The sequence below is a fragment of the Strigops habroptila genome, chromosome 1 (genome assembly GCF_004027225.2).
Source record: "Strigops habroptila isolate Jane chromosome 1, bStrHab1.2.pri, whole genome shotgun sequence".
NCBI classification, from domain to species: Eukaryota; Metazoa; Chordata; class Aves; order Psittaciformes; family Psittacidae; genus Strigops; species Strigops habroptila.
This window is the reverse complement of record NC_044277.2, coordinates 43244855-43533212: the sequence shown is the minus strand read 5'-3', so window position 1 is coordinate 43533212 and position 288358 is coordinate 43244855. Positions and strand designations below refer to the sequence as shown.

The following is a 288358-nucleotide window of genomic DNA, read 5'->3' as shown; positions in this document are numbered from 1 at the left end:
CAGCTTACTTAAGAGAGGGAGCCTGCTAAAGCTAAAGAGACTGGGTCACGTTAAGGATAAGGCTCTGTTATGCAAAACTGGGGAATCTGCCTGCTATCTAGGTGATGGTAGAGAACTGGAAAGAGTCAGGTGGTGAGATTTGGCTTACCTATTTTAGCTGGCTTTGAGTTATGCTTGTGATTGATTTAGTCCATTTAGGAAGAGTCTCAGAAAGCATTGCCTGTACTCTGTTCAGCTAGTTAGTCTGTCAGCCTGGAAAACAGAGGACTGAGGAGATACTTGCTGAGTGGAAAATGTTCAGCTGATGCAAAGGTTATTTTACTACAGCAATCCTTGCTGACCTATGTGAGAGATTTGATTGTGGTGTGTGTCCATTGCCGTTTATAGCAATTGATGTGACTTCACAGAGTATTTTATCTATATTTTTGTCCTTGAATTATGTTGCAACTGTAAACTTTTAATAAGGAACATAAAGAGTTTGCTGTCATGCAATGCAGAGCTGTGTATAGGATAGGCAATGCCTAAAACTAGGGAGTGTGTTAACCTCTTTTGTAAGAGTTCTTATCCACTAGCGAAGACATCTGTACCATCAGGGCTTCCAATCTTGCTAGAGCTTCCCTTAAAGCCTTGCAGTACCAGGTGCTGTACACAAATTGGTTTGGTAGCTCCCTCCAACCAAGTTCTTACCATCTGTCATTGCAGCGCTCAAATGGGTCTCTTAATCTGGCAGTATGAATGCTCAAATCTAGGGAGAGGCTTATGCAGGCACACTCCTTGTAGTTCAGGCAAAGAGCCAAATAAAAGAAGGGGGATGAGGTATCAGGGTATAAATCAGGCAGAACTCAAAAGGCACAAAGCCACTCTGGCATCTTTTACTTTTATTTGCCATCAAAACCCTTCTGTGGTGTGTATAGGTTTAGTACCGTGGTTCTCTGAAGGGCTAAACAACGCCTGGAGGACGGCTCCTTTCTCTGTGAATGAGTGCCTGCACTACACTAGATGGCACTGCTTATTACTTACGTTTTCCTCTTGTCTCTCCTATGTCCCTTCCCTGGATTTGGAGCATCCTGTACATGCACCTTCATCAGACTGTAACCAGGTATCTGTGGCCGGTGGTGACGGGATCACCTGCAGGGAGGTATTTGGAGCAGTCATGTAACCAGGCAGTAGTAATGGTCATCAGAAACATGTGCTAAGTTTGCATCTTTACCCTAATACATGGGTAAAGCAGATTACATGCTTAAACTGAGTTCTGATGTTAGCTTTGATTCTTGCTAGCATCCCCAAACTCCTTTCTCATGTCTGGAATAAAAGGTACTAATACAGTTGCTGTAGACATGAGTCATGTCACAAAGCAAGAAATATGAGTGATAATACAGCTGTTAGATACTGGTCAATAAATATGGGGGGAGGACAAGCCATGGAGTAACAAATCTCTGCTCTCATCAATAGCCTATAGATTTGGCAGTAAAGAATTTGGTTTCTGCTTTTAGAATAGTGCTCAGCTAATTTGGAAGCTTGATTCTTGCAAGGAGGGTCTGATCAAAATTTATGAATGCTGTTGAACAATCCTATCTTCTGCCCTTCACACACTAATAAATTGCTGAATACATCCAAAAAGTGAAAGCGTAGAGTCCCACAGTATTTTATGTATTTTTAGAAATATTATGTATGCTTACAAAAGTCAAACATCAAATTTCATGACTAGTGTATAGCTTTTGCATCATTTGAAAGTGTGTTGTAAAAGCAGTTATTAGTTCTACCGATCTCCTCCAAGAGGAGCTAAATGCTCTTGGCCTGTTAGATATTTTGAAATCAACTAGGCCTAGAATACTTAAAAACTGACTGAAGTTGTGTTAGAACACAACTGATATTTCTAAAGATGGGTAAAGTTCCGGAAAGGGGCAAATGGGGTAAGTCTCGGGGAAAGAAAATGGGAAAAGCAGAGGACTGTGATAGCTGTAGATTGGCAAGCCTGATGCCAGTTCCTAGAAATAACACATATGAGACTGGTAAGTAATGGGGGAAATTGCAAAGAAATAAGTAAGAGCCTATGCTGGTTCCTCTTGGAAGTGCCAGGCACTGAAACAGGCCTTTTAGCTGGGGTGAAGCATCAGAGACATTTTGCCTGTTCTAATGCCGATCTGTTTGATCTCTGACTTGGGCAATGGGAGTGGGAGTTAAACTTGATGACTCCAGGTGGGAGGGACTGCAAGTCCACGCAGGGGGTTATTTAGAATTTAAAAGATTGAGAAAAATGGATTAAAAATAGTGGGTGAGATTCAATAAAGATAAATGAGATGCACTACATTTGTTAGTTGATTATTCCCCTCCAATAGAGGACGAAAAATAAATGGCTAGGTAGCATTTTTCAGAATGGGGTCTTTGGAGTATACTAAACATAAATCATAACTGTGCTGTTGCCAACACTCCCCCTGAATCTCGTAAGTGTGGGAGATACAGACAGAAGTATAGATTGCAAGACACATGCGGAGATCCTTTTTCCACCCATCATTGATCAAGCCTCAGCTGGAGCACTGTGGCTGGTTTTGGATATTATACTTTAAGAGCAATGTGGCACACTTGGAGAGCATCCAGAGGAGAATAACATGTTCTCCTTAGTAAAGAGCATAACTTAAAAAAAATCTTTTATTTGTAGGTTATCCAGATTAAGAAAGAGAAATCTGGGAGTGGGAGAAAAGGAATGATCACAGTTTTCAAGGATATAGAACCCATTTCAGAAAGAAAGGGGGTATCTCTTCAAATATGGTGGATAAGAGCAATGGCTTTAAATTGGTGCAAGGAATACTGGGGTAATACTTTGAATAAGATCATTTAGATGTTGTTTTTTTTCCCAGTGGCTCAGTAAGCAGTAGGTGTAGACTAAACCTTTTACCATGGCTACGAACCAGGTTCTACACCATATTTATAAGCAAAAATGTTAAGTTAAACTTTCTGGAATTCTCCATCCAGGCTTGGGGCTGCTCTGTGCAGCTGAGGAGGCTGTCAAAGGAAAGTTGAGAACCATGTGGCTAACCTCAAGAAGAATGAAAAACAGACTGTTTCTGAAACCAGAACAATTAGGCTGTCCATAAACATAAGTTATGAAAGCTAGTATGATCATGAAGTTTACGGTACTACATGCTCTCATTGTGTTGGTACTTATTCCTCCACTGAAAACGTTTAGCGACATACAAGCTGAAAAGGTTAGATAGTCCTGGTATGGGACTGATGTCTCCTGGAGAAACTAGCTGCTCATGCATTGAATGAGTGTACTCTGCTTGATACAAAACTGGCTTCATGGCTGGGCCAAGAGTGGTGGTGAATGGAGTTAAATACAGCTGGTGGCCGGTCACAAGTCTCCTTCCCCGTGGGGCCGGTTCTGTTTAATATCTTTATCAATGACCTGGATGAGGGAAGAGAGTGCAAACAGGAAGTTTGCAAACACTAGGTTTGGTGGGAGTGTTGATCTGCTTGAGAGGAGATGGTCTCAAGTTGTGCCAGGGGAGGTTTAGATTGGATATTAGGAAAAATGCCTTCACTGAAAGGGTAGTCAGGCATTGGAACAGGCTGCCCAGGGAAGTGGTTGAGAGCCCGTCCCTGGAGGTGTTTAAAAGACATGTAGATGTGGCACTTGTGGACATGGCTTAATGGTGGACATGGCAGTGTTAGTTTTATGATCAGAACTGATGATCTTAAAGATCTTTTCCAACCTGGTTGATTCTATGATTCTACTGCGTGATGGAGCAAACAACTGTAGAGAGGAGCCATTTAATTTAGAAAGGTGTGTTGAAAGAGTATCAAATTTCTGTGAAGTACTTAATTTTGCCAACGTTAAAATGCAACAGAAAATGTCATATTTCTTAATCACAGAAAGGAGACAAAACAGGGAGTTATATCATGATAAGACTGGAAAATTTTCCATCCGTTTGTTTTCAGCAAACAAAAAGACTTTCTTGTAATGCAGTCTCTGTCTGAATAAGATGTTGATTTTTTTGAAATATTAAGTCTCAGTGACGTGATTAAACCAAAGAAAAATTAGATATGAATATATTCATGTGTTTGAGGGTTTTGCAAATGAGATTTAGTAAGAGATACGAGTGGATACTTCAGGAGTCCTGTGTCAGGAAATGGGCTTATATTCTGTTTTCAAAGCTTAGTTCTGTCACATTTGTAAGTGTTGTAGAATTTATGCTCAGCCTCAATGCAGCACTGGGAAGAGTATTTTTCTTGTATAAGCATTGTTGGACAGATGATAGAAGCCTGCTAAACCTTAACTTGAAGTTCAGGTACAAATAAATTTTGGCCCTGTGAGCAGTAAGTTTTATAGGTGGATTTAAAAATGTATGTTTCCGCTAACATTAAGTACCATTTTACTCAATAAATCAAGACTTGTAATTGAGTTGTATTCGAAAATGGTAAGAATGTACATTTGAAAGGAAAATATTCTGAGGAAATCATGTTTATCTAAAACCATAATGTTAAAAAGAAAATATTTTGCCTTTCATGCCATTGGCCTTCATTTCTATATAAAAAGATGATTGCAGTATGAATAACAAGGAGGGTGGAATGGGCACCTCATGAATGTTTCAGATAGGTCCTTCCTTTCTTCTGCTTACCTTGTCCATTGTTCTTCATCTTTTGGGCTCCCTTACATGAGTGCCCCAACTTGATGTTGATCATATCAGGGTAGTCCTGGACCTGGACAACTGTTGGATGAGATGATGGGGCAGCTAGATGCTGGCCACTGCATATGCCAAAGAGCCCTTGAGAATATAACCTCCCTGTGTCTCTCAGTCCTGTTAGATGTTTACCTACCTCTTTACATACATCTTGAAAATCTCTCTCTAAATGACTTACAGGTGTAAATACCATTGGAAATCAATAGCAATTTTTTTTTTTCTAAGTGATCAATGTACTTCTTAAAATCCTACCCATATCTTTAGTGCATGTACAGAAAGATAACGCTTGCTCATCTGAGTTTCTTACAGCCTATATTTGTTATTATGAAACTTCTATTTTTGCAGTTACTGCCATCCAAGCTCACCAAGGTAACTGTGATGAATGAATGCTATTTTGATTGAAACTTGGTGGAAACAAACTTAGATATTTTGCTTTTTTGTTTCCTTGATTTATTGTGCTTCTGAAGAAAGTGACTAGTTACAGGCCCACCTCCTGCTTATCCAGCAAAATGCTTGTTCCTGGTTGCATGGAAGCTGCTATGCAGCAATAAAGCACAATCAGAGGGAAAGCACTAAATGCTGAGGTGCTGCAAATAGGCAATGCTTATTCTTCCCAGCACCTCAAATTGGTTTTGTCATACACAATCATAACACAAGCTGGCTATGGAAAATTTGTGATTCAATAATTCAAGCTCTCCTCTGAATTGGCATAAGTAATGTGAAACACTTCTCCTGAAATCTACTTTGATGATGAAAATATTGCTGATTTCCAGTGCAAAGGTACATCTGTTTTATTTACAACAATGCCCGAAGTTAACTTTGCAGCTAATAAATGATCCTGGCTCAGTAATGAGGTCTTCTTACTCCTGTATTTCACACAAGCAGCAGGGGTCACATGTTCATATAAATAAGAAATAAGTTTTAAAGGTCTTCTAGCTATTTAGAAGAATAATTTTGAGCTGCTCATAACAGCCAAAATTTTGTGGAATATTTCCTACATGAAGCCCTTAATACTTTTAGCTTTCTATGAGTTCTACAATTTACTTGGATATTTTTCATACTAAAAAGTAGTGTTTTCTGCCTTTGTTTTTTGGTCACAGGACTGTAAATAAACACCTATGTGAGATCATCATAGTTTGATTTTTACCCACCACCACCCCTCCTGCTTTACTAATTTCTCTTATCCACTTCCAGAATGATTTTTGAGAAAGTGTAAACTCAAAATTCAAAGGTTAACAAAATGAGTTGTTTTAAATGGCAAAGCCATAAAGTGCAAAGCTAGCTACCTGTATAGATGAGGATGCTTCACAGTGTGGAGGCATGTCAGCCTTGTTCTGCAGACCTTCCTTCATTTTTCCTGAGAATTAAAAAGGAGAGAAGAGTTAAAGCAGTATTTCACAACTATCTCCTAAAGGAGATCAACTTCCAATGTGACAAGATACTTGTACTAGTCATGATCTGCATCTTATTTCTGTGTTGGCTATTAAGAGAGCATGGCAATAGAGTAGTGGTCTTGGCTAGGTACATACATAAACCCAAAAGCATGCACTAAATGAAAACTAGGCATTGCAAATGCTTTTTAGGCACTTGCTGCTAGGGGCTGCACATGTCCTAAAATCCTTTCTCCAAAGAACTTACTGTATACAAACTCTTGGCATGCACATATGTAACAAGCCTGGGTGCAGATGGGTTGGGTGGTCTTCATGGTGCTTTATTTCCCCCCCCCAGTTTTCTCCTTTTCAGCATGCATGTGGATGCGGAGGAGGGAGGGAGGCAGAACGCATAATCCCATGTTTGTTAACTGTGGAAATAGCATTCTCCTTACTGTTTTCTTCCTTTCAGAAGCTCATATTCGCTATTTTAAGTGTCCCAGCAGCTTGCACAGGATAGATAAATGCCATGTAGAAAAGCCAGGCTGGGCCACACTACATCAGCTTGAGAAGCAAATGCCATGTGGGAGCTACCACCAAGCCCAGCAGCAAGGTGGCCTGAGGGACCACTCATCCCCAATCCCCTCTTTGCAGAGATGGCAACATCCTCCAGGTTGGCTCCTGCTCTAGGTTTTTAATTCCTAAAGGAAAGAACAGGCTCTGTTTAAAAGAAAAAGCTTCAAACTTTGGTAACATCTCTGTCAGTACTGGTTGTGCAACAAAACCTACATAATTCCAGTGAACAAGTGAGAAATAAATTCACTCTTCTGCAACTCACTGAGACCATGTCCTGGCACATTCATCATTGCTCTTTGGGTGGTGGTTTAGCTTTTGTTAGCAGCGTCTCTAGCTGCACAGACTGGAAGCAGACTGCTCTGAAGAGAGCAAAATCTGTATTTATCATGGGTAAACTACAAATCAAATTAATAAAAAGACTAGTAACATGGTTTCAACTGATAATACACTCACATGCATGTTGCATATATGTACAGTATCTCCAGGAAACTCCATATAGTAGAAGAGGCAACTTGCTGAAAATTGTATTTGGTGAACAGAAGAACGAAGTATTCCACTGGCTGTGGAGGCTCCTCTCATGCTGCATGACTGCTTTCGTTCCTCATCATGAAATGTAACAAATTTAACCAAACACAGCAGTGTTAAGAGGGGATAGAGACGAGGCTGTTTATGGATCAGATCTTCCCCAGTGACACTTTATGTGCACATAGCAAATGGCACTGAATTATTCAAACCTTTTTGGAGTCAAAATCACTGGATTCCTATTGGGTAACTGGTGTATTAGTGATACTGAAGTGGTGCCTTTTTGTGAAATGGAGAGGGGGGAAAAAAAGGATGCTGCCTGTAAGCTATAAAACACGTTGCAAATGTCCCTGTTAACTTCTCAAAGGCCTGAGCTTGATTTGTATAGCAGCCTGAGAGGTAGCTAAATGTTCACTTTACAGGCAGGCAAATGAGGGTTGTTGAAGTACTGATGCATTAATAGCAGTAACCTCTTCAGTCCTTCCACTAATCCACCAGAGCTACAACTAACATCCGGAGCATTCCAATTCTCAACTTTATTTTTAGCTGCAATTTTCATACCTGTTGTAAGAATGCTTACATGTCTCTGGTCACCTTAGGAACCTTGGACCAAGAGTTCCATGTGACTAGAAAAATAAAGATGAAACAGAACACTGAGAATGTGAATCTTGGAGGTTTCAAACATGATTCATTGGAATATTTTGAAATGTTACAAAATAGGTGCAAAATATAATAACAACTTTCTAGTCTTCCCTAGTCCAGAACAAGCCTCTTTTCATATAATAGCACAGGAACAGTCCTCTTTAGGATACCTCTTATCAGAGAAGCCTTTTACAGGAGCTTGAAAGCAATAGCATTTTCTACAAGCAGTATCCTACTATGCCACAGCTTCTGCATGCTTGATTGTAGTGTAGGTGGGAACTCCTACCTGCAATAAACCAAATGCAATAGATGTCCACCCATGAGCTGTAGGCAGGATTTCACCTTGCCTTGGAGAATATTCCCTCTCAATACCAAATCATCAAAGTGAAATAGAAAATAACTTCATAGCTCTTGGCTCTTCAGTTGGCTCAAAATGAGATCAGCATTTGCAACTGGAGCAAGTAGACAAGAATAATTCAGTAGCAAATTTGGCATGGGTTACACTTCCAGAGGTTTGCGTTTCTCCTCTGTGAAGGTGCTTTGTCATGGTACCGTGATCACTTCTTGGTCTTGTGTTTACTCAGCTAAGCAGATTGAGTTCTTGAAGTCTCCTACTGAAAGGCATTTCCTCCATCACAGCATTCCTTCTTCACAGCATTTGTCCAGGCTCTGTCTTTGTCATTTTCAGTTCTGAATTTCTGTTTGTTCCCTGCATTTTCTTTTTTAAAGCACCAGCAGGAGAATAACCTGTACTATTCCAGAAATGGTGATTCCGATGCTCCATTGAGTGGTAAAACCCTTTCTCCTCACAAGCTGGCAGTTCATACACAGTGCCCATCTCCAAGGCAGGGCACTGGGAGCTCCTGCTATGTTGCTTATTTCTTAGGACCCTCGTAGCTTCTTGCATGCTGGTGTTTCCTAAGATATGACCATCTGTTCTTTAGGTATAACCACTATTCCTTTGCCCTGGGTATGTAACTTACATATGGCTGCATTTTAATGCACATGGTGTGAAAAGCTTCAGAAAACGAAGTAAATCTTTATAATACTTCTTCTAAGTCAATGAAGAAAATTTAAAGCCTAATTTTAAGATACGATAAGTATGCTCCAGTCTCTTCAGTTTATTAATTCTAAATATCAAATAAACTATAAAATCCCTTGTTTTTTACTTTCAGGAAGTTGGATTTATATTCCTTAACTCACAGATTAAAATTCTTGTTTGCAATAAGGTTGGAAAAAACATCAAGCAAATTACAGAATGAAGTGTTAAGGCACCAACCAAAATGAGAAAAATAAGCCTGAAGAGAATTAACAACATTAATAAGTGAACAACAGATGATAGAATAATCACTGTTTCAGTACAAAAGGGTCTCTATTAGAACTAAATCCCTTTGAGGAGGGAAGAGAAGAAAGGCTACATGCTGTAAGCAGGAAAGTAACCAGTAGCATAATCATTGCTAGAATCTGATCTTAATAACCTGCCCTTACTTAGAAATCTTGTCCATGTACAGAAAAGACAGGACAGAAGATTAGTAAAACAATTATAGTCAAAGGCTATTTATACTTCGGGATAAAAATCAGTGAAAATCTTTGTCTTCAGAGACTGTGTGTGTATCGAATTCCAGGTAAAATTCCTGATGCAATTGATCAAAAAGACCTTTATCTTCAGCAAACGTGCATCTGATCAGTGTCTGACAAATTTGAGCTGCCAGTTAGATCAATGGTTTCCCTGGTAAAGGCCAGAAATTAGAGAGCACTGCTTCCTAAGAAGGTGATCAACAGTGCCTGGGCAAAGTGCAGAGATCCCAGTACTTCGTGGGAAGCTAAACAGTCCCTGTGTTTGCACAGAGCTGACTTGAAGTCACTGTGCTCCCACACTCAGGCGTATCTTGGTGGTCTCATCTAAATGGTGTAAGGCAAAGCAGCCTGCCACACACATAAAGACTCCCAGTAGTCCAGCAAGTTGAAAGAAAGGGGTGAGAAAGAAGACCCAGATCCTGCAAACAACATGCACTCATCCATAGCTGTGAATACCTAAGCTGCCCCATTGACTTTACAGGGTTGGCTGTTCACCCTGGGGGTGAAGGGATCCATTTGGGTTCTGCCCACAAAATGTCTCAGCACCTGGTCTGAGAGACTTTTAGGACACTAAAACAAATCAACTAATAATCGTTCTATTCTGTACAATAAAGCTACCAGTTAAATACTGTCCCTGCAACAAGCTACACTGTAGCCTCCCTGGGCTATGCTGAGTGCACGTGAGAGGCCACCCTATACAGTCTTCTTGAAGCTCACTTGGTCAATCGTGTGTTCCAGGTTGGAAAAGAGATCCCAACTAATTTCTTCCTGTGTAAGGGAAAGGGATAGCGTTGGACACAGGGTAGTCTTTGGTACATCCCTGCCATCCTGCACAGCCCCAGCCTGTTATAGTGGACATCAAGATTGAAGTAGTTGCACTGACACTGGACAATCTAAATGAAAATTTCTCATTCTGAAAATGAGACTCAACCTCCAAGCCAAATGATAAACCTGGAGCCAGCTTTAACCCATGGAGAACCAATCCCAGTTAGAAAGGGCTCCAGAAAAGTGGCTGCTGAGCCTATCACACTGCATATTGGTAAAAGTAACTTGAGTTTCTTATCCTGCCTAAGTGCCTTCATTTTATGTCTCTGTTAATTCCTTAGCCCGCAAATTCCCAGAACCAGAAATGTCCTAACAGGCTTTTCTGCCCATCGTGAAATGCACTTATTACCTCCACATGGGAAAGTAATTTGGTCTTCTGATTTTCAGCAGTGATTTCTGTGTGTGGTGACTCTTAGTAGGAACTGGCAGGGTTCTTTGTCAGCTGAAAGTTTATCAGTGATTCCCTTCTTCAAGTCAGGACATATTATTCTTCTAGCTAGATTATTTTTTCCTAGACTAATGGAAAGAATATTTTAATATTCTTTGAATGGTAATTGTACAAACAAGAAATATTTTGAGCCTGATTTAAGATTGAGGCATAGTCCCATATAGTGGACTGTGAATAGAAATATTGTGAGCTGGTGCTCTATACAGTACATGGAACAGATCCTCCAGTCTGGTTATGGTAGTCGGTGTTATAATAATGCAAAGCAACTGTGAAGCATCTTTAACTAATTGTTTAAGGAGCCTTAAATGTTTTTTAACAGACTTTATTTAACAGATTCTCTAAAGCCCTGGAGAATCTCCAGGAGATGCGAGGCCACCATCAGATTCATGCTAATGTGTACCCCCTGCCTGATGTGAGACACTGCTGCAAAAATACAGGTATTCCCAGTTTGAACCATGGCTGGTGTAACTATAGTCATTTCAGGGCCCCAGGCAGATGGCATCAGCAGGACACGTGTCTGAAGCGTGTTCTGAGGGTGCAAAAAGCTGTGGCTGGTGCCTCCTGCACTGCTTTTTCTTGACTTTCACAGAGACAGTCTCTGTCCAGGTAGTGAAACAATTTCAGTGAATTTTGATATTTGAAGCTGAGATCTATTTTCAGGTCAAGTTCACCTTTAAAAGAAGACATTCCACTGGAACCTTCCTGGGTTTTCCACTGGTGAACCAGAGCCCCAGGGATCTGCAACAGCTGCCCAAAGGCTCTGATCTAAACCCTATTTTTCAGGTGGAACCAAGAGAAACCAGTGGAAGCATTTCAACTGGAACAGAAATCAGAAGTCTCTTTTGCTATAAGATGTTCAAAAGGAGCAGAATTGTTGGCATCCTGACAATTCCCACATCACATAGACAGGAAAAGCGCTATCAATGCAGGCCTTCTTCTGGATCAGCTTCAGGCTCTTTCCCACCCTTCCACCTGCACTGCTAACAGCAGCAGTGATTGATACAGCTAAGCCACTGCTGATGCTTCAGAACCATTCAGGTTTAAAGCACAGCAGCGTTACATGTCATTGGCAGGGAAAGCCACATCAGCAGCACTCATTTAATAAAGGTATTCCTAACAGCATGCACACTGAACGTGCTGTAATTACAACAGGGCAGCGGAGTGGTGCAGCTCCGGCTGCCCACGGCAGCTCTGCTCCCTGGAAGAGCAGGGCTGACAGCTCAGGAATGAGAGCAGCAGAGCTGGAGGCAGCTTTCCTGGCAGCTGGCCTGCGTTCGCAGAGCTCTCACCCAGACCGTGCTGGTGCAAAGGAGCTTTCTGAACAACATGTGAAAGCCCAGGGCAAGAGGCAAACAAATTTCTCTTCTCTTTGGGGGAAAACAGAACACTGTGTGGTAATTACATTTGCCAGGCTCTGCTGTAGTATGATGATGCAGATGTATATTCTATAGCAGCCTACTTTTACATTGAAACACTGCAAGAGTTCCTTTACAAATAATGGCATTAGCAAGTCTATCTTAGTCTTGCCGAGTTCAAAAGGTAGTATTTATAAAATACAGCTTACAAGGTTTGGGCTTGGGTTTTTTTATACTCAAAGAAGGATGCAATTTTTAACACTAATAGAAATACAAATATGACTTCTCTCCAGACCTGAAGTAACAGAGAACTTGTTTTGTTAACTCAGAACAGAACAAAGCATAGGTGAAGCAAATAGAAACACTATTGACTGCCACTTATTTTAAAGGATTTCAATTCACACCCCTTATGACTAGGTCCCACTGATCTCAGTGGAAGTTATTTGTCCCTAGGAAGAATTGCTGTACAGACTCTGATTTTTATGATTGTTCTCTTTAACTACATTCCTCAGCTTCCCAGGGAATGGAGGTGGACAGGGTCCAGAGTTGGCCTTTGAACTTCCGGGTATTTTATTTGGTATGCTGCAGTATTGCATTACAGCATGGCTATAGAGCTGCAGGTAGTTCATTTTGGATCATGCCTACAATCACTTGGGAAATCTCCTTTTATTGTTGTATGCTCAGATACCATCATGATCCAAGTCCCTGGGCTGATCAGTGCAAATAGCTAGTGAATACTTGTATAACCTCTCCTGATTACTATGCAGCTGTACTGTGCAGTAGCGTTCCTCCATTTACTTTATCATTACCTTTTTAATGTTCCACTGTCTCCCTTCTTTTAAAAGGGAAATCTTCTTGACCTCAATTAGTGTTTCTTCAAACTCCTTCCTCCCCCGTCCCTATCAAGTTCATGCTTCTCCTCCAGCCTTTAACACTCATTCACTACAGCAGATTGTCCTTGATCACCTGCTGTCACTCTCCCACCCTGTCCTCCTGTGTTAGGACATCTTCAGTGTCAACATACCAAGCTAATCTTCAATACTGACAACTTAGTTTCAGGCTGGTAGTGTTAAGCGAGAGCACATATTTGCTTTCAGAAGGCAGACAGAGGTGCCAGGATAGTTACTGCCTTCCCATGACTTAATGCAAAGGTCTTTCTCTCTGACTTTTGACTTTCTGTTGTAAAAATGAACATGTGACAAGAAGGAAAGGAGGAGATGGGGGTAGGCAGGTAGCGAAGAGAGAGAGTAACCAGGGAATATCTGATTTGTTTTTTTTTTCCTGAGGTAACATTTACTACTTGGATCCCTACTTCCCACATGCAGTTTTATGAACTGTACAACCCTGCAGCCATCGCAGGGAACAGCAGATACAGTCAGTGGACCTGCACTCTCTCAGACTAGCCAGAAGCAAAAAGAACATCTCCATTAGCACAGAGAAAAGTTTTCTGCTTGTCTTTTGCACTTTAACAATACCTCCGCTGCAGCAAACATCATGCTTCTGAAAACCAGCTTTGTACTGCACAGCGGAACCAGCTTTGTACTGCACAGCGGAGGCTGTGCTGTTGGTAGAGGAACGGGTTTCCTTCTGGCACGCAGGCTTTTGGCAGCTAGGAGGGAGCTGCATGGCATTTTGGATAAGCAGTCCCTATAATCCCGAAGGGTATTGTGTGTGTAATGGTAGGAAGCCTGAAAAAAACAATATATTTGGGTTTTGTTCTGTGGCACATGCCTGGAGGACACTTCTGTAAGTATGGATATTGCCCTGGACACTCCAAAAGCAGTTAAGAATTAACAGAATTCAGTGATTCTATGATTCTAAGAAGACATTCAAGGGGTATTACAGTATCGCTCAAAAAGGGCAGGGGACACCTGGGCTAACCTTTTAACAATTTCAGTTTCAGATCACCACAGCTTGGGCAGTTTGCACTCCCCACCACAAACGCACCTCAACTTGGTGCTAATCAAGTCTTTTCCATTGACTTTGCCAGCATAAGAAGCTCTTTTGGAGGCTGGAATTGTACACAGCTGTAGATGGCACAGAGATTTGCAGAGTGTATGTTGTCCTCCGTGCTAGTGTATAGCAGAGATTCTGCTCTTGCAATGAAGTATCTGACCAGGTAGTTTCTGACAAGGAAGATGAAAGAATTCAAGCCTATATGTGCCTGAAGTTACCGATAGTACTTTGGCCATTGTAACTTTAAACTTGAAAGTGTGAAGGAAGAACTTCTTTTCTTTTCGCTCAACATATTACTAATTTTGTCACCTATTAATTTCTCCCACCATTCATTCCAGCATTCATTCGCAAAGCACAGGGGCAGAAAAGCCCAGACTCGGACTAGGAGATTTTGTGCTTACCGCCAACTCCTGCTTCAGGTTTGTAGTCTCATTCTTCAGCACAGGCCAAACTGAGTTTCACCCTTTTCAATACCCCAAAATTCTCACGATCTCAAAATAGCTATATCCTATTAGAAAAGCAAACATCAGCTTATACAATCCACTAATTACCCCAGCCCAAAGGCCCTAGCTACCCAGAACTGAGCTCCCTCTTCCAGTGAACTTGTCATTAACCTCTGGGTCACCTTTTAAAGCCCACCAAGTCGCCTGCCATGGAGCCAGTTTACTAAGCCCACAGCCAAGGACAGACAGGAAGGTTAATGATGTTTCTCACTTCCTTCAGTTCCCTCATGGGCACAGTGGGATCCCCTCAGCCTTTCACACCACTTGTTCCTGTCCCAGAACTGCTCTTTAGCTTAACTTAAATAGCCCTTTTCCCTTCCTGCTGCTAACTCTTGTGAATTGCTTATGACGAGCAATCATATAAGCTCTACAGACTTTTGCTGAGCTAATTACTCTTGTGCATATTCCCTCATAGGAGAGTGACTGCCCCCAGCCATCACCTTTGCCTTTGCTCCAGGCCGGCCATGTCTTCCCTGAGTGAGAGTGACTGGTACAAAGCAGCAGGGATGAGATCTCTCCAGAGATTTCTGTGATAGCATTAATAAGTCTTGCTCTCTGTAAAGAGAAGTTCCTTGCCTAATATATTTTGTGGTCACCTATTTTTAATTCACAGCCAACACATCTCAGTGGCTCATTGCCACCTTGTGACTAATAAAACCAAGACTTACTCCTCCTCTGTCATTCACAGCCGATGAGATCAAAGAAATTTCTACGATTAATCCCAAAACACAGATACTATTACTTTGCTGTTAGATAAATGTCCGTCTCTACTCCACTGGTCTCCATTATGCCTTCTATAATATTCCATGCATTATAATGCTCATGCATTATGCCTTCACATAATATTCAAGCCCTCGCTCTGTTGGCAGTGCCTCCCAGCCTGGTGTCAACATTGTGCTGCTTTACCTCGCGCCTTGCAATTACACCACTAAAGAAGAGCAATGGTAGTGTTAAGTCAGATCCTGGCGCAGTTCCACCATTAATTTTCTTCCTTGCTGATAGTTTTTCCCCCAAGAGCACACATGGCCATCACCCTCTCCGGAACCAGAGGAACAAACAGCCCAACATCCATGAACATTTTCTCTCATACACAACAGCATGAACACATCTTCTGTGGGTGAAAATAAGATTGGCAAATACCAGACCAGATGCCCAGGCCTCCCTGGCTGGACTACAGGCCTGTCTCGCTGTTTGTCCTTCCCAGGGCTGTCAATGGCCCCATCTCTGCGTACCATGGCCAGACTCTGTGGGCCTGCACCCCGTTGCTGAGGGCACAGCTCATGCTGTGGTTGCCCTCATCTCCCAGCCTGTCCCCCATCACTGGCCCTCATTGTGCCCTGGCTGCTCTGCCACAACCTGGGTATGCTCCCCCTCAGCTTCCAAATACTCATTGCACCAAGAAAGCCTGAGATTAGCTCAGTGCCAGCTTCTGCTTCACCTGCCTCCCTTCTTATGGACAGAAAAAAGGGATTAAAGGTTTTATTGCAGCCCCAGTAAATTAATCCCTTGGTTTAAAAGAGTGATTTTTGGTGATATGAAGAATATCTTTTAGGCAGCCAAGTGAGAGGTCTGCATGGGGATCCACATTTCTATAGCATCAATTAAATTAGATGTTGGGAGAGAGGATAGGTTACCTGTCAGGTAGGCTTTAAACTAAATATACATTTTATAAATGTATGAGTGGTGAGAATTACCCCAAGATTTTCTGCAGCTTGCTTTCTTTAATCCATCCTTAGTAAAAGCACCTCGCAATAATTTGTGATAACTGGGTTAAAGTCTTACTTCCTCATTGTCCACAAAGCTAGGAAAAAAAAAGTATTTCTGTGCATTTTTTGCATTTTGCTTTTTCTAAACATCAGTGTGTTTCCTTGCTCTATTTAAACTGTCCAGAAGCTCATTTTTGGCCATTGGTTCCCTGTCTCTGCACCCTGTGTTATGTCAAGGTTGACATGATGACAAAAGCCACTTAAGGATGGCAGCTAATAAGACATCTGTTTTTCCTTAGCGAGTGTGAGGGGAGGCTTGCAGGGCAGCAGTCAGATGTGGATTGGTAATAGGATGCATTACTTTTCAACTTGGGGTCACTGCTTCACCTCTGATCCTTGTCAAAAGTGACCATAACTTGTTATCTGCCTGTAAGTCGCTAACCCAGGAAAATGAATCAGTGCTTTTGCTTTAAGTCCTGCTGGCAACTATCTATCCCACAATTAGCCAAAGCAGCCAAGATAGGCCGGAGTGAGCTGCCTTCTCAGCCCATGATGAGAGTTCAGCAGGTCCGAGGCAAGGCAGCTTGTGGGGCCAGTGGCTGGGCAGAGGCAAGGCAGCTTGTGAGGCCACTGAACGCAGAGCTCCAGCACTCCCAGTTCCACAGGCATGAGCCATGTTTTGCTCTAAGTAAAACAAGGTGAATGTGCACAGGGTTTAGCTTTCCTGTTGTTTTCTGGAGTGCTGCTAATAAAAGAAATCAGTGCCCATTTAGTAGAGTATACTTTAAGTTTCACTCTTCATGGTGATGGTAAATAAGTAAGTGTGGGCTAAAGAAAGGGAACTGCAGGATAAAATACAGTAATTTTCAGGGGCATTGGAGTCACAGCAGAAAGTGGTGGTTCACTGGTTGTCTGCAATGTATGCAGCCCCAGGCTTTGTGTTGATTTTGGCTGCTTTGTCCTGTGTCTGTCCACACATATATAGTACCAAAAATGCCAGCCAGCTGTGGTACATTTGCAATATGAAATATTATATATTTCATTCTTACTTTCTCTCTGCGTTTTAAGATAAGGCACAGGTAAGATTTCAGTCAGCAGGAGTTTTATTAGCTGGCGCTGTTAATCAGTGAAATGTACAATGCTATCACGTGGTCAACATTAGCCATTTTCTCTACATATAATTATCAACATATTTGTCAATTTTAAGTTATCACAATTACCATATTATGCATATAGATCTCTATATTTGTTTGAAGTCTTTATGGATGTCAAGATGTAACCAGAACTTAATCCCACTAAAAGGGCATATTGAAGATCTCCATTTGCGGTGATTAAATCATACATTAACCCAAGAGAACAAAAGGGCTGACATCACTGCCAGGTAGTTAATGATTATGCTTTCTATTGTCTCCTAATATTATCTTGAAAATGGCTGTGTCAGAGGGCCTAGAAATCCCTCAGAGCACCTTATGCTTTTTTATTTTCAAGTGTCCATTTGCAGTACATGATCAGAGAGACAGAAATATGGATTAGTTAAATGATCTATTAGATGTAAGAAATGAGGGCCAAAATCTGTGGGATTTTAGTCAGTTTTCAGTCAGGCAAATCTCCAAATACTTCTAGGGTGAGCATTTGCTGGAGAAGTTATTTCTGAGCAAAGCAGGAGGAAGCAGACTGAAATATCCCATAACAAGTAGAAAGATATTTATTTCAAGAGAGTATTCCGTGGGCTTTTGTGAGAATATTACAGGGAGAGCTGCTCAGGCTTCCCTGGGGCACCTGCTCTGACAGAGCATAGCTGCCATAGCCCAGCTTTTTGGGGCTTTATCCCAACAACAGGGGCAAGCACATGCTTCACTGTTCACAGTGATGGCAAATTAATGCTGAGGGTCTGAAAACTTAGGTCTTAGGGCATTGCTCACCAGCCAAGCCATTTACAGGGAGACTGGGAGAATTGTGTGTTTCCCACCTAGTAAGGCTATTTGTAAGAATGAGCAGAAATGGTGTTTTGAAGATTTTATGGCCTGGGAACTTCATGCTTGGGAATCAAACTGTCTTCTTAGCCCAGGGTAATTTTTTAGCTCAAGGCCCAGCAAGGTTCTGCTGGGATGTGGAAGTATGGCAGGAGCCTGCTTTGCCCCAGGAGGATGCCCACAGTGTGAAATAAAGACAGCAGAGAGGCTGGGGGTGTGTGTATACATAATGCAATGCAGTGGGGATGGGCAGCCATGAGTGAAGCAAGGAGAAAGCAGGGGCTCCCAGGAAAGAGAAGATGCCAGCACATCACCGTGGCACATCTTTGGCTCAGCCACTTCTACAGGATTTAAGCTGCTGTTTAATCAAGGTGCTTAAAAAAATGGATACAATTTGATAAAATGATGATTAATCTTCATTATACTCGTTTGTGATCATCACAGCAAAGAGCTGCACTTGTATGTCTTATCATCTCTTCTGAAAATCCTACTGGTAAAGAAAGACTTGATTGGGGATTAGATTTTTGTCATCAAATCCCGTTTTTGTTCACATGCAGCAAAAAGGAAGGACTGTCTTTTGAGAGAGAAGGGAAGTAAAAGGAAAGCACAATTGCTGGGCAGTTATCTCTGACATTCACATAATGTAGTGCCTGTCCTTACGTGACATTCATGTGAGAGAAAAAGAAAGGTGTCATTTGAAAAAGGTTACAGGAGCTCTTCAGGCATGAAGTCATCTCCAGGCAGCAGAGTTGCTGCAGTTTATTATCAGCTCCTGCTCTCACCCACCTGTGTTCATGGACTTAGGACACCATTTAACCCATTTTGCTTGCTGACACTTCTTTAATACCCAGCTTTGGTTTTCCTTTTTTTTTTTTCTTTCTTTCCCCCTTTTTTTCCAGGAACCAGGAAATCAGGCCAACTGCTGGGTTGCACAAAAGGTTTGGGAGTGGAGCTGCCTCCTCTTTGGACTCCTAGGCATAGTCTGCCCTTCAATACTTGCAGATTAAATTGTCACAAGATATAAAAGATGAATGATAACATTAGCATCTTGCAGCATATTGAACTGACTATGAATCTAAAGAAATGTTAACCATGTAAGCATGGACTGAATGTTTTTACATGGCACACGGACAATATAGAGACCACATATTCCCCAGGGCAGGTACCGATGAAATGCAATTATTGTGGGCTCACAAAGTTGTCTAAATTCAACCAATCTTTAGTGTCTTTCATAGACTCACAGAATGCTTTGGGTTGGAAGAGACCTTAGAGATCATCTAGTTCCAACCTTCCTGCCACGGGCAGGGACACCTTCCACTAGACCAGGTTGCTCAAAGCCTCATCCAGCCTGGCCTTGAACACTGCCAGGAATGGGGCGGCCACAGCTTCTCTGGGCAACATGTGCCAGTGCCTCAGCACCCTCACAGTAAAGGACTTTTTCCTAATGTTTAATCTAAATCTACGCCCTTTCAGTTTAAAGCCATTCCGCCCTATCGTGTCATTACATGCCCTTGTAAAAAGTCCCTCTCCAGGTTTCTTGTAGGCCTCTTTAGCCACTGGAAGCTGCTTTAAGGTGTCCCTGGAGCCTTCTCTTCCCCAGGCTGAACAAGTCCAACTCTCTCAGCCTGTCTCCATAGCAGAGGTGCTCCAGCCCTCTGAGCATCTTTGTGGCCTCCTCTGGACTCACTCCAACAGGTCCACGTCCCGCTTGTGTTGGGGCCCCAGAGCTGGGTGCAGCACTGCAGGTGGAGGGGGGGTCTTACAAGATATTTCAGAATGTTACTTTGTAGTGTGCGGTGAGGCACTACTTGACCAGCGCAAACACTGTCCTGCCTGCATGTGTGGGAGCATTGCCAGCCATGACAGCTTCCCTTCCAGAGATAGTGTCTTCTGCGCATTTCTATTTTAGTTAAAATCTAGAATAAGAAAAGCTTTATGTCCCTAAGAGAGGAAAGTAATATACCATGCATTGCATAAGGCTGTGTTTAATTGGAGTTGTGCAACACAGATTTGTTGCTGCAGACAGGTATTTATTGTTGCATTGCTATTTGAAATCAGCTCTCCTCACATTTTCATTGGAAAATCTTATTTATTTCCTCTTGCAGGTGCTGTTTTCCCATGATCTTTTAAATGCATTTGTATTTTTCTTTGTCTTCCATTCCTGAATTGAGTGGATTGCCTTTTGCTTGATGAAACTACAGGTGTGTAACACTTTTCCGTTGCATACTCTGGACAGCCTGCTCCCGTCTTCTTTAATCACAAAAAAAAAAAAAAAAAAAAAAGAAAAGAAAAGAAAAGAAAGAAAGAAAAACCCAGGTTCCAGGGACGTTCTGTGTTAAAGTCGGGATTTCGATTAAGATGGCAAGACTGTGTCTGATGACCCGCAGGTGCAAAAATGTACAGCCATTTCAGAATTTAACAGCCACTGTGTGAGAAAGTCCTAAGCTGAACATTCCTCTGACTCTGCAGGTAAGAAAACGTGGAGCTTTGCGAGCCTGAACAAAAGCTCCGGGGGATGCGCAGATATCTGCTCCCTCTCCTGGTAAAAAAGGCAAAGCACCGGCGGAGGGAACCCCTTCCCCTGCCCACCCATCCTTGCTCCTCCGTCCTCCTGCAAGGCTCCCTGGTGCCAGAAGCAGGGATGAGGGAACTCGTGCTGAGACCCCAGGGGTATCCCTGCCAAGCTGCTGCACTGTGCTGGGGCGGGCAGTGGGAGCTGCTGAGGGGTGGGGAAGAGACGATCCAGCAGGAGAAAGTATTTTGTGTTGATGCTGTGAATCCACATAGAGGTGGGATTTGTGATAAAGGAGATTAATCAGAGTTAGGAGTGGAATGATATTCCACCCTTAAGGCTCATACATGGGTTTGCGGCTGGTTCCTCTCTCTCTGTAAAGCTTTCTCCTTACAGGACTTTTAAAGGCTTGTGAGTCTGGGAACCCTTGCCAGTCTAGGTGTCTGCATACAGGCTCTCAGAGATCTCAGGAACCAATTGAATTCATTTAATTATGCTGTATGTGATAAGCTCATGCTACTGATCACAGGGAGAACAATTCCATATATATGTAACCATCACAAGTATTACATTCACAATCATTTCTAGAACACCTGCTGCTTTAGTATCTGAATTTGAGGGGTAAAACTAGCAACTAGGCAATGATTTATTACCACAAACAGTCTAAGGAATAATTTAGATAAATTACCAAAATTAATCAAAATTGGGAAGACAAAAGGAACTGCAACAACAACAAGGAAACATAGCTGCAATGCTGGCATGGATACAGAGATTCAAGTTAAATGAAAGAGAAACCACACACTAAAAATAAAAGTTAAACCCAAACATTAAAAGGATGTATTTGGGAGGAAGATACACTTAGATGTATAACACTGTATACTAGGCTGTATAAAACTTCTGGTCAATGCCACAGCAGTCTTCAGGAGGTTTTGTGTAGCGTAAGTGGACCCCCATGCTCCTCAGGCATGCTCATGCCCTTGGGCACCTAATGGGCATCTCAAGTGTGATATTGCCTGCTCCATGCATGGGCAAAACATCTGTCCAGAAGTCTGTGCACCCGGCTCTTCACTGGCTGCCTAACCCCTAGTCTGAGCTTTCTTGGAGATATACAAGTGAAAGAGCTCTTGGGAAATAGTGGCACGGCACTTCTAATATTAAAATGGGTGTAGCTGATTTTCAGAAATACTACTCCAAGATGATCCTTATTCATGAGTTTCAGTGCAGCAGGCTGGCTTCTCTCTTGGTTGTAATGTGTTAAAGATGGTCTGACTGACTTGGTACCGCAACAATGTGTCAAAATAAGTTATCATGGCAAGAAATAGAAAGCTGTTTCTTGTGGAGACCTATGTTCAGCAGTCTGGCTGCATTTGGCAGAGCACTTAAACGTTTGTTTAAAATTATATTTATGTCCCACTGATTTCAGTGGGACTGAAATAAATCCCAAATGCTTCACTTAGCTGAGAACTCAAGCTCGGTCTCATCAGCATCCCCCACCGCGACTGAATTCAGTGGAAGCTGAGGGAACTTGTCATCCAGCAGGAAAACCAGTGTTTTACAAGGTATGATCTTAATGAAACAAATGATGTATCTTTTCTGACAGGAGTGAAAGGGAGAAGCACAAGGCCATAATATGTTTAGTTGAATAAAAGAGCAGCACACTGGAACACAGAGGTTATATTAGGAAAGCCTCTAAATTTTGTATATCACTAATATACAATGTTACCGTAAGATACAATTTCTGGAGGCTAGAAGCTGATCTGAGATAAAAGAGGAAAATGAATAAATAGAGCAAAGAAAGCATGAATGTTGGTTCGGTGTAATATATTTAGTAATAGTTTCATGTTACACAGTTTAAATTATAAATTCAGAAACAATTGAGGAACAGTTATGTTCTGAGAGCTAAGGAACAGGAAGCCCAATGCTCCTATTTGTTCACTGCCTTAGGAGGCTGCAGACAGTGTATAATATGTATTTGCCTTACAGGTGACCTTCTTTTTGAATAGGGTTAACCATCATGCTTGTTCAGCCCTGGTCATTTCCCCCACAGAGCCTGATTCTGCTGGAGAGTTTTTGCACTCTGAACTAATGCCTGAAGGAACTCAGCTGAAACCACAGCTTTTATTATACTGATGGCATCAGGCTGGACAGGAACCATGACACCGGTGTCAGCCCTAGAGCCATCCTGAGGCACTTAATTTCTATTTTGGGCTGACCTGCTATGACTGTGTCTGTGCCCTTCCCAGTTTGGAAGGGAGAATTCAGTGTGAGAAGACATTAGGAAGATATTCTGAGTGTAATCCTACCACTAAGAATTTCTATTGCCTTAATTTGTATAAGTTTTGTACTGTGGAACTATGAGAAAGTGTGAGCCTTAACTCGTGAAAGACACATTATGAAACTGAGTAAATGCTTGATTTGAGGCATAGCAATTGCTCACCTTTACACATCACTAGGTAAAGGTAACCAACAAAGAAGGAAACAGCAAGACTATTCAGTATTTTTCCAAATTTTTATCATTCTTATGCATGGAGTTTATATGCCAGTTTATAGTTGGGGCACTGTCTTGTTTCTGTTCCTGTTTCTCTATAAAATAATTAAAAACATCACCTGATTGAGCATACCAGGTGAGCCTCAGATGACAATATGATTTTTTGTCATGAGAAAGAGGAGCAATGTTCGAGTGGTTGTGAGTTTATGGGAAACGAACTGGACCTACTCAGGTCTCTAGCACTGCAGATTTAGATCGTGTAAAATTACCATTGAGACTGGCCCTTAATGGCTGGCCTGATTCTGATAGTCAGATGAACTGGTGGAGATACAAAGAGAGGAGTGTCATGAGTTACATTTCACATGGTGCTTTCACCTTAGACAATGGCAGAAAACCTTGGGACTGGCTCTCCTTTCATGTATGAGTGCTTTGGGCAGGATGAGCTTCCCTGCAGTCACCCAGGACTCACCAGCCTAAAACCTGCCATGGGTCTGCTGAGCTGGAGGAGGAGGGTGGCCTAGGGGGGCTTTAGCCCATACATTAGCACCACCTGATACAGTATATCTCCTCTGGGGCAGGAGGAGGAGGATGCCACAGACCATGACAATCACAGCTGTATCCAGCTGTATCCAGCTGTATCCATCCAACAAACCCCACTGAAGAGCAGGGCCACAGGGAAACACAAATCCTTCAGCAACCTGAGCCATGCATTCTCTGTGCACAGTCACTGAGCACTTAATTTCCCAATGCTATCAGTCACAAAGATCGAGGCCAGGTTGGACAGGGCTTTGGGCAGCTTGGTCTAGTGGAAGGTGTTCCTGCCTATGTCAGGGCAGTTGGAACTAGATAATCTTAAGATCCTTTCCAACCGGAACCATTCTATGAGTCTATGATTCTATGATTTATAAAGCTGCTCTCTAAGACTATATATAGGCTGTTCTGTCCAAGGTTCAACACCGAGCTCTTCACACACATTAATACATCATTGCGTCATGCAGGGAAGTGTTAGCCTTACCCACTGGTTAAAGAATGCAGCACAGAACTTAGAGCCACAGCCCTGCAAACAGTGATACACCTGCTTTGCTCTTTTAGAAAACAAGTATCATGAGATCAGTCGGTTATATCCTCTGGTGATGCCCTCCTTGTCTTCAGGACTGCAGTGTGTGCACTTTGCCAGGAGAGGAGCCGTCGTGCTGCATGCAGGTGAAAACTGCAGTCCCCGACAGAGAGGAATTGGATGAGGCTCAGATGTGGTTTTGTGAATGAAGCTTATGTCCTGGTGACCCACCTCAGGCAGAGGGAATGTTACTAAACATGCATTCCCAGAGGCAAACGGAGTGCAAGCTCATCTTTCCCTACAGAACGCACATGCATAGAGTGGCCTGGAATGCACCAGACGCTGCTTGTTAAAAATTGGCATCTCTTCAACACAACTACCAGTGATTTTTCCATAAAACACATTAAGATTCAGTATAAATGCCTTTATGGATTTCACACCACATTAAAAGAGGTGATTGATTGACTACATTTCCAGTAGCTTATTTTTCATTCCTTGACAGCTGTTAAGCAGGCAGAAGCATTATTAGTTCAATTTTCATGCTGTAAAAATATTTGGATAAAGGAATTTGGCCAATTTTTCCTTTCTTGTTTCTGCTTTCCTATCAGTGTTGGCTTGATTGTTTTGACAAATGTAGAGCATAACTAGCACAGCATCTTAACACGAATCCTGATTTTAGAGCCAAGCTTCCAGGTTTGCTAAGGAGATTTCCAGCTTGAAGTAAAGAGACACAAGCTCTAATTTCACCACTCCTAAGCAAAGTTTCAGGGTAATCAGGGCTTGAATATGTTTTTGCTCTTCACAAAGGTAAGAGCTGCTTGTGGGATATGGGGCCTCTGGCTCAAAAGTAGGATCTCCCTGCCACGGTCAATAGATGGCATATGAAAAATAGCTATTGAATGCTGATGCTAAGCTGAATCTTTTTTTCCCTTGTGTAGACTGCAGACAGGAGAATATCCTCCCTGTTCATCAATCTCTTCAGTCTCCATCATTAACTGTCTGACTAAACTTCAGTACTATCTGGCTGTCTTCTGGAATTAGCAGTCTCTTAAAGCAAACTCCTTTGCAATTAAGTGTCAGAGTTCTTGAAGTGTAAAGCATGGGAATAAAAGAATTTCCCAGATGCCTCAATAGCACTGACAGAGTTGACAGTGTCTGCTACAGCCCCCAGGGAATTTACACTACCTGGGCATTGTTCATCATTTCAAGCAAAACCATTGTGCAAAATCAGCAAGGTGACTGTTACACAGAACCCAGTCGTGCTCTTGGTCAGTGAGGGGCAATGTAAGGCAGCAGCTGCAAAGTCAATGAGTTGCTCTGCATTTAATTCATAGGAGCCAGCAACATAGCCTGAGCATTTCTGAGGTGTGCCCATGTTAGAAACAGTGCTGCTTCCCTCCCGTGTGCTCTGGGCTCCATCATCCCTGTGATGGAGAACTGGGGAGCTTGGTAAATCCCAACTGTGTCTGAAAGAATTTCTCATGTAGTGGGAAGCAAGCACCTGAACCCTTCTCAGTGTGTTTGTCTGAATATGAATTACAGAAGCTTGTAGACCATACAGAGAGAGAAAGTTTTGGACCCAACATAGAAGCAATTTTAACACCTACTTTCCTGGAATATGGTTATTTTCAAATCAAGTCTGAGTTTTGAAATGTAAGTGTTACTGGTCATAGCTAAATTAAGGTCTGTTTTTCAAATGTTAAAGTCCCTTTTTTTTTTTTCTAATAGGCACACTGGCAATAGGCATATTGCAGGAGTATAAAGTGTTCCCTGGTGAGCAGCATAAAATAGCCATTGCAACTATTCAGTCTGCAATATTAGGAGTCTTAAACAATACTAAGTACTCATTTCTTGTTCCAACCAAATATTTATGATTTTATATGCAGGTATATAATAAATCAGCTAGCGGTAGAGAAAAGGTACATTTACCTACCCCTCAGCTTAGAGCCAAAGTAAGCTTATATAATTCAGGTGTTTGCTTTCCACGTCACAAGAAGAATAGGAGTGTCAATAAGGAAGTTATTCCTGTAGCTGTAAATCCTGGAGACGCCTCAAAAATGAGCAAACTACCAGCCAAGGAGAAAGCAAACCTGCCATGTCCATCTCAATCATAAAGAATATGTTAGCAATGCAGAGCCTTCATGTTTCCATTTGCTGGATCAGAAAAGGGGTCCTGTTTGTTCAGGAGTTTCAAAAAGCAACATCTTGCACTCTGAGGCTCCCTGCTTGTCCAAAGGCTTTCTATCAGGCTCCAGCATGTGCAGGAGATAGCTACATCAGGCAGGGCAGGGCAAACATCCCCATATGATCACCTAATGAGTGAGCCTTGAGCAGAAAGCAAGGTAGCAGCATAAGTGCACTAAGCCCAGTCTAGCTGGCTAGTGCAAAGCCAAGCTGAATTAACCCCAGAGCAGCACTGCACAAGGAGGACAACCCTGCAGCCAGGACCTGAGACGGCACCTGTGTCCACCACAGCACTGGTGCCTGTATGGCTCTCACTGGAGCTGGCTGTGATGTCCCATACCATGCATGTTCCTCCCCTCCCTGCACAATGCTGCTTCCTCTTTGCATCTGCCCCGACCAACCAGGACACTACCACCAGGAGCTGTGGACCAGGTCACACAGCAAAGTGACCACTGACAAGCTCCACACATGAGACATTGGCCCCCATTACTCACGTGAATTAAGACAGAAACCTACTTCTATTTTCCTAGGCTTATTCATATAATTAATTAATATCTCAATCCAGGAACAGACAAAGAAATAACAGTATTTCAGTGCACTCCTTGGGGAAACACTACACAGAGACAGCACAATTAATTTAGATGATATCCATTTAGATAGCAAGTTAATTTTAATGCAGAGAAGCAGACAGGAGAACCATTTTTTGGAAAATATGTGAGAAAGTCAGATTTTCTTTCCCTTTACCTGTTGGCAACAACATGCTTTTGTTTGAAGGCAAAGACATGCAGAACACACAGCAAAACTGCTGTTGAATTTCTGCACGTCTCTGGGGCATTTGTCCCCCAGCTCATTTTCATGTCGAAAGTGTATCAAAGCCTGAAACAACACAACAGTGTCTGACTTAGCTATATTAAAATCAGTTGTCTTATGTCTCGTCAGCATTAGAAATACAGCTTCCCACAGCTAAGTCAATTTAATTAATTCAATATTCTGTGTGTGCCTTGCAATGATGGGGGGAAGAAAAATGGCAAATAATCCTCATCCAATTCATAAGCAAACTAGGTTACTGTAAAGTTTTCCTTGTCACCAAGTGCCAAAGTGCAGCATGTAGTTCTCACCTCCTTGTGGGTTGCCATCTGCCATTACATCTCCCTCTCCTTCCTCCATCTCCCTGTTGGGGTAAAGTTGGACCGTCAGGGGCTTTGGCAGGTGGTGGAAAAAAACCCTCAGCACTGAGCTTCCTAAGGCCAGTGCAGTCTGCTTCTAATATTGCTTTAGTCTCTGCCTGCAGCAGATGAAGTTGAACAGACCCTGTGCTGCTCTCAGGCTTAACCCCAAATCACTGTAAAATAAGTGCACTGGAGAGCCTCTGTTCAGGCCAGAAGGCTGGAATTTTGCAGTGAAGTGTTCTGCATCCTCACACAGCACTGCAACAGTCAGAGACAACACCATGTTGTACTGCAGCAGGGCTTTTAAAGTCTGACACTGCAACAGTCAGTGACTATACCATGTTGTAGTGCAGCAGGGCTTTTAGAGTCTGAACAATGCATCTTCGGGCATCTAAGAATTGCTTCCAGTGTTGGTTTTCAACAACTGCATCTCTTAAGAGCTCATGGGAGGCTCTGTTTTGCAGTGCAAAATTCTGCCTGTGTTTGCACAGGTCATTATTCTCAAGCACAGATTAGGCTCCACTCCAGGAGAATTTCACTTGGAAATTATAAGGTAAAATGGGACTCACTGATTGCCATGCAACAACTAACAAATCAGACACTGAGAAAATATCTGCTTTCTGCCTCAACAGTTCACTTGCATCCCAGGCTGCTTTTGCAGCACACAATAAAGGAAAGTCCCAAGTGTTATTGACCAAGATCATGCATTCTCTGAAATACAAAGTAGACTTTAATAACAGTTTTCTGCTACAGCTGGCCCCAGCCATGAAGTTTATACAAGAGTAAAATTCATTGACCACGAACAAAGAAGATGCCTCTGTCTGCCCAGGAAATCTCTCCTGTAGCCATTTCAAACCCTCTTTACATCCAGATGGGTATTTGCATTCCTGGCTTTTTAGGAAAATGAAGCAGGACACAGTGTAAGCTTATTAGTTTATGAAGTGTTAGTTACAATTTATTTTTATGCTTATGCAAGACAGAGCTTGAACCTTTGGGGCAAGATCTGTTCTGTGAAGACCGTGACATTCACATCAAATGTGAGGCCTGAACGTTGGGCAAAGGGAATGTTCAAGAGAGGCTCTTTTATACATGCGGCTCCATATCTGCCATCGTTTCTTTCTCACATCACAACACAGGGAAATGAAGTCTAATGAGTTTTTAGGCACCTCCTGCTATAACCTAGATTTTATTCTATTTTAAGTTTGTATAAACATAACTTTAAATGAAATAGCCATGTCTGGCTCTTTGGAGTTAAGTAAGCAATTAATAGAAACCAGTGCAATCTAAGCACCCTGACTCACGTTCCCTGAGGCGAAGAGCTGCTATGGCTTAGGATGCTCTATTTGCAGATCCTCTCACAGCAGTGTCAGCATTAAAATGTTTGCACCTCAGCCACTGCAATGCCAGAGCAGATGTATACTGCAAATTCATTTTCATCAGAGGTTTAAACCAGTATGGCCACACCAGATTCTGAACAAATGTTTCCTTCTTCCAGCAACTCTACAGAAGTGTTATTTCTAGGTGTTGGGGCAAGGCTGACATCTGGGGACCACAGGACTGGATTTGCTAGAGCTTCTCTTTAGGTGCTGTGCAGCCAGTGGGCACAGGACTAGGTGTCATCATCCACGGCAGGACATTTCTCCAGGTACCTGCTTGGTACTTCTGGCAGAGCAGGGATTAGCAAAGGAAGGGCGTTTTTTTCTCTGAAGTCCACTGAACAACTGTCCATTTTTTCCACACAAAAGGTGGAACTTTGTCCCATCAGTGTACTGAAAGGGAATATTCTTGCATCAACCGTCCCACAAAAGTGACTTATTTTATGTGAGGTGTAAAAAGATTTCACACTAAGATGAATTAACAATTATCTACCATGCGACGCAACAGCCTTCTTTCAGAGTCATTCATGCAGTTTTACCCTGGGCAACATATATAGATCGGTCTGTCCCATAGCCATAAGACTTCACACAAATCTGCTACGCATTCAGCTCTAATACCCTTCACATGAGGTTACTGGTTCAGCTTGTATCTATTGCTTAATCAATGAGAAATAAAACTCCATTCGCTTCCAAACTGCTGCTTCAGCTAATAAAGGCTTGGTCTGCTTTGCCTGAGTATCCTAATTAATAATAATGAAATACTGTAAGTAGATCTGATATATTTGGAAGTCTTTTTTTTTTTTCTTTTACCAAAATGGGAACTCAGTAATGCCTGGAGTTTTATTTGTCACTGAATTACTCTCTAATTGGAACTGATTGCCTGAGCTGCTGTTTGTAGCTGCAGCACTCCCTCTACTCAATTGAGGGGGAAACCTTTAACATCCCCACCAACAGGGCTGCAATGTTTGCTGTGACAGACTGCAAGATACTGAAATCCATCCCTGGGTAGAGAGAGGTTTAATATGCATCCTTTTGCCCTAGTGGGTTAGAAAAACTGACTGATGGTGTCACACCTTCTCTCGACTGATAATAGCGGCAGGCTTGGTTTGTGCTGGTAGCAGGCTGTAAAGGGATGGGCAGCAGTCTTATAAACACAGTATCGAGTAACATATATCAGCAATTTGCTGTGTATTTCTGTTCCCTGTACCTCAGCCCCATGGAGGGCACTGACCTTAACACAAAATAATAAGATTAGCAGAGACAATTTGGGAAATCTGCTCCAAACCAGCTAGATTCCCATCTCCTGAGGCCCTGAAGATTAAGTGGCTACTGAAGAGCCAGAAAAGCTGGAGGTTTGTTGAGATAGGTAAATGTACTTCTAGCTGCCCTGCTAGCAATGGTTTATAAATGAGCTTCCAGAAGGGGTTAAATGGGAAGAACTGCAGTGACACAGATGTAAGGGCTCTTGCAGGAACACTGCTCAGTGGCCGAGGGGAACAGATTGATCTCCCAAGACGCCGGAGGTGAAAAGACCTTACATTACTTTATGTTTCTATGGTTTGAAAATATGCAAGAAGATATAATGCCTTATGACAAAAACCAATTACCTGGAGTAACATCTTTGATGGTTATAGTGTAGGAAAGATGTTCGTCAGAATTCTCCTGTACCGGTATTTAGAGCATTTTTTCCTGCTATCTTTTAGAGGAGAAATCTCTGCGGTATGTAAAATGTGCATCTCTTTTTAAAAGCCTGATAAGATCCTTTTTAATTGGTGGCTGAATGATACCCTTTGTAATGTGGTATGCAAACGTTACGACACTTCATGTGATTTCCAGTCATGCTCATTAGAAATACTTTATTCAGGAATGCTTGTTTTGTCCTCTGCGGAGGTCTGCTGTTCCCTTGCTGAAGTAGCTGCTGCCCTCCAGTTTGGGCGAGGCCTGGATCTCAGTGCAAGGTTTGCAGGAAAAAACAAAAATGGAGTCCTTAGAAAAACTGCATACACTGCATATATGCAGGTCATTTTGTTTCCCTTCTTTTTTTGTCTCTTCCATGCTCTTTTGGCCATAGGATAGTTCAGTTCTCCTTTTTCCTCCTAATCAGCTAAGCAGCTTTAGTACCAAGTCTTCTTTGGGGCTGGATTAGGACTTATTAGAACAGTAAGAAACCAAATAAAATTTGCAGTGCAGCAACCAAGTTTAAAGGTATTCATGGTTATATATCAAAGGAGAGGATTATAGGTAAATCTGGAGTTAAGGTGATTATGCATGGCTCAGGTAGCAGCCACACCTGAAATTATGAGCTGTTCCAATTCACACAGTGTAAAAATCTGTGCACCCATAAAAAAGAACCCTCAAATATGGCCCAGGGCAACAAAAATATTTTAGACCTGTGTGCTGGCTTTGGCTGGGACAGAGTTACGTTTCTTCTTAGTAGCTGCTCTGGGCTGTGTTTTGGATTTGTGCTGGAAACAGTGTTGATAATTCAAGAATGTTTTTGTTGTTGCTGAGCAGTGCTTACGCAGAGTCAAGGCCTTTTCTGCCCCTCACACCATCCCACCACTGAGCAGGCTGGAGGTGTACAAGAAGCTAGGAGGGGTCACAGCCAGGACAGCTGACCCCAACTGACCACAGGGGTATTCATAGAATCATAGAATTCATGGAGAATGTACAAGGCAAATTTTGTATTGTCTAGCATAGTGCAAACTCCAGGAAGAGACAGCAGGGTTTATAAACACTAAGAAGCCAACAGAGTAAATGAAAGAAGGGAATTACTTAGTCTTAGAAAATAGCAGGTCAAGAAGAAAGGGCCTCAAGCCAAGAACAGGAAAGCTTAGATTACAAAAGCTCTTCACGGAGCAATTAGATGGCCATATATGTACCTAAAAAAAAAGTTGGGAAAGATGTTTCAATTTTTAAGAAGTTCCCATTACAGTAACTGTGTCAGAGCAAACCCCATTGAAAATAGGCTGCACTAGCACAGAAAGGGTCTTGCTCTTGCTTCATTGAATTAGTAAAGGCAGCTAACTGGGGAATCTCTCTGGTGCCCATATCACCCTGTACTTGATATATTACATCTTTTGCAAAGTAGGTAGAAAAATGCTAATATGCAGTCAGAATAAAACACCACTGTTCTGGCTGCAGTGAGCTTCACACTTATTTTACTATGTTGTCAATTTCTGCATATGGCAATATCAAATCCTCTTCTCTTGCTGTAGATATTTAAGTACAGTTTAAAGAAATCAGAAAAATTACGTCTTTCTCAGAAGGCAAGACTGTCCTTTAAATATGTGGGAAAGGGCTGAGTCACATCAGTTCTGGCAGTGTTATCTATTCTTTTAAGGACCTAATTCCCAGTGAAGTCAATAAGAACAATGTTTTCCCCCTTCTATACTTTTTATGGATTGTATGTCAAAAGTATATGATGCCATAGGCATATCATGTGGTTTACTTTGGGTTTTGATGTTTGTTTGTTTTGTGGTTTTTTTGTTGTTGTTTTATTCTTTCATGAATATCTGCAGTGTAATCAGTACTCTGGAAGCAGGGTATACAGTCTCATCTAAGTATCTTTACTCAGCAATGGAATAAGGAATTGGACTGGCTTCCCATTTGTTAATTTCTTTTCTCCACATGGGCAGCTCTTCTCTTTGCAACAGCAGTTCAAATTTCATGCATTTAAAATGGTTACTCTGTTAGAGCTTATTATATTTTCCAGAGAAAAAGTAGTGGATGTTCTTTTCTTAAAAAAAAAAAAAATTAAAATGTGATTTTAAGATGAAAAACACATTTCTTGTCATAATAAAATAATTCCTTTTCATGGCAAAACAGCTTGACTCAAATCAAGCTCTGAGTTCAAACTAATTGGTGATATTTCTTCAAATTAGTTATGGATTGTCACAGTCAAAATCAGTTTCTTTACATTAGCATGATATTTTCCATCCCTTAAGTTCTCACGGGAACATATGCAAATTTTGACGACAGCGTTTTTCAGGAAACCTGTAAAATACACGTCTGAAATGTGGATATAGTCTCCAAGTGTTTTTCAGAATTAGAAAACAAAAAAATGTAACATTAGGCCATTTCAAGTTAGCAATGCCAATTGCTCTAACTCGTCCCTTAAAAGTCTCAGAACTGGGAGTGATTGATGAACCTAATTGGCTCCAGAAAACTCCCAAAGGCTTTCTCAAGCAAAAGAAATAAAACTCACAACTATTCCTACTGTACTATATTTGTGAAAAGTAAGTATATCTAGAGTTCCTTCTGCTCTGAAAATGTTCCTGGGGAGCGTATTCTACAGATGGAAACACAAAATACCTGACGCTGCACTTACTCCAAGTTTATGCTGACGTAAACAAAATCTGGAGGCTCTCCTCAGCATATGAAACCCAGAATAAAGCCTTAAGGAAGCCCTTCCTTCCATGTAACTTACTTGGGCAACTGACAGTTCAGATTAGTCAGTGTACTGTTCTAATAATTTCTTAATTGCACTCATTAAAAATCATTATGACTTTACAACATTATATGAAAGATTGAAAGTTAATACGTATTTCAGTCACGTGGAGTTCAAAAATAAGAACATCCTAAGGACACTGTGGGCATCCATCAGCTGTGTGAAGAAAGATAAACAATGGCATGTAACTTTATCCACTTAAGTGCCATGTCGCTATCTGTAAACTAATGAGAATTCATTACAAAGATACTAGAGAAAAGCAGATTACCTTGGATTTATGGCAAGGTAAATCTGGTTTTGCTTATTGTCTGTTTGTTTGTTTTCAAAGTTCTTACAAATGAGCAGCCATTATCTTCTTCATTGCGATTTTATGGTTTTCCTCTCTCTGTGAAGTTGAAAAGATTAGTATTAGAAACCTGATTCGGATCCAAGGCAGTGTATCAATCTGATTTTTGAATCACCTAAGTTTGAAGCAGGGATGCTTTATCTGCTTTCTCACACAAGCTTTAGCAAGCATCAGCTGGTCATGTACAGAAGATTTTCGAGTGACCACTGATAAGACATTTCATTTAACATGTATTTTTTGGGTTTTTTTTTTTTTTTAATGTGTTTAGTGCCAATATTCTGAAAATTATAAAGAAGGGCTGGAAGAGGCTGTGGTAGGGGACATGTACAACTGGGACAACCAGCAACAATAGTCTGGAGAAGGAGAGAAGGAGGAAAATGGCATATAGGCATTTTCCCTATGGCATATAGGGAAGAGGTGCAAACGAAGTGAGTTGAATCCATTGTGAGATGACATGCAGTACCAGCATTTCCCGGAGCATCTAACCCATGCAGCAGCATTTCTCAGACCATGTTAAATAACAAGTAAGTAGTTCTGTAGTGAAAATTCTAACTCCTCATTTGATTAGATGTTGGAAGGTACAAATACACATATAATGTAAGGATACAGGAGAAAGCACGTGAGTGAAGAGGGGAGGTGTAGAGAAAGGTATTCGTATCTTCTTCCTGCCCCCTCAGAGTTCACATCTTTATATTAATCATTGGTGTAAAATATTCATTTCTTTTGAGAGAGACTTGCTGAACTCTGTCGATTGTTTTGATGGCTCAGGCCAGGAAGAGGAGTGTGATGTCCTCTGAGGCAGGTCACTATATGTGTTTCTATGAGAAACTGGGAGCCTACAGACAACTTTTGAAGTCAGAAAGCCTGACTGCTGACCTCTGTGCTCGTGAGGCATACGTAGGTCGTGTGTTCATACACGTGCTCCCTGTTGGACAGGAGCTCTTGTTAGTGTTCTACCACCCAGATGCCATCAAGGTCTATCAGAGTAACTTCATTTCAGTAATTCCTGCTGATGCACAGTTAAGATCTTTAAAGCAATGCTGTTAAATTGCAGCAGTCTGGCAGCTGTTATAAATTGTATCTAAGTTGGGCTGGATCAGTAAGATCCAAAGTCTCCTCATATTCTGCTCTTTCTTACACCAGGAAAGGGCTCTAATATTTGTTATTATTCTTCTGTCTTAAATAAAAATATCATGGAACAAAGCAACCAAACATTATCCCTTCCATGTAAAAGATGGAAACCCTCACCCGTAGCACACTTATCCGGTCAGGTCTAAGCCTTTACATGTTTCCTGCTTGGTTATGACTGCAGTCAGTCCCCACATCTCCACTCGTTAGTGAGATGTCCTGTTCAGAAAGAGGACAGCTCAGCAGTTCAATTCCTCACTGGTGAATAGAAATTTTGCTGTTCCCTGCTAAGGTTTGTTGTACATGAGGAATAAATTCTCTTGTTTGTAATATTCTGGCAACGAGTACTTTTTGGAGATTGATTAAATGCTTCAGCTTTGCTCAGTCTATTAATCTCAGCAGCCATTTATTGCTTCGTATACTACAGTGCATTGGGGATTATCCCTTAAGCACTGTGTGTAGAAAGCATGTAGCAGTGAGATACAAATCTTGTGCCTTGGAAATGCTTCTCTGGAAATGAAGAACAGGAGCTGTCAGTAAAAGCCAGGATAGTTTATATTGGTGCTGGATGCCTCAACCTTTTGTCATCAGTACTGCAAGCTCCCATTTCCTACATCAAAATTGCCATCCCTTTGCCTCCCCTTACCTCTGGCATCTCAAAGCTGAGATAGATCATAAAACTTTGCATGCACGGATCGTGCCAGTCCACGTCATGCAGAGCCCTCTCACATGGTGGGTTAAGGCTTTAGGGCTTAAGGGTTTCCTTAGCCATGAGTGTAGAGGGATAAGAAGAAAAATGTTGATAGCATTCCTCTTCAGACTAGTAACCATGTTGGAAAACTTTCTGGTTTGGGTTTTTTGGAGTTTGTTGGTTTGTTGTTTTTTTGGTTGGGTTTTTTTTCCTTTTTTTTAATTAGGGAAAATGGATAACAGTTTATGAATACTCAATCACAGTCTGTCCCAAACAGATTCACATTGCTGTTGTTATCAGACAACAGAAATATTCCTTTTGTTTCTACATTCAGTAGGTTGCTATGAAGACAAACAGTATGTGCTGAAAACAGGGAACAGTATTTTTGCAGAGCTGTCTCTAACTTCCAATGGCTGGACAACCCTCCTTATAGGCAGAGAAGATACCTCTTCATGGCAGCATGCCACATAGCCACAGTGGTCCATTCAGTGTCAATCTCCTTGTAATTAATTAGAAGCTACTAGACATTGTGAGTTTCCCATGTGCTTATTTCCAGGAAAATACCCTTTGACAGTCTGAAGTCATTCAGCCGCCACTGGTATCCCTATTCTCTTGCAAAATTCTCTCCAACCAATCTCCACTTCTGCCTGTACAAGGTAAATTAGTAGGAACTAAGATAATAAATTTATTTAACAGACAAAGCCAAAGTATGACACACTGGGGAAAGGTTGAGATGCTTATTATAAATGTAAATTTTGAGTTACCAGCATATTACGGTCTTTTAAAAAGTATGCGAGCATGTAAATAAGTGATTTTTTTGGTATAGCATATTTTGATTGCCAAAGTTTCAAGAAGCTTCTCAAATAAACTAAGCCTCTTGAGAAGAGAGAATGTATAACTAATAAACTGTCACACCACAAAACACCCTCCCAGTAGTTAAAAGGTGGGAAGTAAAAGACAGGAATAAATGGCCAGGTTTTGCAGCAGAGGTTGGTTATCACATACTACTGTGGAAATCTATGCTAGAGCTTCTGCTGTACCAGATGCAAGAGGGTAGAGAGTTAAGTTGCAATATCTGCAGATGGCACAGATACTCAGAGTAAAGCTGAATGGGAAGATGTGCAAAAGAGATTCTTGTTGTATTTTATTAATTGATGACAAAATAGCAGATGAAACTCAGTGCGAATACATACAATGTAACACAGATGGGAATAATATGAACTATACATATGTAGTATTAGGACATAAATTAGGTATTACCACTGGGGAAAGTGGACTTGGAGCAATATCTGGTGGTCAAAAAAAGCGAATTGCATATAGTGAGCATTGTTAGAAAAGGAGTAGAGGAAAATAACAGTAAAAAATTATCATACCCCTGTAAAAATCTACTATGAATTCCCATCTTGAATACAACAAATATTTCTGATCACTCACTTTCACAAAGAGCACAGCAAGGAAGGAGAAAGTTGTCAGAATAATAATTGCATAGTGTGGCTCTCATATGATGGCAGACTAAATGCTGGGGGAATCTTCAGCTTCCAAACGGTTTATGAAAGGTGAGCAGGAACAACCTTCCACTGTTTTTCACAATTCAATAGTAAGAGGGCTTCAGGGTTCTAATTTCAAATCAAGAAAATGAAGGGCGATTTTTTTCCATTCAGAATTGAATGATGAATCTGAATGGGACAGGATATTGTGCAGGTTGAAAGCATATACAATTTTAAAAAGGAATTACAAAGTTAATGCAAAATAGACCTATTGATGTTATAAAGCAAGATAGTCTGACTACAGTGTCCATCAGAGAAGAAATCCTTATTAGGCCTTTTTGAGCATATGTGCCCTATTTCAACATTTTAGATACACAACACTGAGCTAGCCAGACCTTTGACCTGACCTACCCTACAGAAGTGCTTCTGCTCTTGCATTCTCTGAGCCTGGGAAGAGTCATACCCAATGTGAAGTTTTTCAGAGGTAAGTGACACTTCTTAACTCTGATTTCTTACTCTGCTTTTATGGAGATTTCCCCAGTGCAGGTCTCTAGAAGGCTTGAGTCAAGACTGAAATAGGACAGTTGAACCTGGGGTCAGAGGGATAACTTGGATGAACTTCAAGGTCCCTTCCAGACCTTTGATTCAGTAGGCTCCGCTGCAGATAAACTAGGAGATGCTGCCACTGTCTTCTGACTTCTCAGGAACAGGGTACCCAGGAGAAGTATGTCCTGTATCTATCCACATCAATCACTATTTTGTCCTGAGCCACAAGTTCACAGTCAGACAGCACTGAACTCTTGCAGCAAAAGACAAATCGTGGGGTTTATACACCTATGTAAGAGGATATGGAAAATGCAGATTTATAGTGACCAACAACAAAATATGCTGCTAATTCCAAATCCCAAAGTGCACTGTGTTTCCCATCATCCCCAAGGAGCATGAAATTCTAGTTTGAAGCACTGGGAGAGTGCTTTGAAAGAAATCACCACCACAATGAAACAATGACTTACTGAAAGATAAAAGCCCACTGCTTCTTTATCTCTACTTATTCCAGAGAAGATAGTATGAAACAGTTAAAGAGAAACATCTCATTTCAGTGGAAATCCTCTCATGTGAAGAAGTTCTGAGAGCGAAATTAACCTGTGGGGTTTTTTTAATTCCAAAATTTTCCTTTGTCAGACAGTCCTCCATGAAGCTTAGGGACATCTAATTGCCTTTATTATTATAATTCAGTTAGTATAATATCGTAGAGGCAACTAGAGATCCCCATTAAAAATGAGTGCCAGGACTGTACGAAGCCGAGGTCTATACTGTACTAAAAATGATGTTAGGAAGACATGAGGCAGAAGTTTTTATCCAGGATGGCAATCTAGTCCAGGTTTCAAAGACGGATCATACTACAGAAAAGGGGGACAGACTAGAAAAAAGCCATCAAATTACTTTGGGGGAGTTTCTAAATATTCTGTGGGAATGAAGTGATTAATACTCTTGCTATTTCTCCTCATATCTCATGGTTGGTAACTACATTTTGTTCTTCATTAAAATGGCACCCCTTTGCTAAAATTTTTGCTGGGTTAATGGGTCACACAGTCAACACTTGCTGGGATTAACTGCTCTGCTGTCAGGTGGAAACCTCCAGCACAGGAGTAATGGTGTCTTGATGAAGAGAGTCATCTGCAAAGATAGTGTGGCCCAGTATTGCCTGCAAATCCTGTGGCCTCTGAAAGATGCAGCAGTAGCGCACTGTCTTCATTTAGGTAAAATGGTGTTCAGGAGCAAGCAAGCATGACCAAAATGATGCATTGCGTTAACGCACAAACTGGACAAATCCCTGATAAACTGTGCATGCACAAGAGGAAGACTCTCACAGTTTTCTGTGAGGTCTGCCTTTTCTGCCAAGTCTGTTGCTCCTGGTTATTTGTGATTTAAGTCAGCAGTGTTTGTTCAATTATAAAAGCACTGGAGTGGGTGAGGAAAGGCATGCTTTGCAATCTACTTAAGCAGGTCATTAAGTAGGTCTTTAAATCCATTTTGCAAGTTTCTTTGAGTTCTGACTCTTTAAAGGGTACCTCACTTGTGTTAGCCCGCTGAAGACTCTGATAGTTGTACTCTCATAGAGAGATCACAGAGTGATGTGACTTACAAATGCTCACATGTAGCTCAACTTTCTCAAGTAATCCATACTAAGGTTTTGTCTTGGTGTTAGTATGATTCTAAGTGGACTAATACTATCTTAGGCCTAACATTATTGAAGCCTGTTATTTCTTCCCTTTTCCTATTACCTAATTTGTAACTCACACTGGGTAACCAAAGTGTGTGCTGGGAGACTTTTTAAGCAGGTTTCCTTCGCAGGCCATTTGCTTTCTTATAATTGAACGAGGTGGGGCCAAATCTTCCAGTCACTCTTAAAAGGCTTTCTGTAAGAATGTTACGAGACACTACCTCATGTTTAGAGCTGTGATTGCTTTTCAAAAAAGAACTCACTTTGTCGAACATTGGAAAAGTTTATTTGTTTTCTTGAAATACAATTATCCCTGGGGTTCTAGAAGTGGTAATGGTGAAAAGGCTAAATAAAGCTGAAATCATTTATGTTATTTTTGTCAATTGATCAGATGACACAAACAGTTGCAGCCTTATTTTACTACATCAGAGTATTGAAACTACTATGCCCAAATTCTGTTGTGATTTCTGGTGGGTTGTGATGTACATGTTTGTTAAGGTTACTCGATCTGCTTGCCGTCTGTAAGGCTCTGGTTCCATGTTATTATTACTACAGCACTTGGGAAAAGAAAGCTGATTGGGATCAGGGAGGAAATTACATTTCTGCCCAGTTAGCTGGCGCACCCAAAACATGATTCACACTGATGACGTTTTATACTGCTTCTCTGAGTTATTCCTCATCCGGTACCAGGGCTAAGAAGACAGTAAATACCTGATCTGGCATACAGTCTGCACAAACAAAGTTAATCCCTTCGAAATTGCTAGAACAAATCTGAAGCAGTCAGGTGAGTTGTAGGACTTCAGTGCCTTCCATCATCTAGCTGCGGCACTTCAATTCCTCACTGCTAGGGGCCTAAAACCTTGCATGATTTCCCTTGGAACCACAACTTAGGACAATTAGTCCCCAGTTCTTTAAAATTCATCTGCTTTACTATTAAACTGATACACCGTGATGTCTTACCCTGTTGTGTATAATCCCTCTCCTTTAGAGCAGCTAAACTGACACAGCAGGGAGGCTGCCCAGTAGCAGGCTGTCCATGCTCCCACTATGAAATACAAGATGTGTGTCCTCCCTGACTCACTGTCACTGGGCCTGACGCTGGCTGTCATGGATGTGTGAATAATACCAGAGCTCACAGTTAAGCAAGGCCTTGTAAATAACATAAGGCCACTGCTGGTGGTGACGATGTTCTCCCAGTAGAAGCAAAACCGTGTACCACAGGTCTGGTATCTCAAGTGCTATGTGTCTGTGAGATGTGAAAGTATCAGAGGTTGTTTTATAACTTTTAGCTAACAGGTTTAAACATTGGCTAAATGGTGACTTCTCCACAGAAGAGGCAGTAGTCCCCATAGAGCGCAGCCTCACCTACTTAATCTGTCCTGAACTTTTTAGGAAAATGAACTCTGATCCAGAGGAAAGGTGGTCACACAGTTTACTCACAGTTACTTGCTCCCTTACCACTAAATTGGGTTGTCTCTTCTCTCTGCTGTAAACAATACACAGCATAATTATGGTTCTAATTTAGGGTCCTGTGAACACCTGAGGGCTATAATTAAATATATTTTTTGTTATCTCAGAAATAGGCATGGGTTAGTGGACAATTTTTCATGTATATGTGTTTTTCCTTTCTATTATTGCTATTTCCCAAGGGTTTTGTTGATATTATTTACTGTTCGTATTTTGGGGCCTGCTTTTAACACTATTACATGGCCAGAACAGGTGCTAGGACAAGGCCAGGGAAGATTTTCCTGTAAGTAATCTCACTGCTGCACAAACACTCAGATGGTATCACCTCAGCAGCACAGATGCCACAGTGTAAGACCTTTGACATCTACACCTATGCTGCCAACTCTTCACCACCCAGGTACTGTGAGGTTAGGAAATGTCAGAAAATGGAAGAATCCAACCCCTATGTCTTTGATAACACTGGAGATGATACTGCTGCTTCCAAATTCAACCTTCACCATAGCAGGTCCAGCTCAGCTGTCTAGGCGACATCTCCGCTATCCCTCCTTTTTCCAGAGTAATGTATTAGCTCCTGCAGCAGGGCAAATGAATGAAGCCAGCTTGGTTCTAGGACAAGGACAACCATCCTTGCATGGGTCTCCAGCAGAGCCAACAAGCCCCAAAGCAGCTGGCAGCTGGCATGAACACCTGAATGGCTGTGGAAGATGCAACTACATTCTAGCAAAATTTGTTTGCTTGGCCCCAGCACTGCATAAACATGGATATTGGCATTCTAGAGAGAAGCTAGCTCTGGATGCAATCTAGTCGTGTATTTTTATCCTTGCTTTTGCACTAATAAACTCTACAAGACCAGCAAAGAAAGAATAGAGGGGTCTTGGAACACAGGACTTGGAAAATTGAGTAATCTATCAAGGGAGAGTTGAGAGTTGGCAGTAAAAGAAGAGCTTCAAGGTGCAATTTCAAGAGGGGTTCATTGGGTGTAAGTCCAAAATTTCAGGTGTGAATTCACATTAGAGAAAAATACCATTTGAAAGGAAAAGAAAAAAAGGGACAGGAAGCAGATACGTTAACCTCTAAAAAATACAGGGGGGAGAGTGTGGGAAGAGTACACAGGGGCCTTGCTCCTCATATCAATCTTATATCTTCTGTCTCTGCCTGCCAGAAGATACGAAAAGGTTAAAGTGCTGCTATCAAGGAAGAAACATTTTATGCATTTGCTTCCCATCCTGTTCCCCTGCTATCAAATATCCTCTTTAATTTGTTGCCGCTAATTCCTTAAAGTGTCATTATTATTTGACATTATTTTGTATTTTGTCATTTCTGTTAAATTCTCAGAAAAATAGTCTGTGACTGGCAGTTGATAAGGCTGGAATGATAATTTGAGCAAAATCTGCCTTTGGGGAAAATTCTTCCCAAAAGAAAGGAAGAAAAAAACAATGATATTCACCATAATTTGTCACTGGACTGATACAGAGTTCAACAAAATAAATGCACTGCATACTAAGTGTGGTACTAGTTGCTGGGTAATTAAAAAATCTGTGATTTTATAGGTATTTTTTAAACACAAGTCTAACATTCTTCAATTTAGTCAGCTTATCAAATGTTTTTGTTCCGCAAACTGAATAGTGAACAGGAAAGAGTCTTGCAGATGGAAAGCACAGATACAGCTACAGAAGAGATATAAAAAATAATTTATTTGACTCATGGTCTCTTCCTACTTCTCTGTCATCTTGTAGCTCGAGAAATGCTTGACTGAGTGAAGTTCTACAGTTCTTTACTTTGGAGAAATACCTATTTTGTTTTAATAAATCAGGGCTTTCCTGTTTTCTCCATAAATCAGGGACGTGAAGAAACCCTATTACTTTTCTTTCATGTACAGCCAAATAATGAAGTCTCTGCTTGTGAGTGTTATGACTAAAGTCAACAATATTATGAGCCCAGAGACCGATTCTTTTCTGTAGCCAAGTAGGTGTGCACTCGGTGTCACACAGCATTAAGCAGGAGAGGCTGGGCTCGCTGCTTTCAGCCAAAGCTGTAGAGGCCAGGGGGAGATATTCACTGGGGTAATAACACTAACCAGCTCCTGTGTGATTAGGTGTTAACCCCTGTGCTTGTTCCTTCTGCTGCCAGATATTAATGATACCTAGCCCCTGGAGCTCTGTTTTTCTGTTTCTGTCTCTGTTTTCACAAAAAGGAAATATAAAAAGCTGTGCACTTCAGCTGACCTTAACTTTGTGAGATACTGAATGCATCCTTGTGCCATTCACCCCATTCTGTTGCAATCTTAATGCAATTTGTTAGAGAAAATAGAGCCTTCTTTTTACTACCTACCTGTACCAGACACCTGGCATTGGATGGGGAATACTCTAAGTACATCTCAGAGCAGATATAACTATCCAATCTTTCCCCCACTGAACTGTTCTGTGACTCCATCAAAAGCAATCTCTTCATAAAATTAAATCCACTTTGTTCAGTCACTGAGGCAACTGCTCTCCAAAGCCAAATAGTTGTTGATATTAGAGATTGACATCTTACTGCTGTTCTTTTTCTTTTACAGTTTCTGAGTCAAAGTTCAGATGACTTTTCTCTTAAGTACTATATGATTGTAATGGACATAAGGGTTTGTCAGAGGACTGGATAAGCAGATCTACAGCAGCGCTTACCACCTGCACTTAGCCAGACTTGACTTTCAAGACTACAGGAAGCAAGATGGTCAGGATGAAGGAAGGGAAGCACAAGACCGAAGAGGCAGAAGCAGGGTTGAAGACGGTCCCTATGTCTCTTGGTACACTTACCTGGCCTCCAAAACCAAATAGCTGGTAATAGAAAAAGGAGTAACCAATCAGTGAATGTATAAGCAGCATCTCATTGCAGCTTGTTTGATTTTACAGCATTTCTTCTACTCTGAAGGATCCTGGGAATAGAAGAGAAGGAGGCAAAACGCTAGAACAGAGTGTACATAGCAAAAATAAATTGAGTCCTTTCATGTTGCTATTATCGGAGCTGCAAAATGGGACTCTAGAGATGCTTCAGGCCAGATCCTCAGCTGCTGCAACCTGAGCGAGTCCTGTACCCAGCAGAACTGTGCAGACTGGGGTGAGCTGCCCACCCAGCCTGCCCTTCTCGTGCTGTCCTCTATAGCAGCAGCCAGCACAATCTACACAAGTGCAAAAGCAAGTGTTCATAGTATTTCTTTTCACACATGGTATTGGATCAAGATTTAGTTCTAGATGGACTCAGTCCAGAAATACTAGTGACAAAAAGCCAACAACCTATATCGCCAGGCTGATAAATGTTTTTGCACTGTGTATACCAGTAATACATAAAGAAGCCCAATCCTTCAATTTTATACAGACCTGAGTAGCTTTTTTTTTTTTTTTTTTTTCCTGAGTAAAGGTAACATAATTGTACAGAGACATTTGTGAAGATTTTTAGGACTGAGCTCTTTAGTAAAAGAAACTGTGCCATAAGAAAATATTATGGTGTATAATCTTTTTGGTTCTGTACACCGCTATCTTGCAAGAGCTCAGAATTAATTGACTGATATTGATTACACACTTTAATACTGAATTGCAGAAAAGATTATTAAGAATTATGTTATCTCTTGTGATTCAAGCTGTTAGATAAAAATCATGGATACATGAGGTTGAAAGAAACATAAAGGTCCTGCCTCCTCTGAGAAAGAATCAGCTCTCTCTAGCATATTCCTGAAAGCAGTTTGTCTATCTTGTTCTTCTAAAACTTTGATGATGGGAATTCTTTAAGAAACCTCCTAAATGCTGAGATATACTGAGAAAACGATGATCTAACATATATCTCTTGCTGCAAATCATTTCACATCATATTTTTTGTAGGCATGAAGAAGACTTGATTTTGTCTGCAAGTCTTTTACATAGGTGAAGAATGCTACCAAGTCATCACTCAGTTTCTTTTTTTCTAGCTTAAATAAATTTCATCACTCCTTTTCCTCTTCTCTAGTCATTCTTGCTTTGTTTTTCTTGTAGTATTCCAAACTGGGCACACAACCCTAGTAATTAGTGCTGAGTAGTGTGGAGTAATTATCCATATATTCACCAGAATTACATTTGCTCAGCTTATGGGGCAGTAAAGTCTTTCCTTTTTTCAGCAGTATTATACTGATGACTCATCCTCAGCTCATGATTGACTAGGACCCAGAGCCTTGCCTCCAGTACTGCTGCCTAGCCAGTTATTCTCCGCTTTGCACCTCTGATTTGACTTCTCCCCTCCCCAAAAGGAGTCCTTTGCATTCTTTATTGAATTTGATCTTATTGATTTCAGACCATTTCACCAGTGCGGCAAGATTATTTTAAATTCTCATCCTGTTCGCCAAAGTGCTCACAAACCCTTCCATCTTGATGTCATCCACAAATTTTACTCTCTGTACAAATCATTACTCTCATTCAGGTCACTAATGAAAGCATTGAGTAAAACTGACCCCTGACAGACCATTGTGGGATCTGACTTACAACATTCTCCTAGTTTTACAGTGAATCATTGGTAATTATTCTGGACGAGTGGTATTTCATTCACTTGTGCACCTACCAGACTGTAGAGTGATTTTAGCCTGGCCTCATTTTATTTTTAGTAACAACATCATGTGGGACTATATCAAAAGCTTTTAAAAAGCCCTACTCATATATACTATATATACCTCGCCATATACCAGCTAGGTCTGGTGGGGTACACGGTTTATGAACTGTATCCTCCTAGTAAGTTTGTGTAGTCCATCCCCAACTGCCAGGCATCTACCTTACCCACGTAGGCAGCAAATCGCCTTGTCCTAGCAACACAGTAGCAGGGCTTCAGCTGACCAGCTTCACCCAGACACAGTCAGAGCATAGGGAGGGATTCACCTGTATGCAGGATTCACTGTAGCACTTGCCCAGTAATTCCAGCGTCTGCAGAAAAGGATGGACTTCTGCAGGCATGAAGCGTTTTGTGGATACAGTTTCTGTAACAGAAGAGGAAAGCAAGGCACCTCCTGCATGCCTCCCAGAGATATCATGTCACCAGCAGCCATAGTGGTAGGTGCCCATGGCACTAGGCTGTTTGTCCTAAAGAAGAGATTAGATCCATTTAACAGGATTTGTTCTTCAAAAGTCTTTCTGGCCTGACTGTACTCTATGTGTTTTGGAGCAAACTGTGTTTGTTTTAAAATGTTTCTTAGTCCTAGCCTAACTCCACTGAAAGTCCCTACTTTCTTCATTTTCTCCTTTTTAATGACAGGTCCTGTGTTTATCCATTGGTATTTTTCTCCTAGCAGCTGTCAAAGATTATTGTTAGTGCTTTTAAGACTGCTCCAGTGCTTTAAATCTGTCAGTGTAGAGCTCAGCAGGCCTGGCTGAGTTCAATATATCTGCATTTCTTAAATGCTTAAAATGTATTCTGTCCTTGATTTTGGACACCTGTAAAAATGAAGCATGCTAAGTTTCTGGCCACCATCACCTTGTTTGTGACTAAAACCCACTGAATATGTCAATCTTGCTGTCACCTGCTTTTCTTCTCCCCAGCAAACAGCAGACCTTCCTTCAGCCTTCCCCCATTTCTAATATCTTCTCATACTTGTCATTAGAATCTGTCCCCTGTGACCCCTTTTGTGTCTTTCTGCATCCTTCCTACCCAGGCACCCTTTGTCCCTGTACAGTTGCTTCTGTGAGATCCCAGTGTTGTTTACTTTAGGAGGTGAACCTGGTACCCTGGCAGTATGGTATTTCTATGGTGCCAGGACTCACTGCAGTCACGAGGATAGAAGGGAGGCTGTGCAGTCACACAGTAGCTCCCTGTCACACAATATAGCATGTACACAACTTTGTGTTTTGGCAAAACAGCTTTGTCTTCTTTAGAGCCAACAGTAGATTACTTCATGGACATGTTATCCTCTTAAGACCTCATAGCTTCATATTCTCATCCTGCATGTGCCCATATTTGCAGTATGGGCCACTGTTGTTTCAAGTGTCTGCTCCCATAAAGAACTTTCCTTGTAACTATTTTAGATGGTGGGTATGGGTACACCTAGTTACCCCAAGGACAAGATCTCATGTTTTCCTTGAAGATTATGAAGCATTTACAAGGGACCCCATCCTCCCCTTTGCAGGTGGAGGAACAGAAAGGAAAGGGCTGTGACAAGGGTAGCACTCAGCTCAGGCCAGCTTAGGGTCTGGGTTGCCAAATCCCCATCCCACATACTTGCCACAGCACCTCATTATCTCCACAGTTGAACCATTGACTTCCCCCAGTATTTGTAGATGTCATGATGATACACATTTAACTTCCCTTTCTATTTTTAAATGCTTCATACTATTTAGCTGTTTAGCACAGACAGCAGCAATGTCCTAATGAAATTGAAGTCTCTGTAAAGCCCTATATTGCTCCAAATTATCCTTATAATATCCAGCTTCTTTAAAGTTATAGCTTTTGTATTTGCAAGACATAGAGCACAACAGCACAGGAATACACAATACACTACATTAATGCAAATAACAGTCATAAACTTGCATGTATTGGCTGGCAATAATTGTGTGGCACAACATTTTCACTCTCTCAAAAGATGACTGTCACTGCTAGAGTGCATTATTTATGGAAGGCGAAAAATAAAAAGGAATCAAATTTTTTACTATTGTAACTGGTGATCTTTAAAAGCTTCATCCTCTCAGACAGCCTGAAATCCAATTGTTTAAAAGAATATAGTTTGGGAAAAAAATCGCTCTGCTTCCCGCCAGCCTCCTGCGGTACGCATTTGCTCATCTTTCTCTCTAAAACAGTTGTGCTACTCCCAGGTTCCCTCCAAGCCCATTATTTTCCCTGAGAGGCTGAATTCGTATGGCGAGGGTTGGGGCAGTCCAGTGGAGCTCAGCTGAGCAGCAGTCACACAACAGCATTAAACTCAGAAAAGGCAGATGTCTTCCGGTTTCACCAGTTACAAGTAACGGCTATTAACACTCCCCACTGAAAAGGTTTGAAACTCCTCTTAGAGTAGAATAAGCAATATTCCTAGAAGGTGCTTTAGAAGTGTTAGATGTGAATAGTCACCTCATTTTGCAAGCAAATAAATGTCTGTTGCAATATATTTCTGGTACAGCGTGACCTCTCTGGAAGGCTGAGAGGTCTTTTATTTAGAATAAATATTCTGAAATAATATATTCTTTTATTATTATTTTATTATTATTCTTTTAGTATTCCAATAAATATTCAGAATATTCTTTTATTCAGAATATGGCTGCCCATTGTACTCTGAACAGAACTCATGCATCTACCACAAAGCTACTAACTTATTAACAGACTTAATCACAACTCTAACTTCCAGGTCATTAAGAAAGACCAGAGTTACACATGTAGTCTGGTGCTAAATGCTCAATGCCATTTCTCGTAAGGAGCGAATAAATAAAATTATTAATGAAATAAACCCTAATAAGCCAGTGTACAAAGCATTTTGTAGATCTCTGCCAGCACATTACCCAATAAAATCTTTTATTTCTATATAGAACAAATCATATTTATTTTTGTGACATCTCAGTGTTAAGTGCTGGCAGATTTTTAGAGAGTGAAGTGTGGACTTTATTCTCTGTCCTGTAATGATCCAATGAAACTACTAACATACAGTGTCAGTATTTTTACTGTTATTACCTGTATTCTGGCATTTCCAACAAGTTAAAGATCATAGTAATGATGATGTATCCAGAAGTCCAGTTTGGATAATGTACCCAAATGGAACAAATTCAGTTTATTATTTGATTTCACAGGCACTTAATCGTACGAAACTATGCCTAGTTGGCACAGTGATGGATGAAGTAGGGAAAGATTAGATTTGTTAACGGTGACATTAAGATCAGCACTGTCTAGTGCGATTCCTGCTCTCCTCACACTCTCTTAGACGTAGGAGGTGTGATCTTCTCTCATTTCTCAGCAACAGGGGGGATTTCACATTAGGAACCCCAGAAGCTGACACCAAATGGTGAGAGAGCTGCTTGGTCAAAATGTGTCATTATCGTGTCTGTCATCTTCACTGTTAGAAAGCCATTTATGCTACCCAACAGGAAATTGGCTACGTATGGAAAACCTGAGAGGACTGTTACAAAGCACACAGTTTTTAATGTTATTTAATATAAAATGTAGGAAAGCTAGTAAGGGGGTGTGGTGGGTTGATTCTGGCCGGATGCCATGTGCACACCAAAGCTGCTCTATCACTCCCTCTCCTCAGCTGGACAGGGGACAGAAAATATAATGAAAGGCTTGTGGGTTGAGATAAAGACAGGGAGATATCACTCACCAGTTACCACCACAGGCAAACCAGACTCAACTTGGGGAAAATTACTTTAACTTATTACCAATCAAATCAGAGTCGGAATAATGGGAAATAAACCCAAATCTTCAAAATGCCTTCCCCTCACTCCTCCTTTCTTCCCAGGGTCAGCTTCATGCCCGAATTCTCTGTCCAGCAGTGCACAGGGACAGAGAATGGGCGTTGTGGTCAGTTCATCACACATTGTCTCTGCTGCTCCTTACTCCTCAGAAGAGGACTCCTCACACTCTTCCCCTGCTCCAGTGTGGGTCCCCCACAGGGTCACAAGTCCTGCAGCAAACCTGCTCCAGTGTGGGCTTCTCTTTCCATGGGGCCACAGGTCCTGCCAGGAGCCTGCTCCATTGTGGGCTTCCCACAGGGTCACAGCCTCCTTCGGGCATCCCCCTGCTCTGGTGTGGGCTCCTCCCCAGGCTGCAAGTGGATATCTGCTCCACCATGGACCTCCACGGGCTGCAGGGGCACAGCCGCCTCACCATGGTCTGCACCACGAGCTGCAGGGGAATCTCTGCTCTAGCGCCTGGAGCACCTCCTGCCCCTCCTTCTGCACTGACCTTGGTGTCTGCAGGGCTCTCTCTCTCGGATATTCTCACTCCTCTCTTCCAGCTACAATTGCTCCTGTACAGTAATATTTTCCCCTTCTTAAATATGTTATCCCAGAAGTGCTACCGCTGTCACTGGCTCAGCTATTGGACACAGGGGAAGCTTCTAGCAGCTCCCCACAGAAGCCAGCCCTGCGGTCCCTCCCCCTAACCAAAACCTTACCACGCAAACACAACACAAGGGTTTGTAAACGCCTTCATGAATTGCTGCCTGGAAGGAAGAACTGGTCAACATGCAACAGGACAGGTTGCTTAGAAGGAGCAATGGGAAGAAGGGTCAGGAGTGAAGGAATTACTTTGAACTTCAAACAAAACCACAGCTGGTGACATCTGAGATAATTCCCTTGTGCTGGAAGGGAACAAGACAAGCCACAGTGTAAGTGCAAATTACATTCATTTTTTAATGGACGAGACATCTTAAAAACTCAAGGTAAAAGATGACAGGGCAGCTAAGGAAGAACCTGTTGTTAAGTTTGCCCTGGAATTACAATTTAAGTTTAAATGACTCAAGATCATTCTCAGTTTCCAGCCTTGTAATTTTGCTTGACCTTACACCTGGCTGGAATGAACCTTTAATTTGATTAATGGTTGCACTTGACTAGTGTTGATGACAAGCCCAGGTGAAGCCAACCACCTTCAGAGTGTTTCCTATCTTGTGAGATAATCCAAATGCATCCACATAAAGGGGCATGAAGAGGCAGCTTCTGGAGGAACTGCTGCCTAAGATATGTAAAAAGGATCAGCAAATGGAGTGTGTTGCTTTGCAGGTACAAGAATTAATGAAGGGACCAGAGTTTTCAGGTGTTTGATTGCAGAATCTGGTAGGCACAGGCCAGTGCCTCTCCTGCAAGGAACAGATGTCCAAAATATATTTCACAGTTGCAGGCAACACTTAAGACTGCCCCATAAGAACTCTGCAATTTGTACCATCAGCATCTCCATGAGACTGGCCAAAAGTGGGATTTTCACTTAGCAGAGGCTTCCAGTTTCGGTTTGGTTTTCATTTAAATTTTCAGCCATTTCAAGCAAACCCAGCAAAAACTTTTTATTTCCTGCAAACTGGACATTTGAGAAAAACTTCGTTTAAAACACACTGAAGTATGGTGTACCCTCAACAAAATAACCTTCCTGGTGTGGCACCAGTTCCATCAGGCAGGCACACTTCTCTATCTCAAGACTGCTAACACCACCTAGAGCAACAGATAGTCCTGATGTCCTGTTCCTGCAGTGCTCTGGCAGGAATGAAAGCACTATTCTGCCTTCTATGCGACAATAGTTTGTTGACACGGCCTGCTAACTCTAGTCTCCCTCCCCCTTGAAAACATTACCTCTCCTGCCACGCAAATACTGTCACAGCCAGGTCTGACGCCCGTAGAGTGCAAAGTCCTTCAGCCACTCAGCCTTGGAAGGGCATGTTCTAGGGAATGAAAGATTATGGTTTATTGTGGTGAAGCTGCCTATAAGTGCAAATAATTTAGTGCCCTGCTACAACAGTGATGAATTTAGCCTGTAATTTCAAGAAATGAAGCAACACTCCCTGACCAAGCCTCAGAAGCTATAATTTATAGCAGCCCTCCCGGTTAGCAGCTCAGCGAGCTATGAACATCCTCAGCCCCGTTAACATCTTAACCAGAACCCTCTTGAGCATTAAGATCACCTGGTATATTCTCTTGTGAGCTAGAAACAGAGATTTTAAGGACAGATTCTCCTGTGATCTGATCTCTTTCACATGTCATTCCTTTTCAGGAGGGCTACTGCCACCTAAATGTCCCTGTTGAAACCCAAGTCTTCCCTTACCTCTTCATGGCACTGACAGAATCCCTTGTTGCAGTCTAACTGATTTCATCCTGTGACACTGCCTTTCCCCCATGTTTTTCTACTATACTCTGGCAAAAATAACCAACTTCCCCAACTGACATCTTGTGCAGATACGCAGGCTTCCCTGCTGGCTTTCCATCACCCACTGCACCTCATTTCACATTCCCATTTCAATCTCCATGTCCTCCATGACCTCACACCTTACTTCAGCTGTTGTGTCACCTCTTACACACTCCATCTCTCCCACGTTCCCAGTGCATCTTACCAAGCCAGAAAGTACCATTGGGCTGCTCTCTGTGGTATCTACTATGCCTGAATCACATTCGCATCCTCTTCTCACCTCTCTTTCCCACTGCTTCAGCACCATGAGGAAGCCAGTAAATGTAAAGCAGTGTAACAGGGCACCTGTGTGAGACTCCAGCATTGCCTGTGCAACGCCTTTCTCCCATGCTCAACCCCTCAGACTGCTTTTTAAACGAGAATTATTAGATTCTTAAATATTTGCATGCAGCTGGTAGTGTAACGCCTTAACTATCTAATAAGGCACACTTGAACTTCCAGCACCATCAAACCTCTTCCCTTTTTGCTTTTCTATTTATTTTCTCCAGTCAGAGCTGGGGTCTCCTCATGTTGTTTTCAGATCAGACCCAACACAGGACCAATGCAGCAGCACCCCAAAAGCTGTCAGACTTCCTGACACCATGTGATGAGCTGGACCCAGAACCTCAAGCATTATACAAGCTCAAGGTGAAGTACTGTAGCTAAAGTTATACACACTGTTAACTGTTTTCACAAGTGGATGGGAAAAATCTGTGAAAGCTGAAGAGAAACCCACTCAACTTCCAAATTATGTTGTATTTCTAATGCAGATGGCTGTGTCTTATTTTCAGGTAATACACAATGGATGTAAGGAAACATGAAGCTGCTTCTCTGAAAGGTGCCGAATTTTCTTCTCAGGTAGCTCTGCATCAAACCTACACAGCTAATCCCTGTGGTTTATTTTACCAGTTAGGAAAAAAAATGGGTCACGGAACTTCAGCACTGGACACAATTCTATTCCTTCGCCAAACTGGAATGTGACGCTTTTGAGAGCAGTGGGATGAGCAGCAGCGTTTGCTGTCCATCCCTCCCTACTCCCGATGAGCTCACAGGGCCCCCCACACGCCAGCCTCTGCTCCCAGGCAGCGAGCCAACCCTGCTACGGCAGGGCACGTACACAGCCCGTGCACCTGCAGAGCCCGAGCGCGGAGCAAAGGTTTCGGCCGTGCCTTAAACACAAGCTTCTTTCCCCAGTACATCACCGCACCGCATGTGACAGCTCTGAAGTTGCGGTCCCGCAGCTCCAGCGCCGGGCTTGCAGGGACCTGCCTGCGTGTGAGGGAGAAGGACCGCCACCGGCTCCAAGGGGCTTCCCCCAGCCGGAACGCACCCAGCACGGCGGAACCCACGCAGGGCGCCACGGTTCCGGGCGTGGGGGGGTCTCACTACGGGGGGATTAAGACGGGCCGGTTCCCCGCTCCCCTCCCCTCGCCCGCCCCGCCCCGGGAGAAGCCCCGCCCCTCCCCGGTAGAACAGAATGACATCATCCCTCCCCACCGGCCCGCCGCGCAGCTCCCCCGGCCCGCCGCCACCGCGGGAGGGAGGGGGGGCTGTACCCGCACCCCCGCCTCGAACCCGCGCCCAGCGGAGGGCCCGGGGCCGCGGGACGGCGGCTGCTGCGCCCCGTCCAGCCGCCCAGCCGCGCCCCTACCCCACACCCCACTACGTCATCCTCCCTCTCCCCCGCGCGCGCGGCGGTGCTGGCGGGGAAGCGTCCCCCGAGGGGAGCGCCGGCGCCGGGCAACGGCTTCGCGGCGGCTTCACCCGCCGCAGCGCGCCTGCGCAGAAGCGTGGCGCCGGCGCGGTGTGGCGGCCGCGCATGCGCAGCTCGGGGGGGGCGGACGCGGCGGGCGGGCGGCGGGGCAGCTCCTGCGCTGACACCTGCAGCATGTGCCAGGAGCTGCAGCGGCAGCGGCCGCCTCTGCCTCTGCGCGGCGCGGCCGCCCCGCTCCGGCGCCGTGCGCGGCGGCGGCGGCGGAGGAGCAACTCCCGCTCCCGGCGTCCCTCCTCCTCCTGCCTGGCACCGTGTGCCGGCGGGTGCACGGTGACCTTACGGAGCGTGCATTACCTCACAGGTAAATATCAGCTGATCCGCCCCGGCGGCAGCGGCGGGAGCCAGGCGGCGGGAGTCCGGGGAGCGTTCCTGAGGTAGCGGTCTCGGGTGCGTGGTGCCGGGCGGGGGGCGCCGCCTGTTGCCGTTTACCTGTGGGGGGCAGCGGGCGGGGGGCGCACGGGGTTTCCCCCTCAGCGCAGCGGGGGCGCTCTGTGGTGTGGGGCGGCCTCAGCGGGGAGTCGGGGGGGGGAAGGACCGCCGGCCCGGGCCCCCCGCTCTGTCCCCGTCCTGCCCTCCGTGGCTGCCCCCGGTGGGGTCGTAATCCGCTCCCGTTTATCCTGAGGGCGGATTCCAGCCCTGGCAGGTGTGTGAGTGTCTGTCTCTCAGTGACCCACCCAGACTCTCCATGCAGCAGGTCCGTGGGTCTGCTGGCATGGGGAGGGGACGTCGTGGGTTCTGGCGGTCCCCTGCTATGGCTGGCTGAGGGAAAAAGGGTGAAAGGATGGCTGCCCATAATGCAGGAATGTTGCCTTTACCAGTGTGTTCACTGGCTTATTGGCAAAGTTTGGTAGTTGGTGGTGAAAATTGTAGTCGTCACAGCCAAACTAGCTTCTACTACCCATGCTGAGGAGTAGCTACCACTGGCATTTAAAGATAGGACAAGGAGGAATGGTTTTGAACTGAAAGAGGGTGAGGAACCTGGTCTTTCGGGAGGTGTCCTTGCACATGGCAGGGGCGCTGGAACTAGATGATCTTAAGGTCCTTTCCAACCCAAACCATTCTGTGATTCTATAAGAAGTTCTTCACCGTGAGGGTGGTGAGACACTGGCGCAGGTTGCCCAAAGAAGTTGTGGCTGCTCCATCCCTGGAAATATTCAAGGCCAGGCTGGATGAGGCTTTGAGCAACCTGGTCTAGTGGAAGGTGTCCCTGCCCATGCAGGGGGGTTGGAACTGGATGATCTTTAAGGTCTCTTCCAACCCAAACCATTCTATGATTCCACAGAAACTGAGCATTTCTGGCGGCTGTGGTGGTCAGCTGAACCTGGTACTTATTCACTGGATCCCATTCCCAGCATGGGTGATCTTTAAGGTACTACCATAAACACTGCTGGAAGTCATTGTTGTCTGATAATTCTTGATGGTTACTGGAGACTCAGAAGATGTTAAAGTGAGAGGTTTGCCAAGTAAGAAGCAATATCACAAACTCAGTGCTTAGGGGCTTTCAGTATATTTTGTTCTGTTCAAAGTTTTGTAACTTATTCTTCACTTCTGAATGCCTTACCTCTGCTCCTCCCCTTGTCGTTGGGTTATGGTAGTAGTTTAATAATAGTGGGGGGATAATGGTGCAGATTCTATGGTTTAAACCTAGTATAGGTACGGAGCTGTTTCTGTAACTTTTACCTGAACACCAGGTTGTTTCTGCACCTATGATCACACACATGACTGGGCACCTATTCACTAATAAAGTGGTGGCAACTAGAGACTAGCGAGTGCTACATTTTTAATTCGTGCTGGTTTCTGGTTGTCAAAGGGTAAGTGAGCATGAGATGAAAGCCAATGCCATGTCTATTTTAAGTTCATGTCTTTATATTGCTCCTCAAAAGAGAATGATCCTACTGACACATTTTTGGGTTTCACCCTACTCTTGCAGTCACCATTCAAGTTCCTGTATTCATTCAGTCAGTATATAATGCAGTAGACGTTTTTGTGGGTTTATGTGGACTTTAGTTTTTTCTTTATCAGAAGACAAAGTTAAAATTCGAAGAACTGAATGTCTAAAAATAAATCTTTCTGTCCTATAAAAAGTCACACATAAAATACCAGCTCCTGACTTGACCTCTCAATGAGCTATAACTGTAATCAGAATGAGGTGCTGTAGTCTTGCAGTGGTAGTAGTAAATACAAAATTACATATGTGTGCACACTGTCGTCATGGCTAAGTGGATAATTCGTGCATGTAATACTCCGTATATGAGGCTCCCCAATGGCATGTAATCATTTCCACGGGCAGTTTTCTGTGTGTTACTGGTTGTGTGCCCCAGTGCTCAGGATGGCACTGAAGGATGGCACTAAGGCGTACAGGCACAACCACCATAGATTCAGCTCTCTCTGGGAAGTACCCCATGAGCCAATCCTGAAAATAAATGTGCATGTGCTCTCTGTGTGCTGGGGTAGCCTACTGATCCCATAACTAAAAAAAACAAAAAAAACCAAAAAAAAAGCACAAAGTATATTATGATAAGCTCCAGGATAGCAATCCATTACAGTTTAGAGGAAAGTGAAAGATGGATTTTTTGTTTTGTTTGACTTTTGAAGCTTTAGTCCTTCATTAATGATTTCCTTGATTTCTGCAGTTGTACGCTGTCAGAGACTGTAGAATAGATTATCTCCTCCTATCCATTTTGCCCTGTGTAAGTCTATTCAGAATTGCCTATAAGGGTCAGCACTGATATGTCTAACTTCCATGCCAGGCAGATAATCAGATATAATTGCACTGAAATCAATGAATATATACTGACATGAAACTGTGAGAAGAAAATCAGCCTCACAGTGTTTTATATTTGTATAGCTGAAAGCCAAAAATAGCTGTCATAAACACAGCATGTCCTTTCAAAAGAAATAGTCAATGCCTATCTTACAGTTGTCCAAAAAGTTTCTTCTATTTCAGCAGCTTTGGGTTAGGAAATTGAAGGCAGCACTCTTGGAATGAGAACAGATCTGGAGAAACTTTTTGTACCAGTAACTAATCTCCTTCTCCTTAATTCTGTGCTGTTAATCTTAGCGTGCACATACCCACACTATTAACATTTGGCAAGGACTGTTTTCTTAAACAGGGACCCTTAAGTGTGTTGCCAAGTACACAGGGTTAATTTCAATGACTGTGTTTTAAACTGCTGCTCTTCAATTATATATGTTCCTATCCTAGGCATAACAGCAAAATGTAAGTGGCATGGAATGTTACATTCCAATTAGTTTTGATGTGCAAATGGGAATTATAGTTGATGGGTAAGCCTGACATGTACTGCATGACTTGTCATGTTTTTCCTGGAGAGAGGGGAGTCTTGGGACTGAGTCACCATGGAAGAACATGGAGCCCCGCAGGCACAGAGCTGGTGCAATGGAGTGATGAGTCAGACCTTTTATCTTCAAATTTGGTATTATGTGGTATTCATGCATGGAGCGCATTGCACTCATTGTGTACCTAGGCAAGTAACTAGCACGGAAAAACAGTCCTCTGACTCCGGAATGCCTTTTCTTGGCAGAGGTGGTCCTGCTTCTATTGAGATGAAGGATGTTGGTTAAGATTGTGTAGGAAATCATGGTTCCTGAGCAAATCAGGTCTGCCAGCAATATGCATTCATTTCTTACATTGTTTCAAATCCAATAGTAGTATGACCCAATACTAACATTTTCACTTCCTGCATTGTAGATTTGCACCGGCTTTTTCAGACTTCTGAAACCACATAAAGAGTAGAGGAGGAAGAGCAGTGTTCACATGCCCCAATATTTGTATAAGCTAAATGTCTTTTATGAGTGTTGCTGTGGAATGCAATATTGTTTCTGGTTCCAAAGGAGGCTGATGTTATTGCTAAGCTAATGAAAATAGTTGAAATTTCTTAAAGGTGGTAGCCTCAGAAGTATGTTACACAGTGAGAGTGAAGATGGCTCACTCAGCTGTTTCCAGAAACAAAACAAAGCCTTACATCAGAGATGTCTTCACTTAGTCACTTAGTCTGAACTTCCTTGAATAGCGATCATTAATAACACCACATCTTCTCAAGCTCACAGAGCATGAAAGTTCCTTGATTTATAATCATTTGGGAGCAGATGCTCAAAATTCTGCCCACTTGCACAAACAGCACAAGAATGCCACTTCTGCTGAAAATGGGGTGGGCACATACAGGAGTCTGTTGTCTGTGTAGCAATTGGAATGGCCCAGAAGTGCAACAGCTCCCTATCCTACGTCATTACAGAAGCTACTAGAGGGACTGTGGAAAATCATACATGAGGTTTTTATCTGAAAGTTGTAGCAGAAGGTTATTGATCTGTATATTTTAAAATCTTGTGAATTGTAACTAGTCACCATTTTGTGATCATCACAGACATTAGCGTTGGTTGGGGCTAGGGAGGGTGTGTGTTAATGGTCTTGCAAAAAAAGCTTCTGTCTTACATTGCCTTAAAGTGTGAAACTGTTACAATGAAGACGCATTGGAAGTGAGGAAAGATGTGCCAATTTAGGTCTAAATCATTCCAATTCCAGTTAAAGTGTAAACGGTTTATTTGTTTTTAAGTTAGATACACCCATTGTATTCTCTAGGTGTATAGATATCTAGAATGTCACATGTGAAGAAATCAACACAGGCAGGGTTTAGCAGTCTCCGCAATTGAAATGAAATGCCAAGCCACTTGGAGGTACTTGGAAATTTCAGTGGTCTTCGTGCCCTGGTGTGGAGATCAACAAACCTGAGACTAGTTGCACTGATGAAGAAAGTCATACCAGAACTGGAAATCTCTAGAGAAACCCATCTCAGCTCTAGAGAGATGGAGATCTAAGAAAAGCTTTCAAGTACTACCTCTTGTTTGGATTCAGTTACCGCGGAATTGGAATGCCAAGTCACGAGGTGATATCATGCCCACTGGAAATCAATATTATTTTGCTACTGACTTCAGTAGAGCCAGGGTTTTGCCCTGCTGCTTATTAAAGTAGCCAGGACTGAAATGTATGGGGCTAAATGTTTCTTTCATTTATGATGACATAAATCCAATCCTAGTGTATTTTCATCCTCACAGTGAAGAGAGAGGGAGATCACAACTGTATTAGCTGTCCATGGCATATCCACAACTGCTGCTAGAGCATGTAATTGTTTTATGCTCTTCCTGTATGCTATGCAAAACCTTTACCATTAAACGTGTGACGTCATATTCTCCTCCGGTGACCACTACATTTACCATAGTTACGCGAGAAGTTAACACTGGCAGTTCACATACCTGTGCATATGCCGCAAGGATCCAGAGGGAAATCCTGGGCTGTATCTTGTACAGAGGCTGCATTTGTATGAGGATGCTCTGTATAACCAGAACAGCCTGCAAAGGGAAATACAGAGATTTTTATAACTGTTCAAAAGAGATTACAACTTAAAAGAATTCCATCCTGTAATGTACCAAGTACAAAAATAAAGGCTCTTTTCAGTTAAATCCTCTACCAGATTGATGTCAAGAAGCAATGCAATATCTCAAATGATTTGGGCTTTTTTAATCTTCTTAGCTAGAAGAGATGTCAGAAGAGCCAGGGGTGGGGATCTACAAAAATGCAGTAGAAGATTCATGTGGAATTTCCTCATGCAGTGATCTGGATGCCTCTACTTATTTTGCTTAAAATGAAATTCAAACTTCAGAAGCATACTTGATTTTCTTTTCTCTTGGTGCTGACAAGCTCTGCTTTCGCTTTGCTGTCTAAAGGGGTAACAGCAATTAAAATGTAGTGTGCCAGCGATGTCTATAAACTGCTCTGTGATGTAAGAATCATTACGTAAGATTTTTCTGGCACGAAGAAAATTAACAAGAGAAAAGAAATCTTTTGGTGTTATTCGTGGCTTTTCAAAAGTTCAGCTGGAACTTCCTCCTGACGCCGACTCCTCCCGCAGCGGGTGTGAGTGGAGGCCCGTTTAACTGGTGACACTACTCTATAGTGAAATTTGACCATGTTGTTTTAAGTAAAAGCCTGATATAATTTTGCCCTTGGGCCTTACAGGTGAATAGATCTATTGAACAGTGAGACCATGTTAAACTGTTCATCTTGGCTTGTGCAGGAAGGTGGAACTGTGTTTGTACCATGTTTGGCACCAGGTAGGATGGGTGAGCTGGTTCCATCCAGGAGGAAGAGCCAAGTTGAGAGGTCCCAAAGCAGAGTCCAGGTGACTGGAGGAAAAGTAGAAGATAATACAACCTTTTCCAAAATGTAATTATTACCATTAAAGGATTAAAACCCCAAAGTAGGCTGTGACCCACCTCTTTCTTCAAGTGATAAAGATGAAACATAGTGCAAGTAGAAAAGTAAAGATCATCTTTAATCAGAAATGGAAGAGGGAGCAGTGTGTGTGTATGCCCTTCCTGGAAGGGTTTGAGCTGAATTGAAGGATCTGATGCACGTTTTTCTGATCTTGACCCCTGATTCCTGGGCAGCTATAATTACTCGCCAAGCCTGCACACGTGTGAAAGGAGCTGCCTTTTTCAGGCCATTTGTATATGCCCTTATGCCTCCCAGAGTTGCCCTACTATTTACACGTATTGAGTTTTCTCACAATTGCCCTGTTGTACTTGATTGGTGCCAGAGTTAAAGATACATGATGGCTGGCCTGTACTTAGCCACAGCAGTATTGTCCACTGTTAATCACTGCCACGAAGTGGGTCTTGATGGCAGTCTGAAGTACCAGTCAGCTCTCCTCTTTTCTTTCCTCTTTGAAATCTTCTTTGCTTTGGCATGTGTGTCAATGAGCATGGTCATGTGGTATGCAACACGAACTTGAGTTGTGCTGGGAGGCTTGCCTCCCTGGAGAAAGAAGGGCTCTTGGCTGCCCACCAAAGCCCATCATAGCTTGACAGTTATGCTTTAGTGGAATGGACCGACCAACTTCTCAGTGGGCAGAGTGCCAGTCTAGCAGATGGGCCTGAATGTGGGCAGCCAGCAAGGCACATACATATGTGTAGATGTAGATAATTGTATGTACGCGCATAGTAAATGGGGGTCTTTGCAATTTGAGAAAAAGTTGCCAAAACGAAAGGCTGAGTACTAAAGTGACGAGCCTGAAGGGAGACTTCTTTGGGGGGGGGGCATGTCAGGGTGCTCAGAAGCAGGATCTGTGCTTTACTTGTGGCTCTCTGCTTGCAGTTTTGCAGATTATATAATAAACAAAGGAGGCTTTTTAGTCTTTTGAATCCAGGCACTCTTGTTACTACAGCTGGGAATGTGGAAAATGACACTTTACTGTAGTGAATCCCCTTACAAACCACTTGAAGCTTCCTACCAGCTCAGATTCTACTAACACGTTTACTAGTACAGCTTGAGATCAGTGGAAATCTGTGCATGCCACACTTTTAGTTTTGAATGACATTTTTAAGTATGAAATACTTCACTGAGCAAGAGTTGCATAGAAATCAGTTACCAGACTGATACGTAAAGTATCAGAAAGTAACGAAACTTTCCTTATAGGTCGAATCTTCCAAAATCTTTATGTGTAGTTAGCTAGTGAGTAAATGCTAAGCCCTTTCCATGAATGGCAGTCAGCTGATGCATGCAGGCCATACAATAACTGATAATTAAACACTTGAAGGCCTTTTAAAGACCTAACCATCAGTCTGCATTGCTACAGAAGGGACATAGAAAAGCTAGGTGACTTGAACTTGTCTTCAGAGGGGTTTGATTGAAGAAGCCCGTTTCTCTAGAGCCCATTTCCCTAATTTTATTAGTGTACTGCTGGAGAATTGCCTGGCCTTGCTGTCTCAGGGCACACGGGTATCTTGCTTGAAGGTCCAGCTCTTTACTAGAAGAGAGCAGTAGTGGGTTGCAGGATGAATAGCATCCCATACCCAACTGGAAATTGCCTCAGGCTCGTCTTAAAATTCTGGAAGGTCTATAGGTGCAGTTTTCCTTGAGCTGACAGGGCAAACCAAGGATCTCTGATTTTTGGCAAGATCTGTAATGAGCTCTGGATACCCTCAGTATAAAAATACAGATTTATGTTTCTAGGACCCGTAAGTTAGATTCGGAGGAATTATCAGGATAAGAAAAATCTTTTCTCAGATTCCTAGAAATAAATTATATTTACCCAATCCAACGTAATCCCCTTACGCTTAACCTGAAGACATGGCAGCTGTCTGTGTGACTCCCAAATTGAGCACTGTAGTAGCTGGCTTCTAAGTGCACAGAGGAATTTTGCAAGCCAGCACGTTAAATGTGCTAGCAGGCCTAGGGAATAAGTTTTGGCTTTAAGGATGGGACCAGGATTTTGGTGGGGGCTGACCTACCTGACCAAAATTAGTACAATGAAAGAACTGTTTTGAAGAGGTGAAATAATGAAGCAATTTCTTAGGGCCCAGATTTCAAAAGACAATTAAAAACTCCTGTAGGTTTCAGGGGCAAGTATGTGCTCCCATAATGGAAATGGCAACAGCATGACTGAATGGAATGGAAAGATGTATTCTGATCTGAGTATAATGTCTGACGTACGCACTCTTCTGTGAACATTTTATTCTTTTAGCCTTTCAAATGTGTTTACCATGTGACTCTGCTTCTTAAATAATAACCAGAACAAGCAGTTTAATGGTGGTGTGTGCTAATTAATGGAAACTATAGACATTTAAATCCCTTGTGCGGGAATTCTGCAAGTTTTGACTCATTAGTGCCTTAGCCCACATCTACCATTCCCCTTTGTGCAGGTGAGGGGGAACATAGCTCTTAAGTCTCAAGTGGTTTTTATCAGTTTTCTTATCACCTGTGTTCAGCTGCTTCTGGTGGGACAATTAGAAAAACACAGGTGCAGTCCTCCAAAGGGCTGGGAGAGGGCAGAGGGAAAGAAAAACAGGATGGAGGAGGAGGGTTGTTAAAAGGGGAAAATGGGGTGGAGAAAAATGCTATGTGTAAGGAGAAGAAAAACAATGCAAAAGGGAAGGTTAGAGAGAAAGAAGAAAGAAAATACCTGAAACCAGTAGAAAGGAAAGAGGGAGAAGAAAAGGGGGAGAAAACCCCAGATCATCAGATGAGGACTGTACTGTGCTAATGAAAATTAGTACATGCTCCAGCTAAGTTCCTTTTCTCTTAACGTGGCAGATCATGACTAATCTTGCAAAGGCTTCTTTGGGAAAAGGGTCTTATTTGACCTTACGGGACTACTTACATGAGGAACTTGCTCAAGAAGGTCTTTATGAGGTGAAGACCACTATTAGCAGTAGCAGGGTTAAGCTGTGTCAGTTTATGCCAATGGAGAGGACTCTGATTTCCTTTTTATTGCCAAGTCTGCTGAGGTGGGAATATACCTGTCCTCCATTAATTGCTGGCACTGTATGTTTTAAGCCTGTAGACAGGCGTGTTGGAAGTTGAACTGCATCATGCCGTGTTCTGTATATAACCTTTTGCAGAGCAAGGTGATACATACACTCAAATACTGTAATACTAGAGGTGTTACTTTAGTAGTCCCTCTTTCTCCAGACAGATACAGAAGATTCAAAAGCAGTCAGTGTTTGTGAGCACTGCATCAGTATATCCTAAAAGGCACTTTGCTAATTTTTCCTTCCTGACCTCTGTTTATCTAGTCAGATTAAGACCAAAATTGTTATGGACAACAGCATGAAACTTTTGCACAGAAAAGATGAACGATAGCTGTTGTACAAGATTAGTAACTTAAAATGCAGCTACTTAGTACATTTGCACCAAGATTAGCCAGTCATCCTTCCTAGGCAGAAGGGCAGGTAGAATACCTTCATGTTTTGGTGAAGGGTATATTTAATTTGTCCCATTGTAACGCTCTGCCATATTCCCACAGGGAATGCTACAATTCTGATAAACTAGGAGCCCCATATTATTATTGCTATTTGCATTTACACTTCAATATTACCTATCTTACTTTTAAAAGCAAGCTAGCAGAAAGATAATTATTCCTGCATAATTTGTGACTTTTTTTTCCTCTTCAACATATGAAAGCATGTAGTAGGGCATTATAAAACTCTCTTGATTTGTTGTAGGCAATCAGACTTTTGATGGTGTGCTTGACTATCAGAACAAACCACCATGACTTCTTTACCATAAGCTCTGTTCCAAATAATTAATGTAATGTTAGTGGGCTTACTGAAGCAGTAGGCTATATTACAGTGACTGCAAAGCACGGAAACCTACTGTGTCTTTCTGTCATAAAAAGGCCCTGCCTGTGCTGTAGATCCTATGAAGAATTTGTAGAGATACTTGAAAGTATAAAACACTGTATAAAATCCTAAAGTTCAAAGAGAAAATACCACTCAGGATAAAAGAGGGAGCTTAGCCCAGCAGCAGCTTAACCATATATGACAGATCTAGTGCTAAGTCCTGCGCCATCAATGCAAATGCCTCTAGATTTCACCAAGTAGCCAGATGGAAGGACTAGAAGAAAGGCTTTGGGGATACTGACCTTGGGGGGGCAGAGAGAAAAGGCATGTGCTTCCCAATAAATGACTCTGATTCTCTGGGCAGGATACGAACAGGGAAGGTTTAATACATGTACGGCTAGATCTGTCTTGCATTTCCTCTGAAAACTGCTTTTAAAGGCATTAATATGTATTTGTCTGTGTTTCTGTGCAGGATTATGCCATAAATAAAATTGGGAACTATGCAAGTTGTCAACCCTGTTATTCTAACATAGGGATAGATTACACGAGACCTGAACAATGCTGTTGAGAGCTGAGACTTAGAAAAATCATTAGCTATGTCCTCCTTCCTATGCCATATGGTGACATGAACTTTGAATCAAAATTAATCACCTTCAGGCCTTGAGGGTAATCAAAATTACAGTAAAAAGGCTGGTTTAGAGGTGACACCTCCTTCTAGGTGGTTCTCTGTGACCTTTAATCATCTGTATGTGTCCAGGACCCAAGTGTTTTCTTGTCTTGCCAGCTCCCCACAGAAACATCCCGTAGAATATTCAGCTCAGTCATGCCTCATGCTGCCTCCTTCATCCCTCTCTCCTTCCATCCCCAGTGCAGAGCTGCTGTTGTGCGCACTCTCCTCTACAAACCCAAGCATCTTCTCTTCCGTTCTGCCAGTGGTGCTTGGACTTAAGCAGCTCTGCCTTATCTCAGCCGCTGCTGCACGTTGACCATGGATGGCATGTGAGCATGCAAATTATCTCAATAAATTATTTGCACTAGTTGTCACGCAGAGCAACACAAACCTTGGTGGCTTTGGCAGGCTGCTCTTGCTGTAGGAGATGGGCAGGGAGAGCTTGTATGAGTGCCCAAGGAAAGGAAGGGAACAACAGCATTTTAGCAGCTGTATTGATACCAGGTGCTGTTTCAGGCTTCTTACCCAGTGCTCACAATCTTTGTTTCAAGTAGTGAGAACATTTGGAAGGTAGAAAGTTCTGTTGATTCCAGAAGACCTTGATGTTAAATAAAATGAATATGGTCACATAGCAATAAGAGCAGTCCTAGGAAAGTAGGTGTGAGATTGCCCTCACTGCTAAGAGATGTGGACTTGTTGGAGGCCATGTTGTGGCTTTTTGGCTCGTACAAGCATAGCAATGGTTCATCTTGCTTTTGTTTATTTGTAGGAAAAGGAAGAAAGATGGAGCTGCATCTCTGTTCTGAAGCTAAAGCATAGATTAAAGGTACTCTTCCCCCCATGGCTTTGTTTTTTTAGGAGACTGCAGCAATGTATTCTAAGCAGTCACAGAAGCTTTAATGACAGCTGTTTTGCTTGAAAGCCTGTATCTGTCAGTGTCTGTAACATGATTTGATGTAATCCTTTGGATTTCCTTATGTTTAAAAAAACTGCAGAGTCGTTTTTGCCTACCAAAACACATTTAACAGTTGAAATTTTGGCAGGGAATATTTAAAAAAATCTACCATCTCTGATGATCCTACTGTTTATGTTTTTCTAATACATCTCTTCCCTTAGTCTGAATGACCAGTTAAGGACATGCGTTAGGAAAACATGGGAGTTTGGAGAAAAAAAAAGCTCACAAATAAAATCACACTAGCAGGAACCTTAGTAGTCACATATCCCTGTGCCGTTTGCTGCTCAAAAGTGAGGAAAACCAGTTAAAAATGAACTTGTCTTTCATGGCAGTCTTTATGCCTATGAGTCAATCTCATCTTACTACTTGGCTGTCAGGAAGATTTGTCCTTGAAACCCAGATTTCCCTTACATACACTGACATGTGTTTTGCAAGACCTTGAAATCACACAACGGAAGGAGAGCTGAAAACTGCTGCCAAACCTCCTAGATGGTCACGGTTATCTGGAGCTGACCAGAAGCTTTAGTTTCATGCACTATGGTACTGCAGGTTGCGGTGTGCAAGCAGTCGACACTGCGCGTGTGGCTGCCCCTTTGGCTGGGTTGGGTAGATGCAGATTTAGCACAGAGGACAGGATGCGGGTGTATGGTTCCCTCAGCAGGTGGGTGTCACTTCCCTCTTGTTTGCCCAAAACACTTCACTTTTTCTCGGGCATTGATAATTGCAAGGGGAAGGTATGGACTGGTGCAGTGGGTCCTGTGGCGTGCTGCCTTGCTCAGAATGCAGAGAAAGACAGTGGGGATGTAGGACCTGATTTTAGCACTCCTGAGTTAGCTGTTCTGAAACCAGCCAAGTCCAGGACACTTGATACTGTTTTTTCCAGGCAACACTCTAAGGAAAGAGAGCCTATGGCCTGCCTGACAAAGAGAAAAAAGTGATGGTCTTCCCATTGGTATTATGATTTACCTCCCAATTTGTTGATACCAACACGCTGTCTTTACTAAGCTACAAACTTACTTCATCAGATCCAGTTATCCAAAGTTACCAGCATCCAAATGGATGACTCTCATGGGGCTTTGGGCAGGGGAAAAGGGTGTTTGTTCATTTTGGTATTTTTCCTTAGCTCGCTTTTCTATTTACCAACTTCTTTCCACTGAAAAGACAGCAAAGCTTGCATATTGTTGTAGTTAGCTCCTCATGCATCTATTTTCATTTAAGGATACTGGGGCAATCTACATTTTTCTAGTAGTCTTAAAATGCAGTAATTAAGAAGGATTTATTGCTTTGTTTGCAAAGCCCCACACCAAAAGGAGAGGTGTTTCTGTTTTCACTTCCTTGTCTTTGGCAGCCTCACAGCAGTGAAGCTTCTTGGGCCTCTTGCTGTCTGCTTGGCTAAGTCCAGTGAATCTTTTGTTAACAAGGGGTTAAAAATTCATTAAGGATGTATTTGCATTTTATGCTTTACCTCATACTTCTCCTTGTGTTTGGGTAGAACATAGCAGCAATTGGAACATAATTTATGAAATGTTCTGAAATGTTGTTAACATGTTTAAATTGAAGCTCCAGCATACACTCATACATCCTTGAGTATCAAAACATTTGTTAGCTGTGTTATGCGAGCCGCTAGGCTGGAAGCTCAGACCTTGAGAGGGCCTTTACTACTTCTTTCACAGCTTATTTTTCACAGCTTATTTCTTTTTTTCCTTTTACTCTTTTTCCCCCCTTCTTCTACCTTGCAAGAGCTGAGTGTTTGATGTGACTTTGTTTTGGAAATCAGTAACACCCACTTACATACTATTTGTGAATCATCAATGTCATTAGATATTAAGATGTTTAGCTGGATTTTGATATATAAGGCTATGCTCCATGTGGTCTGTGCATCTGTATTAACTGGCTTCTTAAATATTGCAGTTTTCTACTTGGCAAATATTCTTAGCAGAAGCACATACAGCAGTTGCTTCTAGAACTGCAGCATTTATAACTGGTAACTGTACTGGGTTTTTTAATGTTCTATTTTTAAATCTCCCTTTTAAAAAGAAAATAAGTGGAACAGTTATCAAGAAATGTAGCAAAAAACTACCCCAGTCCAAGAGGTTTTACAGCAAAATACAAAGCAGTACAGCTAATCTGTGCCTTCTCATACAAAGGGAGCGTGTAACACACAGTCTAGTCAGTAGATCCTTAGCTCCACAAACTCATACAGCTCTACTGAAGTCACTTTTGAGAGGATCTGCCCTGCCTCTGTGTTCCCTGTGAAGCTATTAACGGTAAAGCATCCAGCACATACTTTGGGGCAGCATCAAACTACACGTGCATCGGAGAATGGAAATAAATGCCTGAATATATACATACATGTCTGCAAATGTGGGGTAACTGGATTTCTTTAATATATTAGGGGCAGGGGGGAGACAGTGATGATGGATGGAAAAAAAAAAAAGAAAAAAAGGTTAGGAATGAACATCCAGGAGGGTTTTTTAAATTATTTGTGCAGTGTATCACAAAAGCGCAACAACAGAGAGAAGTCAAAGTCCTGAGAACATGGATTGCAATGGTCAGAGGTGGTGTGGAATCCATGCCTGCATTAATCCCAAAGTGACTTGTTTCAGTAAGAGCGAATGTACTGAACACCAAGAATTGTTCTGTTCTTAGTGACCTGACTGAGGATGAACACATTTCTCTCTTGTAATTGGAGAAATATTAAGTCAGCCCATTTCTCACTGCAGGGCTTAAAGTCCCAAACAGGTGGGAGTTCATCCATTGTTTCACTTAACTGACATGTGAATTTGTCTCCTTTGCTATTTAACTACTGCATCCCTGGTAACGCTGGCCGCTGTGAAAGTAATGATTTCCTTTTGTCAGATTTAGATCTATTTAATAACATTGTCAAATAACAAATGCTTCTGTTGCTGTCAGTACAGCTCCTTTTTTCAACATAAGTAGGACGAAATGACATCACAAAAACCTTGGGAACTGGTACTAAAGCTGACTTCTCATGGCAATCTCTGTGCAATCCGAGTGCCAGGTCAGCCCCTGGTTGCAGAGGGAAGGCTTCTCAAGGCTGAATGATAGTAAGTTATGACCTTCCATGTTTGGTACACTTATTTCCTCTGTTATTCTCCTATGTGAGCACTTCAGATGATGAAAAATAACCAGCAAACATTTTGTGCTTGTTTGTTTCTAAGTAGTCTTTTGAACTGACAAGACATGAAATCCTTAGACCAAAGGACAGTATTTTTCAGTAAGTTACAAATGTCTGAAAGTCAAGAGGCTGAGTATATTTACCTCAGCCATGATTTTACTGCCATAATAAGAGTTTTTTGCTTTGCTGCACCAGGACTTTAAGATTATGTTAGCTTATGCTGAGCTAAATCCAATATGGGATTTGGTTGTAAAATATACAAGGAGAGGTTTGTGGCTGCAGAAAGTATCTACAATCCCCTTTCCATGAGAAGATATTAGCGGGGTTGAAAGGAATCCGTTGCATAGTGCTGTCACACAATCCTAGCTGAAGTAATGGTGACCTTGCTCTTCACACCCCTGCAAGGCTCCTGAGGAGCCAGGGGGTAACTTCACTGGGCGTCTTCCACATGGCAGTTTTCTTTCCGTGCGGGTATTTTGCTTTTGATTGCTGTACTAAACCTTGTGTTGACCAGAGATGTATGAGCTCGACGAGTGATGCTCACTTGCGCTTTGAGCTCTTTCACTCTTCATGTGTAGTAGCTGTAGAGGAGACACCAGCTTGAGCGCGTACAGCCCATACCAGTGGTCACCCACCCATACATCATGAGCGTCTGAGTAAACCCTTGTGCTCCCGCTCAGCAGGAGCATCCACAATGGCTGGAGCTTAACTACTATTATTTGATGATTCATTTGCAGTGCTTATTTTCTAAAAATTGCATAGCCTGTTCTCAAAAGCAAGGCAAAGAAAAAAGCAGCTGTTATGAAAAAAGAGGAAGAAAAACTCACATATAAGACACAGAGCTTTAAAGAACCAAACCCACATTGTTAGGGTAGGAAAAAAACCCCTCACAATTTGCCTTGTCTTATCTTTGAATAAGGTCAGAAATAGAGTTGTATTTTTGAGATACTGTTCGTATTTTAGACAATTAATTGCCTCAGTTGTGAGCCTAAGAATGAATGGATTTTAATTCAGTCCTGACTTGCATTTCTTACTTTTGTGGGGTTTCATAGAGTGTAATCCAGGGAATTTTTCCCTGTTGTAAAAAGATGTGCTTTTATATTCAGTACTAGTGAATTTTAGGCATGTACTATTGATACTGAAATAATTACACTGCTTTTTGAATGTAAGCAGCATCAGAACCGACCAGTGTAAATTTTACTCTGTTGTATCATTGAATACAAAGATGGACTTTATTGCAGTTCTCATTATTCTAGCATAGCTTATATAAAATTTGATTCAAAAGGCAGAAAATCAGCTTGACAGAGACAAAAAAAAAAGGATTTTCAGTGCTGTGTAATGTTTTGCAAAACATATTTGCTTTCATAGAATCATGGAATGTTTTGGGTTGGAAAGGACCTTAAGATCATCTAGTTCCAACCCACCTGCCACGGGCAGGGTCGCCTCTCACTAGACCATGTTGCCCAAGACTCCATCCAGCCTGGCCTTGAACACTGCCAGGGATGGAGTGTTCACAACTTCCTTGGGCAGCCTATTCCAGTGCCTCACCCCCCTCACGGTAAAGAACTTCTTCCTTATATCTAACCTGACCTTCCCCTGTTTAAATGTGAACCCATTATCCCTTGTCCTTTCTGTGGAAACAACTTCTTCCCTGTGGAAACAGCTCTTCCCTTTCTGTGGAAACAACTGATCAACAAAAAACTGTGGGTGAAACTGAAACTTCCCATCCAGAAATTTCATAACGTTTTATTTAAAAATTCACAATTGAAGCGAAATATTTTGACATGTCCAAATTCATTGTTGTCTTTCACCTCAGTCTGAACTTTTTCTTCCTGAGCTGCTGCAGCAGTTCATCCTGTGTCTCCCAGTACCTCAGGCTGTCCAGTGCAGAGGTACATCTTTCATGGTATGTCACCACTATGCAGTTTCTGTGCCCATTGGGGAGGTTGTATTTACTGCTGAGATGATGTTTTGTCCAAAAGCAGCTCTGTAGGCCAGTCTACAAGGCACCAAAATCAGAAGTCCAGTGAGGTACTCTGCTAGCCCAGAGAGAGGCAGCTTATCCCAAAACAAAACCACTCAGTCTGCTTTGAAAGTGATACATTTTTTCTGCATGAATGAAACTTAGCTTTTAATGGAGTACTTTGTTTGGATTTTGCTGATGGAAGATTTTGGTTTTCAGCTCAAGTTAAAGCACTTCCGTGCTAAAACTCCTGCTGTTTGGTTTTGTTCTGCTGACCAGCTCTCTTCTGAGTTTCTCTTACTCTTTGATTGCATGGGTTGTAATTGGGAAATATCCTTATTGTGAAGCCTTCTCTTCTTCTGAGATGCATTCTCTGTACTTAAAAGTAGGGAACTATGGAACCAGCACTCTTTCTCAAAGTGGAAAAAACACGTCAAGGTCAGATGATAAATTTTGTTGCAGACTGATACAAACATTTAAGGTGGGGGTCCTGGCCAACTTGGAGCCCAGAGAAACACAAATTCCTGTCTGTCTGTCTGTGTGTATTTGAGGGAATAACCCACAGATGAGTCATGAATGCAGCATTACTAATGACCCTACCCACACCACAGCTGCTGAACCTTTCTGCAAGGCAGAGTGAGCTACAGGCCTCCCCCAGATGCCAAGAACGTCTCATCAGTATTCCCTGGAGCTGATGGGCTCTGACAGACTTCCAAACCTGGCCCCCACCTTCTAGCAGAGGAGCCTGTGTAGAGCCCCAGAAAAAGACCTGTTCCCTGCCCCATGCGTGATGTGGCCCACCCACATCCTTTCCTTGGCCTCACCTCCTGTGTGGTGAAATCTCCCAACCCCCTGTAATAGTTGTAGCACTGAATTTACCTTTAAGTCATGAAGCAGCAGCAGAGGATCACGCTGAATGAGTGAATGCATGTAAATAAATGTAAACCACAGAGAACATGGTAATTTCTGCAATCTTAATGATCTGGCTATATGCCTGTTAGCCTTTCCTTTGATGGACGAGCTCTCCTCTGACATAGGATATATATATTTTTTTAATGACCTTTGTAAAGGCAATTCATTAAAAAAGGTAGAAATAGTGCAGTGTTGTTTTAGAATAGGCTAAAAATCCTTTTGTGGCTCTTCTTGTTAAACAAGCAATGTTTCTTCCAGGGCAACGCAAAATGTGAGTTGAAAGTAGGATGAGAGCATTTAAGATCCAAGAAAGGGCGTGTAGAAAGCTAGGATTAAAGAAAGCTGAAAAGCAAAATTTCAGCTGAAGAAGAAAAGACTGATAAATATATTGAAAGCTTTTGATGGCTGCAAAGTATACAGAAGGGCAGCTCATTTCATTTTGGCTTTTGTTTTTTAACTGTCAGTTTACTACAACTGAGGTTTTGTTTTCATTCTAAAGAACATTTGGGGGAATGGTGTTTCTTCTGCTCTTGACTGTGATCTGCAAAATGCATTTGAAAGATTTGCCATGTGAACATGAGTACTCTCAGTGTTTTCATTAAGTCTAGATTTGATGGATTTTTCTTCTTGAATTGAGATCTATCATTCTTTTTTCTCCTTTGTATTTTGCTTTTCTGGTTTGCTACTATTCTGTCTTCTGGGCCAGTGCAAGCTCATGTTTTAAATGTAAGCCGTTTTCATAAGAATCCTGGCACTTCCCATTTGGGCTGCTGTCTAAGCCCTGTGTTGTCTCGCAGTAGATCCACAGTAAGAGCTTGCTGTTTGATTGCTCCCACTCTCCCACTGCTACAAGCTGCTCATCTCTCTGAATGGGAGGTATATGAACCTTTCTGAGAGTTGCCTCTCCAGGGTTGTTCTTGTGGATATTTGACCTGGCAGACGTTTCTCAGAGTTGCTCAGTCTGCTACTGCATATTTGGAAACGTGTTTGGTTTTTGTCAAAACTCATTTGTTGTGTTTGCAGGCTTTAGCAAGCCTTTCATACTTGCAGTCATTCCTACCATCTTAGTTTCTGCAACACAGGTGCTGTTGCTGGTCTTAAGTTTTAAGAAGAGTGGTGATCCTGATTCCAACACAACCATTGCCAAGCAGAAGGGCTGTTTTCACGCATGGCTCTGTTCCCCTTTTCATTCTCTGTGTCAGCTGTAAGAAAACATACTGCTTTTGCATTTTGAAAAAGGACATTTCAAAGGCTTTTGGTCCTAGACTATTGCCTCAGAGGAATGTTCAGAATGTAAGAGCAACCATGCACCCAGTTGATGTTCCTGGCGCCAGAGGCGTATGAGTTGCTGGCAAAGAGTTGTGTTCTTCTGAATGGCCAGATCCAAAAGCCTTTGAGCTTAAATCAAGGAAAGAGGCTCTGTGATATTGCTGGTAACAGTTCCCAGCCTGCTGAGCTGTGGTTTGAGAGTGACTGTGAGGCTTTTCAGGATCTAGGAAGACCGGTTGGGTTAAAGTGGTCCTTTGTTGCATTGCTGCTGTGTTTCTTTGAAAGTTAGTGATGAATTGGGGTATGAATTCAGGAACTTTGGCCTTTAGTCACTGGCTGGCTTCTCCATAAGGGAGGTGAAGTTCTCAGGCCCTGTTGCAACACTACCACCGTCAGAATACAGGACTTCTTATTAACATACGGCTTCTAGGTGGTACAGGATTTTTAACTAAACCAATGTTATCCTTTATGGTACTACAGAAAACTTTGGAAATAGAGTACATTAAAGAAAACCCCAACAAACCAAACCAAAACAAACCCAACATAAAAGTTGAAAAACACAATTTTGAGCCAGTACTGTGATTTCAGGTTTCAGGGTGCTTTGTGTTGCTATTCTCCATTTTCTTTTGAAAATAAAATTAGTGTCAAATACATCTTTTATCTGGAATTAGATCAGGCCCCAAACAAGCTCATCTGGAGCATTTCAGTTCTGCTATACCACAGACCTATTTGAAGTCTAGGGCTTAATAAAGTAATTTTTACCATTTAGGAATAACAGTTTGGATTAGATTAGTTTGGGTTAGTTTGCATATGTAGCAGTATCTCTTAATCTGAATTAATTGATTCCAGGAACTGAAAGTCAAGTGCATGAGTCTGTTTTATGACGAAGGCTAATGGATTTTCAGCTGGGATATAGATGATATGAGCCAACTTGAATCAGCATATGCTTATTTTTCATACTTTGTTGAGGTAATTACTGTGTGATTTTATTCCTTCCTCTTCTTCTAGCTTGTGTATTTGAAAATGGGAATCATATTGGTTTTTTAGCATCATTGGATGTTCACATCTAAAACCAAAAAGTAATCGTATTTTAGAAGGCAAGTGAAAATCACTGCTATCTCTTCCTTGTGAGCTGTGTTGTGAATAAGATGGTTTGCATTGCAGAGAATTATGATATGTGTGTTTGTTATTCAAGAAGGAAAAGCTGTAAACAGGCTCAGTCAGCTGATGTGCTAAGTTTCGTTCTGCCTTTGTCTTTTTGCTCCCACAGCAGGAGGAAGGTATTTCTAATTAATGACATTCTTCAGTATTTGACAAAATATGACTCTACTGTGACTTCCAGACTTCGCTGAGGATGGATTAGGAGCCAGGGAACAGCGAGAGCTGCCATGCATGGTCAGAGCAGTGTGGAAAAGTTTGCACTAAGCTTGACCCATATCACTGCTACCCATCTATCATTATTCATAAACACGAGTTAAGAATACAAGTTAGATATTGACAGGGTATGCTAGCAGAGGATTTTGATTTTTTAAAAGATTTTTTCAATTCCTTTTGAAAATACTTTGAAGAACTAATAATTATCATTATCCTTTCAACTATACGTATTTATAATAATTAGAATAGTAGAAATATATACGTGAAGAATAGATGTGAGTAGGACAAACAATCTGTGGCAGCAGTAACTTTATGCAAAGAGCCATGCTATGCAACCCAGTGGAATTCTTGCGGTGTGTGAGGTTTAGTGCATATGTGTACCCCTCCTAGCTCAGAGCCTGGGATAAACACCTTGATCTTCTTTTTGGGCAGGTAAAGTGGAGCTGAGAAATGTTTTTTCTGAGACCTTTCAGGTGAAAATCTAATACCAGATTGTTTCTGCTGATTTCATTAGAGGTGCTGGCAACTGGATTGCTATCGATTGCCTTTTAAATCTGATTCTGCATTTTAAAAAGTTGTAAAAGAAAAATGACAGTGATATACGTGTACCTTAGTAGCCTTCTGTCAGATGTGAAGGAAACTGCAGTTTATCAATGACCTGTTAATGGCAGAGAAGCCAATGACCGTTCGCAACCTGAAGGCCCTGATCCTATAACCTCTTAAGAGTTGTGTGTCCTTATTAATGTAAGTAACTGCACTGAACATCATGGGATTACTTTTGTCGATAAAATAAAGTGACTTCGAGTGATCCTTCAGTCAGTGCCTACCTGTTCGTATAGGCCAAAGCTATGATCAGATAATCAAAATCAGAAATACAAGTGTGAGAAAGGTACCAGTGCTCTTCACACTAAAAGTTTCCCTGTGCATTCCAGCTCACAGTAGCAAAACATGCAAGGTTAATAATGTAGAAGTAATACAGTTTCTGGTGTTAATCATTACAAATTGTTTTGCCGCTTTTGTGTCCAGCTTACATGGCTGGCTGAAGGCAGTGGGTTGCGCCACTTAGGTCAGGCAGAGTTTTCACTCATTTTCACCAATTCTGTATTTTCTCTTTGCTTTTTGTAGGCCTGATTTTTTTTTTTAAGCAATGTTGTTGATACATGTGACATTTCTTTAATCTTCTTTAGCGTGCTAATTACATCAGACACAGTCATAGGAGATACAGAGGCATCTTCAGATCCTGTTATGGCAAAGGAATTAAAGGGGCATCTAGATCTTGTAGAGGTACTTAGCATCCTGCACAGGTAAGTTATCCTGATACGCCTACGTGTACAGCAGAAGTCCACAGCTCAACTGGAGGTGGGCCTTCCGGGACTCAAACAGCTGGTGTGAGAGCCTCTAATGACGACACCTCTTCATCCTCACCCTCCTTTTCACCCAGTGTACCCCACCCTGTCCTCCCCCTCATTTCATCTTCAGGACTATTCTATGGATTTAGTCACCAGACCAGCATCCCAGGGCCCCAGCTCCCTGTGCTGTAGGAAAATGGCAAAACTCTCTTCAGCAGTTGGTGCATCAGCCATAGCTTTTCTTCGGTGATGAAAGTTATTCTGCAAGTTTAGCAGTCCCCAGTTGGGGAGGATAGGACATTAAGAAGTGTGTTTGTTTTTTTTTTGTTTGTGTCTTTCCAGACTTTTTCCATTTTGTTTTGCCTTCTGTCTTCCTTTATTTTAACTGTACCCCTTCTTCAGTCGCAGTAGTTAAAGAGAAAAAAAAGCCCAAACAAAAACACAAAATATGTTTTGAAGGCAAATATTCTGAAAACTGGAAAAAACAGGAACCGTTCATACAGTTTTCACTGAAAATATAAGTATTTTCAGACAGTAGTAATATTTATAGTTTAATTGACTGTGCTATGTGCACATGTTAAAAATGGTCCTTCAACTTACAATTTCCCAAGGTATGTAGTTGCATCAAACCTAGACTCTCTAGTCTATGACTTTTTGTTGTAATTAGGTGAAAGAACCAGATCCACTTTGGCCAGTGCCCTAAGTGAGAAGTCATTGTGTTCCAGGGCTGGAAGTGTTTGAATTATGAATCTAAGTCCACTGACCAAAATGGTTTGAAGGTCCTCTAATGGATTTTATTACTGATGTTAATAAATGTAATTTTTTTGAGACACATAAATACAGTCCCATGATAGTGCTCTTGTAACTCTAATGATGTGTCTGTTCTTTGTTAATCTCAAAATAAATCAATAGCCATTCTATTTTCTTTTTGCTTTCCTGGTGGCAGTATGTATTGATTAAAAAAAGAGCCAGCTGGGAGATCCTGATTGAGGTGAATTGCTTTTCCAGACCTATCTGGCTAAACTACTATCCCCATTTGCATTGTGGTGGATTTCCACCAAGTCTTAAATAAAAAAAATGTGGGTAAATAACCTTGGCGCAGGAGTGATTTTCATGTTACTTCCATTTTCTTGTGCTTCTGTGAGAACACAAGAAGGAAAAGACTATTGTTTAGTTACTATATGCTGGTATATGTTTTCCTATAAGAAATAAAACCAAAATTTGGTTGTTTATCCTATATCGCATCCAGAGTGATGTCTGTGCATTGCTATCTAGCTGAATTCAGTACCAGGCTCGAATGTGTCATTTTCTGATCTTGAAACAGTGACACCCAGACATGGCCAGTCAAGGTGGTTGAAAAATAATACCCCATAGGGAGCTTAGACTCATCGGGAAGAGACTGGAGAGACAAAATAAGCTGCCTTCAAGGGGAACAGATAATTTCCAGAGTGCAACAAGCAGCACTTGTTGCTCCTCTTCTCCTGAGTGTTAAGCTACTTTCTATCAAAACATCAGATGATGGACCATCCTCAGCCTGCTCCAACAACAGTATCTTTGAAGAAGCATGGGCATACTTTTCCAAAAACAATTTCCTTGCGCATACTTTATCCAAAAATGGTGAAATACTTGGACATACTGTCCTACTCTCCCTAATTCCAAGGCAGTTTGAGGAGAATTACTGCCTTTGTTTTGATACGTTGTTTGCAAATTTGTAGTTGGAGGTGATATTTTACAAAAAAAGCAAAATATGCACCACAGTAAGTTTCACTTTCTATGGTCCTTGATAGTAGTGCTTCACAGTAGTGCTTCACAGTAGCCTTTATTTTGGACAATCTTGCTTTCCAAAATAAAATTAAGGCACATCATGTTAAGGTTTATCCCAGATACTGTCTTGTTTATAGTGTAAAGTGTTCCTTTCCCCTTTCTTTTGATTTGTAAACTACTGTTTAACCCCTTACAGTGGTCAGTGGTTAACCCCTGGTTTGTACTCTGAGTAGCATGTCGCTGTTAGGGCACAACTCCTGTAATGGCTGAATGTCACGTAGCTGCAATAAAGTGCTTGGGTCAAACAGTATGGCCTGGACAGACTAGTTGCAATAACACTGGTCTTTCTACAGTACTAGAGAAAATATTGGAAAACAGAAGAATGAACTAAAAAGCCTGTGTTTGTTTCTTTTCGTCAACTTTTATGTGAAAATCTTAAACTTATACTCAGAAGATCAGATATTTATCTTAAAAATGCCTTTGAATAGAGAATGAATTAAGCTCAAGTAAAACATAGTGTAATGTGTGATCAAAAATTCTTACCTCTGGTTACACATAAAACACTCAGTTCATAAATTAGCTCCAATATATTCTCTCAGGTAAGGAAGCTCAGTCCTAACAAAATGAGTGTGCATGCAGTAATGAAACCAGCATTGTTTTTATTGTTTGGAGGAGAGGGGATTGTAAGTAAAGCATCATTACATGAAGTGTCTGTAGAGTTTAGGCAGACACTCTATTAACATGTGTGTTTATGGTTTATTGCATATGAAGAATTGGTTCCTCCAAACATTACCAACTAGTACCATGTGAGAGCCTATCTGTCTGCGTTGCCATCCAAGCATAGAGAAGCCAATGTCAAGCCACAATTGCGCTTGTATGATTCATAGCTGTTAGAAAGAAAGGCTTATTAGTCATCTACTTCATTGCCCTTCCTATATAGAATTATTCTATATTGTGCTATACATTTACTACTTTTTTATCGGTCTAAATTTAAATTACTGAAGTAATGGAGCTCTCCCACTGCTTCCCTCAAGAAAATGTTCCAGAGCATAATAGATCTACTGTCAAGAAATATACTAATTTCCCGGTATTAATTTTTCCTTTATTAACTTCATTTCATTGCGCCAACTACTGTCGTCTGTGCGTTTTCCCATGATCTCACTTCGAAACTTCAGCTTTGCACCCTGCAAACATGTCTTGTTTATTTTCAGCTACTCTATGTGCATATGAAGGGGTAAAAATTAACCTCTACAAGCTTATAAATTTGGCCTGTGTTTAGTAGGAGTAAGGCAATAAAACTGCTAAAATTAATTGGTTCATTTTAGAGCAACACGTTTTTGCAAAAGCTCCAGAAGTAATTACAAACAACAGCTATAAACTTCATATGAGCTGGAAGTTGATTTCCTAGGCCACTTTTTACAAAGGATGGTTGCACTATCTGAATATAAGCAGGCGGAGTTAAATTAAGGTAAAATCTTGTGTAGACATTGATTTTAATTGGAGTTGTCTAATTTATCTAGAAATAGATATCTAGAAATCTAGATATCTAGGAATCTAGACGATTGGTAGGATACTTCAGACAGCTGAAAAGTTTGTTTCCCAATGGAGGTGCACTCCTGTGTGAGCTTGCCTAGGCTGTTTTAGTGCAAACTTTACTTTAAACCAAAGTGTTGGCTTGTGCTACCTTTTATTTCAGCCCTGAAATGGATGAAGAGTGCTCACTAACCACAAATGCTTGGTACAAAATGGTGGTTTAAGGTATGCTTTTCTGCTTTGCATTCAGATGATCTTTGTTACCTCAGATAAAGGACAGTAGCTTAGCACAATATACGTTAAAATTCATCACTCACTCACGTGACTATACTTTAAACCTGTTTTCAAGGAGTATCAGTGAAACAAGAAAAAATTCTCAAGTGGAAATAACTCACATGAGGTTTTCCACAGCTGGATTTTGCATGCAGATATAAAATCTGACTTCAGACTGTGCAGCTTTACAATGTCTTGTAGTAAATATGTAGGTACTTAAGGGGCTCTATTCGATAGAACACTGAGTAGGTCTCGTTTCACTCCTTCTGCTTTGTAGTTTGCCATCATGAATTTCCTTGCAAACCTTAGATTACATGAACAACTCTCAGGTGGCTTGTGTGCTTCTAGCATCCATGTGTTTTCTCTCTCCTGGTCTTGGACAAGTCTGTGTTGTACTGACCTTGCCCTAACTGCCAGCCCTCTTGCTGCTGAATTTTCTGTATAATTCCAGTTCACCACACTCTGTCTTCTGCTTTGGACAAAGATTTAGCCATGTTGTCTTACTCTGGATGTGAGCTGGTTCTAAAAGCTTTAGAGTTCATCAGTTTTATTAAGGCTCTGTCATTCTTTTCCCATGAAGTGACTGTGTTATATACGATAGTATTTCCCTAGGAAATGCTTACAGTAGAACTCAAGGATTTTGGAAAGGAAATGTTTTCTAACTGAGGCTAAATGTGGGCAAGAGCATAAATAGAACTTGATTTTACAGAATACATTCTGTAGTTGCAGCATCTGCTTCATGGAGGACGAAATAAATACCTGCATTGCAGAGAATAAGACGGCAAACATGACTCTGCCCTTTGCTCAAGAGTATCGCTCACTCCTTGAAATATTTGACTCTTAAATGGCCAGCTTATCAGTCCTTTGGACTCAGTGAGAAGACTGCAAATGACAACTCCTGTTGTTTTGGTGCATTCACTGTTCCTATCTAAATATCCAGGGAAGCCATATGACGGCAACAAGACAAAAGACAACCATACAGTCAAGAAAAACCAGCCATCTTAACTTCTTCAGCCTTTGCCAGATTATTTGTAAAAGCTGGGAAGGCATTCTCTTCGGAGATAACAAATCTTAATGTACTTTTTTAGCTCCTTTTCAAGAGCCAGTGCTATTCTGTAAAATGGAATAAAATGAAAGTCAAACCCAAATCAGCCTTTTGGGCTTTTTCTCAATCTTTGCTCTAATTGGCATTGCTAAGGCTGCCGTGAAAATATTACAAGAAGTACGATCAAATGTTGAGTATTTGAACACTTTTCTATAGCTTAGCTGCTCAGGCTGTCTTTACCTAGAATATGGTCTTATTGTCACTGAATGATCAGACTGTCCCTTTTGTTAACTCAGTCTACTTTTTAAAAGGTAATTGTTCTTTTTAAATTTTAATTGGATCTTCAGACTTCATGTGATAAAGCTGACTGTGCAAAATACATGAAGCAGCATTAGGGTTATTTTACGTAGTATAACTCACCATACATAAAATTCTTGTAGCAAATGAAACCCTTACAAATTAGTCTTTTGTCCTCTTTATTCTCATTGGAGTCTGGGCAAGCAGAACATATGGACATTCCATATATTTAGCAGTCTTAACAGGATCTGTGCTGAAAAGGTAAAAATACTCACTGAGTGTTCTGGGAGTATTTAATTCTACTTTACCATTGTCTCAACTCACATCTGTAGACTTCTTGCCAAGAGTAAGGTCTAGGTTAACAGCCTTTGAAAATACCAGGTGTGAAGTAGCTGCTCTGAATAGAAAGCAAAGATCAGTACAGAGAAAGTAAGTTTTCTAAGGCACTGTAATAGATATGTTTATTGAGATGAACCTTATGTTCGGAATTGTATTGACTAGGCGAGAAGCAGCAATTGGCTTTGCAAATCAAAATGGAAGTCTTACTGTAAGTAATCTAATAGAGAGTAGGCTGCAATACCGCTCTACTCAGCATTTACATTCAAGTCCTACTACGTCCTACCACCCTTGTGGTATACTGTGTATTTTGCTCTGCAGGTTTGTTTATCTATATAAAGCCTTTATATGAATTTGTCTTTGAAAGTATGCTCTGAAAATGGTGACTTTACAGGTTTATGTGATGAACTCTATGTTGGCAGATGAATGATTTAATAGCTCAGAAAAACAGCAAAATGCCAGCAAAGGCAGCAGAAATATCTCTGTAAAAGTGTACAGAGCTGAGATTTCTAACCAGGGAATGTAGCTGTTGGGTTCTGGTGTCAGGTCTTGACCGTCATGTAGATCCTTGGTGAAGTCAGGCCATGAAAGATTTGTGACCTCACAGCAGTAAGAAATTAAGATACAGGACACATCAGTGGAGGTGTAAGTTAAGAACAGCAGTTGTGAAGGCATGTTTATCTACAATCTAAAGTGCAAAATCGTTCAAGGCAAAATTGCTTATGAAGTAATTTGCTCTCTTAGTTTGCCCCAGGAAAAATCTTAAGATACTGTGGAATGGCTTATCGGAACAATAAAAGCAATTGCCAACCTGAGTGCATACAGAAAAGCAAATCGTTTTTAGCAAAGGGAGGAATTATTTCTGTCACATACTAATGAAGTGTCATGTTTTCAGATAGAAAAAACGCCATTTTGCTACCTACTCATCTGCCTTTTCTGAACTTTTGTGAGTTTGAAAACTATTCTGAACTCTTACTAGCAAGTTAACATGCAAGTTCTTGGTGGTCGTGTGGCAGTGTATAGACGTCGGATACAGAGTTTGGCACGCTATTTTTGTTTAACCATTTGGTTATTTTATGTGCTAGTAGCCTATACAATTAAGTGTATGTGACTCCTTCTGCTGGTACTTCTGTCATGTCATAAATGCAGTGACCCTCACCAAAAGAGGTTAATGGCTTTGGTGTCCTGATGCCTTTTGCCTAACAGAGATGTAAAACAGACACTAAAGGGCTGGATTTGTGGTGTTTTTTGTCTTGTTCAAAATATTCTTTTAAAAACTGGCAGCTAAGAAAGTTTGAGGATATAGGACACACACAGATCTCATTTTCTTCCAAGTGAAAAATACTTCTGTTCTAGTGAAAAGGACCTGGTTTAATCATATGAAAAGTATTTTCAGAGTAATTTAAGGGTAAGTAAATATTTATTACTGATGCAGAACCGTAGTAAGCTGCAGCAGAATTTTATGAAGAAATGACCTGATACTTAATGATTATGTTATAAATTGAAACTGCAATAATTTACTTTCAAAATTCGAGTCGGTGACTTTCATCACACTGTCGTAAAGGCTCTGATATAGGAAGATGTGGAGTAGTCTAAAGGGAATGCTCCTGGGAGCTGGCAATTAACACATCCTGAGCACATAGCTTTCACAACAGTGCTTACTCTGCATGTGGCAGAAGCATTAGGAAAACTTGTATTGTTTCATGTGGTTTTTTTCCAGTAACAAAATTCACGGTTACTGAGGTTTAATTTATGTATGCATTAGGTGGGAACGCTCTAGGCATTTGTGCATAAAACTATAGGAAGTATGTTAACTGGTTTTCCTACCGTTAGCATGAATTTTTCAGAGAGAGCCACCACTCCTGTGTGACAAATGCGTGCATAGTGAGGCTGAGCAGATCACTGACCAAGGGCTAGAAGAGATTTAACACTTCGAGTTGGCTCTGCCACCGCTGCTCTTCACGGTCAGAGTCAGCTGCTGTTGTGAGCGCTCTGTGCTCAGGACCTGTGAACCGCTGGGTCCCATGATCCTTTTCCCTAGCCTGCTCCTAAATCACCCTGTGTGACAGCATCGTTGCAGATGGCAAATATCTCCTCTGAGTGCTGTGCGAAAGACTGCAGAGAAGTACCCCTGGGTAGCTTCTCTGTCCTTGATACTCCTTCGTACATTCATTGTCTTCTGTGAAGCAAAGGGCCTTTGTGCTGGAATTGTGGACCAGGGCTGAGTCTCACTTCACCCATAAATCCACTAACATTGATGGAAATAGCACACATACATTTCTTGTAGGATATACCTCCATTGTTGTATGAGTGTTCTATAGAGAAACCCCTTAAATACCAGAGGCCAAATATATTCTTAAATATAAAATACTCAAATAAGCCAAAACATCCAATCCCTATCCAGGTTGTCACCATCCCCTTTTTTTTATCCCCAGCTGCCTGCACCTTAGATCTGACAGTGATTTAAAATATGCAGATAAATATTTTTGTGTGTTTTGGAAATCCAACAGTGAGCACAGTTTCATGCACCTTAGGGACCAGCTGAGGAGTTTTGTTAGCTGAGTACTACTTGCATACCACAGACAAAAATTTTTCCTTCTGCTACTATTACTGCAATGTTTGCTTAGAAGGAATTGTTGCACAGAGATGTTTGTATGACATCTTTAGCCCCTTGGGTTTTTAATGCTCCGATTAATGTTTGCAGTTTTGCAGGGACCTAATTGATGCCCTTTGGTTTTGATAAAATTAGTTGTTTCAAGTGGACGTTGGCAGTACAAGTCATGTCTTGCTATTTTGCTAGTCCCTGAGTGTCCTGAGGATCAGACTTGCAACGTCTTGTATGGTAGGAAAGGAGTGGGCAGACTGTGGATATTGATAGCACTGCCCACCCATGAAAGAGTCAAAGTTAGAAAATAACAACCTGTATTAGGTTTACAGTAAAGCTCCCATAAATTGAGGAGCCTTCTCAACAAAATGGACCCCCATGATGCTTGGCTGGCAAGTGTCTCTAGAAGAGCATTAGCATGGAAAAGGGCTGTCAGCAAGATTATCAGCTCCTCCAAACCAACAAAGGGATGAGAGGACAGGCATGGGTTTTGGCGCTTATCCCATAGTGACTTTCCCCTCAATAAACAGCAAAACCTGGTAGAAGGATCCCAAGCAGAGATGCAGCCTCCCTCCCATTGCAGGATTTGCTATAGGGAGGAAGGAGCAAGCCTGCGGTTGTCGTGGTTCTGTTTTACTGCCCTGTTAAATGCGTTGCCTTACTGCTATTTTTAATTTAATTCTTTTGTGAGAGTGGAGGTGATAAATTATTTCTATGCTTCATTCACACACCTGATGGGAGAACAGTGCAAAGAGAGCTGCAAACTGGAATTTGCATGAGGTAGAGCAACAAGAATTTCCAAATGCACATGCTTGGAGTATGCTGAAGAGCTGACATTTGCTAATGAACCCACTTTCATCCCCATTTCTGCTTGTATCTAAGTATAATTTATAACAAGAGTTCCTTACACTATGAACGCCCTGGGTTCATTTATGCTATCCCGTGGTTTTCATCGTAAGTCAACGAACACCTGACTGGGGGTATGTATGTGACCTTGTAAAAGGTTTTTTGCTGTTTCAGCAGAGGTAGGAGGGACCACAAGAGAGAGCAAAGGTTCTTAGCAGGGACTAGGAAAAGAGACCAGGGGTTGGGCAAATTGTGGTGGGATTTGCCCATAGCCATCCAGATAGAAAGCTGCAGGATTAAAGAGCCCTGCAAGTAGAAAGCTAAGAGCTTGAGTTGCAGGGCCACAGGGAATGCTGAACAGTGTGAGAGAGTTTTAATAAGCCAAGTAGAGGATTGATGGATTTTATTTCCCTTCAGATTTTTGCATTGAGAGTAGGAGAAGGCAGCATGGGGAATGTGAGACTCTGCTCCAAGAGAAGAAGGAGAATGCAAACTACCAAAAGGTGTAAAGGGTGGGCTCTTGATAAATGTGTTAGTAGGCAATGAAAGAAATAATGTATGCTTGCTGTGCATGCCTAATACCCCAGACTGTGTGCAAGTGACACCAGTGAGACGTGGGTGCATCTGCTGCTGCTCCAAGAGGGGAAACTAAGGCAAGAGATAGGTGATCTCTTAATGTAAATTGACATATCTACACATTATGTTTCTGTTTGTTCATATAGCTGCTTTGTAATTAGTTCTGCCAGCTCTTGGTTTCCCTATGTTTTGAGGAATGACAGCATATTCTTACATTTACTTCTGTTTACACTAATTAAATACTAGTAAACCTGTCCACCTAAAGGACAAATTATAGTTCATCTTAGCTCTGTGTTAGACATCCCTATATTCTGAACTATTAAAGCCGCTTTATTTTTTATGTTCTTCTGTCTTACAAACAGTTATGTAAGTTTATAGTCCTGCATAATTTAGCTGTGCATTTTTTACATTGAACTCATACAGAGGAAATCATGACAAATTATGTAGGAGGAGGATTTCCAGTTATTCAAGGCCCAAAGTTATGGAATTATATAGACATTTATATTTTCATTAAGCAAAACCACGGTGTCTCCAGAACATCTTCATTGCGTATGAGCTTGAATATACATGAGAAAAATCATTATCAAGATTATGTACTTGAACTTATTATTAAAAATAATATATATATACAGGGTTGGAAAATTACATTAGGCGCCATAGCTCTTAGAAAGGAGAAACCTGTAGTAGCAAGAGAATTCCTGACAGCACGGAAGGTCCTCAAAACAGACTGTCTGTTGTCCACTGCCAGTGTAAATGGAAAAGAAAAACATTTTTCAAGTAAATGGGATCTCAAAAGCCTGGAATATCATCCTTAGCACTTTGGTTGTTATTTGTAAATGTGGTTAGTGGTTCTGCAGGCTTAACCCAGACCAGGTGTGTCTCCTGTCCTTGCTGCACCACTCCTGTTCCTAGCTGACTTGTTTTATGATAAAGGCAGACAGTGTATCAGCCCGTGGTTTTGCAGTCAGCAGTGGTGTACTCTGAACGATTGCCTTCCTCTCCTTTCCAAACCTACCTCCTGAATCAATTTTATAGCGTCCTACCATTCCAGCTGAGCAGGGAGAAGACTCCTTCCAGGGCTCTGCGGGCAAAGACCTGCTGCAATGGAGCAGGGGTCAATCTATTACCTAGCTAGAGCAACTACAAATAGCGTTGCTTTTCTTATAAGTATACAGATTAATCCAGGAAGGGCTCCTGTGTGGTCAGCCATGCCACAGAAAGTCAGGGATAATGCTAACAAAGAAAGGAGCCATCAGGTACTGAGGTGATAGAGGGTTACGTACCCATTCACTTTGTCACAACTGAGGCTTCCAGCTTCCAACTTGGCTTCTGGCAAAGAGAAAGTAGATTGGTGCTCAGAAACACATCTGAAGGCATAACACAGAGCATGTTTTGTAGGTCTGGCTGTAAAGTAGAATGTAAGAAGCAGTACTACCTGTTTGGTTATGTCTCTGAAGCAGTAACGGTCATGGAAATTTGGCAGAGAGGATTGCCATGCCAAATACCGTGTGTCCTCATTGTCTTTCATGCTGAGGAATCCTCAGTCTCTTGGGAGGGTTATATCTTATCCTACAAAGCTGTGTGAATGGATATTTTTAATATACTGTAGCCATAAAGGGCTTGGCATCATCCCTAGTGAGTTTCAGTTACCTCATGATGCAAGGCAAGCTATCCCTACACACCTAGGGGTGTGGGGGGAGCATAGGCTGGTTTTGCCCTGGGTAGACAAAAATCCAAAGTCTAAATCAGAAATGTGGATGAACGTCTTTTAACACAGGGTACATTTTAATACCCCCCTTATCTTTCCAACCCTAACCATTCTATGATTCTAAGATCTTTAAAAGATCTTCACTTTTGCCTCCCTCTTGCCTTTGTAGTCTTACTTCTGTCTCTCCTAGTAGCTCAGTTCTATTCCCAGAGGCGTGAAATGATAAATCCAAACATGCTCTATTTAGACTTCTACCCCATGGCCAGCACACCCGATATGGCATTTCAGAGACTGAGGGAAGTGAGCCACATTTGCTTATGGGAAAGAGAAAGAACTGCAGCAATACAATGACGTAAGATTTATCCTGCAGGTTCACCTCAGGTTACAACCGGATCTAATTCAGCATACTCTTGTCAGTACAGCTTAGTTCAGCTAAACCAAGAAAATATAGTTCAATTCTGCATACAGCTAACTCCCACATAAGGCATCAAAACCTTTCCAATCTCATTTTTTATTGCAGGATTATTTCTTTTTTTTTTTTCTTTTTTCCCCGTTTGAAAAACTGTTGAGCCTGAATAATGTGGGTTTATTTATCTGTCTGGTACCAAATGAAAGTAATTCTATGAATTTGATTAGAGAACCAGCTCAAAGTAAACAGGAGAATCACACATTTAAAGATGTTCTCACACACGAGATGCTAATGAGGTCACCCATAAGAACATTGCTGGCTGGGGTCTCTGCTCCTTCCCAGGGCACATTTTCTCACTGGGAAAAAAGGTCCTGCTCTGCAGTCCTTATCCAGAGGATGTTTTGAAACAGCCCTTTCAGGTAGTGATGTGCTAACCTGCCTCTTTGTTTTCAGTTCAGTGGACTCTGAGAAATGAATTGCATAAATTTCACAGCAGTGAGATTTTTTTGCTATCTGTAATACTTTTACAGTTTGACTCATATCGCAGTGTAGTGGTAAGTTTCATCAGCCAGAAGACCTTGCAACAAATAGAACTGCAAATACTCTTAATGCAGTGGCAGACCAGAAGTCAAGTTTGCATTGAACATGTCAAGCGGCTCAAAGAAGTGAAATAGTGTATCTTGACCCAAATCTAGGCCAAAGTGTTTTTACACACCAAAGCAAGTATAGTTGATACGTGCTTGCTGTCTTCCTCTTCAAGTGCTGCTAGCTACTGGCAGTCAGAGCACAAAATGCTTTAGAAAGCAAAGTTTTATGGTATACTCCCAAGGCTGTAATCTTTTTTCTTGAACAAAAGTTTTAGACAGAAAGCTCTTGATTGAACTTCAGTGTTAACCAAACATTGGTGTGTTGGATCTGACCCAGCACATTGTTCCTGACAGTGCTCAGGAACTGGCCAGTTGACAGTTGTGGAATAATGTGACAAAAGGGGGCTTTTCTTAATCCCTGGGGATTCCCCTTAAGGGGAATGTCTTAAACCCTGACATTTAATCATTGCTTGTGTCAGGAAGTATAAATGTTTGTCTTCTATTGCTTAAAAAAAAGCAAGGTTCATTAAGGATTATATTCTTTCTTTTTAAAACAAATGAGTTTCTAATGGGAACATGCAGGAATTCATTAACAGTCTAATGAATATTTTTTTTAATAGTCCTTTTTGGTCCCAATTATATTATGATGCAGACAGCTCCACAGGGTAAACAAAGCTTGAAGTTTAAAAAGGTAGAACAGAATTTTCCTTAATCTCTTTTAAATTTGCCTGTCAGTTTAAAACTCCTTGTTTAACTTTTCTTTGATATATCCTTAATTGTTCTATCCTTTGGCTGCAACATATTCTTTTTGTATGAGAAAATAAATTCTTTCCCTTCTTTTTACTGTGTATAATTTGTATACAGCTATCCCGCATTCATCGTCTCTCTCCTCATTCGCTCCTCTCCAAACAGAAGGCAGTTTTTCTTCATACAGCTGATTTCCCAAGACTCCTGGTGGTTTATCTTCCTGATGCCTGAACCCTTTCTGTGGCTGCTCCTTTTGCAGCCCCATGTGCCTGTAGCATTCTTGATTCCAGATTTACAGTTCTTTCATTTTGTTTGCTTAGGTGGAGGGAGTTTCCACAACCCCCCTTGCATTTTGAGCAGTGTGCTTGACATTGCCAGTGTCATCAGAAGTGGTTCAAACAGGTGGCACCGTCGGGCTGCTCTCACAGGGGATGAGATCATACATTCATTCTGCCTCCGTGATGGATTTGTCTAACTCTCTCCAACTCGAGCTGACTTTGATCCCATATAATGAAAAGCCTTAAAATAGAAAGTGGAAGGGAACAGAGAGGGCTTTAATTATTTACTGGCTGGGTCGAATCCATACCTTTTGTAGAGAGACTTCTTTTGTTATTTTTTGGTCTATTCAGTTTTCATTAAGCCAAATTTATATCTTTGTGCTCAGCATTGATTCACATTCTGGGCCTGATTAAAGAGGCTTTTGAAGCAAGGTGCATTTTTTCTTCTTTGACTTAGTTATTTTTTTTCGTTTACTAAATGGAATCAAAATGCTCCCTAAACAATGGTTAGTATTTTAGTTGCAGTAGTGCTAGGAGGTCCAAGCTCAGATTTTTAGTTTAAACACCTAGAAACATATCACCCATCATAAACTCACTGATGCCTAGGTAGACAAAACAGATGAAAAATAGGAGGGAGAAAGTAAATTTGTAAATTCCCAAATTCATAAAGCAAATCTGTGGCAGAGCTAACTGAGACCTTATCTAACAGAGATAAGGTCTCCTACCTCTGCTAGCACGGTGTTTAACTGCAAGCCCACACTGTCCATGATGTATTCACCCCACGGATAAGCAGAGGCATAGTGTGGTGGTCTCTGTGACATGGGGATGCTGTGACTACCTGCATTTCACAGTGGTATTCCCAGGAACAAAAGCAAATGCCACCATAGAACATAGAATTGTGTCACCCTGAACATTTAGAGGATGTGGCTTTACCCTCCTCTGGAAACAGTAGAGACTTCATCTCCCTGACTGCACAGGAGGGCTTAATGCAGGGGGCAAATACAGTTCCTTTGTGAGCATCTTGGCCTGGCAGGTTGTGCAGAAGGGGGCCAAGTGCCATTCCAAACCCTTCGCCTTCTCTGGATGCTGGGTGCTGCCTCCTGAGGGCTTGAGGGCAGGGGAAGAGAGGGCAGGGGTGTCAGGCTTTTGGTGCACCGCTTCTTGTATCATTACGCTTACAACCAGGAACAACCTTGCAGTTACCTCTGTAGTCTTAAGCAAAAAGCTTGCTTGATTTATTTTGGAAGCTAGTGTCTTCATTGTATGTGTGTCTGTGAAAACTGCATGCTGGAGTTGAGGCCTGAGGAACCCCAGTGCCTATCGATATCACTACATGCGCTGCTCCTTCACAAAAATAGACAGTAATGTGAAGGATAGTGGTGGTGCAGAGAAATGTCCTTGCTTTATCCTCACCCTCCTGATGCCTGTGGATATGTTAACAGACTACTGTACATAGGGGAAAACATGCCTTTAATAGTTCTGTCTCAGCTGCTGTTAATTTGATTTCCCTCAGGTAGTGAGTATTCAGTCACCAAGATCTGGAGCAAGACTTTGTAGCGAAGAGTACAAATAATTTGCACTGTAGTGTCTGAGGCTCTTACATAAAGCCTACACTGTTGCAAACAAAGAATTTATGGTATTTGGGGATAAACGTGATGAATTCAGAGAGGTGGGAGGAGGTGCTATAATAAGGAGCATGTTTATTCATAGCAGCTTTGTAGTATCTGACAGCAAGTAGATTATGCCCAGACCTATGCTTGGTCTCTGTGCCATACACATTATATATTTGCGGGCTGTTTGCCATGATGCTTCACAGGATAATGTCAGAATGATTTGTAATTATTATGGATTATTACAGATAAAATATTTCTCAATATCTCAGTTTTCCTGTGGAAGTTGTTAGTTTAGGTTGTATTTTAAAGCTCCATGCCAGCTTCTACCATGTAAACTGGACAAGTGTGAATTAGGTATATTGTGTCAGTCCTGAGGCCAAACTCATTTGTTTGCATTTATGTAAATCTGGAGTACTGCCTTTGAAAAGAATGGGCTGTGTTCTGCCCCAGATTGTCATGTCCCATGCCTTTGCTGGAGCCACTCACTTAGGGGTGGGACTCAATACTGCTGCAGCACCCGCTCTAATACAACTGTAGCTTCACATGGCTCACAGAGGTTGGCAAAAACTGAAACTGAAGAATTTAGAGCACAATTAGGTCATGACCAAGTGCATTTTCACAACTTTAAGATTACTGCATGAGTTTCTTCCAAATTTGCTCTGTTCCATAGATTACTTTGGCGTTTAAATGTAATTCACTTTATCACCAGGTTATATCATAAAGTCCAGCTTAAAGTATTTTCATGAGCTGGTAGATGTCTATATTATAAAAGGAAATACTTGGGGCATGGAGAAAAAAGGGAATGCAGTTAACCTATTAACATTGCCTTTCTGGAATTCACTGATTATTTTTTTTAATCTCATATTGGTATTAGGAAGGGGATTTTGTTTTGTTTCTGTTAAAAGTCGTGTAAAGTTCCTGAAATTCTCCAAAATGTTTAAGATGAGTGCATGTCTGGTCTTTCAAAGACCTAAAATGTTACATCCCAGGCTTTCATCACCTCTTTTATTATGGAAGTGTCCACTTTTCCTGAAGGTGCTGATTCTTCTCATCATTCCTCCCTATTCTGATGAGTGTGCACCTTCTCAGGGGAAAGTGCTTGAGAGGGATTTCTTCCTTTGAAATGGCTTCTACTCTAGTTTAGATTTCGATAAATCAGTGCTGAAAGGAAATTGTGGAGTAGCTGAAATATTGCTCTGAAGGTCGCAAAAAGCAGATTGTAATGTCTAAGCATTTGAAAATATGTATTTTTCTTGAGGTACAAGTTTTCCTTACGTTCAAATAAATGCTTTTATGGCAGGTGCAGATGTCTTTTGTAGGTGCTATCCAACACCGCCAAGTTCTCAGCCCTCAGAAATAAGCATACAGAGTGGGATTATTGACTGGAGCTGTGTTCGGATGGTTGCAGGTTAAAACAAACATGTCTATGACAGTCAGATTGGTAATTCCCGTGATTAATTGACTCCATTTCCATAAGCCATTTTTCCCCTTTCTGCTTTTTTTGCCTATGCTTCGTGTTCAAATTTGGCGGGGTACTAACGTGTTTCTCCCCCTTTGCTGTCTGCATTGCCTGACGTGGTGCTCGGCTGCTGCCGGCAGCCCTGGAAGGCGAGCTCCCTCCATGGGTCTTTCTCTGCGGCTGATCCTGACACCCATGCATCTCATAAGATGAGCTCATTATCTAAGTGTGTGTTATATGGCAAGATGATCACGCCCAAGGAGAGGCATTATTTTCCTGCACTGTTCTGGGGGCATAAGGATAACCCTGACAGGTACAGAGCAAAAGAGATTCGATACGTTAAATGCACAAAGGCCCGTGCTGTGACATCTCCTGAGTGTGGTGGTGGTTTCTTCCTCATCAGCCACGACTTTACCCTTTTTCCAAGTCTCTCTGGGTCTGTGTTACCTGCAGCTCTGTCGCTGAAAAGTGCCATCCAGCTTCTCTGTGTGACATTTGGGATTTCTCGGCAGGATGGGTACAGCAGAGGGAGCAGTAGGACAAGCTTCTCCCAGGCTGTCTCACCCTGGCTGCTCCCGTCCCAGCCCAGACCCTCCAGCTGATCTAAACCTCCCCTTCTGGCATATTACCCCGCAAACCCGAGGGGTCTATGTGCACCTTGGGGCTAGGACTGAGAGGGCAAGAGAGGGCTGTGTGGCAAAGACGTCTCCCCCAACTCCTGCAGAGCACTGATGCATTACAGAGAGTAAGTCAGATGCTGCTTGCTTTTACATAACTGATCTGATGGGATTCGTGTGGTTGGCCTATATATTAATGCTCCAGGTGTCATTAGCAGTTTCTGAGACTTGCAGGCCTCCTTCTCTATTCTTGCTATGTACTTCTTTCCTTAAAAAAAAGTAATTTCCTCTTTTTTCCATTTTTCATCTGGAGGGTAGAATAAAGTGAGTTTTCTTTTAGAGCAGGAGGGATTTTAAGTGGTATGTGGGATGAATGAAAGGGGATTGTTCCTACCTTTGGCTCAACTGAACAGAGAATCTCTTTCATAGATTATCCTCTTCCAGTTCTGAAACAAAGCGTGTGTGTGTGTGTGACTCCATCCACATGCATGTCTGCCTGCACGCACACTTCAGGCACTGGCTGAGTTTCCACCAGAGGCCTGTGGTTGTCTGTCCGGTCAAATAGAAATGTATAACATTTGTGGCATTTTTATGAAATAACTTAATGCAGACCTTTTTCAGCTGCAATGAAACCAAGGTACTGGAGTGAGACCGGGTGACAGAGCCATTTCCATAACAAAAATACTCAATATCATAATGTCAGGAATAAGGACATTAATTTCAGGGGAAGGTTGACACAAGACAAATTTTGGTGTTGCAGTGTTTACTTTCACAAGCATTTCATAGAATCACAGAATCACAGAATAGTTTGGATTGGAAGGGACCTTAAAGCTCATCTAGTTCCAACCTCCCTGCCATGGACAGGGAGACCTTCCACTAGACCAGGTTGCTCCAAGCCCCGTCCAGCCTGGCCTTGAACACTGCCAGGGATGGGGCAGCCACAGCTTCTCTGGGCAACATGTGCCAGTGTCTCACCAGCCTTGCAGTGAAGAACTTCTTCCTTGTATCCAACCTGAACTTCCTTGTTTCAGTTATTAATTTCAGGAACAGGCTGCGAATGAGCTCTCTTAATCAGCAGTCTTAGTTACCTTTTGTATACTTGGTTAGAGCAGACGTGAAGCCTTCAAAGCAGTAGGGGGTTCTTACCATGGAGGAGGTAGAGTGTATCTAGTGCTGGAGCAAAGTCTGTGTCATGAATGTTTGTAGCTGGTGTGTGGGATGTTTGTTTATTTAGTTTTCCTTCTGAGTTTGGATTTCTAAGGGAAAACAATGGTGCTATGTTTGTTTTTCTCACACTTCTGGCCACAGCCAGTAGTTTTGAACTCATTAAATGCTTCCTGCTAAATTTAACACGGGAAGAAATCTCAGCTATACTGATTCTCCTTGACTCTCGTGAAATGGGATTCAAGATAGCACCCCAAAAAGGACAGGACAGGCAACATTCCCCTCTTGAAACAGCTCCTAGTCTGAGCACACACAGCTCTGAACCAGCTCCATGACCTGCTTGCTGCTTTTTCCCCAAGTAGGGAGAAAGTACAGAAGGGTGTGTGGAAGGCGGTGGGAGTACTGATCGGGGCAGTACCTGGAAGAAGGAGAACCGTGGAGGCCTGGGGAAATTAAAGGCACTATGGTGGAGATGGCGGTGCAGGTTGGTTTCATGGTACATTAAAAGAAACTGAAAGCGTGGGTGGGCAACACTTGTGTCCTGAGGGGTAGGAGTGCTCGTGAGAGTTTAGATGGAACGGGGATTACTGTTCTTAGGAGCAATAAAGAAGAAAGGGTCATAAATCCTTAGGAAAACTTCATGAGATGCACTGCTCACCAAGCAACTTTAATAAACTATAGCTGCTACTTCAAACCCTTCAAGTTCGGGTAGAGGGCCAATAATGAATGCTATAGCCTTTTTATTTATCCATGAATGCCATCGGGCAAGGAAAGACTTTTCCAGGGCTCAGCGCTATGTGGGATGGGGTTTACCTGGCTTACTTATTTTTAGAAAAATATTTTTCCTTTCAGTGTGGTAAAATTAAACCTTTTACCTACAAAACCTCATTTTTTTTAAACTTCTCTGTATTTTATTATATCTCGGAGATCTTCATGTTGCTGATCAGTTGGACAGCTAAGAAAAAAAATAGTCTTTTTCCTGTATTTAGCATTTGGATTAAAGACAAATGGAAGCAGAGCTGTTCTACTTGTCCTCTTAGGTCTTTTTCAAGTAAACTTGAAACTGCATCTGGTAAAGAATGGTTTGATTTTGCAGATAACAGGGCAAGTGCACAGAGTTTTTTGTAAGTTGCTTACTTACAGAATGTCCATCCTTTGTCCTTGTGTACAAAAATTAAGCCAAAGCCTTTATATCCTGGCTCTTGTAGATGTGACATGCTTATATATGATGATAAACACTGGTTTAAAACATGGGTTTGTAAAAAAACCTCTGCCAAAGTACAAATGCAAAACATAGGAAAAAGGGAAGAAATGTTCAAAAGTAAATCATGGGGTTTTTCTTTATTCTGTAAAAGGGATTGGTTGAAAATACAACTTGTTCCTGAAGCTTAGATACATGACTGTGGACGATCTCCCTTCTTCCCACATAGCTTGAATCACGGAAACAGAGAAATCAAGAATAGAAAAGCCAGCACAGAAAATCCTCTGTTGCTGCAAAACTGTTCATGGAGTACGTACTCCATGTACCGAGTGCATTCCCCATTTACTTCATTAATGCTTACTGAGAATTCAGGCAGTTTGAACATGTTTTGCAAATAGCAGAGCTAACCCATCTGAACAGTGTTAGCTTCCTCCCGCTACCCAGTGAGCTTCCTGGAAATGGTGGGAGGAGTATTCTCAGAGCAGTCAGACCGCACTGGGAGACCATGGCAGTGTCCTGCCTGGTGTGAGCCCCCCTCAGTCCCCTGGGCTGCCTTCCAGAGGATACGTATCCTACTGTGCCGGAGGCTGTGTTGTGGAGGGCAGCAAGGGAGTGGGTGCTGCAGGGTGCCACCGAGAGCTCCCCGTCTCCACCAGTTTCTAAAGCTGATCCCTGTCACTTCCAGTAAAATGATAATCGGGAGAGAAGCAACTCATGAGTCGACACTTGGCGAAACCCCGCCTGTTTGACTGTGGTGGAGAGGGCTCTTGGTGTAACCACGTAGCTGAGTAGCCAAGGCTGGAGGTGGGCTGGCAGTGTGAGGCATGTGTACATGGAGTAATGCCAAATAAAGTCAGTGTGCTGGATCCACTGGGACAGGCAGGAACTGCGTTCCTGTCAGTGCAATGCCAGTCCCCTGCTCAAAGCGCTTACTCTTGAACAAACCTGTGTTGAAATCATCTGCAGAGGTCAACAAGATCATTCCTAAGAGCAAGATATACTCTGAGTAAGACCTAGAAGGACTGAGCCCCTAGGGTAGAAGATGTTGCTTGTCCCAGTAAGCCCAAACCTTAAGACTGCCAAGACAAATGAATTCAAGACACTGACAGACGAGGGAAGACAAAGAGCAAATTCTGTGCGCGTTAAAAATAGCTAAACATGAAGGGACGGATCATGTCTCTTAGGCACTGGGCTAAATTGGGAATGGGAAGGAAGTCACATGGTTCCAAACATGTTACCTATTTACACTTGTCCTGGTACCAAATTACCCTGCCGCTCCCTCCTCTGCTCCCACACCAGCTCCTGCTCCCACTCCTCCACAAGAGCTTGCGATTAGTATGTATTCATATATCCCAAATTTAATGCCACAGAGGTCCCCGATCTATTACATTGGTGATGGTTATAAGCAATAGACCCTGCTGGGAGGGAAGGAGTAGTATTCCCTCTCAGAGCCATGGTAAATCTCCTCCCGCTGTACACTTCAAGTTGCACATTAGACGCTGGTATTATTGCGCGTCTCTTCAGATGAGGAAACCAGACACTTGCCTTTTCCTTTGGCTTATGTGATAGAGGTTTTGGATATATGACCTCTGACTGTCCCATTCATGGGATTGGGATCATGCTGTCCACATTGACATCCAAGGTTTCACAGTAATTTCCAGCATCCTGTTTTCTGAAGCTCCACACCCCCCACCTCCACCCCATACTCTCAGATTTATAAATAACTTATAAGAGACATGGGAAGCAAACACTTGACGTGTTCTTTTAGAGGATCTAAAATCCAATCTCTTCTTCCCCATATTTAGTAAGGGAAATACACAAGTTTAGATGAAAGTGTGGACGTGCTTCTTTGGATTTCCCTCTCTTTGTTGTCTTAATCCTTCCTGTTGATGACTTCACTTCTGAACCACCACATTTGTCCATCACACCTTCTTCCATGGGGAGCTTCTTTCTTCCTTCCTTTTTGTCCTAATTAAAAAGGAGCCCTCAGCCACAAAGGCACAACTTTTCTTTGTACTTTCTCTCTTGTCTCTCTTAAGTGTTTAAGGCCAGGTTGGACGGGGCTTTGAGCAACCTGGTTTAGTGGAAGGTGTCGCTGCCCATGGCAGGGGGGTTGGAACTGGGTGAGCTTTAAGGTCCCTTCCAACCCAAACCATTCCATGATTCTATGATTCTATGTTACTGAAGTCTGGCTTTGCTAATAGTAGCAAGGGTTAGTGATACAAAATAAATCTTTTGGCTTTTCAGAAGTTGTCATCTAGTTTGTTCTTTAATATTTGTATATTGCTGGCAGCTTTTCCAGGTCTACGAACCTGAGCTGACTCTAGGTTAAGAGCAGCTCTTGCCTTCCTGTCAGTCTGTGGGACTGACCATGAAAATAGTTGTGGAGCTACTGTTTTCATCAAACTTTATATGTTACATGTATGTTATCAGGCAGCATCATGAAGAGTAGCTGTCAGGAGATGAAGTGCAGGCTTATTTAGTGCACACTAAGATACCGCCCTTTGGATGTTTCCCTCCCCTGCCCCGCTCCGCTTTAGGCCTTCTCAAGTTTGAGCTATTTCCTTTGTTAGCCTGAAGTAAACGCATGATTAGTTTTACTACTAAATCAGTCCAGCCTCTCAACACTGGTGCTCTGAGAAGTGTAATTCCTCATCAAATAGGGCATTGGCAAGGCATTTGTAAATGGTGTTGTTAGCTAAGTAATTTTGGGCATAGCTTGGCCTTGCCCCACCCCAGCCTGTGCTCACTGCTTGCTTGGCTGCATCCCTGGGTACAAATGAACCCCTCTTGGTTCCAGCCGCTCAAAGGCTGAAGAGTGTAAAGCAGAGACATTTCCCATGTTACTCAGTTTGAATGGGTGTGACTGCCAATTGATATTTTCCAGTTGCAACTGAAAGTGTTCAATAATTCATATGTTTTACATAGTCTTGTGGCTTGTTCCACTCCCACCCCTGTCTGAGATAAGGCCGTCTTGATGGCAAGCAGTATTCAAACTGAATGCGTGTTTACAATTTAAAAGCCACTGCTTCAAAAGGCTCATATTAAGAGCCAGGTGTTTGTGTCAGTGCTAATGACTCCTGAAGTTGCTGGGAGGGATACTGACCTTCTGGGTTACATGGAAGGACTTTTTTTCCCCTATTTCAATGACCTTGAATGCTGCCATTAATCAGTAGTCTGAATTTCAGAGTCTGACTTCTGAACAACATTGCAACGCATGGTTTCTATCAGGAGCCACAAACGTGCTAAGAGTGGAAGCCCAGAAGTTTTGTGTTTTAAGATCTGGTAAAATCTTGTTTTATTTTGTGTTTTGTTTCTACGCCATTCCTCAGTAAAGCAATCTGCACAGGCAGAAGTGGTGTAAACATCCAAATATGAGCCTCTGCAGAAGCTTCATGCAACAGAGGGTGAATTGCTTTCTTCCCCCAGCCCTAGAGCTCGCAGTCTTCCCCTACAGAAGAGGTTTTCTTGCCATCCTATTTCTGACTGCAATTCAGTCGCTGGCTCCGGGATTCAAACCTGGACTCTGGGGATGGGGGAGATGGGGGTGGAGTGGCAGGCTTGGGGAAAGGGAGGGAGGAAGGGGAGGGGAGGGGGCCCGGGTGCCTGCGATTGGTAAAGCTGCACAGAGGCATCTGCCAGCAGGACTTCAGAGGAATGTGAAACCAAATCATTTAGAAGTTAAAGATAGACACAGAATGCACAGCATCTTGAGCCAGGGTTTAAATTCATCCCTCTCTGCCTGGCTTCTCACAAAGCTCTGCCTGTCAGATTGCCTCTGTCTCCTCTAATGACTATTCTCTTAAAAAAACCATCATTCTGGATTCTTTGGACTTACTAAGGTGGCAAAAGAGATCATGGTGCATACCACAGGGTAAGTAGGAAGCCTGCCTTTGCATACGTTTGCCTCAGTGGTTCCTCTGGGCTTTGCTTCTGCTTTCAGCGCACTCGGCAGTTCCTGTAGGATGAGGTAGATACTTAAGCAATGCTTTCCCTGTGTGATTTATTCCCTGCTGTTTTCCCCATACAGATTGTTTGAACTTTATTCCTCAGTGAAGTGTTAACCCACAAGGTTACTTATCTTGGCACGCCTAGGGAGTCTTGAGTTTTAATAATCTTACCATAACAGTTTTGAGTGTTGTTTTCCCAGCAACTGAATTTTGTTATATACCTTTGCTCTTCATCAGTGGGATATGCTGTTTGAAATGCTGCTTATTATTACAAAGTTGAAAAGTGAGTTGTTTTCCATGTTTCCATGTGATCAATGTTTGTTTGCATGTTTGGCTGTGGTTTCACTTACCTACTATTTCCTCATGAGTGAATTTGATCACAAGCAGGGTTAATGAAGTTTAATGTTTTTGTTTGCTTGTTCCCAAATAATACTTTTACTTGGCATTTGGGGCTTTGTTTTGTGGTTGTTGGGTTTTTTAGTAAACATTTTGTCCCTCTTGTTTTCTCTGAACAAAGTCCTTCAAGAAGTAATTAAATGTGCGCATTCCTCTGATAGTCCTCACTTCAGTAGTGAATTTGTGAGCAAAAAGAAGATTCAGGCTATCATGTTCTTTCTACAACTTATCAGAAGTGATTTCAGTATCCAGCAGATACATCAATTCACAGTGAGGGTTTTTTTTAGGCTATTTCTCAAATATTTCTGGTGAAGTTGTGGTGATCCTATGGCCAAAAGGATTTTGGAATATCAGAAACTCAGTAGGAAGTTAGATGTAGTATTTGTTACATAGCAAGAACTTGTATACTGACAGTTTCATCTGAATCTGTGCTTTGAATGAGAATCACCTAAATGCCAACATCGTTTTTACCATTTATTCTGGGCACGCATGTTGTACTCTTGTAGTAGAGGAGCTCCCAGTTTTGGATTTGGTGGCAGTTCACACAAACATACTCGGAATTCCTGACATGTTAGTACTGCCCATAATAACCGTAGGAAGTAGGTGCTGTCTGCAGATAACTGGAACGCCTAACATTTTTGGTTATAGATATCAGTGCCTAAGAGACTCACATAATGGCAGCCTGTGCCTTGCAAAATATGTGGAACTGGGGGAACTAAAATAGAAATGTTTCCTCTGGTTAAAGGAAAGATGATGCATCTGGTATGTTTTGTTATCTTGCTTCCATTTGATGGAGTTCATCCCTGTTGATCAGCTTACCTGAATTTTGCAGAACTTCTGGGCATATTTGGGTGAGCAAATCTGCCATGAAGTGTTTTCTGTGTGGTTACATGTAGGGGTTGGAGAAGAAGGAAATAAATAACCTTTAAGGTAAATGTGGAAAAAACTACTGCAGGGGTGAGAAATGACATTCAAGCCAGTTCTCTCACAGTTATACTAGTCGGTATTCTTTTACTAGCTCAGACTAGCTAAACACTTCAGTCCCATGCTAAATTTCAAGACCTGCAGTTGCTTACATTAATATTTGTTCTCGCTATAATATTTGTTTTGGTATTGAAGTGGAAGAACTTTGAGACAAAATGTGTCGAGATCAGTAAAAACTCACAGTGGGGCTGAGTAAAGCTGTGGTTAGTTTCTGGCTGCTGCACAGGATGCTGTGCAGCTTCAGGCAAGTTGTGTGAGCTCTCAGAGCCCCTGTAAACCTGAGGGGGTGGAAATGCCTTCATTACTTCTCTGTGTTAGGTATCTAGATAGCAGTTCCTTGGGCTAGGCATTGCCTCTGATAAGGCTTAGCACAATAGGCTTCTGTTTTCAGATGCACCCTCCCCAGGGCTATGGCAAAAGGCAGAAGAGAGGAGGAATCCACAGATTCGGAAGTAGAGGTTCGCTGCACCTTTTGAAAACTTCCTAAACTGAAACAGGAGAATAGACTGACATTCAGAGGTGAGCAGAAAATAGAATTAATGTTCCGTGGGAAATTCCTGAGTCAGTTCAAAATTAAATTGCATTTCCCTACCACAATGTATTGCTTTTCAGAAGTTACAGTTCAGGAGCATGATGTTCCCGTTTCATTATCTGAGACCCTTCTCCCATAATTAAATGTTCAAGAGGCACTGGAGAGCTCTGTCACAAAGAAACCTTCTTTGTATTCTGGGAAGTTAAGCTGCCTTAAAAATCTCATTCCTGGAAGGGAATGAGCATCTGACCCAGGAACAGGGAGTTCCCGGGGCAAAGAACTACGGTGTGGTGTTGGATTAACTTTAAAAGATATATTCTGGTGTATCTAATCCACCTGAAATAATGTTTTCCAATTGTTCTAGCAGTAAATAGAAAATCTTCAGTGAACTGATATTTTCCCATAGAAAATGTTGCTGCTGTATTTGATATAGTTTATATATTATTACATTGTGGCATATTTTCCTGAAATGGACAATCCTTGGCCAGCAGTTAGGGTGAATTTTTCACAGTTAGGGTGAGTATGGTACCTCGTGTTCAGTGAGGTACATGCTGAGGCTTTTGGGTAAGGGTGTGGTAGATTTACCAGGGCAGGATGTAGGGGCTGGGACCTCTCCCTCTGCCTCTTCTCACCTTCTCCCAGTCCCCTTCTTCCCCACTAGCCCTATGCTACTCAGGTGACTAGGATTTGTTGGGAAGCGGGGAGGGAGGAAGGAGAGAAAGGGACACATCTTTTTCTCAAAGGCTTTTGTAAGAAAGTGTTGCTGGGGGTGGTGACATGTTCTTCTTGATCTCTTGGACTTCTTTCCTTAACTGCAGCCTTCCCTCCCCTTCCTCCCCTTGCTCAGGACCCCCACTAACCTAATGGAGAAGTGCTGCTGGGACAGAGGGGCACCTGCCCCCAGCCCCTGCCTCTTGCTTCTGCAGAGAGAGAGATCATGGAGGCCCTGGTCTTCAGGGAGATTAAGCAGGGGCCAGGACTTTGATGAGGGGAGCACAGGCCTACAGCTGAAGCATTGGTGCCTCCTGGTTTTGGGTACTCTGATACTGGTTAAGGTGCTACTCTGATGCTGGTACAGTGCTCATCACTAGCGTGTGCCACACTTTGCTGCTGCGACTGTTCAGGGTCACTTCGGGACATGTCCTGCTTCATCACGGCTAGTAATATGTCTGCTTCTGGAGCAGGCAGGTCATGGCCCCTCCCTTTCATTTACCATGAAGTTGTAAGTGACTTTCTCATGAGAATTCAGAAAAATGATGTTTTCTGAGGTGAAAATGGATTTGCAACATTTTGTCCTTTAATAACTCCTATGCTACTTTCTTTGTCACCCCTGCTAAAACCAGTGGCAGTGATAGCTTATGGGGGTTAAAATCCTTCATTGCTAGACTTTACAGTGATTGCATATGGTTCCCACTTTCTTTCTTTCTGTTATGATCTTTTTTTTTTCCTTTGTAAATCTTTGTTTCCAGCCTTATCTTCAAGCTTTTTGCAGTGACCATTCTGCCATAAGTAAGAAAAGAGGGATGTCATCAGCAACCTGTCGGTAAAGAGTTTAAGGACTATTTCCCTGATGTGCTGGCATTTTTCTGAGCTCAAAAGTACCTAGAAGCAGCTCACAGTGGTACGATTTCCTTTGGGTTGTGATGAATCTGCTTCCAGCGACAGCAGCTAATTTGTTTTGGCAAAGTATGACAGCCAGTGCTGTATAAAATACAGCTTGCCACAGAAAGCCTCAATAGTGTGATTTGGTAATTCTTTAAAAAAAGAACCCCCAGAAAAACCCACAACCAAGACTAATGCAGTTATGACCTATGCAGCTGCCGTGTTATCACCTCTGAGTCCACAGCTGGAACCCAGGGAAGTCACCAGTCCAAGTGGTGTCAGACCTCCTGCACTTAGTCTTGATTCCGGCTACTGGTGTATCAGGGAATAAAGCTTCCTGAACTAATTATTACTGTGTGAAGTGACGTTACCTGAAAACACAGCTATACTTCCCACTAATAGGATGCTTAAAAATTCATCTAATTGCAGCTGTGGTAGTTGAGAGAACGCCCAAGACCTAATAGTCTTGAGAAAACCATCCTCCCTGGCAGGAGGGTATTACAGGAAGCCAAGTTTTACTGTATCTTTCCTGTGTCTGAACCAATTGCATGGCCTCTTGCTGCATTTGGCTGCAAAACCTGAACTGGGGATTATACTCTGAGTAATAAAAAAGAGATGGGAAAGTGGTGGGAAATAATGAATCTTTATTTATGAATTTCTTTGTTGGGTTTGGTGGTAGCTGTTTGCTGAACATAATCTTCCTTAGGGCAGTGGAGGGAATGAGTTGGCTTCTGTGCCTCTCATCTTTGACAAGTCATGTAGGAGGCTTGGCATAACCTTTTTTGAGAGCAGTGACAGTAATACTTGCCCAGTTCTGTGAAGTGCTCTGAGATCAAGGAATGAAAAGTGGTATCTAAGCGCTGCTGCATTCTTATTTTCTTTTGTGTCTTTTGTAAGGATAAGACTACTCTGGTATGAAATACCTCCTTGTAAATTTGTAAGAACATTTGCACTCAGTGTAACCTCAAAAGAAAAAACACAAAAAAAGGAGGAAAATGAAGCAGAGACAGAAAGTCTGTGAGCAGGTAGGCTTTAAAAACTATTTATTCACAACTTGTGACAGGTTCTTTTAAACACAATGAAAGTAAGCACAAGAAAAGCAGAGGAGAACATGCTTGGAGTGAAGTTGCCCTTGAGTACTCATTACTAGGTAACAACTGCAGATAGAATTAGTTAGTAATCTTAGGCTTTCCTGCTACGTTTTTAAGATATACCATTTAATGAGGGTGTATGCTTTCTAGTAATTACCTTTTCAGTCTGTGTTGATTCTTAAGGTGACATTATCCTTCGAACAAGATCAGGAAACACTTTTGATTCCTTCCAGGTTTATAAAGCAATGACGGTTTGACTATCTTGGGTTTCTGTGTGTCCTGTGCTGCTCCCCCCTCCCGCCCTTTTTTTTATACACAACCAGTTTATATTGGATGAAGAGAGCTACTGTATCATTTGTGTGGTATGGAAATACAATCCCTTCCCTGGTTTTAGTTCATTCTTTTTTCCTGTAAATTGACGTCAGAATGACAACGTTGATTTAAACATTTTGTGACTTTTGAGGTGTTAATTCTGAAATCTTACCATTCTTTTAACTTGGAGTCCTAACTAATTCATGTAACTGAAAGCTTCTTCACCTACTTGAGAAATTATATCTAATCTAGGGGAGCTGGTCAGGCTTTTGCAGACTAGAACCGAGGAAAAAGGCACATCATACATCCGAGTTTGAAAGCATTTGTCTCTGTATGTGATGTGTATTTATAATTGCTATTACAATTACAGATATTTCACTTTTCTTTGAATATACGCAAACAAAATGTGTTTCCAAACAGATCAAACAAAATGCAGAGTGTTCTTCAGCTTTATTTTTGTCCTTAGAAGTTTGATCAATTTGCATGTCTTATTAGGAAAAATAAATTGTATCAGTTTAATGCAGTACAAATTGTTTGATAATGGTATGGGAACAGAGGGAGAGCTTGACAGAGCTGAGAATGAAGCCATGTACTCTGCCAGGCTATTCTGTCAACAGGTCATGTTTTTCTTTAAAACAACCCTACTTCTGATAAAGCCATCTATCACATTACTTCTCCTACAACCTATTCTGCATACTGCCTTCCCACTTCTCTCAGCCACCTGCCAGGTCATTGTTGACTCTCATAATCCTAACCTCCAAGTCATCTTCCTGCTAATTTCAGCCATGGAGGCAGGTGGATGAATTTTTGTCTGACCCATTGAACACATAGTCACAGCAACCAGGCCAGGCTGGCATTACCACAGAAGTGGTAATTCAGTGGAAGTCCTTGTTCCGTCTCCTCCACTTGCCTACAGAGTCTCAGCAGGGAGGAAATTTCTGGAGGAGACACATTTTCAAATACCACAAGTTGTGTGTGGCTTGCAATAAGCCCCCTGAGCACATCTCCTATAGACCTATGTCAGTTCAAAACAGAAGCCATCAGCAAGGTTCAGACCTGCTGGCAGAGCAATCACTTGCACTCATAAGCTCTAAAGCTCCCTGTGAACCATCCTTGGAGGGGGATGAAATATGCCTTTTGTTAGTAAGTTCAATGGCTGTTTGCTGGTAGCGTCAGAGAGATAACGGTTAGACCTGCCTGCCAGATTCCGAGTTTTTGTGTGAAAGCAAGGAGGAATGAATGCTTCTCAGCAAAAGAATGATAAAGTATTTCTTTTAGCTCAGGTAAAACTATTTATTTTCAATAACTTTAGCTTTGAAAATTGCTGAAAATGTATAAATAACACATTTGGCTTGATTCTGATATCTGGTATGTAAAATTTCAGGTCAAGGATAAAATTTAGCAGAGCAGCTGAAAAAAAGTTTTATAGTAGGAAGTGGGTGTAAGCAGAGGAAACTTGCTGAAATGATGATGGCAAGAAGCAATTATGTGAGTCTAGGAGATAGTAAATACAATTTCAGAAATGATACGGCTAAATAAATACATTGGATAGCAGATGGCTGAAAAGAATCCAAGCAAATGTGAGTTCTTCATCTACATTAAATCTGGTGATGTATTCCTGAAGAGAATTAAAGGTGCTAGAGTTCAAAGCCCTTTTTAAAAAGTACAATTTCCAGGCTTAGGTGAACTCTTCACAGGGTGGTGCATTTTCACTGAAAGGTGAATAGGTGACTGCTGAGAGTCACGCACAGTTGCACATAACTCAGTGGTTAACTTGGACTGAATGGGCCTAATCTTTGCTGTTACACTGCTTAATATCCACCCACATTGAAACAGTGTATTCTCTACAAAAAAGGCATAAAGTAAGTAGTTAGACTGATAAATTTTCAGGCCATTCACTTTTCTTGAAAGTGGAAATGAATTCCTTGCGCACAAAGCCTCAGCTTTTGTAACTCTCTGTGTAAAGTACTAAATAAGTCATCCATTGCGTTATGTCCAAGACAAACCAAGCTTTGCCAGAGAGCGGCCTCAGCCTAGCCAGCTCCGGCCATACCTATTTCACAGGTCATTAGTCCTATGCTTTTTCTGTTGTACACCATCATAGATGACTGCTTGGGCTTGTATTAGGCATGACCACATATACTGACAGACTCAATATAGAGCAAGGAAATAAAATTGGATATATCAGCCTTGAAAGAAATAGTCCTAATAGTTTTTCCACGCTGTCCCTGGCAGATAGAGCAGGCAAATAAAAGGAGGGGAAGGTTGTGCAAATACTGGCCTGGTCCTTGCTGGATTTGCAGCATTTTTCACTGCACGCTAATTAAGAACTGCACACAAGTTGAGGCCTTTCATGAGGCACCATCGAAAGGGTGCCTTTGGCTCACCGGGCACATGGAGGCTGTCAGTGGTGGTGTGTAGCTCCAGAGGGCTCCCTGAGCTGTATGCTGGTAGCTCTTGGCACCAATACAGGGTGGGAAACAAGTGGTGAGACAGCAGCTCTTCGGGGGAGCATGGGAGTTACTGCGGATCTCCAGCTGAACATCAATTGGCAGTGTCAATAGATAGGAAAAAAAGAAAAGCACGGGTATTGGGATGCATATGGAAGTACAGCCTGCAGGGAGCAATCTACAGATTGGTGAGCGCTCAGCTAGAGTCCTGTGTTTGGTTTGGAGCACTGCTATTCAAGGAAACACTGGCCACTTTGGAAGTGGAGAGGAGGGCAGTAAAAGTGACCAGAGATCCAGAGGACATGCCCCAGGGGAAAAGCCTGAAAGGTTTACGTTTGCTGTGCCTAAAGAAGAGCAGCCTGGGGGGAGCAGGTAAAAACCAGGAAGTTTTTCAATCACAGGTAGCTCAGAACAGACTGTTGTGAAGAGGAGGCCAGTAATCTCCTGTGCTATGGAAAAAGAGAAATGGGTCCAAAGTGAAGCAAGAAAGATGAGGTAAACCCTAGGAAAATATCCTTGGTATACATTGCCACTGGATTTTGTGGAGTCTCCATCACTGGAGGTGTTAGGAATGGTTTTAATAAACACGAGTGAAGTGTATCTGGCTTTATCTCATAGTGAGAGGTGGATTACATATCTTTTCTACCATCCTTATGATTTGGTGATACTGGTGATAATACAGCACATGGAATTATTTTCTTAATGAAAAACATGGTGTCCTGGGTTTATAAATTGTGGTTGGAAAGATGTCTCTGCAGAGTGGGATGTGATTTGCTGAGGTACACAGGCACTTATTCATCATGTAATTTCCTCCTTTTGAAATGTTCCTTAGGTAAGTGGTTAAAGCAGAAACAGCTGGCTTTGCATTTCAGTTCAGATATAGTTGTCCTGAAATACTTGGGGACATCACATTGTCAGCTGGCACTTGACAGTCCATTTGAGTTCCAAATTTGAAACACGTAATTGGATTCTTAGGATGAAATCTGAGTCCCCTTTGAAGTCATGGGGTAACAATTTCGCACTGAGAAGAGAGTGGTGTCCACTTGTGTGTGCTTAGCTTTACTGTCCTAGGCAGGCCCGTTGTTTTCAGGACAAGGGTACAAGGAGTGGGTTGTAAGAGCACGTAACCTTTGCTATGGGAAACATTTGGTTGCAGAAGGGGGCCTTTGGAGTGCTTGTGTGGGTGAGCAGGAGTGTACAACAAGCATTACGTGAGGTGAATTAATTATTTTTTCCTTTTTTCAGATTATGTCAACAAGACTAATTTACACCATCTGTTCTAAAATACAGAGAGTCTGTCAGGAAAAAAGCAACACCCATTTTGGTGTTTTAACTTTCATTTTATAAGACTTCGGGCGTTCTATAGTCTCTTCAGTGTAATGTATTTTTTCCTTTTTTTCTGTTTTGGGGTGGGGTGTTCTCCCTCCAAATGGGTTTTTTTCATTGCTAATGTCCTTTAATTTGCATTTAGTATTCATATAGCTATAACTGCAAGTCCCGTGTTTCTCCAGCTACTGGCTAATTCCTCCTGACAAAATGTGTACAGAGAAGACTCTAGGTGCTATGAATTGGAATAGTTCCACTGAAAATACTCTGGCTTTGTTTATGCCAGTATTAATTCAGAGCAAGTTCACTGTTGACAGTGTAGCTACTTTAGATTTAGAGTAGATGATTGTCATCATTTCATCCTCAAAAAGAGATCGCATTGATGTAAAAGCTCAATGCAAATCTCAGAGCTGAGAGTTAAAATTTTGTGCCTCATAATGTATTGTTGCATTACACATCCAGATTTCTTTGCAGGCTTTTCTTAACTGTGCGGTGACGTGCCCTGTGTAGGAAATGTATGCGTATACCTGAGGCTAGAATAAGCCCATGAGGAAGCACAAACCCCAGACTTCAGGACCACCAATATATCAGTTGTTAATAACCTTGCAACGTTATTACAGCTAACACTAGAAACATAATTAAATTGGAATGATTTGAAACTGCCATTAGGGGGAAGAGGACGGAGGAAAACAGCTTCATCCTCACAACATCATGTTTTCATTGACCTACTTACAGTAAAAAAGAAAATGTGTCCCTTCCCATTATAGGCAGAATAGGTTTGTTCAGCAATTTTATAATGCAGCCGTGCAAGAGAAGACTGGCTTTCCTCACTACTCTAGGAGGATTTGGAACGGAGAGTAACATTATTTCACACACATAGTACTAAGACATGTAAGTTCCTGGCCAAGCTGTAATGTTATTACTCTAATCAATTTGGCAGAAAGTACTTACACTGAGAAAAAAAAGGGAAAAAAAAAAAAGACTTGTATTCAGAGGTGAGGGGAAAAGGGCTGTGTCTGGGCTGCAGCAGTGCAGAGGAACCTTTTATGGGTAGTCATGTTTCCTTCATCTTCATCTTACCTAATGCCAAGTCCCTGCCATCCCAAGACCCCAGGTCCCCTACCTGGTGTCCCTTGCCGGTGAGCAGCCCCGCCCTTCACATGCTGAAGGGGGTGGCTGCGGCCTGCTGTCACTTCAGTGGGAGTTCCCCCTGTGTGCTTCACGCCAGGGAATTACTGAATGCATGAAGGGATGGTGCCAGGCCTGGCCCTCTTGGGGTGCACAGACCGGCACTGATGCCGAGCCTGAGCATCAGCATGTGGTATGGCACTGCCACTGCACATCCAACGCCCTACCGAGGTCACTGAGCAGAGCCCACAGCATCTAAACCACCGCTGGGGAGGAATCCCAGGTGCTCTTCCCCACATCTCTTCCATGAGCAAACAGTGTGAGGTGCAGGTGTGCAGGTTACTCTGGCTTGGGGTAGGCAGCATGTGGGAATTGTGATGCAGCCCCTCCTCCTCAGGACTTGCGCGCATGGTATTGAATGTTTGTTGTCTTATACCTGGGTAAATAAACCATTTTTATCTGAAAATAAACACCTCTAGCTAGTTTTTTCTATGCTGCTCAGGTCACATTCCTCCACAAGGTGTTGTTGGTAATTTAGTATTGTCAGAGGCATTAGTCACTGCCAGAGTAGCTTAGTAATGTGCGGCAGGAGCCAGCTGGTAATTAACGAAGTACAGATATTGTATACATTTTCCTCAACTATTTCACATGTAGCAAAAATAATTAGAAGCAGAGCACGTTGGGTGCTTAAAGCTGTTATGTATATTTAAAGCCTCTCACTGTGTTAGGATATTATTATTATTTATTTTGCTGCTGTTCCAGGATTCATAAATATACACGTAGGAGTTGTGAAGAAAGGGGAGACCCAGAGTCCTGTCTTTTTTTAATGCTTTAATTCTGCCTTGTTTAATATGTTCACCCCAATGGCTGTCTTCTGTGCCTGTTTTTAGGAGTGGCACGGCTTTGGAGGTCTCAGCTGCTCTCTTTTTGTACTTTTCCTTTCGTGTTAGAAGTGTCTTGAATTGGAAGGTGATGTGCACGTGCGTGTGCTATGCAATCTGTTAGAAAGATGAAATCAGCTTCTAATTGAAGCAAAAGAGAGACAAAGCTAACACAAATGGTATTAAACTGCTAAACTGGGAAAGACACGACAGTATGAATGGGGGTGATGATGGGTTTCATTATGTAGTGTAAGTAAAATATCCCAGTATCCACAAGCTTGCTTTAACTCGCTTGGTGTCTCCTTGTTTTGTCACCAGATGGTGACCAGCGGTTTCAAATTAAGATGCTTTCAATTACCTGTGTGTGATGGTTGAGTGATGGTGCACTTTGATATGTCTCCCTTCCATGCCACTTCAGCCCAGTACTCTGTGATCCTCCTGCAGCCTGACTCCAGGACTCGGCTCTGAGTATCCCAAGCCTTTGACTCTGCTTTTTCTCTGGGGCAGGATCTGATCTGAGCACTCTGAGGCAGAAGAAGCAGGGAACAGAGCAAGCGATCGGAGGAGCGTCATTTCTACGGGTAGGGTGCAGTTAACTGTCTTCATGGGGAGCACTTGGGTACTGGCAATGGCTTTGAGAAATACCATTTATGCTTGAAAACTTTCTTCTTGGAGAGAAAAGGATGCTGTTGAAAATGTGAATGGGTGTTTTTTGATACAGAGTGCAAAGTCTTTGTCACACAGCGACAATTTCTATTCAAGCTTTGAACTCATGCTACAGATGCGAGTGGTTGAACAGTGCAATGGCAGGTGGGGAAGAATGCTCCATAATACCTTTGCTCTTTGCTGCATTTATTCACCTCCACATTGTTTGAAGAAGAGCACGGGGGATTTCAGAGAATGTGTTTCTGAAGCTTATGAAAGAAAAGGAATTCTGTGTGCAGTTTTTGTTAAGATTTGTAGCCTCTTAGGGTAAGGCTCAGGCCCTTGGAGTGCTTCTTAAAACCTTTTGGTACTAACACACAGAGGGTAGAGGTAGAAAAAGGCTGCTAGTTATTCACACAATGCTGTTAACAGCATAGACTTTATTTGTGCACCCTGAATTCGCTTTTGTTGTTGGGGGTGGCTTTTGCTTGGGGGTTTGCTGGTAGTGCTTTGTACTGACTGTTGTCTCAGCAGAAAAACTTCGCTGTTTTTACTATATAGCAGTAGAGCATGAAAGCCCAGGCAACACTAGAGTAACACAGCATGCAGACATGGTGAGAGAGGGATCCTGCTGACCGCACTTGGGATCGGTGAAAGCAAACATCCGAGGGGGCAGACGGAAATACAGGAACATGCCTGCCTTTACCTGTGATCCCACAGCAGTGATGAGAACAGGCCCTGCATCTCCCAAACTGGGTGCAAGCAGCATGCCAGGTACTTTTTGCAGCGCTGCCAACAGTCCTGGTCCCTCCACCGTCCAGACCGAGGAGCCTGTTGGAATGCAGCGTTCTTCTCTGTTTGCTGGTGTTCCTGGATTCTCCCACAGTGCAGCCCAAGGGCAGGGTGTGGGGATGGACCCACCTGGTTCTGCTGTGGGGATGTTATCGGGTGGTAGCTAGGCACACACATGGAGACCTGGCAGGGCTCCTGCCATCCTCAGCTGAGACAGAGCTGGAGAGTCCCGCCTATATCTCTCCCAGTGACAGAATACATTTCCTAGCACAGGAGCTGGCCCCACATGCAAGCCGGGCCTTGCAGTATGTCCAGAGATTACAAGGTACTTCAAATTTTGCTACAATCAGCATCAGAGAAAATCTTTCTTATTTTCCATCCCCCTGAAGCCCTTCATATATGCAAACAACTACACAGACTTCATAATGATTATGTCTTTTTACACTAATCCATTACTATTCATACTAGATTTTTTAGCCTTTGAGTTAATTCAGTTCATGACCTTCACGCTTCAGATTTTAAAGTGCCATTACATCCCATAGAAGACTAGATTGCTGTTGAGGGGAATTAAAAGAAACACCATAGCAAGGGAAAAAAAGTTTGCTTTCTTCAATCTGATAGTTCATGTAATTGGGGAAGGTAGGGGGTGTCTTTAATACCTGTCACTTCCTTGTCCTTATGCTTTCGAAATATTTGGATACAAGTCATGGAGATTTCTGTTCACCTGGGAATGAAGAAAGACATTCCGCCTGAATCTCCTTACTTGCGTTTCTCACATTACGCTGCAGGTTAGTATGTTTGCAAAGAGGCTATACAGAAATCTCAGAGCAATTTAAGCCACAAAGATTTTTCTATTCTCTAGTTTATTTTGGCAAAATAAGATCCATATAGCTCTGTATTAAAGGAGTACTGTGATATTTGGGTATTGCCTTCAAAGCATTGCATTTCAATACAATTCCTCAAAAATGTATTTTGTGTAGGTAAAATATGTTATTTGCTGTGTTTCTTTTATTCTGAACAAATCTATAATTTTAGCTGTACCATTTTCTGGGAAAAAACCCCTTCCGACATGTTTTGTTCTGTGCTCATTTGATATTTGGGAAGCAATAAGCTAATCTGTGTGTTCTGTGACTGAGCTGGATGACCGAGGAATTCCACACAGACTGCTGCTCACCAGCTGATCATTGCACTTGCAATTTACTTTTACTAAGATAAATGCCAAAGCCCCGCAGCTGAACAATTTTGTTCCAAATGCAGATAGCTGAGCTGCAAACCCATTTATTTTGTACTTTTTAGCACTGACAGGTGAGATTCACAGTCCCCAGCAGAGCTGCACGAGTAGTAGTAGAAGTGCTGCAGTTGCTATGTGGGATTTTGCTTGAACTTGGGGATCATCTGCTGTTGGAGTTGTTCAGCACCCTGCTTACCACATGCTTACAGAAAGTGTTTCCTTTCCTTTCAAACAGCCAAGCAAAGTGTCATTCCCAGCCACTGCTTCAGTGTCTTCCCTCACTAAAGCGAAACAAGAGGTGACTCGATCCTGATGTGCCGTATGTAGCACATTTTGCAGTTTTCTGCTTGATAATGCCAGGATATGAACTTGAGGTCATTCCAGCTGCTCCGGCCGCCTCTCTGCTCACTGAAATACAGACCGTCTGGTTTAGTCATTACTCTTTGCTGAGGCTGCTTTTACATGTGCGTTTACTCTGTTTATAGGATCCCAGACACTGTGTGTAAAGATTTGTGTTGACATCTTGTAGTGAGAGTTTCCCGGCTGGTGGGAACCCAGGCACGTGTGTGTATGTATTTCGGAAGCAAAGGATTGTGGTGATAGGTGCAAGCTTATGTGCTCAGCCTGTTCATTTGAATGTAGCCTTCCACGATTAATTGCTGGGGTGAAAAATTCAGTCCATCCTGTTTAGAATGACATGTGTTTATTCAGCCCATTGTGAAATCCAGTGCCGTTATTCATGCACAAGTTTTGCTTCCACGTAAGTTTTATTATACTTTGATCTTGTTCTGTAGCACCCAACATACTTTCAAAAACCACTTCCCCAGAAACTGTTACTTCACTGTAATTATAAAAGAACATGCACATGAATCACAAATGAGAATATTACCCAAGTAGATGTTCCTAGAAACAGGAGAACACTTACATGCAATACAATACATTAATCATTTATAAGGAGTCAGCTATTAAAATGATTTTTTTTTTTTTAATACCGTACATGGAGTACAAAGCTGATGTGAAAAGCCTTTTCACTGAAGATGTTTGTGGGCTTTTGAAACTTTCTTCAGTTTCCATCATCACACTTCTGTCACAGATTTGAAGAGCAAAAGCTCAGATGTACTAGTTTGGGTGACTCCAGGTTAAGGTACCTCTAGAGTGTGAGTATGTATTTTACATGTGTTATATACATATATACCCATATGTATCTCTACACATATGGAAATGTATATTTTGGCACCATTTCTACAAGCTTTAAGGGAATTCCGCAGTGTCCTTTGTGTTTCTTCATTTCACCAGAACTCCTCATGGGCAAGGGGTTTGCCTGCTTACACACTGTCACACTCAGGACCTGGGGTCATTGTAGCAGATATCTCTAATGAACAAAGCTCTGATTAGTCTAGGTGAGCTATCGTTTCTTCACAAGGCTTTATCCCTGCGTTGGCTTCAGAGTTACATATTTATAAATGTCACTAATAACAGAAAAAGAAAGAAAATGATGAAGAAAGCTTCAAGCAATCTTGTTTTGAATCGCCTGCGCGGAGGGGTAGTGTCCCCACTCCCCGTTCGGACGTAGGACATGCGTCTGCAAACGTCAACACAAGCTCCCCGCTGTCCCTTCCCCAGCCTGGTGGGATGTGCTCCAATACCAGTCACGAGCTGTAGAGCTCACTTAGCACCACACTGTGCCCAGTGATGAACAGCATTTTACAACTGCTGAAGCTGAAACCAGCTTAGAGCTGCCTTGTACCTGAGCTGCTCAGGAAGGAAGCAGAGAAGCTGGGTTCTATCCATCATGGACCATGAAGACATTGCCTGGCTGGCGCGCATTCGTGGTGAAGGTGGTTGGGCAGGAGACCTTTCTGGCACAGGGTCCGATCTGACTCCTGCTTTTGGAGCAGGATTATTACTATTATTAGGAGGCCTGTCACTACTGGGCAGTGATGCAGAGCACTGTTCTGCTTCCCTGTGCATCTCTCCCTCAGCTCCCTTGCTTTGGAGTAAAAACTGGGCAAAGGAAAGGACCAGCTGCAGAACTGCAATTGTTTTGAAGCAGCTTTGCACCACACTAGTAGAATGGAGGTACAGTCTGGGTCACTTCGAATTCTTTTGTTGAGGTAGGCAACAAATCAGAAAGGAGAGATGGTTTGGGGAATTAATAGCCATGCCTAATAGCTTTTAAATAAAGAGCAGGATTTTCCAAATACTTCAGGAAGTGGCAAAAGCAGCAGGAGAGAACAAATTAAACACTTGTAAATTATCTTTTTTTTTTAAGTGCTGAAGTTTGAGGCCGCAGTTCTAGGAAGAAAAGTCTGGGTAATGAATAGTTGGTTCCCACCTAAATCCTTTCCACTCTTCATACTGGAAAATACAGCAGTTGTGATTTCTGTAGCAGTATTTAAAATGACAGATTTAAATCTGAGTTTGTCTGGTGAAACTAAGCTAAAACTATCATACCAGGATGATGATACCGTGAGAGCTTTACAATTCAAACCAAATCTTTTTTGGCCCTGATGACATCCTGACCACCACTGTGGTGAAAAACCCAGGTGGTTCATGCTCTGTGCTTCCAGACCTATCTATAGTGATTCCTCTGTTTCTTCCTTTTCCATGACCCCTCTGTAGCTCACGGTGTTGCACATATGTGCCCTTCACAGCCTTTGTGATTGAGGAGTGATGAGAGGAACGTCATTCCCTCTGTTATTGCCTGGCCAGCAGCGGTCTTGACTGGATGCATGTAGTTGTGGGGCAGGGAGGGGAGATGGTCTTTGGTGGAGAACAAAGAGAAGGTATTCTAAAACCTCTTTATGCTTTATCCTTCCTTATGGGGTCAAACCAGAAAGGAGATCAGACTGTCTGAGGGTTAAGAAAAAAAAATGCCACCTTTCTGACACCCTCCTGCCCTTTGTCCTAATGGCTTTTTGGGAAAGGACATGCATCGCTCGTAGTATAACCCTGTTTTATGCTCTAGAAATACTGATGGTGGAAGATAGTGCATTGCACGCATATACTTTCCGTAGCTTTAAGTGCAGTCTTACCTTTTGTGTCTGATTTTCAGAGGTGCTGAGCAGCTGTAGCTCTAAATGAAGTCCATGGAAAGGAAAACATATGTGGCAATCACACTTTTAAAGTGTAGCTCTCTACCAAGTTTCTCCTGTTTTGCTTTCAATGCCAGACCTTAGTACTCACAGTTCAACTGTTCATTAAAGGTGAACTCTTTGTCTTTTGCTTCCTATTTATCAAATGTTGTACTTGGAATTTATCCTTGCTTTATGCTGTCATACGCAATTCATGATCCAGAACAACAGTTCTTCTGACCCTATACATGATTGATGGGTAGAACTGGCTGGAAAATCATCTCCACTGGAAATCTTATTAAAAGTAAAATTCAACTAGTTATTACAAAATTGACAATCCAATTCATTCACCTGTCCAGGGCAGAGTGGAAGGTCAACTAAAATTTGAACCCTTGGTAAGGAAGTGTCACTTCGTATTAGTGTTAACAGGCAGTCCAAAGATAGGATCACACATTACTAAAGGTAAGAGGCACAAAACCCACTTACAAATTTGAAAGCAACATCCTGTACAAGTATGATTATTGAGTAGGACACTGGTGTTATAATCTTCCAAATGACAGCTCTGACTGTAATTCATTGTGAAGTAGAGAGTTTCTGGTGTGCCAGGAGTTCTCTGGAGCTGATGTGAGAACTTTATAGCTTAACTTAATGACCCCAGGAAGTGGAATACATTATTGTAAATCTAAATCTAGTCTTTCCCTGCCTGAAGATACTACAATTTCTGTAGTTACCAGTATTTATTACACAATGAACACTTAAAAATTCTGTAATTTTACCTTTTCTTTGTAGCTCACACACATAGAACTGCATTGAAGTGGCTGAGAACAGGTTGCAAGCTACTTGTTTGGCATTTTTAATTTTGGAGTTAGCAGAAAATAAGAAGTCAGGCTGTTAAACCTCCACTGGTTTTTAGTCCATTGGAGTTGTCCTGAGAACTGCAAACCACACGTTTAGAGATTGATTCCTAGGCGTGATCGTTTGTGCCCTATGTATGTCATTGCAGAAACATCTTTAGTTCGGTGAGTTAGGAAAGGAGACTTCAGTGCCGAGAGCTCCTTGTAGTCCTACAGACAGATCAGAGGTACAGTCCTGACCACTCTGTCATTGCGTGGTGCTGGAAATGCTCATTTACTGCCTTAGAAGAAGGAACTGTTTCGCTTCTCATCGGTTGGTTTTTGTGAAACCTGCTCCAGTTTTCCTTTCAGCACACAAATAGAATTGCCTGTTGCTTGCCCAGGTATCCTGTTTCTTGCATCTAATCCGAGCATGCATCTCAGGTTTCTTTTTCATCTGCTGAAATATGACTGTGATAATTTTATCTCATCAGCCTGGATGGCTCCACTTGCGTTTAAGCGGCAGTCTGACTGGCTGTGGGTTTCAGGCACATGACCTTGGGAGAGGCACAGGCTACTCATGTTGTGAGAGCCTTTTCTATCAGTGATGTGTGTGTTCATGTGTCTGATGCAGCTTTGTAAGGTCATGGCAGACACCAGAAACTGTCCTTCAGTGTCTCTCACTGCCCAGACTGGCCACGGAACAATTTTATTAGTCTCGTCTGAGTTCAGCTGGCAGCTCTGCCTCCTTTCTGCTTCCCTCCTCTCTTTATTTTTCTGCTTATTGTCAGCTCACTGGAGAGTAGTGGATAATGGAGTCTGCGACGAACAAAACACGGAAAGTCCTGACTATGTAGTAGATTGGTAGCACCAGCAATTAGGAAAGTTGCCGAGCAATTCCCATTATAGTACCCTGGTTTTCAGGATATTTGTGAAACTTCCAATGTTTGAGCTGAAATTTTTCAGGCCAGCTGTTTTCCTCACCCTGAGTATTTTTGGAATATTTCAGCTCAGATGATTCAGCAAGACTAAGAACAAGGCTAGCATAAAAATAAGTTGGGGTTTTTTTCACCATAAAAGAAAACCTCAGATATTTTCTTTGGTATGATTCTGTATTCTTGTACTTTGGAGCAAGGATGTAAACTTCAGTGGAGCACGACCTTTGTGTGAGGAATACTTCTGTTATTTCTCCCTGTGCAAATCTGCCTGCATTTGGCCTATACAGTAGCCTTCAGGGGAAAATAAAGTCAGAGCAGCTTTCCCGTGCTGAGAACTGGCTGTGGGTGAAGATCTTTGGTGGATCCATCCCCTCTGCAAGTGCTGGAGAGCCTCCATGCCTGCTCACAGCACCTGAGTAGTGCCTTAGTCCTTGAGCACTTGGCAAACTTTCTGCTCTATTTGTCTTCACAAGACTTCAGGAGACACAAAATTTGGTGTCTAGTTTACACACTGAGTGAGGAAGTGGTTGTGAAAAGAAGTGTGTACCGAGGAGTTGAAGACTGTATCCATAGGTCTTGCACACAACAAGGACAATGCTGCGGTTTCACAGGCAGCCTGAACTTCAGCATCTCTTAAATGCTGAGGCTGCTAAAGCAAACAAACATGTAACATTCTTGTTAACGATGTCCTCTGGAATAATTCTGCATATAAGGTGGCATCATCCTCATTTTGTTGAATAATGGTGACAGAACCTGCAGTTCTTTGTAGTAGTTGTACTTCATAGCATTCAAAACAACCTTGGTCAAGGATCCCAAAGTACTTTGGGCTTCCACATATTATGCACATGAGGCGTGCATAGCATATACACTTCTGGCAGCTCTCTGGCAGGACAGGTGAGGAGTGGGAGAGGGACCCTTCTTGTTCTCAGGCAGCACTGGAAGGAAAGTTCATTTCCATACTGGTTTATGAAGAAGTGCTTTTCAAAACTTCTAGGTTTCTGTCATACATCCTTAGAGAAACAGATCTGAGCGGGGAAAAAAGCAAGCAGAAGAAAAATAAATACATGAACATTTTGAAACCTTGGTTACAAAGCATTGGCCAGTACTAAGTGGAAAATAATCCTGCTGTCATCAGCGTGTCTGATGTTAGCATTACACCTCTCTTTGCCTCTGCATTTTTTTTGTTGCTGCTCTTCTCTTTTAGCAGTCTCCCTTTTCTTCAGGAAGAGACTTTTGCTTCAATTTCTGGTTTGTTCAGTGTGGTCAGATGAATGTTATTTCCCACATATTAAATGCCCCATGCTTACTGTATTTTATTATAGAATGGTTTGCTTCGGAAGGGACCTTAAGGATCATCCAGTTCCAACCCCCTGCCATGGGCAGGGACACCTTCCACTAGAGCAGGTTGCTCCAAGCCCCATCCAACCTGGCCTTGAACACTGCCAGGGATGGGGCAGCCACAGCTTCTCTGGGCAACCTGTGCCAGCACCTCAGCACCCTCACAGGGAAGAATTTCTTCCTAATGTCCAAATTTCTTCCTAATGTCCTTATTCACATGAATAGGTTTGCTTGAGAATAATGTGGACGTTGCACGATGGGGAGAGCAAAGAGTTAACATTTTTTACTGAGCTACGTAATACTCTTGGATATATTTCTCTATTGATTCCCCCAATCCTCTTATGTCTGCCTAAATAAATTCTTTATCATGGAAAATAACTTTGTAATTTATAACACTGTGAGATCACTTTCCCCTCAAAAGATCTTATTTATACAGCCCTTTCTTTCTTTCACACTCTGCTCCTACTCCAGTTTCCTCTACGGTAGTAATGGTTTAAGGATAAATGATAGGCAAAGTTTTCAAGGAATAGTGGTTTTTACAAGGCTAACGTGTACCCAGTGCAAACAGCAAAATTGTGGCAAATGGGAGTGGTGGCATCTTAAGAGAGACACAAATGCAAGTTCTCCCCCCACTTATCTGTAATAAAAAGGCTTTGAGAATTTTTATGATCTCTTTCACAAGATTTTCTGTGCTCGCTTCTCTTCCCTTTTACCTCACTGGTGTGAGGTGAGGTTTCTTGAGAGCTCAATGAGAAATATTCTGGCCAAGGCATAAAGAGCATGGAGTGAGTATGGATACATCTCAGTGACTCTACCTCTACAAACAGTATCGAAAATCATAAAATAATTCATCAACTCAACAACTAAAAAAAAAGAAAAAACTCCATGGTTAAGTGGTTTACTAAAGGCACAGCCTTTTATTAATGCAAGGCAGGTTTCCCCACTGTGGGGAAATATATGTTTGGAAACAAAGAAAAAGAAGAAATCCCACGTCCCAGCAACTTGCTCCAGACAAAGGTTGCCTTCCTGACTTCTTCAGGGAAACAGTCCATTTCACGTACTGGAAGTTGTGTGTTAAACCACAGGCCTTGGTACAGTGGCATGTTAAGGGGTTCAGAAAGCTATACTGAACTCAGACATTATTTAAATTATTATGAGTTATTATTATGACTGAATAAATGGATTACCAACTGCTCAAACACAAATACTTTCATTAAGACGGATAGTAACTGGTAAGTTCCATGGACAAACAGATATAGTAATGCAGAAAAATGGTGAACTTCATGTTACAAAAAGGAAAGATGCTGAACTGAATGAGCTGATGCGCAGATACAAGCAACTGTGAGCTTATATTGCTGTTGCAAGTGGTTTCGTGTGTACAGAAATAACTGCTGTGCAGGCCAGGCTGGGTGCCAGAGTTATCTTCCCTGCTTGTATGGTGCTGAGGTTGCCAGCGCTTACCCCGAAACTGACGTAGCTCTTGGCATAAGCCTCGACTAGCAGTGATCACTTTGATGTCTGAAATATAATACAGCGTATGGCGACTTCTTTACAGAAAGCGCTGCCGAGATACAAATCGCTCTGTGTCTGTGATGAGAAGTAACAGATGGGTGAGGAAGGCACTGTGGTTGCTGGAGGCTGAAGAGGGGAATAGGAGTGTGAAGCACAAGCACGATTTTGCTGCTGTTGTCCTGCCACTTACCACATGCTCTGACCAGAGCCCTACCACAGCACTGGGTTTGCAAACAAAATTCAGGTTTCTGTGTACAAATGGGGGTAGAAACAAAGGATTAGAAGAGAGAAAGAAAATGAGTCCTAGATTCCAAAAAGATTTAAAATCTTGAGTGTGTAATGGCAAGTAAAATCTGTGATAGTTCCTCTCCAATCGTATGAATCAAGCAGCCTTTAAACAACAAAACCATTTAGATGATCAGCCGGGAAGTGGATTTAGTATGTCAGCTCAAACGGGCTCACTCCACTGACATTAAACATAGTTTTGGAGATGAAACTTTGCCTCTGGCTGTGTTCTAAAAGAAGCAAAACTCCCCCTCTCAGATAAAATATGTAGTTCACAGGATACGTGATACCATGGGATGTGCTGCTCGTCCCAGGAATTCGCACCTTGTGCAGCAGAAAAAGCCATTGTAGACACTGCATGAAGAAATAGATAGGGCTCATTCACAAAAAGCACTATTGCCAATGCCCTCGGTTAATAGGCAGCACAGCATATACCAGAACTACTTCTTTGAAGAGTACTGTGTTGTTTGAGGTTTTTCTTTCTAGCTGGAAGGATGCAGTGCTGTCAGTCCTTACCCTCAGGTACAGAAGCTAATATTTTTGAGAGCATCTTTGTTTTCATACTCTCCTAGGATTTTTCCTGTGTTAGGACCACCTCTGTTCCTATAATAGCCTCTATTTGGAAATAAGGATACTTGAACATAAAATATGGATTCTTAGAGAAACTATTAAAACTGAAGTACCTTTTTATGAGGCACAGCAGCTTTTTATGAGTTCTGTTTACACACTGTCTAGGTTTGCCAAAGAGGTTTGTTCGTACGTATCCCAGAGCATGGCGATTTCTTGGTTTCTGCCTTTATTTCTTGCTCTGAGGATACTGTCATTGCTAGAAAAGAAGACCAGAGGTTGCCCTAATCAGGTCAGATTCTGGCTGCTGAGAGCACCTTTGTGTGCATCTCATTTTTTAAAAAAATAGCACAGAAATAGGAAATATAAAGGATATGATCTTTATCAAAGTAGCTTTAGGTCTGAGCACCTCTCTCAGGGTTCTTGCTTATTGCTGTGGAGGGCATGTATTTAAGACTGCAAGGAAAGTTGCAGTTCTTTCAGCTAAATGAGCTGGTCCTGTTACCATTATTATTGTTATTATTTTAGAGAGAAAAGGCTAATTTTGAAACATGAGCTTTTCTAAGCAATGGGTCAGGTTTACATCATTTTGGAAAGAGCTCTGGCATCCAGATTCATGTATCTAGCTGAAGAGGTAGACTTCAACATACTAAATAGCTCACTGACTGAGAGACTGCGGCTACGTCTATTCTAGTAAACATGCCATGGAGGTGCCTCTGGCACAGCACCTCTGTACCACTGAACTTCGTCTCCAGAGCGGGGTGGCCACAAGCAAACAACCTCTTGGAAATGTCTCTGGCTCCTGCTCCTCCTAGCCTGTGCTCAGGAGCCCTTTTGAGGAAGGAGGGCTGTGCAGGGCTAAAACCGTGCCAGGGACTGCTGTAATGCTGTAGCAGTGTGGGCAGCAGCTCCAGCCCCCTGGAGCGTTTCCTTGCCCAGTTTCACTTACTAATATAGACATAGTCTTATCAGGGAAATGGAACCAAATAAAGAAGAATCAGTGGTTTGGTTCCTGTCACTCGCCATCGTGTTGCAAAACATCGGTTGTGAACCCCATTGCATGCTGTAAGAGATGATTCAATAGCTCTGGGCAAACTGCCTCCCTAACAGCTCCCAAGTTAGGTTGGAACAAATCTGCCCTGGGAAAGGCCAGAGCCCAGCTTGACTGCTTGTCTTCTGGGCAGGATCTTGCTATCAGCAGGGTTTTTCCAGAGACGTTACACATTCGCTTTCAAAAGCAATGAAAATATTTGAGGAGAAATCTTGCCATTGGATACAATAAAGTTTGTCTCCTGGGCCCAGCGCAGTGTGCTGCAGTAAATCACGGATGCCCTCATTTCTGGTGTTAGTTTTTTCCATATTCCTCTATATCTGCCATTATGTTTTCTCTGTTTGCAAAGAAGTGTCTATATTGGTACCTTTTATTAGTACCTCAGTGCACGACATGGTACTGTTACTATGGTTTAAGTAGCAACATGTAGCTCGGCTGTCCTGAGATACCAGTTATTCCTGGTGTGTGCGTGCAAATAGCTAAACAGTCTGGATGGGAAAATTTGGTTTCAGAATGATACTGAGCTTCCAGGGATTGTCAGCGCTAGTCCAAATGGATCCACATTGTGTTGGGATGCTCTTGTATGTAGGTATGAGAGGAATCACAGCCAGGTGGTGAACTAAAGGACTGATTGCTTTTCAGAGCAGTTTTCCTCAGTGATGGTTATAAAGGAAACATTTGTTCATGTGCACAATACCAAACAGCCAATTCATTCCACACAAACTCTTAAAATCAGGTGCAGAAAGTCTGTATCCATTTCTAACGGCTGTGTGAAGATCTGTTTGCTGGCTGCCCAACATGTTAAAACAGCTATATTCAAACACTGTAATAAAGGGCATTGTGTGGAAGCTTAAATGTAGTAGAACTGCCCATCATCCTGTTTCTACCTGATTCATTGATGTTACCCACAATATCCAAAGGCATGAGGAAAAAAACAACCCTACTGCTGCATAGGCCAGCTGAAACTGCTGAGCACTCTGCACTTTAATAATAACAGTAAACATAGTGACATTTTTAGGGAGGTAGATTTATTTTTTTTCTTAGAAATAAATTCTGTGCTGAGTAAGCAGGGTTGTTCCATCCTTTCCTTAGTATAAATCAAGAATTTGATTTGACATATATATTAGATTCATGCTTTGGGCTAAAGTTTCTAGTTTAATTTCAAATATTTTCATTTTCCTTAGGGACAAGACTCCTTCTGCTCATCCTCCTTCAGTCTTGCAATACAGGAGCTTCGGTTTTCAGTTCAGTGTTTGTAGTTTCATGCTTCTATAGGTAGTAGCCCCATAGTGGGATCAAGTGCATTTTAAGATGTTCTGATAGTGGTGATTCTGCACATAAATTGCCATCATTGGGTTTTTGAAGCCTCAGGCAAAGCAGAACTATTGAATCCAGCTCAGGACTTCGTCCACAGCCTAATATGGATGTAGAATGTCTCTGGCCTCAGCTTCTCCGAGCACGTTCCGAGCCTGCCAGGATCTCACTTTGGACCGTTTGCATGATGAATTCATCCTAAGCAGTAAACAAAACTCAGTTAATGCTCTAAATAGACTGCCCTGTTTCCTGGGTTCTCTGTGGTTCAACTGTTAACTTCACTACGAAGATATTTTTTCAAAACAGAAAATTAGCATTTCAGTTTTTCGTTGTGTCCATGCAGAGCCGTGTAGCAGAACTGTGACACTGTGAAATGGCTGGTTTACTTAAAAATTAAACTTGGAAGACCAATTTAAATCTTTTTTTAATGTTACTATTTGTCCTAACATTTGCTGATTCCCTGCTTATAAAGTTTACCCTAAGAATGATTCTGTAAATGTAGTGCTATCATGCTAGAAAGAGCTGAACGGTTTCAGGGTGGCCCTGCTTGAGCAGGGGGTTGGAGCAGATGACCTTCCAGAGGTCCCTTCCAACCGCAGCCACTCTGTGAGTCTGTCACACAGTTCAGTTCAGTTGATGTCCCCATGAGGCTGCTCCCGTTCCTCTGAGAGCAGCCACCTGAACACGGATGTTAACTACCGGCATTGGGCTGGCTTAATTTTTCCATTGTTTATAGTTGCCACAAAAGTTGATTAAAAATCAGAATCCATCTTTGGTGCCACTCCAGACGTGCATGGTGGTGTGGTCTCCTTAGGGAGCCTTAGCTCTGCATTCTCTGACCACGGTCGGTGGCCATATGGGGTAATGAGAGATCTGGACCCTACAAAACAGCCTACCTCAGTGGTTTTAACAAGTAATGTTATCAGTAGGAAAAGTCCCCTAGGTCCTAGGAAACGAAGCAGTGCTTCTACTTTTTATAAAAATATAGTTAAGAAAGGGGAAAAAAAGGCATTCCCTCTGGAATGTTATTTCTGGCCCTTGTGTGTTTATTTTAAATAGAAGGTCTAGAGGGAAGAGTCTGGTTTCTCTGTTTCACCCAATGCCCTTCGATAGGAGGGATTCTCTTGCCAAGTTTTGTCTCTGACAACCAGGGGTAGTAACCAGCTCACCAGGTCTCCCCTATTCCACACCAGCATGCTGGACCTGACAGTCAGTGGAGAACTACACAAGCTGCTTTCTTCTGGAAAGCTGAATTACCTCCAGGGAATTGTCAGATCTTCCCAGATAGTAACAAACTCTCCCATAATTTCATGTGTGTGATCTCTGACCACCATTAATCATGTGTATAAGCCTTGTAGTTGCTTTCCGCTGTTGTCCTATGTCATTGAATTGCTGATCACCAAGCCCTGTTGGTGTCCTCAGCATTTCATTTGTAACAAGGTTGGAGTCATTGCCCAGTCTGCCTAATTGCTAGTAAGGCCAAATGTGGGGACACTCCCGTTTCCCCCACTCCCACCCTCCAGAGAGTAAGAGCTCAGACTGGAAAAATGTGTGTACATTGTTACAATGAGATAGAAATCGTGTTATTTCTGCTGCTATCCCCAACAGAATAAGCGAAGTTAATTGTTTTGGAGATGTGGGAATGTAGATTTTTTAATATCGAACTTCATCTTTAAGAAAGTAGTTAAATAACTCTTGGAAACTAAATTATTTAGAGGAATGCACTGCATTTAGGAGTTTTAAGAAACTTAATGGATCTTAGATAGATCTGACTTAATCTTAGCCTGTTTCTCCCATCATTTTCTTGCTTTCCTTTAGCACCAGACTAGATGCCACTGAACACTGAACATGCTACATTGCTAGCAGATAACTACTTTGGAGAGGGACCTAGTTTACTGTGAAGATGCTGAGATGCTCCTGAAAACTAGCAGAAAAAAAAGAGGGGGGGGGGGAAATGTAAAGAAGAAAAAAGTGGTGAAATGTGTTTGTCTGTGTGGTCCTTGATAGCCAGTGTAGTTCTTCATATTGTCCAGCCGGTACTGAATTCTCCTGTAACACTAGGGGTACTCATAGCGGTGTAGGTTAGTATTTCATCCTTCTCCTGTTCGCACCAATGGTCTTATAAGCACATAGGTGTGTATGTTACTCTGTCCAGGTAACTAATGCTGCCTAGTAAAGAAGTGTTCGCATGCATTTCCTAAGCATTATGTTTCATCCTCAAATTCCTTGAACTAGAAGATATTTATTCAGTACCCTCATTCACTAGTACCTTCGTGCATGGTCCCTTTATACATCTTGCAAGAGAACAAAGCAGTTGATCAAAAATACTCACCTGCAGATCTCATTCTTCACTATGTCGCAATGGAAAGAGTTGATGCACCACAAGGACTATGCACAACATCAACAAATATAAACTATCATTCTCATTTAACAGAAGTTACTAATGAGGAAATTTGGTAGAAAGCTACTGTTACAAGTGATGAAATTCGTAGTTCTAATGCACCAGAAAAACACCAAGGTTTGGCTACAAAATAAGTAATTACTGAGAAGACAGGAGAGGTGGATACTCTGTACCTCCTGTTAGGAGTTTTCCTCAATATTTGCAAGTAGCTTTCAAGTTATGGCCAGTAATTCCAGAGGTTTATTGTTGTTATTATGATGATGATTGTTGTATTATTGTTACTGTTTGGTGGTAAAGCTTAGAATCAGGGATCATTTTCTTTTTTTTATTCTTAACCAGTTGGAAATAAAAATAATTTATTTGTTAATTTTGAACATCAACCTAACGGATTTTTTATGGGCTGGGGTTTTGAGGCTCTGGCACTCAAGTGGTCTTAGGGGTTAAATGGACCAGCTTAGTTGCATATCCAGAGTGAAAACCTAAATTAACCGGTTCCTTAAGTAATCAGACATCTTTGAAAAGCACAGATAAGGGTTTTTTGTAATTCAGCCTTTTCTCTTGACAGAGTACTTTAAAAAGACAAAATAAGCAAATAAGGAAAACTGTCTCTGACCTGTGTTCAGCCCTGACAGCTTCTTACTACCTTGCCTGTGAATCAAGAGGGTACCCCAAGTTTATCACCACTGAGCACACACACAACACCTCATAAATGTGCTGCCCAAGCGCTCCAGAGGCTGGATCCGTCCCCGCGGGTCTGGTGGGGCTGCATGGTGGCACGGCTGTTCTGCTGTGGTAGATACACTGCAGCTCTTGTCTTGCCTTGATGCCATCGTCCCCTCCTGCCCTGAACGGAGATCTCCCAGCATTTCAGAACGCTTTGTTCACAGCCTGGTTTATTCACTTCCTTTCAGGCCGGATCCTGCTCACTTGGCAGCACTAAGCCAGGGCTGTCTCCAGCTCTCCTCACTGCCCCGTGCCCTGCGGGCAGGCAGGCAGAATGCTCTTTGAATCAATGCAAGCGATCAGGAGGCTCCCCGGCAGGATTTCAGCACAAAGAATCCACCCTCAGCTACATGCCGTGCCGGAAACAGCTGTAAAACACCGCTTTGCATACAAATAAGTTTTTACTGGTGGGGAAAGACATACCTGACGTGGGCTAACTGCAGTACCGAGTTGCCGGGGCTGTTTGCACCGAGCAGTATCAAGTATCCACTGCAAAATGTGTCACGGGGACCTGGCCCGTGCCTTTTTGGGTGAGGGATGTGTTGGATCATGTAGCAACTCCTGTCCTGGATGTGCATGGAGAGCAGGATGAGCATGGTGTGGAGGGAGGGAAGCCTTTGCCTGTGTAAGATGTTGGCGCACTGGCAAAGTGTGTGCCTGAGGTAGGAAGCTTTCTGTGTCCAGTAATATAACAAGCATAGCAAGAGTTATTTGTCGAGTTGAGAGGGATCATATTTTCCATAGGGGACCAATACCCAGGCCAGTCTTTTTCTGTAAAAATTGCCAAGGACAGATACAAAATAAATTGGAGGGAAGGACAGGTTGTAGCACAAACCAGTGAAACACTGCTTCAAGTCACTGTTTGAAGGCTTGTTTTAGCATCTTGAAGGGAAGCAGGAATTCACGTGTTTTATTTTTAGCCTGCAAGAGAAGAGTTATTTAATGTTCCTATCTATCTCATCTCTGAAAATGTTCTCACTGAGGCAGGATCTGCAGTCTTGGAGTCAGTTAACCCAGGACTTGCCTGCCTGTGAAAATTTATCTTTACAAAGGGGAATTACTGAAATTGTTTTTCCCCTATAAAATTTTAAGTGGAACTGATTCCAAACTCCAGAATCAGTGGAGTGTTAAAATACTTTCTGCTGCTGGCAGTGACTTGCGTTTCACAGTATATAGTCGGGTGCGTTTTGCTTTCAGGAAGTCAAAAGCATTTTCAGATTTTTATTGTGGCATTGCTTTTGTTGCCATTTGCTTTTGGGCTCCTGTTAAATTATATATGCAGTTCAGTTACTTAGATTTTTCTAAAAGAATATCCAGGGTTTTAATAGTATTGCTGGGCTAAGCAGAGATGGGATGAGCTACTCATTTATAGTTAGTGCTGAAAAAACCTCTCTCATATTTCCCCTCTCCCCTTTTTCCTGGTCTCTGAACTTCAGTGCCATGGCTCGTGCTTTAGGTTCCTGAAAACCAATGAAATATTTATGATACTTTATTTTCCAGCAGTTGGGTAATGAATGGGGTTGCAAGTCAATGCTCAAACCTCTTGCCTAGCACTCTTTCTTGGGTCTTCTTGGGTCAACAAACATCTCTGATGCATCTTAACCTCCTTGCAAGACTGCTCTTACTTTCCTCGCTTTTCTTTCCTGTGAGGTAGCAGAACAGAGAGATGAGAGCGCTCATCTTCCTGAAGGAGTAAGACAATCTGCAAAGGATGTATTAATAATAAAACAGGAAATCAGTGATTATCAATTTTTAGCAAGCACATCTCTGCCGATCTGCACATCTTGTCCCGATCTCCCGATCTCTTCCGATCTATCTTAATGATAACAAAAAGAGAAGCTCTGCATCTGGGCAATGTAAGTTCTAGTTATTTGTAGTGTCTTTTCCCCTCATTAAGTCATGGGCTGTTTTTATTGTAAGACCTAAGTCCTGTAAGTATCATAACAGAAGGCCTAACATTGCTTACAAACAGCGGATGTTGAACAGGGATAAATAGGTATCGGGTTAAAAGAAAAAAGGGAAAGTCCTTTTTTGAGCATTTACAGTTTGCTGAAGTAAAAGGCAGCATATGGCAACACTGGCAAGGAAGAAGTCACGCCTCTGGGAGACTCTTCCCCAGCTTAAGGAGTTAGTAATTGATTCCCACCCTCATAAAAGAAAATTACTGGCATCCCTGTGCCAAGCGGCGCGCGTGTGGGTGACGGGAAATAAGGCTTCCTCCAGACCTGGCCACCTGCTTGAGGAGCAGTGATGGCAGTGGGAGGGAAATCCACTCGCCGGGAGCATTGATTGATGTCTGTTTTCACTGCCGGAGGGGAACCGACTCTCTGCTGCACTGCGAGCTTCTCCTTTGTGCATCTCCTTTCCCCTTGAGAAGAACAGGGAGTGTTTATTTGGACCCTGCTTGCAGAGGAGAGAGAACAGCCTGCACACCTGCCAGGAAAGGGAATCCTAAACGACTGCTCCTGCTCAGAAGAGATTGGGATTTGGGCCAAGCGTTTCATACGTGGGTGATTAAAATTAGACTCCTACATCCATATGTACATTCTCATTTTGAAAACACTGCCTGGCTTCTTTTTTCTCCTGCCTTTTATGTAGTCTCCTAACGTGTGAATGCTTCCCCCTTTCCTGCAGCTCTGACAGTGGCCCTTGTACTCACTGGAAGTACGTTTGTCTTTCTTCTCTGTCATCATACCTGACCACAGGGACAGGAACACAGCTTCTGTCTTTCATTTTCCACTAATATTCCCTTGACAAGTATCTTTTTGAAAGGAAAAAAAGTTACAATCTCTCCCTTGGAAAAGCAGCCAAGTGTGGAAGCGGCTTGGCTTTATGCCTCTCCGCCTGTGCTTCTTCTGCCTGAGCAAACCAAGACCTTCCTGCAACCCACACTTGCTGATCTGAAGAGGACCAGGTCTGGCTGGAAAGGCATCCTAAGGAGGAAGGAGAGAAGGTAGGCAGACTGGCACAGCACTCAATGTGCTTGTCTGCAGCCGGTTCTGTTCACAAGCACCAGAACCACCAAAGGATAAAGAAGCAATAAGACAGCGAGTGCATGGCTGCATGGTCTCTGATTGTGAGGGATGGAGACTTGCAGTGAGCCACACAATACCGTTGGTGCAGGAGGACTTTGAGCCAAATTTCAGCTTTTTGTGTCCAATCAGTTGGATAAGCACATGGAGATGCTTATCATCATTAGGCAGTGATTTGTTCCTGAGAGCTCTGAAGGATTCAAAGAGCCCAATACTTCCAGAAAGAAATCCTTATGTTTCAAAAGATTTTGAGTGTTTTTTGATGTTCCCCTCTTAACAGCTTTTCTTAGGAAAACGAGGAGACTTCCTGGAATTAGAGACTGCTAGGAAAGCCCTGTTAATACTGCTGTTTTATAAGCAGCCAGATGTCTGTGTCCTGCTTCATGCTGTGTACCCACTGCAGAGTCTAAGGGCCACAGTGGGGAGAGAGGGGGGGGGAACTGTATTTCCCTGGGGGCTGATCAGTCAGGTCACGATTCTGCTTCAAAGAGAGAAATCCTTCGTTGGGTAGACTCCTCTGGGCAAGGAGGCAGCACAGCCTCCACTGTGCCCTGTGGGCTTGCCCGTCACCCTGCTAGTCACAGGGCTGTCCTGGGCATGGCCCTGTACCCTTCCTGGGGAAAACCCTGCTCACACAGAAATGCTGAACTATTTTTGCTGTAGGAGCACATCCCGTGTGGTACGTCGAGGCTCGAGTCCTCCGCACCTGGTCCCAGGTGGGGCCTGGTGCACAGGAGCTCCCTGTGCCGGGTTTCCTCTTCCATGGAAAAGCTACAAGCTACTGGGTACAGGCCAGGGCAGAGAGAGGAGGCAGCTGATGCAGCCCTGTTCTTGCCCTAACATGGAGTGAGGACATGGCTGCAGGGCACACCCAGATACAAAAGCTTTTTTTTTTAATATGAAAACTAAGAACAAAGCACCTTGTATAGCAAAGTGAAGTTTATAGCTTGCTTAAAACTGGAAGAAGGCTTTTCAGCGCAAATAGTGCTGGCGTTGTCTCCTAACAACCCTGCAGTGTTTACTGGAGGTAGTTTATCTCAAGCTGTTTTGTTCATTCCTGTGTATTTTAAGTTGTCTTCCCAGACCTGAAAAATTAAACAAAAGCAGTGGCTTTCATAACAAAACATCCCAATAAAAAAATCAAGTGAGCTCCCAAAAGCATGCCAGTCATTGCAGTTTTAAGAGAACTTGCAATTTACACGTAGCCTCTAAGCATCTCCCTCCATCAATAAGAGTTTTCTGATGTTGGATGGAGCACAAGGATATATTTGAGGTATACTAAATGGCATTGTTAACGTTACAGATGTAAATGTTCACTATATACAAGCAGAAGGACAAGGTCAGTATAAAAGAGATCTCCAGAATTACTGAACTGCTATTACTGTCATTAAAGTGTTGGCAACTGAGAATAGGGGAGAATGTGTGCCCCAGAGAGCAGACGGGGAGCAGGACTGAGCAGTTACACGTTGCTGGCTATGGGAGCTGAATGTCTACACGTGCATAGCCCCTGACAGGCCCCCGTACGTGTAGGCTCTTGCCTGGGGAGGCTGGGGCAGCCTGTCTTTTCACAGCCAGAAGGGCAAGCGAGAGTCATTGCATTAACGAGAGAGGAAGCTGGAAATGATACACAAAGGAAGGAAGTCTTTTGAGAATCAGGTTTCACTGTTTCAACTACTTAAGGAGAAGCTTGTTTATAGTAATATACTGTCTGTAGGAGGTATGTGTCTGTATAGGTATGTGTATATATGCATACAACGGATGTGCATATGAGAAGGAACTTTCACTGTGGTCTGTCAGCCTTAAGCACATTGCTTCTATTTCTTCTTAAACCCTGTGACTTCATTTAAAATAATAATAAAAAAAAGACATTAAGAAACTCCCAAGGTAGAGAGAGTGTGTGTGCGAGGGAGTATGAGCAACTTATCTTCACATTTAGCTGGAGCCTTGCTATTGTCAAAGCAGCTGAATCACTGCCTGTGAGCTGCCATCTTTGCCATGGTGATAATTTGACAGCATGCCAACATTGCTGCCTACCGTCTCTGAAGAGCTGACCTTGTAACAACATCAACACTCTCTCTTTGGCTTTTGCTGACATACTGTAGGCTCTGGAAACTGTTTTCAAAACAAGTATATAATGAAGTATTGTGCTTGTAAAAGCAATTGTGTTTCCGTCCGCCAGATTATTTTAGGGTTTCTCACCTGCCAAAGGGCAAAGCAGAGGAACAGGTGGGGAGGAGGGCACAGCTTTTCAGATAAGTGAGAGGCTCCCTGTATACAGGAACCGTGGGAATCAAAAGTAACCTTCACGAAATCAAAAGTTAACAGTAAAGTGGCTTCTCAGTGACTCCTTGTGCTGTTCCATCATAAACCTCCCGTTTCTCAAAGCAAGGACAAGTGAGCATACCTCTACAAACTACGTAAAAACCACAAAAGGGCCAAAAGCAAGGACACCTCTTGATTTACTGCTTGCTGTATCCTGTTGTGTGTCTTGCAGGCAGGGAAAAGTTACTATCTAAAATACTGATTGAGACTCTTCATCTATAGAATGGAGAAATGGTAAGAGGCTTGGCTTAGCAAGTGGGGTAGAAGCATTGTCAGTACTTGAATATAGAATCATAGACTCATAGAATGGTTTCAGTTGGAAGGGACCTTAAAGATCATATTCCAACCCCCCTGCCATGGTCAGGGGTGCCTCATACTAGACCAGGTTGCTCAAAACCCCATCCAACCTGGCCAGTCTCCTTCTTCGCCCTAACTTTGGGCTACTCTGTGTTGGATGACCTGTCACATTGAGGTGTTCCCCAGTCGTGGGGGATTACCTGAGCACTTTGTGTTCCCACTGCACACACATGTGTACCAAACTTCACATACCTTCTGCATGTCCCTTATGTGTGCCAGGGCCCAGCTTGCAAAGGAAGGAGAACAAACCCGACACAGGACTCACCCCACACTTGCTACTGCTTTGATCATGGGAACCAGTGGTAGTAAAGTGCTGGTACTGATATTTTTCTTCTTGCTGTCCCTACTAAACTAAATCATAGAATCATAGAATGGTTAGGGTTGGAAAGGACCTGAAGATCATCTAGTTCCAACCCCCATTGGTGTCCTAAATGACATATCATGGAAAGTTTTTGTGATACATAAGACCGTATAGTGGATGCATGACAGGCTTTCCTTAAAAACTGCCATGCAGTGCACAAAATCCATACATATGGTTAGGTAACAGGAGTTTTAATTTTAGATATGGGATGGGAAAATGCAGTTAGATTAAACCTAGGACTCTGTAGGTTAAGACCAGAATGAAAGATATAGCTAACAAAAGTCTGGAGGCAACATCTTCATGAGACACCCCAGTTTTCACTCCCCCTCAGAGATCTATTTTCAGGTGTTGCTAGAAAGGAGAACACTATAATTTATACCGAGATGTTTCCCCCGGATCCTTCTTAAAGTGCAGTCCTTTAGATTTGTTGAAGTCAGGTGAATATATTACATAGCTGAAGTGCCACTTTTACTTCTTCATGTAGAAGTAAAAGTTACTCTTGATTTTGCATAGTCAAGGATAAAAATTGTATTGTTTGCCTGCTTTCTAACTTACCTACTTAAAAAGCCTCCAATAGATAAAGTACTCTGACTTCAGTTCCTTCTGGCACTTGCAAGAGCTTTAAGCTTCGGTGGAAGTTGGCTAGCATGTAGTAGTGTATTACTCTGCCTTTATGTACAGTTTACATATGGCCAGCAAAACTTCAGCTACTGCTGAGGAATGTATTTGAGAGAAACAGCAAACAAGTTGGACTTTGCATTGTTTTCCATCTTGGGGTTTTTTTGCAGTTCAATGCTGCAAGTTGCTTTTTGGGCTGCCTTTTCTTCAGGGATTCGTTTCTCACTGTGTTGCTAGCACTTGAATCACTGGTAAAACTGACAAAAGAGGAAAAGACTGAAAATGGGATTTTCAACAAGAAAATAACTTGCCACGGGACCTATTTTCAAAGCTGTAGGCCCTTTGTAGTGACGAATCATAGAATCATTGAATAGTTTGTATTGGAAGGGACCTCATCTAGTCCAATCCCCCTGCAATGAGCAGGGACATTTTCAACCAGATCAGGTTGCCCAGAACCGCATCCATCCTGGCCTTGAATGTCTCCAGGGATGGGGCATCCACCACCTCTCTGGGCAACCTCTTCCAGTGTTTTACCATCCTCACTGTAATATATTTCTTCCTTATGAAAGCTGGGTCTGTTACTCTTCAGGACATCTGAATGATGTACCATCTCAAACTGCAAAGAGGGGCGCTTGAAGTTGCTGGGCCTGTTGTATGTGTTGTATGTTGGCTAGATAGGATAGTCAAGTTTAGCTTTGAAAGGAGTATTTGTGCCTGAAAAAAATGAGGTTTCGTTGCTTTAACCAGTGGCATTGCTAGGAACAGATATCTGAGTGGTCTCCACGCTGTGGTGGACAGGCAGCGACCAAATCTTTTTAAACATGGCCACCGTACAGGTTCAGATTTGGCAGGGCTTTAGAGTTACTTGGGTGGGCCTTGTCTAAAATGTTTGCCCTAACCAAGCTTATCACAGCAATATGGTGCAAATCAGCCCCCTGTGATGCTCCTGAAAGCTCACTTGTCTGTGCAATGGAAATGTGCATTTTTTCTGACAATGAGAAAATTCAGTCTTTTAATGCCTGAAATTAGTTCACAAGCCACACATTTTGTAATTAACACAGCTTTACACTACAAGCAGGGGATAGGTTTTGGTGCGTTATTTTCCAGTTAAATGTTAATCCCCTGTATGGCAGAAGCCTGATTCTTACAGGCTTGGCTGCTTCTGGATGACTTTCCAGGGGTCTGTGAGCTTTTACTGGCAATGCATGATTTTAGCTAATGGATTTATGAGCTTATGCTAGTTTTTTCCTCTTTGTGTGAGTGGGATCACGCAACGGAGACCTTCTCAGTGTGCAACTCTTAATAACGGGTAAGGAAGATTTCTCTATCAAAGGACAAACGGGAAATTATTCCTTGTGAGAAAGCTAATTTGAGACTGTCTGAGGCAGACCTGCTAGGATGTCCATAAACTACTGCCTAAAATATGCAAATTACTTTTGAAAGATAATATTGCCTGAGTGTTTGCATTAGCTGCTCACTGTACAGAGAGTATCAGAGTGGACCACAGAAGGAAGAGAATGCCATGGAAAATAAGGCTGTAGGTTGAGCAAGATTTTTTCCTGGTTTTGGGCGTCGAAAAGGTGTTGTTACAGCCATATCCTTTAAGCCCTGAGGAGACAAATCCATTGCCAAGAAAGGGTTTTGCATCTCTGACCGTATGCTGTCTCCAGCCTGTATTTTCCTAAAAATAATCCTGATTTCATACCTTAGGCGATGGACCTCCTAGAAGCCACAATAGAGACAACCTCCCTGGAAAACAGGCAGTTATATGTAAAAGCACTGGTTCCAGTCTCAAAGAGAGGTTGTACAAAAGAGGCATCCTTTGTATTTTGAATTGTGCTAAAACCTAGTAAGCTTATCCCGAGCCCTTTCCACTTAAATAAACAAGTCACTGCTGAATTACAGGTATCTTATTCAGCAGAAGAACAAGAATCCCTTCCTTCTTTAAAACAAAGAAAACAAGAAGTCACCTGGCGGGGTGGGGGGGGAGAAAGATTTGGTTTTCTAGTCCCTGGGGAGATTTGTCAGCCTGAAACGTCTGCTTGGGTTGTGTGACGGTCGCTAACAGTCGAGGGAGCGTCCTGAGCCAGGTGTCATATTCTCTATTTGATAAGCAGGGAGAAAAGCTGCCCTGAGCTGGCAGCACAGCCTTGGAGGCTGTGGGTCCATCTTACTGCGCCACCAGTGGCAGATCCCTTCTCCCCCTGCCACTCCCCAGCCCTCCTGCTTGTGCTGGATCACCATCCTCACAGCTCTGGCAGCTGCTGCGTCTGTTTGGCTGCTGGGAAGCTCTGACACCAGATCTGGTGCCAGAGGAGTAGTAACGTGCAGCTGTGCCCTTTGTGGATGTCAGAGCTTGCAAACAGCCCTGGGGTGTCGCACATGTATCCGTCACGGTACCAGATGTAGGGAAAATACACTGATGGGCATCCAAAATATTTTCCCAGCGCAGTCATCAGTGGCTTGATGATCTCCTGAGCCAGAGGAGAGGTCTCCACATTTAACAGCATTAGGGTATGGTCAGATGGTGGTGTGGATGTCCCCAGGCTTCGTGCCCTGAGCTGAGCTTGCTGGTGTGTTCTAAGTGGCATTTTTCCTCTCCATTTTCTCTCTCCAGCAAAATACAAAGGAACTGGTGGAGTTCGGTATCTAGCTTGTACTCATGCTGTTCCCAGGACTGCGTAGGCCTGGCTAAGCAACGTTGGACCTTAAAATGCAGTGTGGGTATATTTGTACCCACAGTGCTGGCCAGGCTGTAGGCAGATGGCACCAGAGCAGGCTGCAGCTGTGCAAACATTGACACGGGACAGAGCATCTCCATGGGGTGGGCTGACCCTAGTTGCATGTCAGGTGCCCACCAGAGCCACTCTATCACTCCGCTCCTCAGCTGGATGGGGAGAGAAAATACAATAGAAGGCATATGCATGGAGATAAGGACAGGGAGAGATCACGCAGCAGTTACTGCCGTGGGCAAACCAGGCTTGACTTAGGGACATTAATTTGTTACCAATCAAATCAGAGTAGGATAATGAGAAATAAACCCATTCTTAAAACACCTTCCCCCCACCCCTCCCTTCTTCCCTGGCTCATCTTCGCTCCCAAATTCTCTGCCTCCTCCCTGCCAGTGGTGCAGGGGACAGGGAGTGGGGGTTGTGGTCGGTTCATCGCACATTGTCTCTGCTGCTCCTTCCTGTAGCGGAACCTCTGCTCCAGTGGCTGGAGCACCTCCTCCCCTGCTTCTTCACTTTCCTTGGTGCCTGCAGAGCTGTTTCTTTCACATATGCTCACTCTTCTCTCTGACTGAAGTTACACCTTCTCAACCTGAAGTTGCACAGGTTTTTTTCCCTTTCTTAAATCTGTTATCCCACAGGCACTACCACTGTAGCTGATGGGCTCAGCCTTGGCCAGCAGTGGCCTTGGAGCCAGCTGGCATCAGCTCTCATGGACACAGGGGAAGCTTCTATCAGCTTCTCAGTGAGGCCACCCCTGTGTAGCCCCCCCACTACCGAAACCTTACCACACAAACCCAGTACACTCCATCACGGAGACTTGTCCTCTGCCGTTTCAAATGATCAGGAAAAAAGTAACAGTTCTGTCACCCAGAAACACATACTGGATCAAGAGTAAAAAGCAAAAAGCCCCCGCTGTAGCGTTTTAAAGCAAGCAAGCGGCATTGATGGCATCCTTCAGCAGGTGTTGGCCACCTTCTCCCCAGTTGCTGTTTGGCAGTACAGCACATCAGGGTTTCAGCTCCCAGAGTCAGCCTCGGGGCACCCAACCCATGTAACACCAGGGGAGGAGCTGGCAAAACACTGATCCTGCTCTGCAGGCTCAGAGCTGCTTAAAAAGCACTGACGGAGTGACCTCCTGTGCGTGGTGCCAAGCCAACATAAGCTGTGTGTTGTGTGCTGAGGAGGATTTAACACCAGTGTGCTTGTGTGAGCGTCTCTGCTGCAGGTCAGGTTTGTACTGCTGGGTGACCTGGCAGTCACTGGCTGCTTTAACGGTCATGACATCCTAGCTTCAGCTCGGGAGTGGTTTGAGCACTGTGTATACACACAACTTGAGTATCAGATGGATTCTGGGAACAAAACCACACCAAGTGGTTTCCCTTCATCTTGTCTTGAGTCTGTAGAACTTTTTTTTTTCACTCTGATGTAAGAATCCTAATCTTCAGCATTACACATAAATCAGTGTGCCTCAGCAATGCTGTCCTGATGGTGCACAGTTTTACAGTGTAGCAGTGGTTTGTTTCTCTCTCCCTCCCACATTTATAAGGGATTTCCCAAAAAAAAAAATTGTCCATTCTACTAAACATAGACAATTTCTAATCTGACTTAGCTTATCTTGAGAAAAAACTCTTTGGAAGTTAGCAGCTGGTTTGCTCAGTTGTGCTGGTCCAGAAACATCCAGCACCAAAATCACCACTGTGTTCACATGGCTGTGAATAAAGAGCCGGGTCCCCCTGCCTCTGGGTGTGGGTTGGCTCAGTAGGTCTGGCAGCCAACTGTCCTTTAGCTTTTGCAGAAGAATCATAGTTTTGCTTTCAGTCTGTGGAAAGAAGAACATAACAACAGGTCTCTGAACAGTATTTCTTTGAAACTTGGGGGGGCTGGGGCAAGGGGAAGCCTGGTCTGTAAAAACATTGTCAAGTGCTATTTGCCATATGTTTAAACTACAGAGGTGTTTGGTAGCTAGTGAAAAATACAGCAACCACGAAGAACCAGATGAAAGTATTGACAGTAAGCAACGATTTTTCCCAAGGGCTTTTGCAGTTGCTCAGTTTAGAAATTTAATCTGCAGGGCTCTGATCGGTGAAACAGGCTGTTGATTCATGTCTTTCCATTTCGTTCTCGAGGTGAGTGCACTGGAAATTGCAATAAGACACTGGAAATTACCACCAAGTCCTGTACTGTTTAGAGGTCCTATTTAACAATGTCTACAAAGTCCTGTATTATTTAGAGGCACTATACAATGTCAGAGCTGTATTTATTGTTCTAGTAAACAAAATTTTCAGGCTGTCAAAATAAGCAAGAAAGAGGTTTTCCCCCAACACACACATTGTATCTGTAACTAGTGGGTGTATCACATACCTGGGTAAATTCCTTGAGGAATCCTTGCCTTCCTCAGAAGATGATGCCTTTCATGTCACTTTGGTGAGGGTTAAGTGCTATTGACCAGAAGGAGGAAAGCTGGTGCAGTTGCTTTAGGGAGCTGGCGGGACATTTAGGCTTTCGGCTCACTTGATTTATTGCTCAATATTAGACTGTGTACTAACAGTGGTGTGTAAGAGGGAGGGAGAGCTATACATTTCTGCCTGATTTCTATTAACAGCCTCCTGAATAACAGCCTGTGTTAGCAGCTGCTTTTTCCTTTTCATATCCAAGGAAGAAGTGTTTAAAAGCTTTTATACTGTCTGAGTGAGTTAGGAAGAGAAAGAAGGTACCCTCGTCTCCAGCTCAGCTTTTGTATGAAGTCATATATGTTTTCACAAAGAGCAGTGAAATCCAAGGCATGTTGCAATACTGGTTGCTATTTTCTTATCTCCTTATTTACGTGGCAGTTTAGAGAGAGGCTAATTGATGAAATATTAAGGGCTGAGTGTTCAGGACATCTGGTGTATCACATGGAGTGGTGGGTGAGAATCAAGTGATCAATCAGTTTCCCTCACTTATGCTCTTCACAGCTAACCTTTATTGTGGTCCTGGTGGAGGGAGTGATGCCTTTGGTTAAGAAGGAAAGGTATTTGGCACTGTGCAGGTAATGCTGGGGGGAGATGTACTCTGTGTGTTATGTGGGATAAGTTAACTGTCCTTTTGCATGGTTGCATGGAGTGAGAAATGTGAAGCACTCAGGCTGCTCCGAGCTGATGCTGCAGATGTTGTTACAACACGCAAGGAGCGTATGAACTGCAGCTTCTAAGAAAACCTGCATTAAAACCTGAACCCACTCCAGCTGGGTTTCCTGAGCAGCTCCAGGGACTACTGAGAGGTTCATATGAACAGCAATTAATGATCGTTAATATGGTTACGATTCTTAGGCGAGGCACATGTGCCTTGAGCCAGACAGGTGGTGTTCCTCAGGGATCAGTGTTGGGACCGATCCTGTTCAACATCTTTGTAGGCAACATGGACAGTGGGATTGAGTGCGCCCTCAGCAAGTTTGCCGACGACACCAAGCTGTGTGGTTCGGTTGATACGCTGGAGGGAAGGGATGCCATCCAGAGGGACCTTGACACGCTTGTGAGGTGGGCTGATGCCAACCTTATGAAGTTCAAGAAGGCCAAGTGCAAGGTCTTGCACATGGGTCAGGGAAATCCCCACCCAGCACAAATACAGGCTGGGCAGAGACTGGATTAAAAGCAGCCTTGAGGAGAAGAATTCAGCATGTTCGTTGATCAAAAGCTCGACATGAGCTCGCAGTGCGTGCTCGCAGTGCGTGCTTGCAGCCCTGAAAGCCAACTGTGTCATGGGCTGCATGAAGAGGAGCATGGTCAGCAGGTTGAGGGAGGTGATCCTGCCCCTCCACTCCGCTTTCATGAGACCCCACCTGCTGAACTGCATTCGGGTCTGGGGCCCCAACTTAAGAAGGACATGGAGCTGTTGCTGTGAGTCCAGAGGAGGGCCACGAAGATGATCAGAAGACTGGAGCACCTCTCCTGTGAAGACAGGCTGAGAGGGTTGGGCTCGTTCAGCCTGGAGAAGAGAAGGCTCTGGGGTGACCTTAGAGCAGCTTCCAGTACCTAAAGGGGGCCTACAAGAAATCTGGAGAGGGACTTTTTACAAGGGCTGTAGTGACAGGACAAGGGGGGATGGCTTTAAGCTGAAAGAGGGGAGATTTAGATGAGATACTAGGAAGAAGTTCTTTAAGGGTGGTGAGGCACTGGCACAGGTTACCCAGAGAAGTTGTGGCTGCCCCACCTCTAGAAGTGTCCAAGGCCAGGCTGGATGGGGCTTTGAGCAGCCTGGTCTAGTGGAAGGTGTCCCTGCCCATGGCAGGGGGTTGGAACTGGATGATCTTTAAGGTCCTTTGCAATCCAAAACGTTCTATGATTCTGTGAATCGCTGTTGGAAAAAGTCCCAGCCACCTTGGCTTTTCACACTGTATTATAAGAAATGTTCTCATCTTACATGTGCAAGTTTTGAACTCTGTCAGCAAGGCTTGCTGCAGTGTTGGAGCAGATAAGCTGATTTCAGTTATCTTTCATTTGATTGCTTTTTGTTTGTTTTCAACTCAGTGCCATTAAAAAAACAAGAAGACCAGCATTTATTTAAGTTGCCAGTCTTGGATTTAGCTCCAGCAAAAGCATGTGAAGTTAATCACTGCTGCAGAGAATAGAGGTCTAAACTCTGACCTCTCGGAAGAATAAATGAAGAACTGAACTAAGATTTTGAGATGCTCTCAAGGGAAACAGAGGTTGCAGTACTGAGCTCCACATAGTGCCAGGAGTGGGCTGACTACGCAACGGAGAGAGTAGTCCCCCTTCCCCTTCTCTCATTTGAGTCATTATCCTTCCTTCCAACTATACTAAACAAGAAATATGGGCAAATAGAAAAACTCATAGTAGAGTTTCCTGTTTGGGAAATATGTGAGCTTTCTGATGATCTGTGAGGCATTTAAGCTCTGCATAGGTAAGGTATCCCAGGTATTCTGGGCATACCATACTGTCTGAAGTGCCTACCATACTGTCTGAAGTGCCTACCATACTGTCTGAAGCTTGCTCTTATTCTGTGTCTATGTGGTGAAAATCAGGAGGCTGGAAACAAGTCCTAGGTTCACCATCTGCTCTGCCCCCCATTCATCCAGGCTCAAGAGAATCTGAGCCCAGGATCCCCTGTTTGTCTGGTAAAATTGTAGGCCAGCACAAATGAAAAATGGCACCAGAACCGGAAAGTTCCCTCCACACTCAGCTACTAGTTTGAAGTATTTATTGTGAATACTGTTGAATACAAGTGACTTCTAACATAAATTTCCTTTTGCATTTTTTTTTCCTAAAACCAATTTCCTGCAGAAAACCAGAAGTAATGTATCCAGTTATGAATGATGTTGTTTTTATTGTATTCCTGAAGACTTTACAGCTTGCCTCTCATCCCTTTCTGGAACAGTTTTAAAAATAAAATATTTTCAATGTTATTAAAATATAAATAATAATTGGCTTTAATTTAAAAGCCACATTTCATTTTGAAGTATTTATGCAGAGGGTCGAGTATGTTTTACTATTAGTTTACATACAGAGACAACTTTGTTTCTACTGAACTGAAGACAAACAATGGTTTTGGTGTCTGGTGGGTCCAGTTCAGGAGCAGAATGTTCAAAAGAGAAAGCAGAAAAGAGAAATCCGTAGGTTTTCCTGAATATCAGTGGCTTTGATTTTTAACTCATGAGGTGAACATAGTGTATTCAAGGTAAATGTGGACCCTGCTCACGAACAGGTCCTTTGAAAACTAATTTAGGTTATTGCATGTCTGAAAAGCTTGTCGTAGTTTGTCATAGTGAAACCCATCGTCAGCAAAGCAAAGGTGTCTGTTGAACTGATGCTACCCGAGGACAGTCCAGGATAGATGTAGGTTACTTACTTACTTACATTACTTAAACTGTGGGGTAAGAGCAACTTGGTGCCCTTTATATTTATCCCTTCTCCTACAGTATAATGGGATAAATATGTTGCTCTATGTGGTCTGCATTTTGGGCATTACTTCCCCCACCTTCATTTTAAAATGCAGGAGTCCATATCTGTTCTATTATGCACCTTCTTACACCGTTGAAGGACCTCTCACTCACGTTGGCTGTGGTTTTATGATCTACAGCATCTCAGCGGGGCTGCAGTTTCTGTAGTGACTGCTGCCCTGGCTGCACAGGTGGGATGCCCAGAACAGCCGGGATGCCCAGGAGACCCGGGATGCCCAGGAGTCCTAGAATGCCAGGAGTGAGTCCCAGCTCTCAGCCTTACAGGACAAGCAAACACTTTGTTTGCATTTGGTCCCAAATGCTGGCTGACTCTCTCGGTACTAGTTAAATTAAAACTCTTTTAATCAGCTGCAGCTGTATTCAACTTGATTGCTTTGAATACAAATGCCTAGCTATCCTCCCCAGCATTTATCTGGAGATGTATTAATAATATCTGTAAAGATAGAGAAGAGCAATGTCAGGATTATCTATATTTATGCAAGTGCTTCTTTTGGAGGTCCAAAGTGTCATTTTTATGTGCTTGAATCCCAAGAGGGCAGAGTCACTTCCCTCTCCCAGGCCACAGTGGCTTAATGCATCAGGTCATAGAGTTTTCTACTGCAGTGCTTGATGTGGAGAACCATCCCTCAGAATAGGTAGCTGTTACTCACCTGAAAAGCTCCGTCCTTTCTACTTGCAGGTCAAAATACAACAGGATTCTGTTGCATCATGAACATCTTCTCCCCCTTATCTAAACATCCAGTGACTCAGGTTTTCTTTTGTCCAGAATTGATGAAGAGATGCTTTAGGGAGAAGAATGAGGTGCAGTTCTGCAATGGGATGAGGGCAGACACTGCTTTTAAGATGTTCAGAGCTGGCTAAGGTGAAATGGGTGCCATAAAGCTCAGGATAAGTATGGGATTTAGAGGGTCTTTTAGGGACACTTTAGAGCTTCCATTGCAGGTGAGTAGTAGCAGAGAGAAATCCTTCCTGTCATGCTACGTGTTTCATTGGTTTACATCTGGAATAAAAGCAAGATTAGGGCTTCTTGTCTGAGCATGGGGTGGAATTTCAGAATGTAGCAGTGCTCTGTAGGCAGCAATACTACTGTGCCCTGTACATCTGTGTGCCAGGGAAGCAGGAGTCAAGCTGCTGGCTTCCACAGCACTAGCCTAGGGACTGGAAGCTCCCCTGTCTTCTGAAAGGCCTGAATCTGGAAGAGCATATGTCAGCATGTCCTCAAGCTCCCATCCACAGCCAGGGACTTCCAGTGTCTCAGGTGTGAGAAAGTGAGTACAGGGTGCTGGCCTCTCTTTCCACATGCAAGGTACACATGAAATAGAAGGTGATTTCTCAGAGCAGAGGCAGAAAGGCAGAAGTTTCATGAGGTGTGGCAGAACATGCAGTATTGTGGAGTTCTTGTCTTTTCCACAGGTTCATTCCGGCACGCATCTTTTGGTAGAACTGGAGTGGAAGATTTGAGGATGCAGATTAAGTGAGACAGGATTAGATATAGCTCATTTACCAGACAATTGATGATCAGTGAAAGAAGATAGTAGCTTACGGTAGTATGTTTTAGGACAGCTGTAGGTGAAACATGTCATGGCACCTGGAGATTTGGCTTCCCAGATGTCTCTGCTCATCTTTCATATGCAGTCAAATCAAAAACCTGTTCTGTAATTTTTGTCCTGTTTCACCTTTTGTACTACAAATGGCAGTCCCATATATGCATCTCAGCCCCAAATTTGAAGGCTGAGGGAGCATGCTTCCACTTGAGTGCTGAGTTTTAGCTTGGTTGGGGGATCAGAGGAAGGGGCAAGGCGGATTGGTCAGTTATGTTTTGAACCTTATCCATAACTAAAGCCAGAAATCAGTTTTCAACAATTTTTGTTTTCAGGGAAAAGTATGAGCCTGAGTATTGCCATATGTGGCATTTTAGAAATTATCAAACATTGTACCTAGAACTATTTTGATAGCAGTTCCATTTGGTTCATGGTTACAGATGCCTCCTTGCCATGGTGATTGTCTGGTATGAATACCAAATATTGCTATTGACAGAGAAAACAGCTGTAGTTAAATTTAGATAAAAAAGAAAGAAAACATTGCAAAAACATAGATGATAAACTGATTTTAACAGAACACTTATCAACTTTTCAGCTGGTATTAAAAGTAGAGCTTAAATTAACAACAGTGAAATTGCTAGAAATTATGTGACCATATCCTTTAAAATTCAATGAAGAAATGTCCTTGTTCAGTGAAAATTAGTTAAAACTACTGTTTCACTTGACATGAATGCAGTTTGGGTTGGTGCTGTGTTTTTAGCTGATCAGGAACTCAGTCCTGATTGTCACCTGAGAGTCACTTTTCCTATCTGAGCCTCCAGGCGGTTTCAGTATGGTTGTTGCAAGAACTGTGCAGGTCTCCTCAGGAAGGCAAGGACTGTTTTGCCTCCTTTTTAATCAACATCATTCCTTTGCTTTCCTGCATTGGCCCCTCCAGGGCAGAAGGCTGCTTATCTACTTGAATGGAGTGGGAACTTCTTGGTGGAAAAGCACAGGGAGAAGATTGAACTTATTTTCATTTGCAATATAAGTAGGAAATTAATACAGCCTGCCAGAGCTGGAAACCAAATGTATTAACTCTTTACGGACTTCCCTGCCAGAGCCCCGTATGCCAAAACTCTGTATAGGATGTTTTTAAGGAAATCAGTTGCATAAATGTCTGGGGAAGACAAACCAGACAGCTGGCTACAGCCTTGACTCCATCCAACAGGCCCAGACAGATTCCGCAGTGACCAAGGTCAGGAGTGATGCCTCTCCTGGGTACTTAAATTCCTACTCTCTCTCATCCTCTTGCCCCTCTCTTTTCAAGCTCGTAGCTGGGGTTGACAGTCTTTCCGTCCACTGGCAAGGGGGCAGCTGCCAGCTCTGCCTCTTGCAACCATTCCAGGGACCTCCTTTCCCTGCGGACCCACATGCAGGGAAAGAGGTGGGCACAGGAAAGGGTCTTCCAGGTGTGCTTACCACATACTGGTTGAAGAGACACATGTGAAACCATTTTAGATTTGGGAATAGGGTTGCTGCAGTAATTCTGAAGTCTGTTTCAGGCTTCATGTTTGAAGATTGCAACAAACTGTTTCCCCAAGGAAGCTGGGAGCCCGTTCAACAATCTGAGCTAATTTTAGCCAGGATGCACTTCCATTTCACACACAACATTTCGCATGTAAATGAGTGTAAGTGAGAGAAGGTGTGGATAGTATGAACAAGGTCCTAACTCACAAACTTGGAGCTCTTTGGATGCTGGTATGTGTCGTAATTAATTGTATGCCCAGATCAGGTTTGGCAACCTGAGCCTGTTGAAGGTGCCCCCTCACTGTAGGGAGGTTGGACTAGATGACCTTTGAAGGTCCCTTCCAACCCAAACTATTCTATGATTCTATGAAGGGATTGAGGTGTCTTATTGCAGTGCCCTCAGCTGGACACTGGAGAGTGCTTCAAGTACTGCACAATGACAAAGTGCACTGAAGCGTGATGGTTAGTTTACAACAGTTAGCAATTTCAGATTGCCTGTGTCATTCTGTCTTCTTCCATCTTTCCTTTTGCTCCCTATACAACTATGTACCATACTCCCAACAGGAAAGCCTGGCTTGCTTTGGTTGAAGTATGTAAAAACCAACACTGTCGTTTATCCACTTTTTCTAATCAATTTTTTCTTAAAGGTTTCTCTGTGAAGGCTTTTACATTCATCACAGTGCTATTCCTCATACTTACCTTTCATGCTAATAGGAGACAGACGCAGTTATACTTACACATTACTGTAATTGTTGCTGATGGTGCCCTATTTAGTTAATGTCGCTTCTTTCTAAGTAGTATTCAATTTGAGGAGTCTGTCTGGGTTTACTTTTGCTAAATTAAAAAAAAAAAAAAGAAGACACATTAACATGGTTTCAAAGAGATTTAGGGAGAGGGAAACCACCACATCCCAGTGCATGAATTAAAAAAAATGCAAATAGGCTCATAAATGAAAATCAGGAGTTGTTTTTAATAGTTTCATCCCTGTCAATGCAAGATTTATTGATTTGCAGTCCTCCCAAGGCTTACGAATGTGCTTAATTGGACCCATTGGACTTAAAAGCAGGGTTTCTTCCATGCAGTGGAGGAGCCAGGGTGCAGGAGCTGTCTGAGTTTCAGGACATCCTGTGCTCCTCACTTGTGTTCACATCACCAGCTCTGACTTCCCCTGCGTGGGAGCATGGTGACCTCCAGCAGTGTGTCTGGTGAGAGATACTTGCTTTACTAGAGGGGATGCTCCTTTTAGAGAGGGAGTTTACATCTGATTTGCCAGCTTGACATCAACCGGGTGATGGAGGTGTACTCTGCAAAATATGATGGGTTGATTGGCAGAAGATTTAAGCTTGTACACATGGACTTATCTATGTTTGGCTTGTCCGTGATACAGGTGGAGACAGCAGGGTAAGGCAGACCAGGTAAGGTAAGGTCCAGTCTGTGTTTCTCTAAAGTCCATGCCCAAGTGTGGGTCTAGATCCACTCCATAATGCTGGGAGCAATGGGGTCCTGTGTCTGTGGGGCTCTTCCCCCTGTGTTAAGGCAAACATGGAGGGAAACAGCTCAGCGAAAGCAGTGAGGAGATGGAAGTAAAATAGTAAAGTAATATATGAAACTGCAGCAAAATCTTACTCTTTTTCTCCCTTCAAAAATGTAGATGGGCCATGAAGTGTAATCAAATATTAAAGTAAGAGTTAAAAATAGTTTCACTTAGTGCATTTCCCTTAATCTCTTGTCCATGTTTTTATTTCAAGATTACTTTTATTCTATTACTACTTTCTGTCTCCTCTGCTATTGTATTAAAAAGCTGTACAAACAGAAGTACAAAGTGCCATTCAAACCATAAAGCAAACAAAAGAAATAAGGAATTATTTATTTAGAGAATTGTTTTATTTGAAGTCATTTAAAGTATCACATAATAATAGCATACTTAGAAGTCAGAGAAGTTTTTCTTTTTTTTAAAAAAAAAGTTGATTGTATCTTTTAAGGACTGTTCATATAAATACTGTGGTTCTTTATAGTAAGAAACATAGTCAAACAAAATCCTGTGCGGATTTCTGTGCTCGAGGGCAGAATAACTTCCCCAGCATTCCGGGAGGCAGGCTGTTGCAGCCCCACAGCAGAATACACATGCTGCCTGGCAGCAAGCTTGAGAGGAAGTGTATAAAACCAGATAGGTAGGAGTTAGTTCTCGTTGCCATGGTGTTTGGACACTGGTTACTTCACCTATCAGGCTCGTCTGGTTCTTTCCCTCTCTTCTGGAGACCTGCAGCCCTAACCTGTGGCCAGGCTCAGCCTGGGTGAGTAGTCAGGTCCCAGCAGCATATGGACAATTTTATTGATTTTATCAAGGTTTCTGGCATTCATGGCTGAGGAGGAAAGCTCCAGACCATGAAGTGGGCATTGTCTCTTCAGGCATGCTTCAGGTAGCCTAAACCCCACCTCAGCATGCTGCCAGCTGGCCACTGGGGCTTGGACCCCCAGGTTAACAGCAGGAGCTCCTCAGGGCTGGGTGCTGCTCCCTGCTCCGTCCCGAGAGCAGCCACGGAGGGTGGTGCCACTGCTGCCTCCTCCATCCTCAGGGCTGGGAGAAGCAGCGAAGCTGCTCCATTCCATAATGAGATTCCTAGCTCCTGCAGGTCAGTGGGAAGAGGATCTGGGGGAGATAAGGGTGGTCGTTGCATCTCTCCTAGCGGGTGGGCTCTTTGCCTCAGTCCCACTTTGCCTGCCAGACTGCAGAATTGCTCTCAAATAGAGATGCTTATCTGTTCTAAAATTTGTGGCAGCTTAATGATTATCTCAGATAAAGGGTGGGATGAGCTCTCCACATCAGTTTCCTTTGTAGTTTGTGCCAAGCTGTGAACATAAAATGTCAGGTTCTGGTTATAAAAGCACTCTGTCTGCTATATACAGCACACTTCCCTTGGTATCCTTAAACTCACTGCAACAAAAGGGACCAGACATGCAGATCAATTTTAGCTTTTCAACTACTAATGACATGGTAGTATTTTCAGTGACTTTGGTTTTATCGTGGTGCCATTACTGCCAGTGAACTACTGTAGTTGAAAGGTTGTTGGCATATCCTTCACAATTTGGAAAATAAAATATCCTTGTCTCCCTCTGGCTGAGTGGTTAAATCACACTGCAGTGGCCCTACTTGATAATTTTCTCATGAAAGACTCAAATCCTAGGGTTAATTAAAGCATGGAATAAGTACCTAGGGAGGCATACATAAATGCTAACAGGATTCTTACCACATATCTGTGGAGGCAAACATCACCATGTATAGTTTATGCTAAGCTGAGGACAGAAAATTCTTAGATGTCTTACAAGGCAAAATTTTTACATTTTGTAACAGATGTAGCCCAAAAAAACCTCACCCCCAAACAACAACAAAACCACACAAAATTTGATAACGGTGGTGTGTAAATATATCCCTGATAATCACAGGGATTAAACATTCTAGAATAAACATTGTATAAAGCTTTGTATTTACAGGAATCTTAATGCCAGTTCCTATCAGAGGAACCTGGATTTGGGGTCAGAAAGCAAGGGAGACTGCTTCGTCCGACTGAAACTGTAATCTGGCCAGTGCTGCAGGCCAGAATATTATGGAGAAGAACTGTGTGATCCATAATGCTAGGTGATCAGAAATATTGTTCAGCCTATTGCCTAAAAGCCCTGGTTCCAGGAACATCCACAGTCACTCACTATGCACCCCCGGCACTGGCGCAAGCACTGACTCAGAGGGAGGGGTGCCGCCTCCTGACTGCCACCCTTCTCCATGCTTGGCCTCCATTTTCCCTGACGTTTGCCTTTCTGTGTTGCTTGACCCTCTTTAGTTTGTGCTGGTTGGCTGACATGAGGGGAAGTGAATGAATAAAGTAGCCTGCTTTGGGCAGAAGCCCTCATCACTCTTCTGTCAGCTGTGTGGACCCCTCTGGTATAAGGGGATTCTACAGAGGGTCTCCTTAATCCCGGGTTGCCTGGATTTAGGTCTGCACTCCTGTAACTGATTTTGCTCCTTTTCAAAGAGGTTAGGGTTTGTCTGCTTGAAGCGGAGCCTTAGGAGATATCCTGATACCATCTGCTTTAAGCATCCAAGTTGGATGCAATTCAGAGGACAGCGCTAGGAGCAGCAATTCCCTGTAACTTCATTGTAGAGAGGCAGGTGTCTCTGCGCAGGCAATTCAGGTCATTCATGTCAGATGCTTAAAATAGAAGATAGGCAAATTCAGACTGTCTGCTTTCTTCACCTAGTCCATTGCTTACATCTGTTTATGTCTTAAATGTGATTTATCCTGAAAGAAACCTAGCGTTCTTTTAAAATTGCCTGCCCGATGTAGAAAAGTAATGCCTCCACATTAGATCATGACTGCATGCTTCTTACAACACGTGTGCCCCCAGCACATGCACATGCTTCACGCCTACGTTGCCTGGGAGGTGCTCCCATGGGATTGCCAGAGAACCGGTAGGGGAGAGAGGGAGAGCAGGAGGCTGCTGGGCAGGACTGACCGCGGCCACCTTGCTTTCGGATGAGTGGTGAGGGGCTGGTGGCTGCGCTCATTTGGCCTAGATGCAGCAGTTTGAGCTATTGCCTTTGTGGAAACATGTTAAAATATGAATGAAGAAATGTGTTTCAAATAACACCATCTCCGCAGGAGCATAGAAGTGGCTGTTAGTGGTAGGGAACCTAGTTGCTAGTTTATTCATAGATGACTTTTAAGTGTGTCCTTTTGAGAACCATTACAAAAAGGCTGTTTCATCAATCCACTCCCTGGCCCCTTCTGCTTGCATGTTTGTTCCCTCGCTTTGGAAGTGCTCAAGCTGGCACTCTGTATAGTTGTGGTCCAGTCTTCAAACATTTACTCTCCTCTGTGTTGCAGTGCTGCTTCATATGGTGATTGCTGGCCTTGTGTTCAGTGCCATAGTAACCATTCCATAGAAGGGCAGCAAGATGAGGCAAGGAATATGTCAAGCATCCGAGAGAGAGAGAAAATGCGAAGCCCGACCTGGAAAATTCTTCATATAGATGGCAAATATTTTACAGTGCTTTGTGGTGGCCAGTGAGTTCTCCCTAAAGGAAGGAGAAGTAAAGAACCGATTCAGAACAGTGAGCAAAAACTAGGAGCAACTCACCAGTATTTAACAAGGGTTTGCACAGACCAGTCATGTGTGCTAAAGGATGCTTGTGACAACATGGGGAATACAAGTCAAACCTCTCAGTTCCTAGGTCATTCACAACTAGTGCATTCACCTGGGGAAGAGGTAGGAATGATGGAAGAGAGTCTGGAAATTATGTATGTCCTTCTTGCTTCCCTGCTTCCTCTCTGCTTTTCCCCTCCCCATATATCTGGTTTCTCCCCATCGCTCAGCAAGACTGTAGGAGCCAGCTAAGAAGCCATCAGGCTCCTCGCAGGCAGCTGCAGAGGTGTGTGCAGGCAGGGTCATGGTACTTGCTCTCTGCCAAGGGATGGTTCCTCATTTGGCTTGGTGTGAGGGTCTACCAGGGGATACCATGCCATGGACTTGTCACTGGTAGGTGAAAAGTGAAGCTGAACCCAAGTCCTCATACTGAAGAGGTTTTGCTCATTCTGACCTGTTTTGGTTGAAGTGCTTTATTTTCCATTCAGAGTTTAATTGCAGCCAGAGGTACACAATCATCCTGCTCACCAAACAATAGAAGTCATTTTTCAGGGCACTGTGGGTTCTGGCACCATAGGGCTTGCATGGGCGTTTGGCTGCCAGCAGTGTGCACTGCCAGCTACCCAGTACTTGGATCCTCAGAGAGGAGTGAGGAGGGGGAAGGAATGGCTGTCAAGACTTAGGTTGTCACAACCTTTTTTCAGCTATAAGGAGACTAAGGCCGCAGTTCCGTAACACCAACCTCAACACTGAGGCTGCTTGCCTCAGTACATGGTCTCCCCTCATGCCAAACCATGGCTGCTCACTCCTGTCTCTGCACGCCACCTCCCCAGCAGTGCCAGAACAAAATAATTGAATCAGCTCAGCCACAGAGATGTTTCTGTGTTGTATTTCCACTGCTCTAGCCTGAAGCATTGTTAGTTTGAGAAGGGCACCCAAGTCAGCTTAGTCCAGACGGGCCTGTTAGCACTGGTGCAGCCACAGCCATGCGTGGCAGAGGCCGGGCTCTGCAGAGCCCTCTGGCAGTATCTGCCCTCCAGTGCTTGCAGGGGGCTCACAGGCCCTCCGAAGCCATGCTGGACCCATGCTGTTGGAGTTTAGGACTTGCAGGACCCAGGTCTTGGTGGTGATGTCCAAGCAGCTGTATAAGGACTTGTCTGGGTCCAGCACGGCAGGCTGGGGAGCCAGAGCTGGCACAGCGTCTTGCCAGTCCCTTCAGAGCCAGCAGGGTGCCCCTATGCTGTGCCCACCAGCCCTGCTGAGACACATCGGCTGGTTCTTCTGGGATGCATGCGTTGATGGGGCTTAATAGTTCTGGCTCCTTGTGAAAGCAATTAAATGAGGAAAAGAGTGAGTGCTGGCCTCTGTCTAAAGGAAAGCCTAAAACTGTGATCATCCATGACTCAGAAATCTGACATTGAGCAGACTCAACCATGGGTGTTTTCTTTCGATATCTGGCCATGTCTTGGGGTCTGCAGCCCAACCTTCAGCCATTTGGACAGCACTAGGGAGGCCCTCTCTACCCACTGACTCAAGCAGCTATGCGGTGCCAGGGCAGGGCTGCTGTGAAGGCAGCAGGAAGGAAGTCACGCTGTCTGTCAGGCAAGTGGGGGGGATGAGAAAAGGTGTGATTCATTGTGCCGGTTCATGGTTCCCGCTTGGCTTTGGACATGCCAGATCAGTGCTGGAGCAGTGCCACTACTTGAGCTCACACTGCGTTTTAAAGGGAGAGTCAAGTCTCGACGGCTGCTGCCGGCTGCATGATTCTAGAGGGAGTCAGTTCTCGTAGGAGCCAGGCTATACCTGTATTTTGCACGGCTTGAGTATTTTGTGGGAGGATCAGTTATCCCACAGCAATAGGAAGAGAGCCCTCTAGAAGGCTCAGTAGCATTTCTGATGAGAAAGTATTTTGATGGAAACGTGGCCATTCATCTTACAAGTCCAAATGTGCTTGGTGCTGTGTGTGTGCAGCCTCTGGCCAACAGGTGTTTAAAGAAGGGCAGAATAACCTTCCTTTGACATTGGCTCGATCTCCTGTGGCATTTTCCAGGTAGTGTATTAACTGACTTTGTTCCAGAAGAGTAAGCACATGACGATGCTTCAAGCCGTGCCCAACCCTTTCCATACAAAAGTGAGTGCCACCTGGAAGCTGGTTCCCACCTTTCTTAGGAGCCTACCTGTGTTAACAAACCTGGAGAGTTCAGGGCTATCCCCCATACTGAAAAGCACAATTTCTTAAACTGGCTGGCTTTTCCTGCAGGTCTCCTGCAGTTCGCTACAGACCCGTAGGACTGGAGGAAAACTGGGTTTGGGAGGGAACACAGCAGAAGAGATAAGGCCTGTGAAAGCGTGAAATCATGAGTGACACAGGAGGCTGCTTTTAGCCTCGGGACACCAGAGTGTGCATGAATTATTGAAGTTATGGCTCTGTTAATCTTTGCATTGTCAGCCCTTCTGTAAACAGTGAGCAGGTGCTGTGCATCCACAAGTCCTGTGGAGTGGGAAAGCCCTCCGGTGAGGGAGTGGGGAACCTTCTGCAGGGCTTGAAGCAGCTTCAGCCTCCTGACCTGCATCATTGTTGGTTCAGAGGGATATTGCTCTTCAAAAGCCTGTGTTCCTTTCTTGTAAAACAGGTGAAATCCTTTAATAGTCCATTAGGCTCCCTCAATAGGTTTTCTTGTTTATATGCAATTAGAGTGAGGTCAAAGCATACAAGACAGACAGTAACATTAATAGACATGCATGGAAGGTTTGCTTGCCTCTCAGTTTTTGGGGCTTTTTGCAGTTGTTGTGTGTAAAGTACTTAGCACAGAGTTTGCAAACAACTATGTACCAGCTGAAACTCAGTCACATTATACAACTTCAGGATGTGCTGTATGGCCTGTCTGTTCTCCTGATAGTCGATATTTGGGGAAGAAAATTCACTGTGTAGTAACAATTAAGAGAATATGCATTGAGTAATTGTAGTTGTTCTGAGGATGATCCTCCTGCACCTTTTGTTTTGTCTCTATATCCAGAATGCCAGACATAGTTTTTAAAGTGAATACATAAATAAATTCCTACTTCAAGGCAAAGTAAGGTGACTCTTCCAGAAGCCTGCATTGCTCTTTTCCATCTTCAGAGGTCTCTTAGAACAGCTCTGAACATGTATAAAACTGGAGATCCATGAACTCCAAAGCTAGCCACATTCAGATAAATTGAGAACTGAGCAGAAAAGTTGACCTTTTGATGATATAGTTACATTCTTAATTGAGATGCTTTTGGAGCAGTAGTATCTTTCACACTGTGAACAGACATTTTGTCTTGGAAACAGTTATTTTATTGGAAACAGAAGCAGTTATTCCAACTCACAGTGCCTGGCAACTTTGAGGGAAGGCTGGTTGCTGGGAAAACCCCATTAGGACCACTTCAGAAAAACCTAGCACGGTTGGTATGGCACGTATCAGGTTGCTGCCAGTTTGGTCCCCACACTTGAAGAAACTTTCTACAGGTGAAAGGCTTGGCTCTGTTGCATGTTCAGTCCTTTTCTGTCTGCTCAAACTGCTGGAGGAAGACTATGGCCCTGCTTCGCAGGAAGAATTGGTTCTCAAAGATGCAGTTGCAAGACTGGGACCTTGGAGGTGGCAAGTCATATATTCTAGTACACTTCCCAAGGCAGATTTTGAATGGTTCTACTAATGTGTCTCAGCAACAATTCATCTGAAGCTGTAAAGCATCAATGTTTAGCTCAGAAGGCTCTGCTATGGCTTAGTGCTTGTGCTTAATCCAGTAGGGCAGGGTTTTAATAATGATTATTAGCATTTTCCATAAAAATACAATTCTGTTCCACAAGCAAACAATTTTGTAAAAGTCCTTGCCCAGGACAAGAGGGTGGAAGTGCGTGGCTGGTCTGCTTCTGAAAGGGTAAATCTCGTGTTTTGTCACCTGTACCGGCTCTGCATTTCTGTCTGCCGATTGCAATTGTTATGGAGACACGGACCTAAATTTTGAAACCAGTGGATGGCAGGAACAGAAAAGTAATGATCAGCTGTTTGAGGGATCGGTGGTGATTTCATACTAGTGACTCATTTGTTTTCTTAAAAGTAAACCCCAAGTCTCCCAAAGCAAAACCTTTGTGTCATTCTCTTTAGACTTTGCCACAGCTTAGCTCCCACAGGTAGCACGGGTCTATCTGGGTTAGATCTGCTGCACAAGAAAACAGCCCTGACTTTTACCAGGTGGGTGGACAGGAAGAAAAAAACCCCAACTTTTTGTCAGTCTTTTGTGTCGCAGCAGCTGGATTCATTGCTGCTATAGCAACACACCACATGATGAGGTGTATTAGATTGCTCTGCGCGGAGCACGAGGGGAAAAAGGAGCACAGCTCCTTGCTGGAGGTAAAGGTTACGCTGGAGTTTCTGCCGGAGAGCTGGGGAAGGTCAAACGCTCTGGTTCCCAGCACGTGTGCTCAGCGGAAAGGAGTAGGGGAGTGTGGGGGTATTAAACTGCAGAACCAGGTAAGGTACAACTGCATCCATTAACCTGAGAGCTTACCCTCCTCCATGTGACAGCACAACTTCCCAGAGAGTTTTCTCTTAGTTTTTCCAAGTGTTTTCTTTTAAAGTTAGTTTGCTAACGTGACAATGTTAATACATAGACAGTGGTTTAAACTGTTAGAGGGACTCTTACTGCAGAGAGACCAGCCTTAGAGATAAAGAGGTGATTGCCCTCAAATCAATGGAAAAGACTAGGTAGATTTTTGCTGTTGTTTCAGCTTTACTTAAAGGTGTTGAACAAGTTTTGGTTGTGTTACTGTCTGCACAGTGGTTCAGAACATCTCTCGTCAGTCAAAATGCAGGGCTTTTGCTGTGATTTTTATTATCAGTACTTTTTAACTATTGCTGTATTTAGCATTTATTAACATTTCTTTCTCCCTTCCGATCAGCTTCATCAGGGTGCCTGAGTCTTTTTGGAAGTGAATTTTCATGTCATTTCCTCTTTCAGATTTTATGCTGCCTCCTTAAAATCTGGCAGCTTTGTTAATGCAGTTAACTAAACTTCAGTGCACCTGTAAAGACATAGAAGTGGAAACAGTGCCACAGGATGGTTTTTACACTGTTAACCATTCATCCACAGGTAAATAGAAATAATAAATGTCAACATTGAATTTATATGTTTATTCAGACCCATATCAAACTCAAAAAACTCTTTACTCTCCCATGTTCTCTATGCACCTTTTTTTGTTGCTTTTACAGATCACTAGGTTAAATGTGTCAGGCTTTCAGGCAGCATCCATTAGGTGGAAGAAGACAACAGTACTTTAGAAAAAGAACAACCAAGGGAACAAAACAGTAGTGGAGAGTGTGGAGAGCACGCCTGAAATTCAAGTTAGGTGATTCAGTACTTTTCCTGCTTCCCATGAGGTGTTTGCAACATTTTGAATACTTTCTATTATCTGTAACTTAGAACATATTTCTTCCTTATCACTGAGCTCCTGTTTTTTTGACTAAATAGTTGGTTTTTCTCTCCTGGCAGTATAAGAGATGATCAAGAGCCTCAAACTTTTGCCCCATAAGTGATTCTGTTTACACAGATAATAATGAGAGGCAGAAATTCAAGTGTATTTCATGCCTATTTAGGAACAGTGGTGAGGTTAAAGACTCATCTACTCCTTGCTTCTGTCAGAAAGCACAAGACAAATGGTATGGATGTGCAGTCAATGGAGAAGGCTCCAATGTGTTTCATGGTAGACAGATATGAAATGTAAGGAAAAAGTGGCCTGGCCCGCTGCTTCTTCATAGGACATAGCAAGGGTGTGCAAATGTGCAGCCTTTCTTCGCTGCTGTAAGTAAAAGCTTTCAAGCAACCTTTCTGTTTCTCCAGATATAGTTATATCCCTGATGATCCAGTTTTTCAAAGCCCTCATTGCCATGGTAGGCAAATTGGAAGCATTCCTGTGGAAACTGAGGACTGGTGTGAAGGTCAGCCTTGCCCTCACTCACCCCTTTTAGTGGCAAGAAGCAACAGCCTGAGTTACGGTATAACTAGTCCAAGTCTGAGTGGTAGGCAACTTTGGCACAGGCGATGCTGTAGGAACTGCATGGTCAGAGCTCACATTTAAACAAGGTTCCTCTGGCTGTAATGAGGTAACTTGAACAGAGGTGAAGAAAGAAGCACCCGTCATGCCCGTCAGGTCCCAGGAGAGGATTTGTGAAATAAGGAAGTGTGTAAATGAGGAGCATGTTAATGACCCCAGAATGAGACAGGTTTGCAAGGAGTTTAGTCGTGATTTTTGAAAACGAGGATTCAGAAAGAATGGAAATCCTTGAAGGGGAAGATTAGCTGTACAAGTTAAAACTCAAGCAAAGTTGGACCATGATTTAGCTCTGATTCCACCGGTTGAGGCAAAGCAAGGAAAATCCATATCCAATTATCTAGGAAATCAAAGCTTAATCTATCTAGGTTTAGGGACTTTGTTCAATTGCGTGAATGAGGAACCTAATTCAAACACCCAAGAGCACTTTATCACTAATACAGCACGTCCATTGTGGCCCATAAGGCACCAGGGATACAAGTGATTCATAGCATGGTATCACTAACACACTAACTGTCACAGAGATGCACTAGGCACGAATTTGTCCAGGGAATTCAAAAATTAAGGAATCTAGATAAATGAGAGAAAGCACCCTCTAATAAGTACTTCCCTTTCCATGAGTTTCATTTGTCTTTGGAATCACAGCTGTGATAGTTAATTGCAAGGAATGGAGAAAAGGAAGTGAGAGTCTTAGGGGCTTCATTTTTAAGCAACAGCAGCAAAACAAGATAGGAAAGAATGTCTAGCTAGTCATCTTTGCTAGGGTATCAAAAAGGGAAGAGATTATGGAAATATGGGTATGGAAAATTATATTTTTGGTGAAGCCTGGTGAATGGAAGGAACATGAGCGCTGTCAGCAAAAGGTAGTTTCCTTCACCAAAGGGTATTCCATTGTATGTTTTTTTAGGATCATATTAGGCTCTACAAATGTTCTTAAAGATGACAATTCGAGTCATAACACAGTGAAGAATACTGTATTTTCAAGTATCACTTTGTCCATTTTTAGGGTTTGTGAGTACATATGAACCTTCCCCCCGGACTTCTATTCCACTTACTGTCTACTGTCTCATTAATCCCATTGAATCTTCTATAAAACCTTCAAAACAAGGGACAGTGTCTTGTTTGTCTGTAGGCTGCACAATGTGATATGCTCAGTGCTAACTGAAACATCTGAAAGGTGCATTAAAACAAATAATAATTCTATGGGTACATCTTGTACATGAACCATCTTACTACTGCACCATCAGAAGGATTTCACTGCACGATTTTGCTATTCAGATTTTATCTAGCATCAAAACAACTCACTAATGTCAACAAATTTATAAAGAGAGATCCCATCTGCCCACTCCTACAGATTAAGTCACACAATTTATTGATATAATAATCTTTTAACTAGTTTTGGATTCATGGAAAACAGTGAAAAAAACAAGCTGACTCCAAAAGAAACAAATTAATCCATTGGACTGCCATGACTGTGTGTCAGCCTCTGAGAAGAAAGAAATCTGGAATCTTGGTTAGCAGGAATCAAAACAGACACCAAATTTTATGGCTATGTAATATGATGTGTATATGCCTTGTATGCAAATAGTAACGTAGGCAAAATTCCAATCCTGAACAACTTGCAGTGACTAATTGATGTAGGAATATGTGCACCAGTAGGAGCAGGCCAGTCCCTCAGCTGTCAGACGACTGAGATATTTTTCTAGGGATAAATATGTACAAGGATGATTACAGTAGCAGATGCTAACTCTAGGAGCTTGGGCTCCACATGCGAATGTTCATCTGGCTCTAATCAAAATGGGCAAAAGGATTTCCAAAGGGAGAGCTAACATCTCCAGGGCCACATCTCAGATCAGGTCTGGGTGTACTGACAGCAGTCCAGAATGTCTTCTTCACATGCACAGACTGTGCTCCCAGGGGCAGTTATTTCCAAAAGGTCCAGCCACTTAAAGTATCCAACATGGAGAATTAAAGAAATCTCTTCTGTTTGGAAGGAGGTCTGCTATGAAATCATCCCAGGAGAAGTTGATTCGCAAGCACAAGGGTTTATGGCCTCAGGGTGTTTCTCTTGGATGTCTGTAGGGCTAGCTCTAGTACCCATTTCAGTTTTAAGGGTGTGCTGAAACAGGACAAACACACACAACAACTTGTGGAAAATGAGGCTCTGGTTCCGTGACTGCCGTCGCCACTGACAAGAAAGGGAGGCTTGTATATGAATGCCTCGGGGAGAGATGTTAAGCTGCCTCCTGGCCACATTTGCCTGTAGTCAAACTTCCTATAATTCTTCCTCTGAGAAATTTGCCTTCAATATCACCACGTCCCAAGTGCTCACGGCTTACGAGACTCTGTTACAGAACAGTCACAAGATGTTAGAGCTACCCTCTACTCTCTGACTCGTTGCATGTTCCTTTCTGCAGTCATGAACCGTGGAGAACTTCTAAGTTCACTGCAGAGCAAGAGTCTGTTCAGCCTCCTGTTTCCAGTAGTACAGTCTCTTAAGGAAAAAACGCCAAATGCTGTGACACCCTGAGAAGAGATCCTCTTTCCCTGATGGAGAAGTAGAGGTACAGCTGAAAGAAATGCTCTCTGAGGTGGGCAAGGTGGCCATACAGTGCGGAGACCCTTAAACTTAGAGACTCATTTTGGAATATGTGCAGATGATTGCTTTCAGTGAGGAATGAACTTCCCGTGAAAGAAGGAGAAAACAGCTTCTTTAACCACAGCTCAGGGCAGCCTGTGGCTCTTGGAGATGTTAAGTCTTTGAGTGGAAAAGGAGCTTCTTCCTACAGATTTGACCCCAATAAACCTGTGCTGACATAGACAGTCTGGCTCTGAACATCAAAGACTACAGCTCCTGCTCAGATCCTGTACTAAGGAAAAGCTCATCTCTGTTTTCCTACTACCTCCTCCATCAGCTTCAGGCTGTACTGATTAATTAATCTATGACAAGACTCCTTCTCCCTCCCTGTCTGTCCCATATGACCTAACCCTAACATACATGGTTTTGTGTGTGCATATACACACAGATGCACAGACAGACATAACTAAAGTGAGTCATGTATATCATTAGACACAAGTCATTGAGTCTGGGTTGAATTTCTTTGGTTTTCATGATTTCCAAAAAGAAAAATTATGGAAGAAAAGACGAAATGCCACAAACACTTTTATTAAAGATGAGTGACCTAAGAAGTGCTGTCACATTGGGTCAATGAGAGTGAAACAGGCACAAAGTGCAAGTCTCTCCTTCCTAAAAGGAAAATAGCCTATTAATTGTGTCAAACTGTGCTGCGCTTCTGCCGTGCTGAAGTCACTCTGGCTGCCTCTGAGGCTGACCACCCCACACTCACTATGAGCTGCAGCCGAACGCTGGGCTGAAAGCAACTGGATTTGCAGGGCTGAGAGGCACAGTGCCACCTACCTACTAACTGTAATTAAGAATGTTATTTCTCACACATTTGTGTCATGAGGTGAAGACCAAAGCCTGTTAGTTGTCTTAAGTTACAGGTATTCTTGTGTGAAGTGCTGCTTAGAAAAAAAAGTGGCAGATTAGACTTTCAAGCACCCTTGGACACTGTCAGTGAAGCTGAGGGTGCACTGGGGAATGCTAATACTGGAAACATCTTTTTGTGAATTCTGCTGAAGTGAGCAGAGAAAAGCAGAAAAAAAAGCTGGGTTTTTTTTTTCCTTTCCATAACCCCTAGGCTTCAGAAATGCGTCACGCTTCTGTATTGTCAATTTGCTCAGGAAATCAGTGCTGACATCTCACCTAAGAATTTATTGTCGTTGCAGTCAGACTGTCTTTCACTTCTATTGAAGATTTGGATTTTTACCAGCTTTAAATTATATTGAAAGTAGGCAGATGAACATTTAAATTAAAAGGTTAATTGAAACTGAAATATTGCACTGGCACAGTTAACTTGTTTCAGTTAAAATACTTTTTAGCTTAATTGAATATTTACAGAACCAAGGCAAAAAAAGTTGTGCATGTGTTTCCACACACAAATGTACTTGTCTTCTAAAGGTAAATAACCACTAATAACTCTTAAACCCAATAATCTGTAAGAGTATATTTCCAAAACAATGAATGCTTTTCTGTAGCCAGAGGCCAAGTTTTTTATAGTTTCCTTTCAGTCACCACTTTCTTTTATGATTCTCCAGGATTTATGAGCACACTGAAGTCTTCAAAGGTGTCAAGCGAAAGAGCTTATCTTGTACAAATGCTTGGGCCAGGAACCACTGTTAAGGTCTTCTGCCTGACAGATGACCACCAAATATGTGATTCTCTTGTTTTCTTTGTAGACTTTTTGAGGCAGACCAGCAAAATCCTCGTGTGGAAGAGTTGTTAGAGAAATCTGTCTGTGTTTCCTTTTCCCTAATTGGAAAGTGGTCAGGCTCGGCTGGTGGCAGGAAAGGGAAACAGTGATTCATTCTGGCTTTCCTGGAAGAAACCAGATTTCACTTAGTTGGCTTGTCAAGGGTGCCTAATTTAGCAGCACAGACAAATGAAGACTTTTTTTTTTCCCTTGGAAATAACTGTATTCCAAATCTAGGGAGCAAATTCAACAGCAGTAGTAACACCAAAATTAATCAGATTACGTCTGTATGAACACAAGTAGTTTTTTAGACAGAGCAAGTGCTTGCAGTATGTTCCAAAATAAGGAGTAACACATGTTATTTGGAATATGTTTAAACATGAAAAATGTGCTTTAATTGGATTATTTTAAAGAAGTTGATGTTTGAAAATATCTAAGTTTAATAAAAGTGATATTGTGTAATTTCCTATTCAAAGAAATGTTATGGCCCTAAATAGCAACAGAAATGGATTTATTTTTTTTTTCTGAATAGATGAGAGTATCTAATAGATGGACTATTTTAAATTCTACTTTATCCCCTGTATTAGTTTTCTGACAGCATTTCCATCATCAGGCTTTAGGGAATACACTTAAGCACTGAGCTCTTGAAACTACGGTAATTTTTAATCTTTAGCGAGTAACCGGTTAGACCTCATTGGCTTTATGAGGTCTAAAATGTCTTCAGATTTTACTAGATATTTTGGCCGTTGTAGCATCTGCCTGTTACGTAGATGGATGTGCTGGGACAGTATCATACCAAACCCACCAGTTTGTAACAAGTGGGAAGGACGCTTTTATCCCCCAACACGATTTTGTGAGTTTATGCATGTTAGCAGCACTCAGGAGAGGAAACATTAGGTAGTCTGCATGAGCAATGAGTTGGATACAAAGGTTACAATGCCTCCTGTTCTGCCACAGGAAATGTGGCTGTAGCTTGCTTCAAAGATTATTATTATCCCACCCTATAACTAACTGTGTCAGTTCTGAGAAACTTAAATGTGCTACCTCATGTAGCTTCAGAAACAAAGCCTAGTCCTTTGGCCTCTGATTAAGAGAGTTCCTGATGGATTTTGATCATCTTTTGTCAGCCATTCTTTGCTCTCTTTGTGCAGTGCACACCTCAGTAGTCACCCATCAGACGAGAGGTCCCCAAATGCTTCTCTGGTGCACTGCTTCAAACTGATGTGTTGTTCATGAGCAGGCTGACCAAAGATACACGTTGTTTGGGGTTTATTCTGTGAGCCGAGTGTGTTCATTCCATGTTAGAAATGTAACTGTCAACTTCTGAAAACTCTGTTTGCAAAGGTACAATTCAGTGTCTTCAGCAGGCTTTGAAAATACTCCCAACACCTTAGTGTGAAGGGCACTGATAGGTACCCCTTAGCTTCCAGGCTGTGTGTTCATTGTCTTTCCCTTCTCCTCTGGTATTCTTACTGCTTTCCTTTGTCTGCATTGCCACCTCCTTTTCTCCCATCTGTCCTATTCCTCCTCCACCTTCACTGTGTATATGCACTTTTTTGCCACTGTTGTGCAATTCCTTGGAGCAGACTCACATTTTCTAATGGCCAGATGCTCTTCCTTCAAATCCTTCCTTTAACATTTATGCAAGGAACCTGTTTTTCTAGCTGTTATAACTGATAATCATTGCTCCTTTTCATTGCCTTTAATTGTTTCCTATGTCTTGTCTTCTGTTTGTCCTGTCTTTGGTGTGAAGCTTTTCCTGTGTTCATGAAGCGCTGCTTACCTGTGCAATTCTTGGTGAACGTTGATTGTCATCAGCCTTGTGGCTGCAATAATGTTTACACTTCATATAGGGCCACTTGCTGATGTTATTCAGAGACATTAATTGGACTTCACCCATGCTGTTTCAAATTGTTCCTTTGTGCCTGATCAAACAAACCTATTTTGTGTCCTACGTATCTGATTGAAATGAAGCATTGCCAGAGCCCAGCACTTGCTTGGTGTCTGTTAGCGGAAAAGTACTGAAGCTGAGGAGCTTTCCCTCTGGTAGACCTTTCCCAAAATGAAGCCCATGTCACTCCTGAAGAGAAGCTGCTCTCAGGAGAGGCTGTGAGTAAAGTTTGTGCCTGAATCCACCTGCCTCTGGTTTATGTGATTGCTGTATGTGCACCGCTGGGCTGCTTCTCCAGGTGGTCCACCACGGTACCAAGCAAAATTTGGGCTGTTGGCATCATTGGCCTTCCACCCTAGTCTGGAAGGTGTACTTTAGAGATGCTGGGGACTGTGGCACCAGTCTGGGCTCTTCTCTGTAGGGCAGCCTCAGGAAGGCTGTCAAGGGGTAGTGGATGCATACCCTAGAAATGCATAACACTTATTTCTGAAAAACCTCTATGTCCTTGTTTGCTAGAGACTTGTGAACTTCTTCCCTAGCTGCTGAGATAATGTGAAATAGGGAAACAAGGGCGGTTTCTGCACCTTGAATACTGAACAAAGATCTTTGGAAAGGAAAATCTCGGGGTGAATTAACAGGAGGTGATGATAGGGGATTGTGAGCACGGAGATAGGGGACTACCTTCTTCTGGAAGAAGAAATCTGTTACAGCTGCACTGTGTGTAAGGATATGAAACCAGCTCCTGCCATGCCTTCTTTTACATGTTCTTGCTGCACCTTGCTGCTGAGTCTGCTTTGCAGAGTGGTTTTATTACAGTGATACATTAAATGTAGGAAAACTGAGTAATCCTGAGCCATGATTAGAAGAGGATGTTTTAAGCTAGCCATTAGTAGGGGTTTTTTTTCCTCCCAGTTGGTAATGTAAAAACGTGTAAATCACATAAATAACCTAAAAGACTAAAAAAGCAGCATGAAATAATTATTCATTTTGGGTCAGGTTTTGATTTTTAAGAGCCTAAGTGTAATTATTCTGGCACAAGGGACCTTCTAATGGTTTTAAAGCAAACAGAGCTGGCTGCAACAGGAAACCTTGTGCCTTTGAAGTGGCGAGCACACTGGGCTGGGCAAAGTGGTGAAGCAGAGTCCCATGAGCCAGAGCATCACCAGCTTAGACTTGTGCTGGGTCGGGGTGGCTGCAGGTTTGGGTAAGTGTAACCTTTGGCTCTCAGGAGAAAAAAGATTATTCACCTCCATTTACTTTCAATGCCTGGGTTTGTGATGAATTTACAGTAAACCACTATGTTTTACAACAGTTTTAAGAGTTCTACATTCTACAGCAGAATTAGGAGTTCTAATTCAAAAGCTCAAGGGAGGGGATCTTCCTTGCAGGACGAACTGTGACTTAAGACACTTGGACTGTGTATGGCCAACAGTGAAGCATATTCTTTGCAGAACATTTTTGTCCAGCCTGCTCTCTGCTCCCGCTCCTTCTCAGTTAAACAAGGGGCACATCTCACATCTCAGCACATTTAACTTAACTGCATGGAGAGTGAGAAGTGATTTAACACTACTGAATAGTAGGAGTCTTTTTTTGGTTTTTTTTTTGCAAGGCAGAGAATATATCAGGTAGGTACAGAAATAGATCTTTCACTTCAGAAATAGGTTTTGAATTGCAGAACATCTCAGGCCCTAAGTTTTGGGTGAAGTTCAAAGAAGTCCTCCCAGAAAGCCAGTTCAGAATTTAGCTAGGCCATTTGGTTCCCATTTGTGTTTCTAAAGCCTAGCAAATATGAATTTCAATCAGCAGTCCACCAGTGCAATTAGAAGTAGTTCAGAATTTTTTTCTCAGTTTGTCGTGTGACTTTGGCAATATAGAGAACAACTAGAGATCTGAAAATAGTGAGACAAGGAGCAGAAAGTGCTTTTTCTCCCTTCTACTAAGCTCCCATTTGTATTATGAATTCTGATAAAACCCCAGGATAATATAATGTTGTAAATAGCATAAGAACAGTGTTGCAGTGATCTAACAGTTTGTAAAAACAGTAATTAAATTTTCTGTTTACCTGAAGTGTCCTGCCCTTGTCCATAAAACCAAAGTTTTATGTGTAAATTGTGATTTCTAATAGAAATGAAACATTCTCTACGGTGTATTTTAAATTGAGTGCTACTCGGTGAGTGAACTGTCAGCCCAGGGCATCAGTACTGGGCATCAGTACTGTGCAACTGTAACTGTTGGAAGGGAATAGTAAAAATCCAAAGTCCCATTCCAGTTCAAGAAACTCTGATCTTTTAGGGAAGTAATACCAGGGCTGAAAGTGCATTCTACATGGGAAAATGCTAATCCATCTTCCTTTCCAGTACGGCTGGTCAGATGTGGACAGAAAGGTCCCACTGGAGTGCTGGAGGCAGAACAGACCGTGACTCTGCCATCTTTAACATATTCCATCTGGCTTTTGTAGCTCCTTGCAAAGGGCAGGACTGCCTGAGCTACTGCTAATTAGAGTCCTCTCCCTTTAAATTCCTGTGGTATCAGATGAAAAACTGGTATGTGAAAACACCTGCAGGCCAGGAAGAAGAGTGGTTATGCCTGCGTTTTAAGATAACTTTTCCCCCCACACCATGATTTATTGCATAAAAACAGCCAATATTTGAAATCTCTCTCTTCTGGGTGTGTCCCTTGCAATCTCTGTGCCTTTTTATCCTATTTTTTCTGTATTCGATGTTTGGTAATTACACTTTTCCTATAAAGATTCTGAATAGCTAAAGGATAGATTACTTTCGTTGGAATCAGTGACCAAAGTTATTACATCAAGGTCATTAGGTTAATATCCTATCTTTGTAGAACAACATATAATTTTAAATCCAAAATTATTTAAAGTGGATAAAGATGTGGAAAAAAATGAGCTGATATAATGATGCATAAAATCTCCCATCAGTGAGTATTTCACATCTGCCACTTAGGGATGCAGAAGATTGTGTCATTTATGACAAATGCCATCTTTTTCATTGAGAATCTTAGAGTAATTAAACAACAGAAGTGACCGTTGATCCACACATTGCCGTCATTCGTTGCTTATCAATTGTTACTCCTGATGTTGCTGTTCTGTTGTCTTGGGTGCCCCTCGATTGTGAATCTGTTCACATCACAATTTAACCTTGCAGCATTCTAATTTTAACACTGCAACACTACAGAATAGACAAACATACAGACTAGGCTCTGTTTTCAAAAGATAATGTTTATTTTCATTGCCCAGCTTGATTTTCGGGGGGGGGAGAATGAGAACTTTTCCTTTGTGAAAGGCAGACATCTAATGGACATTTTACAATATATCCAGAATAGAGGTTTCCTTAAATCACAGATTACTTTTGAAAATGCAAGCCATTATGGCTAAAATTAAACATAGGTAAGATCCTGGCAAAATTGACTTAATTGTCACTGAAGTCAATGAAAGCATTTCTATTGATTTAAGTTGAACTGGGATTAAACTCTGTATTTTATGTAGAAGATTAAGAGCTTTTACTTCTTTCACATGCAGACAAATGCACCCTCTCCATTCTCTTTTCTACTCTAAATGTATTGTGCTGGACAAGAGCCACTTAAAAGTTCACAACCTTTGGGAAAGATGGCATGCCAGCAGCAGAGCAGCATTAATCGGTGCTGGCCAAGCATGGCTGCGCACGTCAGCCAGTGCCTTTAATTCCCAAACGAGAGGGTATTTCACTTGACAAGGCTGCAGCAAAAAAACTCCAGGCAGATTTCAACAGGCTTCAGCTCCTGGTGTTAAAAGGAGAAATTTTAGACATATTTACTGAGGCTTTCGAGTTCATTGCAAGACATTTTCCGTATGGTGGTGTGCTGTCTGCCTCTGTGAAAGTACATTGTTATAGCAACTGAAAACAATGTACTGGATATCAACTCAAGGGATTAAGTCTGTAGCGAGCTAAGCCATAGCAATACTCAGACTAAATGGCTTCTGGGTTTTAAAAGTGTTTCCACAGGCAGATGTTAGTTTTGCCCTTTTTCTGTGTGGCAGAAATCTGAGGCACAGGGACCAGTGTCAGGCCTGTTTTGTTCCAGGTGCTGATCCTGAAGGAGATTGCCTGCAGGCCATGGAGCAAATACAGTCACATTTTAGAGTGGACGTCCTTAAGGGAGAAGCAGGGGTTGTACCAGGATGCCATGTTTTCAAAACAATATTTGCAGTGTTTGTTCCAGCTGAGAGAAATTTGCCAAAGTATTTTGCTCCAGTGCTCATGGTAACTCTGGCCTGGTGCCCTCAAATGCAAATCACCCCAAGTGTCTGCTCGTCATCCTTCAGGGCAAAACTTTGGTCCAGCCCTGAAAAAAACGTAAACCCTTTATTTTAAAGAACAAACATTTACATTCCCACATGATCACCTGCCTGGAATACAAGAGAACTGTTTACTGAGGAAAAAAGAAAAAAAAGACATTTTGCGTTCTTAAAGTCACCCTGTAAAAAGGATAAGTGTTTGCTAAAGTCCATTTCTTTCCAAATCTCTACTTTTTTCCTCACAAGTATCAGCATAAACTGATGCATGTACTGAAGTCTGAGTTTGTTGCAGATAGATCCATGACTTCAAGAACATAAAAACCAGCTCTGTACCAGGACAGAGGCAGTCCAGATGCTCTATCTTGCCTGGAAGGCCGGGAAATCTATGGAGAAATCTCTTTCATGGGTAGAGATATAGCAGAAAAGATTATTCTGAGTAGCTGTTGGCCATGGGAAGCTTAAAAAGTTTAATTCGAAAAGGTTTTCTATCCCTTATACACCCAGGTGTTACCTGTTTTGCAGTCAGTGTTTGCAATATTAGAGAAACAACTATAAAACAACCTCGCTTTTATCCCGATGTAACCAAATGTGTACACATGGGATCTCTGTTTGTTTGGTGTGCATGAGGAGAATGGGAACGTCTTTTCTTTGGACATTTGAGAGAGTACTGTATTTGTGGGGTTTTTTTGTGATCCTTGGTCATATCAAAAACTGAGCAGTCAGGACAAAGATTGTGTGATGTGTCTTTTTGATCCTAGCAAATACATTATGCAAGTCTGATAAGGTGCCTTTTTAAAAAGAAAAAATGTTTGTACCTAGGTTTTCTGTTGAAATTTTAGAGGTGAACAGAAAGCACTCGCATACGAAGCACTGGATTTGGTGCTCAGTATTCTTCCTCTTCAGAGTAGCTCATGTAAAACCATTCCAGGATTTGAGTTCTTGGCACTGTTCAAGAACTCGGCTGTCATGAACGGTGGCTGGCAGATGCAGAAATTTCCAGGGCCTTAAAAATGTTTATTCTCCAACGCTTTTGTTTTAAGTGCATTAGTTTATCATTTTTATGTGTATGTATTTTTACAGTGTCATAAATTTATAATCTTATGAAATTCTAAAGCTTTTAAATGATTTCTGGTCTCCCTCTCAAGACAGTGACACCATTTCAGTCAGTACAATTTCAGCAGATCATTTCAAAATGATGCGTTGACCATTTTGTGTCTTAACCCAGAGTATTTCCCTTATACAGCTAACGTGATATCAAAAATGCATATTGGTTTTCTTCCTAATGCAAGATCTTAGATGAAAACAAAGTTTGAAGGGATCCTGTTATGGTTTATTCACCCTCATTATTTTGACCTTATTAGTGCTGCAGGTTATTTATAGCTCCGTGACTGCTGTGTTAAAACCTTCACAAGCAGGCTGGCTCTATCAGAAACTGTGTATTTGAAAGACTTCCAGGGTCCCTGCTACTTCGAACCAGGTATCTGCTCCATGCTGGCCTCTCATGGATCCTTTGGGCCTTCTGCTTTGGGAAACCCTGCTGGGTGTAGCCAGCTTATACGACTGACATACAAATGCTACCTCCAAAGCTGCTACGCTGTAGTATTCTTCTACCTCACCCAAATCTCCGTGATGTTGTGCATTAGATGATAGACCTTAAATAGCCTGTTGCTGATACAGTGAGGAATGACTGGCACTTGATGCAAACGGATGTCCTGGTGCTGGAGATTGCCACTGGAAATCCTTTCAGTGCTTCTCAGCTGCAGAAAAATGAGTTGTACACAAGGAACACCACCAAACGGCCTTTCTTTGCCAAATATTTCAACACTTTACAGCATTTACGTCTGTTCCAAGTAAAGGTATTTGTCCTACCTCCTCTACAGATAGGATTCAGTGGCAAGACTGTAGATAAAATAAAAAAGTAAAATAAAATTGTAAGCAAGTGGAAAAAAAAACCACCTCTCTGACTCTTCCAAGTCCCATTTTCAACTCATTTGTGTTGTAAAACCACACTTCTACAGGCTTGCTTAGAACCAAGCCTGCAGCTAAATATTTACCCAATAGATTTTGTTAAATCTGTTTCAGTGCCTCTGGAAATGAATTCACACCTCTAATTCCTAAGTACCCTTTGCCTCTGGGCATCTGTAGTGAAACGCAGGTATTAGAACAGCTGAAATTGAGTTGAGATAACTGATAACCTGAGTCAATAAGCAGTGGATTGAGAAGACAGAATGATCTTTTGTCTCTCCAGGGTTTGGAAATGGAAATTTTTGAGCTGAAAAGCTGAACTGGAGTGGGGTATTTCAGGTCCTTCAGATGGTGCTTGAGAAGTATTTTCAGTGCCTGTTGTCAGGCTTCCTGCACCCTCCAGGTCAGCTCCAGCCCTTCCCAAGCTGGATGTCCTGGAGAGAACGCAATGTGCGTGGGGAGATGCCATCACCCCCTGCATCACTGGAAGAGATGAAGAGGAAAGGCAGGCTCTTCTTCTTCTGTGGGAAATCAGCAGCAGCACACACTGGCAGCCCTCACAGCTGGACGTGCAGCTGGAGCATGACAGACACTGTCTTCCTGGAAGTCAGGGGACAAGGAAAAGCCCTGGTCATCTCAGGCAGCCTCTCCAAGACCCTCAGGCCTACAATGGGTGGTATTCAGTCTCCTTGGCAGAACAGTCCCTTCCAGGCCAGACACAGGTCAGGAGGAGCTAAAGGTTGACCACTCACCCCACCAGAGGGTATATCAGATAATTCCACCAGTTTTCTTGGCTGCTCAGTGTATTATGCTCTGTGAATTCATCTCACCTGCTAGTTCTGCCCCTTAGAAAAGGGGCATAGTCATGATTCTCCTCCCCTGAAAAGTTTTTGCTCCTCCTGCAGACTTCACTGCAGCTCTTTCTTGCTCTTTCTTTCTTACCCTGCTACACAGGACACACCAGGTTTCCTGATGCAGAGCCCCACCTCTGACCATGTCTGCCTCTAGACCTGGACTTGCTATATTCTTGCTTTTCAGGTTTCTGATCTTGAATGGTTTTGACTTGGCTAACTGGCTCTGATTTGGTCCCTAGCTCTTTGAAGCCAGTGCCTCATAACTGTGCCTTGTGACAGCAGAGGGAGGCTGACCGTTGTTTCTCCTTCCATTATGTAGGTTTGCCTTTCCTTTTTACACATTGCAAATGCCTTCACCAAAGGCCAAGGTGGGAGGGTGAGAAGCATTCTCTTGCAGAGCACTGGGCAAATGTACCCCTATCCACAGGCAGAAGTGGAAGGATTTCTCCAGAAGTTCTCCTATGTTGAGGTTCTGCGTGTAGCTCGAGCACCTTGTGAAAAGTACCAGTTAATTTAACTCAGTCCAAAAAAATCACCTACCAGAACTTCTAGTAAAAGGCGAAGAACATCTGAGGAGGCACTTGTGCCAGAAGGCTTTATCTGCTTGCTTTCTACAGGAGGGGCAGCTTCTTCACAGCACTAGCACTGCTCCTAGTCACCTGGTGTCTTTAATGCGCCTCGCTGATGTATGGAGTACTGTGTTACTGTCATCTTTCTCACAGGTAAAAGGGCAGTTTGGCAGTTTTTCCATCTTTTTCATGTTTCAGCCTTTGGCATCTGTTCAATACGAGGGAGAGATCTGAGCCCAGTGCCCAAAACCCAGCTGTGCATTTTACTCCCTTCCTTTGCTCTCTATTTAAACTGGAGACTAAGGCAAGAAGCAAAGTAGTTACCTGTCACTGAGCCATCTGCTTAGGACATCACAACTCAGTGATATAACACAGGGTAAGTCTGAGAAGTAAAGGCAAATGGATAGTTTGGGAGAGAAGGGACAAAAGAAAGGTAGTAGTGAGAGTGGAAAGAGCAATAGAGGAATAGGATGTGGCTGCTGAGCTAGTCTGTTTTGAAGGCTGTATATTTAAGAAACTAAGTTTTGAAAAATGTGAGAGGGAAAAATATATATACAGCTGGGAAATGGGAGATGAGCCTCTGCTGATAAGACTCTACAACATGCTATTTTATACTATTGAGAGTCTTGACCAAAACACTTCTGGAGTCTCTACCTCATTGAAAATACAGTGTTGGGCTTACAATATGTATTTTAAATATTTATTGGGGTAGTTTGAAAAGCTACAGACTGTAGGGCATTCACCACATCTCTTGAGAGACTGTCTGCAGCCTCATACATCTTTCACTTCAGACTTCCCCTGCTAAGATTGGATATTTTATGTGTTTAAATATCATTCTTTTATTCCTGATCAAACTCTGGATTTCTCTCCTCAAGATGAACAGCTATCAATGATGATAGCTATTTTATTCCCAACTCATCAGCATTGAACAGAACTGTATAGATTTGATGTTATTCTCTTCCCAGAAATCAGACCCTTCTGTCTCCGCCATCTGAGTATTTCCCCATCTCTCCTCCTTGCTTCTTCCACTTTGTCAATGGCTTCCAGACAAGTTGGTGCCTAAACCAGAATGTAATAGTTGAGTGTGGTTGAACCAGAGCCAAACGGAGGTGGTCTCTTGCTTCCTGCTCTGATGGGATGCATTTGATAAAGCAGACCAAAAATACGCCACTGCTTTTTTGCCAGAATACTCAGAAGGAAATTAGGCATGGTCTCAGAATTAAGCAAATGACACCTGAGGTGCAAATGCATTTATTTGTGTTTGCAAATATCATTAAGCAGCTTAGCTCAAATCTGCTTATTACCAACTTAAACGACTTTAATTTAGATGCCTCTGGACCAATTTGAGGATCACCTCCATTTATCAGCAGGGTTCCAACTGGACGTGGTTTTGTCAGGGTGGTGGCGTGGCACTTCTGACTAACGCGGACTTCAGTTTCAGTTTCAGTTTCTGCTGTTCTCTCGAATAAACTGGTCACTGCTTTGAAAGTGGCCAGAGCATCACACGGGTGAGCTGGCTGCTGGCTCAGTGGAAGGCTGGTTGTACACAGTGCCTCTGAGGGTGGATCTGGTCTGTAGCTACCTGCTACCCGGGTAAATGTGCCTCTCACCTGTGACAGTCAATTCAAGTACGTTTTCTTGTCAAAATCTAATCTTGGAGAGGATTCATGTAATACTCTCGCTCTTGTAGCCCAATTTGCAGTGCCCCTGCAGTAGCCACAAATAGCCCAGCAGCTCTGTCTGAGGTACAGCCACTGGGCTGCTGTGGTACGTGGTTACAGGTGGTCAGTACCTGATACTGAAAGTATCCGTACAGTGTTTTAGCTGCTCAGAACCAAAGCACTTCACAGAAAAATTAGCTTGTAACAGTTTGCATTGGTACTCTCTCTCAGAATATATCATGCCTTGCAGTCTGCTGGAGGCTGTAATGCCCCACGCTTTTCTGTAGGGTGTCTCTTTGTTTTCATACTGACCGCCCATTCCTCTTCTTCTGCCATCTGTGAGGCTTTCTCATAGTTGATAGGCACTGATTTTTGGTGTCCAGTCTTTGTGGAATACCTGTGTAAGCATGGTGAATCTTGGAAATGTCACCTTCACAGCTGGAAGCTTAGTGATTGGGGTTGCTCAACGGAGTGGTTTTTCAGGTGGTTCTCTTACAACTGCTGTGTTGTGTGGGTTTTGGAAAAAAACAACTCTCTTACTAAAAGCAACTGTGACATAAGGACAGGAAAGTCCTTATTCATTCATTGAATAGCCTCACTGAAATCTGTAAGAGTTTTCCTAGAGTAAAAAACTATCCTGCACAGGTGAAAATGGTGGCTTGAGACCAGTAATTCCCCCTGGTGATGAGAGACACGCAGCATGTAAAACCTATCTTCCGTTATGGCTTTATGTGTGTGTTTCAGTTTAAATTGTTGGTTTCATATGTAGAATAATGTATGTAGAATAATAGACCTCAGCAGAAACAGAAGGAAAATGAGATATTTTTAAAGAAAGGAGGTATTGAAATATTAGTTTGTGGCGGTTGAGTCTTTGGTGGAACATGACAGAAGCATATACAGATGCAAAGTGATGTGTGACCATGTCTTGACTGTTTTGACACCTCTTGTAAGCTGTCGTTAATGTTACAGAAGTCATTTTTCCACAAAGTCTGATGCATCTGTGCCTCCTAGAGCAATGCTTGCCTAGTAGTGGGTCTTCTGTCTTGATTACCCTTAGATGACTGTTTCAAGAAGCTATTTACTTCATTTTACATGAAGAAAAATTCTCTTCTAACAACTGTTTGGGGATTTGAAAGCACATCAGGAATCTTTGCAGCCATAGGAGCCAGTTTGATTAGCTGTGCTGCTTCTGGGCTTTCCTGTGCTCCCCTTGGCTTTCTTCACATTCCCTCCTTGCCATGGGAAAGGTAAATTCAAGACACTGAAATTTCTCCAAACGAAAGTCTGCTTACAAGCATATTTCTAACAGCTGAAATGTTTATGCTGCATTGGGGGATTTTCTTTCACAATATAATTAACACTGTTTTATTAAAAATGTTCCTTTTCAAGCATATTTTGCATATACAACAGTAAATTGAGGTTAGCGGCGTCCAACCAGTGTTAGAGGTAATGTGCATATCTGAGAGGATAGAACAGGAGAAGTGAATCCTACGTCGTAGCCTGTTTCTGCTGTGTCCATGTACAAGCATCACCAGCCATTACCTTTGCATTCAATGTTTCAAGCGTTAGTTTTCTGTTCTGGCTTAGTGTATGAGACTATTTGCTACATAATTATATTGTATTTCATTTTCTTCTGTATGCTATTCTAATAATGATATTGCCTAATAAAATAATGTCAGATTTTAATTAGGTTAAAAGTAATTTGGTATATTAGGGTTTTTATTTAAGAAAATGAACTAGCCAATAGTGGATATCAAGCTGACCATTTCTTTTCCTTTGCATTTGCTTTCATTTCCTGTCATCCTTTACCTGTTGAAATAAGGGTGGGGTTTTTTCTTGAATTGTTTTGAGTTATTACAGCCTTTCACAGCCTTACATCTAACATATTGATGTTGTAGTGAGGATGTAAGATGTCTAACTTACTATTTATTAAATGGATAGTTAAGCAAAAACCCCTGCCCCTAGTAAATAGCTGCAACTTATTAATCACTGAAATGAAGTAACTACACTAATGTGAGAGTGTATCATAGAATCATAGAATAGTAAGGGTTGGAAAGGACCTTAAGATCATCTAGTTCCAACCCCGCTGCCATGGGCAGGGACACCTCGCACTAAACCATGTCACTCGAGGCTCTGTCCAACCTGGCCTTGAACACTGCCAGGGATGGAGCATCCACAACCTCCCTGGGCAACCCATTCCAGTGCTTCACCACCCTCACTGTAAAAAACTTCTTCCTTGTATCTAATCTAAACTTCCCCTGTTTAAGTTTGAAGCCATTACCCCTTGTCCTACCACTACATGGTATGTTTATACTGTATGAGAGTAGTCCAGCAACGGGAGGCCTAAATTTGCTGGGAGGCAAAGGCAGAATACATGTGCTTCAAAGACAGTTATGTAATAGAAAAGCTTAGGCTAGCCTACTGTGGTGGGATACTTCAGGAATAACCACTGGTGTAGGAACTGACATAGAATGTAGTTCTCGTCGCAGTTCACTTTTGTAAGAGTGTCCTGAATAGCATCTCAACATACATCCAAGTAGTGAAGATGAGAAGGGTGAAGAGGAAAGATTCTTGTGTTTCTTACACCTTTCTCTTTAATTCTTTTTGCTTTCCAAGTGACCTCAGTATTCTGTAAAATTCCACATTACAGAGGAGGTATGTTTTCTATTAGATACATCTCTGCATGTGACCAAAGCTTATCCTGTGTTGGGAGATATTCTGACTCCTCCTTGAAGTGCCATTTCCAAGTACATTCCATTTTATATACACTGTTTGTAGGCCGTCCTTTTTGTTAGACATTTATCAAGGACTAAATGGAAAAACCTTTGAGCCTGGTTCAGCAGTCCATTCCTCTTCAGCTAAGTACTAGGTCAGTGGAATTGAAGCTTATGCCCTGAGTTCAGTGTGTGTGTAAAGACTTTGCAGAATAAAGACAGATTAAAGAAAGCTTTTGTTGAACTGGAGCCCAACTAAGTTTGCCTTTCCTATGTGTTCACTATTAGAAGACTCAGAAATGTTTGTACTGGCCTCTAATTTCTTGTCATTAAAATTTATATAAATTTAGACATCTCATTGCTTGGATTTTTTCCTGCTGTTTCTTCTGTTATCACATGGTACTGCCAACCTACCTGTTCTGTTTCTGTTGGATATAATGACTGTATTGCCGTACTGCTTGTGTGGTTGTTCATGGCTATGCAGGCAGGCAGTTATGGAATGAGGATGTACAAACACTGATTTTAATTGCTCTGACTTTGGGATATTTAGTATCTTAACTGAATATCATGAGGACTGAACTATTGAAGCTAAGACTGCCAAGTGAAATAATTTTAACAATGCAAGTGGAACTTGTTTTCCCACCACAAACTTAGAGATTTAGACATGTGTCTTTCCATGTGATCTGGTACTTGAAAACAGAATTAAAAGGAGCAAGTTGGCGTCTGCTTGAAAAGAATCTTCAGCTGAATGCAGCCACCAAAATGGTCAAGTTGTATCAATTTTATCCAGGTCAGCAGGCCACTCACAGAACGGATATGGCCAGGTAAAAAAAGAGAAAATCTCCCATTTCCTCATTCCCTGGCAACAGCTAATTGCTAGAAATGCCTTCTTCATATATTAATTAGATCAGCCTGTAGGCTGCTCTTACTTGCATTAAGGATCTGATTTCTCCCTGCATGAGATTCATACAGACTCGGTAATCAAAGCCTTTTTTTTGTCTCTGAAGGTATACTTAACCCAAATATGCTCATAAATTTGTTAATTCCCCTCCTTGTGCCATTCTTCTGTCCTAGTGCCTGCTCTCACTGAACAGATTAAGAGCTACCACTATGAAAGAATATATATGTGAGCAATTTCATCAGTGCCTCATCATTCTTTCATTTGTAATTTTTTTCCACCTTTCTGCCAGTTAGATCTGGAGAGACTTGGATTTCCATGGGAATATTTGTAAAGATTCTTTTTTTTTAGCTGTGTTGTTTAGATATAATTCAAGCTACTTCTCATTAATGTGTTTGTTATAATATTTCAGAAAATTAAAAAATGAAAAAAGGCCAAAGGAGTCTGTTTCAGGCAGAAAGATGAAAAAGTGTAAATTATTCTTTGTTGTCAGTTGAATAACAGAAAACTCTTCTTAGCTGATAAGGTTTTTTTGACTTCCCTGAATCAGTGGCTATTCAGTTAATTGTTTGGGTGCCCAAACTTTTGACTAGGTAAGGTGCTAAAAGCCAGAAGCCTCTCTATTAACTAGCTTGTTTGACTACCCAACAATACTTAATTTCAGTGAAAGATTTTCAGAGTACACACAAAGGAGCTCAATAATTTCAACTGCCTAGGAATGTATCTGCTCCCACAGCTCCTGTTTGGTTTATTTAGATGTTTTTATTATTCTAAGGAGATGAAAGTACCTCCTGTCCTACAGCACATAATCATCAAATCCCTATTTACAAAAACTGACAAATTGTATTATTAAAATTGGCAGAAGCTAGGAAATGCTTCCCAACACAATTGTATCACTGACAGCTTACTCAAATGAATTTGGGTTTAATTATGGCAGCACAAGAAGAACTGAAAGATCCCTTTGACTAAGTAGGGGTTTAATTATATGTGAAATCCTGCAGCCTCCTTTGTGTCTGTACAATGGCAAAGAAAAAGACCTGAGAAAAGACCAGAGTACCAAAGTATCAGAGTATCAATTACATTCTTCCTGTGATAAAGTCCTTGTAACCTTTTATCCCTTGAGTTTCATTACAGTTTTCCCTATGAATTATTCCTTGCCTACATTACAGCTTTCCCTATGAATTATTCCTGGCCTAACCAACTGAAAAAAGTAGAATTGCAAATTTACCCATTTAAGGGTGATCAATACTTTATTGATCTTGGTTTTTTAGAAGAATAGTTTTAAAAAACCTATGTTGATGGAAAATCTACAGTCTGGGTGAAATGGTGAGGGCATGGCAAAACTCCATTAAAAGACAAACACATCAGACAAGTAGATTAGGCACTGTATATCATCAACTTGTGTGTCTCAGTAGTGGGGTTTTCTTTTTTTTCTGGAACGTGTTTTGAGTGTAACAAAAAAGAAATTACTGGCAGTGGAGGTTATTTCTAACTACCCCTCAGCTGAACTAAGGCTCTGAAATGTTGTGCATGAGTGTAAAGGAAATCAATACCTGCTTTATTTGTTTTAAGTAGTTAGTAAAACTTAGACAAAATACAATTTTAAAATCACATTTGAATAGAGCTTTGAAAAGCTGTATTTGAATCTGTACCAGTTAGCTAAAATCAATCCCTACTGTTTATCAGAACTGTTTATCAGAAATGGTGGCAATGAAGCCCTGGAGAAAAGTTTTTTGGAGCTGACCAAAATTATTTTATTGGATAATTTTATACTCTTAAAGGGTGAAAACATGTTTGAAGCACTGAATGTTAGTTTTGTTTCCATGTTTCATCCAATAGAGGAGTTTCTTGTAGTGCCAAGAAGGGTGATTCTAAAAGAACGTGGTTGGAAAAACATATCCAAGCAACTCTTGTAAGACAGCTTTGTAAAGCTTCACATATATATTGTATGTCTTGAGTACTGGTTTTCTTTAATATCTTTCATGTCTGGAGTAGTAAGGCTTTCTAAGAGAAGTCCTCCTTTGTGTGGCAGTGAAAAGCTCAAGGTTATACTATACAAGCACCCATAAAAAGCAGAAATTCAAGGATCTGGGGCAGTATTTTGGCCTAGTTAATGATATATTGAATTCCTAAACTTGATAAGGCCTAGTGCACGTGGAAAATGAGTATTTTGGCCTAGTTAATAACATTTTGAATTCCTAAACTTGATAAGGCCTAGTGCACATGGAAAATGAGTAGTGTTTGTTCCCTCAAGCCAAACAGTCAGAGCATCCTCTGTTAAAGTTCTGATTTTGTACAGTATTCTATATGAAATTAGTCTATTTCCAGTCTCATGTTTTCTGTCTTCAAATTGCCCTTATTTTCTTTAGTGATGAAGCTCTTCACAATTTGGTTTTTGGGCCTCACAGATAAGATTTGCATAGCATTCAGACTTCATTGAAGACTTGAGTGTTATGAAAATGAGTTGCAGCGGGTACCTTATTAGGCATTTTTGACAGTTTCCCACTAAGGATATGGTGCTCCCGAAAGGGGAACTGATGAAAAATCTGTTGGAAAATTATTTTTTAAAAGGGAAAAAACATACTTTGCTAAAGGAATAAATCAAGAAAGAATTTCAATTTTTTTTTTTTTTTAATATTAAAATTGCAAAATATGGCAAAAATAAGTAGGCAGACTTGCTGAGGCTCATGTTGGAGATGAGCTTAGCAACAGCTTTTATTTTCCTTCTTCACTGTAAAAAGCTCATCTAGATAAAATACAAACAAGGATTTTAAGTGCAATGCAGGTACACCTAGCCTCAAGGAAGAGCGTTGACCAATTTTAAGACAGTGCCAAAGATTAGATGTGGAATGTAAAGCTGAGAGACACCTCTTAGGCACCTGCTTCATTAAAAGATGTGGAGCAATATATTCGTACGGAACCAATAAATGCATTAAGGGGAAGAGGGCTCTGATATGGCCTTCCATGATTCTCATTATTAACTTCAAGGACTGCTGAGGTTGGTGGCTTTGCAAACCTGGTTTTAGCTAGCACTCGCTTTGCCTCTCTGTTCTCCAGTCCAAATTCACTTTGAAATAAACAGCCATAACTCTTCTCTAGTTAGCTGAACAGCATCCACACCTACCAGGGCTGAATTTGAAGAAAATGGGAGAAGAGGAAAAATCTATGGAAAATCTTCTCTCTCATATTGCTATGAATCCTGCATGAAGAGCACTCCAGACCCAGTGTTAAGTTCCTCGTAAAATCACTGTAAGCTGTACCCTAGCAGGCTCTTTCCTTTTCATAAATCAGAATTTCTGATGCTGGTAAAGCCTGAAAGGAAATAGTGGTTTGTTATGTATGGAGGGTATTTTGGTAGAACTGTCCTGAGCAATGGAGACGAGAAGCCTGTGCTGCTGAAAAATGTTACTGTTTTCTGCTCAAAGTTGGGTTTAAATATTGACCAGCTGCATAGAAAATAGCATCAGATTTGTCAACAGCATGAAAAATAGCCACTGAGAAACCAGCAAATTTCTCTGCATCCTAATGTGTCCGATACCGAAGTGAATATCTAACATATGACATTTCATGGAAGAAGAAAAATACCTGTTTATATAAGGAGTTGGAGATTTCCTCGCTAGGGAACTGCAGACTGATCAGACAAAAGATGCTTGACCCTGGTTGATATTTCCTACCAAATGATGGTACTCTTTCCAAAAAGTGATCTTGAGATACTCACTGTTGGTTTACCAGTCTTCTGGAGCAAAACCTCCAACTAGAAGTTGGGTCCCAGAAAGGCTTCCAAGTGCTTCATAGCTGCAAGGAGCACGACTGGACAAGACTTGGGCAGCGACAAGTGTTTCTCTCTTTCCTCTGTGCCTGCTGTGATGGAACAAAACCCTTTTATCCAGCCTGAAAGACCGCTGGGAGTGTCACCGGTCAGGATTTGGAGCCTCTTTTGTCAAATGCTCATCATTGTCACAGCCACCACATGGGACTTTTACATTTTTCACGCCACAATTAATCAATTTCATCAGATGATTTTCCTAACTGGCATGTTTCCTGCCTTTCTGGGGCACTTCATGTGTCATGGACAAACGGGATGGGGACGTGTGGAAGTGTTAATGGGGTGGCTTTTCTCAAAGCCATCAAACTGTGTGTGTGTCAGGTTGGGAATTTTTGACAGTCTTCTGGGAAATGTATGGAACTCTCTAGAGGGGAGCTCCTTCTTGAGGTATACAGGCAATTCTTTTGATGTTTGTTTGGAGGTAATGATTTAATTGTGGCAGGCATTGCTTTTACAATGCATAGAGATAGCTCAAGAAATGAAAACACACTGATTACAAGAAAAATGACATAAAACAGGGGTTCATAAAATATGCTATTTACCCTAAAAATACTAGAACAAGAAAAACACTTATGTGTGAAAGAGATTATTACAGTAGTCATAAATCAAAGCAGCATAAGAGCAAATGAAAGAAAAATGAGGCAATTAGTTCTCACCTTCTGTATGTTATATGATATTCCCTCCCAGATTTTATAAACAAATAAAGTATATTAAAAAACAGACCAGCTCTGCTTCTGATACATGATAAGCACAAAGACGAAATTGTAATCAAAAGAGTTCAAATCAAACTTAATTATTTCTTTATTTAGTCTTTTCCTTCAGGCTCTAATAACATCATAAAAGTTTTCAGCTTGAAACACTAGTAGAAATGAAACATTCAAGGTATCTTTTTCAGAGGCTGGAAACCGTATGCTTGGAATGATTTCTGCTCTGGAATGTCTGTAATATATCGAAGCCTTAATGCCTTGCTAATTGGTACCTTACTAATTAGCCCGTGACAAGAATTTTAATTAGATGCACAGTAGGGGTTCTCCCTACCTGCACTGGAGGAGCTATTTCCTGAGGAGAAGAGCAAAGGGAAAAAGATAGTGGTAGGGATCAATAGAAGACAAATATAATCTAATCCCTGCTATGGGAAGATTGTACAGTAATTGATATTTTTCTAAATTACGGCTCTGATCATTTGTTCTGTTTTGTAAAGTACATTAAGGTTCACTTTGTGATTTGCTCTTTTCCCTTATAGAACAAATTGTGCTTTTTTTTTTCTGTGACTTGACGTGTTAGAAGTAAAATGAGAAATAGTGGAACATGTCTGTAGACAGTTATGTTCAAGGCCAGCCCCAGGGCCTGAGCTGAGTGCGTCCCAGACTCAAACCATGAGTCTCTGAAATCTGAGCTAAAGAGCTGAGCTGTGGACCTGTGAGCTGGGTCAAGGTGAACAAGGCTGAAAAGGCAGATGCCCAACACCATGACCAATGGCATTAGTTGAGCCTGAGCTCTTAACACATTCTAGAGTTAAAAATGCATGCAAAAAGCTTGCAACACAGTTGAGTGAATTCCTATCAATGGCAACTCAAAAATAACGATATTGATGAGTATCATCTATCATTTTTCTATTTGGGTGGTGAGGAGCTGGCAAAGGTTGCCCAGAGAAGCTGTGGCTGCCTCGTCCCTGGCAGTGTTTAAGGCCACGTTGGATGGGGCTTTGAGCAACCTGGTCTAGTGGAAGGTGTCCCTGCCCATGGCAGAGGGATTGGAACTACTACTACTTCAAATCCAAACCATTCTATGAGTCTGTGATTTTTCTTCTATCACAAAAAGATGTGAAGGAGGGATAGAAGATACCTAGCTGAAATAACTACCGCCAGTAATGTTGTCTTTAGCTTCATGGCATATACCCCGTTGCAGAGGATTTTAGAATTGTCATTTGGGGTGAAAGCTATGTTAAAATCTGCAAAATATCTAGTGCAGTGAGAGTCTTAATATAGAAATACAAAGTTTCTTCCCTCTCCAAGGAAGCCTGAGTTTGTGTGTAAATATAAAGTTGTTTGTCAGGCCTGGTAATCCTCATAGGCTGCAGCAGTGAAAAGTAGATAACGGGACATTCTGAAAAATGGTGATCAGGTCCAGCGAACATTTAATAAGGAGATACAAACACCAATAAAAGTAAGGGAAAGATGAGTTGCAGAAAAAGGAAAAGTAGTTAATGACTTTTACCCCACTGAAAGGACACTTTAGGTAGGGGCTCTCTGAAGGAAGTAGAGAACTTGCTCTAAAATTTGCTTTATTTGAAAAATATCTTTTTTTACTTAATTTTGACTGGGAAAATTCTTCCACGTGGTGAATAAGGTCATAGGTGAGCCATGTTCCAATGGATGTTGTGTAGATGTTTAAAAGCAATAGCTAAAGAATATTTTTCTCTAAGAGGCAGTATGAGGGAAAGGAGAATAAAGTTGCACCCTTTTGGTTTTGATAGTGCTTGCAGCAATCACCGTGAGACCAGTAATTATTTCACAAATGTTAGAGAACATTGGTGGAATGAAAACAACAAATTAATAAATGGAGAAAAATCTGTAAGATTTAAGTGTAAATTGTATCAAGAAACTGAAAGATGGTGCTGTAATCCTTGTGCCAAAATCAAAATAACCCAATCTCAGTCAATGAATATGAACAGTGTATACTCTGAAAACCAGTTGTGTATTGTTTGTAGAATAATTTCGAATACAGGAGAAGGCAGAGAAAATTATGGTGGTCTGTGACTCGCTCTACAAGCAATAAAAGTGAATCTAAAATAGTATTTGCTCTGAAGTATTCACTCAACTGCCCTGCTTGGTAAAAGATGAAATCTTTACAAAGGGCTTTTTTAACCCACCTGTCCTGCGAGATCTGGTCATTTACCATGGCAAATGTGTCTCCTACTATGAGTTTGATTAGAAACAGAAAGGAGTGGGGAACTCAAGCTGGGGTTAGTGGGATTACATCTTTTTTTATCTTTTGTGGGCAGAGATTTAAGGCTAATCCAGGTACAAAAGGTATTACCACTTGCTTTCTAATTAGCATTCAGGTTGGGTCTGGCGTATCTTGAGGTATATCTCATTTTGCATGTAGGTGTGAGTCTTCTCTGACACCTCTAAGTGAGCTAGACACCAGCTTCTGCCAGATCAGAGCCTGTGTAGCTTCTGTAAAGCACTATACTGAAAGATGTTAGCTCTGCAGAAAGGCAGGATACATAAGCTCAGACTTAATGCCATGCCACACACATCTGTATCACTCCCAGCCAAATTAAAGCATACAGATGAACTTCAATATCCCTGCAAACAGGCTGCAGCCATACCCTTTGTCCACTTCCTGGTGGGACTGCTGCTCACATCACAAAATGTCCACCATAGACAGCACTTTAGCAGAGCCTTTATAAGTACTCTGAGAATCGAACAGGCTATTTAGAAAAGGCAGTTACAGTGTAACACTGCTTCATTTGAACAGTGCTTTTTTGGAAGTTAAAAAAAAAACCTACACAACAAAACACCTCTTATGTGATTGCCTTTCTTTCTCTGAGAAATAAAAGGAAACTGGTTTTCTATCCCGAGTCCTTTGGTGATGGTAGACTTCAGCATCCAGTAGTTTAATCCTTCCTGTTATAAACATATGTGGGTTTGCTATGGGATATGGTGGAATATTTTGGATTGCAGACCTCTGCAGGCTTGTCCTTTATATCCCAGGTGGTCCAAAGTTGTTTTACACAATCTAGTTGAGATTAGGATGTAGATTAAAATGAAGGTCAGAATCCCTAACCAGGCTCGGGAGGAAAGGATATTGGTTTGTTAGAGTAATTACCCATAGGAAGTGGTGATGCTGACACTGGTTTCGTTTTTTGAGTGTTGCTGAAGATATTTATCTTTATTCTGAAGGCTTTAGTCTTTTATGGTTTGAATGCTGGCTGTGAAGGAAGCCTTCTCTTGTCTTTATGCTCCATCCAGCAGTAGTGCTCTTCAGAATATTCTGAAGATTTTTATATCTGAAAACTGAAGGAAAATATATTCTTACTTCTGGGCTTTTTACTAAAATTCATTTAATCAGAGATGTACTCCCTTGAATTTGAATGAATATTTGAAGTGTATCTGCTTGAGTAAATGGAGGGTGTTATGTTGCAGAGTAGAGATATAGTTGTTGTTTTGTTATTATTTTGTCTCCTCCACCCAGAATTGGCTAGAAAGGCATTTTCTAAATGATAAAATAATATAAAAATCTTCTATGATTTATTTTCTCTTACATAATTTAGACTGAAGATTCGTTATTTAAGAAAACCTAAAATGAATTTCAGAGCTTGTGTTATGTAAGTCAGTTACATCAAGCAGAAAAACTGAACGTTGCCTTTAGGAGAGAGAAAAAGAAGGGGAAACAAATGCTTGAAAGCGGAGTCTGGGGAATGGAGGATAATTTGGGGACCAGGTTCTCTGCAAACCATGCCATGGAGAGGCTGGCAAAAGGCATTGGGTACACGTGGAGCACCAGTCAACCTCAAAGGTTCTCTGTGATCGATTATGGACACTTATGTATGTATGCTCAGTCTGGGAAGAATACTCAGTATTTTCACATGATTTTGTCTTCCAGAATGATTGAAGATTGCGGGAAAAGAGGAAATACCATGGCAGAAAGAAGGCAGCTGTTTGCAGAAATGCGTAAGTACTTCCTAGAAGTGTTTTGCTGTGATAGACCAAGCCAGTTGCAATGGAGTGTCAGTAAAATTTATGCAAACTTTCCGCCCCAGGTAACTGATACCTCCATTTCACAAATGGTTTAATATTGTGAGACCGAAACTACAGGACAATGGGCTGATTTGACCAAATGGCAGGGGAGAGGGATTTTCTATGTCAGATTTTGTGGTTGTATTATTTTAATCAGTAGCTTCTTGAGATAAAAATGCTGCAATACACAGGTAGCAATGAAGAGGGATAAAGGTATCCAAAAGACTACATCTTTTAGTGGAAGTATCCGTAGTGGGTTGACCCCAGCCAGCTGCTAAGCACCCACACAACCACTTGCTTAATCCCCAACCAGCCCCCAGTAGGATGGGAGACAATATAGGGAGAGCAAAAGCAAGAAGACATTTGGCTTGAGATAAAGAGAGTTGATTAAGTGACTGAAAGGGAGAAAAGAATAATGACAAAACCCAACAGCAACAGGCGAAGCAAAGGTGGTCACTCACCACGTCCTGAAGGCAGACCCATGCCCAGCCAGTCTCCGAGCAATGTCCACCTTTGAAGACAAACTCCCCGCCCTCTACTTTCTCTATTCCAGTTTTATTGCTGAGCATGACGTTAAAAGGTATGGGCTATCCTTTTGGCCAGAAAGGGTCATTGTCCTGGCTGTGCCACCTCCTAACCTGTTTCCCACCCCCACCCAACTCTGAGAGGGGACAGAGTGGGAAACAGAAAGGCGTGGATGCTCGGCAAGCACTGTTCAGCAATAGCTAGAACATATGTGTGTTATCAACACCTTTTTAGCCACAAATCTAAAACACAGCACCATGCAGGCTGCTATAAAGAAAGTAACTCCATCCCAGCCAGACAGAGTGTAGGGACTCATATACTACATACCCCACTTCAGCACATTTTTTATAGTTTCTAGTGAAGCTTTGTGTTCACTGCGGAACAGTGTGTCAGGAATGTACTATAGTAACAATGTTCCTGCAGTTTTCTTGGCAGTCATCTCCTATTTCTCTTACAAACAATCCACCATTTCTCAAGGAAATTCTATTACCTGTCAAGATTGAGACTGTTATCCTGGTACTAGATTTACACAAGTTCTGTCTGTAATTACTAAACTTTCTGTTATTTGTCCCCTGCAACGTAGTAAACTATGGCAGAACATCTGCATCTTTGAGGGGAGACTAAGATGAGCATTGCAGGGACTTGAGCAACTGTGCACACTGAAAGTCCGGGTCTGTGCTCATGAATGAAATGTGCTCAGGACTGTTCTCCAGGGGTGAACCCATGGGTGACCAAATGCCCTACATCTACACTCCTGAGCTCTCCAAATTAACCACTCCTCATTCATATGGCCTGCTGAGGATGGTCTTGGTCTGTTCCACTGTGTCCACAAGCTCCGTTGCACCCTGTAATTATTTTAGTATCACACAAAGCTTGCTGTTGTAACTCAGATGAGTATTTCTCTTGTTTCTTGGGTACAACATCTTGGACCAGTGGAGGGAGGGATTGTTCTTTGGCCAGAAGAAAAAAAGAAAATAAAAACAAGAAAAAAGAATGATGCATTTGTCTCTTACCAGAACATACTATTAATTAGAATTACAGAGAGGACTTGAGCTTGTATAAGCTGAAGTCAATAGCACAACTTCCATTAAGTTAAGTTAGCTTGAAACATTCCTAAAATGGAAGATAATTGCTTAAGACTTTTCTGTGAGGATTTATGGTTTGTTCCCACAGATTTGAAGGTTGTTTTGCTGCTAGGTTGTTCTGGGGGAGTTAAGAAGGTGTTGGGAAAATTTACAATCAGTAGTTGGAGGCAGAGGAGGGGCTATTTTCCTGTACTGCACACAAATAGTTATTGTCTACTATTTTTTCTTTCACATTTTAGTATTTCGACACATTTACTTCAGTCTGGTTTACCTCATGTGTGCTTCCCTTTGCTATTTGCCTGCCTCCCTTCCTCCTTATACACATGCACACAGAGAACTGGGTTCCAACTAGATAAAAAGAGGGGAAAATATTATCCAGCAAGAAAACAGCAGGCAAAGCTTGCAATGTATCCCTTTATTATTTTTGCAAACTGCAAACAGTGTTACATGAGATGAACGTATTCAAAGGAAACAGAGTGGAACAGTGACAGTGGGCAAAAAAAAGGAGAGGCCACTGGCAATCCTGTAGGCAAGTTGCAGATTCACAGTCTCATTGCTGTGCTCAGTCCTGCACATCTTTCCACTTGTTTTTTGGGGCTCCCCATGTAAGTGAAGTCACTTTTCCACAGAAGTTATTTGACAAATAGATCTCTGACTGTGGCAAAATGTGAATCATGATAAAATTAAATTGTCTGTTCCAGGGATTAATCAACAAAAACACCTACTCCCCAAATAATAGCAAAATAATACCGTTCACTGTGTGTGTAAATAGTAAAGAAAATAAAAGCAACATTATTGCCTACAATGTTGTATGTTTTGGATTAATACTGCAACCTCAGAAGCTCAGTGATCCAGAGTCTCACTTTACATCTTTCCGTCTTGTTAAAAGGCTGAAGTTTTATAAAGGAGCACTGGAAGTTTTTATTAGTAGCTTTCACTAAATTTAAGAGGGAAAAATTTAAATTCATTTTACTCATCGGTCCTTTAAAAAAGGAAAGACGTAGTGTTGCAGGCGTTATCCTCCCCTTCACCAGTAAAGTTTTCCAAAAGCTGTCAATGAGATACTAGTGGAGAAGAGAAAAACCTGTGTAATTTAACAATAAAGCATATGATGAGAAAACCAAAAAATTTTCCAGACCTGATGTTACGTAGTTGCAGGTATCTTCTCCCAGGAGCAGATGGGGTTAAGACAGGTAACTGGCAAAAGGGAGCAGCTGGGACCCCTGGGAAGATGGTGTGGGAGAATCCAGTCATTAAAAGAGCATAGTCTGGGGAGGGTGAGAGTATCATTCTCGTTTTCATCTCACAGGTCAGAACTTGAAAAATTTGGGTCCAAAGGATAGCAGGTTGTTTAAGAAAGCGTGGGCGAATGACACCGACATGGCCCTATGTACAACAGTGCAGCTGAGAGGGCAATCTAATAATGTCAGGAGGAACCTTAAAGAAAGCATGTGTAAAACCAGGGCTATATTCCACTCCACTGCTCTGGTTCTTGTAACTTGGTACCTTGCTCAACTGAATGGAACAGTTTTTACTCCTGTTACAGGGCCAACCACAGTGAAAGTGCAAACATGCAGAAGTTTAATTTGTTTCCATGAAATGGCTGGTAAAATTAATAAGCAGCCGTGTATTTCATAGTCTATATTGTAGCTATGAGGCAACACTTCTTTATGTAAGACATACCAGCCAAGAAGGAGAAGGATTGAAATCACAATCTCCTCATCCACTTTTTGAGGTTTTGGGGAAGTGTTACGAGGGATACACAGCAGCAGGAGGCCTAAAGACTCTGTGCCAGGCTCTGCCCCCATCCCAGTCCCTCTGTACCGCGCTTGTATGTGAAGTAGGTACCAGTCAGTTTATACCCATCTCCTGGGCAGCTGCTTTGGAAACATTACCAGGGCCAAGCTATGTGTGAACAGAGAGCTGACCTCTGAGGTCTCCGTTGCAGAGGACATACCTCCACAAGATGGAGAAAGGCCTCACACCTTTGCATTAATTTTGCCCCTTCTGCAGATCGCCATATGTTACGGCATAGTATTTTTTCTAATTTGGTTTGCTGGCAGTGCCTTGTTCTGATCTGGCATGTCAGCCAAAGATATTTGTTATGAGCTTTGCTGTTAAATATTAAAATTAGGTGGAGGTTTTCCCTGCTTATGGAGCCTGGCCAAGTGTGTCTTTTAGCCTGCAGCTTGACCAGATTGTTTGTCAAAGTGACAGACACAGTGGGCTGACTATTCCTTGCGTTCCTTTATAAGTCTTTTAACACTATAGCTCCTGCCATTCCCCTTCTTTCTCCTCACCTCTTTCCACTCTCCCTGCAAAGAAGAGAGCCTTGAAAATTGTTAAACAGAGTCAGCTCATGTGTCCTCTTTGTTCTGTGGCTTCCCTGCCAGCTAAGATACGCACAGGTCACATTCCATACAAACGTTGCTGTTACTCTCTTCCACTAGGGGCTCAAGATCTGGATCGCATTCGTTTGTCCACCTACCGAACAGCATGCAAGCTTAGATTTGTTCAGAAGAAATGCAACTGTAAGTATGCCTCTTTCATATTCCATTATTACTAACTTTCGACTGCACTCCCCAGTCTGTCCTTCACATCAGTCACAAACTGGGACTCTTTGATCCAAAGGGCACTAATCAGAGTGTCTGGGCAGATTTTAGGTATTAACCTGTTTATGTAAGGAACTTGTCTCAAACGTGCCAGTGATTTATAGTCATAGAAGGGTGAGTTGTGATGCAGGCCACAGCTTTAATTAAGAAGTATTTTAACCACATTCTTCAATTTCTTGTAAAATAACATTCGTGGGTTCCAGCAAGACCTTGCAAATTAAATGCTTTTATAGCAACTGCATGAGGAGAAATGGTGGTTCCAGTCCTCATGTATTTGGGGTACAGCAAAGTAAGTGCAATGTCAGTCAGCCCCGTTTTTTCCAGAGTGACAGCTAGAGACATCTGTTCCAGGAGGATGAACCTGCTTCTAATTTCTGTGTGTCTGTCTTCCTACAGCTAGGCTTCATTCTTGAGAAGTTTCCCACTTTATTGATGACTATTAACACAGTGGTGTGCTGTGAACTTTAAAGAGAAAATACATATAAAATCTGTAATGGAGTGTATCCTTTCTTCTCCATCCAAAATAGTATGCAAATACTATGATGGGTTTTGGTTTATGCATTTTATAGACCTTTTCACACAAAGTCAAATAAGAAATCCTAACCAGGGCAACTCTTGTCAGCAGTAGCAGTAAGGAGAGGACTAATGCAGAGACAAGATTTTTTTAGTCGTCATATCTAGCCTGGCTACTCTTGTGCTACACACAGTGGTAAGCAGTTAAGAAATGCTCACTGCGGATGGAGATTAACTGCCCTGGAGAGAGTTCCTAGTTTTGGGGTTACATCTGTCTGCATTTTGGAAATGTTTAGCTTATGCTGTCCAAACATACTGGAGAGGACAAGTTGTGGTGGAAAAGACTCTGGAGAATATTTATTGGATTGTTAGCTATGGAGCTGGTCATTCGATCACTTCTGCAGCTCATTTCTCACGTTTTTGAATGTGTTTAGCTGAAGTATGAATTGAAAGATTAGTATCGCATTATAAGCAAGCTGCTAGACACAAAACCCGGGAGGGGTTTAGCACCTGCCCAGCAGCTGGCTTTTCCCATTCAGGAGGAGGTGCGTTGAAGGACACTATTATGTTGCATTCATTTGTTTTATTTTATTAAAATTTTATGTTTAAGAGGATGAAATTTTCACTTCATGGTAACAGAATACAATAGTCTGAGGTGACAAAAGCCTCCAATTAAGTTGACAGTGACAGCAAAGTTACACTAATTGCTTTTCAGTTGTGAATGCTCCATCCCTGGCAGTGTTCAAAGCCAGTGGGAGGTGTCTCTGCCCATGGCAGGGGGGTTGGAACTAGGTGATCTTAAGGTCCTTTCCAACCCTAACCATTCTATGATTCTATGATAACTGCATACAAAGCAAATGAAAAAACCTAAGGGTGCAATAGGAGCACCTCTCCCATGAGAAAAGGCTGAGAGTTCAGGTTGTTTAGCCTGGAGAAGAGAAGACTTCGGGGAGACCTTATTGTGGCCTTTCAGTTCTTAAATGAAATAAGAAATACCAGACCTCCAGCTCATGTCAGCTACTTTTTTTTTTTCCCTACAGAAATTGCCATTATGCACCACCCAATAGTAATTTCAGGAGACAGAAAAAAGGGAAATGGGGAAAAAAACCTTTCTGCTGCATCAGAGCTGTTTCGTTTAGGGGAGAGTATAGAAAGAAAAAGCTCAAAGGCAGTTCTGTTCCATTCCCAGTGTATAGCACCTCCTGTCACTCAAGCCATCCTTGTCTTCTTTCAGCTGTACTCTCCTGCATGTCCTGGCACACTGGCCCAGCCTTACGAGAGATAAATTGCTTAGAAAGGGTGTATTTAAGGGATTCTTTTAAAGAGCTAATTTAATAAATTGGAGGGAGCTGCTCTTGGCTACAGGCTGAAGGTGTGAAGATGGAAGCAGAGAGCTGCTCAGAGAGGCAGAAGTGGCTGTTCCAAGAAAAGCAGAGCAGAGGTTTTATTAACACCATCTTTTTTACCCAAGGGTGCCCATTACCGTAGACGGTCCTGGGATATCATTTAACAGGCAGCTACACTTATCACAAACAGGGCACTGTTTGTTTCTGCTGGCTTTAATGCAGACACAGGTTCATCTCCTGGCCTCCCTTTCTGAATTCTTCTTTCAGTACAAAAGGGATGTTTTGCTGAAACCTTCAGCAGTAGGCTGGGTTTTACTGGTGAAGTAGGCAGTGTGCCTTCATATGCTAAGAGCCATTCTCTCTTGCAGCAGTTCTCCTGAAACTAGTTAAACTGTCCAAAAATTATAGAGGAGGTGACAGTCTACCACCGTTTACCAGAATACCACTACATGTGTTGCACTTTGAGTGCTAACACTGTTGATCAAATTAATTGCTCCAGGGAATTATTTCATTTTCAGAAGAGGAAGACTAAAGATTTTTAGCCAACAGTCTTCAAAATTGCAAATATATGTTTTTTGATAATTCTAGAAAACTTGTGAAGAGTATTTCTTTATAAAAATTTCTCTGAGTATTTAAGCCAACAGGCAGTTTAAATAAAATCAAAGTGAGAAAAATCAGTATCAGTCATTGCAATTATTTGTCAAACAGGATAGAATTGAATCCAGTCCAGCCTCATGCTTCAGAAAAGCAAGAAATTCTTCTTAAGAACTCAGAAAATGATAAGTAGATAAATTTGAAAAAGTTCCAGTGTTATCTTTCAGAGAAAAATTCCTGCAAATTTAAGCATTCTCCTTTGCCTATGCTAATGCTACAAGGAAATAGCAATAACACTTCCAAATTATTGTTGGCACACCTCTGAATCTGCTAAGTGCCCAAACATGGAATGAAATATGTGGCAAAAGTCCCAAAAGCAAGAGAACCACAAAGTTGTACATGCAGAAATCCTAAAAGCTGGGCAGCTTTGTTAGTTCACCATGCATGTGAACTCATTTTAAGGTTGTCTGTTTCTGCTGACAGTTTCTAAAATTGGAAGTAGTGAAAAGACAAACTTTGTAGGTAATGGTAGGTACCTTTGAGGATGTGGTGAGTAGAGAAAGAGATGATTGCAGGCTACTTGCTTCTTACCTTGCAGAACCCCTGTAGCAATGGTCCTGTTGCAGTAGGAGTGCTCTCCTCTTAGTTATAAATACAAACACAAGATTATAGAATCATAGAATCACAGAATGGTTTGGGTTGGAAGGGACCTTAAAGTTCCAACACACCCGCCGTGGGCAGGGACACCTTCCACTAGACCGGGTTGCTCAAAATGTAGATACCTCTTGTGTTAAAAAAAAAAAAAAAAAATCAAAGAAATACTAAAGAAGTCTTGAGAAGATCTTGAGATTTGGGCATGAATAATTCCAACTGAATGCCTAGAATCTTGGCCAGATGGACCCTGAAGAAAACACTGCTGATGGTTACCTCATCTTCAGATTTCAGGAAAGCAGGAGTGTGTGAGCTGACTGTGGCTGCCCTACTGGATCATAGTGGATATAGTTGGATATAGCATAGGAAATAGCAGCACCCTAATCATTTGAGGTTAAATTTCATTATTTGGGATAATCAAAGCAGATAGGAAGCAGGTGCAGAAACCCGATCAAACATGCTACATGTTTATTCCGGTCTGTACTGTACAGAGTGTACAGTGTGAATAGCTGACGACTTCATCATCTAAATTTCCTGAATGTGCTTTAAAGGTGGCCTAAATGGTACACACTGCAAGAATCAAGGAGGGAGGTGGAAAAGCTACAGGTGAGCACTGTGAGCACCAGTGACAGAACTTGGAAACCCTGTGAACCAATGTTGCCCTGACAAAGTCGAACAGTAGGGTGTTGTCCTTCACCTACAGTGCATCAGAGTGGGTTCTGGAGCACCCAGTATACGTTCTTACCATACAGATTCCCACTCAGCTAACCTTACCTGTGCCACTAAGAAAATGCCATCTTAACAAGGTCGATTTATCCATAGGATTCAGACATGGAAATGTAAATAGGCTTTCCCCAAAACAAGGAATGAAGGACCAATGACAGCAGTTAAACATATCCCTCAAAATTCACCAGTATTCAGAAACCACCCAGAAGCACAATTCGTAGTTATCCCCAGTGATCATTGTGCAGTTGGTTTACTTTATTATTTCATTTCAGTGAATTTGTTAAGAAGCTGAGATGAAATACTATGTTCACATGCAAATTCCCTCTGGGCTATGGTGGCAGCAGGAGTAGAACATAACAACATATCGTAATCAAAACCATTATACCATTAAACATCACTCACTAGTACAGAACTGTACAGCTGGAAAACTACTGCTGTCCTTGATGAACTTTCCTGAATGTGTTGTGAAATTATTCTATGACTTTGGCTGCAAAAGCAGATTTTGCTGATTTCCCTAGATCAGAATAAATCATTGGCAGTTGAAAGCTTGAATCTAAAGCCATGCTGGTGATAGTAATGTGTAGTTTAATTAATGCAGAAAAAAAGGGAGCTTGTTTCTGTGGCAGTTTAATCCCAGCACCTTGGGGTTTCAGTGTCTTTGTTTCTCCCTTCGGTATTCTTCTGTGTGACTGGGGGGCTTTTTGTTGTTCTGGGGTTTTTTTGTTATTGGTTTGGGGGTTTTTTTGCATTGTCTTATCCAAGTTTTAGTACAGCTGTTTCCACAAAGGCAGCTGCCATGACTGCAGTGGAGACCCTTGTGAATGTCTAAGGCAGTCTCCTCCACCTCCACCCTGCTCTTCCTCCTACCTCCTCTATGCTTAAGAAGTCACAGCTGAGGCATGTAGGCATGTCAGCTTAATTTCCATACATGCTTTTGGGTGGCCCCTGATCTCATCTGCTTTTTTACATTTGTTTTAAGTTAGAATAATTTCTCACCCTCCTGAAATATAAGAATTTCCCACTGAAAATGAATGACAGTTATTGTAAACATATTATATTTAGATGCCTCGCTTAAAGCTTTTTTCCATCTGTATGCTTATACCTCCTGTAATGGTGCAGCAAGCTGCTGAAACTGGTTTTGTTCTAGAAGCTGACAATTGAGGTATCAAATGATGAGATCAGCCTGTGTGAGCTACTGGCCTCCATCAAGATGGCAAGCACTTTTTAAAACTTGTTTGATTAAACCTAAATACAATTACTAGGCTTTGGGTTTGGGGTTAGTTTTTCTCCTTTACTGCACTGACACTTCAAATACCTTTTTATCCCATCCCATTCAACATGCCATTCCCCACAAAATGAAAAGACACAGTGTCTGGTACTTGGAGTAAAAGGAAAGGATGTGAAAGTCTTGATTCCACACTGGAAATGCTGCTGTGACCTTTGTGTTATCCAGTGGATGAGGAATTCAACAGGAGATCCAGGTTCAACTTTCTCTTCTGCATGACAAAATCTGCGCTGATTCTTCATATCCAAAAAGTTCTCTAAACCCAAAGCTAGAGGATGTTCAGAAGTGTTCCAGTCTGTCCTGTTGACTCTTAACCACCAAATCTTTCATCTTTATATGTTAATCTATTTAGGAAGTGACAACTGCTTCTCTTTACTTAAATGGGACCTCTTGCCACCATAGTATAAAGGCATTCTTTCTCTGACTCAGTGAATATTTATTTTCTTTCAAGTGACATGGAGTGCACAAGAAATGCTCAGTGGTGGAATTCCATGAAGATCCTTGCCGTGGCAGAAGGCATTCATTATCAATATTCTGCCTCTTATATCTCAAGGACTGTGTAGCCTGTGCAGTTTTGTGCTTGTCCCTCATTCTTTTTTTCTCAGGATGGCCATCAGAAACAGAGCCACCAAATTATGATGATCACAGAAGCACTTAGATTAAATAATGCAATCTTTCATCTCTATAGGTTCCATGGTTGGTGCTCTGTTCTCTTTGTTGGTTTTTATCATGTTTTTCATCCCAACTTGGAAGCAATAAAGCACAAGATAGATTCAGGCTGGGTCACAGAGCAATCAAACTGAATGACAAGCAATGTTGCCTACTTGAGAAGTGCAAAAGGTTTGCTTGGCTGCAATTTGAAACAATCTGCCTCTTGAATTCGTGATCGTGGCATTCTCATTCTTCTAAACCCTCAGTGATCAGTCTTCTGTGAGATTTGATTTGCTTAAAAATCCTATAGTTTGGGGAAAAAAGCCCCCACCATTTAGAGTTCTTATTTTTATTCTTTTCTGTTGACTGTCTTGTTTATTCTGTGATCTGCTTATTATTATTATTATTATTATTACCTAAAGATAGAGGCTGGAAATATTAGTTGTGTTCTGTGTTTTCTGTTTTAACGGAAGCTGAGTCTTACAGTTCGCTTACGGCAAATTACATTATTCACATGGCTCGAAGAGATACATCTTTAAAAAAAGAGAAAAGCACTGTGTATTACAAGAGTCAGGATACCATTGTGTAAGTTACTAATTCTGGTATCCTGCAGTACTTGAATAATGGAAAGAAAGATGAGTTAATGATTTAAAAAACTTTTTTGTTCCTTTGTCTTTACCAGCGACTTAAGAGACTAAATGCTCCTGGAAATGCTAGTACTGTTCCATATGGGTTTCCAGGCAACTATGGGGAAAGGATGCATATATTATACATTCTGCATCAATTATTTAATCAAAAGTTCAAAAGGGCTTGATTTAGCATATTCCCTGCAGACAAATCCTTCATAAGGATTTTAGTCTGTAAGTGTTCACTCACAGCACAATATCCTGAAAATGGGTTCTGATTTTCTTTTCCTTTTAACCGTAAAAGTTTATTAATGTACTTGACAGATCTTAATGGCTGTTAGAGAGCTGACATGTAACCTGTATATTTGGCATGTTCATTGAGGGACTGCTCTTCAGCCTTTTCTTCAATGTTGGCACCAAGTGTTACTATTATTATGTAAAAGGGTTATGGTATCACAGGTGTCCCTGAGTATTTGCTCTTAAAGGCTACCTCTGCAAGTCTGTCTTGTGAAGGTTGATACAAGAACTATCAGTGGGTATTTGCAATTCATTTTAATGTCAAAAAGAGTGAACCAAGCAAGGATATGTATCTTAAACTCTCACATTTTCATTTGCTTGGAGATTGAATTTTCAAATATAGCCATGATTCCAAGTAGCTTCTGTTAAAAACTGAATTTCAGAGGATTGTCAGCTACTATTATTTTGTCCTTTACAGAGGAAAAGGGTTCCCTTTGAGTCACAAGTTGACAGAGTAGGCCACATCCCAAGTATACCCACATGCTGCCCTCTGCTACACAGGTGGCTCAGCCGTGCCTTGTTGCAGACAGCTTTTGTAATTGGATCATAGCTGAAAATCTCTTCTTACTGACTTCCTGAACTTGGTGAAAACTGCCATTTAGTGTGCTATTTCCGATGGCTTTCCTGATGCAGGTTTAAGGTTGGACAGTCTGTTCTGTTCCCCACTGATGTCTCTGAACATCTGCTACTAGTAACAGGTGTCAGTCACCTTTGTCTGGCAGGCTGTGGATTAGTTACTATCTAGAAAGTTTCTGCATCCTATTTCACACTGGTGCTCCTAATCAACAATTCAAACAAGAGAGAATAAATTATTAGCTTAGGACTTTTCTAGGCAGACTAAAACTTGCAAAATATATGTAGCCATACAATGTCATGGAAACAAGCTGATCTTGTGGCAATCACGGGATCACTGTACCTTCTGAGGGATGCTGCTTCTTCATGTGAGAGCTTTTTCTTCCTTCACCCTCTTGTTTTTCCCCTCAAACTGTACTGGGTTTTTAAGTCTCCTTCATAATTTCCCTATCTCTTCATGTCATTATCTGTGGTATTTGCTTTATCTCTGACTTCTCTGCAGACCTTATTCTCTTGGCAGTTCTCTCTTTTCCTGTTTTTCTCTTAGCTCCAAGCACCTTCATGCAAACCCTATCTTACATTTGAGTCTTTGTTCCCTTCCCCTGGGCTGTTCTGGTGTGTCCCGTTTGGGTATTTTTCTGGGCCTATCCTGATGTCATGTGAGCGCCTTTGTAACATGCTAGAGTGCATTAAGCACTGTGACTTAATGCCTGTCACATGTTGGTCATTCTCTTAGGGTTTTGCCATATGACAACATATTTATGTGAAAAAGAGAAAAAACATAGGAAGTCAAACCTTGGAGTAGCAGTGAGTTTGATGATCATGGTCCTTTGTCCTTAAAGAGCTTCAGTCCATCATCTTGAACCAGCTCTGCCTCTCTATTCTGGACTCAAAGCAGTAAGTCTTGAGGAGTCGTACATGGGCTCAGTCCACACATGTTTTCTGTGGAGCAAAGGACAGTTTTTATGTCCTTGCAGATGGACATAAAAACTGTCTTGAGAAGATAAGCTCCAGCATCTTGCACTATCTGTGTGTTATAGTATTGCATTCAAAGAGTCCTTCTCCATTGCACCTGCTGAGTTGGGTGTTTTGCTGAGGGTTTTTTAACCTGTCCTCATTTTTACGTTGTCATTCAGCTCTGGAGAATAAGTAGGGACTACACAGCTCTCCTGCACCTTAACTGCACAGTCTGCACCATCTTCCTGTCTAAACAGTGATCTCCGTCACAGTCTCACATAGACAGTTTGATCTGTCTCCAGCCCTTCCTTGTTCCCTTTCAGCCTCTGTCTCCAGTATTTTTCGCAAGTTAACCTGCTGTGAAGTCAGCAGGGACACTGGCTGTCTGTGGTGAATGTTCTTCAACAATAATGGGCTTCTTCAGGATGAAGACAGCAAATAGTCATGGAAGCAAAGTCAGATTGTGGGACCTGACATCATTTTTACTATAATTCTCTCCTTTCGTAATTCCTAGAGAATGGTTTTTTCCATGTTAATTTGTTTTCAGAGTTACATCAAAAGTCAGTTTGTGTACTTGTAACAATATAGATCAGCTTCATAACACCAAGAATATTCAAGGAGAAGCTATAGCTTAACCAAGATCTCATATTTTTATCTGCCAGCTGCACCTAGGATGATTTTCTGTAAGTCTTAGTGGAAGATTTCATAAAGCATATATCTGGTATGCTAGGACAAATTGTGCGAACAGAAGATGTTGGCCATAAAAATAATTTCCTGCTTTTATCAGTGTGAAGAGGCTGCACAATATAATGTCCTCAGTGTGCATTGTTACAAATACAGTTCTGGGATTCTGCACAATGAACATTCAGCTTCCTGGCATTATGTTTGCGATACACAATGGCTTTACAGAGGCAGTTTTCTTTGTGCTGAATCAAGGCATTCCTAGCCTGAATTCAGACTGAATTATATCTGCGATATTGTTGTTCGCAGCAATGGATTTCTAACAGGGTATTTGCAAGCAGTCTTTGGCCCTTTACTGAGCAAACTATGGGCTAATTCCAGGAGAAGTTCTCTGTATGCTCAGCCTTTTCTTTGGTCCATGTGGATGGATAGATGTATGTCTCCTTTCCTGACAGAAAGTAAAGTGAAAGTAACTCTGTTGAACTCACTGACATTACTGTGACACGAAGGAAGGAATGAATCAGTCTGTCGGTGTATATTGTTTGAGGAGGTCGAACTCAATTTCTGTTAAATTAAGCCAACACCAGTATCATACTGCATCTCTTGCAAAGGTGCTGATCTTCCTCCAGTCTAATTTTCCACATTTCATTCATCTGTATTTTGCCTTTACTTTGTGTGATATTTGCAGGCTATCTTTAAGGATTGCATGTGTAAAATAAAGTATGACAGATAAATGGCCGTGTACTTTGAGACTCTTACTCCATCTAGGGGCCCTGACAACATCATTAAAAAGCTTGTGGCACACAGAGGAGGAAGGATAGATGTGCAGGACTTCACCTAAATCCCATTTATCTGTCATTTCACATCCTGCAGTCTTGTTTCCTTTCTTATTGTTGCTGATTTTTAATCTATGTTTGTATCAGCCAGAGCTTTTCTCTTTTTCTTGGCCTGTTCCTCATACCTGTTTCCTTAAGAGATGTGAAGTTTTAGTGCATGATAGTGCAAATTGCTGCAGTGGAGCCACTGCAGTTGCCTCCTGCTGTGGGAGTCCTGGTGACTGAGTGAATCAGTGGGGGAACTGGAGCACAGGACGGCTCCTGCAGAGGACATTGCTTTGAATATGAGTAATGGCAGGAGGGCAAATGTGGAAAAATTGTGTGAACACAAAGCCTGAGTTCAGTCATATAGCCTGCTCATAGCACAAGAGGTGGACTAGATGACCTTTGAAGGTCCCTTCCAACCCAAACTATTCTGTGACTCTGATTCTCTACAGCTTCTCTAAATGAGATATTGTCTACTCAGATGAGTTTGATAACAATAAAAGTGGATCTTCCAGATACCAGGCCCCATCTCTCCTTGTCTCAGATTCCAAAAGATTTTTTGGCAAATAAATCCTTTTGTTTTCAAGTGCTATAGGTGCTTAAATACCTATGAAAGCTTGAACCTATGGAAATAATTAGCACCTCTATTAAGCAAAAGGTTAAATAAGACTAGATTCTGAACTGTCCTTAGGACTTCAGGCATAAGAAGCTTTTTCACCAAAGTCCTGCATGTCACATGAAGGTACTACTTCATAGCAATGCTCTCTCTCTCAGCAGCAGAGGTTGATATTGGGATTTTGTCCCGCAAACCCTCTGGATTGACCCAAACTCTTCAGAAGAGAGAAGCATATGCGCTCACTTTTTAGTATGGCTATTCTCTCCTGGGGGTGAAAAATGCAATTCTGGTATCAGGCAGTTTACTCAAGCATTAAGTTCAGCTTCCGTATTTCTGTATTTTTAGTAGATGAAAACGTTATGGGCCAGATTCAGTCCACATTGTGTAAGAAATTATTTAAATTAATAGAATAATGATCAGCTTAATATGTATATATGTAAAGTATTACATCGTTTCTATTCAAGGAAACACAATTTATGTTTCATTAGTATTCTGTACCTTGTGTTGCTGTTTACAGTCTTGCCAGCCCTGAATGATTTAAAAAAAAAAAGTACAGAAGACAAAATAAACACGGGTCAAACTCTGAAAACCAGGAGATGGGCCAAGCAGGGTTTTTGTCCTCAAGCAGTTCTAAATGTATAACAGCTTCTCATTCTTTTCCACTGACCTTTGTGATGTGACTGAACTGTAAAGGTTGACAATGTAATCTTGACTTGTTTTCTATAGCCATGAGGAAAGAAATTGTTAGAAAGAACTGTTAAATCATGTATTCTCTTGTCATCACAAGCTATTTTTTAAAGAAAACAGCAGTTAGTATGAGATTTCGGATAATACCTTGTATTCTTAGAGCTGGTAACAGATACTGCTTCAATATTAATGAAAATATAAATAACCCAATTTACTTTCACTTTACACTTGCATTTTGCTGGTAACAGTGCCAAAGCAAGCTGTAGTCTTTCTTGTGGCATGGAGAGTTTTTTAGATGGGATAGAGGGAGCTGGTAGCAGTTGTATCAAAGAGGAAAAAAATGAAGTTATTTAAGAGAGAAAGATGTAGTATTAGTTAAACTTGGCATTTGAAGAAACATACTTCTGGAGGAGATTTTATCACTATAATAAGAACATTCAACATGAAGATATTCTGCCCTTTCCAGCCTACGGGTTTGGCATCTTTTGCCTATTACAATGTGATTGCCTGTATAGGACATCCACACTGCCAAATTTCCAAGCACATAGTCTTGATTCAACTAAATACGCAGCCAAGGCCATTTTCTGGAGACAGCATTGGGGATGCACAGCCTTTGATTTGTGTTAGCTCTCTTGACATACTGCCAGTAGAGAGTTAAAATGTTATAGCAAATGTGTGCTGCATTTGCTAAAATATACCCAGTAGTGCCATCCTGTGGTCAGGACTGTGACTACCAGAAGGCTTGCGCACTGTGTCCCACCTGTTTCCTAAAAAGCTGGTTTGTCTTGGGTTCTTTCACACAATCTGAGTTGTCCCAGGTTTTAGAATTACAGTTTTCTTCTCATACGTTCAGTCATTTGTGAACTTCTAGTTTAATTTCCTAACTAGGAGGGCTGGGACGTGGCTTTGATTTTCTGTAGAAACATTTTTGAAAGTCTCCATAATTAAGTTTCTACTTATCTGTTAAGTTTCTTTTGAAAATCAGTTTCAGGCACATTATCACCTGTGGGGGTGACACTGACAGCATTGGGGGTGGTTTTTGCCACCTTTTGGCAGTGCAGAAGCTTTTTCCTAATATATGGCTTGCTGTAGTATAGTACAGAAGAGTTATATTTCATTAAAAACTTGAAATGCTGTAATTTTACTAACTGAAATATGAACTGAAATGTAAGGCAATTTTATCTTATTATAAAAGAAATGAGGAAGCTTTTGTGTGTCATACATATTTAGTGACCAAGTTTTGTTACTTCATGTCCCTGTGAATTCTTTGGCTAATTTTAAGCAGAGACTTGCAAATCCCATTTGACTATTAAGACAGACTGAGACCTGATCATACAATGCCTCCAATAAAGCCTTTCTCATTAAAATAATATTAAGGTGAGATAGCAAGAATAGAGATGCATAATCTAGGAATACCATTGTCTTTTGGGGGGTGAAATTATCAAGTTTCTGGCTATACCAGCCAGGTCTGCAATTTACACATTGGTCTTTAATTCACAGATATGTTTAACTCTTAAAACAAGAAAATTATGTATAATCAATGAATGTAAGCTATGTGACTTCTTAGCAGCAGTGCAGAGTTTTAATTGAGTGGTCTTTCCTGGTTGTCATCAAAATATTAAGAGGCTTAGAGTTAGATTTTTTTATTATTTTATTTTATTTATGTCATACTTCATTCAAAGCGTTTCTAAAAAAGGAATCACTTTCGCAGCATCTGGGTGACAAGTAGCTGCAGCAGTTTTCCAGCCCAGCACTCAGGATGCGTTGCCCACTGCTCCCGTTTGCAGAATCGACTGTCATTAGTGCTGCTCCTTGGGGAGTCTAATGGCCTCTTCTGCCACCCACAGAGAGCCCTCCAGGCTGCAGTTGCATATAGGTGAGACAAAATAGGCTGGAATTGACAGCAGGGGGTGAAGGAAGTTTTATTATAAATTAAGTTAATATAAAAGAGAAGAATTTTACTGGAGATCTTCACATACTCTTACACCTTGGTGGGTTTGTCAGGTACCATATTAAGAGTAAAAAGACCACATTTTGGTGTATTGTTAGCCTAATGGCTATTCCTCATTAGCAGCACTTGCCCAAGTTGACAGACACTTCCAAAAGGCTGCATTTGTTTAATGTGCTGTGGAATCTTGGAGGGTTTTAGAATAACTCATTTTTCTTTCTGGGAAGAACAGTAAGTGGGGATACAAGGATGCAAGCCCAGGTATGTGGACAGGAGAACCTTTAAAACTTCTCAGTGCCTCAGTTGTACACATCATGTCCTTCAGATTTCCAGACACACAGCAGCCAGGCTTGGCAGCCACTCAGAAATGTCTCCTGTGCATGCAGTGTGCAGCTGGCCAGCACGTGCACACAGAACCCATCTCCTAATGACTAATACATCGCTTGTCCCATGTTGTATCACATGGAGAGGTGATCTGCATTGATTCAGTGAGTCCAAACTTACTCCACGTGGACAGTAGTTCAGAAGAAAGATGTTTGTATTGGCTGGTCTGAATGTCTAGTTCCTTAACCAGGCAGTCCTCCTCACGCTGGGTCTACACCATTGGGGTGGGCAGGTAGAAGTGGATAGCCTTACTCCACCTTCCTGCTGAGCTGGTATGTACCACACGTCTGCACGCTCACAGCACAGGCAAAGAGGTAAGGAGGAGGAATGCATGCAGCTGACAGGTGTCATGGATGGAGTGACACACTTCACTCTTAAGAGAGAAGTAGTAAAACATTTATTGATATAAAACAATGATTTAACAGTTTGATAGTAAATGCAACAGTGATTTAACAAGATTCGATGGCAAGGTACACTTGATTATTTGCTGCATAGAGGACAGGTCAGACAAAACTGTCAGGGAGACCCTCCTGTTGAGTCATGAGGATCAGAAAGGACCCCTTTGCATTCTAAACTCCTCCTTAGAGGAGAGTTTAGGTGCGGGTGGATCCAGACTTAGTCCCTGACTTGGTCAGTGGTTTATGTGCACAATCAATCCTTTATATCACTTAGCTAAGATTTCAAAGTGTAGTGTGCTATTAATCACTTACCAAGAATCTGTTGCAGCAAGGAATCTTTCAACCTCGAGGAGTAACCTTGAGAGGCGTCCCTATTCATGGGGAGATGCTGGCATGCAACCTGCTGCCATGCAGGAGACCTCAGTGGGATCTGGGCTGTCCACTAGTTAGAGAGTGAGACATTGACTCATAGTTGTAGTTGCATACCAACTACAGAAGTTAGTTTCTTCCAAACTTGTCTTGAGTTGGCCCTTGACCAGCACTATGGTTGGGGGGGCATGTTGCTCACATCAGCCCTTGGCTGTTGTGTTGTTACCTGTCTCCCCAAAATCCACTTTGGGTCAGACGCAGCCATCACAACTAGTCACATCCATTAGCACTGCCAGTGGTGGTTATCACGTGAGCAGAGTTACAGGAAATAAAAGTCTAGTTGCAGGGAGAGCACATGGCCACAAAACAGGGAACTAAATGGAATCATGACCTTTTTTTGAGATACGTCAGCATGCAAGGGAAAGCTTGAGGGCATGTCTGAGTACACAGAGTGTCATGAATGCCCTCTGTACACCTCACACAAAACCTCTTGAGGATGTGGAGGACTCCTTCCCAAGCATTCAGGAGGCCTCAGGGCAAGCTCTGTGGTTTTTTGTTTACTGCATGTATCAGAAAAGGGGCTTGGAGTACAGCGGCTTTAGAGAAAAATCAGTGGGCAACACTGCTCCATCTCCAGTAAGAGTTATTCTATGGTTTTGCAGTATAAGTTCGTGATTAGACAAGGACATCACAGAATCACAATATCAGACGTCAGCGGGGATCTCCAGAGAGAGCAGGGTCAGCTAGAGCAGATTGCTCAGGGCTGTGTCCAGTTTGGGTTTGAGTATCTTCTAGGATGGAGACTCCACAGCCTGTGGGCAACCTGTCACAGTGTTTGACAACCCTCACAGGGAATTTTATTTTTTATTTTATTATATTTAAATGCTTTCTTGTATTTTAATTAGTGCCCATTTCCTTCTCTTTTCGTTATCCTTTCCCTGAGAATAGCCTGGCACTGCAACTCTTTACTGTCTTGCATCAGATGTTTATACACCCTTAAAAAGTCCTCCTGAGCCTTCCCTCCTGTAGGCTGAACAGTCCCAGCTCTCTCAGCCTATCCCCATACGACAGTTGCTTCTGTCCCTTCATCATCTTTGTGGCCCTTTGCAGGACTTTGGACCCAGCGCTCCAGATGTGTCACTAGTGCTGAGCAGAGATGTAGGATCACCTCCCTCCATCTGCTGGCAATGCACCATCCATTGTAGCCCAGGAGGGTGTTGGCTGCCTTTGCTGCAAAGGCGTATTGCTGGTTGGCGCCCAGCCTGTGCTGGTACATGGAGTAATGCCTTTCTATGTTCAGGACTTTATATTTCCATTTGTTGCACTTCATGAAGTTCCTGTTTGTGTCTTTCTCCAGCCTGTTGAGTTCGTTCTGAATGGCAGTCCTTGGGTGTATCAGGCACCCTCCCCAGTTTTGTATCACCTGCAGACTTGCCGAGGGTACACTCTGTCCCATCATCCAGGTCATTGATGAAGGTGTTAAACAGTTATGGCCCCAGTATGAAGCCTGGGGCTATATCTCTAGTGAGTGGCCTCCAACTGTGTTTAATGCCACTGATCACAAGATTTTCAGCTCATCGTTCAGCCAGTTTTCAGTACAGCTCACTGTTCGCTTATGCAGCCCATACTTACTAGTTTGCCAGTGAGGATATTGGTGGACACAGTGTTGAAAGCCTTGCTAAAGTCAGAATAAATAACATTCTCTACTGTCCCTTGTTCCCCCCTTCCCTTCACTGTGAAAGGCGTAGAGGTTGGTCAAGCATGATTCTTCTGTTATAAATCCATGCTGACTGCTATCAGTCACTTTCTTGTCCTTAATGTGCTTGGAAATGTGAAGTCCTTTCCAGAGACTGAGGTGAGGTTTTGCCTCGCCGTCTTCTTGCTCTTCTTGGAAATAAAAGCAGTAGTGGCTTTCTCACAGCCCTCAAGAACCTCCCCCAGTTGCCACAACCTTTCAAAGACAATTGAGTGGCCTCACATTGACATCAGCCATCCCCCTCAGCACTTGTGGGTGCATTTCCCATCAGGTCCTATGGATTTGATTATGCCAGTCTGCTTCAACATCATCTAATTAGATCTTCTTCTACTGAGGTTGTCTCTCTTGCTCCAGACCTTCCTACTTGTTGCAGGGGCCTTCATCCTGAAGACGAAGCTTACCAGCAGGACTGATTTTTGCAAAGAAGTGAATGTTGTCTGTGGTTACTCATCCTCTTACAACTTCTCATACTATTGTATAGGTCTAATATACACATATTTAAAAATCAAAGCATTTTGCAATCAAATAACATGGCAGTAAATATTCTGAGTACTTTGTTAATTTGTTCTGTGAGCGTGCAGTATTTACTCACCAATCACTGCATCTACAAAACCTAGAAATCAAGTGAAATAGCAAGACGGTGCAATGAAATACATTTTGACAGTAACACATTCAAATATGCGCTGACAAGCTGGAAGTCCATCAGTCTTGCTTTTGGAAAACAGTGGCGACCATCCCAAGAGCTGCTGATGGCCTGCAGAGCATTCAGAAGTGGCCCAACGAACCACTGGACTGGCTGCCTAGTGAGTGCCCAGCTACGCACTGGGCTGTATGAACTCTGGCAGCAGAGGTCAGGAAGAGAGGTCGATGAGGAGCCTGAGAGACACGGGAGCAGGAATAGGAACATACAGGGTATTTCCAGGTACAGAGATATCTGGGCAATGAGTAGCCTGAGCGTGCCAGGCCATGTAGGGTGACAGCTGTCACCAGATGTACCCAGCCAAAGAGCTGGGTACCTCATTTTAGCCCTGAGAAGAAGCAACAGCTTGGTACATTTTCTTTTTCATGTGATTTGGCAGCCAGACAGTGTAGAAGACTGCAAGCCATCACAGCTAGCACATTGATCTGCATATTGGTGGGAATTGCAGATTAAGCTTCTGGTGATCATGCTGTAGCTGACTGATTTGAGGGGCAGCTTGGCCACAAACAGGCGTAGTTTAGAGGGAAAACACACCTCACTCAGTCCTCTGTTACCTGCCTGGCAGCAGAGAGAGGGAGCCAAACAGAAAGTATGAGTAACTTCCCAGGGCTTCATAGCAATGACGATGACAAATGGCTCCAATACCCTGATTTGTGATGGGTTCATAGATTCTAATCAAAAAAGAAGAATCGTCTAATGTATTTTATAGTATTTTTAGGATTGTTGGACAAGGAAGCATAAATCTTTCCCTTTTAATGAAATCCACCTGAAATACCTGACGTACATTTAAGTGCCATTGATTTCAAATGACAGTACTAGTATGTTTAAACTCAAGCATGCTTCTAAGAGCCTTGCTGGACTAAAATCTTAATGAAATGTACACTAAAATTTTGGAAATAATTTAAAATTAGCATAATACTTCTTTAAAAGTTTTTCCTGTACTTACCAACAGAGGAAAATCTATGAAAGAAGAATTCTGTCCTATCAATTGGGCATATTTAACCTAGATTTAGTTAGACTACTGTATGTTAAGTAAATTTGAATTGATTATTAAGGACCTAATTTAGTCACTTCTCTTGTTTGATTAAATGTAATCTCTTCTTCCATGTTCATTTAGTGATAAATGGAATGATAATACTGTAAAGTTCATGGTTCAGGTGGAATACAAAAAATACAGTAGAAAAAATGAGGATTTTTTGCATGGTGAGAAAGCTAAAGCACACACACTGGGTTTAATTATTTCATTACTTTTTTTTACTACTTAGAAGATATATTTCCACTACAGTTTTCTTTTTTGTGCTTGCTTAGGGCAGCATCATTTCTTGACAAGTGATGTTTGAAGTAATCTGCCTCCTTTGAGATTAGTGATATATCCAAGATTATCTTTATCTCACAGCCTTCCCATCATTCTAATCAAATTGCATGATGGAAAGAAGATTTCATTTTTCACTGCATAAATAAATTTTAATTTCTTTGCTTTTAGCTGAAAAAGAAAAAGTGTAGACCGTCTCTTCTCTCATGTTTTGGCTATTAAGATACTGTTATCTACCAAACAGAAAAATACCAGTTGCAAGCAAATTCAAGTTACAACAAATGAAAAATACACTGGTTTCTTGCTAATGAAGACTCTAAAAAGTGCTTGAAGAAAACAAGGAGGATCAGGATCAATAAAATTGACATATGCATTTGCAGTAAGCAACATAATTTTGTCCTAATTTCTATGCTCTCCAAATGTATCCAGAGTACACCTCTTCCACAAGTTAGCCTGTTGATCGAGTTGTAGGTGATGGAATTCTGCACCGTAACTGCTAAGTACTCTTTCATCATCGAAGTAGTAAAAGGCAATAGGAGAAGATGTTCTGAACACAAGTGAAGGCAGAAGGGCAGGATGTAAACTTCAAGAGTGTCTAAAAACTTTTTTAGTGTAGGAAAATACAAAACTCCTTTCAAACTGAGCCAACCATCTTTCATTCACCCTTACATCCTGCAGAAAGAGACTGATCAATTCAGTTACAATGTGCTGGCAACAGGCACTCTCCAAATGTTGTTTTAACAGCTGAAGGAGTCCACTGAAGGAAATAACATTTGTTATTTGGAGTATATTTTCATGCGTTGGTCTTAATTCTCTGCAGTTCAGCCAGGGTCTCTTCAAAGTGTGCATTTTTGGGTAACAATTGCTGTGGAGTGAATGGCAGCCATCTGTAATACTGCTTATCTGCGTTGTCCCACTTCTATCCAGCTACTGAACTTTATTTACATTCACTAATCACTGTCTGTCTGTTACAGAACGTGTTCACATATGAAACCCTCTGTGACAGTCTTTAAATATTACTGAATCTCATAAAAGTTAAATTAGCAGACAGTGTTTGCCATAGAAGATCTAATAATGCAGATGTTAACTTAGCTGTGACTTTAGAAATCACTTAACAAAATCTAAAGGGAAATATATAGTTTAGCAATTGCTTGTGGAAATAATCTACAATTTTTTTCAGACATCAGGTAAATGAGGGAGATCTTCTACACCTGAATGGCTGTGCTGGTCACAGAGTGTAAGGCCTTTCCAAAGGATCTGTGAAGACTGGCTAGGCTGCATGATCTTGGATTGCCTTATAGCTTACAGGTGCTAAATACAAGTGGCTGGGACTCCTGCAGCCTAGTCATCATCTGATGCTGAAGAAACAACAGACAGATTTCTACAGTTTTACAGATCTGTTTCAGAAAGGACATCTTTCTCATGCTGAGGGATATTCCCTTTTCAGAGGGAAATGTGGATAAGACAACAAAAGCTCCAACAGCAATGAGAAGTTAAAAACAAACTACTGCAGTTTTACTTTGCTGGGGGAATCTAAGGGAGATTTTAGGCAAAAGCTCCCCTGTATCTGAAAGCTAGTTTGTTACACTGCAAACTCTTCTTATCATAGCACGTAGAAATCAGACTCAGGCTTTACTGCACCACCTGTGCAAACAAAGTAAGGAGATACGCTTTCTTCAGTGAGATTGAGACAATCTCAGGGATGGATAAATAAATAAGTGGACATAGCATGTATTATAGAAAATGGGGAGCAGAGAGGATGAAAATTAAAATGATGGGGATGTAAACTTACACAGTTTGCAAGGATGATGTTCTGTTACTACATTGAAAAGAGTACAGATATCATATTAGCTGTAGGCATAAATTTCTAAGAGGTACAAATGAAAAGAGTGGAACTTGCAGAGGGCTGTGTTTTACTCAGCCTTTTCCCAATGTAGATAGGTTGACTTAGCAGTGTAATATATATGTAAGAGTTTGCTTACTATATGAGTAAACTTTAAAAAAAAAATAAATTTGAGGTGATCGGTAGGGCACTACATCCAGATGTAATCTGCACAAGGTTAAGTGATGCAGTGTAAGAGTCTGTGACTGTGACAGGATCTGGTAGCTGTTCATACAGATTAAAGTATTTATTATTCATATTTTAAATAAACCCTGAATTATTCCAGGCCATGTAGTAGTCAGAACACAAAAGACATCTTTTCTTAATGTTTAAAGAGCAAGGTGTGGGATTCATCTCTGTTAACTTTACCAGCTCTGAGGTTACATGTCTCCTGTAAACTTGTCGCTTTAGGCTTTGTCTGTAGTCATGAAGAAATACTGGCACCTTCAGAGCACTGTTCATCCCACCTGTCTCCAAACAGCTGGTTTATGGTGCCTTTTTCTTTCACTGACATTAGAGGGCGCCTTGATCACCAGCTGACAGTAGACACCTCATTTTTGACATTTAAATTTAGGTGGGTGAATTCTTGTTGTCCATAATAACAGACTTGAGTGAAGGCCAGGGACTTCAGTCCTCTGAATGGCAGTCGAACAAACTCTGCTTGTGATTTTGAGCTAGACATTTCAGCTGATATTTTCAAGATTAGTAGATCTTGTTAACAGTCCAGCTCTTGTTTGCCTCCCATTTCTTCCTCCAGGAAGTATTACTTTCCAGCCTCTGTAGTAATTTGTGAATAAAATGCAAAATAAAATAGTGCAGTAGGATTGTTGTTTATTCAGTTTCAGGTGTTTCTGGGGAAGAAAAAAAAAGGCCAAGTAAAATTATTATAGCACAAATGAACAGCAGTTCATTGAGACCGATATTTTATAGTGAGTGGGATACTATTACTGCTGTGTAATTTCCGGTAAGTCATTTTCTTAGTCTTCTGCCCTACCTTTCTGACATACCAGTGAATATCAGGATAGCTTGCGAGGCGTTCAGGTTAGAAGTAACACTAAACCCAGTATTTTTCTCTCAGATGTGTTAGTGTAGTGACATTATTAGTCCCACATCTGCTAGCCTGTGGATATTTCCTTTCTCAGAACCACCATCAAAACTAACTCTGGATATGACTATGTGATGAAAAATATAATATCAGTAGGAAAAGAAAAAAGCATGAAACTCTGGCAGCCAAATAGTGTCAGTACTGGATCATGTGAAGAATAAAGACACCAATCCCTATTTCAGCCTCATTCATTGTGCCAGCTGTTTTTCCTACATGCTGTTTTATTCAAGAGTTTTCCACTACTAGGCTGACACAATTAAAGCTAAATTGCTGCGTGAAGTTCTCACTGTTAGGGAATCTGGATGTCTGGTTCATCCTCCCTGGATGTCCTTTTGTCAGTACTAGGGAAGCCATCACAGTTCCACACAGCTGCAGAAGTAAACACATACGGTCAAAACAAGGAGCTTGTCCCTGTTCATTCTTTTCCCACTAGCTCTAATGTTGCTGATTTCATGGCCTTATTCTGTATTTATGATAGGGTCGCCCTAGTAATTTTTGGCTCAGTCAGCTAGTACCCCCGTTTGTGCTATTTTTCAGGGGTCTATCTTGTTAGTGTAGCCGCGAGTTGAGGTTAGCCATCCACTAATGCATTACTCCCTTTTTGCTATTTGTTATGCCTGGTAATTTCTCATGTTCTTATCTTAGCTGCAGTTCAGGTTCAACAGTTTGTGCACATACCCTCACACCCAGAAGCCAGCCTGGTGAAACCGCTAGTGGAAGCACCTTCTCCTTCACCTGCTTGGTCTGACTTGCCAGAGACAGCCCTCATGGCCAGTGACAGCTAGACCTTGATGGAGACGTTATGCTTAACATTCTGGTTTCTGCCAGCCCTTCCCCTGCTAGTAAGGCCACAAAATACATGCACACGTTCCAGCCTGTTGCTGCGTCTTCTGGCATCTTGCTCTGTATTTCTTCCTTGGCTCCCTTACAATGGTGGGAAATACTCACTAACCCTTCTGTCCTGGACCAGACAGTGACCTTCATTCTGCTGGTTTCTTCCATTCTCTGCCTAGTCTGTCCTCTGAGCCATTTGAAGAAGCTGCCCAGAAAGGGTCAGTTATTCGTTCATCTCCCATTTACCCAGATTACCCTTGTGGCAACTTGACAGTGAAAACTGACTGAATGTGAATGGTAATTACTACATTAAAAGGATCTGAGATCTATGCCAGGTTTCTTTTTTTTCTGGGAAGGTGCCCTTCTGCCAACTAGGAGACAAAAAGGAAGAGTTCAGAGAGGTTGTATTCTCCTGTTGCCTCTCATCTGTATGATGTATCCTCCTCCTAGGTATGCATGTGGTAGCAGGGAGTTCGAGGTTATTTTTTTCCTGAAGTAGAAGAAAGGAAACCCAGTTCATAGGGAAAAATTCCAGACTAAGTAAAACAACTATATCGTTTCGTTATCTATCTAGTATCAGTTTACATTTCTCTGCCATCAGACCATCATGTCACATTGCAGTTTGAGACAGCACCTGCAAACCAAGCAAGTGAAAATATAATGATGAGGATTAGAACTAAATTTCTCTATGCATCTCCTTCCACATACAGATGGCTCTTGATATGTCATAAGACGTGCCACCATGCTATGTAATAAGAGCTATACAGTAGTTTCTCTTGGTAAAAAAAGAGAATTGCACCCTGAAACCTTAGTTTCTTATTGACAGTTTAGTAGGACAGTAGGTAATACTTAAGATTAAAAGGGATGATTCTTTGAGTTCAGGTTTGAACTAAATCTGAATTTCGAATGTCTGTAGGTTGTTTTTGTCTTTGGCATGGTCCACCACTTCTGGAAATGCCAACCTGCAGCAAGCTGATCATACTGCCACAATAACAGAGCTATGCAAACAAGATTTTTGTTTGGGTACAATAGGAAGGGTGAGCAGAGATTGTTCTTTAAGCTCCGCTTGTAGGTAAAAACAGCCCCCATAAAATTCAGCTTAGACCAGGACTTTGACAAAGAGAGACTTAACACATGGTTTGGCAAATATATTTAGAAGACACAAAATATTATTGGGATCATTTCATTACATGTTCTTTGTTTAAATGTGGCTTGTCTACCCTGACTCAATTACAATTCTGTTTCTGTAAAATATTTTGCTTCCATACAAATTGCTGAAAAGAATTCTCAAAATGTCAGTATGTGATAAGCACTTAGTATTCATAGGAGCTTCTGAAAAGCCCATCTGCTATGCAAATTAATATCTAAGAGTAATTTCTGAATGGGGATTCATAGAGGCATGGTTCAGAAAAACTATTAGCATATGTTTACCTTCCAGTGATTTCCGTAAAATACAGATTTTTACTTGAATACTTTTTACAGTTAGGAGTGATTTCCCAGCTGAAGTTGTACTCATTACAACTAATAATATAAACATATTGTTTGCTTATTAATGGACTTGAATTTTATTTGCTCATTCCTCCACCAAGTTCAATTTTCAGTGATAGAAAATACACTCATTAGTTCAATTATTCACGAAGCGTGTCCTGCATGATTGTGTTATTCCCCGTCATCCTGTGGGATGAGGTGACTTTTTGTTGCAGGAGCTTTCAGGAACACTTACCTCACTAACTCTTTCTGTGCTGTCCCCTAGTGCATCTTGTGGACATCTGGAATGTGATAGAAGCCTTGAGGGAAAATGCACTGAACAACCTGGACCCCAACATCGAACTGAACGTGGCTCGCCTGGAGGCTGTGATTTCAACTATCTTCTATCAGCTCAACAAACGGATGCCGACGACCCACCAGATCAATGTGGAGCAATCCATCAGCTTACTGCTCAACTTCTTGCTAGCGGCCTTTGATCCGTAAGTCTGCCTTTCTTTCCTCCTCTCCTGAAATGATTTTACTTGCTCTGGAAATATCTTTGGCAAACAATTGATCAAGCTCAATTCTGACCCAAATAATGAGCATGTGAATAGTGCTAAGTAGGGAGAGAACCTAAATTAAGGACCTCTGCTTTCCTTTCTGACAAGCCAAATTCAGCACAACTGTGTTTTCATCCAGTTACTCAGACTTGTTCCAGTTTATATCAAAGAAGAATTATCTACAGAAACAAATTTACATCCACTTCTAATTTGCCATGTTATTTATTGACATACCAGTGGCTGACACGACTGCAATGCCTCTGCAGCAGAGCCATGGGTTAATAGCTCATTATTTTGAAAGAGCTCATTTTCCTGCAAGTTCTTGCAGCTGTAAGCAATTTTTTTTTCCTGGCTCATGCCAGTGCAGCATGATTTTGAGACCATGACAGAAATAGAATAAAGACCCGGAGGTGATGAAATTCATGTTGTTTATTACTGCATGGGGCCAGTATTACAAAAAGGACAAGTCTGAGGTAGAGCAAGCCACTTATCTTAATGAGTATACTGGGTATACATGTTACAGTTTCTAAATACATAGTCATCAACCTGTACTGCAATATTTGCAATCCTCAAAACCAAATTACTGGAGATCAGTGTTTAGTCTGACAGATGCGGATGACCTGTGGCCTGTTTATGGCTTATATTTTTAGTTTTCACCAGCTGAAAACACTGGCCATGACACATTCAAATAGGGATGCCGCCTCTCTCCCCCTCCCTCTTTCCCATCCTCTCGCTTGATGGCCCCAGTGCTGGGTGTCATTGAGCACCTTTTGGAGCCAGGCCAGCCAGCAGCTCAGTTGCCATGGCAACGGGGAGAAAAAGTATATGTTCCACATGAGGAGGCTGCACTCAACCTCCCCTCTGGCCCCTGTGAAGGGAAGAAATAGAAACCAACCCATTGTGAAACTGTAGCCTTCAGGAATATTTTTCTCCCCTCAAGGGCAATAAAAGAAGGAACAGGCATTTTAATTTATACCACTGTGGCTGTGACAAGAACACTGAAGGACGATGAAAATGGCCAGACACATGCATTGCTGCATGCTGCAAGCAGACTGCTTCCCACATGCTGCATGCTGCATGCTGCAAGCAAACACAGCAAAAGACCCAAGACTATGGAAGCAAGACCTGCAATAATGTGCTTGTTTTGTAGCTCACTGTAAAGGGGTAAAGATCTCAGCTAGATGTCAAGGCTCCTTGCAGCAAAATGGAGGAGAGGAATTTACTCCCCTGTAAAAAAAGAGAGAATGTGCTTAAAGGGGTAAGATTTCGCTTTCCCCGAAAACGTCCCATGTACTGTGGGCTGTGAGCTGTTTCTGGGTGCCCATCAGGCCCTCCCAGGGGAGAGGAGGCTGTAACCCTCACTCTATTTGCCAAGCAGCAGCTCAGTCTGTTGTGTACTCCAAGCAGGGTGCACAGGATACGCTTCCCGGAAGGATAGAGACACCTAAGGGACCCCAGGAAGAGGCTCACAGCTCTGGGGTCTGAGATAGGGACTGGCTGCCTACCACCCCATCTTAAATGCACCGAACATCTGGGATGAGGTTCAGCTGCAGGCTGAAATATCTAAGTTCAGGCTTCATGAAGATGCGTGTCAACTAGATCTCTCTTTACTGTAATAGGAGATACAGAGATATAGGTTATCTGATTCTCAGAATGTGCCCTACCATTCAGTGTGGTTCAGACTATTGATGTTTTGGGTTGGGTGATGATTTAGCAACCAGTAGTGGTCCAGATTTCCCTGTTTCTGGGAAACAAAGGGAGGGAGGTGACTCTGTATGCGACAGGAACAGTGTGAGAGCTGCTGGGGTTAACCAGAGCTGATGTCTCTGCTTCCCATGTTGCGTTCTTCCCTCCCCTCCCCTGCAGAGCAGCAGAAAGGTCCTCCACTGAAGGCTACAAGTCAGTAGAAGGAGGATCGAGGTCTTATCTTGTGATTCCACGCTCAGAGGGAAGCAATGCATTGCATAAAGGGGGTGGATCTTGAGCAGGATGAAGTCTTTTTCTCACTCTCTCCCCATTTATAGAAACTGGACAGTTAAACTAAATTGCCTGCAGTCTTTTCTGATGAAAAAAGGGGGTTACCAGCTGCATGAATCATGCTGAAATCATGACAGTCACCCCTAAAATGATCCTTTTATCTTTGGTCTGGGTTCACTCTATTTCTTAGTCTTGTATTTTAAGAAAACAGTTGGCCTGCAGAAATGCTCTCCAAATTTCTAGGTGGCTACTGAGGAATTGTTTTTCATGTTTGCGAATGAATGTTAATATGATCACATTTGATTCTATGAATGCAGACAACAACAACAAAACCAGAAAAAACCCTAAATAAAAACAGAACAGCTTTTAAGACCAAAACAGTAGACCTAGACCAAATAGCTCTTCAGTATAAATGAGACAGCTGTTCTAAGTGATCATAGATGTTTTTGGTGTTTGTGGCTATGCAGAGCGATGGCTGCTCCTGCTGTTATGTGGGCAGGTCCAGGAAAGGTTGTGCAGTTTCTCGTATCCCATTTGAAACGCAAAGAAAGAGAGTAGAGAAATGGAGTCTGTGACTTAACATATATGAAAGGACCACGGGGACAAGTTAGTGTGTAATTATAATCTAATAATCCTACCACTGCCTCATTTATTTAGTTCTAGTTAAATATATACTGCCACACATGTACTGTGCTGGCTGAAGATCCTCCCAGCTTTAAACAGAGCTTCTTCCTTCGTGTATAGCCTGCTGAAAACCTGGCAGGTTTCTCTGCCCTCTAGCAGGGAGTATTTCCCTAGGCCTAAAACAAATAATGTCTTCTCAGGACCTAGAACCTTACTAGCAAAACTTAAGAGGAACCACAGTGCAATGCTGTGACATGTGGGCCAGCTTGCCCACTGCCTGTGCTGAACTTTCATCCCAGTTTTTATATGCATTTTTCACAGCCTTGGGGATTCATTAGCCTGCTTAACCCTGAAGGGAGGAAAAAGTGGGGAAAAATTATAGTAGATAAGATTTCACATGGCACTGAGTGCGATCTTCCTTCATGCTAAGCTAAAACTAAAGTGCGACCTTATAAAACTGCAAGTCAACACAGTTAAAATTCACAAACAGAAATGCTGCTCCAAGTAATTTGCCATTAGTGTGTGATAGTCAGCATCATGTGGCAGAGGACCCCAACAACCAGTGAGCAGAATGAGGTGGTCAGACTTTAAAAAATCTGGACAAAACCATGCCTGATTTGCATTTTTAACTGCACATTAAAATCGGGCAATAGCTTTTGCTTCAAGGTGATTAACTGGCTTTATTAAATAACAGCATACTTCCTTCACTGGCACATGAGTACTATAAAAAGATGACAAGTTCAGACCTCTCTGCAAAGTTCATCCCAGGCCAGTGTCAAAGCCTAGGGGGTTAGGTGGAACATCAGCCTCATTCAATCGAGCTGTTCCCAAAAAGACTCTTTTTAAACAGACTGTAGAATATTCTGTGCTAGATCATCTTCAGCACTGACTCAGTATTGCAGTACAGCTACTCCTGCTGCAAGGTTTACCTGACAAGAAAACAGCTGATTTTTCTCTGTTCCCTGACATACCTGTCCTAGGAATGGAGCTGTGAGATCTGGGCTATGAAACAGACCCAATCTGGCTGGAGGAGCTTGACTTCAACAAAGAATAGAGGAAATATTCGCATCTTTTTTTAATCAAATGCACATTTGAATCATACTGAGTTCAATACATGAAGATGTTCTTTGTCTGTTTTGACAGTATAACTGCTTTCTCACCCATCCATTCAGAGCTGTAGAGTGTTTTAATTCCCTCTCTTCTCCACCTTGGCTGATCACTGAAAGCAATACAGGCCAGCTAGTTTTATGAAGGAAGTCTAACAAAAAAAATGTATTTCAGAATTTTGGTCATTATGCATTTTGCTCTCCTAAATGAAAGAATTTTGCTTAATTCCAATAAAATTTCCTCTCTGAAACCTATTTGTGAAAATGGGGCTTTGTAATTACAGCCTTTGACATTTTGGAATTGGCTGCCCTGATTCAGGTGAGCAGCAGGAGGCCCACAAGTAACCGAAGAAATTTCATTACTTTTGGAAAAGATAACTTGAAGCAGCATTGGGGGAGCACCACTTCATGCCTGGTTAATGAGAAAAATCATATATTCTCCATGTCCATTTCATGGGACACATTTGCTATTTCAAAAGATGTGATATTATTTCTTTATAGCTTTCCCCACTATATGGCTGCCTCGGTATGACTGTTGCTACAGATCCTGACACAGTGTCATCCATTTGATATCACTCTCCTTGCTGACCAGGAAGGCAAATTTGGGCCCTGGAGCTGGACTTAGCCTTTTATCGTCTGCGGGTTTTATCAGGCAGTCATGGGGCTTCCTTGCTCTGGGGAGAGCCTGTCTCTCTCTGCAGCCATGCATTTGAAGAGGAAACCTTCTGCTCTGTTCTGGTGTTTAAAAGCATGTATTATTTTTTGCCCTTTTTTCCCCAAGCAGCAGGAGATAACCTTAAGCCCTGTCCATCACTGCCTTTCCTAAGTACTCCATCCTGTGTTGTTGCTAAGTGCACATCACCTTCAAGGTTTGCTTTTGCGTCATTTATGCTTCTAGTGCTTTTCTATAGGGATCTGAAGAGTAATCTCAGTAAGAGAGGTGCTATAAAAAATCAAAACATTTTCTGGCCTCTCCTGTTTCCACCAGTAAAATGTATACCTCTTTGCATTAACCAGCGTAAAGCTTCTTTCACAGAGCACTGACTCCAATAGATACCTTCCTTCATGCTGCTGTAAGCCACTGCTTCAGCATTTGCTTTTACACAGCAAACACTATGGGGCTCCTGTGCTGCCAGTCAAGGGCATCTGTAGTGCTTAGATATAGCTTAGGGCACTTCGGGATCCAGATGATATTGGCAAGTCTTAGACCCCATTACCCTGTCTGTTTATCAGTCATATATATTTATATATGCATATGTGTATATGTATGCACACCCACATAGACAGATGTATACATTTGGAGGGCAAATCAAATTTATACTGGCTCTAGTGATGCTTTTATGAATACAAATGACTGATACAAAATGCAGTGTCAAAACTAATCAACTCAAATGGAGAGATTGAAGAGATAAATGAAATCTTTTCTTTTTCTGTTTGGGTTCCATAACTGTTAGAGTATGGGACAAGCCAATGGCTCTGGGGTAGAAAGCTGAAGGCCAGTTGATATGTGTCTGCCATTCAAAAATATAATCCTATTAGTAAATGTAACTAAACCTACTGGGAAAAATAATCTAAATCTGAAGCACTTCCACATGGGCTTTATTTTTTCCTCTAGTTCTTCTGTTGCTTCTTAATAACACTGTTGCTTCCACTTAGCATTTATTTTTCTTAAGTATAGCAACTCTTTTAAAGGCAGGTGAAAGCCTCATGATTAAACAGTGCAGAAAAGCTCCCAAAGGTCTAAAGGGTAGCACACACAAAAAGAATTAAAAAGAGCAAATTCTCAGCCATAGCAGTGCTAGTTCCTGGTTTACACAAATTAGAATCCAGTCAACAGAAAGAGAGAAGACTGGAAATTTCTATACTGTGGTTTTGATTTTATGAAGCCAGTCAAAGAGAACACAATGTAGTGAAAAAGAAAACGTGCATGAAAGGCAGGATTAAAGAACATAGTAAAGAACGAATTTGTTTCTTTTTGTCTGTATCTCTAGCTGGTTTTGGGACAAAAAGCCGAATTTTAAATGAGTGTTAAGAATATTTAGAATTAATACTTAGAATCATGGGTTACACTGATGCAGAACTAAATCCCATTCACCGAACTTTAAAGACTATTAGCTAGCCAAGCTTAGGGAACTGACTCGTTTTCTAAAGTCTTGAGTACTTAATGAACATAAAGCTAAAGCATGTAGCATGCTTTAATGTACTGATATGAGTATGCCATTAATGGCTACTATATATGTGTATGTTACTCTATTAGTCTTGTCTGTGGTTAGCAGAGAGAGAAAGTCACAGGCTCTGTGCTTTCCAGAATCAGTTTATCTTTTAGTGCTGATTTTTTTCATTAGAATTATGAGTGACAATCAACAGAGTAATTTCAGAAATATTGATAAAGAGCTATATTTCTATATTCTAATGTTTAGCTATTGCCAGTGCAGTCATACTATCTCATATAAGACAGAATTATATATATTTTAACAGAAGTCTCTTACAAATGTAGTGTTCCCTGATACAGTCTGAAAGTCGCAGAAACTCTACTTCCAAAAAATGACACAAAGCTTTATTATCTGTTCCCATCATTAGCCCTATCAGTAGCATTTAGAAGGAGACATGGGTGCCGTTTTGCTGAGGTCACAAATACTGGTTGACTGTCTCTTTTTTAAAGCATGATGATGTGTTCACACTGATGTCGTTAAACAGGCATATAAGAGGCTATTAAGTAATGCTAAGGAGATTGGATGATAGATAAAAGTTGCTCCAGTGCAACTGTGGACTCTTACTGCCTTATAGTAAGACTCTGAAAATTCAAAATAAAAACTCATTTCACCATTTGGGTGCCAAAAAAAGGACATTAAAAAGCAGATGAACTTACAAAAGCATGTTCATTCTCATCTTTGGTAAGGGACTGGACATTACAGCATTTTCGTTCTGCCATTCCTGTCAACACTGGACTTAGTTTCACCTAAACTGGGAGGATAGGTGTTTTAAGAGCTAAGAGTGCCTTGCAATGTGTGAAGCGATGTATTACTCACACAGCTCGAATATACCAAGGTTTCTATAATGGCAGGTGATCACTGTTCTGACTGTAGAGGGAGAATGAAGATAGCAAGAGGATCAATAGAGTTAAGCCGTTGAGTGCTTCAAAACAGTTGAACGAAGAGTTGGCAGTGTGCTAAAGGTGAACAGAGCGTCCTGAGAGCACAATGTATGGTCTGATCCTTGCAGGGAGAAAAAAAAAGAAGTCTTTTATTTTTGCCTGAAAGCGAATGGATTTGCAGAAAAAAATACATCTTTTTACCCCAAGGCATACTCCTGTGTGCATTTGACATTTAGCAGCATTACACATTTTAAGTTGAAAAGAGAGATCCAGGCATAGCCTCAACTTGAACAAACCAGGGACTCTTCTATACATCTCAAGAAATGTCCTTTGCTTATTCTGGATGCAGGTATATTCCCCTTCTTAAAGGTTTATGAGAGTCCAGGTGTATCATTTAAAAGGCAATTGTCAGGCCTTATTAACAGGTACAATATGCAGCTTGTACAATCATGTGAGCCCTTTCACTTTTGCTCCCAGTGTTGATTTTTGCAATCTTCTAGGGACAAAGATACACAGTGCACTTAGTATAGGGACACCATGAGTGTGATGGGTGCCTTCCAGTGCTACTGTAGCACAAATAGCAGTAATGATCATCACCTTAGTGTATAATGAGATAAACAGTTTAATACCGAGCTTCATATGCATAATAAATCTGTTCTGAGATCTTTACAGAACAATGTAGTGATGTGTGTTCCTACAAAACAAACTGATTTTAAAGGTCTTATTTCTTTGTATGTCAGTCCACTTACAGTGTGCATTACAATATGTGATGTCAATTATATGCATTTTAAAAGGAAAGTGGTCCATGTTATAAAATGGACATATAAAATATGTCTACTCTTTACTTTTGAACAGGGAAGGACATGGTAAAATTTCCGTTTTTGCTGTCAAAATGGCCTTGGCAACTCTTTGTGGAGGAAAAATCATGGACAAATTAAGATGTAAGTCTTTCGGGTGATGTTTTTTACATGTTAACCATTGTAGTACTTGGAAAAAAAACAATGCAGGTAGAAAAAGAGGGGATTAGGATAAATTATAGTTTCATGGCTGGGTTTGGGATTTGCACTGTGTATATCTCCAAGTAAATCCTGCTAAATGTTTGTCTTAACTTTACACCAGACTTCATATTTTTGAAGCCAAATTGCATATTTTGAGGTTCTGATTGGTGGAGTTTCGGGGTTTTTTTGGGGGGATGATTGAATTCAGAGTACAGGTAAGTGCCTCAAATGTTCAACATCGTGAAGCATCATTTAGCAATTTCTTCAGACTTTTTTTAATAACATTTCTCATTTCACACTTAGAAGTACAATATATTTATATGCAATTTATAGTTTTCCCATAGCATATATAGTAATGCCATGTATTTTGGAGAACAGATTCTCATTTCACAGGATTTATTCCCAGTTCCCCAATAGTCAAGGCACAGTTTACTTGTAGCTGCAATGAAAGTCTTTCTGTTTAGTGCTATGATGTCTGTAGCTCAGGTACAGAAAACCATTTTGACTTTTTGAGCAAAAGATTAATATCAACCTTCAGTTTCCTCTGAGCCCTTTACCACAGCCAAAGAAAATTGAGTTTATAAATTGCAGTTGATTAGACAAGTAGAAATCCCAGGTATTAAGTTAATCTTCTAGGTTTGGTGCCATATTTTAGTATATTATTTCTATGTCAAAACTCAAATACAGACTGAACTTAAATTACAAAGTATAAATTGAACACTGTTCCCTAGGCTCCTTTAAGAGTAGGAGCAGGGTCCGCCCAGTGGAAAGCTGGAGTACAATGCTGATTTTTCGTGTCAACAGTCCCAGGGTCCTTTTGTCAGAATTTCCCTTCCACATTCCTGGTGAGTGAAGCAGATGACATGACACCCTGAAGAATGATAAATGTCCCTTAGTCTATGATCCCCTGATAAGCTTAGGATAACTTTAAACAAGGGGAAGAGTGAAGGCTGAGAAACGTGCATCTCTGCAGTAATAAAACTGCAATATTTTTACACATGAACAAAAAAGAAAAAAATTGGAGAAGAGTGAAAAGTAATGCACTTGGAAGACCTTCAGTGCTTTGTGTCTCCAAAACAATAGCAACTGACTTAATTATCTCATTGTCAAGGTTTGGATTTGGCATGGTAAGCTGGCAGTAGGCAAAAAGCTGATGTTGTGCATCTTGTCAAATTAGATCTTTCTTATCTGCTTAAATTACTGCCTCATGCCATGCATTAGACTTTGCTTAAAAAAATGACCACACACAATGAAAAAATAAAAAAGGACTATTTTAATATCAAAATCAGCTACTTTATATGTAAATGATTCTCTTTGTTTTCTATTGAGAGGGGTTATAATTCAAGATGCAGTAATAGTGGAGGTTTCCATAAGCAGACCATGTTGTTTAACACTTGTGGTTCAATCAGATGATACTGAATTCAGACCAAATCTGTAGCTCTCACTGAAGTTGCTGTGTCTTTTTCTTGTCTTTCCCCCCTTCAGATATTTTCTCAATGATTTCTGACTCCAGCGGAGTGATGGTTTATGGCAGATACGACATGTTTCTGCGGGAGGTTCTCAAGCTGCCCACTGCTGTTTTTGAAGGGCCTTCATTTGGTTATACTGAGCAATCAGCAAAATCCTGTTTCTCGCAACAGGTAAATGAAGAGTGAGCATCCTAGACACAGGATCTCAATCACCCCTCTGAGCAGGCCAAGAGTTTCTTGCTCTCTTACACATATGTGCGTATTCACCCAGGAAATGCATGGCTGGGTAGAGGGAAGGTCCACTTTCCTTATCTCTGGCACGTAGGTTAGGTGCCTTCAATTGGAAGCTAGTCTCTATAGGTTCCCCGTATAACCATGAATGAAAGAGAGGATTAGTCAGAAAGTGATTCAGAGCAGCATCTTAACTTACATGTTCCAGAATTAGGGAGCCTGAGGAGACTAACGTCCTAGATTAAGCACCTAAGGTAAATACTTACATTTAGGTGATATAAATACCCCAAGACATGCAAATCCTCCACTTCAGTTAGTTGTTATTACTATAAGCATATATGAGACTACATGAGCATATAGTTATATATGACTATATGAGACATATATGAGTATATATTCTCCATACAAAGCTCAAATCCTACCAAAAAATCAAACTACATATTTTCCAAGTGATGGTATACACACATAAGAATTTTACAAGTGAGAAGAAAATTGCCTTAAGCCTTTATTGAAAATGGGAGTCAGTAGGTATTAGAAAATCCCTAGTCTCTTACAGATAACATCAGTGAGATAGGGTCTGGAAAGCAATGAATTAATTCTGAAGAAAATACGAGATTTTTCCACAACTAGCCAGACTGTAGGTGTACTGAGTACAGTATGTTGGCTGCACCTAACACCTAGCACTTCAAAAGATCCCATAATTGGGGCTGGTTGTCCACTTCTCCAGGGGAGAAGAGAATTCCTCTGGCTTTTGCCACGCATCACACTATATAATTCCATAAATATAAAGTAAGGGAAGACAGTGAAACTGGGAAAATGTTCTAAGTAAAGTGGTATTTTCATTCTCTTTATCTTTCACTAACTGAATACTGATGAATAAATAAGTTGAATTGAGCAAGAATAGTGTCATTTTCATGCAAAATAGAGTCTAATATTTTGTTTTCCCTCAGTTTCATCACTAATCAATAAGTGCTCCAGTCAACTGAAAGGCATTGTTAAAATTCATTTATGTAATAATCTAAATAATTTTAAATGGTAGTCTTTGCATATGTGAAACTAGTCTTGTTTCACAGAGGGAGACTTAAAACAGTGCTTCATCTTATGTTGAAGAATTTACATAGTGAAGTGGCTTTTAATAGTTTTGTGTTAAAACAATAACAGAGTGCTCTTGCACGGCAAAAGTGCATTCAAGCTTTGCATGTGGAGGAAAAGAAGGTTATCAAGAGTAGTCAACATGGATTCACCAAGGGGGAATGGAAATCATGTTTGACCAATCTGGTAGCCTTCAATGATGGAGTGACTGGCTGGGTGCATGAGGGGAGAGCATTGAATGTTGTCTACCTTGACTTCACCAAGGATTTTGACACTGTCTCCTTTAACAGCCTCATAGGTAAGCTGAGGAAGTGTGGGTTAGATGAGTGGACAGTGAAATTAATTGAGAACTGGATGAATGGCAGAGCTCAGAGGGTTGTGATCAGCAGCACAGAGTCTAGTTGGAGGCCCATAGCTAGCGGTGTTCCCCAGGGGTCAGTAGGGGTCCAGTCTAGTTCAACTTATTCATCAGGGACTGAATGAAGGGACCGAGTGTACCCTCAGCAAGTTTGCTGATAATACAAAACTGGGAGGAGGGGCTGATACACAAGGAAGCTGTGCTGCCATTCAGTGAGAGCTGGGCAGGCTGGAGAGTTGGGCAGAGAGAACCCTAATGAAGTGTAGGGTCCTGCACCTGGGGCAGAATAACACCCCTGTGCACCAGTACAGGTTAGGGGCTGCCCTGCTGGAAAGCAGGTCTGCAGAGAAGGACCTGGTAGTCCTAGTGGACAATAAGTTAACCGTGAGCCAGCAATGTGCCCTCATGGCCAAGAAGGCCAGTGCTGTCCTGAGGTGCAATTAAGAAGGCTTTGTCCAGCAGGTCAAGTGAGATGATCCTTTCACCCATCTACTCTGCCCTGGTGAGGCCCCATCTGGAGTACTGGGTCCAGTTCTGGGTTCGCAGTTCAAGAAAGAACTGGAGGAGCTACTGGAGAGGGTCCAGCGGAGGGCAATGAAGACAATTAGGGGACTGGAGCATCTCAGGAGGAAAGGCTGAGAGAGCTGGGACTGTTTAGCCTGGAGAAGAGTCAGCTGAGAGGGGATCTTATTGATGTATGCAGATATCTTATGGGCAAGTGTCAAGAAGATGGAGCCAGATTCTTTTCAGTGGTGCTCAGCAACAGGATAAGGGGCAATGAGCACAAACTGAAACACAGGAAGTTCCATCTGAATATGAGAAAATACTACTTTACGTGGAGGGTGACAGAGCACTGGAACGGGCTGCCCAGATAGGTTGTGGAGTCTCCCTCTGGAGATACTCAAAACTCACCTGGACTCCATCCTGTGCAGCCTGCTCTAGGTGAACCTGCTTTAGCAGGGGGTTGGGCTAGATGATCTCCAGACATCCTTTCCAACCACAACCATTCTGTGAGTGATTCTGTACATGTTGGACATGCTATTATTAAAGATTATAAAAGCAATTTATTTTCTTGAAAAAATGTCATTCAGGCCTCATTTTCTGTCTAAGCATCCATCAGAAATGGCACTTTCATTGACACTGCATCTAAATGAGTGGACCAGATGTACTAAGGTACCTTAAGAAACAAAGTCTCCGAACAGGCATCAGGTGGTTTACTTCACTTTCTCCACTTAAAGCTAACAAGAGTTATGTCTCTGAATAATGTAGATTTAGGAAGCTGCTGGTTTGCATCTTTAGGCAGCCAGGTACTCTTGTAAATCTAGTCTAATATTTCACTTAAATTGACTTTATGTGATTCTCATTACGTCTTCATGAGGGGTGTACCAGAGTTTTGAAATGAGACTCAACATATCCCTGTAGCACTGTGATAAATTATATTTACAATCTTAGTCACACAGTAGGTTGTTCTTTCACAATCTTGTATTATTGCACTTGGCATTATCAGAAGTTGATACCTTGGGATGAGTTTGGCACTCGCTCTGTTGTTCTCAGTATGGAACTCACTTTTGCTTACCTTTCAGCCCCCTGATACACAGATTGCTCAATTTCAGGGAAGGAAAAGGTTCTGGGAATGATCTTCTGCTCACAGTGTCAAATCCGTTTCAATTTGCATCTGAAAGGACTTTTTCTGTTGCAGAAATGTTTTATTGTTCCCCATTGTACTGGTTCACTTGATCAAACCCTGTATTTTCCTCCATCTCTGAAGCACTGCTAGGTTGAATGGCTATTCAAAATAGAAACAACAGTGTTTCCTCATCAGCAAATTCATGGAACGGAATTGCCAGAGCAAGTGACTTAATGTTTCAGAATGCAAATATGTGGCTCAAAAAGTAATTTTATTGCCACCACTTTCCCCATAGGTAGGATTAATGTGTTGTTATATGGTATTTGTATTAATATCTGTTGTTATTATTATAAAAAACACTTCTTACTTCTCTTTTTTTATCCCAAACTGAAAAGATAGACGCTAACTTCATTTTCTTAGCACTTGGCTAAGTGTTATTCCACAAACCTAGACTCCATCTGCATGTAGCGTATATTTAGAAAACAGCTTTCAGTTTCAACTTTCCCAGCAGCTGAAAAAAAACTGCAGGAGGAAAATATGCCTTGTAAAATGTATGGAAATTGCTCTGCTGGTGTCCTTTTAGGGGTACTGCTCTCTCTAATCCAGAAAATCAGTGACCACCAGAAGGGTTGACCCATAAAGCTGTCAATGAAGCTAAGTTGCTTTATCTGGTGCAAATCAGGCTTTAAATTATAGCAGCACTCAAAAGCCTACTGCAATGTGGAAGAGCTGTTCTTGTCTCACCTCTATTTATTTAGACCGGTTGTGTGTTTGCTGCCAACTTACCCCCCTTCAAGCACAGAGGGAAGACTTAGGAATACTCAGCTGTGCAGTATGGGTCACTGGAGGACCCTTTTTTTCCTGGACTTCGTTCTGCTTTTTCTCCTCCTGTTCTCATTTCTGATGCAGACAGCACAGGCATTTGCTGGTGGCATTGGTCAGCAAAGCCATACCAAACTTCACAGGCAATCTCCAAAAGAAAGATCCTTTTCGGTGGGCTGATGCTTACAGCATGGGATGCCTCTCTGGGAAGTGGTTATCCACTCTCCATGGGTGGGAAGATAATTCATACAACAAGCAGGTGGTTGCTGTTTGATTGGATTTTCATACTGCAGGTATAGTGGGAAAAGGTAGTATTTCAGTGAGATTTAGAACTCATATTCTGGCTATTTCTGTTCATTAAAGAATCAAGACCATTTTTGCAACTAGCCTGAATATTTTCTCTTCTCCTAGGGACAAATATCTTTATATATTTCCCAGTATTTTGCAGTATTTCCACCTTGAGACTGTTAGAGAGTGAGATATTTTACACTGATTACTCAGTGTGTAAGAGAAATAATGATTTTCTTTACATCTGGTGGCAATTGTGTATAAATACAGCACAGACACTCAGTCTGGAAATCTCAGCTCTTAAAAGCATTCTGCAACACACTGAGATGATACATGTCACTGCATAGCTGATGTTTTGCTTCCTCATGGGGTAACCACAGTTCTTTAGCAAGTTAAAGCAGTAGCTTATGCAATCAGATATGAAAATTTAGCAATCCCTTTGGATATGGGGATGCTACTTCAAGATGTGTGTCTATAAATTACATCTTCACACATTCTCAACGGGGCTCAGTATTTTTGCATCTTAATTTTATTTTAAAAGAGTGCTCAGTTGCTGATTTCTTAAGGACTCTCTGTCCTTGACCACCCAGTAGGTGTGTACTTTAGTATGTGACCAGTATACTACATAGGAAAGAGCAAGTATTTATGGTGGAGATATCTTGGGCCTATAGGTCTAAAAAAACCCAAATGAACTAAGATTTGTAATGACTTTTTCCAGACACCTCAGAAACTTATGGCCCTAGATTTCATTTTGAAAATCAACAGGGATATTTTAGAGTTTAAATCTCTTTGAAAGATAAAAGGGCATAAATCTTGGCATGCTTACAGTTGTGGGGAGTTTAGGAACAGTTGCGGTCCCTGAGTGTATGCAAACACAACATCCCACAATCAGACCTCACATGTAACTAGTTACCATCATTCAACAGACAAGCATAGTTTCTTAAATTACAGTAACACAATTGCCTGCAATGGTCTGTCCTTACCCTATATTTGGTTTGAAATTGTACTCCCTTGTCATTATTTTCTTTCATTTTCTTTGTTGGAGAGCCATCGGTCATTCTCTGCAGTGACTTTTCATATGAAAATTGGTAATATATAGTGATACCCTACATGCACTTGTACTCATTATTTGGTAACTCAAAACACATGAAAACATGAGGAGTTGAATGCCAACCTTATTCACAAAGCACCTTCAGGCATTGATTTTAGAAGATGATACTCTTGAAGTGAGTGGGAGCTAGGTGTATCCAACCCACTCATCAGCAGTATACATTTTAACTACAAAAAATAGTCCAGAAAAGCTTTGCTTGTACCACATATTTTTTTTAGTAAGCCAGGGCTGCAAGCAAACTCTGAAACTCTTTCCCAAGTGTTTCTGTAAGGACAAGATAAAATCATTTTGGAATGTCTAATTACTGATTTTTTTTTTATGTTTATTTGCTTGTTTGAGCAGAAAAAAGTCACATTAAACACTTTCTTGGATACTCTCATGTCTGATCCACCACCACAGTGTCTAGTGTGGTTACCACTTCTGCATCGACTGGCAAATGTTGAAAATGGTAAGTAAGAGCTGCTGCCAAGAAACAGTTACAAGAGTAAACTTCTGTGTGATGTTTTTCTCACTCTGTAGATGGTTTTGCAGGAGCTGCTGTGCTGGGTTCATTGACTCCATGTGCTCTTCTTACAGTCACTGGTAAAATGTTTAAAGAATCCTGTTGGTCATTAAGCCAGGAATTTGACTTCATTTTTGCTATACTCAGGAAGTTATCCTGACCATGTCCTCTCCTCCTGTGCTCTGGATAAGCAAAGAGTGGTAGGACCTGATCTATTCACATGCTTACATTTGATAAACCATCAAGGCCACAACTTTTATTAGCTATGACATATGGCAGCAGAGAAGGAACAGCTTGGCAGTTTCCGTTCATGCAATATTCTTGGCAGGAGATGTCCAGTGCAGTGCAAAATACCAACCAAAAGGTCCTTATGAAGGATCTCCTCCTAAGCCTACACTCTAGAACAATATATTCTTGAAAGGAAGTTCTGGATCTGTCCTTATCCTTTGCTTGTATGGAAGATGAGGTTTTAACTGTGAGATGCCTCTTTCTCCTCAAGGGTTCTTTCCCCAGAATGAGTACACCACAGATTTTAAGACATGTCCCTGGGTAATAACGTCTTCCTCAGCCTTCCAGCTTCTTGAGACTCACAGATGTAGTCCTCCAACCAAACCCTTCGTATACTGCTTCTGTAGAAGGTGCTGCCACACTGAAAGTGCAGAGTCAGAGCTAGAAAGCTTGTGCACCTCATCTCACCTCACTGTGTGCAGCACCACATTGCAGCTCAGAAACTCTGTACAGTTCCTCATGTAAGTCTGGAGAAGTTCCCCAGCTCAGATGCAGCCAACTTCTGCTATCCAGAAGAACCAGCACTGACAATAAAAGGAAAAAAACCACCATGAGACAAGAAATGCCATTTTATTGCCTTATTTATCTGGGTGTACTTGTTCCTAATGTGGCATTTCTTGCTCATGATCATCAGGAGGCAATGATGCTGACAGTCATTATTCTAACCCTTTAAATCTAGGAAAAGGAAGATTTAAAAATGGAGGAAGTTGTACGAAAAACTTAAAAATATTAATGTACATAAATAGATTTTTTGTGAACAATTTCCCAGCCCAGTATTTTGTCTGAGAGGTTGTTGTGTAAGGATCTTGTTCAATATTCCTGTGTTGTGGCTCCCTTGAAGGTTTACCTCTAGCATAACTGAATCTCTGGGATGCTGCAGGGAAAAAGAAGTGGGGAGGGGAGCAGGAGGAAGAAAAGATCATATATACTCATCCTGTTAGGCAATAGAAGTATTTATACCATATTTTCAAAGAGAAAATGGGGCTGGTGGAAAGGGAGGTGTGCAGCCATTTTTTGGTGATACAAGGAGGAGGAAAATATACGTCTTCTTGTACTAAATAAATCCCTCATCCACTAAAAGGCACCAAGGTGGGTAAGACGATGTTCCTGCAAAGCCACCTATCTACCCCACCTTCCTCCAGCTCTTGTCATCACATCCCTGTCCCTCCCCAGCTTCACAGTTTCCTAGCCTAGAGCACTAACCCTTCCTGCTGCAAAATTCTGGCAAGGAATTAAAACCCTGACAACATTCAGCATTGATCCAAATCCTCCCAGACTGAACCTTATGACAGAAAAGCAGAAGGTGCCTGGGAACAAGGAAACATTCAGTACCCCAGGGTAAATTGGGTACATGCTGTGAGGAGAGAGGAACCAAAATTGCACTATTGCCAGAAAAGGGCTTCAGAATGTCTTGATTGATGCCTTAGCATGCTCAGTGGCTTGCATCCTTGTTACTCTCTGCTTCTGAATGGAACAGAGAACAGGACCACACATCCTTTCAGTGGCTAGCTTTCCAGATGTGGGGTTCCAAAGCTAAGTGTTCAGCTCCATATATAGGTACCTAAATGCTGCCAGTTGTACAGATGAGACAGCAGTAATTAAGAGACAACATGCCTAAGTACACTTCTCTGTTTCCCGTAATAAAACAGCTGAGTTTGACTTCTCCAAGGCACATCGCTTTAGCTCCTCACAGCACAGCAAAACATTCAGCTTCCCCCAGTGGAAGGGAGGATTTAGTGGACGAGGGATTTCTTTAGTACAAGAAGACATATATTTTCCTCCTCCTTGTATCACCAAAAAATGGCTGCACACCTTCCTTTCCACCAGCTGAAGGGTGCAGTGGGTTTTCCCAGGTATGAATTTCCTCTATCATGTATTCTGTTAGACACTGAACACATCTTTCACAACTGTGAGCCGGGGGTGCAGGCATCAGCTCAGAAGTGGTGAAGGGTTTGGTGCCCAGTGTAGGAAGTGTTGCCTGGGGCTCAGTACAGTTTGCTGGGCAGCTTACTCAAGTTTTCGCAGGTCAAAGGTGTGGGCAGCATCTGATGCTGCAGATCAGATGCTAGAAACAAAGAAGGGATTCACCCTTCAGTTCGGGGCTTTGTCTGTAAAATTTTGCCAGGGGTTTCTCTGCTTTGTTTTATGGCTCAGTGTCTCTTTCTCCTGCTCAGTCTTCCACCCTGTCGAGTGTTCCTACTGCCACAGCGAGAGCATGATGGGGTTTCGCTACCGCTGCCAGCAGTGTCACAATTACCAGCTCTGTCAAGACTGCTTCTGGAGGGGCCATGCCAGCGGTTCCCACAGCAACCAGCACCAAATGAAAGAGTACACGTCATGGGTAAGGGAAGGCTCGCGCCTCGCTGCCGACTGCTTTGCCCTCCAGCCAGCAGAGAAGCCCCTGGCCACAGCTCCTGGCAGCCATCCCGCACAGGGAGGCTGGGAGCAGGGCTGCTGATTGGGATTGGCCATCCCAGCAGGGAGGCTCCAGCCTTGGGAGCCTTCAGGAGAGCACGGAGGTGGGAATGGTGCTTTCTGGGTGAGGATCTGGGGCACCTGTGACGGTGTGTGCCGCAGCAAGGGCAGCGCAGGAGGGGCTGGCAGCAGGGCACCGGGCTCGCAGCAGCTTCTCCCATTCCCACAGGACTCACGGTAAAATCATCATTGGCTTGCTCTGTTTGGCTACATGTAAATGAAATTATGAATACTTAATGCTCACTCATCAATGTTTTCAGTTGAGTGGCTGCAGCATATGCATAGCATTTGAGATGGTCCTGGCACTGTGGATTTGAGCACGGTCATAGGCTTAGATCCACAGTAGTGTTTACTGTAGAGAAAAACACACTTCAGTCTTTTCATCGTTAAACAAAATATTTCAATGTTTTTTCTAAGCTGAAAGAGAAGTTATCAACAGCTACATTCAGCTTCTCTGAAGGGCATCAGACCTGGGGGCTAAGCTCTCCACAGTCTGGAGCAAACCCCCAGCAGAAGCCCTTGGTCAACGAGCATCCCGGTCTTTCAGGGTTCAAATCCAGAGACAGGCAGAAAAATCCTAACTAATCTCAAACATTACAGAAGTATATTGTTACAAAAAAGGAGAATTGTGCATCAAGCGACAACTCACGTTTGTACAGCACTTTGTGTGTATTTCTTTAACAAATTTTTGAAGCTTAACACTTTTATAATGTCTGGTTTTCTGTTAGTGGAGCATGCAAGGGTTAACTGATGTGGTTTGCTCTGTATGCAAGTCACACAGCCCTGTGCTTCATCCCAGCAGATCTGGGTCTGTAATTGTTTTTGCGGGTCCTAATTGCTACTTGTTGCATAGACATGAATGGCTTGAGTTTAGTCTCTGAATAGGAGAGTGCCCGCTATGTAGCTCTGACTCCATTCCTAACAGCAATCTGTGCTATAAAATCATTTTTTGCTGTAGCCAGGGAGCTGTAATTATAGGTAGGAAGTAATTGGAAAACTTAAAATTTCTGCCTAGCAGAAGGCAAAAACATGACTACATGCCTAGTGGTTTCAAACGTTTCCTTGTCAGAAACAAATGTTTTACTTCAAGTCTGAAATTGCCTTTCTGTAGCGTTCATTAGCATTTGTTCAAACCTGGTTAGCATTCTCCATAATGCATCTGTATCAAGCTCCACATGCAGATTACAGGTGTTCATGGGTGCAGTGGAACTCAATTGTTCTCATTTCAGAGTGAAATCACATTTATAATGAAAAAGACAAAGCCTGAAGTTTACATATTTCTGTAATAGAAATATTTCATTTTTATCTTGATTACAGTCCTAAGTCGATGCAGGATGTGTGTGCACAAATACAATACCAGTTCTTTTAAGTTCCAGAAAGAATTTTAAATTACAGCATATAGAGCTGTGTTTTGGAGGGAGGAGGCAGTGCAAGGATCACTACCCCTGTTTTACTGGCAGAATCCCAGAGAGGTGAGCTGGATTCCCTGAAGATCTCTCACACACCTTAAAAGGCACTTTGGATCTCCAAGCCCTTTCTTAAGAATGTGTTTCAAGTGTAAAGAGCATCCAAACAAAAATAGAAAGCAGAAAATAGTGATTTATTGGTGTTTTTTAGACTTGCCAATGGGATTTCATGGTGAAAAGCATGCATGCTTGTGACACAGAGCCTCCCCATCTTTTGGTGACAGCGACAGTACATCAGCCTCTTCTGGCACGCTGTCACCATGGGGGGGCAATGCCCACCGTGCATGTGTCTCAAATTTCCCACTCCCTAGTGTGACAGGGGCTGCAGCAGCCACGGGAGGTGGAAGAGGAGCTTTATAACAGCAGCTAAACAGTACAGGGTGCTGGAGCTGAGGAGGAAAATAGTAGCAAGGAAAAGGAATATAGCAGCCTTGTGCCTGGCCCACAGCTGGAAAGGAATGGTTCCCATACAGTGTATCTACATGGACAGACATACACAGATTTGTTGTTCTTGCACTCCCAAGATGGTGAGGTATGAGCCAGCTCCAATCCAGGCAACACTTATTTTGTGCTGTCCTTCATTCAGTACTACCTGAGTGCAGCATGTCAAAGAAGCCATGGCAACTGCATCTGTCCATATAGATATATTCCCTCCAAGCCTAGTCTAAAGGCACCTGAAGGTAAGAGTAATCTTTCCACCAAACTGAGCAGTCTTTGCGTTACCAGACTCTTGGGGTGGGAGGGAGGTGAGGGGGATGTCAGTCAATGGATATGTAAGCTTGTAGAGCTTCCTGTTGTTTTGTGCTTCCTGTAGCAGAAACAGTATGCACCTTACTTGTCCAGATTACCTATACCTTCCTTGTTCCTCCCAGAAATCACCTGCTAAGAAGCTAACTAATGCACTTAGCAAGTCTTTAAGCTGTGCTTCCAGCCGTGAACCTTTGCACCCAATGTTCCCTGACCAGCCTGAAAAACCTCTAAACCTGGCTCATATTGTGTAAGTATCTGTGTGCTGTAGAAAAAATAAGCTTTGTTGTAGGAGTTGCTTACAATGAGTGTAGATACTATAGCTCTGAACAAAACAGGAGGCAGCTGTGGCGTATCAAGCTCAATGCATCACAAGTGCAAATTTGCTGATTGGGGTATTTAGTATAAAAATGTTCTTCTGGTGTGACTTATATAAGCAAATAGTGGGACATAATGTTGGCATGTCCCCATTCTCCTCAAATCTATTCAATTTCATAGAGTTTCAGCACTTTGGGATGTATTCATGCTGAGAACATTAATTTTGTCATCTAGAGACTCTCATCTTCAGTGTATCACACATATGTCTTGACATGAGGCACCAGGGAGTTTTTCCTAAAGCATGTGCACTGCCCATAGTGGCAGTCACTTGGATTTTCTCATTTATCAGTTTGGTTTACCTTTGCTTCCTGGGTCCTTTCAAAAAAAAAAAACCAAAACCCAAACAGTTACATTTTCCATAGAATTCAGGAAGAATCAAGACATTGATTGGAAGAAAGTTGCAAAGAAATTAACGTCAAAAAATATTCCAAATATACTGTCTTTAAAGTATTTCTTTTATCCTGATACATTTCTTAAGAAGATACCTTTCTTAACCATCTTCCCAGGGGCCCTTACTGAAGCATTTCAGGCAGCATTCATTGAAATTGCATTTGCAGGCTGCATATCTGTGTTACTGGCTGCTGGAACTATTCCAGTCTGTAATTATTATAGATATTTACTTTTGTCAGTACTAAATGTTTGCATGTAGCATCTTTAAGGGCAGGAGTCCGCCTGCCATTGTGCATTGCGTGACACCTGGAAAGTTCATTTAGCCTACCTGATATTTTAAGGCTAAATCGTGGTGGTGGTCATTGCGTGGTTATAGCAGAACTTTTTCAAGGCATAAAAGAGTGGTCTGCTCTTCAGACCCAAGGTACCTCTGACAGATATGTAGTGCCAAATCCTTGTTGCACTCAACTGTCAGTTAAAATCCCTGCACCTCTTTATGGAGGTGTAGTGGGAGGGTGTTCTTTGGAAGAGATCATCCAGAGTTGGATCTGCTGAGCTATCGCACTGCTGTGTGTGGTATAAAAGCCTGGCTCTGCTGGCAACTCAGTGATAATTTCACAGGACAGATTTTGGCCATCCTTACGAGAAATGGGAAGAGACAGGGAGCATGAAACTGAAAGAGAAGCCTCTGTTCCCTGTTGGCTGCACACCCTTGGGGGCCTGGGAGTATGTCATAAGATAACAGGTAGTGAAAACTGGGCTACTGTGAATGGATTAAATGCACTTAGGCAAGGCAAGAGGAAGGTACCATAATTGAGTAGGATCTGTTCCAATTCTTTGCTGTGAAATTAACACCTTCCTTTCTTCTTAAGTATATAGACATAATTTAGAGCGATTGGATGTGAGAGCATCTATTTTGTTTTATGATAGTTTCTCTATATTCATAGATGGAAGGTGATGTAACTTGGCCATATATATTGGCTATAATGATACATGAGTGGAAAACCTGTAAGTTGTGGAGATAGCATGATCTATAGCATAATTCATATAAATTAACTGAGGGGAGAGATATGGTACAGTACCTCAGGGAGAATATCTTCTTGCTGATGTGATTTTTATTTTTGAACATAATGGAAGTTGAGAGAAACAGCTCTGGGCAGGAATCCAAGCAGAAAGGGGTTTATATGTGCATTAAATGGAAGGATTTTGGCAACAAAACAGTATCCTTTTCTTAGCTGCTAGCTTAAATGAGGACAAGTACTCTCTGCATTACTATACAGCCTTTCCTTTTCATCGTTCTTCCATCCTGGAGTAGTACCAGACAGAAAGACCGCATGTTTTTTTGTTCTATTGGTGCCACACAGAATTTTCAGTTAAGCAAGAAACACATCTAAGGCTTATCTAGAGAAGTAGTTATCAAGGTGTCATTAACCTGATGGAGAAACTTCTCCCACCAATGGAGGGATCATTTTTCTTTTCTATGCATAAGCTTGGCAACAAAAAATAAGCACCAGACTGCAGAGATAACAAATGGCAGTGCATCATGGAGGTATTTTTCAAATGCATTCTGCACCTGCCTGACTTTGTTTTCATCTGAGGCTTGTGGGCACATTATTTTTGACATCAGTGTGAAGAGGTTAGACGGGCATAGAGCACTTTGGAAAATTCCTCTTATTTAATTTGGTTTATTACTGTGGGTATGTGTTATGCCGTAACATGCATTTGTTACGTAGCCTATTTCAATAGTATTAAGTGTTTTCTACCTCCTTGAGGAATATTGATTATCATCAGCTTACTTTTATCAGGAAGCTTACTCAGTTCCAGAAGTTAAGAAATTACCTCAGAAAGATACGCATTTATAGTCAATACCTGGGTTTTCCTTTGCTTTACCATAAAGTCTGCTGTTCTTGTGTTACTACATCACACCACTGTAGATGTATGTTTGAACATCCATTTGATATTTGAGCTGAACCTGAGGAAAGTGACAGTGGATATCAGCCATTAAGAAACTTGCCTTGGGGAAGCTTGTATTAGTTTAATACAGGTTTTTTTCATATGAGAATTGACAAACTAATGCTAATCACAAAATCTTAGCAAAGCCTTGGAGTTTGTAGACATTTGTACCCAAGAGTAACTCTGCATATGTAAATAGTTCAGTGACCTTTTATGCGTAGAGGCTTTCATGCTTTTTGCAGAAGCAGGGTGATAAGAATGGAGTATGTCCAATGCACTACTTAGACCATATACGTATTAAACCAACAATTTAATTAATGATCTCTTTTCCATTTCATTTTGGCTGCTAAAGAGATACTTGGTAAGTATTTTTCTTCTTTAGTACACTTATTGGAGGAAGAAGCTTGGAAAAAAATGTGATAATTTCATTATTACCATTCCTTAACTGTGGGGTTTTTTCCCCCCCCCAAATCCAGAACTAAATAAATAACATCTTTGAATACAGAGACAGTGAAAGGGAAGAGCTCTTTAGGGCATTAGAAACTTTTCCCTTCCACGCCTATTTTGAGATAAAACTTACAGAAGACATTCACCTGAAGTGTGTATATCTGGCAATCCGCTGAAGTCCGTGGGTGCCCACTGAAGTACATGGCACCCACTTCCTACTCAGCAGAGGTGGACTTGGTGCAAGGCAAAGCAGAGCCCAAGTTCTGGTAAGGGGGCATTCTTCCTGCCTCCTTCTCTGGGCAATGTTGAGAACCAGCCTCTCATCCCTTCTTCTCTGCTGTTTAGGACTCCACAGCCCAGGGTTGGACCCATCTTTCAGAAACCCCAGCCTGTTCCCAGTAGTTTTTGAACGTGTTCATGGGCCAGTGATTGTGTTGAGAGAAGGAAAAATGCAGTAGTCACATGTAGTTGGTGTGAACTATTGCTCCTATGTCAGTTACCAGTTTATGGTTCCCAGGCAGCACAATACTAGTTGCATACCCTTAAAATGAAATTAGTTTCTAAGTATTCTCTTGAAGTTTATTTTCAAATCTCTGTAATTCAAGACTCAGGACAACAATGACCTTTCCTGTGGATTGGCTCTACTCGTGGCCTCATCCAAGCTATTTCTAGCTCTGATGGAGTCCATGAAAAATAACATTTAAACACTTCTCCATAAGTACGTAGAGGACAAAGTGCTGCTTCTCAAATTCGTGACTGACCAGAACTGAAGTTTTTCAAGTGGGTCTGCAGACGCAGGGTTACGCTAAAACTGTATTTTCATATAAATAAATAACATGCCAAATCCTGCATTTTAAACTTTTTTAAACCAGTGTGGTGTTGGCATGCTGATATATCCATTTTGACTTGTCAAAGACCACATTTATGCTAATTTTCTAAGAGTTACAAAATAGGAAAGAAAACACATAGTAATAGTTCACTTCCTTGCAGAGTGGGCTTTCTTCATTTCTTACAAATGGTCTGGATGACCCATTCTCATGCACAATTGGAGCCCAGTGAATATTTTGCAGGTGGCTACTATATTTTGATTTGCACATCTGCAGAATTCGGAAAGCAGGACAGATCTTTCACAGAGCTTAAAAAGGATATTAACCAACTTGAAATCTAGGCTGAATTATGTATGGCTTTAGGTTCTGCTCGTATCTGATTTAAAACTCTGTGATTTTAATAACTTTTTTTTTTTGTTTTTCCATAGTGTCTGTATCTTTTGCCCAATATTGAATAAGACATCCATTAAGAAGGGGAAATTCCTCCTTAATGGATACAGAAGGAAAAATTATGCACAGAATATTTTTTAAGAGTAGACAATAAAAGAAAGCAGAGGAAATATTCCTTATTTAATTTTTAGTAAGAGCATGAAATAAAGAATGTAATAATAAAACGAGCATTATTAATGGTAATCTTCTGAAACTAGATACTTATTTTAAATTTTGATTTGGGGTTTGATATACCAGTTAAAACGCTTTGCAGTTAAACTGGTTTAGTTCTACACGTATTTTATGGGACTCTGAGGGCTATGGGTACACTGTGGTCACTGTGTGGATTTGGTAGCATGGAGCTTAGCGCCAGGGATAAGCTCATGAAAAGATGTGTAATTTATTGGCAGTTACCCCCTGCAGACCGCTGTGCTGGCACAGCAAACCTGCTACCAGTGCTCAGCCTAGCTGGTTCAAAGCAGTGGCTGCACCCTGGACTACAAGCTCTGGAAAGGAAAAATGGCATACTGATACTGTGCCAAAGCAGGGGAAAAATCAAGCAAGTTGCTTAAAACTCACGTCAGACCACACAAAAGCATTATTTCCTTCTGGGCCTAAGTAATGGTGTGTTTTTAGCAACTTCTGCTTAAAAACACAGCATCTTTCATTTCGAATTATTGCTACTTAAAGCGGAAGAACAAGTAGTAATGTTACTTTAAATAAGAAGCTCATTCAGTTCTCTGTAAATACTGTTGCTGATGTAGGGGTTTTTGTACAGAATTTTGTAACTGGATATTTTGCCGCCTTCTAGGCCCCCCCGACCTGTAACCAGCATGAACGACACACTCTTCTCCCACTCTGTTCCCTCAGGAAGTCCTTTTGCAAACAGAAGGTGAGTTCTTATCCTTATTTATGTTAAAGCATTACATGACAGCAGTGGAGGTTTCAATTTTCACAAAGTTAACAGACATGAGTAGAGAAATGCCTTGATTATTTTGGACTGATACCCAGATATCTGGATGGAAAGCTGCAGTTAGGGCACCTCAAGCCCCTCACAGCAGGACACAGAACTTCAGTTCTCATTTGAACCATTATGTCATGCTAAAATATGCTCACATGCAAGCTAGGCACCCTCCCATAGGGGCTGAAAATGGCCTGTTGAGGAGAAGCTTTTTTGTAGCAGCACTGTGGGAATAGGAACTGGGACATGCCGTTGCCTGCTGGGAATGCCTGCATCGCACTGCAAGATATGATAGGAACAAAGAGAAAACATGTTCATGCTTGCTAGATATAGCAAGACCTCCTTACTCCTGTTAAACCATTCAGATTTTCATTAAAGGCTACAAGAGAGAAGGAGTAGTCGTGGAATATGGTGACCCTTCAGCAAACAAACCAGAAAAGAGTCATCAGAAACATTAATCCCAAAGGGAAGGTGCTTGCAGCTGACTATGTACATTTTGGCTCAGTATTTTGGCTCCACAGCCAAAATATGTGTGTAGCATTTGCTAGCTGTCTCACCCAATCTATGTGAGCCTACTAATGCACATTGATGAGAAGGTGGCATAAAAATTAACTTCCTGCTGTTCTGGAGAAGATGAGTTATATGTCTTCCTTGGGTGTATTTTATTGCTTCGTTCCTGTTGTATGTGTCAGTGCTTCAACATTCCCAAATAACCAAACACAGTCTCTGGGTATGCATGGCTACTTATTTTAACACCAAAACCCACCCCACAGTATACCACACTGCAATGTCAGAGTAAAGATGGTTTATTACTGCTACTTTGATTTAAGAACTTTCTTACCAGCAGCTATAAGCTGTAAACTCTCAGTGTTATCTTAGTGCAAGTATCTGCTGGATGTGACTGAGGTGCATTTTGAAAGGCAGTCCCAAAGCAGCCCCCAAGACCAAATCTGTTGCCTATACACTATCTCTGAGAGTAAGACTGCAAAAGCAAATTTATTTCTGTTGTTGGAATATATGGGATTTTATGTGCAAGGTAGGATAATCTATTTGTGGCCTCTCCAGGACAGGTCATTAAGAAGAATGCTCTTTAAGAGTGTAGCTGTTGCTTCTGTTTATCCCTGTCTTATTCAACAAAAGTATGCTTTGCCATTTAGGCCAGGGACCTGCAGTAATAATCACAGCACTGTCTACTGTGCTGCTTGTTTTTCTTTACATATGAAAAATTCCTGATTATTCTACCTTTGTGTTCTTTAGTAATTCAACTGACTATCTTTAGCTGCGAGGATTAAACGTACATGATTCCTGAGCTATTAGAATTCCTTTTCTCCTGAAGGAAGAACTCCTTAAAGGAGAATCCCCTGAAAGCAGGAGATATTTAATCCTTTCCCTGGCCATAGGTACCCAGACTTCCTTGTAAGTGGATAGTATTACATCCTTATACAGCAAAAGTTTCCTGATGCAGCACTCAGTTCTGGCTTTTTTGAGAGTTAACAGTACCCTGTTATGTAATGCAATTACATTGCTTGTTTGTTAAAACTTTTGTAACTTTTGCTTCATTGACCTAGCAGGATTTTAAGTGCTTGACAGCTTATTCTCATTATTTTTATTTTCATCTCTTATGAATTTAATTTGCAAGCTTTTATTCAAAAGAAAAAGCACCTTACAAACTGTCAAGTCAGTATCCTTTCTAAATGGTTGCAAATTGCATTTATTGTGATGAACCCAGCCTAAACACGCTGCTCTCTGTGTATACTTTTTGGGGTATTAACAAGGTTTCATTGTTTGAATCATTCAGGTTACTTGGGGGTATTAATGCAGCCAGTCCTGTGGCTGATGAGCACTCTCTTATAAAGCAGTATGTAAATCAGCTTCACAACAATTCACGGTCAGTATGAGAGCACTAACTCACTAACCGCAGTAGTTCTATAGCTCACGCACTAAATCATTAGCGATTCTGCTAAAATACTAAATATATTCTTTAAGGAAGGCTCTGGTGGGCTAGAGGGTTTCTGTGGCTCTAATTAGTCTTTTGAATTTACTTCCTGCTGGCTGTGGGCTTTGCCAACTTCTCTTGCTTCTGCACAGCACAAACCTTTTATTTTACTCTTTTGCGAAGGATTAATGTTAATGTACTTAGTGGAAGTTGGAAACATTGTTTTTGAAAACCAAAAAAAACTACACCTTTATGGTTTCATCCTGAGTGTATGACTTGCCTGCTGCATTCTTGACCAAGGAATGAAAGAGGCTTGCACAAGAACCTGGAAACGACTCCAGGTCTCACAGCCTGCCTCCTTCCATGACTCTCGCCGCTGGTGATTACTGTTCTGACTTAGCACTGCTTGCCAATAACCCTCCCTGGACCCCATTGGTTTGCTTTTCAGAACAGCCACAGAAAAGGCAGATCTAAATCCTACTGAAGCTAATGAAGACTTCCCTTTTACATAGTGAGAGCTGGATTTGGACCAATGCCTCTGGTTGCAGCACCCTTTTTCCAGCATTCCCTCTCATCTTAGTGACCTAAAGGAATAGCCTGTTTCATTCTACATGAAAGAAATATGCAGTCTGATACGAACAGTTCCCCCCACACCTTTTCTTTTTTCTGTGGAGTGTAATGACCTTTCTTTTTTTCTTTTTTGATTAATCCATGAGCATTAGCTACAACTCAGTAAGAAAATACTGAGGCCAAGGTACTTCCCTGCTAAATGCCAAGTTCTTCAATCTGTATTAACTAGTAACAGTATTCACATTATTTTTTTAGGTTTTACTATTATGGTTGCCCTGGGAAAATCAGGCCTCATTAGTGGAAGCTCATCCTCTCGTACATCAGAGAAACAGACTTTGACAGCTCTGTTTGCAGTTGTGCTGGTTTTATATTAAATGATCCATGATTCATATTATAATAAAAATTGTACGAACTCGGGGTAAAATTTCTAGCTGAACATAATCAATGCTAAAAGCTCTGCTGGCTGTTTTCACTGCACATAACTTATGGTTGCTTTAATTTGTGTTGCAATCTAGTCCAGAGGTTTCAGATAGCCTTAAAGAAAGTTTTTATGTAATTAGAATGTTTATTCAAAGGAGAATTGGCACAGACTGTCTTCTGTAGCATTCCCATGGTACTTACTTCAGCTAGTTGTGTTCACATAAGAACATAATCATTCACAACCAGTTCTTCTCTGCAGCAGCTAATGCTGAATTCAGCACACCGACTCATTCTGCTGCTGCAAATGGATATGGTCTCATAATAAGTTCAGCACAATATCATCTTCATTTCTGGATTAATGGGTGGAAAAGGGAAATTAACTGGGAAGAAGAAGAAGAATCTCATTGGAGGAAAGATCTTTAATAACTAATAAATACAATGACAAATTGTGGGAAACAGCTGAAAGGAAATTTGACATTATATGTTATTTGCAGTTTAATTGAACCTGAAGGACCGCTTTTGGGTGGGTATACAATTATTCCAAAGCTCAAAGGAGATCAGATTCAGGCTTTCCCTGACATGCTGCTTAGTTTCTTCAAGCCACTTCAGAATCAAAGTCCACTTAAAATTTCTCTGCTTGCTTTGCCTAGTTTGAGCCACCAAGTCCGTAAGAGAGCTTTAATGAGGAGTTTGGCATAACACTTATAAGCACCTTTCTTGTAAATATACACAGCATGTAAATCGATATTGACAATATGCTCTGTACAGCTCAGGAACAACTTCAAAGCATTTACATTAGAAAAGAAGAAATAAAAAAATCTGTGATACTGTCCCATATAACAAATCACAGTCATTTGCTGCAATGACAGCTAATATGTGATTAAAACCACGAGTCCTGTAATATTTTTACTGTAGCTAATACTCAGTTTTTAATCTCACATTTGGTTTTGTGATCTCCAATTACTTAGAGGGCAGCAGAACAAGGGAATATCCCTGCAGAGTAGGTAATGCCCTTGCAAACCCAGTGATATGTCAAAACAGGTAAATTGAGCGTTATAGAAACTTCTGTCTAGTCACAAGAAATAACTCTATACCCTGTTTAATGTGTTCTTCCTTATTATTCTTTTGTTCCCTAGCTACAGTCTGTGAGTTCTGCCTTAAAGTACATAGCTACCATAGTAATGGATACATTGTCTTTCTTAATAAATGGCTTCTTTAAGCTATTGAATTATAGGGCTAAGATGGGAAAAGATGAAACAGAATGTTTTTTCTTGCATTTTTCTCAGTCCTTCCCCTTCCCTCTCTACCCTCCAGCCAATACATTTAGGTTGTCTAAAGGAGTAATAAACTGGAATAAATAGGGTGATGCAGCACATTCTGCTGAACTTGAAATTACTTGTCAATTCTGTGGTAGATAGAAGGAATGCACTATTGGTATCAAATGCCCATATCCAAGGAAAAATTGTGTCTTACTTAATGCTGAGTCAGAGTAGCTGATGTCTTTTTTTGAACTCCGCATAAAAGCTATAAAGAATTGGATATTCTACCTGGGCATAGCAAGAGGGTAGGCCAGATTTCTGGACAACAGCTAACTTTGGAGCAAAACATACTGGTTGCTGCTGTTGTCCATGTCTCTAAGGACTGTGGTAGACTTGAACTGCATGTTGCCTTTGTATGTTGTTTTCAGAACAAGATAAGAATCCTCCTTATTTCAGCAGCAATATTCTAACTGCTAAAGGAAAGGTTTCTATGTCTGATTGTTTGGTAGGCAGGTAGACACTTAAGAGGGTGTAACATTTACACCAGTATTGTTAGGTCTACATCTTTGTAGACATCTGCTCAGAGTTGGAGGTTTTGTCTCTCTATTTGGATGGGCAAGTATTCTTTGGCATCTTACAAATTCTTCCATTTAACAGGAATATATCTTTAAATTACATGTTCCAGTTGGTAGGATCCAGATAAACTCACTGTGGCCAAAACAATCTCTGAAGATTGTATGCTGAGGAAGATATAGGAAGATGCAGGAGAACAAGAAGGACAAAAATCAGCTCTTCCAAATGAGGGAAGGTTGAAGGTAGAAACAGGAACAACTGTCAAAGGGATTATACAAGAGATAGCCTAACCTTGGTATCCAAAGATACCGAAATCATGATAGAATTAGGAAGCACCTGGAGGAAAATAAACCAATGAGAAATAACCAGCATGGATTTCTCAAGAACAAATTATGTCAAACCAAATGAATTTCTTTCACTGACAGGATAACTGGCCCAGTGGGTGTAAAAGAAATAGCAGATAAGATACAGGTTGACCTTGAAAGGACTTTTGGCATAGGCCCAGATGACACAGAAGTACCCAAAGGAAATATGGACATGGAGAAATTAGTATAAAAGCATCATTGAAAGTCAGTAATTACATTTTTCAGAAGTTTGCTGCTGTTCCAGGAGGAGGACGTCATCTGGGACTCTTGAAGGCTGTCCTAAGTCAGGCAATACACACTATTTCTTGTAATGACCTAGTGGGAGCAATAGAGTGGGTGTATGCAATTTGTAGATGGTACAAAGGTTGAGATAGTTATGGGAGAGAGTGCTTGGAAAGCAGTTTCTAAATTAAAAAACGAGCTCAATTGAAATGGTAGTAATTGATGTCCAAATGATCTGAAATCAGTTAGAGGAAACTCAGTAATTATAAGTGAAAAGAGCTGTAGCAAGGAAGCAAATAATCAAATAAAAGATGGAGCATAATTGGATGGACAGAAACATTTTAACAGAGGACCTAGCAGTTGCAGTGAACCACAAACTAATTGAAGTCAGCAGTACATCATTAGGTTGTATCTGACCCTGGGATATCATGTGGAAAGCCATTAAAACTCTTTCCTTGGAGGAGAAAACATCTGCCTGGAGGTTTGCACCCAGCGTAGGGCAACAGCATGGGGACAAATATGCTAGCTAGCAGGACAGAGTCTGGAGGAAACACCAAAGCATCAGAAAAGCTTAGAAAACGTAACTAAAAAGAAGAGGTTGGAAGATACGAGTTTGCTTAATCAGCTAGAAAGGAAGTGGACATTGATATCAGTTGCTCAATGGGTGATGTTTGCTTCATGTCCCTCCACCCTAACTATGTTGCTCCCAGAGCATAGGAGAGGAGATAAAGAGGACATAACACTGTGCTGTTAGAAAGCAAAGCACAAAATTTGCCCTGGGATCTTTAGTCTGCCACTGTGGCAACATATTTAGTTTAAGAACGTACAGCTGCATTTTTGGCTGACATGGCACACCTTGTACCCCTTGAGCGCCTTTTCCTTCTGTAACTGGGAAGACAACATGGATAGAAAACATAACCTTCTAGATGGCATGGAGCATGTTTATCTGCATGGATATTGCTTCAGTGGAAGCAGAACACACATAAGTAACATGCTGATGGGCGTGGAAATGTGAAGCAAGCATTTTTTCTTGGTGTGCAGTACAGCATTTCATTCAGCTGTCTGCCAGATTTATCAATAGGGCTTGGGTTCTTAAGACACCCTTCGGCACCATCCTTTCCAGACCCCGCTGCCAACCTTGACCTCCCAAAAGGAGGGGAATGGCACATACCTCATCTTACTGAATTCCTTCTATATTCTACTATTAAAGAGTTTGATCTTTGGTCAAACCAGAAATACTGCAGCATGGAAGAAAAACTAACATTTTGATCTCTCCATTTTTAGCCTGTGTTATCTTATTAACATGGATGTTTTAGCATTGGGAAATGTGAGGTTACTGCAGTCCATTTAATACTGTAATAAGGGAAAAAATGGGTTTGAGGAACTATTTTTTTTTTAAATCAATAGAAGAACAGTACTTCTGAAAATTAAACTGGTGTATCCCATCGCTAAATCTAAATAAGCACATTTCCATAGATTATTGAAACTATCTTATGGCAAATGTGGAGAAAAGCCATTTAACTGTTACAGTGAAGGATGGAGCTTTCCCAGCTTGAAAGCTGCGTTTAAGATGATATTTGTCTTGAACTCCACCTGGAAACTACACAAGCCTTCAGCTCTCTATTTGTGAGAGAAGCACATTTTGTTTGTCTTTTCTGTAGTGAAGGCTTTATAGTTTGCTTTTGGAGAACAAGAGAGAAATCTCTTAATTCCTGACTTTGCATTTCCTGAAGTTTTCTAAAATTTCTTTAAAGCCACTATTGTTATTTATTTTTTTGACCCAGGGCACTTGAGTGAGTTTCTTCAAACTCTGTTCTGTAATGAATTTCAGACATCATTGTTTACCCTCTTCTTAGTTTTCCTGTCTTATTAACTAGCTCTCCTTCCAAGAATACTGAAGTAGAGCAGAGCAAACTGCTGGCTAGGGCTGCTCCAGCTTTCTTGAAAGGCAAAGGGTAAGTTAAAGAGAGAGTATGTTTGTAGCTTGCACTAACACAGCTAAACCAAAACCTTTTCCTCTGTTCCTCCCGCTTTTAATGTATTCTGTAAACAAATTGTGATAACCAATTAACCCAGTGAGCTAAGTAGGGCATGTTTAAATATATTTATGTACACCTGGATGCGTGAGGTCTTGATCAGACACTGCCAAGCAAATCCAGCTTGTGATTTCAGTACGTTAATCATGTGTGTAACATATGTATATTTAATGTATATATGAAACACATAGTATATTAAAGCAAATAGTGCTGACCTCAGAATCTGCTGTATTTTGAAATAAATGGTACTGTACAGCCCCAGTCCCTGGCCCAGTCTGGCGTTCTCACTGATTTCTGAGGCTAGCTCTGTAATTCTGCAGAGGGATTCTATCCTCCTACGCCATTAAATATTTAACATAAAAATAACAGCAATAACAAAATAATTTCTGCACTTTTTTTTTTTTCCTAAGAACACTTAAATATTCGTTCCTGAATTCCCATTTCACAATCTTACTTGCTCCTGCTTTCTCTGTTTATTTCCCTCTGTCTGTCCGGACTGCACCCTCTCTCCCCCTGCCCCTGTTTCAGGTTACAGTACAGCCTCGATGTTGCAGACAGGTTGGCCGATGAACATGTACTCATCGGGTTGTATGTCAACATGCTGCAGAGCAACCCCGCACGGTTAGTGCAGGTTTGGCACCTTTGGGGAACCCAGGAAAGGGACGTTGGTTTGCCAAATGCTCTCCCTGTTTCCTCCTGGCTACAAGCTGAAGCAGCTCTTTATGAGCACTAACCTGAAGGGAACACGTATGCCTATGGGGTACGTCCTCCCAAAGTTGATGGATGGTGGCAACTGAGGTTATTCTCTCTGGTGATGTTAAGTAGCAAGGTAATGCAAATAATTGCTTAGTTAAGAATGGCTATACAAATTGATATGGGATACCATGCTTTAGTCAGTGCAGGACTTGGTGGTGGTACAGAAATCTTCATACAGCAATGACTAACAAGTCCATGTTTTCAAGGTAATAATTTTTGAGGTGATATATAATTTGTAGCTTCACTTTAGCTTGACAGTAGGAAATGGTAATAGTACTTAAATAATGATAATAGTAATGACAGGAATTTGCTTACTAACCTAGTGAAGGAAGGAGTATATTTCAATTTTTACATGTCAGGCAATGTTTCTGCATTGTTTGAATCCTGTATATAAATCTGCCCTTTTCTCATTCAGACTCAAGCATGACAGGTTTTTAAATGGGTGTCTTGAACACAGTTGATTGTTTCTGCTGGAGTGAATATGGAGCTTTGTCAACTAAAGCCAGCTGCTGTCCTAGCACTTGCAGATGGTGGCATTGCAGCAGGCCACCCCAGGAAGGGGAAACTATGGCTCATCTCTCCATGTGCAACAGAACTCTAGACTTTGCAGCCCTATACCAGCAAGGTGGTGAGCAGCGTAGTATATGGCGCTAGAAAATGTCTCACTGAGCGGACAACTGCCTTTCTAACAAAACTATGTTCATGAGGTTTCTGATTAGATATTGGGAAGAAGTTCTTTACTGTGAGTTGTGAGACACTGGCACAGGTTGCCCGGAGAAGCTGTGGCTGCCCCATCCCTGGCAGTGTTCAAGGCCAGGTTGGACGGGGTTTTGAGCAACCTGGTCTAGTGGAAGGTGTCCCTGCCCATGGCAAGGGGGGGTGGAACTGGTTTATCTTTAGGGTCTCTTCCAACCCAACCATTCTATGATTCTATGATTGATAACAAACCCTTTGGTTTCCTGTACTGCTATTGCAGAATATTTTCCAGGGTAGGAGAAACTCTCTGTTTACTGTTACATGTAGAAGGCAACCCTCATTTGGGAGGGTGAATGCAGTGATTCTCTGCAGTCCTACAAAATTTGCTTCTGTGTGTAGTGCCAATGATAAATGGGAGTAATTTGCCATGCCCAGTGGAAAAAAAAGTCTGCCTTCATTGTTCTGGATCTGCTTCTCTACTCTGGAATGTGCCAGTGGGGAAAAAAAGGCAAACTAGTATTTAGTGAGGAAAATTAAAACCATTTACTCAAACCAAAAACATTTTGAAGGGAAATTTCATTCCTGGAGAAGCACTTCTAGAAAATGAGCTTATTGAGTAATATTTACACCATGGCTGTGAAAAGAAGCTGTTGGGGACATGTGTGTTGACCAGTCATTGCCTATCCATGATTGAGGACAGGAGTACGCTACCACTTGCTCTAGTTTAGCAGATAGAGGGAAGCGTGGCCCTGCCTACCATGCGTGACCTACTTATACAGTTGTTCAACAGGAAAGCAAAGAACGGACATGTAAGTTTTGGTGCCAGGCGTGCATTTTGGATGCCATGTCTGTGATTCATTTGCTACATTGAGGACCACCAGTTAGATCCCCTTGAGAGTAGACTCATCTTTAGCATCTTTATCCTCTAAATTTTATCCAGTATATTTCAACCTGTTCCTTCAAGGCTTTGAGCCAACCTCACCAAGTCATAGTACATTGGTATCCAAATACACACATATAAATTATGTGCTATAACATCCTTCAAATTTAATGTTTTTGAGGGATGAATGAAGAGTGACTGGTAATAGCCTTAATTTTTTTAATAACTGATGCAAAGCATAATATATAACATCTGATTATTGACATTGAATCACTGCAGTCAAAGCATCCTCAATGAGAAATAATCTCAGTTATTTATGTAAGATACCAATTAGATTTTGACAGAAACATAACCAGGAGGGACAGCAGTGTTAGTCATGCATCAAACCATACTGCGTTGCCATTTCCTGCTTCGTTGCAATGAGACTGCTAGAGAAAGGGAATGGTTATATTCTGGTAAAGACAAGAAGAACAAACAACACGTTGCCATCCTGAAGCTCCTCTGTGAAGCCGGTTTCCAGGAGAGGAGGTGTGGGCTCTGCTCAGCTGCTTCTTCTCATGTAGGCTGGGGTGGCATCTTCAGCCAAAGGTGAACTCCTTCTGCCCATGCCCTGGAGTGGCTGGATGCAGTTTGCTCAAAATTCACACAGCTGTGTTAGGATGGTGCTGAGTTGAAGTTATTTCACCCTGCAGCTTAGCAAGACTTGGTAACCTGAGTAAAACGTTTAGCTAACCATAATCAGGTAGCTTCTCATTTAGGGGTGGCTGCAGCTAGCCAGCTCACCTGCTGTATCTGCCTGCAAAATATCACATGTACGTACCCGTATGCTGTCACATATTTTCAAGTGCAACTGGCAGCCAAAGATGAAAAGAGTAATGGTTGTAGCTGGACCTTCATCTGCAAGAAAAACCTACAGAAATACTTTGTGAGCATAATACATACTGTTTTCTAAAGAGCTATATAGTAACATTTCAAAACGAGTTGGTTGGGTTTTTAGATATTGAGTCAGGCCAATTTATAGTAGCTAATGATCAGTCCAATATAGCCCAGAATACCTTTTTTTCTGGTTTAAATGTAGCTAGTGTTTATATTGGGGGAGGGAGGAAGGGGGGGCAGAGAAGGGTGTTACTTAATTAATTTTCTCTGCTTATCTTTATTTTTCATCTGCAGTTATTTGATACTGCAACTAGAAGTTTTCCTTTCCATCCCCCACAGGCTAATAAGCTACTTGAGGGCTTTTTAGAATCCAGTATTCAAGGGCAAATTCAGAAACAAGAGAATGATTTAATTCATTAATTATAGTAACTGTATGGGTAGTAAAAATATCCCTTAGCTGGATGTTTTGGTTATTTTCATCATAAAGTATTTTAACATGTAAAACCAATATTTAATTTAGTTCTTCTTTTGTGTCTGATTCGAAAAAAAAAAACTTTTAACTGCAAGTAGTTTTGCTTTTTGTTCTTATACGTTAGAGACTTTACCTAGTTTTGAATATTAATTCCACATATTTCAGACTTTTTCTTTTCAGGTGCAGAAGAAAATAAGATAAAATATATTTTAAGTAGGAGGTTATTTTGGTTCCATAGAAAGTTATTTTTTGAATTTATTTTTTTTCCTGTTACACCGTGGTGAGTCAGAGTTCTGTGCTATAAAAGTCCCATGCCATTCGATAGTATTAGAAAAAATTTTTATTGAGGGGGTGTGTACAACAACTAACTCTAGCTAGGAAGGCTGATCTGATCTCCTGAAAAAGGAGAAGCATTCAGAGACCTGTTGCTACAGAAGAAATGTATAGACACTTGTCTTCCTTGAACAGAGTTAGTTTTCATTATTATAGCTGTATACTTGAGTGTTAATTTGATGGTAAAATCTTGGTGATTCTAAAGGAATGGCAAATTAACAATAGCAGGGGGGTCAGATGATGTGTCTCAGTTACAAGTGCCTTAAACCAGGCCAATTTTGAAAGTGTAATAGATAAGCCTCAGAACAGATTTGGTGGGGTCCTGACAGGACGTTGTTCTTACAGCCCTCAGGTTTAGAAACCTGCCCTTAATCTGTCGGTATTTTCAGTAGTAAAGTATTTGTTAAGTGAGGATTTGTAGAAGAAGAGCATGTCATGAAGACCACACTGATGTCTCTATTGCAAAACTTCCACAAGAGACTGACATTCCTAAGACTTTTCTAACCAGTGGTGACATAATTTTTAAGACCATGAGGGACATCCGTATCACCTATTGCAGGGTGCAGATCTACTGCGGATCAGGCTGATTTGGCACATCCCAAACCTGAGAAATAGCAAAGTATCACTCCTTTGTTCACAAGCTGTCATATTTTTCATCCTTTGCCTGCAGTTCTGAAATCCTTCTTTTATGGATCTCCCTTAGACCATAGAATATTACATAGATCAACTAAAGCCTAAAAAAGAAGTCCTGTTATGCAGGTGATAATACTGGAATGATGATAATTCTGCCAAACCAATTATTGCTAATAATTATAAAGTCTTTAAAGAAATGGTGACTAATGGAGAAGCAGTGTTAAAAGTGTTGTTTAACTCTTCTAGAAAAGAAGGAGCAGCAGCAGGATATTTGTATGCAAAATGTTTAATTTCTTTGAAAGAGGTTCCTGAACCATTCTTTTGAGGGTCCCATATTCTGCACACATATTCATAACATTTTAAAGCTTGTGTGTATTTCACTGTATCATTGTCCATGAAGTTGCTGAAGTAAAACAGAAGTTAATTATGTCAAATCAAAACTCTGAGACATAAAAGTCTTGGCAGTCGAGGCTAATGCTGCTGTGCATACCTCTGTTCTTAATGATCACATAGAATAGTTACATTCCAGAACTAAATTTATCTCAGACGTTGAAATTTAATTTGCAAAGCTTTGGGACCAGTGATTTGTGGCATTCATAGGCAAAATTTGACGTGCTGCTGCATCTATTTTATGAGTTCCACCTACACATAAATATATATCAAGGGCATTAAATATCAAGTAAGAATCAAAATGCTGCAGTGACTTCGTTCATTCAATAAAGTCATAGTCTCAGGAGCTAACTCGCATTTCAGAAGTATGCTGCAGATTGTGTTATGCCAGCAAGTGGAACCATAATCCGCGATTTGTCCAGGATGGATAATACAGTTGCACATTGCTGTAGAAAGGAGAATTGACACTGAATGCTTGCTCTTTTCACAGCCATCTGTTAGGATGTGATGTTTTAGTCATTACAGAAAAACTAAATACTAACTACTGTCATGAAAGTAACCCTTATTACCTGGTTTGCATAATTTTATGTGTCTGCAGGAGTTGCTTGCCCCTTTCCTTCTCTGGATGACGTATCAGGGCAGTAAGCATGAGTATGTAAGAAGCAAAACTGTATAAATTTAGAAAGATACCTTTAGCTTGGGTCTTTCAGAAAGTAAATCAGTTATCCCACAAGAATCTGGGTAAGCACAGAATTAAGCTGCATATGTAACAAAATAAATTAAACATAACCAAACCCAAAAAGTCAGTGTTTGTCTACCACCAGAAGTCTTACGCGCAGTCTGCAGCTCAAGCTTAGCTTACACAGAACCCCCCAGGGTCTGACTTTTCATAGCTAACTGTTTTTCTAAACTCCATGTTTGTGGTCTCACAGGTTATTGTCAGCATGAGAAAAAGATGATGTTTGTCTTTTTCCCCTTACCTCAGCAAGCCATAACAAATCCACGACTCCCAGCTTTACTGTAATGATCAATGAATATCAACCATCATCTTTCAAACATAACTTCTAAATCCCAGTAGACTCAATCAAGACAACTAGAAGATGTACATTATAGTTCCGTGAGGTACCTGGGGATATGAACTCATTGAGAAATTTTGGAGAAGTATTTCCTTTTAAAGATGCCAATTGTTCAAAAGCAGAACTTCTTGCACAAGTGACATTTTCATCTGGAAGGCTTTTCAAGTTCAAGGTATAATTTCTGGCAAAAATTATCAGAATAAGATGCCCATACCCAATATAACCCTTGTTTTGCACACTCTTCTGAAATGTGAAGCTCATTCACCAGCAACCGTGTGCCCTGAAGAGCATGTGGGTAGGGAAGCATGTGACTGTTTCCCTTCAGCCAAAACATCAGACGGTTGCCAAGGGCGAAGAAAAGAGGTCAGATTTACCTCTGTGTGGAATAGTCTGCAGGCTGTCTTGTATTCCACAGAGCAAAGCATTCTTCTCACCTTTTCTTAGGGGTGTCATTGTTTTTCTCTTGTATATACTAAAAATAATGCAGTGCAGGATTCTAAATCCCAGGATTGTCCAGGGTCAACTAAGTCCTCTTCAGATTTCATTTTTTGGCAGTTTATTAGTTTTGACGGTTCTCTGCAAACTTCTAAATGTTTAGAAATAGAAAGGTTCTCAATATATTTCGTTTTTTCTGCTCATCTGACTAAATAACAGCCTCCATTTAAAATAAGGACACCAAGGATTAACCTGAGAGACAAATATGTCCTTGATATTCTTAGGGGGGGAAAAAGTAACAAGTCGCAATATTTTAAAGGAATTCAGCATATTTGCTCTTTAGTTCTTGTACTTTCTGATCACTATTATGTGATTCTCTGAAACCTCACTCCCAAATATCAAGAAACCAAGAATAAAAGAGAAAGTCTGGTTACAAATTCCTAGGTCAGTGGTTCCAAATTGTGGTCTGTGAGGCCTTGGCAAGTGTCCTGCAAAACTGTCCTAAATACTGGCTTCTGTTACAAATCTGACAAAGCTACTGATATTATTCTCAACAAACACCGAGGTTCACGCTAATGCACTGTCCAAAAAGCATGCACTCTTCTAGGTGATACAACAAAGCTTAGAAGTAAAACCAAATGTTGATCAGTGGTCCTAACCACCTCCCACCCCGCTTTGGACAGACTATGTGTGAGTTGCATCTCGCACAGCCTTGGCCAGGGTTTGCAGATTGTTGCTGTTTCCCCCTAAGGGAAGGTGCTGCTGGCCCCTATAGCTGATCCTTCCAGGGAAATTACCCTCCCACTTCTCCCGTTTGCTCAGTTAACATCTGCCATACTTAATGTGGCAGTATTTTGCTTCTAAATTCTGTAATGAGGGTGTATAGTGGATAGCGTGACACAGCAGTGGTCATTTTTACTGTGTATTAACATGTCTTCCCTCCTTCCCTTCCGACCCTGAGCAGCGTGCTTGACAGTGCAAGCCGCCTGGATGAAGAACATAAGCTGATCGCCAGGTATGCAGCAAGGCTGGCAGCAGAAACTTCTTCATCAGTAAGTGTTTTAATTAATGGAAGGTTCTTTCCTTCTGTCATGTTCCAGGGGCTTGGCAAGATCGGGGAAATTACATCTGACAGTCTTAATGATTAATGGATTATTTTTCCCTAACCTTGTCATCAGACGCCGTTATGGTTTAATAATAACACTTTTATGCAGTCCATTTAAACCAAAGAATCCACATACTAATGCATATAATCTATATACTAATGCAATGGTATTTTAACAATTACAGCAAAGGGAATCTGACATCTTGAACTCAAGAAAGACTAGAAAATACAGTCTGGACTAGCTCTGGTTAAAGGTTAATGATTTAGTGCAGTGGAAAAATGGGGTGGTGAATCTATTTTACTCTTTAGTTCAAATATCACAGCCACTAGGGCCTTAAGTGCTGAGGATTTTAAAGAATGATCTTCAGCAGGATGACTCTAATGACCCCTTGCATTAGCCCAGGCTCCCATTTTTATTTCAGAGCAATGATTATTCTGCTCTATGTATTCCAAGATACAAGGTGATGACAGGCTAAAACCTCACTAACTATATTCAGGAACAAGAGAGAATGAGGCAGGAACCTAATCGAAGTATATAAAAACTTAAACGGCACAAATAAGGTCAGCCTAGTTACTTTTTTTCCATCTCAGCACATTAGATAGAACGAGGGACCATAAATGATGGTTAAGTGAAAAGCAGCCGGTCCAGAGTGCATATTTTCACACTGAGATTTACATGGCAGGGTCAATTGAAAGGGCAACATCAGGCCCTGCTCTTGGTGTAAAAATTTTGAGTCATGTTCATTCCAAGTGAAGGCAGTGAAGATGAAGCTGCCACCCCGTGCAGCCATCTGTCATGGAAGGTTTCACAATACCTACAGCTGCAGGGGAAGGAAGGCTGCTCCTGGTCTGCCAGCCCAGCCCAAATCAATCTCTTCCAGAGGTGTGACACAGGGATTCAGATTTAAGGCAACCTGTAGGTGATGGTCCTGTTTCTACAGGACAGTAATTCTTCATGAGAACAAGATTTCACATTAATAATGACTCTGGGTAGGAACTGGTAGAAATCAGTTGTAGATAATGTGTCTGTGATATGGGGGAAAACTTAGGAAACAATATTTAAGTAGCTTTTGGATAGAGCTGATTTGAAGGAAAATACTAAATTTCTTGTTGCCATCCATCTGTGCTCTTTGAACAAGAGAGACAGAAGAAAAAGAGAACGTTTCTATATACAGAAATCTTTCCATGCATAAGGGTGGCACCACATTAGGAGCACAGTGGAAATTTTTAAAGCTTTGCTGATGTTTTATAAGGAACAAAATGCATTATGAACTCTGGGCATTCAGGATAAAAATCCTGGTTCCTCCTGAATCAGTTGTGACATCCATCCACCAGTGTGAAGCAGTTTTTCTTGTTTATGCACTGCTCTGCTTCCCTGTGGTTGGAAATTTAATGGGAAAATGTAACCATAGCAGAAAAAATAGTAAATGGCTACAGGCATAACATAGTGCCCTTTCCTCACAGACAGTGCTAACAAAGGAACAAAGGTTTGCAATGAGATCTATCTTCATCCTTTTTGAGGGTCCACCTCCTGGAGGAGGAGGTGCCTGGCATCACATAAAATTAGGTTCCAGAGTTACACTTCAGAGCTTTTATGGTAAGAAACACTCAGATCACAGCAGTAACTTAGATGAGTGTTTTTTAATATTTCATCTTTCAGGTTGGAATTAGAACTAAATGGATATCTTTGGTAGCTGTGAAACTTTAAATGTCTTGCTCTGTGTTCTCATTGATACAATTCTGAAATACAGAAGTGTGAACAAGGAAAATAATATTTGGTTGGTGCCGATGAACATGAAAAAAAGAGCATAATCCAGTGAAGCTGTAGTGAACACTGCCTGGTTTGGTAAGAAATAGTTTAATTCCCACCTCAATTTATTGGGGAAAAAGGTTCTGCTGTAGCTGAATGACTAAGGAAAGAGATTTGCTGAAGTTTCATCAGAGTGTAAAGGAAAACTTGGCCAAATGGGCCACACAGACAGACTGAAAACTGAATACAGTATTCAACCTAAAAGTAAAACTGTACTTTCAAGAGAACAAAGCATCACTGCACTGGAAATGTATCCCTTTCTTTTTGAAGAGACACTGGCTTTTGCTTAAGTGTATTCCTCTTGTCTGTAGTATCAAAATGAACAGACATATTACAGCAACTGCCTGCAGCAATGCCGTTGCCTTTAACGATTGGTTCAGAGGAGGCTCCCTGAAGAAGCAATGAATGACAGGATGGCAAACACTGAGTCGTATTTACTGTAGCACTTACCCTGCTTCTACTAGCAGTGGAGCGATACTGGTATGAGCACAACATGGATGCTCTTTTATTTTTTTACTGTAGGCAAGCCTGGTACTACATTTTCTGTAAGCAGATTTCACAGAACACATCTGTGTTGAACTTAAGGGTGCATGCTGGCTAATCCTCCTTCAGTGCAGCCTTCTCTTTTTCACAACAGCAGCAGGGTCAGCAGAGAGGGGCATCAGATATCTCCTTCACCATTGATGCAAACAAGCAACAAAGGCAGCTGATTGCAGAGCTTGAAAATAAAAACCGGTAAGCATCCACAAAGTACCTGCTTCTGTTCACTCCCATGTATTGTGCATGTTTGTTTCTTTCTTAACATTTCTCACAGCCTACTTCCGTGCTTATACATGCACACACACCTTCCCCTACAAAAAGCAGAGGGCATAAAAAGGCCCGCAGAATATCACAAAGACTTTGAAATCTATAGCCACTCTGTGTTTTAATGAGCGTACTGCTCAATGACGTGATAGTCATTGATGCTTTACTGTTTGCAGCTGCTGTTTGTTAAGAGTTAAAAAAAAAAAAGCCTGACCTGTTTCAAAACCAGATTAACTTTGAGTTGGATCCTCTGTAGCACCATAACATGAAATGATAAAAGGATAAGTCACGCTGGTAATGTTATGCTCCCCTGCTTTTATTTGTGAAAAAGATGATTAAAGGTCTACAGAACACAAGTCTGCCTGGGAAAGGTTTGCAGAAAGCTTAGCAGCAAGTTAGGCTGCTGATCAAATGAGACACTAGCTATGGATGTGACTGAGAGTGAGAGATTATGTCCAGGAGAAATAGGCCAGCCAGCCCCAGAAAGGACTGACGCCATTTGTTAGCAGCAGAGGATCTGGCCCTGGGTGTCAGACTGCCTGATGCCACTAAATGTATGGCAGCAAAGCTCTGCTTTTATTGCTGGACTGTAAAATAGAGGCCAGCCCAGACCAGATGGTTTCCTATTCCAAACTCTGCACTACCTTCTGTCAGCGTGTAATGAGCCACCAGCTCCAGTCTCCATTTGTCTTTCATAGTTCGAGTCTGCCTCCTGACTGTCTGCTATCCACCATGGTGTGAAGAAGAGGCAAAACTCACAAAGGTTTCAACCTTCTGCTGCCAAGCTTTGTGTTAGCCTTTTGACAGCACTCCAGGGCTGGCAAGCCGGTCATAACAAGTCCTATTAAAGTGCTTCTGCATAAATTGTTGACCGCTCTCACTACTTACACTAGCAGTACTTATGTGCTAAATATTTTTTTCTGATACAGAAGAAGGGCCAGATAGGTTATTTTGATTTTCATTCATGGAGTGCTTTAAATGTTCATGGGGGAGAACTGCAAGGGAACAATTTCGTTAAGCATAAGAGCTATTTCATGTCTACCTCTGACTTTTTGGGGGTCTTGAAGAAATAATTCCCTTTATGGTGAAATCCTAAACATTCATTAAAAAATATCCAGAGGCCTCTCCCACTGCTGGAAGCTTCTTTTGTTGATTGAAGCCCAGTCATTATATCTTCGTTGATGAAGAGCTACATACACTCATACCTTTTCTCCTCTTGCGATGTCCGCTGAGCTGGTTTTGTGAAGAATTACTGACCTGTAGTCTTCTGCTTATTCTCCTCCCCAAGAGAAATCCTACAGGAGATCCAGAGGCTGCGACTTGAACATGAGCAAGCATCTCAGCCCACACCAGAGAAGGCACAACAAAATCCCACTCTGCTTGCAGAGCTCCGGCTCCTGAGGTAAGTCCACAGTGGTAAAACCTCTGTCCATGACTGGGGCCAGCCAGTCATTCTATTAAGAGAAGAAATAAGAGATAAGCCTGGCTTACTGTTTTGGGGCTTTTTAAAGTAAATAACACAATGCATATTTTTTTTGTCCATTTGCAGTGCAGGCTGTAGTCCTAGAAGTAATTAAGCATACATTTTAAACAGCATGCATGAGGAATCTCACATATTACTCATCTACATTAAATTAAGCATGTGCATTAGTGTTTGCAGAGCTAGGCCCTTAGGTCATTTGGAATAGGTCCCCACAGCCTTGTCCAAATGCCATTAATTATATGGGGAAAATGGTGTTCTGTCAGAACAAATGCTTCTACAAAGACTTCTTGTTTATGCTAAAGTAAATACAGAGCTACATGAAAATACAGCCAGAATTAGACGTTAATTTTTGGAAATTTCCCCAAGCATTGAACCCTAAGAAGAGGTTAGTTCCCTTCACAGTGCAAAACCAGACTGCAGAAGGATCCTCCTTTTCACATGGGAAGTAAGGATTCATGTCATCTGCAGCAGCTGAAGATTTAGAGGATCATCTCTCCAATTATCCCACCAAGCTAAAAACATCGATATGGATGTGTCTGCATGTTAATTAGGATACTTTACATGGATTTACTAATTGCCGTGTATATCACATTGAAGAAGTATAATAGTCATTGGCCCAGATCCGTAAGCTCCCTCAAAGCCCTGAAGTTTCTGTTGTGGAAGCCAGGCAGAGAAGCCAATAAGAACTATTCAAAACGCTTCACGTGAATAGAGACTAGAGTGTAAACACTTTCATTCTAGTGAAACAATGCTAAATTAAATTTTATCCCTTCCCTCTTAGAGCAGTTCTCTCATGCGACTAAAGAACATTTTTGGCCACTTAGGAGCTCCTCACACAAATAATGTTTTAGTGGTCTGATTCATAACCAAAGGAAATTACTGTAAGAAATTGTGCTAAATTTTTTTATTTACAAATACTGTATCGTTTTACTATTGAGTTTTCCACACTAAAATATTTTCTGTTTCACAAATAATTAAATTTGCTTTCCAATCTGAAGACAAATGACCTTCATTTCTGAGAGATTTTAGTATGTAATTACTTCTGGATGTCTACAGGCAAGTGACATTCTGTGAAACATATGAAACTGACTGTGATGAAAATGTGTGCACTGCTTAAGATATACCAATAATGTAGCTCCTGTGCATCAAGCCTGAAGTCTATTTTAAGCAGATTTAGGAAATTAGCTTTCTGTGTAGTTGACAAATAAAATTAATTGTCCTTAAAAAAAAATCAAATGCTTGTGCAGTGTTAGCAGACTGGCTACTTGATTATCCCCCTTTGCAATTTTGCTACACATATTAAAAGCATAATATCCTTATTTGAATTTTGTGACACAGGATGTCCCTAGAGCAGTGATGCTGTCTTCCTCAATTATGATATCTTTTCTTTAATATAGTAGAGTCAGAAAATAACTTCTGGTGTGTGGGTCTGTACTGCTTTGCATACCTTCTAAAACATTCACCATTTGAAAGGCAAAAGATTGTCTTCTGATTTACTGTAGAATTTCAACAACACCTCAAGTTCCTAGACACTTAAGAAAGATGTCAGGAGGCTGTTGTTATCATGTGTAAAACAGCAGGACTCAGAACAGCAGCACTGATTTACATCTGTTGCCCCACAGACTTTGGGGGCTTGAAGCCATTAGGGCAGTAGGGCAATTTAGCTCATATAATATTAAGAAATGCTGGAGTCTGTAAATTATGTTGCAGGTATATGTCCCAGCATCTCTGACCAGCTGCTGTAGCATTGCAGACTCACTGAAAAAAGGTTTTGAGCATTCCTTCACATTACCAGTGCTGTCTTGGAGACAGATTGGAAAGCTTATTACTTCCAAGAACTTGGTCTGGAGTGCAGTGGGAGAAAAAAGTCAGAGGAGGAGCCTGTACATTGCATGCTGCTGAGATCCTCTCCCCCCACAGAATGAATCTAAATCCCAGGAGAGGTCTGTGCTAGGACCTGCCACTTTGAATTACATGGATCAGGTATCTTATTTTTATTAGCAGTTCCTTAAACTCAGTTGCCTTTGTACAGTTCATAGCATTTCCAACCATTACATGCCTGGAAAAGAAAAGCCAGCACAAGCAGTTTTTGTAGCAGAAAATAGATTAATCCTCCAGAAGAGTAAATACAGCCTTGCAGTGTTACTGTATGATCCTATTATATAGGTGAGAGCACACACGAGCAATCCTGTAGAAATCAGTGTTGCTTGTATCAGTAACTGCTCACTTACAGAGAAGGCTCGAAATCAGAGTTTCATATTTCCCTAAATACAGGAAATGTACTCAGTCTTGTTGGCTCTGGTGCTTTTCCATTTAGGATTAAATTGTCATATTGGTACAAAGCTAATTAAGTAGTGGGTTTATGTTATTTGCAATACAGTAGTGTATAAAATATACCTATTATGTGATTTTTCAACAGTAATGTATGTTAATTATGTCACATCTTCCAAGAAGCAGTGATTTTATTATGTATTTATGTGAGAACCTCTCACGCAATTTAGCAGTTAAACATGTGCAAGTGCTGAATCCCTGTCCTGTGCAGTGGAGCTGTGCAGAATCAAAGCTGTTCCCATTTATGTGGGCACAAACTGGCTGTCACACTTGGAGTGGCTCAGTATTCACACTCTCGCAGGACCAGCACCGGACTCCGAGTCCAAAGAGCTATTTTTCAAGCAGTTCTATCTCCAGTATGTGATAGTCTTACTTTTGCTTTCAGGAAAAAAGAAAAAAAAATATAGAAACAAAAGCAAATCACTGTGGTTTTCTGGCTGAATTTCTGAACTTTCTTAGGTTCTCTCATATCTTGCTCTGTTCAGTGCCCCTACTGTAATTTCCTGTCCTTCAGGGCATGGCTTTAATTTCTCCTGACAGCTAGTGAGGTTATTGACTTGAGAGATCCAAAGACAGAAATTGTCAGGCATTCCCACAAGGGAATATAACACAAATTTGTTTGAACCTCATTTGTTCTTTGGAGAAGGGTCTGTGTCAGTGTTTGTCTAATCAGTATACTCAGTCCCGTGAATATTATCAGTATGAGAGAAATCCCTAGCTTTCATGTAGCCCCATTTCTAAGCACTATGCTGAATTCCTACAGTGTGTTTGCTTTCCTATGGTCTATAGGCATATACCTCATAATCGGGCTGGAGAAATGATGCAGTTAAAAACTGCTGATGCTGTGAAGGGTATGCTCTGATCAGATCTGCTTGTTTCTCAGACAGCGGAAGGATGAGCTGGAACAGAGGATGTCTGCTCTCCAGGAAAGCCGGAGGGAGCTAATGGTTCAGTTAGAAGGCCTCATGAAACTGCTGAAGGTAAGCAGCTCCACCTGATACTACCAAGGAGAACAGGCAGATTGAAGCAAGAGAGGAGAGGGAGATATGACCACCGAATTCTGCAGAACTTGACTATTTACACCAATAAAATTTGCCTTTGTTTCCTTCCCTTTCTGTTTTTTGCCTTGGTCTTTCAATTCAGGGGTCTCAAGTGGTGCTCAGGTGATGTTCTTCCTGTAGTAACACTGCGTCATCATTGTCACCTACTGCTAAGTGGATGGAACATCAGAGACAGGCTCTGAAGTATTGAAGAATTAATACAATCCTTGAAATAATACTGGAGCATGATGCAATGCAATCTTGTTTTGCTCTTTTGTAGAAGGATGTGGCTGCATCTCTGGATTTCAGGCTAGAATCTCTGGATTGGCCATTCGACAGTGTCCAAACACAAAATACTTTGTGGTCCAGTTTCAGGTGGTTTTACAAAAAACACCTCAGCACTGTACACTATTACCAGTTGACAGTACAGAATTGCTTTTGCTAGTTCCTTTAACTTCACCCATTCAGTTGCTAGTTGTGTCAGATGTGCCATTTGGTAACCACATTTAGCTCTCTGATCGTAGAGATGCTTCCCCAACAACACTTGGTCACTTTCATAAATAGAGAAACAAGCTCTATTTGTTCATTAGTTAAACAAATGAAACAAAGGATCTCAGTTAAAAATGAAGATATCGAAAAGCATGTGCATTTTCAAGACAGACAAGGGCAAGAGGGAAAACGTGTCTTTATTTGCAGAGTCCAGCCTTATTTTATCTGATGTCCCTTAGGACAGATGATGCTAGAAATTCACATTTCTGTGACATTCTTCCTTCACATAGAAGAAAGTGCTCTGAATAGCATAAGAGTCTGTTTTGTTGTTACCCATGCCAGATAAAAAGAGTGCATGGAAATTCAGTGCAACTTGGGTCCGATATGGCTCTGATAAAAACAGAAAGGATTTCACTGAAATCAATTTAGCAGCGTGGATTTGCATTAAAGGATGAGTTTTACCCCTTATGTCATTTGCACCTCCTCAGGTGCAGGCTCCTGCATCCACAATGCAGGAATTGGTGGCACCTGAGCAGCAGAGCCCACCAAGTAGCCAACGGATTTTTGGGAGCTGGAAGTAGACTAAGGGAGAAATGCTGCAGTGCTGCAACTAGCAGGTAGGACTGCCTGCTGTCATTGCACTGGCTGGACAAAGAATTTGGGATGTGATGGTAGCTTTCTGCACGCTTTGCACAGTTCTGGTGTTTCAAAGTGCGCAGAGGTCAGACCATAACCCGGTCGCATACCTTTAACTGTATCAACTGTACCTTTCACCCTGTGCTCCAAACTTGGCTTTTTTTTCTGTTCTTCACTTACATCCTGGCTAATCTCATGTGCTGATCCTGTTTTCCTTTAGGAAGAAGAATTGAAACAGGTAGTAAGTTACCTCCATGGCGGAGGCCTCACTAACTCCTAAATGTGATTGTGTTCCTGTGATTTATGTTACTTCCTTTGCTTGAAATACGTGTGTGTTCTTTTGGCCAGAATTAATAGTTTGCAGTTCTTTCACACATTATTTTCAAGTAGCTTAGAGCAATTTTCACAATTAAACATCTTAGCCCTCGAGAAAGTGAGTCATGGCTACAAGGTGTCTTGATCTTTTTCTCACTCCTCTAAATAAGAACACGCACGATATGGAAACCACCACCCAAATGTAGTGAAACCAATCTAGAAGGTGAGTTAAAGAACACTTCTATCATAGATATCGGTTTGAAAATGTAATGACAATTTTGGAACCTGAAGGAAAACATAACTGAGTTTAAATTAGGCCAGGGCAACAAGTTTGAAATCCCACTTTATCCAGAAAACATCAGACACATCTTTTAAAGTCAGTACTGACACTAACAGTCCCATGAGTCCTCAGGAAAATAATATAGATTCTAAATGGCTTCTGTAACCTAGATCAAAAAGGGCAAGTACTTGTATTACGAATGGTAAATTTTAGAAGATTTAGTTGTTTTGGAGCTCTTTCGTATTGAAAGGGATCTTGGAAAGATATGAAGCTAAAAAAAAAAGCACTTCTCAGCAGTCTGATTTATGAGTCCAATAAAAATGTTTCATTTTAACAAAACACGCTTCCTCTTGCATTCATCAGCAGAAATACAGCCACAAGTCTGAGGTCTTCTATCTATAGTAGAGCATGCAAAGTTTGCATTTCGGCTAATTTTTGTAGAGCATCAATCATCTGTTGCACACAAAAAATTGAATCTGACCAGACATCACCTCCACGTAAGGGCTCTCTTTTTTGATTCCTTATTATTAAATGACCTTCCATTCCCAAGAGAGGTTTCCAACGTGACCGGAGTTTCCCTATCATATAAAATGTTCACTGGACAGTATAAGTGAAAGCACATTTTCAGGCTGTTATGAGATATGACTTTTTTCTTCCAAGAGTAATAGCCTCACTGAATTACAGGTGATGATGCTAAGGAATTACTCTCACAATTTCCATTAAATGATCCCTATTACGCTATGCCATTTCATGATCTGTTGAGAGAAACAGGATTGAATTAATTTCTGGAGGAATTCAACTGGAATGAGCAGCCTGGCAATTCATCTAATGCTTATGAACTTTCTATTTCTCTACTGCCCTTCCTCGAGAAAGGATAATGAGTTCTTAACATCTGTGCCGTTTGATGAGGCTGTGAGACAGGCTTTCCCCATATGTCATCCTAGTTCAGTTCCGGCAGAGGGAGCAATGGGCTAAAGCTCCTTTAAAGCTAGTTTTCATTTCAAGCATTTTATTCTAAGCATGCATGACACTTGAGAGTGGAAAATCTTTTCCTGTCTAACAAGAGTTAACTTAAAATCCATAGCAGGTTGACTAGGGTTTGTGAATTAAATAAAATACGTGTAAATTTTACGTAAAGGCTTAAGAACATTGATACCTGCAACCAAAAACAACATAAAAGCTGAAGCTCCCTTTCAGCATGCCTCTTTCCTCAGCAGATGGGGCTGTCAAGGTTTGGGAGCAATTGGGTGCTCAATATCTCTGCTGAGATTACCAAGAAGTCACTACTGATTATTACAGCAGGTTTTGGGCCATGAGCTCTGGCCTGTGAAAACCACTTTTCTCCTGATAACCAGTAAGCAGGAATCCAATCCTAATAAGCACTCCATTCCCACAAACTTGGGCTGAGGTGGATCTAGATGACTACAACATAATTAAAGTGTTTACCTCTCTGAAATCAGGCATTCCCTAATATCCTCCTATTTCAACTTGTTGTTCTTCAGTTCTGTCTGATACTGCCCATATAACATAAAATGAATTTTTTTTAAGCCACAGAGAACTCCAAATGCTTCATCTCCCTGTGCTTCCCAAATGGTTTGTTCTGACACTGAAAGCTACAGATAAGAGAGCACTGTTTGTCATAAACACAAGATCTCAGTCATGGTTGCAAAGCAGACACAGGGGTAAGCACTGATGTGCAGCAGCTTTTACATTTGTCTTGTGGGAAAATTCCAGCAAAGTACTGGCAGGCATCTGTTATTTTTAGTAAATAAAATGCATACTCTGAAGTTCATTCCTTTAATATGACTTGACTATAGGAAGCAAATTTTGTCCTTTTTCTTTCCTCATCTTCTCTGAAAGTTCCCACTGTTGTTGGTGTTGTCCAGAAATGAGATCAAAGGCAGAGGGGAGCTGAAGAAGAAGGGCAAGTGAAAGAGGGAGCTGGGAACCAGAAATTCTTTTGCAAATCTGTTCCACAGAGGATGAAACATGTCCTATCGGAGAATGAAAGGAGATAGCTAGAGATCCCAGATCCCCCCTGATGTGCAAGGGTGCGACCTCCAAGGACCTTGGAGCATCTTCAGATTGCTCTGTGCCCTGCCGCTGGAGAACTAGAGACCTGCATTTCTGCTGGAGTGGGTACAGACAGTTCCAGAAACAGGAGAGCATCTGGCCTTTATATATTTGACTTCCCTTTCATCCATCATTTAAATGTTCTAAAACCAATCATTAAAGAAATTAAAAGTATTAAATCCTCCGTTCTCTCATCAGTAATGTGCTTATTCCTCATAAACCTAATTTGCCCTTGATGTCTCTCTGGTGATAATGCCTCTTAGAAAGGGGTGATGGGAGAAAAGAACAAATAGCTTAGTATTCTGATACATTATTTATGGTCCAGGGCAGGAATTCATAAAAATCTCAAGGGCGATGCTGCAGTCTTCCTGCAGTGGGCTGCTATTGTCCATATTTGCCAAACCTTATCAGGGCTGCAGTGGCTGCCACTACAGGAGTCAAAATAAATACCATGGGAAGAGTTAAGAAATCCTCCTGAATCCCCAAAATAAAGCCAGGGTGAGGGAAACACCTCAGGTTACGTTTCACTGTAAACAACATGGGGCATGTATCGCAGTTCCCCTTCAAGAGCACTTAAGCTACCTCCATCCTTGCCATCTACCAAACACAGTCAAAAGCCGTGTGCAGTTTAGTGTGGGCTCCATCATTTGTTTTTCCTCACATGGATGCATGTTCCCAGGTGTTTTGAAACAGTGGGTGAAAGGGGCACCGTATCTCTTGGTATCGCTCACCCTGCTGCATTTGTAAAAACAACTGTTTTGTAAAGTCTGCTTGAATTTCAGCTAAGTGATACTAACTGTGAGGTGCTAACAGCATGATGTTTTATATGACTGGTGTTAAAACATTTTCACTTCCAGCTCACTGAACCCACAGCAGGAATTTATAGTGCCCTATCCCCACAGTGTTTTGGGAGTGCCTCAGTAAATCCTGTAGAGCAAACAATTTAATAGTGTATGATTTAATAGTAGCTTAAAATAGTTCTCTAGCCCCGAATAAAAAGCAGAAAGCTGTATTATTTATTGTGAGTGTCAGACTTTATGTGACTGAGAGGTTGCATATACCGTGACCCTCTCCTGCAGGGTGGCAGAGGGCAGGGCTGTGATCAGCTCTCACGGCAGCACTGATGAAAAAGGCTGTTTCAGTCCCATGCCCAGGCTGAAAGCCTCATCAGTGCCAGCATCTTTCCCCTTCTCACAGCCTGAATGGGTTATGTTGTATCAAACATGCATGCAAACTGGGGCAGTGAGAGGGGGAAGAGGGCAGAGAGAAGGTCTATACTTTGGTGTTTATTAACTTGGATTTTTTTTTAATTTAGCTGCCTGACATTTTCCCATGCTTAAAGGAAGTCAGATCTTGACTCATATTTTCCTACTTACTGTTTTTCTCCACAGAAGCATTGCTGTCCACTAACAACTGACTTCAGTATATTTCTTTTAGCAAGATTAACATTACCCAACTGATCTACAAAGAGCATGATGCCTTTGAGCTGAGGGATGGGTGAGAGGGGCAGCAGGAGAGGGCTCTTGCAAAGACCAGTTTAACCCCTTGTGATTGTTTTGCAGACCCAAGGCGCGGGCTCCCCACGTTCCTCACCCAGCCACACTATCAGTCGACCGATTCCAATGCCCATCAGGTCTGCCTCTGCCTGTTCCACCCCAACCCATGCACCTCAGGACTCTCTGACCGGGGTGGGAGGAGATGTGCAGGAGGCCTTTGCACAAAGTAAGTCTCATTAATAGCTTGTCTGGTGTACTTGGAGACTGTTTGAAGAATCATTATTTCTTGTGGTTAGTGACTAAATGAACTTGGGCTCCTGAATAGCATGGCATGAAATGAAACAAAACAGAACAAATCTGCAACAACTGTGGTTTGCCATTGAAAATCAACTTTGTCAGCCATCAGATTTTGCTATCAAAGCGAGCAGGTAAGCAGAAACTGGACAATGGTGCCAATGAACAGATTTTCTGGTAAGAGGGAATTTCAATGCAAGATGGTCAGGCCAGTTATCAGTGCTCTGTTAACTAGAAGAATTGTTATTGACCTCAGCAAGGCATTGTCACTGTGTTTGGTTTTAAATAAAGACTTTGCAAAGAATAGATGGTACAATTATAGGATTAGTTCAGGTGGAAAGGGCTTTTGTAAGTCACCATGTCCTCCTGCTCCAAGAAATAGGGCCTCAAAGTGAGATGAGACTGTTCAGGACCTTAACCAGTTGAGGTCTGGATGGCTCTTGGCATGCATTTTCCACAGCCTCTGTTCCAGTGTTTGCCCATGCTTACTGCGTAAATTTTTTGTCTTCATATCTGGTTGGAACATCTGTTGATGCAACTTGTGACTGTTGTCCCTTGTCTTTTGCTTTGGGCCTCTGAGAAGGGATCCAGCTAGACCAGACAGGAATTTTATCTGGAAGTCTTAAGTGAACCTTCCCTTTGTGTTTCCAGAAAACTGCCATAGACTGCACTGTGTTTTCACTCCTCTTTCCACTCTTTCATCAAGTAACAATAAATTTTGACCTGTTTTGAATTTCTAAGGCCACAGATTAAATAATGATGTTGAGTACTAAAGCAAGGAAATCGTCCATGTGATCTAAATGAAGAAATATTCTCTAATCTGCTCTCTCTTAAAATGTTTATATCACTGCAATTCTCTTATTTGAATCATTTTTTTCTCTGTTTCTTTAGTACAAATCAAGTTTAAGTGCAGCTCTAGAGTTCCTGTGCTGCAGTGGAAGTGTACTTGTTCCCAGGAGCCCAGATCAGCCCTCCCATGCACCCTTCCCCTCGATTTTCATGGGAATTATGCCTCTGTGTGTGTATCTTAAAACAAGGTTGAATCTATAATACAATCAAGAGGTTTCCACTAAAGTGCTAATCAATTCATGTATTGAACCTAGGCATAATTCCTAGTCTCAACATAACAGATTGCTGGATATCTCATTTTCTGTGGCGAAAGAAACGGGCAAGCTGTATTTTTCCTCTTTCTGCTATGAAAAAAATTGAGACAGGCAAACATATGGACCACTAACCCCTATGCTATTATAGGACAGTTTCTTCCAGAGTTGAGAGTAAGAGAAATAATGTAGTGGCCACAATAAAATATCCATAAATAGTATTAAGACTGCCTCAGGCAAATGATTTTAAGTATATAAATGTGTTCTGTTCAAGATAAAAAGCAGTATAAAAAGGTAAGTGATCACATTTTAAAACTGCTGCATTTGATAAATATCTAGCTTTATGTCACTATTTACCATATTCTCCAGATAGGAAGGTCAAACCCAAAGAACTTGAAGCCAGCTGTTCTATCACATCTTGACATACGACTGAGAGAGGAGGGGTGGGCTGAGATTTTACGGCTCCTTTCTGTGCTGCACCAACAGAGGTCTGCCTATATATACATAATGAAGACAGGCCATAGCTAAAGCACAGTTTCTTTTGTGGTTTGGGGTTTTTTTCTCTTTCTTAGTGTTTGCAATAATTGAGAGATACACAATTGAGAAGACTTTAGAGAGGGAGTGGGTGTCTTGAGTTTGTGTGTGTAAGAGAGAGATTAACTACTTTCATTTACATTCCGTGAACCATTTGCTAATGGATATATTAAAAATAAAAATCTCTTAGAATGTGGGGGAGTTTTTTTAATGTATTGTTTTACATTCAGTAGGTTTTAAAGAATCTACAGAAGTCAAATCCTGCCAATTCCTGTGAATAATCCAGTTTGAAAGATTATAGATTCTGTGGGATATATTGGTAATTCAGCTACAATAGGAGCTACATTTGGGATTTGGGAGAATTAAGCAAGCATTACCCGCAGTCTGCTCCTAGGGAAGGAGTATTTCATGCAGCTCACAAGAATCTTTCATGATTGATGGTTAAGGGAATATTGCCAGGTTCAGCAGGGAAGCACTTCTAGATCCATTATTAGAAAGAGTTTAAAAGCAGCCTGGGGCTGTTTAGAAAGGCAATAGTGCTTCCTTTATTAAAATAAAAAAAAGAGAGAGACAGTAAATTATGGAATGGAATATACAAAAAAGTCCTTGAGCTACAGGAGAGGCTGAGAAGGAGTGGAGAAGAAAAATCCGTCTCAGTCTCGATGAGGTCAAGTATGTTTCTTCATCATTTGCCATAATTATCTGGCAAATACCTGGCAATAATAGTGTCATTAAACAGAGCTGTGGGAACTTAGAGGAAACACTTCATGTCTTCCCTCCTCCTCCACAGACATTGTCAATGAGTTCACACTGGATTTAATCTTCCAGGCCTGGTCTGCTGGTGTCACCACACAAATGCAAGCTTGATGGCAATGAATAATCTTCACATATCTGGCATTGTGATTAAATGAAGCATGAGGGTAGGCTTCTGCTCTCGCATACAGCATAAGTAAATGAGGCCATTCTGCAGAGAACTCTTGTGCACGCGTCCCTCGTAAGGACTTTGATACCTTGAATAATCACAATGGCAGCTTTCAACAGAGTTAAAGCTGCTTTCAACAGGAAAACATATGTCTTGTGAAGAACAGTAACGCTGTGCTTTGTCTCTTGCTTCAGGTGCAAGACGAAACTTAAGAAATGATTTGCTGGTGGCAGCAGATTCAATCACCAACACCATGTCGTCTTTGGTAAAAGAACTGAATTCTGGTGAGTGAGTCTGACAAGGGTGGATAGTCACCACATTGACATTTCACATATATTTGGAAAAGTGGGAGGTAGAAAAATACAAATCAACAAAAAAAGCAGTGTAATGTTATTTTCAAAGCTTTTTATGCTTCTAGAAAAAAAAAACAGCTAAATAACAGCTTCAGGAATACAGCAGTTCTGAAAGCCATGGACATAGAGGTGCAGCTGGATACAGTGAAAACTGAGAAGTTTGTTTGTGATTCCACATGGAGTGGGATTTCACTTTTCATAAATTTCACTTAGTATAGAACACATAGAACCTGTTGTAAAATGCAGTCTGTAGTATTCTCGTTAAAATGTCTTACCTAATAACCAAGATAAGCAAAAGCTTCACTATTCTATCCTACCACAAGAAGAAAACTATTAGCTCTGCAGATAGATGTAGAATAATACACGGTTATTCGCTAGGAGGTGGCAGTACTCTAAGTTGGAAAGACAGAGAAAGGCTTAGAGGTATAGGCAAGTATACTCGCTCCTGTGAAAGTTAAATGGCAACACGTGTCACCTTTCACTTCACAGAAGTGGGCAGCGAGACAGAAAGCAATGTGGATTCTGAATTTGGACGGACTCATTTTGATGACCTTGTTCCATCCCCAACGTCTGAGAAGGCTTTCCTCGCGCAGATCCATGCCCGGAAGCCAGGGTACATCCACAGTGCCGCTGCCACCGGCTCCATCCGCAGTGACATGTGGGTACCTGCTCGATTTGCCTTCTTAATCTCATTCTTTTTCTGTTGAAAGCGATACACAGTGTGCAATATTTTCTCTGCCTCTCAGTTATTTGATTACCACCAAAAAATGCCTACATCCAAGTAAGAACAGCTTCATGGTTAGATAATAGTGGACGCTGTAAAAAACAAAGGCCAGAACTGAGCTGTCTCACATCCAGTCAGGTACACTCAGGCAGCATGGAGGCTGTGGGACAGCTGTGCTCCTTCATATGCCTTGCATTCCTATTCCCTGCTTATCCAGACCAAGGGGCCTCTTGGAGCCCGCTGGAAAAAAGGGTAGTTTTTAAATGGAAAAGACAGAATGTTTTTTATTGACCAACTCAGTTGATTAACAAGCCGATTTATTTTTAGAACCTGAATCTTTCTGTCAAAGACAATAGGCATCTTTCCAGTTATTTTTAGTTCAACCTCTTTGTATCGAGTTATTGAGAACTTTTGTTACTCAGTTCCATAGGCCTGTACCCCCAAAATGCCCTTCAGCAGGGTACGTCCTTTTGTCTACTTCATCAATATCAGACCACTGGAGAGGGGAAATAACAGAAGTGTTTTCCACTGCCAGGAAAATACTAGCCAATGGAGCATGTGTTGGAGTAAAAGCATCCCACTCTCCTCATGGTTACAATAAAGAGAAGTGGTGTTGGCTCTGAATGTCACTTATCTCAGGAGGCTATTTATTGATAATTCTCTTTAGGGTTACAGAAGATGGAGACCCCTATGTCAGAACAGATGATGAAAATTATGAGAATGACTCTGTCCGCCAGCTGGAGAATGAACTGAAAATGGAGGAGTACCTGAAGCAGAAGCTGCAGGATGAGGCATACCAGGTGGGAGAAGGACACCAGCTGACCATATATCTCCATAAGCGAGAAAAAATAACGCACCATAGCTGCCCAGTGCCCTTCTTAACCTGTCCTGGGCCCTGTGGCATGATGTGTTCTCAGTTACTAGAGGAGCCACATTCCAGAACCTGCTATTGTTGTCCTTCACAGACAGGCATGCATCTAATCTTCGTGCATATCTAGGAAGACTGCACTGCCTGAGGCACACAGCAGTAGTCCTTAGGGCATCAGGTGGGACAGAATTGTCTTTGGTGGTGTCAAGCTGAGTTCTTGCTATATTTAGATTACTTTTTTTTTCTCTAGCAGTCAGAAACATTCAGAATGGCTTCTCCAGTGTGAACTGCAGCTCAAGGTGCAATCTGTGCTTTATTGTCATTGCCAGAATCCGGAATGAGGGGAAAGGGTCTGAAATCAATTGTATCCCAGAGAACTGAGTGTCTGTTCAACAAACATCCAGTATAGAGAAGCCTGGGGATTTGTCATTAAACACCCCCTGAGAAAATTCTCAAAGGCATTTGTTTAGGAGTGAGAGTAAAACAAATTTGCAGGTGGAGCTGGAATTCCTGTAGACATCCTGTCCTGTCTGCATAATGGTCTCTACTTCTACCTGGTGTAATGGACTATCACCAGTTTTTAAGCTATCCTGGCTGGGATCATCCTAATATAAAATGCATTACTCCTTATAATGTTGGTAGTAATGTCAGTAGGAGGGCACACTCAGTTCAGTTATTTGGGAGCAGAGCTGAAGCAAGGAAAAATAACTATTTTACCACATGGTGATCAGTTGAAATTTGGAATTCACCACTACAGAACATTACAGAAACCAAAAGTATAGATGGGCTAAAAAAAGGATTAAACAGGTACTGATAGATCAGGTGTATGGAAATGAGGTTCAAAAACACTTGGGCAGGAGTTCTTTAAACTGCTGTTTGCTGTGAGCTAACAAAATCTAGCCTTCTTTTCAGGTAGTTTTCTCTAGCATCCACTGCCAGTCACTTTGGAGACAAGAATCTGGGACTGACAGGCTCGTGATCTAATGAAGAATGGCTGCTTTTTTGGTCTTCTTTTCTGTAAAGCTGCTAGGATAAGTTAGCATTGTAAAAGTTCATCAACTCATACCAAAATTGCAGGTAGTTTTGAGGCTGATGTGAGCATCTGGGTTTTTTTGTGGTTTACCTAGGTCTGCTACATGCCCGTGGTATCCTGCCAAAAGTCATTCTATTGCAAAGGCCTTTAAAGACATGGCAACAGGAGCAGAATGCTATAGACTATCTCCTAAAGCAACAGTGGGTGACGTGGGGTTTTTTGTCATAATTTTTAATACAAGATAGGAGATGGCAAAAATGACAGCCTTTAAACTTCTGAACAGGATGAGCAGCAACTGCTGATGTAATGGAAAGTAACTGTCAGTTAGAAAGAAGGCATGCCTCAATGGTGACAGCTGTCAAGCATCAAATAATAAATATTATTATTGTTGGTAAAAATTCCATTTTCTCTTGAAAGAATAGACCAATTTTGACTGTACTTTGATTACAGTATGGAAGTGCAATATATGGCAACAGCGGCACAAGTTTCACAAGTTACAACTGGATTTTGTTCTTGCATAGAATTAAGTACCTATGTGCACTAGAAAATAAGGGCATTCATTGTGCATGTCACTTGATAGAACTGGGTGTTACTGTTCCTTCAATCAAAACAGAGCTTTTCTACTCTCCTCCAACAAAATTCCCAGAAGAAGGGGAGGAAATCTTCTCCCTGTTGATGTCAGAGTAAAACTCCTTTTGAATTTAGGTCAGCCAAGGCTAGACCCAGGTGAACTTTGTTCCCTATTGTTTTACACGATTTGTTTCCACTGGGAGGAGGGAGTGAAAGAAAAAAACACACAGAAAAAGAGAAAGGCTTTTTTCTTTCACAGATGTATTCACTGAGGGAACAGAAAGTCCTCATTCTAGACAAGTTCTGTTTAATAGCATTTTTCCAAAGGAAATTTCATGATGTACTTTACTGTCTGTGAAATTGTCAGCTCCTATCAGGCAATGATTTGACAGTAGTGACTTGTAAATAGAAAGAATTTTTAGTTGATAACCACAAACCCAAAGCATGCAATGCATGAGAAGTCATTCCCAGTATGGCTGGGAAGGACTTCTTCCTTCCCTTTTGATAACCTTTTCACTAGGAAACAGGTTCAAAGGAAGCAAGAAAAGGTATTAAGTTAGTAGGGACCACTAGGATAATCAGGAGTTGGTTGGGTATTGTCACATATTGATCCTGAGACATGTGCTTTTGCTTTGGCTCCTTCTCTGCACTTTCCAGTTAATTTGTGATATTTTGCTATTCTATTCCTTTTTCTACTAGTATCACTGAGTAGTCTCTTAAGATAAGGGCACAACTTTCTACTTGCAAAAAGAAAGGAAAAGTGGGAAATTTCTGTTTAGGGTATCCTGTTGAAAAGTGGCCAGGTCAACTATTCTTGTTTGCATCAAACCATTGGAATTTATTACAGGCTGGTTTGCTATTCGTACTCACATGTACACAGCATTCATCTGGATAGCCAAAAAAAGCTGGTGGCTGTAGCTATCGCAATGCAACTGTCAGCTGAAAAAATCTGCAAGGAGGAACTCCTACTAAGGTTACAGAATGGTAACCTCAGTAACAATATGGTAACCATTTTTATGTTATTAAATGTCTCACTTTGTGTAAAAACAGCACATTTAGAAAAACATGTAGATGTAGTGTAGCATGGAAGATGATTGGTCAAAACCCACTCTTGTTATTTCGTGTCACCTTGTATCCAAGCAAGATTTCCATGCTAAACTCTAAATTAGTATTAAAGTATGAGTGGAAAACCCAAGATACATAAGGAAATCTGGGACAGGGAACCTCAAAGGAAGCTTCTTTCTTTCTCTTTTTTGGAAGCATGTTGTAAATAACAAGTATCTGTACCAGAAAAAAACACATTTAGTGCATAAGTGTAAATGCTAACAGTGCTTATCCTCCCACATCTGCTACCAGTTGTGTTCTTGTTACAGTCTTCTGCTGGATGTGTTGTGAAAGAGACTTTTCCTTGGGTTTATTTTCTGGGTCCATAATTGCTCCCTTTATTTCTAGGCTTGTGCATGGCTTTCTACAGAATAATACACTGCCTGGCTGCTCACTGGCTTAATTTGTCATCTTCTTGTTTTCTATCCTTTGTTATCTACAGGTCAGTTTACAAAGTTGAGTGCAATATCCTTCTCTCTCTCCTCTCAAGTAAGTATCATTATAATTTAGAAGAATGTTTGGAATTAATCCTCATAATGTGTATTTCTGTTGCAGTGCACCTTGTGCTGCCTGAGTGTATGTGACAATGCTGTTTCTCTCTTCTTTTAACCTGTGCTAGGATGTCCAGTAATCTCTCTAAATAATTTCTATTTTTTTTGGAAATGTGGTCCTAGTCCTGAGGATTCCTGTTAAGCCACCACTCTCTTTATCTTCTTCCTTTGTTGACTGTAATAGTGAGAAAGGGACTTTTCATCCCTGGGGATGATGACAGATATACTAGCCAGTATAGAGAAACTTTATCCAGAAGGTAACAAATCAGATTACATTTCGGGAGACCTGAGTTCAATTCCTTACAGTGCTTTAGTCTTCCTAGAATAACTGAAATAAATCATTCCTGGTGAGACTGGAACATCTACTCTAGTATGTGAAACGGGAGTGAGGCAAATATCACAGAAAGCAATCCACCAGCTGCTTAACCATGGAGGCATCTTCACATGTGTTGTGAAAGTTTATAATGCCTTGATCTAAAGTGCAAGATACTCAGCTAGAGTCAGGCAATTCAGGGATAGGGCAAGAAGGTCTGTGAATTCCCTGCTGGCCCATATTCAGGTCATGTTCCTCACACGTGCCAACCTCACAGTTGGCAGCACTGAGTTTAATGCCAAGTTTAGCAACTGTGTTTTACTTCAAGAAGACAGACAATGGCTATTTTTATGAAGTAGCTTGTTATTCTGAACATTTGCCCAGAAAATGAGAGACCACACATTGCCTGCTTGCTTCATCTGAAGCTGTGTACTCTGCATTTCTGACTTCCTAGGAGACAGCTGTGAAGACAGCAGTGAGACAATGCCGTCCATCCTATTGTGGCACTGAACCACAGGATAACATGGCCAGAAAGGGAGAAGAAATCAAAATAGAGGTCTGACTCTGGTCTCAAAACTGAGTCTCTTCCTCAAAGCCAGAACTAAAGGCAACCAAATGGGCAACTGTCAAATGGGCACTTCAAATTGGGAGCATGGTCATGTTCAGAAGGAATTCATGTTGCTAGATTTTGTATGTCATGTTTTATGCTTGACCTCCTTATTTATACTGCAATTTTGATGGCAAAATTTGACCCTGATTCAAGGGGTTTGCAGCTTCTGATGACAGTAGAATTTGGATGTTAAAGAGTGGATCTTGTGAAAGCAGCTGCCAGTCTTGAGTGTTAAAAGCTGTTAGGTATTTCTGAAGCATCTGTCTCAGTGTCTCTGGCAGCTAAAGCAGAATAAATGGATGTGAAAAGCAAATAAACAGCAATACCCAGAGTACTATAAACACCAAATAACTGCTCATAAAAATTCTCCTAACATTGCCCCCCAGGTTACATTCATTTTCTCAGTAGCCTTGTTAAAAACATGAGCCGTGTAGAGTTTCCTGAACACTGACAGCCAGAAAATAAGTTTTCTTCTATTTTATTGCAGTTGTCAGTTGTAGATCAGGTCACATGAAAAGGAAAATAGATCTTTCAAGAACAATGTATGTGCGTATAACTATATATATAGTGGAAATGTTATATATAATTGAATTTAATTACAATTATGAATAACTGTGACTTTGACGGGTAGGAGCATTCAGGCATTTGCAATATTAAGTGGAAAAAATCTTTCCTTTTTTATTAGGAAGCAATGTTAAGATAGTGATGTGGGAAAACACATACTGCCATACAGCCTAGCTTTCTTGGAAACATGTATCCTGTCTCAAACCAGACCTCAGCAGAGATCCAAGACTGAGCTACTACCTCATCTCCCTGATTCTTTTGAAACCTTTTGAAACCCTGACAAAAAGGATTTTTTTTAAAGCACTGTGCTCTGGTTAATTCCATAGTGAAACTCTTCTTGGCTCCCATGGGAGCCCTTCAGGCAATACCAAAGACTGAAACATTCCCCACCAGGTGTAAAAACGTGGCTCTATAGAAACTAGCAGCAAAAACTGGTGAACTTGGCACTTCACCTATATTCACAAGAACAACACTGTAATATGGTACCTTGTGATAAATACATCTACACATGATAAGCATAGCTTAGTCTTCTCAAAATTCACTCTCTTATGACTATGGAAGACTCATATCTTGTGTATTTTATTCAATACTAGTATTTCATGGCATTGAAAAAATAAAACAAATAGTTGATACCAGTCACGATGTCTAAAGTGCTTTTGCTGTTTATGTTGGGTTCTTGCTTGAAGCTTAGCAATTGCATGAAGACTTTTACTTCTAAGATAATATTATTCAATCAATGATAATACAGATACAGTCAGAATGGCCTTAGATGGTCATATGAGGTAAAAAGCCAACAGACTTTCTTATCTCACAGCAGTATTACATTTATGCTTATTTTATAAAAAGATGGGGAAAATGAGATCGGTTTATTGTAGCTTATTATGAGTGATATTGGTGCTGATAGCCAGCCACAGAGTTTTGTTCATTTTCTCATTCATCAGTCATGGACAAGTGGTGTTGATGTCATTTAATTAAGGCTTTTTGCAGTCTATTTGCATTTTTAAAATTGCTTTGTACAATTCTCTAGAATTGATTTTGAAATAACATGTAGTGTAACAAATTCGCAGGCCAGCAAGTGGTTCCGGTAATATGTAAAACAGTTTAATCAGATTTTCAGTTTACTTTTTATGTTAAATGTACTTTAATACCACTTGTTTTATTTCTAATAGAGTAACAGAGTGAATTTGCATTTGTTTTCAGCAGGCTCTAGGCAGATCTTGAAATTACGTGAACATTGTTTTAGATATTAGGAAAAAACTCTTCACTATGAGGCTGGTGAGGCCCTGGCACAGGTTGCCCAGAGAAGCTGTGGCTGCCCCATCCCTGGCAGTGTTCAAGGCCAGGTTAGACGGGGCTTGGAGCAACCTGGTCTAGTGGAAGGTCTCCCTAGCCATGGCAGGGGGTTGGAACTAGATGAGCTTTAAGGTCCCTTCCAGCCCAAACCATTCTATGATTCTATGCAACTTTGACGTTATTTTACCTTTAGCCCCTGATAGCCATTGTTTTTTTGCCAAGGATGGCCAATGGGAGTAGAAAGCCCCATCTCTGAAAGTGGTTAAAAAGTTGTCATTTTCAATTAACAGCTGTCAACTCGTGCAGTGGACGTGTTCCCATGAGACCTACAATTTCCTGGATTTTCTGAAGTAGTACATTCTTCGTGCTGGCATAGCAGCATTTTAGTTGGTCATGTCTAATGCATTTATATGCATTATTATAACAGAAAAGGAGATGAGAAAAGCTAAATTTCCCCAGTGCAGTGCCACCCTCCTCATGGTTTTTATTTTTTTTCTTCCACTCAGCAAGCACAGTTCCTTCAGCCTCCTCTTCCTCGCAGGTCAGTGATGCAGTGGTGAAGAAGCAGGATGCAGGCAGTAGATGAACTGCTCACATCCAGAAGTCATTCTCTACTAGCACAACCAAATGATTCAGCATCTCATTTTGTTTTGGTTTGGTTTTTTTTTCCTGAACATATACATGAAAAACCAGCAATATGTGGACTGTTCCATTTGAAAATAGCAGCAGGCTGACAGCACAACAATATTCAAAAATGTCTGCTACATTCACTCAGCTTTATTTTGGTTTTCCTCTTTATTTTTCTCCTTAAGTCCTCCTCTTCCTAGCATGTAGGCATAAAAAAGCTGTAAAAGAACTGTGACCGAGTTAACTGGGAAGAAGCAGCTTTAGTTTTGTGAATTTAATTCTAGAATTACGTAAGCATTAGGAGGGATGGGTTTTGAAAATCCCTGAATGATAAATAAGTAATGGTAAGAAAAGTATAACATAAGAAAAGAAAAGAACCTGCGGATTAACTTACAAAAAAGGTCAAGAAACAGTTTTATAACATGACAAATGATACTGAGTCTCAATTTGCAAGTGATTCTAGCATTTCCAAAATGCTGCAATGAATTTACAGCTCTGAGGTTCCTTAGTGCTCATTATTTATTGTTCAAAAATCTCTCTATCCCAATCCTGGCTGTAGAACAGCCTTGAGAGAATTCAGAATAACCCTCCCTGTGCTCCACCAAAGAAAAGTAATTTATCCAGAAAATTCAAAGTAAACCCAAATACTTAGCAGTACTATCAATGCATCTTAATGCATCCAGTGGTTCATAAGCCACTCTGATTTTGCTCTCATGGTTTATAATGATACCATCAAGAAATGTGAGAGGTACCTATATTTACATAACCCTGAAACTGATTCAATAAAAATCAGTCTCAGGCAGTTGAGAACTGACCTCTCCCATGCCTTTCATTTGCATTTTTTGGCTGAATTATGAAGAGCAAAATGTGTCTTTATCAAGATTTCTAAATCAGACTTAAGCAGTACAGATGATGGCTGATTTTTAAAAACTACTCATTTAAAATGTACCTCAGAAATTTTTTATGAACTCCTCATTAGAGTTGCAGTGCAGGTTTCCTTCCCATTTATCAACAAAATGTTAATGCTAGGTCTTTTGTAACTGCCTGACACAAGGAGATATTAAATGAAGATCATCATGCCATTTGGCATGCTTAGGTGTTAAGGAATTGGATGGAAGCATTTGTGCTTGAATAATTAATACAATCAAATGGTGTCTAGGAAGGAGAGGAAGAAAGCTAAACTACCTGACCTTTCTTCATTCATCAGCTTTAATTTAACTCTATTTTACCAAAGTAATTTGCGTTTCATCTCTTGTCTTGTAGACCAGCTTTATACCTGAAATGAGTAGAAAAGAATTCATGTCAGTGGCGTTTGGGCTTTTGTGCTGTTGTTATCATATCTCATGCCATGTGGATTAGTTTTCTGTCTGAGGTGGTTCAAGAGGCAAAGGATGAGCCCCTTAACTTTGAAACAGTCAAATGTGTAAACAGTACCTTTATGATAAATGTCCAAAAACAGAAGTTTGCCATATTACCTAACTCTAGATCCTGACATGGTTCTGAGAAAGAGCAGCAGTGTCTATCAAGCATTTTCCATTACCATCTAAAACTTTGATGCCTCCAATATAGGCATTTAAGATACTTACTGATGTGCCAGGATATGGAGGAGCACCAAGGAGAAACCGATGCACCAGCCGATTAGGCTGTTTATGAGCTATAACACCCAGAATCATCCTTTTAAGTAACCGCATTTCTTTTTAGACACAGTAAAACACCCATGCATGTAAATGAAGGGAGGGACGTTTACATGTGAGAGGAGGCTCATGATGGCGAGTGACTCTTAACAGAGTGGCTGAACGCTGCACACAAGGGGAATAATCCATGATTTCACCACCAATAATCTATTTATAGAGCAACCTGGAAGGGTAAAAGGGAAGGGGAAAAAGGCAACATCTGCAAATCTGTGTCAATACAGACTGAGTCACCCCAGGGTCCCACAGCAGAGCAGGCAACAGTCTTCTCAGACATGGTAAGAAGTTTCCAGCTTCCCACGTGCCCTGTAACTTTCTGTTTACAGCTCAAATACCTATGGCTCACCTAGGTAGAATGGATTTTTCACTTTTTTTCAGGTATAACCACAGGAATTGTCCAGCTCCTCGTTTTTTTCCTCAATAAAGCAGCAGGCAGAGGCTTTACTTGCTCTACCTATGTGGGTGCAGCATCTTAAACCCGCACTGTTTAAAAACCTTCCCTCCACATTTCTCAACAGGCAAGCTGCAGTCAGACAGACAATGACAGCTATGTAAGAACTGATGATGAGGAGAGCTGCTTTCGGACAGACGATGAAGAAAACTCGGCTGCAAACTTCACAGAAGAGTGGAACCAAGAGATGCAGCGTCTCTTGACAAAAAAATCACATAACTAAGTTCTGAGGACTGTAGCACAGTACTTTTGTTCTAAGAGTTGTAGTTTGTAGATGTGTGTTTTTGACAACAAGACTTTTGTTTAAAGCTAACTTATATTAGCTACATCTTCTGTAACATGGCTCATTACCGGTGAAGAAAACAGACTGACGTACGTACTGCTGTTACAAAGGATGGCGGTATTAATAACTCACGTAAACCCTTTGCACATGATATTGAACCTGTTCAGTTTACAATGACAATACTGTTTATAGATAGAAATTTGATTTCTGAATACTTTGAGATTTTAGTAGATCAGTTTACTATACACTGTACATTTTTTCCACAGAAGAAATAAAAAGCTACAGTTATGCATTTAACACTGAATGATTATACTCCTGAGTGTATATATGTAGTAGCCCAAAAAAACAAAGTACCAGACTATATTTGAAATTTGTTTGCAAGTCTTTAAGACTTACAAAAAATGTACTGAAATAATAATTATAATAATATAATTAATAAGAATAAAAAAACTTCTCTAATTTAGGGCTAATGTGTAACTTAGGAATGTTTCTTTCAAAATAATCTAACAAATCAGCCATAGAAGTTAGTGTAAATATTTTTTTTCCAAATAGATACCATATACAAAAGGTGACATTCAAATGATATAGAATCTAGTTTTTAAATCAGCACAGATCTTCTTAAAACTGTGAACTATGTTTTGAAATACTCGTTGCTAAAGCTGTTTATAAACCACAGGTGCCATAAGATCCCTGAACTGACTGATGTTACGTATAATCCTCCATGGTATTGTTTCATTGATGTTTTAGCTTTAGTAAGCATGTGTTCAACAAAACGGCTCTTTCCATCTCTCCACCCCTCCTCTCCCCACCCCAAATGTTATTTTCGAGGCCTTCAGCTTTAAATGTACAGGCTTAAAGTGCGCTTGCAACTGTTCTTCTTTTTATTTCCGAATGTGTATTGCCTTAGCCAGCCACCAGATGTTCTGCATGCACTCTTGGAAATGTGTAGTGAGACTCTTTCAGAGCTGGATGGAGAAATAGCTATCAGTGAAAAGCACAAGAAAAGTGGTGGAATTTTTTGGAAGGACAGGCATACAGTTACAGAACTGGAGTTTTGTCCAGTTCAGTATTTTTCTGATATAAAGGCATTTCAGGGGAAAAGAGACTTACCTGGCCATTTTGGCTGAGGCAGTGATACTGCTGGCTCAAAAGCATTTGCTCTGCTGTGACTACAAACCTACAGATACCTACAGAGCAGAGATTGACACAAACTAGCTGTAATGTCCTCCCCACAGCATATTGCCTGGAAATAAAGATTACGTGTATATGGCACATAGCGCTGCCATGCAGAGAAGTCAGAGCCAGGCCAGGAACAGCTAGACCAGAAGCCGGGCAGTAGCACAGTGTAATGTTACATGCTCAGCCCTCCTGAAGAGCACAGTGTGTTAGCTTGGGATGACCTCTGTGCTCATGTAATTCTACTGCCCTAACACACAATATTAGGCTTCCAGTACCTGGCTGACCTGAAGTGACACTGTCTAACAGCCCTTAAAACAGTAGTATTTCATACAGATATTTCACACCAGCACAGTTTGCCTACAGCGAGTGATGAGGTACCCATCTAAAGCAGGTTATCATGGTTTGTCTGTCCTTGCTTTCATGGTGACGTGGATGTGTGCTGCCGTGTTTACGTGAGATTGCGATGTAGCTCGACCCAGTAAGTCCACTTGTTTGCATGCACTCTCTAGGCTAGTGGCTGTTTCCCTGGGCACTATGTGTTAGGGAATGAGTATCTGTATGAAAGAGCTGCTGCCATTTTTCACTTTCATGTTGTATTATTGCTTATGCAGATCTCTTGTCCGCATCTCCTTGCATATCTGGGCTCGGTCTCAGGCATCCAAATGCATACTAAGGCATCCAGATATCTTCATATAAGCTTTTCATTTCTGCAATCACTGCTCCTGGGGTATGTGCCATCCTGGCAAGGCAGGCAGGCACCATATCCTTCGATGTCCCCTCCTCCAGCCTCCTCTCAGGAATGGGTTAGCCTCCACTAGTGCCTAGCACTCCACGTTTAAAGCTACTCCAGTGAATCAGCAGACGTTGCTGTCAGCTCAGGATTCCAGGTGAGCATTTCCTCAACAGAAATAAATCAAGCTAGAACACAGCTACAAGCAATGGCTGACTAATTCAACCCATGTCATGTCTAACTGTACCCAGAGTAATAGATCCCTCCTGTACTGTCATCTTAGTGTCTGCGTGCTCATTATCACTATGCTTAAAATAGATGCAATAGAATCAATCCATTGTAAGGGCTTCCAGACTAGGAGTAAAGAAAAAAGTTGACGAATCAAGAGCCTTTCTTTCTGGCTGGTGCCAACAAAGTGATCCCCAGCAGAGCTCTGGCTCCCTTACACCCCTAGAGCCCTGAGATGAAGCACCTCTTAGCTCTCCAAATATCTATTTTAAGCATTTTCCAACTGTTAAGCTGGCTGCGTTTTCACCCAGCTGGTCTTTGTCTGTGTGTTGAATATTATTTTGGTTGTGGTTTGCGGTCGTTAAAACAGAGTTACAGAAGAGGTCCCTGGCACGGGCTCTTTCTTAACTACCAATGGCCCGCCACAGCAGTCAAAACTCCGGGTGGTTTTACTGTCACTGGAGGGAAACCAGTGGTTGGAATCAGGAGACAGGGATGTGAAGATTTATAGGGTCCTTGAATGTCCAAAGCGAAGGTGGAGAATGGGTTGTCTGTAAGTAGTAATGTTATCTAAACTGCATAAAAAGGTGTGTGGCCTTTGTTGTGATATAATATGTATTTTCTTATATGCATGAGCCAAACTGTTGCATCATAATTTATCATAAGTGTGTCCGCCTTTACTTTCAGTCATCTTCTCCCATCCTTATTGGTTCTTGGCAATTACTGTAGATAGACCTTGTAAATACTGCAACCTTGGGTTGCTGCAATCGTGTTGGTTCAATTCAGCAGACGGAGCTGTGAACAACAAGCACTCCACTGTGTCCTGAAGACAAAAGGGCATTCTTACATTTGAACCAAAAAAAGAAACAAAGTATGAAGAGTTACATCTTGAGGCTACTAACTGTAAGGCATTTTTAAAACTACTGTACTCGACACCACTTGAGACAGATACAGACACTAAAGATGTCATGATATTCATTGGTATTGTAACAGAACTGCTATTGTATGGGGTTTTTGTATTGCTGTTAAGTATTGTTGTGTGTGTGTGTTGGAACCTACTGGGGACATGTTATATTTTGAAGTGATTAAACTATTTAATTGTGTGTCTATATTTTGGAATGGAATTATTTCTTCATTAAAAAGATTTTTAAAAGTAACTTACAGAGCATCATGTTTGTGGCTTATTTGGGGTTTGAAGTCCTGTTCCATGAAGCCCAAGCAGCGTGTTTTTTCACTAGGGAAGGAAAATGTGTCCCTGTGGCACAGCAAGTAGTCTTTGCTTCACCCACACTGACTCCATCACCTCCATGCAAGAGAACTACTTCCACCGCTTTCCCCAGTGCTTTGAGTGTGCTACTGAGCAGCACCTGCTTTCAGTGGCCCAAGTAGTTTCTTCCCTTCTTCAGCAGTTTCATAACCTGAAAATGCAGTTCCCTGATCTGTGAAACAGACTCTTCCTTCTACTTCACAGCAATGAAATCACCCTGAGCCTGTCAAGGGCCTGACAAGGTTCCTGGTAAGGAGCTATGTGAGGAACATGGTCCTGGGGAACCTGAACTATCTCCAATAGCAATTTTTCGTACCCACTGTTTCCCTGGCTCTGCCCTTTGAAGGTGCAAAACCTTGGAAGAGGTGCATTTTAATGGCTTTACCATACACAGACACATGTTAAGTTTTATTTCAGGAAGATGTGAAGTCTTTGTTTTCCCAACTACACTTTTAAGATGTCTTTCCATACCAGGTGTTGGTAATTCCAACTGGTTGCTAACCTCATGGAGCACAGACTTGCAAAGCAAAAGCTCTTTCTTAAAGCAACAAGTTTGTGTCCTGATGAGGTACCTCCAAACATGGCAAAATCAGGAGGCAATACCCAGCTGTGCTTTTTGTACCCGTGGAGTGGTCCTCCACGGAGCAGGTTGTTGGGGGTGTGCTGCTGACCCATGGTGGCAGCCCCTTCCAGCAGTCACACTGCAGCCGGCCATTGCACAGTGTGTCCCCAGTCAAAATGTTCCCGGCTCTATGCACAGCGTTGCGAGCTGGCCAGTAAATTGCACCAGGGTGGGGTCTGTTGGAAAGAGAGCAGTAGCAGCACACCAAAAAAATCCTCTATCTACTTACCATATATCCTAATATCTTGGGAAGCAGATAAAACCCAGGCTGCTGCCTCCCTCTTCAACGTTGATTGCTGTGGTAGCCTCTAAATCACCAGGGTTTATTTGCCCTAATTCCCCCATCTACACGGTGACGTTTTTCAATGAAGGCGATCATTTTACACTGTAAATTATTTGCCAGATCTGCTGAACTTTGCCTCCACAATCCCAGGCCAAATTCATATCCTCAGGATCGTAATATACGATGACGTATCTCCAGCTCATGGGGTTAACTCTGTTTTATCCACGCCTAATCCCAAATTGCTGTATTTCTTCCTAAGGCACAATCAGCCTATGGCCTTTGGGGAGCAAAGGAGGCAGTGAAGACTAATTTATAGGCAAAGGCTGTTTTTCTCTTTGCCTCCTGGTTACTTTAGCTACTTTCTGCTCCACACAAGGAAAACCAACTCATACGGGAAGAAATAAAATTAGTTTCATTTGTGAAAGGAAATAAAAATACTAAAATGAAATAGTAAGATAAAACTACTAAGATTTTAACAATAAGATATAAAATAAATGTGATCCTTAGATCTGGAAAGTTGGCTTCTTGGCTGCATCAGCACTGAACAAGGTGACTGAAAGCATCTGGAACTTTCTAAAAGCACCCAGGAGTTTTCTTCAGCAGCAAATGGATCCATGGCTGCTCTTCCAAAGGTTGCTTGGGAGGCCCGTTGCTCAATGGTTGCATTTTCCCTTGCGAGCAGCTTTTAGTTCTGGATGACCCCTTATAGGAGAATATCGCAGGAATACAAAGCTGAGTCTATGATGGAAATTCACAGAAATGGGTTATGTGGGGTGGGAAGAGAAATCTCTATTGTTCCACGATGAAAAAATGCATTGAAGAATTTCATATGCTTCAGGATCATCCTGTCTGATACTCCGGATAATCCACAGATTAAGGATTCCTCTTTGCTTTCTCCTGAGTGATTGCCACCGGTTGAGTTGTCTGTGTATTAGGACAGCTATGCCACACTGCCAGCACAGCACCAACATGCCTTTGGCTGCGAAACGCAAAGCAGCAGAATTAGGTTGTGCCTCTCACTGGCTTCCCATTCCCCAAAGAGAGGGACAAGCTAGTGATGAGCAGGTCCCAGACTGGAATAAGTCCTTCTGAGGGCCCACCAGTCTGGAGCTTGCAAACTTTGAGATAAGATGGTTAATGCAGCTTGGAGGTAATAAAGACTAAAAAGATAGGCAAGCTGAAAGAGTAGTTGCTTTTCCATGTCTTAGAAGGAAATGGAGGAGGCCACGGTGCATTTTGTCACTGGTATGCGACACTGCAGGATGTCGTTTGCTGTTTAATACAACATAATTTACCACTAGCAAATTAATTTCCTAATGACTTACGTATTTTCACATAGCACTCAGCAGTGGCCAGATGGCAGATGTGTTGGGCGTGCTGTTTGTCATGCTGTCAGCTGGAAAGGCCTCCTGGTTAACATTTCTTCTCCTCTGCTTGTTGTAGCCCAGCGCTGCATGCAGCCTGCGTGTTCTTTCGCAACAGAGGCACCCTGCAAGTGCACGTTTTGAGTGGCTTTCTTTCTACTACTGGGTTCAGGTTTGGCCCCACTTGGTACATTCCTGTCTAAAAACATATGGGTCAAGGTAGTTTCCAGTCTGGGGATGTGCATGTGTGCACCTACATTTCACATCCTTTGGTCTTTGCATCTCCCAGCTCTCCAAAGGCCTTCCTCCTCCTCCTCCCTCCATCATGAGCCCCTTGGAGTGATTGCAGGACAGGAGGCTGCTCCTTGCCCACTCGAACCTCTATCCTTGTATTTTTGCTGCCATTCCAGTCTCACACCAGGGTGAAACAGGATTCGCCTGAAACCTCCCCAAAAGGTGTTCAGCCCCACCTGGTGGAGGAGGGGCTGCTGCTCTCCTGGAAAGCACATTTCTCACCCTCAGCGAGAGCAACCCCGCTTCGCATGGGAGCTGCCATGGAGCCCAGACCAGGGGATCTCCTGGGTGGGATCATCCACTAATGTCAAAAAGTTTCTTTTGGACATCCAAAACTCTTCCTGGTTACACTGAAAGCGTTTGTACCCCCTTCCCCTGCAGACATACCTCTCCTCCTGCACCCCGCACTGTTGCCCAGTCCAATTACTATCCATTCTTTTTCTTTCTTGCCTTGTTTTTTAAAGCCACTGAGAGTAGCCTTAAATCCCCAGCGGTCTTATACACATAGCACTGCTGCTGTCAGTAGGAATCAGGTGTTTAGCAAGCCTTGAAGATCTATGTTTTTGTCTCCACACATCTTTTACATCTGTCTTCATGTGAAAAAGCAAGAGCTTACAGGCTCGGTAAGCAGCTCCTTTCATCACCATAGATATTACACAGGTGCAACTAGCCTTAGAAACCCCTCAGGAGGCCTCAGCTCTGAAAAGCCACCCTCTCTACAAAGTGCTGAAGTAGTGTTTTAGTACTTTTAAATGCCGCTGTGTGCTCTCCAGAGCTGGTTTTACGTTTGCCACCTGTAACTGCATGCTCACTCTCAGCTCGCTTGCCCAGAGCCCCTCACAGTGCCCCGCAGCCCGAAGGGCTCAGCCCTGTTTGTTTTGGCTGAAAGGCTGATACTGGAGCTATTGCAGATGGTAATTAGTACTTGAGGGAGCACTGCTTCCAGGGAATCCTCTCATCACTCGCTCTGAGTCACGTGCTTATTGGAGAACACTTCACCAGAAACACATTTTCTGCTGGTTTGGATCTAAGCTCTCACAAATTAATTGAGTTCATGCATAAATGCAAGAAGGAGGAATGACGAACACTCTCATAAGGTCACGATTGTGAGAAATGTATGCAGAAAGACACCTGTTCACCAATTAAAAACTGGTTTGATAGAGGTTATACAAGGCCTGCACAGCTCTAGCATTGGTTGTTTGCCTGGCAAAGCAGCAATCCATGGAGAAATTAACTCATCTTGGCTGCAGGTTGGGGTTACCAAGGCTAATGGTGTCTGGAAGCAGAAAAGTTGAATCATTTTATATCTAGTTGGGGGTCCATCACTTAACCTAAAGGAAGAAAACCTGGAGGACTAAAACCAAATGCAAACCAGATCACTGGTTAAGCAGCTATCTGGTGGCCCACTACTGCTTTCCTTGGGAAGCAATTCACTATTCCCTTATGTGTTGCGCTGCTGGGGGCGATGCATCTCATCTGCTCAGCTAATGCTGCCGAGTGGCAGGTGGTTTTCCTGCCATGAGGATGCAGCAGGCTTGCTCCTGCCATGGCCGGGCCATTAGGTACAGCTGAGGTACAGCAGGCAGAAATTTGCCCTAATAGCTCTCTTGAGTTGATAGCAGGACTGCATCTGGCCAATCCTTTAATAAAACGTGATGAATAACCATGGGGTGTTTTCCCTGGCAGCTGAAACCTTTTCTAAGATGGGAATAATGGTCATGTCTTCAGCCACCCAACAGATCAGATAGAAAAGCTAGTGGCTTTGTCCCGAAAGTGTGAGCCAGCCTAAATCTGGAGTGAGGTTTCACACCAAGAAAGATGTGTGATCATTCCAAGAGCAAGAATGCCTGTATCAGGTCCTTTCCCTATCCTTCGCTATATACTGTCTGTACAGTAATAGTTTTTATTGTCTCACTTCTGATTATAGAACTTGGCCAACACATCTTAAGCTAACACATTAAAAAAACCACCCTGGGAAAGGCGAGGTTTGAGTTTTGTTGAGTATCTGCATAATGCCCTGTTGCCTAGGTATCTACATTTAGAATTCAGGGGCTGGTTTCTAGGAGTTATGAGCTTGAGAAATAAACAAGCTCTTTTAAGGATGCAGAAGAGGGCTCAAATTTGTTTCGCTATATTTACTTTGTTGTACTCATTTAGCCATTCATTGTCTGATGATGGGCTAGAAACACAGATATCCTGCAGGAGCGTTTCCCTTGCTCACTTCAGCCAGCTTTATAGGCTCAGCCCTGTCTGATCCCTGGCACAGGTATGCATATGCACACATACGCCAATGAGTTCGTTCTTGTTACTTTAAATAAGAAGTGACGTTCCAGGCAGAACAGGGTGAGTCAGATGCAGTGAGAGGTTATTCTATCCACTTTGCATGGATCGGGTTGTTCTCATTTTCACTGTACAAAATGAGTACACTGTAAATGGTTGAACCACCAGGTAAAGGCGAGAGCTGAGCTGCATGTGTCCTCATGCCAGCCTCCCAGGGCAATGCTGGCCATACCCTGGTGGTACCCATTCATGTTCCAGGTATTGCCTTTGCTTGGCTCACAGCTCAGGCACCAGCTCTGCTTTTGTGAGATCTCATCAGTATGATGGTTCTGATTCTACTGCACAGTAGCCACCAAACCTTCTAATTTAAGGCCGATTTACCTCTAAGATGTGAATAGGCAGTAGCTGTTTGGAGTATCAGCAAAATACACTTGCCCATTAGCCTCATCTGATTGAAGCAGCTGCCTGATCAAGGAAGAACTTTCCTTGAAGGGCACAGTAATAACGAAAATATTCATTCTTTATGGCCTATGAATGTGTTTCATTACCATTTAGTGATACCATAGCTATAACTCCAAGAAAACCTATTTTCAGTATACTGTATGTCTATAGAGATATTCAAGCTTGCTCTGGAATTTCTGTGCTGAATTCTGGCAAGTTTAGCCCAACCCAGCACTTCCCTTCATCTAATTTCCCACAAAGGCATGTGGACATGTCTTTAGCTGCATAAACCTAATTACACTCCCGCAGCCCCAAAACTGACAACTAAATTACTGTTCCAGAATACTTGAAGAACAAAGCTTAACCAGAAGTGTTGCAGCTTGATTTGTTGGACCAGCAGTCTGGAAAGAAAGATTATTATGTAAATTTTATTTGGAAATTATTAGCAAAGCAGTGCCATAGAACAGAATCCTTTTATTTTTTAAAGGGATTCCACCTGATTATAACCACAATCTGTTTCAGGTTACATTAGCTTAAATAAATTGCAGTTATGTTTGTAAAAGAAGACAGATTTTAGAAGATGAAGTCTTTTTCATACAATGCAGTCCTAAAAGGGGTCTTCAGCGCTCTTAAAAATCCAGCATTGATTGAAAGTGTGATTTCTTTCCCCTGTAAAGCTGCAGAATTGTTGTTCTGGAAGCACTTGTTTTCAGCAGAAAGTTGGCAATGCTCATAAATGAAGTCACTCTGTGAAAATTAAAGATAACCTCCCTGGCCAGTCCTAGTCCTTACCTCGCTCCCTTCAGTGCCTTTCCTTTTATATTTACTGCCTGAAATCAAAGTTAAGCAAGGTCAGAAATCTCATAAAACCTACAATCCATGAAGAACTATTGCTAAACAGGGGTAATACAACATAATCTTGCAAGAAGTGATCTCTGTCATAGTTGAGCTCCATTTCTATACCTATCTTTCCCAGTTAGAAAACTGACATACATACCTTTAAACTAGAGAAGGATAGGTATCTTGTAAACCAGGACAAGAACATATTGGAGATGTATGCCACCTTCACATCAGTTGTTGTATCTATCAACTTATCCATCAATAAGTTTCTTAGTTGAATTTAACGCTATTTATACTCTACTGACATTATTTATACTTGTTTACACGTGACATAGTAAGGTTTAGAAAAATAAATCAATACACGTCCAGTCCTCATAGAAGAATATTGGCCTGATTCGGTATCCACTGGTCTAAAAGGTAAAAAGCTTTTAACTTGGAAGCATGGGATCAAGGCCAGCATGCTGGTCTGTTGTAGAATATGGAGGAAATTTCAACTTATATTTCTAAAGAACCTAAAAAGTAACATCCAACAGACATGAAACAGGAAAAAATATAGTTGATTTTTAAAAGAGTAAAAACCTGCAGCCATAGAAGCTAGAGAGCAAATGAAAGCCCATTCACATAACTACAGAAAATGCAGAAAGACAGGAATGTGTATGTGTT

General features: G+C 41.7%; 1 protein-coding gene across 19 annotated transcripts; it reads left to right on the top strand.

Moving 5' to 3' along the window:
* Positions 1-53370: 53370 nt before the first annotated feature.
* On the top strand, positions 53371-281461 carry DTNA (dystrobrevin alpha). Of its 19 annotated transcripts, XM_030482823.1 has the most exons (23): positions 53384-53626; positions 64899-64955; positions 109308-109381; positions 182738-182805; positions 186932-187012; positions 210559-210772; positions 218489-218574; positions 220117-220271; positions 225972-226077; positions 228594-228760; positions 231233-231357; positions 234181-234189; positions 236343-236423; positions 238291-238380; positions 251385-251472; positions 253973-254070; positions 255428-255541; positions 258837-258933; positions 264349-264508; positions 267327-267416; positions 267975-268143; positions 268877-269009; positions 277952-281461. In XM_030482823.1, exons 4-23 carry the CDS (start codon positions 182739-182741, stop codon positions 278105-278107), a joined length of 2286 nt encoding a protein of 761 aa, XP_030338683.1. In that variant the 5' UTR covers positions 53384-53626; positions 64899-64955; positions 109308-109381; position 182738; the 3' UTR covers positions 278108-281461. The 19 variants fall into 19 exon arrangements, 18 of the variants coding, with proteins under 18 accessions (XP_030338692.1, XP_030338709.1, XP_030338683.1 ...); XM_030482832.1 differs by lacking the exon at positions 109308-109381 and having other exon boundaries at positions 53371-53626; XM_030482841.1 differs by lacking the exon at positions 64899-64955 and having other exon boundaries at positions 53500-53626.
* The last annotated feature ends 6897 nt before the right edge of the window (positions 281462-288358 follow it).

Coding starts and splice junctions, on each gene's coding strand:
- DTNA (XM_030482953.1), top strand. Junction 218,575..220,116: donor AATCATGGACAAATTAAGAT/GTAAGTCTTTCG, acceptor TCCCCCCTTCAG/ATATTTTCTCAATGATTTCT. Junction 228,761..231,232: donor TGAAAGAGTACACGTCATGG/GTAAGGGAAGGC, acceptor TGTTCCTCCCAG/AAATCACCTGCTAAGAAGCT.